The sequence below is a fragment of the Sminthopsis crassicaudata genome, chromosome 1 (assembly GCF_048593235.1).
Source record: "Sminthopsis crassicaudata isolate SCR6 chromosome 1, ASM4859323v1, whole genome shotgun sequence".
NCBI lineage: Eukaryota > Metazoa > Chordata > Mammalia > Dasyuromorphia > Dasyuridae > Sminthopsis > Sminthopsis crassicaudata.
Window position 1 is genome coordinate 744,513,529 of NC_133617.1, and position 240,000 is coordinate 744,753,528.

A 240,000-nucleotide genomic window follows, 5' to 3' on the forward strand; every position below is an offset into this window, starting at 1 on the left:
TTCTCAGTGCCCCAGTGACTCCCTAGGACTTTAAGGCATAGACTAGCAGTCTACTGGAGTATTAGGGGCTTAGCATGGGGGATTTCTAGGCAGGGTGACACTGGGCCAACAGCTTTTTTTCTTTACTCTTGCTTTTCCTAGTCTTGTAAATCACCAATTAGATCCCAAAGACTTCTTCCTGCTCTGGAGATCTTGGATTCTTAGGATGAAACTGTCTGGGCCTGCCCTTTGACCCACAAGGCACAGGGGCAGGGGTCTAAGACAAAAGGCCAGACTCTAGGCTATTGGCCTAGAAGTCCAAGGTCCGGGATGCTACAAACTCGACATGCCCTTGGGAGAATCATTCCCTTGGGGTATACCAGCAAGGGTGTTAAATGAGAAGTCAAGGTTACATTGCCAATCTGTGAGGCTTTGGCAAATCACTTAATTTCTCTGGATTTTAGTTTCTTCACTTAAAAAGTGAAGGGATTGGATCAAATGCCTCTCTTCTCTTCTCACCTCTTCTTTTCACTCTTCCTCCTTTTTGACACCCTCCTTTTCCTCTTCCTCTTTTATTCCCTCCTATCCCTTTTGCCTCCTTTTCTGCTTCCCAGGGCCCCGGGGATTTCCTCTTTTCCCAAACTTCTCAGCCTGCTTCCAGCCCAGAGTTGCCCCATCTCCTCCCTCCTCAATGGCAGGAAAAGAATGAGTTCCTCCCATCAGAAATCTTCCTGAGTCAAGGGAGTCATTTTAAAAAGCAGCAAAAACATACCACACATAGAACAGGATCATGAGTGTCCTCCTCAGAGGGCGCCTTTGCAGGATGTTCAGGATTGTGCCATAGTGGATCTCCTCTTTGATCAGCTATAAGAAGTGAAGGCAAAAAGGGCGTTAAAGATTCTGGCTTTTCTTTCTGTGCCTTTCCTCTCTTCCCAGCATTCCTCTGCTAGTAAGGATCCACATTCATGAAGTCTCTCAACAAGCTACTAGTTGCCAGACACTATGGAAATAATCATTCTATCCATCAGCCTTTCTATCCATCCATCTGTCCATCCAGCCATCTATTCATGCATCTGTTTATCAGTCCATCCATCCATCTATATATTCATCCATCTGTCTGTCCATCTACTCATCCATCCATCTGTCTGTATATTATCCATATGTCTGTTAGTCCATCCAACCATCCATTCATCTGCCTGTCTATTCATCCATCTATCTATCAGTCTATCTGTCAGCCCATTCATCCATCTGTCTGTTCATCCATCCATCCATCCATCTACCCACCCACCCACCCATCCATCTGTTGATCCATCAACCTACTTCCTCTAGACCCACTGCCGTGGCTTCCAATCTCATTCAACTGAAAATTCTGTCTCCAAAATTAGCAGTCGTCTCTTCATCTTTTTTAAAAAGTAATAGTTTTTATTTTAAAATATATGCCCAAATAGTTTGCAGCATTCACCCTTGCAAAATCTTATGTCCCAAATTTTTCTTCCTCCCTCTCCTGCACCCTGTCCCCTAGACCGCAAGTAATCCAATATATATTAATTAAACATGTGCAATTCTTTTATACATATTTCCACAATTATCATGTGGCACAAGAAAAATCAGATCCAAAAAGGGGAAAAATGAGAAAGAAAACAAAAAACAAGCAAACCAATCCAAAAAATTGAAAATGCTACGCTGTGGTCCACATTTAGACCCCACAGTCCTCTCTCTGGGGGCTTCATCACTGAGCATTGGAACTGATCTGAATCACCTCACTGTTGAAAAGAGCCCCAGAGTTGATCCATCCATCAGAGCTGATCATTATATAATCTTGTTGACATGTACAATGATCTCCTGGTTCTGCTCATTTCACTCAGCATCAGTTCCTGTCAATCTCTCTAGCCTCTGTATTCCTCCTGCTGGTCGTTTCTTACAGAACAATCATATTCCATAGCATTCATAACCATAACTACATCAGCCATTCTCCAACTGATGGGAGCCATCCTACTCCATTTCCAGTTTCTTGCCACTACAAAGAGGGCTGCCACAAATATTTTTGACACACGGGTCCTTTTCCCTCTTTTATGATCTCTTTGGGATACAGACCCAGTGGTGAGGCTGCTGGATCAAAGGGGATACCCTTTGGGCATAGTTGCAAATTGCTCTCTAGAATAGCTGATCACTTCACAACTCCACCAACAATGTATCAGTGTCTCAGTTTTCCCACATCCCCTCCATCATTTATCATCTTTTCCTGTCATCTTAGCCAATCTGAGGGATGTATAGCGGTACCTCAGAGTTGTCCTAATTTGCATTTCTCTGATCAATAGTGACTTAGAGCATTTTTTCCTGTGACTAGACATGGGTTTAATTTCTTCATCTGAAAATTGTCAGTTCACATCCTTTGACCGTCTAGCATCAATTGCCACATCTGATGATTTGTTCCCAATCCTCATCCTTCTTGACCCCTCTGTAGCCCTTTGGCCATGTGGATCACGCCTTTTTCTTGGTTTTCTGACATCCCTCTCCTCTGCTTCTGTTTCCTTCGGTGGACCTCCATCCATACACTGCTCCATGACTATGGGCATCCTCCCAGGCTTTGCCAGCTCCCTTTTCTCCTTTCTGTACAGACTCTGTCTCTTACTTGGTGAGTCTCTTTTTCTGAGATCTAGGCCCACATCCCCCAATGCTCTGTCAAATGTTTTTAAACCTTTAGGTCCTCTGTAAAAGTTACGATTCCCTAAAGGAAGGAGCCCGTTCTGAGTGCCCTCTAAAGTTTCCTTCCGCTTCTAAGTTGATGATTCTCTAAGTCCATGATGTATCCTTAGACAGACAAACACAAACTCCAGTACTGAGCACATCTGAGGCTTCACATCTCATTCTGAACCCTGAGGCCCGTGCCTCTCTACATAGAAGCGGGGGGCGGGGGGGTTCCCAGGAAGCTTGCTCTGTCCAATCATAGTTCACAGGACCCAGGATGCTCAACCACAACAAGTCTTTGAGGTCAGGGAGACAAAGACTCAGAAAACTCCCTAAGGGCCTAGTCATTCTGGCATTTTTTAAATGTGTATCTCCACAGTGAACAATGCCTCACACCGCCCGGACATTTGATGTTCCTTGAACTGAATTCACTCTCCATTTCACGAATGAGGAAAGGCAGACAGAACGTACAACGGAGATCATCACAAACAGGAGAGAGCCAGAGAAAATGCTCAGTGGGGAGGGGGGTGAGAGAGAGAGACCGAGAGACAGAGAAAGAAAGAGACAGAGGCACACAGAGAGATACAGAGAGAGAAAGAGACAGAGAAACAGAGAGATGGAGAGAAAGAGACAGAAGAGAAGAGAGACAGAGAGAAAGAGACAGACAGAGAGACACACATACACACACAGAGCGGGGGGAGAGACAGAGACAGAGACAGAAACAGAGATAGTCAAGAGAGAAACAGAGAGAGATGGAGAGAGACAGAAGAGAGAGAAAGAAAGAGACAGAAAGAGACACAGAGACAGAGAGAAAGAAAGAGAGACAGAGAGACACACACACTCACACATACAGAGAGAGACAGAGACAGAGAGGCACTATAGGCTATAGTCTATAGTAAGAAGACTGAAGTTATAAATGGCTTGCATCTCCGCGAGCGGAGGGTCCTCGAAGCACCACTGATCCTCAGTGCTCTCAGCGGCCGTTCCCTCCCGGCCGCCAGCACTTCAGCACGCTGATACCCAGAGCTCACGGGAGCTCGATTAGCCTCAGAGAGCATCACGACAAGGGGCTGAAGGAGAAGGGGCCCTGTCAGTCCCTGCCGTCGGCAGTCCTTCACACGGCACCTCACGCGTCTCAGGGCTCTGAGCTCAAGCCCCACGTGGTACATTCCAGAGGTCAGAGGCTCAGAGGGATGGAGGCAGGGAGGCTAAGGAGGCAGGGAGGGAGGAGGCCTAGGCCGGGCAGTCAGCTTACCTGCTGAAAGAGCTCAGGGGGTATGACTTTCTTATTGACATTGGCTGCCATGCACAAGATGCCCTTTGCCTTTTCCATTTTTCCTTTCGTCAACAGCCACATTGGGGACTCGGGAAGAATCCTGGGGAGGGGGTGCAGGGGCTAAGCTTTTCCTGCCAGGGAGTCAGAGGAGGCTTCCCCCCTCCCTAAGCCAGCTTCCTGGGCTCTCCCCAGCCTGTCTGACCCCAAGGGACAGTTAAAACTGATTCCCCGGGGCAGGTGTCCTCTCGGGGGAAAGGGACCACATTGTCAGCAAGGACACTGGTCCAGGGCTCGGGAGGGCCTGAGTCCTGGGGCCCCAGGGACGCAGTCTCCCAGCCTGCTCTGAGCTATCTATCTAGTATACAAACATCAGAAAAAAATATTGGGAGGGGGAAGGGAAGGGTGGCAGGGAAAAAGTATCACTCTGGGGGTCGAGGGCTTGGATTCAAATCCCACCTTTGTCTCTTACTGTGTGACCTTGGGAAATCCTTTAGCTCCTCTAAAATGGTTTCCTTTTCTGTAAAATGAGGGGATGGAACTAGATGGCTTCTGAGGGCCTTCTTAGACAGATGAGGTCCAGAAAGTGTCTGGCCCTGCCATCCTGGCCCAGGGACCCAGGTCCCAGCTGAAAGCAGACAGGGGCTGATAGACTTCTTGGTCCTACCTTCTTCCCTTCTTTAGCTGGGTTTTCCCTGAGATTCTGGGGCTGGGGTACACTGAGGGAGTCTTTGTGCATAGCGGGAAGAGGAGGAGGTGGGGACAAATTCAAGTGGACCCCAAACACATTTGGAGGCCGAATAGGACTCTAATTTCCTTGTTTATGACAATTCTTTGACAGGTTGCCTTTTTGTCCTTCCGGTGGCTTCCCGGAGGTTATGTTGCCCCAGATCATCTTCGGTGGATGAGGCTGTCTTCTGAATGTCTCCCCCTTCCTCATCCCCACGCCAGAGCCCGAGGGCTCAAATCCCACCCAAGAACCAGCCCGATCTTTCCACCCGTCCTCCCTCCCCACTGCGTCCCTGGGGCCCCTCACCAGATGTAGGAGATCAGGAGGAACACCGGGGACCCTACGACCAGCCGGAACAATCTCCAGTGAGGGATGATAGAGGTCAGTGTAGAAAACAGTATGAGACCCAGGACATAAAAGCAGTGCTCCAAAGCCACGGCGTGAGCTCTCCGGGAGACGACCAACCATTCTGAAACTGGAGGAAGAGTCCATGCATGGGAGGCCGGCACAGGGCTCCGGCCTGCAAGAGCGCTTTTTGGGAATCAAAACCCACGGGGCGCTGGTTCTAGGCCCAGCTCTTAGCACAGAGCGCTCAGCACGGCGCTGAGAGGACTGTGTTGTTCTGAGCTCCACACTCTGACAGGAACCCTATGGGAACAAGGAGCCCCCATGACCTCCCCAGCTGGCCCAGGCTGCCCTGAGCATACCTTCCACAGGATCAACCAAGTGCCAGGGCCTTAGAACCAAGCCTGAGGGGCATCTGGCTGAGGCAGCGGCCAGCAGGGCTGCCAGGGCCTTGCTCTGTTTCCAAACAATCGTGGAAGTTTGGAAAGGGCTTCGTAGGCCCTCGAGCCAGACCCTGTATCTCTGGGGCGTTGTGTTCCACACTGCTGGGCCCATTTGAGGAAGTCACTCAGTCCTCTTGGAAATCAAGGCCCTGAACTAGGAGGATCTTTTATGGTCCCTTTCAGGGGCCTTGAAGCCATGTTGGTCCTGAATTATCAAAGCTTCCCTTCCTATCTTTGCTTTCTCATAATGGTAAAGTGCATTAGGTCATGGTAACTGCTGGTAAACTGCAATAGGAAGATGTGATGGGCTGGATCGGTCTCGTGCCATTTTTCACACAGTGGTGACCTTTGTAACGGCTTCTTTGGGTGTTGATATGAGAAGCAAAAACAAAAAATAATTTAAAAACAATATCCTGGGGCAGCTAAATGGTTCAGTGGAGAGAGCACCAGCCCTGAAGTCAGGAGGACCCGAGTTCAAATCTGGTCTGAGACACTTCCTAGCTGTGTGACCCTGGGCAAGTCACTTTCCCAAGTGCTTCAGGAAAAACATCAAAACAACAACAAAAACCAGTGCCCTTCCAGTGTCTGTAGGGGTACCAAGCTAAAACCGTGGAGGAAAGGCTAGCTGGGGGCCCTCCATATATCCGAGGTGATTCTGGAGGGAATGATGATTCCGGGAGAGAAAGCTCCAGATTCAGGATGCTCCTCCACGCGCAGCAATAGTTTGCCATCTCTCTGTGGAGGGGCCGGCCCGTTCTTGGAACTCCGCGCTCCCTTTCCACCCCTGGAAGATCTCCCTAGTTTCTCCCAAGTGGAAAAGGGAAGAGGTCAAGGCCCTCACTCTTTCCTTCTTGGGCAGCCCTCTCCCAGCCAGGGTTTCTCACCTAAAATGATACTGCTGATCTTGTAGCACATGACGGTCATGCCCACAATGAACTGGAAGACTTTGTAGACATTGAAGGTGGGCACAAAGGCCGTCCCGAACCCAAAAATGGCATAGGACAGCATCATGGTCAGAATGGTTCTGTAGCAGCCCATCCTGCACGAAAGAGGGTCAGGGGAGAACTGCAGAAGCTGGCCCAGTCTTCCGCCGATCCCGCCCAAACGCCCAACCGCTGGCGCTCCCGGAAGAGCGGCTCTGGAGGCTTGCAGCCCAAAGGCACTTCTCCCCCTTGTGGGGAGATCGCACCACATTTGGCCACAGCGATACTGAAGGATGAATGTGAGCAATAAACACGCCGTAACACAGTAAACAATATTCCGCTGGAGCCACAAATCGGGCTTAACAAAACTCCAAAACACACGTGAACTCAAATAATAAAAACAATACCCATCATTTCATATATATGTGTATTTATGTCTGCGAATACATACGTGTGTGTATAAACACTCAACTAAACAAAGCTATCTCAAAGACATTCAAGGGTAAAACTTGAAGGATGGTGATAGACAAAAGATGGAAAAAATCTGCAATACTTTTCAGCATCAAGCGCACTGACTGCCACACTTGGACTCTGACATTATTGTCTTGGATGGTCTTTTGTTCTGCTGAGGCAGTTGGGGTTAAGTGACTTGTCCAGGATCACACAGCTGGGCTTTAAGAAATGGGAGGGCCAACTCTGAGACCACACAACCAACAGTCAGTCAGTCAGGAAGTCAGTCAACAAACATTTATTAAGCCTCTTTTATGTGCCAGACACTCTCTTCCCAATCAGGGCAGTGCATAGAGGGTGCAGGGTGGGATGGTAGAAGTAACAGAACCTCAGAGTGTAACGAGGGTGGGACCACAAGGCTCTGCCTCAGGATGGAGAATTTTGAGGGTATGCTTCCTCCCTCCCCTCAGCCCCGGACAGTCCTGAACAATCTTGCGGAATTCCAGGGCACTCTCTACCCTCTACTGGCAGTCCCAGCCAAATGATCCTTATTTCCTCTTGACCTCTCCCCTGTCATTTCCCCTGGGCTCCCAAATGACTAGCTATGGCTCCAGGAAGTCTCCGTCAGAGCATTTGCCAAGGCCGGGAGTGGATCCTTGGACCCAGCACCCCTGGGTGGGTCGTCCCGGGCTGCTCAGCATCTCCCTCAGAGGTCCAGATTAGGGAGCGACTCCTCAGGAGCTGGGAGCTGCCCGAGAGTCTCTAGGGGCTGGTGAGAGGCTTTTTTGCTGGGCCTCAGGATTATCACAGAGCATCCCGATTGGTGGCTGTCTGGGGGGGGCAGGAAGAAAGCCCTTTTGAAGATCAAGGGCCCCGTCAAACCACCTCCAAGGTGCCGTCTGGGCTTACCTGTCGCACAAGGTCCCGATGATTAAGGATCCACACAATATGCCAGTTATGAAAATAGCCCGGACCTCCAAGAGCTTAGAGGTTTTGCCACAGACCAGGTTAAACTGGAAGGGATGAGAAAAGAGCGGGAGGTGAGCTTTCTCCTGCAATTTCAGCCAGCCCGGGGACAAACAGGACTCTGACCGGACTTGGGAATGTGAGGGAGAAGGTGCTGGCTTCCAAGCCCAGCTCTGACCTGGAGGAACAACTCATTAACTTCTTTGGGCCTCAGTTTCCAGCTCTGTCCTTGGAAGTCCCTTCCAAGCCTGAAGTCTCTGACCCTGCATTCCTAAGCAGTATACTCAGGGAGGTCAGACTCTGGTCAGGGAACTTTGGGAATCTGCCTTATTAGATCTGTGGAGACCTCCCTTCCCCGCCAACCTGGGCCCTGTGCAAGATCCTCAGGTAGCTCTCTTTCTGCTGCCCACTTGGCCAACCATTACCCAAGCTATTATCTTGGTGTCATGGAAGGAAAGGGTAAAAGACCCAAGTTAAAACTAATTTATCCGTGGACTCCCTGGCAAACTTGAATTTGCTCATCTCTACACGATGAGGGGCTTGGTGGGCTTGAGCGTCTCTGAGGCTGGTCTCGACACTGTGGGGTGAGGTGGGCTATGTGGAAACGGGGAGACAGCCAACCTCTCTGGTGATGGACCAGTACTCCGGTTGAGTGTAGATCCAGCCCTTCTGGCACTCTTCGGTGTCGTTCAGGCCGTACTTGACAATGGAGTCAAAGTCCCTTTGGACTGGCGAGTACATCAGGCACTCCTCAAAGGAACCATCATTCCTTTTGGGCAGGCTCAGGTTATACAGGTCCCTCATGGTCAGGTTGGGCTGGATGGTCAAAAGCCAGTCGCTGTAGCAGTGATAAGGCTGCGTCTCCAGCATCAGCGGGCCGTCAAACACAAAAAAAGCAGACAGCAAACCGGGGACAAAGGTGAGGGCCACCAGCCTCCTCTGAAAAGTCCCAAACTCCCCCAATGCCTGGAGAATATCCAAGTAGGCGTTCAGGTTAGTAAAGTTCTCGCTCTTGAAAAGCCGCCGACCAAAAACCCGCCGGGAGAACTGCTCGACTTTCTTTTTACTGGAACCATCTTCTAAATCTTTGCTCTGCATGGGGTGTCCCGGGGGATGGCAGACTGGGAGAACGCGAGACTTCGCTCCTCTGGGCCTCAGTTCACTCACCTGTAAATTGAGAGGGCCGGGCTAGCAGATCTCTGGGACCCCTTCTAACTCAGACATTCTATGGATCAGGACAAAGCCAGGAGGAGGAATGCTTACCCCGGAAGGGTTTGCTCACAGTCCTTTCACCGTCCCCCTCCCGCTTCCCAACCGGCCGGCTCTGAATGACTCCTCCCAGATAAATGGCAGCATGGCAGAATGGAGAGATAGCCAGCCTCGGCCCCGAGTTCTGTCTCATGGGCTCGGGCTCTGTCTCTGGGCCATCCTGGCTGTGTGACTCTGGGCAAATCCCAAGCAACGGTCTGAGGCTGTAAGTGGCAGAGGAAAATGCCAGCCTCAGTCAGTGGAGGGGCCTTCCTATGGCCATGAGCTCATGCTCCCAGTCCCTTTGTCCCATGGCAGGTGAGGAGAGCTATGCTGTGGGATGCTTCTTCCAGCTGCAGTAGCTGCGAGACGCTGGGCAAGTCATCACACCTGCCATCCTCATCTGTAAAATGGGGATAATAATACTTCCGCTAGCTACTTCGCCGCATTACCAAGATGTGACGGAATCCTGGGTGCTTTTATCACACACCTGTGAGATGGAGGGGACAAGTGATGGCATCTTAGTAAGGGAAGTGGGCTGGAGAGGCGGGCACTTTACCTCCAGGGTGAGTCCTATTGGGGTCTGGGACACAGATCCCCTCCATCCCCTCTCTTCACTCCACTATCCTTGTTTTTCCAGGAAGAAAGCAAAGAGGTTTTTTAGTAGAGAGAGAAAGATGGCTCCAAGCGGGTGACCATGGGGGTGGAATACTGCAGATTCTAAAGCAGGGAAGGTTTTTTTCTGCCAAGGGCCACATTGTTGGCAGGCCACCAGAATCATCAAGCAGTGGCAGGCTGGTCGGAGCCCTCCGTTGGTTACCGCTCGTGGCTCGCTAAATATACGGACAGGCCGCCCCTGCTCTAAAGAAAGCTGCTGGGAACAGACAATTTTCAGATGATGAAATTAAAACTATTTCCACTCATATGAAAGAGTGTTCCAAATCACTATTGATCAGAGAAATGCAAATTAAGACAACTCTGAGGTATCATTACACACCTGTCAGATTGGCTAAGATGACAGGAACAAATAATGATGAATGTTGGAGGGGCTGTGGGAAAACTGGGACACTGATGCATTGTTGGTGGAGTTGTGAAAGAATCCAGCCATTCTGGAGAGCAATCTGGAATTATGCCCATAAAGTTATCAAACTGTGCATACCCTTTGACCCAGCAGTGCTACTACTGGGCTTATATCCCAAAGAAATACTAAAGAGGGGAAAGGGTCCTGTATGTGCCAAAATGTTGGTGGCAGCCCTTTTCATAGTGGCTAGAAGCTAGAAGATGAATGGATGTCCATCAATTGGAGAATGGTTGGGTAAATTATGGTATATGAAGGTTATGGAATATTATTGCTCTGTAAGAAATGACCAGCAGGAGGAATACAGAGAGGCTTGGAGAGACTTACATCAACTGATGCTGAGTGAAATGAGCAGAATTAAGAGATCATTATACACTTCAACAATAATACTGCATGAGGATGTATTCTGATGGAAGTGGATATCTTCAACATAGAGAAGAGCTAATCCAATTCCAATTGATTAATGATGGACAGAATCAGCTACATCCAGAAAAAGAACACTGGGAAATGAGTGTAAACTGTTATTTTTCCCTTCTGAATCCAATACTTCCTGTGCAACAAGAAATTTGGTTCTACACACATATATTGTATCTAGAATATATTGTAATATATTTAACATGTATAAGACTGCCTGCCATCTGGGGGAGGGGGTTGGGGGAGGAAGGGAAAAAATCTGAACAGAAGTAAGTGCAAGGGATAATGTTGTAAAAAAAATTACCCATGCATATGTACTGTCAAAAAAAAGTTATAATTATAAAATAAAATAAAAATTAAATTAAAAAAAAAGAAAGCTGCTGGGATCTTAGCTGCGTCTGATTGTTTTGGTAAGTCGAGGGACTTGATTTCCTTTTCATTTTTTTCTTTAAACAAATGGTTAGGGGAAGAAGGAGGGACTAATTTGAAAATGAAGATAATATTCAAAAAAGTTATAATAAAATTAAAAAAATATTTCTTTGGAGGAATCAATCATCCAAAGAGTATTTATGAATTCCTCTTGCCAGGTGCTATTGGGAAGGACACTTCCCCATTGAGCAGCAGGCAGGCCCTTCCCAATGAGCTTGACCCAATTCACCAAGTTTATACCTGCAGGCTCAAGGAGCACATCCTCCCCTCCTTTGGAGAATTTCACCTAATGTATGGGTTTTTCGACCTCTGAGCTATCTTGGGTCCATCCTATCGTGGGAACTCAACCCACTTTGCAATAATTTGGCTTTCTCTTCTCAGGGACACCATTCATTCATTCATTTGACAATTAATAAATACCCGTTATAGGTGAAATGCTAACGGGACCGTGGGCCGGTGGATGCCATATCTGAATACTTGCTCCTCCTTCCGAGAGAGGGATTCTGTTGTTGGCAACAGGACTTGAGCTACTACTACCTGTTCAGAAGGAAGTCAAGGGTATTGCTGTCAACTGCACCCAGAATGCCAGTGTTGGTTAGTTTCGAGACAAGGCCCCGCTTGACTTCATGCTGCTCATCAAGCCGAGAAGCAGAGACAGAATCCAGATCCACCGGATTCCTTCCGAGAAGAAGGTTCTCTGGGCTGGGGACGGCTTCACAATGGGGTGGAAGGACAGGGAGTGGGGGAAGGGCATTCCATCCAGGCAGAGGTTACTGATCACTTGGGCCTCAGAAACTGAAAGGACCAGCCACGGGCCCTTAGCCAACAAAGAGGAAGTTCATATGGGGGAGACAGACTCCATCCAATGGTCAGGAAGGCCACAGAGGAGAAGCCGGCTGTGACTGACTCTAATTCATCGTCTCTATGGAGAGAAAGGAGCAAGTTCATAGATGCCTTAAGTTAGAGAGGGACTAGGAGGCTAATAGGACCCCAAAGGGCCACCCCGGACTTAACAAAAGAACTACAAATGTTACCAGAGCCAGAAGGGACATTTTTCTGGGTCCAGAAGGGGGCAGGCTTTTTCTGTGTAAGGCCAGATAGGAAATATTTTAGACTTTGTGGGCTGAGAAACAAAATCAAGGATGATAACTAGGTACTTATTTAACAAGAAAGAAAACACATTTGCTATGAATGAAATTCAAAATACAATAATAATGGAGTGAATTTTGAAAGGTTAGTTCAACTAATGAGAAGAATGGAATTCCTCTCTCTCTCTCTCTCTCTCTCTCTCTCTCTCTCTCTCTCTCTCTCTCTCTCTCTCTCTCTCTCTGTCTCTCTCTGTCTCTCTCTGTCTCTCTGTCTCTGTCTCTGTCTCTGTCTCTCTCTCTCTCTCTCTCTCTCTCTCTCTCTCTCTCTCTCTCTCTCTGTCTCTCTCTGTCTCTCTCTCTGTCTCTCTCTCTCTCTCTCTCTCTCTCTCTCTCTCTCTCTCTCTTTCTCTCTCTCTTTTTTTTAGGCTGGGGTTAAGTGACTTGCCCAGGGTCACACAGCTAGGAGGTGTTAAGTGTCTGAGATCAAATTTGAACTCCGGTCCTCCTGAATTCAAGGATGCTCTATCCACTGCGCCACCTAGCTGCCCCGAGCAACATTTCTCTTAATCCAGATTCAAAGTTAGCACTTCCTTTCCTCAAAATCACATGCTCATCTCTTAATCCTGATTTGTAATGAGATTTCACATATTTTGTCTTTGCAAATATCTCTTCACATAGATCAGTATTGTCAAATTCTGATATCAGTCCATAAGCAAATGATTTTAATCGAACCAAAAAGCTAATACTTTTGAATAAGCTTATTTTCTCTGGATTCATTTCTCTGGCTCCTGCATTTGACCATCATTTGATTAATTCACCATCAGGACACTACTTTCCTTGCTTTAATCCATTTACTATGATTGTGCTTTCATTCTCCTTTTTTATTTTGTCAGGAAATTCTGTTGGGATAAAAATATTCTCTTTGACATTTCCTAATTTTTCTGACTGTTGCTACCTGTGGGTTACAAATATCATGATGGGTGCTTAGTCTGGTAACTTTTTGCATGGCTAGGATAATATTGCACAATGAATAATAATTTGATAGTACCATACTTCGTTGGACCTTTAAAATACAACATCTGAAGTCCATCTCCCTCCCCCCATTTATGGCTGAAAAAACTGAAGAGTTTAAAAGTGATTTAGAGTCAGATGGCTTGTCATTGTTAGTGAAATCAGAGAGGTTCATCACTGGCTAAAGGATTGGCCCTATCTCAAGTGGTTCCCTCTCCTCTTTTAAAATAAAATTTTAATTGCTTTCTTATGCTTTAAAGTTATGTTTATTTCTAAATGTATCTATCCTTCTATGCAAATCATCCCTAACTTCTTTTCTGTAGCCCAAATTGGTCATTCTAATATACAGTGTTCAATTGTGTTTCTTCATTCTTGCCATTTACATTGCCATAATTATTGTGCATATTCCATTCCTGGTTCTGTTTATTTAATTTTGTAGCAGTTCATGTAAGTTTTTTTTTTTTTTTTTTTTACATTTCTTTATATTCGTGTTTTCTTTTTGTATATTCTTTTATAATTCTTTGGCCATTCCTCTTAGATGAGCAGTCAGTTTCCTATTCTTTATCATCACCAAAATGCTGCTATGAATATTGGGGTACATTTGGGACCTTTCTCTCAGGCTGACCCTTACAGTGGGGTTGATCTGGGACTGCTGTTCTTTGGTGGATATCATTATTATTTCTCAATGGAAAAGGGTGGGTCATTTCTGGTAGATGGAATGATTAGACACTGAGATCAGAGCTACTAGGCAACAGTGACCTTAACCTATTTCCCTAAAGTAAGACTTTTGTGATCCTAATTTTGTTACCCACCTTTCCAAGGTCTTTTGAAAGAGCACAGAGTACTCAAAGATCTTAGTTCCTGGGGCTCACTATCTATAAAACATGGTTGAGGAAACTGGAAAGAAATCTATCTGAAAATAGGAATAGACCAATAAACCACATACTTCGATAAACTCTTAATGGGGTCAAGATTTAGATATAAAGGTCAATATCATAAACTAGTGGAGCAGGGAAAGGCTACAGGAGGGCATTTGGTTCGAAGTCAGAGTGAGAACACTCACACAGGATTCTCTTAAGTCAAAGCTTTATTTCACCAAAGCTGGTAGGCCAAATAGCACTCATGCAAATAGCATGGCAACTAAATTAGGGTCAGGGAGAAAGAAAGCTTACTACCATAATTTTGGCTCTAAGCCTAGTTAGGCATACTAAGGCTGCTAATGACAGAATCTTTTTCAGACAGGAGCTTAGCCACAAGGCCTGTTAAAAACAGATTAGTCAAAACAGCAACTTGGTTACCTGGGTTCAAGGAACTGATTACAGGGCAAGTATTCCTTCTGGGAATCCAGCAAATCTAAACAAACTAGTGTTACGTAATTTTAGAAAATGTTTGACATTAGCAATTTTCATAAGCTTGTCTAGGGCCCAGGGTTAGAAATCACCTATCAGATCTATGCATGGGGAAAAGCTCATGACCACACCAGAGACTGAGAGGTTTATAAGAAGTAAAATGGATAATACTGATCACATACAATTTAAACATTTTTGCACAAAATAACCCCAAATACAGTTAAAATTAGAAGAAAAAATAAATGGGGTGGTAGTAGCAGTTGTAGTAGGGGGGGAATTTGCATTAATTTTGTCTCCTAAAGCTCTCATTTCTAAAATACAAAGGGAATTAGGCCAAATTTACAACACCAACAGTCATTTTTCAACTGATAAATGATCTTTTTTTTTTTTTTTTCTTTTCCCCCTGAGGCTGGGGTTAAGTGACTTGCCCAGGGTCACATAGCTAGGAAGTGTTAAGTGTTTGAGACCAGATTTGAACTTTGGTCATCCTGAATTCAGGGCTGGTGCTCTATCCACTGTACCACCTAGCTGCCCCCAACTGATAAATGATCAAAGAATATGAACAGGCAGTTTTCAGGCAAAGAGAACCAAGGTATCAATAAATCATATGAAAAAATTCTCTAAATCACCAAAAACTAAAGAAACACAAATTCAAACAACTCTGAGATACCACCTCACACCTATCAAATTGGTTAAGATAACAAAAAGGGAAAATGACAAATGATGGAGGGGGATATGGGAAATTTTGTATATTGTATAGTTCTGGAAAAAAACTTAGAGTGCTGCCAAAAAACTATTACACTGTCTATACTCTTTAACAGAATAACAGGGTTTGTAGATCTACATGCTAGAGAAATCAAAGAGAAAAAGGACAGATTTTGTAGCAGTTCTTCTTTTTGTGGTAGAAGAGAGTTGGAAACCGAGGGGATGTTCATCAGCTGCTGAACAAATTGTGGTGTATGATTGTGATGAAATACTATTATTCTGTAAGAAATGGTGAAGGGAGTGGTTTGGGAAGAATTAAATGAACTGAGGCAAAGCAAAGTGAGCAGAACCAGATTAGAACATTGTATACAGGAACAGCAACATTGTAAACATAATTAACAGTGATAGAATTAGTAACTGAGCAACACAATGACCCACCACAATTCCAAAAGACTCATGATGAAAAATACCATTTACTTGGAGAAAAAAGGCTGATAGACTCAGAGTGCAGATTGAAGAATATTTTTTTTTCCTTTTTCCTCATCCTCCAACAGGGCTAATGCAGAAATTTATTTTGTATGCCTTCATATTTAAACTGGGTTTTTGTATTTCTTGGAAAGGGAGAGAATTTGGAACTGAAAAAAAAAAGATTGAAGGTGAAAAAAAAAAAAAAGATGTGTTATGGAAGGTATCCTTTCTCAGAATAAGCCTGTTTTATTCACGTGAAAATTTTATTAATTTAATTATTTTCTTCAAAACTACAAAATATATAGCAGTTATAGCTGCATTTGCTTTCTGATAATTTTAAGAAGATTCAAATGAATTCATTTTTTTAAAAATTAAACGTTTCTTCCCTATCCTCTCCACTTCCATGTTCTTTCTCTGCTTTAAACAGATTTGAAACTTTGGTCCAAATAGCTACTCTGCTAAGAAAAATGTGTTTTTATTAGCAATTTTTCATTTCATACACCTTAAAAAATTCTATTTCTATCATTGTAGCACTTGCACTCCTTGTAGTTGTTTGCAAGCAAGAAGTTAATGCATTTTTGCCTTTTCTTTTATTTCATCTGCCTGTTTTATAATATTCTGTACTATAGATTTAGGTATCCTGACATCATGTCCTATTTTAGAGGTATTATGATCACATTTGAGCTTTTCGATTACATCCAATTTTTGTTCTTTTTTGGGGATGGCATTGTTTCCATGTGAAGTATTCTTTCCTGTGAGATTTTCACTGGCACTTGAAGGGCTCTTAAAAAAAAAACCCAGCTCACAGCTGTTGGAAAGATGATAGACAGCAGCTAATCGAATTCACACTTAAGGATAGGTAAGTGCAAACTAATAGCCTTGACGGTATTAACCTTCAAGTAACTCTTGAATTAAATAAGACTTGAGATCATTTCATTATTTGCACTAAAGTGAATTTTGAATTGTTTGAACTCTCATGAATTAGGACTTAGCTATAGATGATTGTACAGTAAACAGTAAACCCACATATTCTTTTTGTATAGGGACAGGAGGTACAAAAGGTACACATTCTTTATAGAGCCTTGTGGATCAGAAATAAACCCACCCATACATGCTTACACACAGACATAGATACAAATATATCCCTTCTACCTGATTCTACAGGGAGAGGAGCTTCGGAGCAAACCACTTCTTAGCTCATTTCCAACTGCCCAAACCAACTCTTTCCTCCACCATTTTGAAGGAACATAGCTTTAGTCTCTTACAGACATCAGAAGCAAGAGTTACATTAAGCAATCCTGGAGGAGCCAAGTAGAGCTGGTCACCTTTGTTCTACATTCACTGACTGTCCCCCAAGCCTGGAATGCTCTCCTCTTCATGTCCACCACGTTTTGGTTTGTCTGGTGTCCTTCAAATCCCAGTGAAATCTCACAGGAAGTTTTTTCCCAATCTATCTTCATCTGAGTCCCTTCCCTTCATGTTGATTATCTCCAACTTATCTTGTCATTAGCTTGTTTCTCCATCCCTAATTGCTTATACAGAGTATCTCTTAGATTGTGAGCTCCTCCAGGATAGACACTGGCTTTTGCCTTTCTTCATATTCCTAGAGTTCTGAACAGTACCCGACACATAGTGGATCTCTAATACAAGTTTACTAATTGACTGGCTAACTACAATCTTGAAGTCACTCTCAAAGGACAACTTTCCCCACACATATTCAATCCCAACAACATCTCTCTGTGATAGAAGAGACTGGATGGCTTCTGTGGTCCCTTCTCACTAATGCTTTGATTCTGTGCTACAACCCTAAACTGTTTTTTTTTTTTTTTTTTCCCCCCTGAGGCTGGGGTTAAGTGACTTGCCCAGGGTCACACAGCTAGGAAGTGTTAAGTGTCTGAGATCACATTTGAACTCAGGTCCTCCTGAATTCAAGGCTGGTGCTCTATCCACTGTGCCACCTACCTGCCCCAATCCTAAACTGTTAATAAAAAAATTTGTTTTCTTCTCACATAAGCTGTTGCCAGCTCCTTGAGGCCATGTTACTTATTTGCTCAGAAGAAATAACACTGGTCTAAGGACAGAAATGACATTCCTGCAAGCACTGATCCTTGGAACGGGCTTCTCTGTCTCCCCAAACAACTGCCCTCTCAAAGCTCAACAAACACCTCCTTAGCAGAAGAAATTCAATTCAACTCGATATACTTTTTATTAAGTCTACTATTCAATACAGAGATGCAAAGGAGAAAGAGAAATCGGTCTTTGGCTTCAAGAATCTTCCAATCCATGAAGAAAAGCAGCTAAGACATTCATTCGTTTTGGTTTGAAATATGATTGGACTTCCCAGGAGAGCGCAAATCGGAGAGGCTGAAAAGCAGTCAGGATCCTGGCAATAGAAACACTTGAAAAACACAATTTCTTGATATTTGAAAAGTAAAATTAAAGCTTTACAAAAAAAAAGACAACAAAAAAATAAAAGTTTTTTTTTTTTTAATTAATAGAGATTAAGAGAAATATGGGATGAACTGCTGGAAAAATTACTTTCCTCTATGGCAGCATTTATGAAATATCTCCTATGTGGCAGATGCTATACCAAGTACTGGGAATACAAAGAAAACAAAACAAACCACAGTCCCTACACCTAAGGAAGGGAAGGGAGAGGAAGAAGCATTTATTCAGTACCTACTATGTGCCAGACATTGTGGGTATTACCTCATTTTACTTTCATAACAATCCTAAAAATGCCATCATTACTCACATTTTACAACTGAGGAAACTGAACTAGGTTAAGTGACTTGCCTAGGTTTTCAAAGCATCTGACCCGGGATTTGAACACAGGTCTTCCTCCCTCTTAGATCTGCTCATATCCATTGTGATGCTACATGGCTCCTACCAAAATATATCCTTTCAAGATCCCTTAGAACTATTTGATGCAAACAGTTTTCCCCCACCAAAAAAAATGATAGTTTCTTTTTTAATCCAAGGTGCATTGATTTTGTCTATACAAAAGACTTTCAATGAAGCAACATTAGAAACTTTATCAGAAGCAAAAAGAATCCAAGGGAAAATCAAAGGTTTCCAAAAATCACTAGAAGAATTAAAGAATTATTTGCTAGGAAATCTCTGGTGCTCTAACGCTCCAGTGGATCTGTGACTGAGATTCCCTCCAACCATGCAGATTGCACCGTATTGGGGAGGGTGGTTGGATCCTTTTGTTTATATCTTATGAGTTTGCCAGAGGGACTCCATTTTGGATCCTAAGAGCTTTTACTTTCTTTTGGGAAGATCCTGATGGAGCACATACTTTCTCTATCCCATTGGCCTTTATTCTTTTGTGACCGGTCCACCCTCTTTCTTAATCAGACAATTATTTGATGAGATATCTCTAGTACTTTGCTTTGTATCTTCTTGTAATGGGGTTGCTGCTTGCTCACATTCACCATGTTCCTTTCCATTTTGCTTCATCCTCAACTTCAGTCCTTTGCAGATTCTAGTATTTGAAGACTTGTAGCCATGCAACAACATCAGAAAAATATTCTTCTTAAAAAGACAAATCTCCTAATCCTTTTTCCAAGGAGAACTTTGGAAGAGGTTCATTCAAAGAATTTCAGTTTTCCAAAAGCAATTCAGTGGCTGGGCTGCTCCCGTTCAATTATAAGTCAAACTTGTTAAGTATTTTTTTGGCATCTGTACAATATTTATATACAAGATTGACAAACTCTTTATATTGTACAGCCAGTAGTATAGCATAGGTTTGAAAATGACTATGGCTCTCATTTGGGAGGCTTTGTGGTGTTCCAGGCTGGTACAAGTAATCTACAATAGGAGTTTTTGGAAGACTTGACCATCAATAGTAAAGTCCTCATCTACCCTGGATTTCCTCCATGGGCCAGTTAAGTGGTTCAGAGGATAGAGTTCCAGACCTGGAGAGAGGAGGACTTGCCTTTAAATACATCCTCAGATACTTCCTAGCAGTGTGACTGTGGGCAAGTCAGTTTGCCTCAGTTTCCTCATCTGTAATATGAGTTGGAGAAGAAAATAGCAAACTATTCCAATATCTATTCCAAGGATATAAAAAATGGGGTCATGAAGAGTCAGATTAAAATGGTTCAAGAACCCTCTGCTTCTAGCCATTCCTTTTAATGAGCAACTGTGGTATCCATCAATTCCAGATTCAGACTTAGATGATAACTTCAGTTTCTTAAAAAAAGTGTCATGCTTCTTTAGGAAAAGACAGTGATATTTGTTCTAGAGTTGGTAAACCTTTTCCAATTCTGTTTTTTGTTTTTCGTTTTTTTTTCTCCAGGATTCTTTTCCTCTTATTTCTAAGCAACCAAAGGTGGCCCATGTACCATCTGCAGAAAATATTCTCTCCACCCTGCTTGTTCTTCTTTTCTCCAGCAGGTGGCAATAGAGAGCAACTCCAGCCTTATATTGACAGTTCTAAAATCTGGTTTTTGCCTTTATTAATTCTCTCTGTTCAGCCCTGCAACAATCACACGTAAGCTTATGGTCAATAACCAGATTGTTATTGCTTATCTACAACAGTTTTACAGCTACCACAAAAGCTATAAAATAAAATAAAATGTTTTATATGTGTATATATATATATATATATATATATATATATATATATATATATGTTACCTTCACTTAATAATAATGTCAGAGATTTATTTTTTTTTCTTCTTTTTTTTTTGAGGCTGGGGTTAAGTGACTTGCCCAGGGTCTCACAGCTAGGACGTGTTAAGTGTCTGAGATCAGATTTGAACTCAGGTCCTCCTCACTTCATGGCTGGTGCTCTATCCACTGCGCCAACTAGCTGCCCCCATCAGAGATTTCTAACATCAAAATCCTTCCCCCCCATTTTTTTGGATCTTCCTCTCATTAAGGGCAGTGAGGTGATACAGTGGATAAAATACTGGCCTTGGAATCAGGAAAATCTAAGTTCAAATATAGCCTCAGATACTTACTAATTATATGATACTGAGCAAGTCACTAATCCCTGTGTGCCTCAGTTTCCCCATTTCTAAAATGAATTGAAGAAAAAAATGGCAAACCACTGCAATATCTCTGCCAAGAAAATCCCAAATGGAGTCACAAAGAAACAACTGAGCAAGAGCAACCTGCCTCAGATACTTGAGAAGTGATTCCTCCAGGACCTAAAATTAGATTAGGGCCAGACTTCATTTGATTTTTTTTCACTTAATAGCATGTCATTTTCCCCAATTACATGACAAGATCATTTTCAACATTCACTTTTATAAGACTTTTGAATTCTAAATTTTTTCTCCCTCCTTCCCTTAACTCCTTTTTGCCCAAGATAGCAAGCAATCTGCTATAGGTTATACATATCCAATCCTTTTTTTTTCTTTTAATTTTCTTTTTTTTATTATTATAGCTTTTTATTTACAAAAATATGCATGGGTAATTTTGCAACACGGACTCTTGCAAAAGCTTCTGTTCCAATTTTTCCCCTCCTTTCCCCAACCCCCTCCCCAGATGGCAGGTAGTCCAATACATGTGCAATCCTTTTAAATATATTTCCCCGTTAGTCATTTTGTCCTCGGATTTTACAAATGAATTTATCTTCAAAACTGGTGTTGCCCTGGACTCTATGTTAAGGCAATCAAACTTCTACCCAGACTTATTATAATCTACATTCAGGTCAGAGGAAGGTAGGTGGTATAATGAATGAGAGTCAAGAGGATCTGAGTTCAAATCCAGCCTCAGACAGCTAGGTGATTCTGGGCAAGTCACTGGGAGGTCTCTCTGCTTCCATTTCTGTAAAATGGGGATAATAATAACATTCTAGGGTTGTTTTGAGGAATAAAATGAGATATTTGCAATCATTTTTACAAATCTTTAAGTACTATATAAATGATTACTATTATTATTAATATTTCTATTCCTCAATCCCATTTATTGCACTGGCATTAATACTTTGTCTAAATGAGTCGGTAGTACCTGACCTGGTACGTGCACAGAGCCTATCAGCTTGCTTGGCTGAGTTAGCTTCCCCACAAGGGGGCGCTAAGGAGCTTGCTCGTAAAGAGCATCTGTGGGCATTCTGTCACTGGTTTGGGTTGATTGCAGTGAAGAGGAAGTTTATTGATTGTTGTTGACTCACTTTAGTTGGGTCTGATTCTTTGTGACCCCATTTGGGGCTTTCTTGGCAAAATTATTGGAGTGGTTCTCCAGCTCATTTTACAGATGAGGAAACAAAAAGGGCAAGTTCAGTGATTTGCCCAGGATCACACAGGTAGGAAGTGTCTGCGGCTGGATCTGAACTCATGGAGATGAGTTTCTCTCTTGTCTCTCTCTGTATCTGTGTCTTTGTGTCTCTGTGTCTCTGTCTCCATCTTCTATCTGTCTCCGTCTTCTGTCTGTCTGTCTCCTCTTTTCCTCTCTCTCTTCTCTCTCTCTCTCTGTCTCTCTCTGTCTCTCTCTCTGTCTCTCTCTGTCTCTCTTTCTCGCTCTGTCTCTGTCTCTCTGTGTCTCCCTCTCTCTCTCTCTGTCTCTGTCTCTGTCTCTGTCTCTGTCTCTCTCTCTGTCTCTCTCTCTCTCTCTCTCTCTCTCTCTCTCTCTTTCTCTCTCTCTCTCTCTCTCTCTCTCTCTCTCTCTCTCTCTCTCTCCCCTCTCTTTTCTCTCTTTTTCTTTCTCCTCTCTCCTTTCTCTTTCTCTGTTTCTTTCTCTCTCTGTGTTTCTATTTCTGTCTCTCTCTTTATGTATATGTCTCTCTATTTCTCTCTCTGTCTTTGTCTCTGTATGTCTTTCTGTCTCTGTTTCTCGCTGTGTGTCTCTCCCTCTCCCCTCTTCCTTTTTTCCTCTCTTCATCGTCCTTTTTCTTTCTTTCTGTCTTTCCCTATCTTTCTCTTCTCTCTGTGTATGTGCCTCTGTCTCTCTCTTTCCTCCTCTCCCTTTCCCTCCCTTTCCCTCCCCTGTTTTCCCTCTTCTCTCTCTGTCTCTGGCTCTCCTATGTCTGCGTCTGTGTCTCTGTCTGTTTCCCCACTCCTGGCTGCAGTGCCACTTAGCCACCCTGATAGGAACATCCTTTTCCTTTTTAAAAGGTATTTTAAATTCTTTTTTCTTTCTTTCTCAGCTTTGGCCTCTGTTACAGGGAACAAGACCATATTTGCATCATAGACAGAAATCAGATGTGAATGTAGCAAGTTAGCTCACGGGAACATAGTCAGTGCATGTTTGTGGCATACATATATCTTTTCTATATTTGCATTAATTTTGATCTTGTCCTAACAAATTAGCGATCTGACTTTGCACAGATATTAACTCAGACATCAAAACCAGGCATTTTGTGCCTGTTAGAATCTAACAAATTTTTAAAAACTTGTTTATTTCTTGCCATGCCCAAGGCCTTCTGTTTATTTTTCAAAGAAAGAAAAGAAACAATTGAAGGAAATAATTCTGTAGAAGAAAAGATTCTTCTTAATTGTTGTCCTGAACCATTTGAAAGCCTGTGATCTGGAAGAGAGAGAGGGATTGTTCTAGCTGGCTTCAGAGGGCATTGGGTGAAAGCTCCAAAGATGCCAGGAGAGGCAAGATGCCAAGAAAAACTTTTTTATCGAGAGATCTGTGCAAATCCGGAGTAGGCCGCCCTGGGGGCAGTGGGATCTCCCACATTGGAGGTCTTCAGGAAGAGATTAGTCAACTACTCTTTGGATACTCATACCCAAACGTTTTCATTTATCAGTTGGACTAGATGGCAGCTGAGATCCCTTCCCAATAGCCAATTCTCTGATTCTCTCAGGCAACAAACATTTATTAAGCACCTACTATGTGCCAGATTACTCTGCTGAGGGGTAGGGACATGAAGAAAGGCAAAATGCAATGAAATAAACAGACATTGTTTACTATGTGCCAAGTACTGTGCTAAGAGCTGGGGATACAAAGAAAGATGGGCCACAGTTCTTCTCACAAGGAGTTAACAGTCTAATTATTCAGAAGCCAATCATTTGATTGCATGTATATCTCTCCACATACAAACACACACGCACATACTTTGCTTTAGGGTCATTTCCTGCCTTAGCTCAGGTGACCTCAAGATGAGAGAGAGAGATTTGGGGCAGCTATGTTCTATAGGAGCAGAGATATCCATCAGCTCGCCCCAAAGTCCAGGAAAATCCGGGGACGCAGATGGTGCTGATGAGCAAGGAGAGCAGGGAAATGTTGATTCATTGCTATTGGACTTTTCTCCTCCTTGGGTCCTTGCTTCTAGGATCATTGGGTCTTAGATTTAGAGTTAGAAGAGCCCTTATATGTCATTTATCCAACTTTCTCTTTTATAAATGGGGAAACGAGCTAGGCTGAGATTCAAATCCAGGTTCTCCGATTTCAAATCCAGGTTCTCCAATTTCAAATCCAGGTTCTCCAATTTCAAATCCAGGTTCTCCGATTTCAGATCCAGCACTCTCCCTATGGAGCCATATTCATTCTTAGATGATAGCTCTTTTATCATGAATGACATTGTTTGACTGTCTACACTGGTGAAATTAATGCAGTTTTCCCAAATATCCCGCCCACCCCACCATCACTGTCCAGGAAATTTAATTTATAGCTCCCTCCATGAAGGAGAAAGTGGAGGAAGAGCAGAATGTTACCTCTGAAATTAAATAATAATAGCACTCATTTAATACTACTTAGAAAGTTTTCTATTTAGAAAGCACTTCCCTGAAAAAAAGCCTATCAAGTAAGCAGGGCAGGATTTATTTCTTCCATTTTATAGATTAAGACACTGAGATTTAGGGAGATGAAGGCTTAAGCATCTGGGAGTTTTATCTGGTCATTCATTCCCTTGCTACTCTCTCATATATCTGAGCTGTGAACCTCATAAAGGATGGGTCCTGCTGAGTGATTCACTGGCAGTGAAGGTATGAGAAGCTTCCACACCTGTTCTTTGCCTTAAATCAGCTGTAGGGGGAACACTGTCACTTATTCTAGCCTTCCACCCCCACCCCACCCCACCCCTCAATGTAAATCCAGATGTATTCCTTGCTGCCATTGCTCAGTCCAGGAAGGAAGGTTGCCTTTTATTTTCCTTTCTCATCCACTAACAAAGGACCCCCAAGGGATTGAAAAAGGAAAAAGAAATAGAATCTTGTGCCAGATTCTGGGAGCTACAGCAAGCAAAAGCTCCCTGCGCAGGAGAGGATGGAAAAAGTTACAGTCCAGTGTGTTTTGACTCTATTTGAAGGAGGAATTTCAGGAGGATGCAGGGAGGGCCTTTTCTTTAGTAGTGAATCCATCTCCTGAGCCCCCCCCCCCGAGATTATTGACAATGGTCCTCAAGAAAATGGACCCATGGCTTTGTCAAGAAGGGCACCATAGCACGTGCAGCAAATGTGTGCTTTGGGGGCAGTGTTCTAAGGACACTGGGAGCTGATCAGAGTGGGATGTGCAGGAGTCAGCATTTAGTGCAGGGTTTGCCAGTGAGGAGTGAGTGGAAGTCAGGATACAATGGGCAATACCCTATTGGGTCTATCGTGCATTGTATCATGAACTGGATACAATCCAGTGATAGATGGGATTGCTCTCACGAGGTCTGGGTTCCCATCCTGCCTCGGACACTTCCTAGCGGTGAGTCCCTGCTAAGTCACTGGCCTGCCACCTTGAGCCTCTGGGACTGAACTTGAGGATTTGTAGGCCCCTGGAGCTCTCAGTCAGGATCCCAGCTCTGTCACTCACTACCTGCATGACCTCAGGGAAGCCATTGGCTCTGGATGGCTGAGTGTAAGATCAAGGTGTTGGGTTTGAAAGGCTGAGGCTATGGATCTGTTCCTGCCCTTGCAGGGGGCAGTGAGTCTGCAGGGCAGGAGGTGGTAGCCTTTGTCAATAACCCTTTCATGGGCCCCAGGCTTTCTGGAGATGGCATCACTAGCTAAGAGTCTGGGTCATCTGGCTGGCATGTAACTTGACTCATTATCTTATGGTGGTAGAGCTTTGTACTTGGGGAAGAGGAAGAGGAAGATGGCTTCTTTCTGAAATGGGGGTGGAGTCTGGTCACCTGGATGGCTTTCTCTGTGGGTCTGCTTGTGCTATTTACAATTTTAAGAAAAGTATATACAGCAAAGATTGAGCGATGACTCTGTCACCAAGTCAGTGACAAATGTCTTCTCCTTGACAGTATGTACCTTCTAGCCCTTCTGTATTTTCTTTTTTTTTTTTTGCCCTTCTGTATTTTCTTGGGTACGTCTGTGCCACAGGCTGCAGGACCCTTGGCAAGGAATGCAGGGATATGGACCCTTGATTCCCCTGTGCACAGGCACAAGAGTAGCGGGACTCAGGCAAGCTCAAAGTCCATTAAAAAGTGGTCTTCTCCAGTAAGCCATTCCTAATCTTTCCCACAGGAACATTCTGCCTCTGGCCTGGCACAGTCCTTTGTTTGTCCCTTTCTAATTCATTTCTCTACATTCTATCTCAATTCTTGTTTATCTCCCTGCTACTTAAATAATCAACTCTCTTACCACTTTTGACATTTTTCCCATCACCCCCAGCAGGAAGTTTTCCGGATTCCCCTATTTTAGATTTTGTCTCTTTCCTGAAATTATTTTATATTTCATTACTTCTGGTTGCATAGAGTAGAATGTAATTACTTGAGAACATTCATACACTACTTCTATTTGTGTAGCAAGAATGATGAAGGGAACTCCTGATTTCCTGGACTCCCATGAAGGTCCCATGGACTTGCTTGCCCTTTGGTATATTCAGTTACAGGGGAGCTTCCCCCAGTCCAACAGTTCAGGATTTCCCCTCATACCCCTGCTCTATTTCTACTCTAGCATCTAGCAAAGTGCTTTTCACTCACTAGCTGCTTAATAATGTTTGTTGAATGAATGAATGCACATATCTTATCTAAATTTTGCTATCTCCTCTAAGCTCATGGGTGCAGTGCCTAGTAGGGGTTGAGTAACTGTTGTGGTAGTTATTTGTAGAGTGAGACGGGTAGCATGCTCTAGAAACTGCATTTCAGGGGCTGAATGACGAAGCATATTGCCTGTTTCCTGACTGAAAGGTGATTGATTCAAGATGCACTCAATAAAGACTTTTCGACGTTGCCACTGGAAGCAAGGACATGTTTTGCTGGACTACATTTATTGCAATAGTTTTCATTTAAAAATTTTCTTCAAATGGGATTTACACACATATATTGTATCTAGGTTATACTGTAACACATGTAAAATGTATGGGATTGCCTGCCATCTAGGGGAGGGACTAGAGGGAGGGAGGGGAAAATCTGAAAAAATGAATACAAGGGATAATGTTATAAAAAATTACTCATGCATATGTACTGTCAAAAAATTATAATTATAAAATTAATAAAAAAATTTGAAAAAAAATTATATCTTTTTCCTCCCGGTTAATTGTGAGTTCCACTAGAGAACTTATCATTCCTGCTGGTAATTGTTAAAACCAATTTCCTTGCTAACTTCTATGTACTATTCACATAATAAATAGCAACCCTTTGTAACTTGTGAACACCTGACTTGATTTCTTCCATTCGACTGAATTATAACTGAATCTCTATCATACTATTTTTATATAATATTATTTTACAATTGGTTGCTCTCACAAATTATTTCTATTTACCATTTTTGATGCCTATTTTACCTCTTCATAATTATATAGGTTACTTTCAAAATTTAAAAATAAAATAAAATAAAATATTTCTCCAATGGGGGAAGGAGACAAAATAAATATTTGTTAATTAAAAAAAAAACTAAGTTAAATTCTTTTTAAAAGTTTCCATTGGGTAAACTTTGACAAGCAGACGCAGCAGAAAATGGGAGGCATTGCAGTGTGAGTTGGGGGGAAGCCCAGGGTTGTGTAGGCTCCCCCTTCCAGGAAGGCTGGGAAAATGGTCTTACCTGTTGGCAGCTACCACCTTTTGAAGGAGTTTCCTTATTCCCAGTCACCTCACAGACTCAACATTATTAGGAGACAAATGGAATCCTGGGGATTTGGGAATCTTGTCAGCCACATCCCTGATCCATTGAAGCTTCGGTGAGCTAAGAGAAAGATCCATGGCTCAGAAAAAAACTGAAGAAAAAGGAAAAACCCTAGTTAGTTACTGGACAAGCATTAAGTACCAAATAAAGCTTCCAGAAACTTACATTCTCATGGACCTACATCAACACTGGTTGGGTCATGTTTGCAAACAGTGAGAAAAATGAGAGTGAATGTACGAAGGAAAGAACAGGCCTTTGGTGGTTCAGGCTGTAGTCCCAGTAGACAGGTTAAGGGGTTATAGACTCCATTTAAGATTCCAGGAAAACAATTGACATAAGATATATGCAAGTAGACAGTAAGCTTCTAAAGGACAGGGACGGTTTAATTTTTATATTACACACTGCCTGACACATAGTAGATACTTAAATAGTACTTCTTGAAGTGAATTGAGAAACAAGTGATCTGGGGGAGGAGAAAGAGAGGAAGAGTTTAGGAAACAGGTCATGTCTGCCTCCAAGGAATGGGAGTTCCAGTTAGCCAGGGACCTGCTAGAGCACTTTCTCTGACCAAAGTGACTAATTATCGCTTCTTGACTTGCTTTGGTGATAATTTAATTCTTCAAAGGTAAGGGACCCATAGTGTGGGGGAGGGAGGGAGAGAGTAAGGAGATTCCATTTTGAATGTGACTCTCACTAACATACAAGAAATGGTAACTGGGATAAAGGTGATGAGAGCCTTGTGGAGAAGTTTATGAGCGAGGAGAGTTTGTGCCTGAAAGGGAATGGAAAGAAGTGTGTGATTTAACAAGCTTCCTAAATTTGGGAGAAGAGATTTTAAAGAGTTCAGGAGATGGGGAGGAAGGAGATCCAGGGACTAATATTCTGAAAGGGGACTTAACACAAAAAGGGATGAGAAAATCTCAGCAAAGAAATTCCAAGGAGAAGAAAAATGGAAACTCTGAATTTTAAAAGGATCTTTGCAGAAGTTGACATCAAGGGAGGGTAAAAAAAGGAATTTAAAAAAGGGTGGTTTAGTACTCTCAGAAGGGAGTTACAAATGGAGCTGGTGAGGGAAGCTAAAGAGAGCAGGAAGCAGTTTTGTTACTCTAATTCTTGGGAAGAAGATTTTTTGGCTCGGGGAGGGACAGGACAATGACCACTGACACACAGAGAAGGTAGAACTGGTCACACTTGTTGATTTATTTTTGTTTTCTGTGCCAAAGAGGATGACTTTTGGACCTTTGGAAAGGACAAAACAAAAATGTCTAAGAGGGAGTTGACACCCAAGATCAACAAGGAAGAAAGTGTCCCTTGATTAATTCAAGTCATCTGACCCCAACATCATCCTGAAGGAGTCTGAATCTACAAATCATTAGTTATTAATGTCATCGCTAAACTAATGTTGGAGGGGCCATTTGAAAGATTATGAACAATAGGAGATGTACCACAACAATGGACAAGGGGAAACGCCTCACTTGTCAAAAATAAAGGAAGAGCACAGAGTCTGCAAACCATGGGCCAGTGAACTTGACTTTGATCCCGGCAAAAGACTAGAATGGATTATTAAAGACATAGTGAACATTTAGAAAAGAAGGATGAGCACAACCAGCCATCATTGTTCCTTTGAGAACTGGCTTTGATTGCTTAGATGACAATTATTTTCTGATGGATCAGATTAATGGTATCACGCCGGGATTTTAGTGAAGCTTTTGACAAAGTAATCTGATACTCTTGAGAGAAAGATGGAGAGCTAAATCATAGTTCAGTTAGCTAGATGCAGAAGGCGTTAAGAGGCTGGTCTCAAAGGAGCTGGGACTGGTTCAAGGTTAAGATGGCAGAAGGTCTTCAGTGCAGTGCCCCAGAAAACTTTCTTTGACCCCTGTATTATTTAACATTTTATTAATGATTTGAATAAAGCCAAGCAGGAATTCACATTGTATTTGAAAAGTTACACAAGATTTCAGAAAGGCCTGGAGAAATTTACATGAACTGATGCTGAGTGAAATGAGCAGAACCAGGAGATCGTTGTATACTCAACAATACTATACGATGATCAATTCTGATGGACGTGGCCATTTTTTCTTTTTTTTTTGGTAGAGGCTGGGGTTAAGTGACTTGCCCAGGGTCACACAGCTAGGAAGTATTAAGTGTCTGAGGCCAGATTTGAACTCGGGTCCTCCTGAATTCAAGGCCAGTGCTCTATCCACTGCATCACCTAACTGCCCTAACGTGGCCATTTTCAACAATGAGATGAACCAAATAAGTTTCAATAGAGCAGTAAGGAACTGAACCAGCTACACCCAGGAAAAGAACTCTGGGAAATGAGTGTGAACCACTATATAGCATTTCTACTCCATCTGTTTTTATCCGCTTGCATTTTTTATTTCTTTCTCAGGTTAATTTTACCTTATTCCAAAGTCCTTTTCTTCTTGTGCAGCAAAATAACTGTACAGATATGTATACACATATTGTATTTAACATATACTTTAACATATTTAACATGTTTTGGTCAACCCGCCATATTAGGGAGGGGGAAAGAGGGGGAAAAATTGGAACGCAAGGTTTTGCAAGGGTCAATGGTGAAAAATTACCCATGCATATAGCTTATAAATAAAAAAAAAAGAAAAAATGACACAAACTGAGAGAAATAACAATAACTAGCATGTCTCTAGTGCTTTAAGATTTGCAAAGCATTTTATAAATAGTCTCATTTGATCCTCTGAGGACCCCTAGGAGGTTAATGTTATTATTATCTCTATTTTACTGATGAGGAAAATGAGGCACAAAGAGGTCAACTGAGTTGTCTAAGGTCACACAGTTACTGATTTCAAGTCCAGCATTCTATGCACTTCCCAACCCAGCTGCAAAAGAATAGTCAGTACAACAGATGAGGTTATGGAGTTCTCTGTCTCAGATAAAGAAAGGGAGAAAGAGAAAGATATTAGATCCATTAGAACAAAGCGTTTGTAAATCCAAGGATTTGGAGTTCTTCCAGAACCAGAAGGTTGTTAATAAAAGGATGACCATTTGGCCATCTCTCAGATAAAAGACAATCATGGTGGAGAGGCTCAGAAATCATATGGATGTTATGTTTTGTTTTGTTTTGGAAGAGGAATGGCAACTTTGGTTAACAGTGAAAAGTGGGCTATGTTAAAATGAGGGGCTGAGAAATCGGACAGAGGAACTATATTGTCAGACCACCCCAGTCTTGGCTTATCCAGACAAAAGGATCTGCCTCCACCCAAGCTTGATTGAACAGAATTCACCTGAAATGAAAGATTCCTTGCACAGTGGCTTGAGTCAGAGAGAGGAATAGTTTAATTCAACCTTCTGAGATTGAGCTCTTGAAAGTTGAAAAGAAAGGGGGAATTCTGAATCTCTGTAGATCATTAGGTTTTTTTTTTTCTTTCTTTATTAAAGCTTTTTATTTTTCAAAACATATGCGTGGACAATTCTTCAACATTGGCCCTTGCAAAATTTTGTGTTCCAATTCTTTCCCCTCTTCCCCCACACTCTTCCCTAGATGGCAAGTAGTCCAATATATGTTAAACTTGGTAGAAATATATGTTAAATACAACATATGCAGACATATTTATAGAACGTCGTGCCGCACAAGAAAAATCAAGTCAAACCAGTTAAAAAAAAAAAAAAAAAAAGAGAAACAAAATGAAATGCAAGCAAATAACCTCATTCAGTTCCCATGGTCATCTCTGGGTGTATCTGAGTCTCTTCATCACTAAACAAGTGGAACTGATTTGAACCATCTCATTGTTGAAGAGAGCCCCGTTCATCAGAATTGATCATCGTATAATCTTCTTATTGCCATATATAAAAGATCATTAGTTATTATTAATAATCATTTCCCTCATTACAAAGTTCCCAGCAAATCCAATGGTTTTTATCCAGTCCTCATCCTTCATGACCCCTCAGCAACCTTTGACAACCCATCAATCACCCTCTTCTCCTCAATAATTTTTTCCTCTGGGTTTTCATGCACTGCTTTCTCCTGTGTTTGTCCTCCAAGGCTTTGTTCCATCCTCTTCTCTTTTCTTTGGATGCCATAACAGTGTCTTTTCCCTTTCTATGCTGTAACAGTACTACATCTCATTGTCACATTGATTTTATTAGCTCATTTTTCATCTCTATGCAAACAATTCTCAGGTCTATGTCTCTCTCTCCAATTTCACATTCTCAATTGCTTTTTGGATATCTCGAAGGGGATTTTCTATAGGATCTCCAACTTATCCTGAATAAAACAGAATTTATAAGCTTCCCCCCCACCCCAAACCTCCTCCTCTTGTCAACTTTCTCATTATCATGGAAAACAATCCTTCCAATCGCTTGGGCTTGTAACCTTGGCGTCTTGTACAACACTTCTCTCACATTTAGCCCACACAAAGTGTGCTGTCACATCTTGTTATTTCTACTTTCACACTATCTTTAGTATCTATCCCTTTCTCTTTGTCCTTGCAGATGTGTCTGGACTTAAGCGACTATTTCTTAGTTACAGAAAGGAGAGAGAAAGGGAGGGAGGGATTTTTGCTAGCTCTCAATCCCATTTTCCATCCAATCCCATTTTCTTCCATATTACTATGGAACACAATGAAATATCCTATTTTCTGTATGCTCCCACATTATCAAAGAGAGCTGTCCTCCTCATTCGGAGTCTTAGCTTTGCTGGGAAAGCTGAGATCCTCTTTATTAATATATTCATGTTTTACCAATAAGTTGATTGTGCTAGGAACTTTGTGCCTCAGTCAATCTGAATTTTTGACTGTGTCAGTTTGGCAACCATGAAAGGCCTGGGGGTAGGGAAGTTGATCTCTGGGGTAGCTTCTTGAGGGGAGGGAAGTTGATCTCTGGGACACTCCTGGGGAACAATTCTACTTTCAGACTGCTCTCATGTGAGATTTTCTACCAAGTGACTTTTCTGATGAGAGCTGAACTGGATCTTATTTCCACCCCTCAATTTCTTCCTTTCCAAGCTAAGGAAAGCAGCTGTGCTTCCTCTCCCCCACCCACTACTGCTCAGTAAGTCATTGCGTGCTTGTCTTGTGTCCTCCTTGTGTTTAAGTGTGACTGTCAATAGCATTTGTCAAGAATATATCAAGGTGTTAGAATCAGGTCTTAAGACTCTTGGAGAAATTTTCTTTACTTCTTAAAGGGCTCCCTGTTTCTTTCTAGGAGAAGTACACATTATTGAGATCCCTTAAGAGAAGCACTGTAACATCCCTTAGGGGAGGGGCAGCCAGGTGGCGCAGTGGATAGAGCATCAGCTCTGAAGTCAGGAGGAACTGAGTTCAAATTGGTCTCAGATACTTATCACTGCCTACCTGTGTCACCCTGGGCAAGTCACTTAACCCCAATTGCCCTCAAAAAAAAAAAAAAAAAAAAGACATCCCTTAGGGAATTTGCCCATTTCCATCCCAGGAAATTGAAGGGGTAATGAAGGACAAAACCACTTCTCTAACTGAAGATGAACTGGGGGAGCACTTATCCCAAGTAACTATTATTGGGGAATAGCGTGGCCAGCAGTCACAAATAGCCAAAGCTGGGATTGGCCGGCAAACCAGTGGAGGATTCTTCCCAGTTGGAAAAAGAGACTCCAAAATTATTAGTCTAAAAGATATTTGAGTCCCCAAATTTGATCAAAAAGGGGGACTTTCATTGGTGGACAATGAGTTTTTAACTATCAGCAAGTGATTTTGTGTTTGTTTTGTCATATTGTCTATATTTGTAGGTCAAACTTTTTCCCGGAACTTGGTCAACCGCAACTTTTATTTTCCTGCAGAAAGAATGTTTCTTTCTCTGTCTTTTGCTGAGGCAATTGGGGTTAAGTGACTTACCCAGGGTCACACAGCTAGGAAGTATTAAGTGTCTGAGGCCAGATTTGTCCACCAGACTTCAGGGCCAGCACTCCATCCACTGCAGCATCTAGCTGTTCCGCTCCTTCTGTCTTTTAATCCTGGCTAAATTGTAAAACAGATGAGAAACACACAAAAGAGAGTCGGGATCTTTCATCTGTAGAAATTTATTGTATCATAAACTAATGAGGGATTAAAATGTAAGTTCTTTACTGTGAATATCCAAACTATAATTTGAATGTTTTTATAAGTGCTGAAACATTTTAGTGAGTTTTACTTGTTTGTGTAATTTGTTTGAAGGAGGAGAAAGGAGAATTAAAAACTGTAAAAATGCCAAGGAAACTAACACTTAGATCTCTTATCACTCTTTGCCCGAAGAGTAACAGTTATTGTTTTACAGCTAAGAGAGGAAGATCATTTTGCTGATTAGAAATAATCTAGTTTGTGGAAAATACTCTCCATATCCAGAGAAAGAACTTTGCAATCGGGATGCAGATTGAAGGACACTATTTTCATTTTTGTTGTTGTTGTGGCTTTTCCCTTTTGTTCTGTATCTCCTTTCATAACATGACTAATGTGCAAATAATATGTATGTGATCACACCTGTGTTAGAAATAAGCTACAAAGATAAAAGGGATTCAGGAGTCTTTGAAGTAATTCGGTTTATTTGTGGTATTCTGGGTGATCCATTCAGGGGCAGTTCCTGGGCAGATATGCTTGTAAACATGGGAAATGAGCCTTTTATTTGCTATCCTGAAGCACAAGGTCCCTCCCTCATTGCCCTATTAGGTGGGAACGATGAAGTTAACAGACTTCTGGTCCTCCCATTGCATGTTTCTCCTTGACATATCCAAAAATGGCAGAAAACTTCTCCTTTGAGAAGGAGAAGTTACTATTAATTAACTAATTAAGCATATGGACTCAGTGCTTGCCTTTTACCCATTTCTTGTTTTGGAGTGATATTTTTTCAGTTTATCAGATCAGTGGCTCAATATCTTGTTTTGACTAACTCAGGTCAGCTGACGTGACCTTTTGTTAAATCTTTGTCCCTTTATGGAAATACAGTTCTATAGGTTGCTTACAACATGTATATCCTATATTGGATTCCTTGCCATCTTAGGGAAGAGTAGATAAGAGGGAGAGAGGTAGAAAAAATTTGGAACTCAAAATCATATAAAAAATGAATGTTAAAAACTAGTTATACCAAAATAACTGTTTGGATATGTATACATACATTGTGTTTAACATATACCTTAATATATTTAACATGTATTGGTCTACTTGCCATCTGGGGGAGGGGGTGGGGGGAAGGAGAGGAAAAGTTGGAACAGAAGATTTTGCAAGAGTCAATGCTGAAAAATTACTCATGCATATGTCTTGTAAATAAAAAGCTATAATAATAATAATATAATTATACACACACACACACACACACACACACACACACACACACACACACACACACACATATATATATATCAAGTACTTATCATTGGAAAAATACGATACTATATACCCCCAAAAGAAAAGAAGAAACAATCTAATTTGAAAGTGTTATCAGTGAAATTCCAAAGAGAAGAAAAAAATTAGATTGCAAATGACAGTTTGAATAGCTGTGGCACTTAAGCACTTAATTATTAACTTTTTCCTAGTTCAAAAAAAAAAAAAAGAAAAATTTGTGTAAATAAGGGAACAATTAAAAAATACATAAGTTTGATTAGAGGAGTAAATATAATTAGATACATGAGAGTTTTACAAATTAAAGTTAAGTACTAATCAATTCAGAAAGAAATTTTTGAAAATTTGTTATATAATATAAATCACTAAAATGACTGAACTGTCCTCCAATTTTTAGTTGGAGAAAAAAGCCTCTTTTATTTCTGTAAGATTTTCTTAATACAATTCAATGAAGCTATATTAAATTTGCTATTTTAGCTAGAACTTGTTTTTTCTAGCTTGTATTGAAATTTGACCAGACTACTGAATAACATAGAAAACTATTTGAAATCCTTGTGGTAAAAAGACTTTAAATTTTGTATTCACTCAGCATTAGAATTTTACACAATTTCCCCCCAGCAATTGGGGTTAAGTGACTTGCCCAGGGTCACACAGCTAGGCAGTGTAAAGTGCCTGAAGTCACATTTGAACTCAGGTCCTCCTGACTTCAGGGCTGGTGCTCTTTTCACTGCCCCACCTAGCTGCCCCAAATTTTATACATCTTTGATGTTGTATTCCTATAAAACACAAAAGCAATAAGGAATCCTGTTAAGAAATTTAAAAAGTTAAAAGCACCTAGTTGAAGTAGTTAACATCTAGAAAGATCAAGCAGATAAGGTTTTAATTCCTTTAAAATTTTCATTAGAAGCTGCTTAAATAGGGCATTCCTTTGAGACCAGTTTTACCTTTTCACTGGTGTCAAATACATCGCAAAGTACCTTCCTCCATTGTCTACTTTCACCTAATGAACCTAAACTTGTTGGATGTTACACGTATTGACCATGAACTACCTATTCACCTATTATAAGGAAGTTTCCTTAAGAAATATGTGACAACTAAAAAGAAAGAAAGAAAATTTGCCCCCTGATTCAAATAGAGATAGCTTTTGAATACCTTGGTCAAGAAGAAAATGAGACTTTTACCCATTTGTATAAGAAATTATTTAGAAGTACTAGGTGGTTTGGGGGACTCGATCCACTCAAATCATGTGATGCAGAAATAATCAACTGTTTTGTCTCTCAATCCCTGCCAAGATTTAAGTGGTATATTTATGTTTTGGTGTGAAAAAGGCATAGGTGAACTTAGGAGCATCACTGTGGATGTATATGTCTTACTATGGCTTGTGTTATGATCAGTCTTGTGCTTACAACAGTAAAAAGTCAATAGAAATTGTGACAATCCTACAGAAGACCCACAAGTTATAAGAGAAACGTAACTCGCTTCCTCAGGTGACCTTTGGGAGAATCCCTCATCTTGGTTCACTTGGCTGTAGGGAAATGGGATTTATTGTTCCCTGCTTTGTAATTTTTTTTCAGACTTTGCATTAATTGCTCTATTAAAACCCATTCTAAAGTTGCATCAGAAAAACTTATATCAGTATGTACTGTTATAATAACTATGTTAATATATTGGACTACTTGACATCTAGGGGAGGGAGTGGGGAGGAGGGGAAATTTTGGAACACAAGGTTTGGTTAGGGTCAATGCTGAAAAATTATCCGTGCTTATGTTTTGTTTTGTTTTTTATAAAGCTTTTTATTTTCAAAACATATACATGGATAATTTGACAACATTAACCCTTGCATAGCCTTGTGTTTCAGATTTTCTCCCCCTTCCCCCATGCTCTCCCCTAGATGGCAAGTCATCCAATATATGTTAAATGTGTTAAATCCAATAGGTATAAACATACTTATACAATTCTCTTGCTGCACAAGAAAAATCAGATAAAAAAAAGTAAATGAGTAAGAAAACAAAATTTAAGCGAACAACAACTAAAAGAGTGAGAATGTTATGTCGTGATCCACATTCATTTCCCACAATCCTCTTTCGGGGTGCAGATGGCTTTCTTTGTCACAAGATCATTAAAACTGGCATAAATTATCTTATTGTTGGAAAGAATCATGTTCATCAGAATTGATCATCATATAATCTTGCTATTGTCATGTATAATGATCTCCTGGTTCTGCTCATTTCACTTAGTATCCTATAGGTCTCCCCAGGCCTCTCTGAAATCATCCTGATGATCATTTCTTACAGAATAATAATATTCCATCACATTCATGGACCATAACTTATTCAATAATTCTCCACCTGATGGACATCCATTCAGTTTCCAGTTTCTTGCCCCTACAAAGAGGGCTGCCACAAACATTTTGCACATGTGGGTCCCTTTCCCTCCTTTAAGATTTCTTTGGGATACAGGCCCAATAGAAACACTGCTGGGTCAAAGGGTATGCACAGTTTGATAACTTTTTTTTTATTGAAAACAAAGTCACTTTATTATAAATTTTTTGACAGTATATATGCATGAGTATTTTTTTTATAACATTATCCCTTGTAATCATTTTTCCAGATTTTCCCCTCCCTCCCTCTACAACGACAGGCAATCCCATACATTTTACATGTGTTACAATATAACCTAGATACAATATATGTGTGTAAAAACCATTTTCTTGTTGCACATTAAGTATTAGATTCCGAAGGTATAAGTAACCTGAGTAGATAGACAGTAGTGCTAACAATTTACATTCACTTCCCAGTGTTCCTTCTCTGGGTGTAGCTGTTTCTGTCCATCATTGATCCACTGGAAGTGAGTTGGATCTTCTTTATGTTGAAGATCTCCACTTCCATCAGAATACATCCTCATACAGCATTGAAGTGTACAGCGATCTTCTGGTTCTGCTCATTTCCCTCAGCATCAGTTGATTTAAGTCTCTCCAAGCCTCTCTGTATTCCTCCTGCTGGTCATTTCTTACAGAGCAATAACATTCCATAACATTTATATACCATAATCTACCCAACTATTCTCCAACTGATGGACATCCATTCATCTTCCAGTTTCTAGCCACTACAAAAAGAGCTGCCACAAACATTTTGGCACATACAAGTCCCTTTCCCCTCCTCAGTATTTCTTTGGGATATAAGCCCAATAGCAGCAATGCTGGATCAAAGGATATTCACAGTTTGATAACTTTTTGGGCATAGTTTCAAATTCATGCTGATGTTTTGAAAATAAAAAGCTTTAATAAAAAAAAGGAAAAAATAAAAATAATAACTATGTTAAAAATCTTATATAGAAATGTTATGGAATTATACAAATCTTATACATAACTGATCTGTGAGAGACATACATACATAACTCATTGATCAAAGAAAGGAACTGAGCTATTCAGATTGATTATGTCTTTTTTTCTTTAACTGATCCTATTTACAATTAATTGATTTTGTCTTGCAACTGCCTAAGTTTGACTCTGAACTTACTTCAGAAATTCTATCTAGTGCTAATGAGTTAAGTTTAGAAATCCAGTTCTGTTCATTACTGTTCTATCTTATATTAAAGAAATCTCTTATCCTTAAATGATGCAGGTGGAAATAAAAATCCTGCAAAGATGTCTGGTTTGTATCCAAAGAAGTCTGGTTTGCTCTCTCTGTCCTTGCAGATGCAGTTGGATTTGAATAATGAATATTTCTTAGTCACTGGAGGAAGAGAGAAGGTTTTTTGTTTGTTTTTGCTAGCCCCGTTTCTATCCAATCATTTTTTTCCTCCATCTGTGATGCTAGGCTTCTATAAAGAGCTGAAACTCTTGAGTTAATGCACCGAGGTCAGATAATCGAGTACTTGAGGCTTGGATAAAATGGGGAAGGTTTTGCCTGTGGTTTTCAGTAGCTCTTAAAAAAGATATTTCTTTCAATATTAATTTCCTAACACCATATGCTGTATTTTTATTTGAGTCCATAAATAAGGCACACAACTAACTTATAATCATTCTGGATTAGTCAGGAAGACTCTTCATATATTTGTTCCCAGATGTAACAGCACACACTCATTTTATTAATTGCTCTGATACTCTGCTTTCAAAACATCTGAGCGTCTACATTTTAATTGGCGTAACTGATTTGGTTTTCTTTTTTCTTATTAACTTAATACACATCAACAAACAAACCTGTGGATTTCTAGGATATATAAGCCTTTAAGTATAAATTGAACGTTTTTATATATTTTAAAAAACATTTCATTGACACCTTTTTTCTTTTTTATGATGTCATTATAATCATCTTTACTCATTTTTAACTCTTTCTCCACTCCCACTCCCCAAAGCTCGCTCTTGTTTAGAATTAATCAACGTAGTCAGTCAAACAGGTGCCCACAGTGGCCATGTTTCAGTCCATCACATTGGCCTGCAGCTCTCAGCCAACAGGTGGGCACCATGATTCATCCATCTGTTTGCCTGTCTGCTGTTGTGGTGAATCACTGTGCTCAGAGCAAGGCCATAATTTAGAATACATTCACTCAGAGATTTCCTTGTTTCTTGACTCTCCCATATTTCAGTGATAGTAAGTATTTAAAGAGCATCTACTTTGTGTCAAGCTTTGTATTAAGTGCTGACATTAGAAAAAAGGCACAGTACCCTCAAGGAGCTCACAGTCGAATGGAAAGACAAAACCCAAAAAAGATATAGATGGATAAGTTGGAAATAATGACCAGAGGGAAAACATTAGAATTAAGAGGGATCAGGAAAGGCTTCTTTCACAGTCTGAGGTTGGAAGAAGTCAGGGAAGCTCAGAGGCAGAGATGAGAAGGGAGAGAATTCTAGCTATAGGGGATGGAGGGTTTAAGGAGGAGAAAGACTGAGGAAAGATCATTGGATTTGGCCATGAAAAGATCATTGGTAATTAAGGAGAGTGGATATTCTGAGATTTAGAGTAATCCAGAGATGTGTTTTGATATTTAATTTCTAATTAATAAAATTACAAACTTTTTCATCAATTAGTTGCATTAAACACGGCCATGAAAAGATCATTGGTAATTAAGGAGAGTGGATATTCTGAGATTTAGAGTAATCCAGAGATGTGTTTTGATATTTAATTTCTAATTAATAAAATTACAAACTTTTTCATCAATTAGTTGCATTAAACACCCTCTGCAATTTATATATCATTCATTGAATAAACTGGAGAAAGCAACTTTCTCAGCAGTAGTTATTTGTATCTCTCTGTATATTATAATTGTGAAACCTCCTATGAATAAATGAATATTAAAATAATTGAATATAAATATCTTAAAATGAAATTAATAATACAACAAAAACATAGATCATTTATAATATCTTGGCCATAAGAAAGATCATAACCAGTATAATGTCAGACCCTAAATATCACCTTAGTTCACTTTCTTTCTAAAAACATAAATTTCATTATTTAGTTCATTCCACATAGTAAAGTCTCTCAAGGATCCTCTTCATATTTCTTCTCAAGAGAAGACTTAAATTCAGCATCTCAGAAAATGTTAATATTACCCATTTCTCTTTGTTATTTCTTCAGCCATCATAATAAGCTATTAATTTCTCACACCCTTCTCTTTATGCTTTTTCATAACACAACAAGGGAGTTTTAACAAGGGAGGTGGGTCTCTTCATCTTCCTCTCTATCTTCTCTACATCCTCCTCACAGATTTTCAGATGTCTTCTTGCCATAGTAGGGAGAAGTACCTTATAACCGGACTGTGAGCCCAAACTGTACACTCACAATGCCTTTTCCCTAATATTCCTATATATTGACTTAGAGATAAAGCAATAGCAAGCAACTTTTAGTCTCTGGAAGAGCTTGGTAAAACAGGGGCTACACAGTGATAAAAATTCTTAAATCTTTCAAAGTTGTTTTCTTTTACAATGTGGTAGTCGTTATATAAAATGTTCCCCTGGTTCTGTTTGCTTCATTCTGTATCAGTTCATACAAATCTTCCTAGATCTTTTGGAACCTCTCCCTTTCATATTTTCTTATGGTACAAAATTATTTTATTTCATCCATATATATGCCTTGATTTACTCAATCATTCTCCAGCTGAAAGGCACATATTTTGTTTTCTGCATAAATGGGTCATTATTCTCTAACTTTGATCTCTTTGGAATACATGCCAAATTGCTTTCCAAAATGGACTGATCAATAGTTCTACCATGAGTGTACTAATATACCCATCTTCCCATAGCCCCTCTGACCGCTACTATTTTCCTTTGCTGCTGTCATTTTTTTTTTAGTCTGACAAGTGTTCAATGGAATCTTAGAATTATTTAAATTTCTATTTCAACAAAAATTATTTACCAGAATTAGTGGTTTGGTTGAGGCTTTTTACATGATCATCAAGAGTTTCTTTCAACTTTCTTCATATCCGTTGAACATTTTTATCTATTGAGTAATGGCTCTCGTTCTTATGTATTTTGATGTAAGTGGGATATTAAGCCATTATCAGAAAAATTTCCCTAGTTCGCTGCTTCTCCTCTATATCCCAGTGATATTGAACTCCCTGCTGTCAAAAAACAAACCTTCCCAGACGCCAGCTATCTGCTGTTTCATTCTCATCTACCTCAACCCTAATATTCATGACAACTCTATGAGACAGGTACAAAACCTTTTAAATTTTATGAGTAAATCAAAATCGTCCATTTAATCTACTATGATCATGTCTACCCTTTGTTTGATCTTTGTTTATTGTGCTGACATCTCATACCAGATAGCACAATAAACTCTAAATGGCTATATGATCTAGATATAAAAAGTCATGTCATAAGCAAATTAGAAAAGGAGAGATCTTTCACAACTATGAATAAGGGAAGAGTTCTTGATCAAACTTATAGAAAAGTCAGAAAGAGATCTGGTATAAGATTTTGTTGATTAGTGAATCTTGCCCCTGTGGTTTTGATTCTAGATTCATTAAATCCTAAATTACCATAAAATTTTGCTCCTGCTTTTCATTAATCAATTTCTCTACTTACTAATCAATTCAAAATGGGTCTGATGATTTTTTAATATTATAATTTGAGATCTGATTCTGCCATATCTCCTATCTTTTTGCTTTTTTTTTTTTCATCATTTCCCTGAGGATTTTTGACTGCTTTTTCCTTCAGATATATCTCCTTATAATTTTTTTCTAGTTCTAAAAAGTAACTGGCAATTTGACTGATGTGGTGACTGATGTGGCAATGCTACTTTAAATGGTTTCTATTTTTTTCATTATGTAATTGTGGCCCAATTATAAAAAATTCATTTCTTTTCTAGAATTTAAGTTGGTATTTCTATAAAAGGTATTTTGTAATTGTTAAGTCACGTCCAACTCTTTGTGACCCCATTTTTGGCAAAGATACTGGAGTGCTTTACTACTTCCTTCTCCACTGGACTAAGGCAAACAGAGTGTAAGTGACTTGCTGACAGTCACACAGCTACTAATTGTCTCAGGCCAGATTCGAATTTAGCTCTTCCTGACTCTAGGACTAGTGCTCTATCCCCTGAGCCACTTAGGCTCTTTAGTTGTAGTCATATGATTCTATATGTGTTTTATTGGTGGAATTAAAGAAATTATATGTATTTGGCAGTTATTTTGAACAGAATTTCTCTTTCCCTTTCTTCCTGCTGGTTTTTCATGACAATAGGCAGAAAGTGTAATGATTTATGTAGCTTATTTTAGATCTTGTCATTTTACTGAAATTATTTTGATTAATTTTAAGTGAATCACTAGGATTCTCTTTAAAAAAGTATTTTTCCCACCCATTTTATCTTCATCCATTGATATCATTGTACAGTTTTAAAAATTGTTTTTATGATTAATGTGATCGAATATTTTTCTAATACCGAACCAACTCTACATCCCTAGGTATAAATCCAACCTGATTATAGGGAAAAATCTTTTTGCCTCCTTGTTAAGATTTCACTTAGCATTTTTGCATCAATATTTATTTGACAAATTGATTTGTGGCTTTATTTATTTATTTTGCTTGCTCTGTTCCTGATCTAGGAATCAGAACCATATTTATCACATAGAAGAATATTTGGCAAGATACTATCTTTCCTTAGTTTGTAAACAACTAAAATAATATTGGAGTTATGTCTGATAGAATTGATTTGCAATTATCACTCATCCTGGGGCGCTATTTTTTTCCCTTGAGGAGCTTCTTTATGAAGAGTTTGATTTTTTTTTTCTGTCACTGAGTTGCTTTAATTATAAATTAAATGGAAGTAGGGTCAAGGTTCCTTCTGGGGGCTGGCTCCCTCTTGCTATAAATGGAGTCCCTCCCTAGCTGTTGAACCCCAACCATTCATGGGTGATATATTCAAGGCCTTGGAAGTGGGATTATTAGCTATTAGCCCAGCATAATCCTGTCTCTTTTTCTTTCTTTTTTTTTTTTTTTTTTTTAGGCTGGGTTTAAGTGAATTGCCCAGGGTCACACAGCTAGGAAGTGTTAAGTGTCTGAGACTAGATTTGAACTCAGGTCCTCCTGAATTCAAGGCTGGTGCTCTATCCACTGCGCCACCTAGCTGCCCCTCCTGTCTCTTTTTCTAAGGCAAATCCTGCTCATCCCTAAAGAGGGAAGCTGTCCCCTCCTAGGAGTCTAGCCTGTGCCCCAAATAACAAATGAGCAATTAGAGAATTTCTCTGAGAACAGAAAGTGAAAACCTCAGTAATCAATGACGACCTCCTCCCATCTCACCCTTTCCCAGTGTTGTTCAGCCCATACTGGACACCGGAGTCCTGGTTCCCGGCCTGAGGTAATAAGCATCAGAGGAACATCAGGCTCCTCCTGACTGAGCTGGGACTCTGGGCCAGGATCTAGCTGTTCTTACTGAGGGGACAGCTCCTGGTTGCAGATGGGGAAGGCAATCCGGCCATTGAAGATGGCGACCCATGAGCAGCATCCTTGGAAGGGCCCCTACCTCAGGACCTCAGCAAAGCCTGCCAAGGACCCGGCTGAGAGCTGCTTCCAAATCTACATTAATAGTTGAGCTGAGCTGAGGGCTGAAAGGAAGCAAAATTAAGCTGTAATCAAGTCTCAGGCTGTAATTGCTTTTGTCTCAATGGGAGAACGTGACCCCTGGCCTTATGGGCATTCAAGTTCTACAAGGTTAAAGCTCTGGAAGTGGAGTCAGAAGATGGGTAGAAGGGTTATAATTACTGGATGTTATCAGACCTGATAAAGGAACTCTGATCGAGCCTTAGCTGTAACCCTGCCCTTATGGAAAAGGATGACCTGGGAGGGACAGGGAAGAACAGAACAAAGGTGGCGGTGGGGATTGTTGGGGGGGGCAAAGGAAGGGCTGGGGAGAATGGAATGTGAGGGTTTAGGAGGCACAAGGGGTCATCAAGTAACCTTTTGGTTCTGCAGACTTGCTGATTGCCAAACAGTGGCGGGCTTTCCTTCTCCAGCTCCCCTTTCCCTTGGCTTCTTTTTAAAATCTTTAAAATAAAGATTTTATCATAATCTTTAAATGATGATAATCATATTATCATAAATAATATGATTTATTAATCATAAATTATTAATAATTTGACATCCACTCAAGCTCTTCTTGTAGCATAAACCTTGGGACTTGTAGCCCAGAGGGGCAGAGTCCTTGTAAGGGTTTGGGGCAGGAACTGGGGGGTAAGTGGGCTGTGGCAGCAGAAAGACTAGTTCTAGGGCCCTGGAAGCCAGCAAAGCTGGGGGTCTGGAGAGGCCGTAAATCACCCCAGCATCCAAACCAACATTTTATAAAGGAGAAACCAAAGCCTAGAGAGAGGAAGTGCTTCATAGATTATATATTTAGAATCAGAAGCAATCTAGTCCAATATCTTAATTTTTTTTTTCCTGAGGCAATTGGGGTTAAGTAATTTGCCCAGGGTCACACAGCCAGGAAGTGTTAAATGACTGAGGCCAGATTTGAACTTAGATCCTCCTGATTTCAGAGCTGGTGTTCTGTCCACTGTGCCACTTAGCTACCCCCCAAAACCTTCCTTTTGACAGATGAGGAAACTGAGGTTTCATATTTCAAGCTTGTGAAGTTGATTTTTTGAACCCAGGTGTTCACTTTACATTTGATCTCATTAAATTTCATTAGACCCAGAGTAGCCCAGAGTTCTAGCCTTTGTGGACCCTGACTCTGTCACTTAACACAATAGACTTCTGGATCTCTATTTCCAACCCTTTGTCACCAAGAGGCAAACCTGTACTGAAGAAAGGGAAGTCTCCTCTGCTAGTAATACAAGATTTTAAAAAGTGGATTCTAAAAAGCCATTGACATGATGGCTTGGGGCAAAGATCAAGTCAGAATTTCACCCTTCAGATGGAAGAGACATTAAGTTCCCCACACTGATGATTATCTTGCCATTCCTCCACTGAAATATTTCAGCCATTATATCAGCTACGGTGCCAGGCTTTGCAAGATAATGCCAGGACTCTTTTCTCTTATCTTCAAAATGCCCACACCCAGTCCAAGGACAGGGCAATTAGCACATAAAAGTAGAGAATGTGCTTATTTTATATATTTACCTACAAGGTCCTTACATTCTATTAGGACACAGGAGCTTATAGCCCCTACCCAGATAAGGGGGAGGGCACTAGCATCTGGAAAAGAGCATGGGAGCTGTGTTTTGAAAAAAGCATAATACAGCAAGGAAAGTCAATATTAGGAATCAGAGGATCTGTATTTAAATTCATTTTTTATCCATGTGAGCTTGGGCAAAAGGTGGAGGTGAGGAGGGAATACAAAAATTTAGAGATGGGGGGATTGGAATATATAGAGAACACTACAGGCTAGTTTGGTGGGAATGTAGTGTGTATAAGTAGGAACGTTGTCCAAGAATCCTGGAAAAATAGGCCGCAAAGCTCAGAGTAGTCATATGTTCTCTTAGGAAGAAGAGGGGACCAGTCAAATTTCTTGAGCAGGGGAGTGATGTGGCCCACTGGCTTTAAAAGAATTGCTTGTGTAGCATCAACTCAAGACTTTTTAAGGTTTCTACCTCGAGAGCTGCCTTCTTAAGTCACTAGTCAATGGCTAAGGCCCAGATGCCCCCATATCCTGGGGCCATAATCCTATCACCATCTGGGCACCCGGAAATTCCCACCACTCAAAAATATTTCCTTTCCTCAAGGCATAATATTTCATTATTTATGTTTCATCCCTTTCCAGGCTACTCTTAAAAACGTGTTTATTCATGTATTAATTTGGTTCTTAAGGTTATTTATTTATTCTACACTTACTATAACCTTTAACTCAAAGTCTACTTGCACCGGATTCTCCTTATTGGTGGAGACTGATTACTCAATGCTTCTCACCTGTATGAGGGAAGAGTTGGTGAGAGCTTGGGGAGAGATCCTGGTCTTCTGGCATCCAGCTTTGAGTTCCAGATTCTCTTTAGGTTCCTGCAGAGAGAGGAGGACTCTGGGAAGAAGATGATACATAGAGAATCTACAACCTGATCATGTCTCTACCCCCAGCTTGCTGCCTTAGGGATTGTGGGAAAGGTATTTAAATGTTTGCTGATATTATCCAAATAAAACTCTGGTGTGAACCTCAAGTAGGAAAGAAAAAATACAATATGATTAGATCTTGGGAGGAAGAGGGGGGGGAAATGGGAAGGAGTTCTATACTTCTATGTCTGTTGTGTCTCCACTTTCCTACTTGAGGTCCACAGCAGAGTTTTGTTTGGGCAACATTAGCAAACACTTAAGTACCTTCCATGACCCAGCTCTTTTTCTAGGCACTGATGATACAGAGATGAAAAGAAGTAGTTCCTGACCTCCGGAAGCTTACATTCTATTCATGATGATATCTCATATTAGTACATGAGGCCGACCAGATCAGGATCTGATGGTGGCCAGACTCCAGGTCATCTATACAATCTTGTAGAGGCTTTCTTTGCTTTCTCTGCCCCGAGGAGGCTCAGAGGCTGTGGAGAGGGGGAAGATTCCCATGGAACGATACAAGTGACGATAAAAGTCCAAAGTAATATAGTCAAAGGGGCAGCCAGAAGGTGTCAGTGCAGAGAGTGCTGGAGTCAGGAAGTCCTGAGTCCAAATCTGGCCTCAGACATTGTAAGATACTATTGAGAGACACTTTGTTTCCTAGAGGTCCAGCAAGCAAGTTGGGCTCTGAGCTTAGCATGACAACAGTCCTTTGTGATCATCTTCTGGAACTGAAGGTCCCTGAGCTTGGGCAAGTACCAAAAGGCCCAGACACGAAGCCCTGCTATGAGAGAACTTGTGTTACTAGACAACCTTGCTCAGTGTTCCCGTGCTGATTCATTACTGCTGCCACATAATTTGTTTGACTCTTTGTCTAGATACGAGTATATAAATCAAGGACTAACATGGGTCCTGGAATATGTGTCTGATCTGCCTCCTTGTTTGAAAGCTTTCTCTCACTTTGAATTAAACTTCTGTTTGATTCCTGACCCTCCTGTTCCTGGCCTGCTCTGTTAGAGGCTGGTTTGGTCTGGTTGACAATACTTCCTAGCTAGGTGGTCCTGGGCAAGTCATTTAACTCTGTTTATTTCAATTTCCTCATCTGTAACCGCTTTGAAAGAACTAAAAACTTACAGACTCCTAAAACTAGCTCTGAAAATAGCTTTACCAAAACCTCAATAACAAAACTCTGAAGCTTAGGACAGTGGTCCTTCACCCAGGAGCAGAGCCCAACTTTAACATAAAATTAAAAGTCAAGAAAAAATGAGCAAAAACAAACAAACAAAAACAAAGTTACTGTGGTAACAGGGAAGATCAAAACACACAGTGAGAAGACAACAAAGTTAAAACCGCTACATTCAAAGTTTCAGACCCCTCCCCAAATTCCTGCAAGAGCTCAAAAAGTATTTTAAAAATCAAATAAAAGAGGTAGATGAAAATTTGGGGGTAAAATGAGAGCAATGCAAGAAAGTAATGAAAAAAAAGCCCACAGCTTGGCAAAGGAGGCACACAAAAAATACTGATGAAAATAACATCTTAAAAATACACCTTAAAAAAACAGAATAGGTCAAATGGTAATAGAGGCATAAAAAAGCCATTAAAGAAAAGAACTCATTAAAAAGCAAAACTGGCCACATAGAAAGATGTACAAAAATTCACTGAAGAAAAAAAACTCCTTAAAAAGTAGAACTGATCAAATTTGAGAGGAGGGAAGTACAAAACTCACTAATGAAAAAACTCCTTTAAAAACTAGATGAGCAAGTAATGACTCCACAAGACATTAAGAAACAAAACAAAGTCAAAAGAATGAAAAAATAGAAAATGTGAAATATTCTATCAGAAAATATAGATCCAGAAGATCCTAGAAATCATCTTTTTAAAACATTTGTTATTTTATTTCCTGCCAAATTACATGTCAAAATTCATTAAATTTTTTTTGAGGTTTAAATTCTCTTCCTCTCTTCCCTCTCTCCCACACTTGAGAAGGAAAACAAATTGTTACATGTGTAATTATGTTTCCATGTCAGAAATAAAATACAGCCAAAAAAAAAAAAAGGAGGAGAAAGAGGAAGAGTAGGAGGAAGAGGAAAAGGAGGAGAATGAGAATAGAACAAGAACAAGAACAAGTAAAAGAAAGAAGCAAGCTTTGATCTGAATCTAGATTCCAAAAATTCTTTTTGGAGATGGACAGTATTTTCCCTAAGTCTTTTAAAATTGTCTTAGATCATTCAATTAGCTAAGAATAGCTAAATCATTCACATAAATATGATATTTCAAGAAATTATTATTATTTCCCCCCCCCAGGCTGGAGTTAAGTGACTTGCCCAGGGTCACACAGCTAGGAAGTGTTAAGTGTCTGAGACCAGATTTGAACTCGGGTCCTCCTGAATTCAGGGCTGGTGCTTTATTCACTGTGCCACCTAGCTGCCCCCTTTCAAGAAATTATTAAGAAAAAACTGCTTTAATGCTCTAGAACCAGGGGGGCAAAATAGAAATCTAAAGAATCTACTGATCACCTCCTAAAAGAGATCTCCAACTGAAAACTCCCTGGAATATAATAAGTCAAATGATGAGGTTCCACCCAACATCTGTTAGATTGGCTAATATGACAGAATAAGTCTGTATGTCAAAGATGAAAAAACAAACAAAAAAAGAACCTATATATACAAAAAATATTCAAAGCAGTGTTTTTTTTTTTTTTTTTTTGTTTTTTGTTTTTTGTTTTTTTGTTTTTTGGTGGTGACAAAGAATTGGAAATTGATAGTATGCCCATCAATTGGGGAATGGCCGAACATATTGTGCTATACGATTGTGATGAGCTCCTGAATGGTCTGTTGGACAGAGAGAAAGTAAAGAATTGATTCCTGAGGCAAGCAGGTAAAAGCCACTGATAGAGATCAGTTTAGCTTCATGGTCTCATGCTCTAGGGAGATCAGCCAGTCAGAAATCCAAGTTATGTCAAACCCCTGAAAGCAACCCTCTCTGTAGCAGCCTCGAGCAGTCTCACTTTGCCATGTCCTTTCAAAAATCCCAGTCATGTCCCTGAAGTTAAATTTTCCCTACAAAATCTACTTCTAGGACATTCCATGGCTGCTGCCCTCCTTTGAGTCAGTCTGCCATGGCTCTCCACTCATGTCTCTCTGTTTACTCCCTCTCTCTCCCCTCTTGGTCTGTGCCATGTGATACCTCTTCTAACTCCAGCTTCCCAGCCCCGATTCTCTTCCTTAAAACTAACTCTTTTAGGGTGCTAAGTCCCTTTCCTCATGGGTTACTCCTTTTCCACTGGATAATTGAGTTCCACTGAGGCACTTATCTTTCATATGCTCTCCCACTCTATTTCATATTTACCATTGCCAATGTCTATTGTGACCCTTCATTTTGTCTGTGACCTCATCCCTAAAGAAATCCACCCTTTGCCAAAGAGAAGGGCCATCGTGAATTCTTCACATGGCCGAATCCTAGCTTTTGGTGCCTTTCGTCATCTGATGTCTATACCATCCACAGGATAATATTGTTCTTTAAGAAATGAAGAGCAAGATGCTCTCAGAAAAACCTGGAAAGACTTACATGAATGGATACAAAATAGTGAGCACTGTAACAGCCATATATTACAATGACCAACTGTGAATGACTCGGCCATTCTAAGTGAAAAGGTACAATAGGAACCAGGAGTGGTCATAGGAAATAGATTCAGGAAAGTAATAGATTATATTATAAAAATATTACAATTCAGTTGACCTAAAGAAATCAAGCCAGGCATCCATCACAGGTTACAAAGATGTGTTATTTTATTTCATGAACAAGGAGAAAAACATTTCCTAGCGGAACTCACGATTAACCAGAAGGAAGAAGCCATTAAAAGGAACATGCCATGAGGTGGGAGAGAATACCCCATGGTCAGCTAGTCCTGAAAAGGAGTTAGAAAAGATGAACATCATGAGCAGATCTTTCATAGAGGAAATATAACCTCAGGGGTTTGACAGCATAACTTGGAAATTCTCAGGCAAGGAGGGGAAATAAAGGTGGGAACAAGGATTATATTGAAATGCTGGGGTTATCTTGAGGATGCTAACAAGGCAGTCTGGGAACATTACGGTTGCCTTAACTGGAATTAGATCAGTAGATTCTTTAGATTTCTATTTTGCCCCTGATTCTAGAGTATTATCTGGAAAACTGCTCCTTTTCTGTATGATAACATGACGGTTGCCTTAACTGGAATTAGATCAGTAGATTCTTTAGATTTCTATTTTGCCCCTGATTCCAAAGTATTATCTGGAAAACTGCTCCTTTTCTGTATGATAACATGACGGTTGCCTTAACTGGAATCAGATCAGTAGATTCTTTAGATTTCTATTTTGCCCCTGATTCTAGAGTATTATCTGGAAAACTGCTCCTTTTCTGTATGATAGCATGATGGATTCCTTTTTAACATTTCCTGATAAGGAAAGGGAATAAGCTGATTTTATAGTTCTCATCATTAGTAATACAATGATCTAATACAATTGATGGAAAAAGCTATCCACCTCCAGAGAAAGAACTGAAGGCGTTTCCTTGCAGATTAGAGCATATATATATATATATATATATATATATATATATATATATATATATATATATATATATATATATATATATATATATATTTTTTTTTTTTTTTAAATATACATCTTTCTTGATTTCTTTTATGTTTTGTTCACATGACTCATATGGGAATATGTGTTGCCTAGTTGTACATGTATAACATGTCTAATTAAGGAGAAAGGAGAGAAGGGAAGGAGAGAATTTGAACCTAAAATCTCAAACAAGGAATATAACTGGGTTGAAATAAAATATGAGATTTGCTTTAAAGAAAAAACACTAGAAATAAGAAAACAAAATCTCTTTCTAAGAACTCCACACAGACTCATTGATAAATGCAGGAAAGATTTATTTTACATTCTTGCAAGAATGGATACCTAGGTTGTAGACACCTTTGAAACTCCAAAGTACAAGATTACATTTCCTATCCTGATTCCCCATTAATTGGGTATTACAAATGTTATGAGACCTGAATCTCTGCCCCTTATTAAGTACCCAGTTCCTGCCCCCAAGGAGCTTACATTCTAGAAGAGGGAAAATAACTGGAGGATTAGGGGTAAAGAACAAGATTCTTTTCAAATCTCAGGCCCTGATAATAAAACCCAGTCCCTGCCTCCAAGGAGCGTACATTCTTTTGGGGGAACATAACCTTCACCCTCGATTATTCTTTGACGTCTTGTGGGTTTCAATTTTCTAATTTAAGTTTCATTTCTCCAATTTAATTTTCATAGCTGTGGAAACCAAATAAACGTCCATCCATTTGTCACACTGAATATGCCAAAATCCCTAACAAGAAGATCCTAAAGTAAAACACCACCATATTAGGCATTTTGAAGAAGAAAGCCAGAATAAAAGAAAAGAAAAAGAAAAAAAAAGAAATTGAAAAATAGCACACTTCAGTCTGTATCCTAAAGATCCTGTAAATCTTAAGAAGTAGCTAGCCCCGTGTCCTAGCTTCAAAAATTGCCCTCCCTTCTGGCTGGTGCATTGAATCAGGTCAGAAGTCTTCGTTCCTCTCCTGGGAATGGAGTGGGAAATAATACAAATTTCTGGTTCAACAAACTTTTATCAAGGAGCTTTGTGTGTCAGGCATCGTGTGAAGAAATAGCGACAGACAAGAGTACACATAAGTTCCTGCCTTCAAGGAGTTTCCATTATTGGAATGTTCTAAGAGTAAGAGAGAGAATGGATCTCCCGGGGGCAGCTTGGTGGTGCAGTGTACAGCACCAGCCCTGAAGTCAAAAACTTAACACTTCCTAGCTGTGGGACCCTGGGCAAGTCACTTAACCCCAATTGCCTCAGCAAGAAAAAAAAGAAAAAAAAGAATGGATCTCTCCAGGCTATCTAAATAAATATTTCCCAGCATACAGCTCTAGTCCCCTTCAGTTTCTTTGACATGACTTTTCAGATCAAGGATGCCTTTGACTATAAAGATGATGTAGACCTGACCCGGTGACCCTAATATTATTGGGCTGTCTTCTGCTTCAAGCAGAGAGCTCGGGTTCAAATCGTTCATTTTTTTTTACTGTGTGATCTTAAGCGGTTCTTCTCTTTGGTCTGCAGTTTTCTCTTCGCTAAAATTAGTGGCTTAAATTGGGTGATATCAAAGGTCCCTTTTACTTTGTATGTTCTGTGCTTGGTGAGTCTATGATGGGTGTTTTTAAAAAACATTTTTTATTTTAAGGAAGTCCTTCCCTCCCCACCCCCATCCTGTAAGCATAGTAGGTGTAGATGTAAGGTATCCATGTGCAAAGAAAAGAAAAAAAAAAATAGAAAAATAGCCCGCTCCAGTCTGCATTCAGTCAACATCAGTTCTTTCTCTGGAGGCTGATAACGTGCTTCATCATTGGTCCTTTGGGATTGTCCGGGATCATGGTCCCGCCAGTCCCAAGCAGACTCAAGGCTTCGGGTAATAGTAAATTCAATTCAAAATGTAAGCACTTACTATATTCATGGTGTGGTGTTGAACCCTGAGGTATAAACCTCGAGAAGGTCCTGTTTTTATCGGGGGGTAGGGGGGAGACTAACACAGAAGCAGGACCCAAAGTTCCGGGGAGATCGGAAAAGGCTGCGTTGAGTCCTGAACTGAGCCGTGCCTGGAAGGAAGTGGGGGCTCTGAGAAAAGGTGAGAAGCAAGTGCATTCCAGGCACGGAGGAAGGCCAAGGGAGGGGAGGTGTAGGTGAAGGGTCCGGGGAGGGAGCAGCCAGGATGAATTCCTAAGGGAGCATGGGATTTCTGCTCCTGGATGTGAGGGAAGAGAAGGCCGGGAGCCCTTGGCTGTAGATGCTGCAGAAGAAGGGCTGGAAAGGGCTGCTCTTTCACTGAGAAAGTGGTAGCCGCTTCCCATTTGGAGCAAGAGAAGCCCAAACGTCCCTACAGAGGGAAGAGAGGGCACGTCGGCCTGCCAGTGGAGCTCCACGGCTCCTCAGAAGTAGGTGGTATTGGGAGGGCCCACAGCACCGTTCTCCTGGGCTGTCACTTCTTTCTCAGAAGAATCAGGCTCTGGATTCTGAGGCCTGGGGAAAGTCAAGCCAACAAGTGGGTTAAGTACCTACCACATGCCAGGCACTGTGCTAAGCACTGGGCACACAGATAGACAAAAACAGTCTCTGCCCTCACAGACTTCCCAGCAGCAAGAAGACATGGAGACCCCAGGGCCATTAGGAGGATCTTGGACCTGGGCTCTGGAAGGACCTGATGATGTCGGGGAAGTGCCAACTTTAGGCAGGAGGGTGAGGGAATCGTGGGAAAAAAGTCACCTTCTGGACAGAGAAGCTTCCCCTCATTCTCTCCTCCAGACTGTGTCTGCACACACACACACACACACACACACACACACACACACACACACACACACACACACACACACAGTTCCTTCATTTTGTTACTTTCCTCCTCACTCCCTTCCAGGGGCTTCTTCACCCAGATAGAGCAGTGGCTCCCTAGGTCCCCTGCCATTCTCTCAATACATCTTCTCCGAGTCGAAAATATTCTTGTGACCTCAAGTGTACTGAGGTACCGATAACTAAAAGGGGGGCTCCCCTTGAAACTTGATTCCCAAGGTTACATTTTAACTATTGTGGTGTTGGAAAAAACCTACAATGGGCCACGGAGACTTTCCCAGCAATCTAACACTCACCCTTGGGGTGTTATTGGGCAGGTGTTGGCTGCAGGACTTGCTCTTTGGGGGCACTGACCTGGGATAGGGCACTCATTCCAGATGGGTCCATGGCTCCAGGACCCAAGGGAAAACTCACTCTAGATGAGTCTATGGCTACAGGACTCACTTTAGATGGGTCCATGGCTCCAGAACCCAGGGGAAGACTTACTCTGGATGGGGCTGTGGCTCCAGGACTCAGGGGGAGGACTCACCCTTTTGGCGGTGTTGACTCCATGTCATTTATACTGTCCTTTAGGGTCTTTCCTTTAGTTTCAGGAAGCATGACAGAGAGGATCCCAACCAGGACTGGTAGAGAGCCATAGATGGCCATGGGGATGGAGGGATGGTAGTCCCCCAGGAGGCTCACCAGGGGCGTGAGGATGCCCGCGATCCGGGAGAAGATGGCCACCAGCCCCATTCCCGTCTGCCTAAAGAGGAAGGCACAGAGCATTGGCTGCCATGGCACCCCAGGGGAAGCAGCAGGGGAGAGCAACCACAGCCTGGCTGGGCTCTGGGGGTAGCCTGGGACACCGCATTCACAAATGTCCCTTGCCTTTAAGGACACACATCCCTTTTTGGACACTTAATGGTTGTGACCTAGCAGGTCACTGCCGCTCTCTGAGACTCAGTTTTGTCCCCTGCCCCATGGGGATGCTAACGGCCCCTACCCTGTAAGGCTGCCACTGGGGCTCCGGGCTCTGGAATTACCTGATGATGGTGGGGAAGAGCTCTGCTGAATACACGTAGGAGATGGTGAAGCCCGCAGACGTGGCAAACTTCCCCACCACGGCCAGCACCGTGGTGATGGTGGGATAATCTGGGATACAGGGAGAAGAGACAGTCAGTGCTGATGAAGGCCCAGTATGGGGGAGGGGGCAGGGATGGGCTTGGCCCATTCCCCAGGAGGAAAGAGGCTGTCCCTCAAAGACTCCCGGCTTTTCCCTCCCCATCTCCATCCACGGCTCTCCCTCTGTTGGGCAGGTATCCTACAACTGCTCACTCCCAAACTCAGCAGCTGCTCCAGGATCCGAGTCCCATCCAAGAATCTGGGGCCAAAGGGTGTCTCTCTCTGCAGAATATCTGCTTTCAAAGCCGGATCCCAAGAGAATGACCCATTAATGGTGGAATTTTAGGCACCAAGACAGGCTGGAGGAAGCTTGGCCTCCAGAGAACAAACTCCTCCAGCTCTAGGGAGTGCTCAGCCTTTTCTCCGAGTGTCACCGAGAGTCGGCTTTTTCTTATTTCAGCCACGGCCACCCTGGGGGACAATGGGTCCCTTCCCCAGAAGTTCTGTGGGCCAACCTCATAAAAGCCAGCCCTCCCAAAGGCTCCCGACCACTTCATACTTGAGGGGATGAAGATGATGATGAGGCACATGAGACCCCCTGTGATCAGGGTCCCCATCAGGCTAATCCTCCTGCCAAACTTTTGCATCATGAAGGTGCTGGACATGCGCGCGGGCACCTCCACGACCCCGAAGATCAGCTGGGTCAGATAGATGTCCAGGCCGAAGCCTCCCACGTTGAGGCTCAGGCCGTAGTAGCCAAGGCTGTCCACAAACCTGTCAACAAGAAAGTCTCAGTTACGGCCAGGCCCGACCTTTCCCTTTTTACCATAGAGCAAGTGGCCTCTGGCGTCCTGAGGGCAGGAACCCAACACGCTACTCCCCCCACCACAGGCATCCTCCCTCTGGTTCCAGAGACCCCGACGGCATAATTCCAGGGCAGGCATGCTGCACACCTGGACTCTCCCCCCTCCTCCTTTCTTGGACCAACCCCTCCTGGGGTGAGTGCCCAGATCCTGGCCCAACGTCTGGCCTCCAGGGACAGGATGATTGCTTGACAGTGGCTAGGAAGTATTCATTCCATTACCCAAACATTTACCAGACACTTGCTTTCTGCAGGCCCTGAGCTTAACAGTGAGATAGCCCCAACATTGCACATTCCTTCAATACAGAATGATACATTGTATCTACTTTGTATATAGTAATTAACATGTCTTTTCCCTCTTAACAGTGGGACAATCCCAGCTCTTTGTGCATTTCACACACAGAGATCCTTCAATACAGAATGATACATTGTTTCTACTTTGTATACAGTAATTAACATGGTTTTCCTCTCATTAACAATGGGACAATCCCAGCTTTTGGTGCTTTTCCACACACAGAGATACAAAATGATACACTATATCTACTTTATATACAGTAATTAACATGCTTTTTTCCTTCTTAACAGTGGGACAGTCCCAAGACTCAAAGCATTTCAGCACAGAGATCCAGCAATACAAAGTGATATATTGCATCTAATTTGTGCACAGTAATTAACATGCTTTCTCTTTCATTAGACTGGGAGTTCCTTGAGGTCAGGAACTTTGTTTCCCAGGAGCGCCTGGCACATGGTAGATGCCCGATGAGACACTAGGAGGTACCACAGTTCAGAGAGCTCTGAATCTGGAGGCAGGAAGCCCTTAGACACTTATGAGTAACTAGTAAGTGACTTAACTTCTTCCTGCCTCAGTTTCCTCAACTGTAAAAAAGGGTTACTAATAGCACTTCAGTAGCAAGGTTGTTGGGAAGATCAAATGAGATCATGTTTGTAAAAAGCACTTAGCAGGTGCCTGGCATACAGTAGGTACTTAATAAATGCTTCTCCTTCTTCTTTCCCCTTCCTTAATAAATGTTTCTTGTCTGGCAATGAAAGTCAGCACATTGTGGTGGATAAGGGACTAGATCTGGAATCAAATATTAAATCCTACCTCAGACAGGTACTGCTAGGATCGGTTGTGTGGAATCTGAATAAGCTGTTTATCCTCCCTGAGCCTTAGTTTACTCATTTATCAAATGGGCACAATAATAGCAGCTACCTCAATAAGATAATACAGAGTTCTAAAGTCTTAGAATAGCCTAAAGTTTTAATAACTTCCAAAGTCTAACTGCTATAAACTTAGCAAAATGTCATTCGAAGTTATAATTATTTAAATGTTTTCTCTTATTTCAAATGATAAAATTTTAATTCTAACAAGATGGGGGCCCCCTGCTAATGCATCAGGTGTGTGGCAGTTTGGAGATTGTGTACCTTCAGACAGGCAGAGAACGGCCTCTTGTTTGTTCCCCTGACCCATATCCATTACCTTTTTTCTTGGGGAAGAGAGGAGGGCACAGGGTTAGTGTCAAAGCCGCCACTACCCAGTGAAAACTTGTTCTTCAGATGATGTTAGGATAGGCTAGGATTACTCACTGTCCTTCCTGGGCTGGAAAATGTCAATAGGACCCAAGAGAGAGCACTAGGGAAACTGAATGTGGATCAAAACCCAGTGTTTTCACCTTTTTTTGTTTGTTTGCTTTTTCTTTCTCGTGTTTTTTTTCCCCCTTTGGTCTGATTTTTCTTGCACAACATAAATTTGGAAGCAGTTTAAAAGGATTACATATGTTTAACCTGTATCAGATTGCATGCTGTCTTGGGAAGAGGTTAAGTAAAGGGGGAGGGAGGAAAATTTGGGACCCAAAGTCTTTCAAAACTGAATATTGAAAACCATCTTTATGTGTATCTGGAAAAACACTATTGAAAAAAAAAAAACCCAGCCCCCTGCCCTCCAAAACAAACAAACAAAAGCCCAAATGCTGTCCTTTCAGAACAGAGCAAGTTGCTCAAGAAAGTGTTTCATAAACTTCTAAAATTGCCTGGACTGTGGAATGGTGCAAGGTAGGGGCGAGGCTGGCCTTTCATAAGAACATAGCAATATTTTAAAATATCGTTCATTTCCCTTTCAAATATGGGTTTTTGAAGTTTGTAGCATTTGTATTTCTGAAGGGGTCAAAGCTTCAGACTGCACCCAGGCTTTGGGGACGGCGCGTGTGTATAAGGCGGGACCGTTGTCCAGGAGAGCACTAGAAGAACGGCGACTGATATTAAGAACAGGGGGCCCCGTTCCGATGTTTCCTTGTGATGGGGAGAGCCATCTGCACCCAGAAAGAGACGGTGGGCACTGAGTGAGGAGCGCGACATCGTATTTTCCCCTTTTTTGTTGTTTTTTGTTTTCTCTCTCATTCCTCCCCACCCTTTTGAGCTGATTTTCCTTGTGCAGCGTGATAAATGTGGAAATATGACTAGAAGAATTGCACAAGTTTAACCTATATTGGATTGCTTGCTGTCTCAGGGAGGGAGTGAGGGAAAGGGAGGGAGAAAAAAAATTTGGAACACAAGGTTCTGCCAGGGTGAATGCTGAAAACTATCACTGCATGTAATTTGAAAATAAAACGCTTAAAAAGAACAGGGGGCCATTCACACTGAGGAGGCCCCCAGCCCAGGCCCATGAAGGGGAGGAGGTGGGAAAGGAGGCGTTCCAGCATCCCCGGGCCTGGCTCCTGGCCCTCCAGCCTGCACTCGGGGTTTCTTCTTCCTCTCCCAGAAGCCTCACTGCAGCGCTAGAATTCACCCAGTACGAGTACCGTCTGCTCCAGCCTCCAATGGCAAACTCCCTTTGCTAAGAGTGCTCAGGCCGGCTCCCTGCTCTCTAGGCTACCCTTGGAACTTCTAGGGTGGTCCTAGCTAGGGACTTTTGTATCCTTCAACCCTTTCAGCTTCTTCCCCAACTCCATACTTGTATCTATATTCCCGGAAAGTACTTCAGACTGCGAAAAAGCCCAGAGATGATAGATGGCGTGGCATAGGAGGGCACACCGGTCTGACTGGGATGTAGGCTGTGCCCAGGGACAAGGCTGAAGGGGTAGGGAGGGTCCAGGGCATTTCCTGTGGCTGCTGTCCTCTCAGGAGCTAGCCCCTGAGGAGCCAGAAGCATTTTATTATGGGAGCAATAGTGAGCCACTGAAGATGATTGAGTAGGGGAGTGACACGGATGGTTTTGTATTTTAGGAATATTATTTTGTCAGCTTGTGGTGGATGGCCGGAAGCAGGGAGACCACAGGGCATCCTCCACTGAGGTGACCCAAGACACCCTTCCTCCTCTGCAAAGGGAGGAAGCGCTGATGAGAATTGGCCTAATAGAGAAGGAGAACAGGCAGACAAGTGTCTGCTCGAGCCTGGCGGGAAAAACCACTGGGATAAACGGGCCCATCGACTCACCAGACACAGAAGAGGATGAGCGTCACCTTCCGGAGCTGAGGGTGCCGGAACAAGTCCAGAGCGTTTCCCTTGGGTGCCGTCTTCTCCGGAGTTAGCTGCAGGAAAGAAGGAGTCAGTCAGCTCCGGCCTGCTGTTGGCACAGAAGCGCTAAGCCCACAGCCCCTAACGGAAGCCCGGAAGCCCTTGCTCCGCAATAACCTGGCCAAGAGTCTCGGGAGACACACTGCGTTTATTTATCGAGGCTGCTTTCTGGACCAGCTCCTTGGCTTCCTCCACTCTCCCCTGAGTCAGGAGCCACCTGGCAGATTCCGGAAGCACCCTGCAGACGAGAAGGAAGAGCGGGGAATTCTCAGGGATTGGCCCATCGTCCTGCCCCTACAGTCCCATCACTGTGCACAAGGCCGGTAAAGGTGGGCACTCTGTGGGGCAGGTCTGCCAGAGCACGGGCTCCCTCTTGCTTTCTGGCCACCAGCTGCTCCCTGGCTGGGCCACCGAGTGAGGGGCAATGGAAGGGAAGGGGCACGAAGGAGGGAGAGAAAGGGCTTTGGAGAAGTAACACTGGAGGAGAATGGTAGTCAGGGCTAAGCTGCAGACTCCGTCTGTGGCCTTGGGCTTTGCCTTATCCCTCTGGGCTTCCCAAGAAGGGGAATGGCTGCTCTCATTCCCCGGGAGGCCCAGAAGGAGCCACGCCAAAAGCTCTTTTGAGCTCCAGGAGCCCGGGACAAGCTCAGCACGAGTGTAAGCTCCTTGCAGGCAGCCATGGGCTCACTTCTGTCTGTCTCCACAGTGCCTGGGACACCACAAGTGCTTAATAAATGCTTGTTGAATTATTACTGATTTCCCTGGCCAGTGACTGTGAGCACAGCCCTAGACAGAAGTCGCCTCCCATTCTTCCTGACCCCATTAGGGGCTTTCTTCGTAAGTTCCTGGGAGGAAACTGAGGCACACAGAGGGAAGAGATATAGCTAGTGTTTGAGGATCTGGACTCGGGGCCTCCTGACTCCAAATCTGGCACCATCCAGCAGCTATTTTGTATTAACTGTGAAGAGGACGTTTCCCCAATGGAATGAAAGAGCTTTGTTTGTTTTTTTTGGAGAAAAGAGATCTCCTCAGGGCCCAGTGCAGGGCTTGGGACTTAAGTAATAGGCGTTTAATAAATTTGTGCCATTGACTTGCAAACCTGAAAGTACTAGATCCTAGGAAGCTGTCGTTGTTTCAAGGCTTCCTCATCTTCCCTCTCCTCTCCCTCCTTCCTGCTCTTCCCTCTTCCCCTCCTCGGCCCCCTCTTTCCCTTCTCCTGTTATCTTCTCTTGCCCCTCCTTCTTCCCCTCCTCCTCTCCCACTCCACCTTTCCCTTTTCTCCTCCTCCCCTTTTTTCTCCTTCAGGTGTTTCTTCTTCTTTTTAGGTCTCCTTCTCTCTCCTCCTTGAGACCCTCTCTTCTACCCATCCCATAGAGACAGGGCTCTAGGCCCTGAACTAAGCTAACCCTGCAGGCTGTCACCTCCTCTGGCCCCTGCTCCAGGATGACATTGCCCCCAGACTTGCCTCCCATAGCCTGGGAGTCTAAAGGTCTGAGCCCCGGCTCCCGCCCTGGACCACACATTCTCCTGAACTGGCCCAAACTCGCTCTTCATGCTCATCTTGCCTTTCCTTGTCCTGCGAGTCCCCGGTGACAGGGACCGTGCTTTCTTCCCACAAGCAGCTTCTTCAATCACCAAAGTCCGGGCACATCAAAGAATGACTGAAGGATCACTGACCCCAGCCGCAGCCGGCAAGGTGGCCGGTGACTGAACATTCACTTCAGATTTCACTTCTGTCTTTTCTGTTCAGTCACATAGACCCTTTGTGAGCCCACTTGGGGGTTTCTGGGCAGAGATACTGGAGTGGGTGGCCATTTCCTTCTCCAGCTTATTTTTACAGAGGAGGAAACTGAGGCACACAAGGTTCAATGACTTGCTCAGGGTCACACAGCAAGTGTCCAACGTCAGATTTAAACTCAGAAAGATGAGTCCCTATCCCCTGTGGCGCCCTCTAGCTGCTCCTGACTGTGTATACTTGAGTCTAAAGATTTGAGTGTAGGTTAATAAGGAAGAGGAGAAAAGGGGTAAGGGGGATCACTGGGGCAGGGGAGTGAGAAGGGCAGAGGAGCTGGAGCCGAGATGGGGCCCCCTCCAGTGGGGGAAGGGGGGTCCTGGGGCCACTTGTCCCACCGTTACTCACCACCAATAGAAGAACAGCAGTAAGATGGGGGAGGTGCCCACAATCTGGAACAGCCTCCAGTTGCGAATTCCATAGGCCAGGCCGGCCAAGGCGATCTGCCCCAACGAGAAGCAACACTGGGAGAGGACCACGGCCAGCGTCCGCTTGGAAGCACTGACCCACTCTGTGGCTGGGGAGGAGAGAGAGAGAGGGGTGAATGTGCAGGTGGAAATGGGTGGGAGAGACCCACAACAGCCTCCTGCTGGGGGGGGGGGCAGCACTAGGGGGACATAGAGCTCCCTTTCACCTTTTCCCTTATGGTCTTCAAAGACTGGGACTTGGCTAGACACTGCTTGTCCACAGCCGGCTGCCTCAGACCTCCCTCTCGTGGGGAGGAACTCTTGTCTTTTATTTCCAATGCTCAGCACCGGGCCAGGCGTATAATAAGCACTTAATAAATGCTTGTGGACTGACTGAAATTACCTTTCATTTTCATTGTATGTCTGTACACACATATTAAACTCGTGTGTATACACACATTTGCATAGATATGCATATATATCTTATAACACACGCCTATATCTTATGGGACTACAATTATTTGCTTGTTGTCCATACTAATGGAATGGATGCTCCTTGAGGACCGGTATGGTTGTTTGTATCCCTAATGACACCAGTAAGTGTGACTGAGTCTTGGGAAGGAGGCAGAACAGATATATTTTCTTCATTTTACAGATAAACAAATTGAGGTTTCATGACTCTCAGGGGCACACCGCTAGAATAGAGTCAGGACAAGAATAAAAGTTTCCTGAGTCCTGTTCCTGCATGCTTGACCTGCCAGGTCACTTGCCTATGTCATGGGGTATAACAGAAAAAAACCCGACAGACTGGAGAGCTTCCCGAAGAAAGTAGCTATCAGAGGGTACGTATGTCTGAGGGTCCTTCCCTGGCTTCATTGCCGGGCAAAAGATGAATGATATTCCGTTAATCTGTACTGTTACCACTAGTATAACTTATTGAAGCTTTTGGTTTCTTTGCTGATCACTAGGGTTTTCTATGTTAGACATCACATGGAGCATTTTCTTTCCTCTTTGCTTCTGCTGACCTTTCAATTTCCCTAGAATTAGTACTAATCACTAGTATTCTACATCTATGTCAAATAAAAGATGGATAACCCATCTGGTTGAATACCCTCCCTCCTTAAATGCTTATAATAGCTTCGGAGATTTGAATGTTCAGGGAGGAGCCCTCAGTTCATCCACAGGGATCCCCAGACGATGGGTCCTTTTGGTCAGTTCTCAGAGATGTTGGGGACCTGTGTAGACACTCACTCAAGGTGACATTGCTGATGGCATAGCCAGCCACCGCAGAGGCCACGGCGAACCGGAGAGCCATGTAGAAGTAGAAGTCAGGGACAAAGGCCGTCCCGATGCCGAACACAGCATGGAGGACCAACAAGATGAGGATGGTGGGCCTGCGGCCAATCCTGTGGAGACAACAGAAACGGGGGCAGGGGAGACTCCAGCGTGAGGGAGGATCTGACTCCAGCCCTCCTAAAGGAGATGCCAGGGGAGATGGCAGATAGCTTACAGAGGAGAGAGCAAGGGGGGTTCTTACCTGTCACAGAGAGGGCCGAAGATCATTGCCCCAATCAGAAGTCCAGCCATGTACACAGACTGGGAGGTCTCTTTTTCATACTCGCGGTCACAGACCAGGTCAAACTGAAGGGAGCAATGGAGATAGCTGTGAGAACTTGCCAGGTCCTGGGCTGGCAGATGAGGTGAGGAGCCTGCAGAGGTGCTCACCCTCACTTTGTGCTGCCTTTCCCCTGACCTAATGGCTAAACTCTCCTTGCCATCTGCAAGTCGTGTGAAGGGAACGAATGAGGAGAAGGGAGAGTCCCTGGGGCTACATCTTGGCAAATCATCTTATAAAAATCAGATGGCTTTTGTCTTTCTATCAAATCTTCTCATTCACCTTCCAGCAAAGATACCCCTTGTACTAAAGAATAAAAAATAAAGTGTGTATGTATGGGGGGGGGCAACCTGGCAATATTTGCAGTGTCTCCCAACTCTACCAAAAAAAAAAAAAGCCAAGGGGTAAATGTTGTCATCCCTTCTTAAATACCAAGCTCAGTGATTATGATCACAGAACGTTCAGTTTTGGCTTGTTTTATTGTTTTTTCAATTGACATCATTTTAAGCCATTGTCTGTATAATTTTCTTGGCTCTGTAGAATTCATTTTACAACAATTCATAGACTCAGAAAGAAACATTTGTTAAATATCTACTAGGTGCTAGCACTGCATTCAATATTGAACAAATATTATTTTATTCGAGCTTCACAACAACCCCGAGAGGTACCCACGTATCCTCTGATGGTCACTTTCTCCAGGAGGTCAGTCTGTAGGGTTTTTTCCTGTTATACCTCAAATATAATTTATTTCTATGACATAGGCAAGTGATCTGGTAGGATAAAAATGTCAAGCATACAGGAACGGGGCTCAGGAAACATTGCCATTTTACAACAGAGGGAACTGAGGCACAGAAGTGAAGTGACTTACCAGGGTCACACAGCTACTAAGTGTCTGAAGTTAGATTCTGGACCCAATGCTCTATCCACTGGGCTACTTGGCTGCCTTAGAATTAAAAGGGACCTCGATCACGGGTGCAACCCTTAGCTGTTACAGATGAGGAAATTGAGTTGAGGTTAGAAATCCTGCTTTCAGCTTCAAGAAAGAAGATACGGTTGTGGACTCCCTTCAGGTCCCCCAAAGGAAACAGACAACTTGAGGAAGAAGCCAACATGAGAGAAGCTGCCGCCTGGATCGTGTCCGTATCCTCAGCTCGCTACACTAAACGCTTTTGGGGAACTTCCCCTTTGGGTGAGATTTGGGACTCTCTTTAAGTGTAACCTAATTCCCAATGGGAGAGTTCACTCACTCATTATTGTCTGGGATATATTCTTCTACGTATATTTCTTAGAAAACATATATATATATATATATATATATATATATATATATATATATATATATAAAAATTTTTTTTAGTTTTGTTGTCAACTTGAATAAATGAGTTTATTTACTATGTGTTTATTGTGGAACTGGCATTTGGTGGAAAGGAAACCTAGTTTGGGGCATCTAGTTTGGGATAGTGATCAGGAATGCAGGTTGAATTTAAAAATTATTTCCCTGGGGCAGCTAGGTGGCGCAGTGGAGAGAGCACCGGCCCTGAAGTCAGGAGGACCTGAGTTCAAATCTGGCCTCAGACACTTAACACTTCCTAGTTGTGGGACCCTGGGCAAGTCACTTAACCTCAATGTCCTCAGCAAAAAAAAAACAACACACACACACATATATATATATATATATATATATATATATATATATATATATATATATATATATATATATATATATATATATGTATATTTCCCTTAGACTAATAATACTTAAAGGTGCAGACAGCTAGAATTCTAGCTCAGAACCTTCTCTCTCTGAGGAGAGCAGAGTGACCAGCTTCTGTGCTCACCCCCTGGCAGGAATGAGACTCCCCTGGAGAAGGGTGGGGCAGGAGTCTCTAGAGCTGTTTATTCTTGCCTCTGTGAGCTATATCTGGGCAGCTGCATATGTTATATCCACATAACCTACACAAGCAACACAAGACAGTACAATCTCTCTTCCCCGTTTACATTTAGTTTTAGGAATCATCCATATCGAGCCATGGAGATAACTTTTTTCAGAATGCAAAAGCTTGGTTCATTCATCCTCTTTGGGTCTCATTTTCTCCTCTATAAAATCAGGACACTGGAATCAATGACCTCTAAATATCCTTCTGGTTCTCGACTTACAATCCCATGACACTGTCCAAGGAATCTTGGGAAATCATTTAAGCTCTCTGTGCCTCAGTTTCCTCCTCTGGAAAATGAGGTTAGCCTTGATGGTCTCATAGATCCATAATTTCTTTTTTGTTACTCTTCCTTTTATTTGTTTATTTATTTATTTTTTAAAATATCCTTTGCTTTATGAGTCATATTGGGAGAGAAAAATCAGAGCAAAAGGGAAAACCATGGGAGAGAAAAAAGAAGTGAGAACAGGATATGTCGATTTACATTCAGTCTCCTTAAGAGATCCATGGTTTTCTAAGGGTACTAGAATGGGGAGGCTTGGAGCAGGAATAATCTGGACTTTGGGACCTGGCAGAGCTGAGCTGTCTCACTGCTTGGTCCCGTGGCTACCAACTTTGTGTTAAGCGGCTGTTTTCTCCAACAGTATCTGCTTTCCTCCGGATCAGACTTTATCAGCTCCTTTCTGCCTTTGTTAAGATAAGTAATAAGCATCTTATCTCTCCGGCTGAAAGTAAATGTCAAGGTGCAGAGGGAAAACCTCTCCTCAAAGCTATATTTAGCTTTAGAGCTCATCTGGTAGTAAACACGCATTTATTAAGTGTCTACTGTGTGCCAAATACTGTGTTAAAACATTGGGGGATAAAAAAAAAAAAAAAAAAAAGCAAAAGACATTTCCTGTCTTGAAGGAGTTTCCATTTAATGGGAAGACAACATGCAAAGAACTATATAAAAATAAGATATAGACAGGACAGATTGGAAATAATCGACAGAGGCGAGGGGGGCCAGAAAGGTATTTCGTAGACCCCTGGCCATATGTAGCCACAACATTCCTGAGAATAATCCAAACCAGATTAAAATTGACAGAGATAAATAAGTACAAATGCAACAAAACACAAGGACGTGTGGTTTTCAAGTCAACCCGTGGCCCCGAGGGTTCCTTCTACATGACTTAGTGGCCCTGGCTTCCAGTTGCTAAGGCAGAATTGGAACTTAAGATCTTCCGATACCAAACGGGGAGTTCTCTTCATGGCAATGGTCCCGCCATCAGCTAACCTGGTCCCTAAACAAGACCCTCAGAATGAGCATTTACAGCTCCAGATCAGAGAACTGTTTAAGGAGGAAAAATCAGTTCCAACAGGGAGAAACAATCATCTGGAAGTTTTGTGGACAAGTGAGCAGAAACTGAGGAGAGGCGGGAGGGTGTAGTCCATTGGAAAGAGGAAAGAAGGAAAGAAACTTAAGCACCTACTATGTGCTGTACAAAGACTGTCTCTTCTGAGCTTCACAACACCGCCCGAGATGTGTGTTTTCATGATTTGACACACATTAAAAGCTGAGTTGACGGAGGCAGGCAGTGTTACCTGCCCAGGTGTGAGTATCCAAGGCGGGATTTCCAGGCAGGTCTTCCTGCTTCCAGGGCCATGCTCTCTAGTTGCATGGGACTGGGAGGGAGTCAGAGCGCCTGGCTTCAGATCCTGGCTGGCCCTTAGGAGGGGGTCAGATTAGATTCCCATCAAAGTACTTTCAGGCAAATATTATGTCGCAAACTGGGCGTAGACCTACATCTTACATCCCACTCTGAAATAAGGTCAAAATGGGTATGTGATTTCAGCATACAGGGCGATATGTAACCAAATCAGGAGAGCAAGGGATCATCCACCTCTCAGATCTTTGGAGAAGGGAGAAATTAATGGCCAAAGATCTGGAGAACATTATGAAGTCCAAAACAGACAACTTCGATTACATTAAATTTAAAAAGTTTTTACACAAACAAAATCAGCACAGCCAAAATTAGAAGGGAAGCCGAAAGCTAGAAAAAATTTTCTTACAGCCAGTGTTTCTGATAGAGGTCTCTTCTAAATATATGAAGAACTGAGTCAAATTTATATATATACAAATTTATATAAATACAAGTCATTCATAATTGATAAATGGTCAAAAGATAGGAACAGGCAATTTTCAGATGAAGAAATTAAAGCTGTCTATATAGTCATATGAAAAAATGCTCTAAATCACTATTGATTAGAGAAATGGAAATTAAGACAACTCTGAGACACCACCTCACACTTCTCAGATTGGCTAAGTTGACAGGAAAAGATGATAAATGTTGGAGGGGATGTGGGAAAACTGGGACACTGATACATTATTGGTGGAGTTGTGAAGTGATCCAACCATTCTGGAGAGCAATTGGAATTACTGTCTCCAATAGGGTTATCAGACGGTGTCTACTCTTTCATCTAGCAGTGTTTCTACTGGGCTTGTTCCTAAAGAGATCATAAAGGAGGGAAATGTTTATAGCAGCCCTTTTTGTGGTGGCAAAGAATTGGATCAACACAGTATTTTCACCATTTTTTCCCCTTCTTTTTTTAATTTCTCATGGTTTTTCCCATGTGTGTAGTGGGGATGCTGTACTTTGATCCTTGCTATACCTTCTCAGTACACATATACATATATATATATATAATTTTACAAATGCTGTTTGATTATTAATTGGTTGAGTGATATTGGGGAGATGTTAACTGATTAAGTGAAGCTGAGGAGTTCACTGGTGGGGGTTCATAAATCATAGGAAATACTCTCCTAGAATGTCAAGGTTATTCCCAGAATGCTGATAGAAGTAGTAGCCACTCTATGAGACAAGAGAGGTAGCCCGGAGCCTGCACTATTATATTCATTTTTAAAAATCTGGACTTAATATGCTAGAGGCAGAAGACATAGATTCAACTCTCATCATCTTAGGGACCGTGGACAAGGCATTCGATCTCGTTCGGCCCTGGTTTTCCCATCTGCAAAATGAGGGGGCTGGGCCAGCTGGTCTCCGAAGCTCCTTCCAGCCCTAAATAGATCTTATTCATTTCTAATTCAAATGTATTTTCAAGCAGCTTTTCTGACACACAACCTTGCTTGGCACAGCAAGTAGGAATCACTCAGACATCCTTGGGATCCGTGGCCCCCCAGCTTAGCTCTGCCAACTCTTGGACTGGAACTCTGGGGTTCTATTTCTGCTTGATTTCTCCTTTTCCTGCTGGCCTAAACTGAGCTTTTCTGGCACGTCTTTTGTCTTCAGAATAAGCCCTCCCTCGGTCCCCTTGCCTGGCCCACTTTAGGTGGCTCATTAGCTGCACCCCCCTTCTTCTCGTCTCTCCTGGTTCTGGACTCTCACTGACCTCTTCTCCATTTCTGTGGGAGGACCCTCATCTCTCCTTCCCTGGGATCTCACGCTGGGGTACTTCTCTCTTTTGATCTCTTCTCCCTAGGCCTTGTGGTCACCTGTTCACACATCAGTACCCACGGGCCCCGTTACTGACAGGGAGCATGACGCCCCGGCCTTTGGAATACCCAAGAAGTCATCTAGTCCCAATGGCTTTGCCACAGAGCTCCTGGAAGTAGATCAAAGCCACAGAGAGTTAATGGAAAATATATGTTAGAGACATTAAAAACTAGACCAAAGAGATCCTCTCGTCGTAGTCAGCCCTTGGCCAAAAAGCCTAATCAGTAGGATGTGTCTGAGAGGCCCTTGACCACGCCAAGAAACCGCTCTACCGTGTTTACCCATGCTGGGGGGAGGGGAGTGCAACCGGGACAACCCAAGCTTTATCCCCTGGGGGAAGGAATCAGCACCCAGACCCCGAACCTGGAGAAACTGGGAAAGGAATCAGAGGGAGGATGGGCTGGTCAATAGTGCCGAATGTTGTGGGCAGGAAGGAAGAGGGTTGAGAAAAGAGAGGCCACTGGATCTGTCTGTTAAGAAATCACCGGTAACTTTTCAGAGCAGTTTCATTGAGTGAGGAGGTCTACCTCTAGACGGCCGGGGTTTGAACAGCGAATGTGAAATGAGGAAAAGGTGGCAATGAGTAAACTTTTGTGATGAGTTTGAGAAAGGGAGGGAAAGATAAAGGATGACCTAGGTTGAGGGGATAGTCGGATCAAGTGCAAGCTCCTGAGGATGATGGAAGAGCAATTATAGGCAACAGGGAACAAGGGGAAAAACAGGGGAGACTGAAGATGAAAAATGGCGAGATCACTGCTGAGGCAGGTTGGCTCAAGACTGCCCCATGGGTGACCACCTCTTGGGTATGTTATAAGAGGATCCCTTTCATGGGCTCCTTGGTAGCCCTCAGATTTTGCTGCCATTCTGTGGGTGGGGAGACACAGGGAAGGCAAGGAAAGCGTGGGAGAAATCAACTCATACGGCTGAAGCAGAGGAAAGGATGTGTGTGTCTTCCATCTCTTACCCAACACATCCCAGAGATGGCGGCCATTCTCCAGATCAGCCTCGAGTCTCCCCTCTCCTTCCCCTTCCACGTCCATCCCGCTGCTGCCTCTGGTCACCCAGCAATCCCTGGGGCCGGCCTGTGCCCCCTCTCATCTGCTCCTGAGTCTCTTCCCTGCATGTCCCCTCTCCGCCCCATCCTCCCCCCATCTGCCAGGCAGCATTCCCAAAGTCTGCTTAAGGAAGTTCTGTGGGAATTTGGGTCTCAGGTTTTTTTTTTTGGGGGGGGGAGGTGTTAATATTTTAGTTTTGGTTGAGTTCTGAGTTGTCTCCCTCCCTCCCTCCTAATCCCACCGGACCCAGAGGTCTATGTGAAACCCCATGCCATGTCTCAGGGCTCGCTCCGGAGGCCGACGCGGGGCCGATTTCAACATTCACACGCCTCAGAAAGGCTCGGTTTGTGAAGGGACCCGACCTCAGCCGCCCCTCGCGGCTCCCAGTCCAGCCAGGATCATCTCCTGACTCCTCCGGCGGTCAAAGCCCTCCACATTCTGCTCCCGGGCCTTCTCGGCCAAAGCGGCTCCATCTTTTGCTGCCATGAGCTTTGCTTTCTTGCCTTTCTGTGAAGCAGGGAGAGGAGAGCATTCTGGGGCGACGTCATCACCCTTTAATGACCATGTGTGCACGTAGTAGGTGCTTAATGTTTACCAAACTGATTTCCCTATCAGAATTCTACAGCAGCGCCCCTGACGCATCTGCCCTCCTGCCCTTCCTGCCTCCTCAGTATCCGGGATGCCGTCAGCCATAATTAATTGACTGGAACATAGCAAGTGTAAAATCCCGGTCTTCTGGGGCCAAGCAGGCCCAAACTGGGGTCCCTGGCGGGCAGCTCCAAGGACCATTCTCATCCCCACAGTGGGGGCTGGGGCTGGTGGGGGTCTCAGAGGCTGTCTAGGTAACCCCTTCAATTTCCAGATTAAGAAGAGGCCCCAGAAAATAGCGTGACCAATCCAAGGTCACATGGGCGGCCAGTGGCAGGGCTGGGATTTGGAGCCAGGCCCTCTGAGCATGCTCCAAGGGAGGCTTTTCTAGCTCCAGTACTGCAGGGCCGCTCCCCGGTGCATCAGGGCTTGGGCTGGGGCTCCTCTGCCTCAGGAACACTCTCCGTTAATCAGTGGAAATGACTGTGCCAAGTGCTCATCGATCCCCACAGCAATCCTGCAGGGCACATGCTGCCCTTCTCCCTACTTCACAGCCCAGGAAACTCAGCAGCGGAGGGTCACCCACTTTACATGTGCAGGCTTTCTTTGCTGACCGTGCCCTGCGCCAGCCGGCCGCCACGGGACACGCGGAGGGGAGCCGGGGCCTGGAGGGCCGGGAGCTGCAGCCAGCCTTCCAGCAGCTCAGGGAAGGGACAGTCACAGTCCTCGGGCCTGTCCCTCTCCTCCACAATGTGGGGCCTGGGAGTCAGCCAAGAATGGCCGCCCGTGACCAGTCGGTGCCGGCTCCTCCTGCTAAGCCATCGCCCCCGTGGCCCTGCTCTCTGCACGGGATGGACTCCCTGCAGCTCCTTCCCACCCTAAATCCAGGCTGAGGATTAGCTGGCCCCGGGGACACCCCCAGGTGAGGCTGCCTTGTTGGCTCAGCTGCTGGCCATGACCCCAGAATTCAGGCCACACAAACGGGAAACCCTGGGTGCCCTAACCTCAGCCTGCCCCAAGGAGAAGGAAAGGGTCCCCCAGGCCCCACCCCCACCCCCACCTCCCAGCCACGCACAGTAAAGGCCGGGGACAGACTGAAAGGGGGGACAGACGTCCCACCAACGTCGGACGGACCTATGGACCTTGGTGAATGGTTAATCTGGGAATGCATTCCACCCCCCCAGGACCCCTCCGCGGCAGCGCTCGGCGGCCCGCGCCAAGCACGGGACCCGAGAGAGCTGGGGGCACGGGCGTGGGGCGGGGTACACGCGCAGAGGGCAGCATCACCCCGGGCGGGGGGGGGGATGATTAAAGAGGCGCTGTTCCAGGTCTCTAACGAACCCCTCAAGTCGAGTCTCTAGGCCTGTGGGCGTGCAGACGAGAGTTCTCCTTCTAAGGGGACCCATCAAGCCCGGGAGGACACAGGCTCCGGGACAGCGGCGACCGAGGGCAGAAAGGGGGGCAGGGAGAGGCAGTGCTCCAACTAGGGCTGAGCAGGGAACACAGGGAAGGGCCGGGGGGAGAGGGAAGATCCTGGGCCTTGCCCTCAACTGACCGGACCCCAGCCCAAGGCTCTGAGTTTCCAGACCCCCCGCGGCTCCCTCCCCCTAAGGAAGGGCCCGAGGGGCCAGTGCAGATGCCCCGTAGGGCGTTCCTCAGTGACTCCGGGTGAGCCCTCCGACCCAAACTATCCCACGGGAAGGAGCTCTGCCCGTCTGCTGTGAGCGACCCCTGGAATCATGCATTTAGAGCCCCTCGGTGACCCTCCCCCCAGAGGAAAGCCCGGGCAGTAAAGGCAGGGCCGGCAGACGGACAGACGGACGGACGCGGGGCTCCCACCTCATTCTCCAGCGACAGCGGGCGCTTCTCCGGGTACTCCCAGCCCCCTTGGCAAGGCTGGGTGTCATTGAGGCCGTAGCGGTAGATGTCCTCGAGGCTCCAGCCTTCGGGGGGCGGCGCGTACGTGAGGCAGGACTCCCAGTCCCCGGCCTCGGTCCGAGGCACGCTGAGATTCAGCCTCTCCTCGGCGGTCAGGTTGGGCCCGTAGTTCTGGACCCAGTGAGGAGGGGAGCAGTGGTGGGGCTCGTCCAGCACCATGAAGACCTGCGCAAACATGTAGTAGGCCGACAGGAAGTTGGGGATGGAGAGCAGCACGAGCAGCCGGATCTGGAAGGGCCCGAAGCCCCCGATCTCCGCCAGGACCTGGGCAAAGTCGGCAGCCATGGTCTCTGTGTTCCGGGCCGCGCCGCTGCACCAGATGCTCTGGGGCCCGGTCCGGGGACGGCCGGTCACACTGGCAGCCGCGACTGCATTTAATGTTTAATCTGGCCTGCGTGGAGCCTTATCAGCACCCACTTGTAAAACCGGTGGCCTCAGTGGACCTCGGCCAGGGATGGGAACCGAGCGGCGGGGGAGGCAGAGAGGAGGCCGAGGGGCTCGAGCCAGCAGGGGAGAAGCGACTCCAGGGTCCCAGCCTGGGAGGGAGGGGCGGGGGGGACCCAGACCCTTCAGTCCCAGAGGCAGCCCCAGTCCTCCTGGTGGGGCCCGAACTTGCTGCCCGAAAGCAGCCAAGCTCCTGGAGAGCCCGGGAGCAGGTGAAGGCTCACGAAGCGACTGAAGCCGGCAGACTCCGGAGCTGCTACTTTAGACTCTGGCCTTCGCCTCCCAGGAAGTCGGTCCCTGTCTGATCTCACCCACCTCCCGAACACAAGTGGCTGTTTATAATCTCATTATCTGGAAAGCAAACTCCGCTGGCTGTCCAGGTCACAGAGCCCTCGGGCCTAATCCCGAGACAGGTGCTCCTGGACGCCGACACTTCCAGCCCTTCTCCGTGCCTGAAGCACTAGCGCCTCCCCGGGCCAAAGGGAAGGAGACAGAGACTCGTTTCATAGAGACTGTCCGGCCCGGGACAAGGCTCCCGAGATGCGTGGCCTGGGCGCGGGAGGGCCCTCGGAGGACAGTGAGCCAATCACAGCGCGGCCGTTCCAGCAGAGGGTGCCACGTGGTGAGGGAGCTGACGGCCCAAGTCTCAGCTTTGTTTCCTCAGGTCTGAGACGCTCTGGACGCCCACCTGCCTTACGGGCAGCAGTGCCGGGATCCTGCCCTGAGAGCGGGAAGGAAGCCAGGCCCAGACGGGTGCGGCCCCCGGCCAAAGCCACGCAGGGAGCCAAAGGACCCGGGCCCTCCGCCCCCCGATGCAGCCCCGCTCACGGCAGAGCAAGAGAACTCTGGTTAAAACCTCTGGCTGGGGCCGCTGGGCAGCGCAGGGGATAGAGTCAGGAGGGCCTCAGACACCTAACACTTCCTGGCTGTGTGACCCTGGGCAAGTCACTTAACCCCAATCACCTCAGGAAAAACAACAACAAAAACCCTCCTGGCTGAAGGAGCAGTCTCCCCCCCCCCCCCACCCTGGGGGCGACCACGAGCCGGACCCTTCAGCCCGGTAGGAGAGCCCGCCGTGATGGACACAGGCCAGAGAAGCTTGGTCCTGCTGCCTGGGCCTCTCCCCCCTTGGCAAGAAGGCGAGCCCCCCCTCCGCCCGCAGAGGCGCGCTGCTATAATAAGGAACGCCAGCCACGGCCACGGACAATTTGTTCTTTATTGATTAAAAATAAGGGGAACGTGCAGTAAAATACAAAGTCAAAAAAAGGGGAACGGCTGAATATTTTACATCTTTTGTCACTGACCGTACACAACTGTGTCGAGGAGCCTCCGTGGATTATTCCTATAGCATCGTTCTAGTTCTCGGAGTAGTAACTAAGTTAAGAGTAGCTGGCTCTAGGTTGGGTTCAGAAGTTAACGACAAAACCCCAAACGAATCCGTTAGCCACGTTAGGACACCCCTCCATTCCTCTGACTAGCCTTGGCACTTATCCTGGGGCTCCCAGAAGCGAAGGCCGCCCCTGGCCCGCAGCCCCGACGACCGAGGGCTCGGGCCCGGCAGCCGCCCCGGCCTCATCCTCCGCTGTGCGGGGTCCGTCCTAAGCCCACACTCACAGACGGAGGCCCGTGTGCGTGCCCAAAGAAAAACCAGGGTAATACTGTCCCGGGGCTGGCTCGCCGTCTCCCTGGGAGACCTGGGCTGGGCAAAAGCGTTTTTAAAGACACAAAGAGCCCGTTTCCTTCTCCACCACTGGGTGGGCTTTCTGCGGCAGCGTGGGGCGGCCCGGGACGCGGCGAGCGGGGGCCGGCTGGCCTCCCGCCGCCCCCGGGCACACTTCTGAACAGAGCGCTCACAAGGGGGAGCCGGCTTTGCAAGGAAGGAGTTACTACAGGACTGCTGGAAGCCAAACCACACGCCTGTCGTCCCCCCCTCGCCCGGTCTGGCAAGCCCCTCCCCCCCGCTCCCGCTGGGAGGTCTCTGGCTCCCGTCACAGCTGCCCCTTCCCCACCCCAGCTTGGCAGAGGGGAGCAAGGACCTCCTGGGAAGGCCCCAGCCAGGCGGGCCTCTAAGCCAGGGTGCCCACCGCAGGATATGAAGGCCAGTTGTGAAAGTGTAGAAAACGCCCCCCACCCCCAGACGGCTCCCATGTTGTGCTGCGCGCGGCTACCTGGGTCCTTTCTGCACAGTCCCGGGCACGTCCCAAAGCGGGCTGAGGTGGGGCAGGAGCCGGGGTGGGAGCGGACTCGCCTTTATTGCTGTGAAAGCCTCAGCCTCGTTCCCTCGCCACCGAGAGGGTCGGTCTCGGGGGAGGAAAGACGTGGGGACCAAGGGGAAGTTTCTTTTCATTTTATTTAAGTGGCGAAACCCACCACTTTCCCAATGATATAAGTAACAATTTGCTCATAGTCCCTCTGGGAAAAGTAACTTGTGTGACCCGGACCCGAGGGTCTCTGGGCCCTGGGCGCCCTCGGGAAGAGTCACCAGGAAGCGGCCGCCCAAGAGGCTGCGGCAGAGGAGCCCCAGAAAAATTCTCAAGAACGTGATCAGTAAAACTGGAAAATTTCAAGCCAATTACCCTGGAGACTGTGCTTATGGCGTCCTTACGTTGGTTGCTAGGACTTAGGCCAGGACCAAAGGGAGTGCTCCACAAGCAGACTCTGCGGTCACCAGCCGACCCAGCTTTCTTTCATGGCTATAGTGCGGCGGCGAGCGCGCGGCCCGGCCTCGGGGGTGGATGGGCCCCAGGCCGGGGACGCCGCGGAGACGGCGCCGGCTGGGCGTCCCGGGGTGCTGGAGGGGAGAGGGCCTCGGGCTCCGCGGCGGTTGTCAAGTAAGGCAATAAGGGACTGAGGGCCCCGCGGCCGCGGGCTTCCAGTCCACGTGTCTGGGAGGAAGGGGAAGATGCGGCTTGTGCAGGTCATCGGCTTGCAGACGGAGCACGTCGCGGCGACTTTGGTGAGCCGGCGCCAGACAGTGGTGATCCAACGGGGGAGGGGGGGGGGCAGATCTGGGTTCTTTGGCAGTAGTGGATTTTAGGCCAACAGAGCGATAGAATACGACGGGTGGGTTCTCCGTGGGGAAGCCTCCTCTGCGACCGTGGTTTAGCTGATGCTGAGCTGTGCAAATCCTATCAGTTTGCCGTCGTCGGGAATATCGGAGCCTTCGACGCCGGACGCCTGAGGACCAAAGAGAAGGAGAGTCTGGCTGTCGGGGGCACCGGCAGCGAGAGCTAACGCAGGGGCTGGACAGCAGCTCACTTAAGTGTGGCCTGCTGAGGGAATGGGAGGGACTCTAAGGCAACTGCGGCCTCCTCGAGACAGGTGGGAGCTGCCCCAAGTTACGTGGTCAGGAAAAGGGGGAGACCGGCGGGGAGAGGAGCAGCCGGGGTTCTGAGGGGACCCGGGCTGGGATCACTCAGTCTTCTTCCCTGAGCGCAGCAGGGAGGCAGTGTGGGGAAGGGGGCTCTGGGGAGAAGGAGCCGAGGCCTGCTGGGGGCAAGTGCCCCACTAGGGAGCACGGCTGCAGGACTACAGGGCCTACGCATGTAAAGCGAGAGGGAGGAGGAAGGGAGGAGGAGGAGGAGGGAGGAGGGAGAAGGAAGGGGGAGGAGGGGAATGAGAAAACAGAGAGGAGGAAGAAGAGAAGAGGGAGGAGGGAGGGGGGAAGAAGGGAGGCAGGAAGTGTTCAGTATTACCACAGCCCCACTAGGGAGCACTGCTGCAGGACTATAGGGCTTACATGTATTAAGCGAGATGGAGGAGGGAGGGGGGAGGAGGGAGGAAGGAGCAGGGAGGAGGGAGGAATACCAGTTTGAAAGTGACAGAGCGATTTGACTGAGGTTCTTCCACAATTTTCTGCAAATTAGCTGCCACTGTAATCACACAAAGAAAAAACATTAGGGAAACCAGTTCTGTGCTCAACACAGAACCAGAAACAGACTGGGTCCCGCGGCCCAGTTCACTCTCCTCAATCCCCTCTCAGAGCGGCAGCGCCCGAAGCAGAAACACCCCCACACCGCGCTGCGTCACCCGGACACAGTCTGATCTCTGAAAAGCTGGCTCGTGCCCGCAGAGGAAAGCTGCCGGGGCAGACACATTCCCCACAACCCCCCCTCCTGTTTCCTGGACCGTGGCGCTGCCGGTTCTGAGCCATCTGCGGAACCAGGAGGGTGACGGCACCGGGGCCTCCTTCACCATGCACCCGGGTCCCCAAACTCGTTTCTCTCCGTGACTTTGATAGGGTTTGCCGAGGTCTCCCTCAGGCCTCCCGGGGCCATGCGCCCCGGAGTCTGTCTGCGACCGTCCCCACGCCCCCGCGTGCCGATGTCCTCCCCCAGACGTGCAGGGGCAGAGGGGAGGGAGCAGAGCGTGACCATTACCTATGACCAGGTCTCTGCCATCCACGAGGCCGGCCGAGATGAGTTCCTGGGACACGCCATCGGCCGTATCTGGGAAGACAAGAGACAGTCACGGCGCGCTGAGGACCGGCCGGGCCGCTCTGCCCAGGACGGAGCATCCCGTGGGCTCGCCGGAGGCAGAAAGAGGTCCCAGCTCCATTCAAAGGAGAAAAAGTCACTTGTGCAATAGCACGGGGACCCAGGAACCTTCAGCCAGACCCCCCAGGCCCCTCCTCCAACCACGAGGTTCTGCCGGGAGGCAGCATGGAGCCCAGCGTCAGCAGCCGGGAGCTTCGGTCCTTTGCCAGCCCCATGCTGGGCCGGGCCCTGCTCTCCGGGGTCTCTTCCCTCATCTATAAAGCGGGAGGACCCTCCGCCTTCTTGCCCGGACGGCAGAGGCTAAAGCATCTCTTGGGATGTGAGACCAACAGGGGCCTAAAGCCAGAAGGCTCCTCCCAGCCACAGTGCTGGTCTTCGTCCTCAGCTTCCCCCTTGAGCGGGTAACCCACGGGGGCACGCGACCTGTGGGGTGTTGTGGGGTGCCTCTGGCGTCACAGCTGCTTGGCAAGACCAGCTGGCAAAGACCGGGAACTGAGGCCAATGTTTGGGCAGCAGAAGCCCCGATGGGGCTGGTGTAAGGGCTGGCGGGCAGTCAGTGCCAGAAGTTCTTAAAGGGAGACAGAAGGAAAGAGATGGAGCACCCGCGCTGAGGGGTCAGTGGGGGGAGGATGGGATGGAAGGCAGCAAGAGTCCCAGAAGCTCGGCGCAGCAGCAGGGATGGCATTCAGACCCCTCTGCCAGAACTCTGGAGACCCACTCTTCCAAAGAGCAGAAGAAGGTCCCCGTTTCAGGGGGCCAGAGACCTTCATCTCTTCAGGGCAGAGGAAATTAAGGAAACGATCCCAACTTCCCTCCTTGAGGAGCTAGTCTTCTAGAGTGGCCCCACAGCACTGGCCAGGGCCCAAGGGAAGCGCCAAGGACAGCACGGGACACTTGGCTAGCAAAAAGGACAGGACTGACTCCCCTGGAGAGCCTGGAGGTAAAGGGGGGCCACGTGACCACTGAAGCTAAGACAGCGACAAAAGTAGAAAAGAAGATGGAGACTTTGCTTGGCGGCTGCCAGTCTCGAGCCCTAACGAATCAGTTGAAGGAGGAAGGGGCCCAAGAGCACGCTCACTTGGAGGTTTGGACTTTTGAGCAGCTAAAGAAACATGAGGATTCAGCAATTGCAAGGAGGAGGGAGAGCGGATAGGGAGCTGTCCACAGGCAGCACCCGAATGAAGACCAAAGGAAATGGCAGCAGGGCCTTGTTCTAGTTCGGGAAGGGAGGAATCGTGCAGCTGGCACAGAAATGGGATTGGGGAGGGATAGGGCTGTCCCTGGAGGGAGTGTCGGGGATGCTGTCATGCAGCCGGACCAGCACCGAGGCCCCGTGCCGCCGAAGCAGAGATGGGCTGGCGTGCTCTGGGGTGCTCTCTGGACTTGGTGGCGGGGGGTGTCCAAAGGGTCAGGAAGCATCTACCTGATAAAGGGTAAGTCTGCTCGGGGGCATGACGGACTCCTGGGGACAGAATCAGAACTGCCTCTGAGGAGGAGCCTGGGGAGCTGCAGCCGCACAGGGGCGAGTAGGGAGGGAGCGCGAAGGAGCCAAGCAGGGCCAGCCGGCCCCGAGAGCTGCTGCCGCCAGAGCCAGAGCTCAGCGAGGCCCACCACAAGCCAGCCCTGGCAACGTGCAGGATGATTACCAGGGAAGGCAGGAGCCCGGAGGGCTCAGGACTAAGGGATGACGGCAAAGGATCGTGGGAAGGCCACATCTCCTAACTTCTCCACAACCGACTTCACTGTTGTCTCTGAGATTCTCCTCAGCTCCAGGGCACAAAGTCAGGACCAGCCTGTCCCCAACGAGCCGACAGTCCACATGCGAGGGGACTGGCAGAGCTGGAAGCTGGAACCTCGACAAGGGACAGCACGGTCAGCGTGCTGGGACAGCTGGTGAGCCTGAGTGACCAGAAAGATCCCTCCACACAAGGGGGGAAGATAAGAATAGTGGGTTTTTTGGGAGGTGGGAGGGACAGTTTGAGATGTCCTCCCCCGGTGGGAAGATGCAGCAGGCAGTGACGTGGGACTATAGCTCACTCAGGAGGCAGATTAGGGCTAGATCTAGAAATGTGGGAGCTGCCCAGAGAGAAGAGAACGGAATCCCCCGGAGAGGGGGCCCAAAACAAAGCCAGGGACGTGGTCATGGATTCTGGCCAGCCGAGGAGCCTGAGAAAGCCTGGTCAGACTAGGAGAACCAAGAGAGCGTGGCTCATAAAATCCACAGGAGACCGACTGTCTCAGAAGAGAAAGGGGTAAACAGAGAATCGGAGGAAAATGAGCTCATGAAGAGCTCAATCCCTGTCACCTGGAGACACCAGTTTTAGCTGAGTGATGGGACTGAAAGCCACAAAGCAGCTGAACCCAGCCAGGAGATGAGAAGTGAAGGGGATGAAACCTCCCAGAGCCCCCGCTGCAGCCGCTCTCGGGGTGCGGGCCCCGCTCGGCCCGTGGAGCCCCTCTGCTTCTCCACCCAGTTTCATCGTTTTCTCTTTTCAAGGAGATTGCTCTTTGAACTGGCAAGGACAGAACAAAGAATGTTTGTCAGGGATAGAAAACACCAGATAAGCGAGAAGACACTCGGGCAGCCTCGAGCGACTGTCTGGGAGTGCAAGTCTCCAGGCCAAGCTGAACTGCATCCTCAAGTACATAAAGAAATGGCAGACGGTCAAGGGAAGTCAACAAGCTTTGATTAAACATCTACCAGGCCCCAGGCCTTTGTGCTGGGAATCTTTGGAACAGCCTGGAGGATGGGGATCCTGGCCAGGCGACGAGACAAGCGGCCCGGCCCCCAGCATGCTAGCAAGGCGAGGAAGACCGAAGGCAAACATGGATCCCGTCCAACAAAAAGCCTTTTTTCGGAACCAGGCCGAGTACACTCAGATTTAACGACGCTCTCGGGCGAGACTCCCATAAGCTTACACATGGTGAGCTCTTAGGACAGAATAGTGCGTGTGCTGTCAGTTCTGATATCAGGCAGTTTTGTTTAACTGTGTATTTAGGTTTTTCTTCTTTTAAGAGAAATGCGAGGGAGGTTGTTTAGAGGCAAGTGATTATTATGTCAAGACAAAACATACCAAGAAAACCAAAAACTCCCATAAGCTTGGAGGAAACAGGAGAGATGCCCTGCCTGAGCAAAAGGGCCCCAGAGTCTAGCCTTGGCCCTTGGTTGTTCAGAATTCTCCCATTATTATTATTATTATTATTTTGGCTGAGGCATTTGGGGTTAAGTGACTTGCCCAGGGTCACACAGCTAGGAAGTGTCAAGTGCCTGAGGTTACATTTGAACTCAGGTCCTCCTGACTTCAGGGCTGGTGCTCTATCCAATGCGCCCCCTAGCTACCCCCCACCCCATTACTTTTATTTATTTCTTTTTCTTTTTTTTTTTTTTTGCTTTTTGCTGAGGCAATTTGGGTTAAGTAACTTGCCCAGGGTCACACAGTCCCCCATTACTTTAAAAAAAAGTGTTTTATTCCCGCACTTTTGTTTTCACATAATATCCCAAGCCCTCTTCCCCCCAACCCTAATCTTTCTTTCTGTTTAGCAAAGACATCCGGCAGAAAGGATGGGAAGCTTGTGCTTTGCCATTATTAATGGAGAAGACAAAAAATGATTTTAAATATCAGACATTTGGAAAAGAAAGAGCCTGTCATACGTGTTCATCTGCATTGTTTCTTCAGTATTGTTTTCATGTACCTTGTAGTCACCGGGCCAGGTTCTGGCCTGGTTCTGCTCTTGGCGCTCTGGACCTGTGCTTTCCTACTTCTCTGAAGTCCTCGTATCTGTCATTCCTTAGAGCCTGCCAAATATTCCATTCCTCCAGCACAATTTGTTCAGGCACACCAATTTATGACTAACTTTATTTCCAGCTTTTTGCTACTATAACAAGCGTCCCTATGAATATTTTCATATAGTTAGAGCTTTTCTTTCTGTCCGTTTTTGGGATGACAAAGTCAAAGTCACAGAACACTTAGTGACCAGAATGGCTGATCCCATCCATGGCGCCGTAACGAGGCACTCGGTCCACCTGTCAGACGCTACATCACTTATTTCCCCAACTTTCCATCTTTGGTCACCCTCCTTGTTTGTCTAATGGCCCCTGACTGAGGGTATCTGGAAGCCCAGACACGCCATTATCCTCAGAAGCAGTTAAAGGAAGCAGGGATGTTTCAAAGTGAAGTTCTGTCTTCAAGCCATGTGACCAAGGACGTGGACAAGGGATCCCACTCATTCTTCTTGGTCACAGGGGGAAGAACTGGGAGAAAAGGAGAGGCTGCTGAGAAGCAGATTTTACGCAAGGCCAGACATCAAGAAAAGTCTCCTAATAATCAGAGCTCTCCAAAGACGGGATGCACTTCCCCTGCATGAAAATCTTCAAGCAGCGGCTTCGTGAGGATCGGGAGGAGACGACAAGGGGAAGCTTTCTGCTCTAGTTCAGGTGAGACAAGATTGTCAATGAGATGCCTTAGGCCTACACATGTGTGTGTAGTGTGTGTCTGCTATCCTCTCTCAAGGATCCTTTACAACTCGGGGAATTTGAATCCAAGATGGGTTTCCTACACTTCTGCCCAACCGGGTTGGCCCGTACAAACGTCAAACAAGACGCGAACCTCTTTCCTCCCCGGCAGAGGGTGATGGTTTGAGAGAAACCGGGAAACAATAAAGGCACGTCAGCTGACCAGGACAAATAGCTGTTCTCCCCAAAGCCAGCTCAGCGTTACCTTGCTCACTGCCACCCTTTGCTCTGTCTGTAACCCTCGTCTAATCTCGTCAGACAGAAAGAGGTGGGAGAAGAAAGGTTCCCGCCAGAAAGGTTCAGTCCTGGGTCCTTCACACAAGAACTCACCTTCAGATAAAATGTTTGCCAAGTTTCCTAACCACCTTGTAAAGCAGATAAGGGCCCTTTCATTAGCCCCATTTTACAGATGGATCACACAGTCAGTGTCTGAGCTGGGATCCAAAGCCAAGGCTCTCAAAGCTCGACTTATTCACTATCTGACGCTTGATTATCCAACTTGTATTTGCTATTAGTCAAAAAGAAACTATGAACCCAGATGGTTTCTCCTACCTCCCAAAGCAATCAGAGCTTGCTTAAGCTTAAAATATCAGAGAACGTTTCAAGATTTGAGCACATAATCCCCTAAAGGATTACACCTTTCTGCTTCTTAGGCAAGCAATGACAGGACACATTGGAAATCATTTTCCTTCACTATACTGTGTTACCTTACCTCTCCCTGGGGTAAATTCGAATCGGATATCGTTAAGTTCTTTCTTTGAATTCCTGTGAAAGAGAACAGAAAACATGTCAAACCAGAAGGTCGGTGATGCAGCCGGAGGCCGGAGCCAGCTTTGCCCAGAGCTCTCTCTCCCTCTGAGATACACTTTCTCTCATCTGCTGCTGGGGGAGACGACTCCTTTTGGACTTCCCTTCTATCTGGTTGGGGGCAGGCTGGGGCGGAGATGGGGGGGGGGCATCATTTTTATGAAACAAGGGGGGACACGCATGCTGGGAGAGCCATGAGAATCACATGATCAGTCAGCCAGTGAGCAGTTAATGTAAGCAACCTCTGCATGTGACTTTTCCAGATGATCTCTATTCAATGAAGCTTAACCTGGATGCCACAGAAATCCTGGCGTGGCCCACGCCTAATTACCTGGATGAGCTCAGTAACATTAAGCACAAGGAAGCCGTCAGCCTTTAGAGAGAAGGACAGACTGAGAAGCTCACTCCCTATGCAGGGGGAGCGGAAAGACCACATGGGTGGCTCAAGTAGCCCCAGGTTCGCTTTCTCGAGTAGACATCAGGTCTCTTAAGGGGTACAATCTGATGCCAAATTTGTAGCTGATGGGATTAGGGGAAAATAAGAGAGAAGAAATTCTGGTTCCTCAGCAAGATCATGAAAGGGAAGGGACCGGTTCTACTGCGTGTGAGCACAACCCACCCGGTTCCTGGACACCCTGCCAAAGCCTGCCAGAATGCAGAGCGTGTCCTAGAGAACGGGCCCTCCCGCCCATATGACCAAGCTGCATTTGGCTCCTGCTCCTCACTAGGGAGAAGGGCTCCTTTTAATCTCTCTTTCCATGGAGTAGCATGGAGTCAGAATTTTGACTCTGAATGCAGGTCCCAGCTGTGCTATTTATTTATTTATTTTGTTTTGTTTTTTTGAGGCTGGGCTTAAGCGACTCGCCCAGGGTCACACAGCTAGGAGGTGTTAAGTGTCCGAGACCAAATATGAACTCGGGGCCTCCTGAATTCAGGGCTGGTGCTCTCTCCACTGCGCCCCCTAGCTGCCCCCCGCTGTGCTATTTATTAACTAGCTGTGTAACTTTGGGCAAAACCCAGAACTTCTCTGAAACTTGTTCTTCCTGTAAAACAGGGATTTTTTTACTTCCTTCATAAGGCTCTTTGTGAACAGTTATAGATCAAAATGAGCACCAAAGGGCAACTCGTTCGATTTCAAGAACTAGCCGATGGCTCCTGGCCAAGGAGATTCCCAGTGATCTCCGCAGGGTGCCTTAGGATTAACAGAAGTCCACATTGTTAGGACCCTGGCCCCTTCTCCCTAAAGCACCGGGGCAGGCATATCAAATAACACACGTGGCAATCATCGTTCCTAAAATGTGAGCAAAGACAGGCTAACTGGCGCGATACACACATTTCTCGTCCAGTGCCCCTCCATAATGACGTTGCCCTTCTGCATTTGAACGCACAGTTTGTGCTCCATTCTTTCGGTCCTGCACTGATTCCATGGAACGTCCATAGAAGAAGACCTTGCTTTCTCCTCTAAGACCCCGTGGTTAAGACCCTATTCCCTGGTTTCATTGTGTCTTTCCTCACATCCACACAGTGGAAAATTAGTCAGAATGTCAAATGTATAAACATTGCTAGAAGATGTTAGCCTGGGATAGCAAGGCTTGCCCACCAGACGCTGCTCAAGAACCTAGCTTTCCTCGGCACCTGACGTGTCGAAAAGCCAAATCATATTCTTTACAATGCTTTCTCCCCACAAACATCAATCGCAATCCTCGTGAGCGCTTCTTAACCACATAACTCCAGCACACGTGTGGACACAACAGCAGCAATCACTCCAGATACTGGAGAAGGGTTCAGTTCATTCATAGGATCTCCAAGGCTTGAGCAAGTGAAAGGGCACTGTCGTTAAATGTGTCCCCAACAGGTAGGACTCTCTCTGTCCATCATTAGGGGTCTTTTGAATAACTTTTTCTGTGGCAACTAGGGAAGGTGACATAACTAGAACTGGCCTAAGAAACTCTAGAAAGTGGCTTCCTTCATGGAGGGTGGGAGGGCAGGGCGACGCAGTGGAAGAACAAGGAACAAGACATCTGAGGACCCAAATTTGGCTTCTCAGACTGATTCACCAAGATCTTTGACCCCGAGTGAACTGCTTTCTTCTGGGGAAGGAGGGGGTGGGCTGGGCCTCCCTGTCTCGCAGCCCTGAGGCTTCACTACCAATTCCAGGTGAGGCTCGTGGCCCTGCAGACTTGCCAACGGCCGTCAATGGCATTTCAATGTAGGCCCACTGGTTAAGCATCTGCTAGGCTCAAGAGCAGAAGTCTCCCTCTCTGTTCTCCGGGGGCTTCCAATCTAAAACAACAAGTTCCTGGAGACGGACTCAAGGGGCTGCTGGTGAGCTTGGGGTAGGAGAGCAGCCCTGCTAGGGAACAGCAGGCCCAAACCCGACGGCAAGAACACAGCCAGGCCAGCGGTCTTTGGGATCTTGTGTCGGCTTCACTCAGGAGGAAAAGGCCTCAAGTCACATTTGGCCCAGTTTGGTTTTTTAGTCAGTAAGAACGGACATGCTGAGGCGTTACCATATACGCTTCACTCTATGAGGATAAACAAAGGGCAGTGTGATCCCGGCCACCAGCTGACTGAGCCACGCCAGCGCCCCTGTCCACATGGGCTTCGTGGCCACCCAAGAGTGGCTAATGACTAATGAGTTATTTGTATTCAAAAGGGCCAAAGGCACGCACACATGCCTGGTAATCTCTAGCTGATGGGTGTCCCTTTTCCGTTTTCCAGGACCGACCCCCTCCCCTCTTGGGGCTCACTTGGTGCCAATGAAGCCAGAGTTGCCCACTTTTTGCCCCAGAGAGCTTTTCTGCAGTTAACTGGCACTGATGGTCCTGAGGGACAGAAGGATGCCCACGGAGGAGCCACTCCTCCACGCACATCCTGCTGATCCTGGGTCAGGCCTAGAGTCAGGCAGCCCACTGTGATGAACTTTACTTCTGGGGTGTAAATAAGACTTCTGACCAACAGGCCAGCATGCTTCTGCTAGCCTTGGGGAAAACATGAGCCTCTAGGACACAACAGGCAGGTCAGGGTCTTCAAAGCAGGGACTGACTTACCTTAACCTTAGCACTAGACTGATGGGGACCTTGGTCTCTTGGGAGTCTGGCCCTTCTGATGGTGGAGCCTAGGAAATCAAAAGGAGAGCGTCATTTCCTAGCAAGACTCAGACAAACCCAGGCAGCGGGGAACTCTTGGGCGAACACTCAACAAACCAGGCCTTGGTTTCAGGCTCTCTGCTCACCTGATGCCTTCTGGGCCTCTTCCTATGGCTTTCAAAGGCTTAGGTGGGAACCTAAGGGAGTCTAAGGGACGCCAAACATAACCAGGGAGACACATTTCTTAGGGAAAGGAAAAAAAAAAACAAAAACCAAGCCACAGAGCCGGAGGCAAAAGTTCCCAAGGGACACAGTGATGGGGTTGGGGAAGGGACAAAGAAGAGGATGCCTTGGCAGCTTCTGCCAGTAAGCCACGTGGCAAGTAATCCCAACCCAAGGCAGAATACGATCAGGGCTGCAACAAGGGGACTTGGAGTTAGGTAAGCAAGGGAAGAGATCCCTGGAAGGAGACCGAGAGCAAGGCGGAGAGCAGAAATCATCAGGAAGCCTCCATCATTGTTGTGAAGTGAGGAAGAGGCGGATTCCAACAGATGTCCAGAGACATGGGGGGCTGAGGGGCGGGAGAGAAGAGAAGAAACGGTCCAAGGGAGAGGGAGAGGCGTAAGAGACAGAAAAATGAAGTGATGTTTGGGAAATGACCGAATACTGGCCACCATGCTGGGCAGGGGGTATGTTTCCTTCACATAACAGACAGCTCTCACCGAGTCATCTACAGGACAGAGGAAAATAGTAAGAAACTGCCAGATTTATAGGTGACTTTGGACGACATGCTGGAGAAATAAATAAGTCATAAAGATCTCTCTCGATACTCTCCTTTTGTGGGGTGGGTGGGGGTGTATGTGTGCATGCTACAAGTGTGCATATGTGTATTTCAGGAAAATCAGCTACAAGACTAAAATTGTCTTTCCAGTGATTCACTAAAAAGACTAAAGAGGGAAAAAAATCTTCAAATGCTTCTGATGACGGGGAGGTTACTGTGTACTATGAGCCTCTGCCATACTAGGGAAGCGCCCTCAGAACTTTCCTCTCCACATCCTCCTTCTGGGCTCCATCACTGGCCCAGACCTTCCTCACACCTCCGCCCCATGCGCAGGGAGAATGTTCTCCCTTTGGAATATTGCTCCCTACTGGAATCAAGTGGCTAACATCACAGCCAGCTAATAACACTCATTACATGCTCTACTTGATCGTATCTATAAATTCACTCAGCTTACTTAAACTAAGGCATAAATTTCACTTACAGAATTAAGAATTTGAAGGTTAATTTCTAGTAAGCAAAAAGTATCACACACAGGCAAATAACACTGTTATTATTTATAACAATAAGAAACACTTAAAAAAAAAATCAAACTTATAGATGAATTGCCCTGGGCTGATGGACTCTGCTGAGATGGGCAAAGCAGGGTGTGCTTTTCAGCACGGGGCTCAACCAATCAAAAGGCCTTTGCAAGCACCTTGTGTGTGCTAGACACTCTGCTGGGCACAGAGGTTTCTCTGTGCATAATGTAAGTGCAAAGTACTTGACTGGTGGGAAGAGGGCCCCTGACCAGCACCGGGAAAGCCTCCTTCAGGAAGCAGCAATGTCCACTATGTGATGAACTCAGGGGCAGGTCAGCAACACACTGAGCTTCCAAGTGCAAGAAAGAGGGAACAGTAAGATTCAGGATACTTAAGGTCATCAGGGAATGGGGCCTCCACAGCTAGCCTGAAGTCCCAGAGCCCCTGCTGCTTAAAGAAACATGAACTAGAATTTTTAACTTCTTAAAAATAAGCTTACAATGGAGATCATAAATCAGTCAATTGCTACATCTTGGGATGGGGGAGAAATACCACTATCAGATTAAGTTAGAATTGGGGAAAATCCATTCTGGAGAGCAATTAGAAATGAAGGCCAGAGGGTTAACTCAGCAATATCTCTACTAAGTCTAAAACCTAAGGAGACCCAAGAACCTATATGTACAAAAATATGGATAGCAGCTCTTTTGGGGGCGGCTAATTGGAAATCAAGAAGATACCTAACGACTGGGAATGCGGGAAAAGGCTGTGGTCTGTGACATGACGGAATGCTATCGTGCTACAAGAAGTGATGAGCAGTGACTTCAGAAAAACCCGGAAAGACTTGGATGGAGAATAAAATGAACAGAACAGGAAATGCTGTACACAGAAACAGCAACACTCCACAATGAAGGGAAGGACTTGGCTCTTCTCAGCACCACAATGATCCAAGACAATCCCAAAGGACTCAGGATGAGAAATGCTCTCCACCTCCAGAGAGAGAACCGATTGATACAGTCTGACTACAGACCACAATGCACAATTTTTTCCACTTTATTTACTGTTTTGAGTTTTCTTCCACAAAATGACTAATATGGAAATGTTGTCCATAAGTGCATTGTATGAACTGTATAAACTGTATTAGATTGTTTACTACCTCAAGGTGTGGTGAGGGAAAGCAGCGAAGAAGGAAAGAATTTAGAACTCAACATTTTAAAAAACGAAGGTTAAAAATTGTTTTTAGATGTAAGTGGGGAAAAATCTAGGTATTATCTTTTAAAAGGTTTAAAAAGAAAGAAAATCCAAGTTGGCAATTTTGTTACTGGGGTTCAGTTGAAAGATTGTGGAAGTGCCCCCCCCCCCGAGACTTGACTGAGGCAAGTATGCTGAGCCCGAGTCTGGTTCACACTGCCTGGGTGTCTATACTGAGGCTGCTGAATGCTCCGGGCTGCCTAAAGAGGGGGAACCAGGCCACGTTAAAAAATGAAGCAGGTCTAGGTTTTCATGGAGCCTGCGAGTGGCCATGGCACGAGCTAGGGCTGGCTGGTCTCAAAAAATAAAAAGGCCGCATGGCACTTTAGAAAAAGCACTGGGTTTGGCAGCTGTAGCCCTGGGCTCAAATCTGGTTCTATTTGCTACCTGAAAGATCCCTCGGACTCTCTTCCAATCTAGGCTGCTGGGGATGTTATTATTTATTTATTTATTTTTTGCTGAGGTAATTGGGGTTCAGTGACTTGCCCAGGGTCTCACAGCCAGGATGTGTTAAGTGTCTGAGGTGAGATTTGAACTCAGTTCCTCCTGACTTCAGGGCTGGGGCTCTATCCACTGCGCCACCTGGCTGCCCCTGCTGGGGATGTTATTAATATAACTTCTACTCTATCGACTCCATCCGAGTCTCAGTCCACCAAAAATAACCGATGCGGGTAGGACGTGGAAGCAGAATTTCTTCAGATTAGAAACAAAAAGTCTCATTTCAGGTCAGGCAAAATCTTGCTTGGGCCATCTTATTTCTCCAAGAGCTTCTATCCTTGCACTGCTCTAACATTAGCATAAGAAATTATTATTGATGAGCACTGCATTGGCACATTGTGTTAAGGAAGCTGCAAAGATGATCTCATATATTATCTATTTTGGTTCTTGTTCTTGACACAGAGCGAAAGGCCCAGAACATCTGTGTGTGCGGACGGAGTCTTGGAAAGCCTCCTCCTTGTTGGCAAGGCCTTTCGGCACTCTGCAAGACTCCCTTCCTCTCCGAGGACTGCAGAAATCATTGTTCTGCCCTTGACTCTTCCAGCACCATCAGGTCCTAAGCTCCATTCCTAATTCCCCCTATTCAGGAGCATCTTGCTCCCAACACTGGCTTCCTAAGAAAAGCTGTCAGAAGGGAACAAGTCAAAGGAAATGAGATCGTTGTCTCCTGAGGGGAGGGGGGATCATTCTGGCCAATATCTGCTTCAAAAAATGAAAACTCCGCTTTACTCCCAGCACTGAAACCACTCGCTCCCAGCTTCCCAAATAGGGCAGTTTAAAGGAAGCATCAAGGAGCAGGCAAGCTCAGGAGGAGGACTCAGAATCTAATGCTTTCCTAATTCAGGAACCACAGAAGGTCCTTTCACAAGATCATGGACTTAGGGATTGGGGCTAAGTTAGGCAGAGCATTTCACGAGACGGAGGCCCAGAGTGTGAGCCCGGCCCCCAGCCACGCAGGCAGTGAAGAGCACAGTGGGATTCCCATGTCCCCTGGATTCCAAATTTCATGTGGGTGGCGGAGAAGCATCCTCCTGGACCACTATCAGTTTCATAAACTAGTACACTACCCCCAAACCCCTTCACAGACCCCTTTTATTTTGGGAAAACATCTAAAGAGAAATGTGGAACCCAAAGGTGGAAAGGGCCCCCTGGGTGACCTGCGTGATCAGGACAAGAATCCCTCAGACCAGTGTGCACCCAGAAGCTTGCCCTGAGAGGGAGGTTCCCAACCTCGGTGGGGCTGACAGCTGGGCCGTTACAAAGTCTGGCCCAAAGCTGCCTCCAAGTCAGCTTCCTCCCATCACCATTTAGAGCAAGATGAAAACACGTACCGCCTCAAGGCACGGACACTCATTTTGCAAATACCACCAAGCCTGCTGCTGTCCCCTTCTCCCCCCCCATCTTTACCTGCCCTGCTCCTCCTGGAGCTGCAGGTGCCTGGACAGTTGGAGGGACAGTGATGTGAGTGGACTGGGCAGGAGTCTGTCCAGCTGGTTGAGGTAGTTGAGCAGGAGGCGGTCCTGGAATTTGGAGTAAAGTACCCATGGGATCGGATGGAGGAAAGAGCTGTAACAGAAATGCAGACACGGGGCCTCAGCGAAGGGCCTGAACAATCTGGGAGCTTCAGAATGGGGATCAGCTGCGGGACACCTCCCCGCCTGTCTCGCATGGAAACCCCAAGGGAGGCTAAGCTACTTTTCAGGCCCAAAAATCTCTAAAAGAGGAGGATGCAAGAGCAAGCACAGCTTTTTCATGCAGAGCCTTCTCTGCCCGAGAAGCTTCATTCTTTCTGAATTACAGACCGTCCACCCAAACTTTCTCTGTAACTGAGGCTGCCTGGGCTCTCCTCAGCCGGCCATGGGGATGGGGCCAAACAGGGGACCAGGGCAAATGAAAGGTGAGAGGGAGGGGACTTAGAAGGATGTGGGAACCACCTAACCAGATGCAAGTTTGTCACTGAGACACTGAGATCTCATTCCAGCAGTACTGGCTCTAATTACACAGATTCATCGCAGTGAAATAAAGCAATTTAGGAAGAGAGATAATTAAGTTTTTAAAGGGAAAAAAGCCAAAGGGACAGAAGTAGGGGTCTGAAAGCCAGATTTTTGTGCCCTCAAACAACATGCGAGATCAGAGACAGAATGATTGATGCAATGTGGCCTCCGTCCCTGAGAGAATCACTGAGCACAACAGGGCAGTAATTAGGAGACTTAAGACAGCCAGGCAAGAATCAAAATATAGCGAACTCTAAGGCTGACTACTGGCAAAATACTCCCCACCAGTGGCAGCCCAAGGGATGGGATTCTATCTCTTCATCAGCCAGGGGCGCCCAGTGCAATGGCTCTGATGCACGGCAAGCTTTGTTTGGGCTCCACTGTAGTTCAGAACAGGCTTCTAGGACAGCTCTCCACTAGTGCAAACTTTCCAGTTTGGAAAACATGGCAAACATGCTTGGAACCTGATGTTTTTGGTTAAGTTCAAACAACTAACTTACCTCAGAATTCGTTAACGGTTCCTTTACTCGGGGAGACTACAAGAGATGAAAACAAAACAAACAATAACTAAATTAGCCTTTTCTCTGAAGTTAAAACAAGGCAGGTCATTCCCCTTCAGCCCCAAAGTACCACCTTAAAAGTACCTGAACCAGCTCCGTCACTAAGCCATCAATACTGTAAACAGAAAGGGAAGGACCTGAAATACCAAGTTAGATAGCAAACATCTAACTTTGGCCCACATGAAGCAATCGAGTTTTCCTCCTGTTTGAGGAAAGATCTGTTCTGGCTGACGGGACTCTTCTAGCGCAGACTTAGGCACCATTTGCTCAACAACAGCCTATACTTGAGAAACATTGGGCTTAAATAGATGAGCTAACCCCATTTTAAATAGTATGAACTAAAATTCTGATTCTAGAATCATTGACTGAGAAATGATTTCCTCAAGAATACTTATGCCCCACAGCAGCAGCAATACTGTATAGTGAACTCTGAATGACTTAGCTCTTTTGAGCAATACAACGATCCAAGACACATGAAAAATATTCTTCACATCCAGAGAAAGAACTATGGGGAGTGTGAATGCAGGCCGAAACATACCATTTTCACTTTCCTTCTTCCTTGTGTTTTTTTTTTCCCTTTTCGTCTATGTCTCCTTTCATAAGATAACTAACAGAGAAATAAGTTTAGCACGAGTACACGTCTATCTCTATATCTGCACCAAATTGCTACCATCTCAAAGAATCAGGAGGAGTTAAGGAAGGGAAAAAATTTGGAACTCAAAACTGTATAAAAAAAAAAAAAGTTAAAAATTGTCTTTACATGTAATTGGGGGGGGGGGGAATAAAATATTATTTAAAAAAAAAAAAAAAAGATTATTTGTGCCCCATTTTAAACTGTGAGGCTGAATAAGGAAGCAAAATGCCTGATCTTATTCTCACAGTTGTATTCTGGAGCCTAGAAGTCTACTCACCCTGAGCTGTGAGATAGCCGCTTTGCCTTCCTCGCTTTCTTCGTCAAACTCATCATCGCTCCACTCCCAGCCGCCGTCCTCTGTTTTATGAAGCCGGCCGCTGGAGCCTGGCACTCTCCGAACCTGATCAGCAGAAAAACAGAACACGGTCTGGAACGGCTGACCATTTACTTGAGGCTCTTCCAACCCAATTCCATGGACTCCTTCTCCAGACTCCACTAGGTTCTTTAGGCGGCTATTTCCCTGCCTCCACCAAAGTCTCCTGGCGCAGCCTTCTCACGCTTCGGCAGCACGCTCAAGTGGGAAGGGAGAGGAGCCCTCCGGAGGGACCATCCAGCAAGCCGGCACTTTTCACCCCAGGGGTTTGTCTCCCACCAGGGAGAGAGAAGGATCTTGGAGTCTCCAGAGAGGATGGGAAGGGAGTTTAATGAAATGAGGCGTGTGCAACTACAACTCGTCTAAAATCGAGCAATGGAACCCAGGGAGAAGTCGACCAAAGTAAAACGGCCACGTTCAGTTTGTTTCACCAAGGTCATCGTTCTTGAACGACTGTGTGTGCACAAATAAGGGCCAGAGGAAGCTAGCGCCCAGTGAGCCTGCCAGTCCCTGAGGGCTCAGGATGCAGAGGAGTTCTGTCACTGAACTACTTGCTACATATGAATATAAAGTATTCAAATTTAAACAATTTTTGTGTCTGAGTTAAAAGTATTATGCCATTACTTCTCACTGTCATTTATTTTGGAAGGGACAGTATAACAAGCTGATTTCCAAGACTAATGCAAGTCCGAGGGTGGCTTCCTATCCCCTTGAGATCAAATATTAAAAAACGTTCCCATTGGCATTTAAAGCCCTTTGTAACGCAGCCCCCTCCTACCTTCCATCTTCTTATATCTTACTCCCCAACATACAGTCTTCAATTCAGGGACACCGGCCTCAAGGTTTTTCCTATTAAAGAAACCCTCCCTCTGTTGGTTCCCCTCGGAGGTCTAGAGGGCCCTTCCACCTCATCTCTTCCCACTGACTTCCTTTAAGTCCCAGACAAAATCTCATCTCATTCAAGAAGCCTTTCCCATTAACCTCCCCCTTAATTCTACTCCCTTTCCTCTTATTTATCCTGTAAATAACTTGTTTGTACATATTTGTTTGGATGTTGTTACCACTATTATACTATAAACTCCTTGAGGATAAAATATATAGAAATGCTGATGATTTACGTGGGTTTATTTTACATACAGCTACCATGCTAAAATTATTGTTTCTGCTAACTTTTTAACTGAATGTTTTAGGTTTTTCCAAGTATATCATCATTTGCAAAAAGAAATAATTTTATTATCTTATTACTCATCCTGATTCCTTCAATTTTTTTTCCTTCTGTTATTGCTATTGCTAACATTTCTAAAACAATACTGAATTAATATTAGTGACAATAGGCATCCATTTCCCACTTGTGATCTTACTGGGAAGGCTTCCAGCTTATACTCATCACAATTAATACTTGCTGATTTCTTAGGTAAATTAAGGAAAAATCCTCTTATACTTCCAAGTGTTTTTTTTTTTTTTTTTTTTTAAATAGGAACAAATGTTGTATTTTGTCAAAAGCTTTTGCGGCATCTACTGATATAATTATATGATTTCTGTTGCTTTTGTAATTGATATAGTCAATTATATTAATAATTCTCCTTATGTTAAACAATCCTTGCATTATTCCTGGCATAAATCACCACACACAATGGTCACAATGAATGATCTTTGTAATATATTATAGTCTCCTAGCTAGTACTTTATTTAGGCTTTTTGCATCCATATTCATCAATGGAACTGGTTTATAATTTTCTTTCTCTGTTTTTGCTCTTCCTGGTTTAGGTATCACAGTCACATTTCTTTTATAAAAGGAGTTTAATAGAACTCCTTCTTTGTCTATTATTCAAAATAATTTATTTAATATTGGAATTACTTAAATCTTCAAACGTTTAATAGAATTCACTTGTAAAACCATCTGGTCCAGATGCTTTTTTGTTAGGAAACTCATTTATGGTCTGTTTGATTTCTTTGTCTAAAACAGGTTTATTTAGATATTCTATTTCCTCTTCTGTTAATGAGAACAGCTTATATTTTTGTAAACATTCTTCCATTTCATTTAAATTGTTAATTTTATTGACATATAATTTAGGCAAAATAATTTTTTAGAACTGTTTTCATTTCATCTTCATTAACAGTATATTTACTCACCATTTTTAATACTAGTGATTTTCTTTTCTTCTCTTTCTAAAAAATAATTTTAAGCAATGGTTTATCTATTAAGAGTTTTTTTTTCAAAAACCAACTCCTATTTTTATTTATTAATTCAATAGTTTTCTTACATTCACTTTCATTAATCTCACTTTTAAATTTTAAGATTTCCAATTTAGTGCTTAAGGGGGAATAAATTGAAAATTTACTCGTTTTCTAGAAAGTTTTTTTAAAGTGCATAATCAATTCATTGGTCTGCTCTTTTTCTATTTTATTGATATAAAAGCATTCAGAGATATAAAATTTCCTCTGATTAGTGCTTTTGCTATATTCCACAGGTTTTGATATGACTCATCTTGTTAAAAATGGTCCATTTTTTACTGTGTTTCTTCATTTCTTATCCACAAGTCATCAGCTACAGCAAACAGCAGCCTGTTTACTCAGATTCTACAGCTCTTCACTATTGGTTGAATGGCTGTAATTTTATTTCTTCTGTAATCCTTAAGAGCAATGTGGCATAATGGAAAGGACACTGGACTTGGAGACAGAAAAGACCTGGGACTGAATCCTGCCATTAATCTTCATGGACTGAAACCACAGGCAAGCACTGAATTTTTCTGAGCCTCGGCTGCCTCATCTCTAACATTGTATTTATAATAACCCTGTGGTGCCCAACTATACCTCGTGGAGTTGTTGTGTAGATGAAATGAGAGAATATATTAAAAATCCTTGAGAAAAACATAAAGTATTACATTAACAACAGCTGGAATCCATCCACATTTTGCATCCAAGAAAAAGGCTGTGTAAGACTGAAATACTGCATTCTTTCCAAAATGCCTCCTGGTTCAGCCAGGGAACCCAAGTAAGGACTGCCTTTCTCTTGGAAGCTGGTTGTCCTGGGCACTGTCTCCTGATGCTGACTGAGTCCTCTCCAAGCAGACCATCTTTAGGAGTTGCTATATTTGAACAAAATCAATCACCCTGATGCTAAGTCTCTCAACTGTAACAGATACACTGCAGTCCAGCATCCTGTTGGCCTGGAACATCCCAAACTTTCCTAAGCTTTGCTGCCCTTGATGAACAGAAGGACCAAAGCCAAGTCCCAATCGACTCTTTGAACCAAAGAGCTTTGATTTGGAGAAGAGGGATGAGAACATCTATGATACTTAGGTACCATAACAGATTCATCAGGAGGACCAGATTAAGAGGGGGCCTTCAAAGACCTTCCAGTAATGTAGAAGGAGCAACTGTGACTACTTCGCTTTGGGCCCAGGCAAATTCCATCTTTGGAAACAGTACACAAGTCTACTGGGGGAATGGGAGAGCTTCTGAAAAAGGGCCCCTGAAAAGCCAACACTACCCTGATTTTCAAAAAATGGAGCACAATGAGGTCTGCAAGCTACAGGCCAGGGAATTTAACTTTGATTCTTGGCAAAATTTTAAAACATCTGATTAAGATTAAGATCTAAGTAAACAACAAGAAAAGGATACAGGGAACACCAAAAGCTAACCTGGTTTCATCAAAGAGAGACTGGGCCACAATAGCCCTAGCGCGCGCTCGCATGCTCTCTCTCTCTCTCTCTCTCTCTCTCTGTCTGTCTCTCTCTCTCTCTCTCTCTCTCTCTCTCTCTCTCTCTCTCTCTCTCTCTCTCTCTTTTGGGGGGGGGGGGGGAATAAGGGAAATCAACAAGTAGATCAGAAAAATGCGAAAGAGTTTATTTCGATCTTAGCAATGCATTTGACAAGTTTTTCACACTATCTTTAATTTTTGGAAAAAATATAGAGACATGTGGGCAGTCTGGAAATTAATGGTCATACCCCAAGAACAGCAGAGTGCTCCTGAGATCTGGAGTAATCCCAGAGTTAATACATTCATCAATTCCTTGAATAAAAGTTAGAAAGAATGAATACCCTTCAGAAATATAAGGGAAATCTCGCGTAGTCAGGACTAAAAAAGATCTTGATAGGCTACGACATGGGATCAATTATAAAATATTAGATCAATTAATAACATTAAGTGCCTACAATCCAGTGGTGAAGTCAGGAAGATTCATCTTCCTGAGGTCAAATCTGGCAGCACTTATTATCTGTATGACCCTGGACAAGTCATTTCACACTGTCTGCCTGAGTTTCCTCATCTATATAATGAGCTATCAAAAGGAAATAGCAAATACTCCAGCATCTTTGTCAAAAAAAAAAAAAACTCAAAAAATTCAAAGGAGTCAAGATGACGGAGAGAAGCTGGGAAGTTGCCAGAGCTCTCTCCAGTTTTCCTCCGAAATAACACTAAATCAAACCTCTAAAGAATTCTGGAGTGAAAGAAAGAACCCACAAAAAGACAAGAGTGAGTAATTCAGAAGGATTTCAGTAAAAGTTTATCACATCTGGATAAAAGGGGAGTACAGCCCAGTGGAAACTGTGTTCAGGCAAGCCAGAGGGATGGTCTCAGCTACAACAAAGATCAATAATCGAGGCCCGGGACAGCTAGGCGGCACAGTGGACAGAGCACAGCTCTGAAGTCAGGAGGACCTGAGTTCAGATCTAGTCTCAGACACTTAATACTTCCTAGCAGTGTGACCCTGGGTTAAGTGACCTTGAAGTCACTTAATACCAATTGCCACAGCAAAATAAATAAACAAATAAACAAACAAATAAATAAATATTCAAGGTCAATAGCACAATTGGGAGGCTGCCAGTCCTCACAGAAAAAGCAAACTGCCGGCCCCAGAACCCCAGTACAACGAGCTCGACTAGGCCCGGCCACTCCAGCACAGTGGGCAAGGTGCAAGCACATGAGGCTCCAGCAATCAAAGCAAGTGACCAGGCCCTGGCCATGAACACAAGAAGCTTAGGACAATGTCCGCTGTGCTCAGCTTTAAAGAATGAATAAAAAACCTAAGAGCACCAACCACAAAAAATAAAAAATCAAAACATAAACTCAAAGGGGAATATGAATTGGTCTCAGGCTGAAAAAGTCCCCTTGAAAATGCTCAAAAAGGATCTTAAAAATTAATAGGGAGAAGAAAAATTGGGAGAAAAAAAAGAGAGTTATGCAGGAGAATTATGAAACAAGAGTCAATAATTTAGAAAAGGAAGCACAAAAATTGACTATGGAAAACAACTCCTTTAAAAGTACAACTGGCCAATAGAAAAGGAGGTACAAAAATTAACTGAAGAAACTAATTTCTTGCCAAGTGGAAGCTAATGACTCTATGAGACATCAACATCAGTCAAACAAAATTAAAAGAATGAAAAAAATAGAAGAAAATATGCCTCACTGGAAAAACAACCAACCTGGAAAATGAGTCCAAGAGAGATTGTCAACCTCCCTCACCCCCCTCCAAAAAAAGATCCCACACAGCATCTTTCAGGAAATTATCAAGGAAAACTGTCCTGAAAGAATCCACCCGTCACCGCCTGAAAAAGATCTCCAAATGAAAACTCCAAGGAACATTATAGTGAAATTCCAGAATTATCAGTCAAGGGGAAAATATTGTAAGCAGTCAGAATTAAACAATTCAAATAGCAAGGAACCACAATCAGGATTACATAGGAGTTAGCAGCTTCTATATTAAAGAACTGGATGGTTTGGAATTGGAGGAGCTTAAATTACAACCAAGAATCAACTTCCTAACAAACTCAAACATAATCTTTCAGGGGAAAAGATGGGCATTCCATGAAAGAGGGGACTTTCAAATTTGAGTTGAACAGAAAATTTAATCCTCAAATACAAGACTCAAGAGAAGCAGAAAAAGGTAAAATAGGAAAGGAAAAAACTCAAAACATGTTATTCTGTAAGATTAGACTGTAATGTTTCAGAACTGTATCTTCATTAGGGCAGTTAGAAAGAGGGTATGATTGTAAGTGGATTTTAATGTGGTATTTAAAAAAAATTAAGGAGTTAAAGGAAAAAAGGATCATACTGGAAGAAGAAGAAAGGGGAGGGAGAATAGATTAAATTATATCACAGGAAGAGGCACAAAAGGCTAACTTCAGTAGAGGGCAAGAAGGGAGGGGTCTGAGCATTGCTTGAATCTTACTCTCATTAGATTTGGTTCAAAGAGGGAATAACACACTCAGTTGGCTGATAGAAAGGCAGATTGAGGGAGGTGAGAATCAGAAGCAAAACACAGGAGAGACAGAGTGAAAGGAGAGAGAAAGGTACAAATGGGGAGAAAATAAGATGGGAGAAATACACAGTTAGTAATAATAATTGTAATGTGAATGAGATAAACTCTCCCATAAAAGGGAAACAGACAGCAGAGTGGATTAAAAAGCAGAATCCTACTATATGTTGTTTACAAGGCACATATTTGAAGCAGAGACACACATAGATTAAAGATATGGAAAAGAATGTATTATGCTTCAGCTGAAGTAAAAAAAAAAAAATCAGGAAGAGTGATCCTGATGTCAAATCAAACAAAATCAAAAACAGATTTAATTAAAAGAGATAAGGAAGGAAACTATATTTTGTTAAAGTGTATCACAGACAATAAAGTAATTTCAATACTAAGCATATATGCACCAAGTGGTACAGCATCTAATTTTTAGAAGAGAAGTTAAGTTAGTACAGGAAGAAATAGCAAAACTATACAGTGGACGACCTTAATCTCCCTGTCAGGAGTAAATAAATAAGCAGAACTTTAGAAGGTAGATATGATATCATGATAGAATGGGGATACAAAGGAATATACCTTTTTCTAAGCAGTACATAGCATCTACACCAAAAAAAAAAAGACCACATATTAGGGCATAAAAAAATTCACTAACAAATGCAGAAAGGCAGAAGTATTAAATGCATCCTTTTCAGATCAAGATGCAATAAAAATCGCATGTAATAAAGAGCCTTGAAAAGATAGACTAAAAATTAATTGGAAACTAATCTGATTCTAAAGAATGAGTGGGACAAACAACAAATCTCATAGAAATAATCAATAATTTCATCAAAGAGAATGACAATAATGAGACAAAATTTTGAAATTTATGGGATACAGTTCTTAGAGAAATTTGCTTACATGAATAAATAAAGAAAAGCAGACCAATGAATTGGCATGCAACTAAAAAAAAAGTAGAAATGAGGACAAATTAAAATTCCCAATAAATGACAAATAGAAATTCTGAAACTCAAAGGAGAGATTAATAAAACTGAAAGAATACTATTGAACTTATAAGTAAAACGAAGAGTTGGTTTTATAAAACACACACATAAAAAAATCAGAAACCTTTGGTAAATTTGATTTAAAAGAAGAAAGAAAATCAAATTACTAGTATTAAAATATAAAAAGGGTAAAATCACCACTAATGAAGAAGAAATTAAAGCACTAATTTAAAGCTATTTTGTCCACTTGTATGCCAATAAGTCTGACAATCTAAGTGAAATGGATGGGTATTTATGGAAACATAAATTGCCCAGATTAACAGAAAAGGAAATAAAATACTTAACTAATTTTATCAAAATTATTTTACTTTTCCAATTACATTTAAAACCAGTTTTCAGCATTCACTTTTGTAAGAATCTGAGTTCTAATTTCTTTCTCCCTGCCTCTCTTACTTCTCCACTCCCCCAAACAGCGAGCAATCTGATATAGAAACCACCCCATTTTAGAAAAAGAAATTGAAGAAATCATCAATAAACTCCCTAAAAAAAATGTTAAGGACTAGATGGATTTACAAGTGAATTCTATGTAAATTGTTAGCACTACTGTCTATCTACCCAGGTTACATGTACCTTTGGAATCTAATGCTTATTGTGCAACAAGAAAATGGTATTTATACACATGTATTGTATCTAGGTTATATTGTAACAAGTAAAATGTATGGGATTGCCTGTCATCGGGGGGAGGGAATGGAGGGGGGGATAATTTGGAAAAATGAATACAAGGGATAATATTATAAAAAAATATATAATAAAAAATTATTAAAAAAAAAAAAAAAAGTGAATTCTACCAAACATTTAAAGAACTCCACTAATTGTGAATTCTAATATTACATTAACTATTGGAAAAACAGATGAAGGATTTCTGCCAAATTCCTTTCATGATAGGTGCTGATATCTACATAAACTAGAAAGAGCCAAAACAAAGAAAGAAAATTAGAGAAAGAAACATTTCCCTAATAAAGATTGAAGCAAAAATTTTAGATAGAGATTACAATTTATCACAAGGATAATACACTATGGCCAGGTGAGATTTATATTAGGAATGCAGGGCTGGTTCAATATTAGAAAAACTATTAGCATAATAGCCATAGCAATAACAAAACTAATAGAAATCATGATACTCTAGACATAGAAAAAGCTTTTGGGCAAAATACAGCACCCGTGGCTATTAAAAACATTAGAAAGCACAGGAATAAATGGTGTTTTTCTTAAAATGATAAGTAGCATCTATCTAAAACCATCAACAAGCATTAAATGTAATGGGGATAAACTAGAGCCAATTACCTCCAAAACTGAGGTGAAACAAGAGTTTCCATTATCATCACTACTATTCAATATTGTACTAGAATTGTTAGCTTTAGTACTAAGAGAAGAAAGAGAAATTGAAGAAATTAGAACAGGCAATGAGGAAACAATATCACTTTTTGCAGATGGTATACTTAAAGAACATTATACACAGTAACAGCAACAGTGTATAAGGATAGCTAAGACTTAGATTTTTTCAGTAATAGTGATGCAAGACAATTTCAAAAGATTTGAGAAGAAAAATGCTTCCATATCCAAAGAAAGAACTATGAAGTCAGAATGCTGATTGAAATATACTATTTTCACTTTAAAAATTTTTTTTGTTTTTCCTTTCTCATGATTTTTCCCTTTTGTTCTGATTTTTCTTTCACAAAATGACTAAGGTAGGCATATGCTTAACATGATCGTGCACGTATAACCTGTATTTCTTGCTGGTCTTGGAGAAGGGGGAAAGGAGGGAGACAGAAAAATTTAGAACTCAAAATCTTACAAAAATGAATGCCGAAAATTATCTTTATATGAAATTGAAAAGAAACAAACAGTCACAAAGTATTGGATATAATTGAAAAAAACTATTGAAAAGGTGGGACTATTTTCACATTCGGAGATTTTATAAAGGCAGTTTCCTCTATTCCATGATAAGGCATCAAAGTAAAGAAGAGGTGCTCACCCCTCAACTAAAATCACTTATTGCTATCTCTACTTATTGGAATCCTCTGGATAATCACTTGGGTTTCCTGGAGCCCTTGGATCCCTTTTTTTCTGGCCTCCATATGAGTAACATGCCATTCTGCCAGAGGCGGAGCTCTGAGGACTTATCTCTGCAGGGCTGGGTTATTGTTGATGCACCATCAGAGTTTGAGAACTATCAGCCTGCCCCACCAACTAAAGAATGAGTCCATGGGAACACTGTAGAGATCCTCAGTGCACCAACCTTCTAACCCTTATTTCACTCTGGTCGCCTTCTGACTGGATCGCTGTGACGGCCTCCTCCCATTCCCACTCTGCTTCAGCCCTGAGCCTCTTGGACCTGTCTACCTGACTCCGAAGGTTCCTGAGTTCCATTCTCTGGGCCACTGCTGGGGTTGCAACTGAGCAATCTTTCTCCTTGTGGGAAAAATCCCATTACCTTCTGTGGGAGGGTCTTTCAATTTGCTAAAGGCTTCCTTTCCAGCCATAGTCCTAGGAAGGAAGCTGGGCCAGTTATTTTACAGCTGAGAAGACAGAGGCTTGGAGAATGATCTCACAAAGCTATTCGGAATTGCTCTGACTTTAAGTCCCCTACTTTATCCTTGTACAGCACTGCCTCATTTGAGCAGAGAAATCAGAATTCTGAAACAGAGAGGATTTTCTGTTCCTTGCTTTCTCACAGAGTTCTACAAATATGCTCAGAAGGGAGCGTGAGGTACATGAAAGCCCTGCTCCATCAGATCTTTAATCTCTGTCCTAATCCCTAAATGCACTTTCTGCTGAGTCCCAGGCCCGTGATCACAAGAAGCCGTGCAGAGCAGCTCAAGAGAAGATGCCCTTTTCCCAAGCTTCCAGGCTTCAGAGCAAAGCTGTGAACTGCTCTTTGGATATCAACCAATGTTTTGGGTTGAGGTTAGAAGACTGTGTCTAACATGACTTTTCATTGTGTTGTGGAAAGGTCTCAGTTCACAAGGAGGAAACCATTTCAACCCACAGACTGCTAGAAATAAATGTGCAAAGTGACTTGTCCCCACAACAGAGTTGCACAGGCTCATTATTCCAAAGTGACAAAGAATACGTGGAGCAGGGAAAGGGAGCCGTTACCTTTTTAGCTCTTTCAGTAATGGTTGGCGCTCTCTGAAGCATTTTTTCTTGGAGAAATTCTTTATTCTAAAAGGGGAAAAGAAAGGATTTTTATAATTCTTATTTAAAAAAATAAAACAACCCTTCTGACTGAATCAGGAAGTTATTAAAGCATCTTACATTATTAGAGCATGACGGGTGAGAACTTTCAAGTTTTCCTCTCTTACTAATTATTAAGATTGACTGGCTCAACTCGGGTTCTACACATACGTCAGTCTGTCACGCTGAGTTTATTATGGGACACTCCAACACCCAAGAAAAGTTCAAGGAATCACAAACTCATTTTTCAGACCAACCACATTTATCAGGCACCCACATTAGAGTGGGCTACATGCAAGGCTCTTCATCAATGCTGGGATAACGAGACAATCGGTTCCCTTCCCGCAAGGAACATTGTCCTGGGGGGACCTGGAGCAAGGAAAGGCAAAGAGGTCCTGAAAACAGGAAAGTACAAAGTATACGCCAATAATCCACAGGATTGGCCCTCTTATCGGTGCAGCCATTGCCACCAATGAGAAAAATCAAAACCAGCAGAATTTGGGAGATATATTTCCCAGGAAGCAAGTTGGTCCAGCAGAAAGAGTCCCACCTCCAACATTTCCTACCTGTGACCATAACTTCCCAACTATAAAAGTGAGGAAGAGCTACTAGGTTTCTGAGGTTTCCTCCAGCTCTGATGCAGGATTCTGAATCTCACCATCACTCTGACAGCATCTATTCCTTCCCTCTTTTCCTCGGCCTCCCATTCATTATCCTCACTGACGCTTTTGGGCACGCCGCCCCCAGCTGTTCTCTCAGTCTGTGACCACTGCTCCACACTCACTTTCCTTCCTTTGCAACCTTTAGTCAACTAAATCTACTTTCCACTCTTTAGTGTCAGCTCCGTGCCCCTCATCCTGCTCCTCTCAATAACCCTTTTTCGACTTAACTTCCAGCAAAATTCCTACCACCCATTTTCTTGGCTGCCGCTCACACACAGGCTGGAAGGAGTCACACATCCATGCAAGTGGGGTCAGAAGGCATTTCCGATATCTTAATACCGATGATGATGATGATGGGGATGGGAATGAGGAGAATGCCAGCCAGCTTCTACATAGCACTTGGAGGTTTGCAAAGCGTCTAGCACTGTTCTCTCATTTGATTGCTGTTGGGTGAGCACCATTATCCTTCCCCCATTTTACAGATGAGTACTAATGAGGCCCTCATGACTACATTCCTACTCTTTTGCTCTTTCCTTGCCTCTAAAGCTGGGTCTGTCCCAATAGGCACAGGCGCACGTTGTTGCCACCATTAAAATGCAAGTTTCCAAAAGGCAGGACGGTCTCACTTTGGGCTCTGGATCCCCAGCAGAGTGCCTAGCACAGAGAGGCACCTAAGAAGGCTCGATGACTGATTCAACATAAAAACAAAACTCAATATTTTATAAACATCAAGTTTACCATCAGGGGAGAAAAAATGAGACAATGCCCTGTGAGGGTGTGGGTGAGGGGCACTGCCCACGCTGCTGCCTAATCTTCTGTTTCTTTTGGCTGGAGAGTGTTCCCTCATTTCTAAATTTGATGCTCCAGGGGCTGGCTTGCTGGGGAAAGCGGGGGATACGGATTACTCAAAACAAAAAACGTCCGCAAAAATCTAAAAAAGCCTAAAACCCACCCGATTAAATGAGGGCTAACCACACACTCACGATCAAGAGCGAGTTTTTCCTACCTTTGCTTTCTGGAAAAATTTGTGTCTTAACAGTTCAGCTGCCGTTGGTCTAAAAACAAGACGAAAGGTTAAATTTTTTAAGTAAATTCCCATTCTGCAGCCAAAAGAAAAGGGTCACTTGTGTCCCAGCAAAGCTCGGCCCAGGGCCCTTCTGCTCCCCCACCCAGCCCAGGAGGAAAGCAGAATGAAGGAGGGCCCCGGAGAGCGGAGCAGAGGGCTCTTCTCTGGACCATGCTGCAGCCCTCTCCCAGCCCCCAGAATCCAGGAGCTGCCCAGTCTAAACCAGCCCTCTCTCGGAATCGAGCTCTTCTTAAGGAAACCTGAGGTTGGGGCCCTGTGGGGGAAGCGGGGAGGGGACTGCTCCCCCAGGACCCTGGCACATGGCAGAGACAAATGGGCCTCTCTGACTCAGCCAAACTCTACTTTCCTCTCTGATTCATCATTCCCCCTTTTCTCGGGGCATCGAGGGTCCAAGCCAACAACTGCCTTCTGCCCTTTGCCCTAAAGCCATTCCTGACCTTTCAGGCACTTGAACATTAAATATCTCACTCCACTAAGAAACAGGTAAACACACTGGACAACACTTAATAGGATAAATAGTACAAGAGAACCTCATATGATTGATGAGTGTAAGGAGAAAATCTTGGCCAAACAATGGTAAATATATGTTGTTAGAGAGAGCTGAACTACAAGTCACAAAGACCTGAGTTCAAATTTAACCTCAGATACTTGCTTCCTAGCTCTGTGACTTTGGGCAAGTTGGAACCTGTGCCTGCCTCAGTTTCCTCACCTGTAAAATGAGGAGGATAATAATAGCGCCCCCCGTCCCAGGGCTGTTGAGAGGATCAAATGAGTTCATGTTTGGAAAGCGCCTTGCAAACCCTGAAGTGCTACGGAAGTGAGCTTCCGTTACTGCCATAGTTATCATGACTATTTTTATGAGTGAGGGCCAAGTTAAGTGCTGGGCAACCAACAGTCACTTAGTTGAGAGGGTCCACAAAGAAAATGCACATCTTGGTTTAAACAGAAACCCCCCTCGGAGAGTTCTGACTAGAACGACACGGGCAGCTCTGAGGGCGCGCTGAGTCCGGCCTCCTCCACGCCTCAGCCATGATTTTATCTGTTAAAATGTTAGCCAGTCCCCAGTAGTGCTAAGGATCCCTCTGGAGCAGACAATCCTTTTCACAAGATTTAAAATGCCCACAAGGTCACTCTAGAACTGCCAAACGTAAGGATGCGTGCCCAAGACCGGGCCTCAAGGCCTGCCCACCCCGATGCTGACCTTCTCCTCCGCTGCCTGCCGCACAACAGTCAAACCGAGCCCCAGAATGACCAGAGACAAAGGGTGAAGGACTGGAAACTGTCATACTCATTTTACAGAATTCATCGCACTCAATGTTTCTGACGCTCACGCCCAAAACCAAGCTCTGCTTGCACATGTACTGAATGACGACTTTCTCTCTAGAGACCAGGAAGCTCGAGGAGGCTTCCTCCTCCTCCTCACTTAATGAAATGCTCAGTCTCTAGGGCCCCACGCTGCATTTCCACCCTTCCAACAGTTCTGGGGCCTGTACTTCCCCCCACTCACACAGATCACAGTCACCCCAAGAATTGTTGGGGCCAAAAAGGCTCACACCTTGGAGCCAACTGACCTAGCTATCATGCTGGTTCTTGGACAAAAGGCCTCAGCCCATCGATCACTCAGCCCTGCCTTAGCGCTCCTCCGGCAGCAGCAGAAACTACCCTCCTGCTTAGTCTTTGAACACCCAGGATCGCCCCGAGACACCGAGGGAAGGACTTTGGGGTAAGGCAGCTGGGTACTCACACAAAGAATCTGCCCAAACATGTGTGTGCTCTAACTTCATGAACCACCCTCAAAAGTGTAAGTCTTCCATAAGGAGAAAGCTTTAAAGTCCTCCTTTTACCTTTTTTCAGGATCTTTCTGAAGGCACAATGAGATCATTTTCCGAAATGATTTTCCATATTTCTTCAGCATTTCTTTGTCTTGAACACCAGTTTCCAAAGAAGGCGGATCATTCTGTAACGTCAGCATTAATACCTGAAAAAATTTAACCCCTGGTCAATGTCTGGAGGCTCAACCCTCTCTCAGATTTGGGAAACAGCCTTTCCATACAAGAAGTCACCAATCTGGAAAGAGACTGGGTCCCCAGAGTTCTTTTGGATGCTGTTTGTGGAATTCTGAATCAATCCTGCCACACGAATGATGTTAAGATTTCCTGTCAGTCCATCAATCCCACCCCTTTCCCAGTCCTGCAAACCTCTAATTTCCAAAGCAGAAAAGGGAAGAATGGGATATGTTAGGAAGCATGTGGAGAAGGCATTCAAGAGGCCCCAGGGAAAGGGCTGGGAGGCGTTCAATTGATCTCTGGCATGGAAGGGTTGGGGGACGCGAAGAAGAACTGGGGAGAGATGATGGAGTTGGGATCTGGAGGGGATCAGACTTCCTGGAGTGTGAAGGGTATGATGACATGAGAACAGTCATCGAGAAGAAGGGGCCGCTCCTCTGGAGATGGGGCTGGAGACGAGTGGAGCACAAAGTGGAAGGCAGATGCGAGGCCCTCCTTCTCTACTCCTCATCCCTGTGAAGGCTGGAGATTAAGCTGGGAAGGGTGCAGCCGGAGATGGATGGAAGCACAGCATGAGAAGGAAGTCCCTCTTTCCACTGGCTTTCCCTGGCCTCTTCCCTCAAGGGAAGGGCACAACCGGAGAAGGGAGGCTTAAGGTCAAAGGGAAAGTTGCTCCTCCTTGCACCAGAACTTCTCCACGTCTCAATGGATGGCAATAGGAGGTGGGAGGTACCCAGTGCTTGCCCAGAGGAAAGTCACCATCCATAGGCCTCTAGCAGCCTTCATTCAAGAGTCATGAGCAACAGGGAGTCAGAGAGGATCTGGCTGGTTCCTCTTCTGGCCTGAGGCTCTAAATCAGACTGGCAAAGCCAGGTGAAAAGTGACCTGCTGCCTCCGGTTTCTGCCTCAATGAGCCTTGCTTCTAAGACTTCAAACGGAGAAAAGAGTCTGCCTGGACCTAGCTATTTGTCAATGAAATCACAGATCTAGGATTGCCCCGTCCTCCCTTCCCCCTAAAGCCCCAAACCAACGCTAAGTTTTTAATGTCTTTTAAAATCACACTGTCCTCCTGACCCTTCTGAGCTTTCAAGCCTACTACATCTCCTGGCCCTTTCCCCTGGTGCAGCTTTTGAGTCCAGGATCCTCTGGGCTTGTGCAGTTAGGAGGGAAGTGGACCTCACTATTGTGTCACCTAATGAGAAGGTCTTAGAGCAGAGGATGGCCACCAGAGCTTTGGCTTCAATGGCGTGAAAGCAATTTTAAAGCAGCAAAATATGGAAAGAGAATTCCTTATTTTGTTGTCTGATGTCCTATCAAGATAGTGAGCGTGCTCTTCAGTCTCACGTCCCCATTTACATAAGGCACATTTCTTAAGGAAAGGACTGCTACAATCCCAGAAAAAAAGGAAAACAACGAAGTAAAGGGAGAGGACTGTTATGACTGCCCACCACTACAATGCTCAAGAACTGCTTGTGGCTGAAACGTCCTCAGCCACGGGGATCAAAATGCTCTCAGAGCAGGGATTCGTTCTGCTTGGTCTTCTAAAAGTTTGGAGGCCAGACTTTGGATATAGTGGGTTGGGAACAAAATGGTCACTCTTTGCAGATGATATGGGGATGCTTAGAAAATCAACTAACAAACTACGAGAAACAACTAACTTTAGCAAAGTTGAAAGATGTAAAATAAATCTACATAAATCATCGGCAGCAAAGTCCAGCAGCAAGAGACAGAATAAGAAATACCATTTGGATATGCCGGGTTAACTGTAATCCTGTTTTATACATCCAGCCACTGAGGCAGCGAGCTGCCACGGGATGATGGCATTTCTCGGGGCCCAGCCACACCCCACTACACCCCTGTGAGAGGTGGGCTCCTGTTCTACTGCTTGCTCTCTCTCACTACAAGCAATGGAGAGGTTCTCGATGCTTCTGTCCACGTAGGTTGTGGAACACTCAACTGAACTAGGGGCACAGTTTAATGGCTTTTTGGGCAGAGTCTGTAGAAGTGACTGTAGAACAGTCAGACTCATTCACAGCTGCATTAACAATGTATTAGGCGCCTATTATCCCACAGACCCTCCAGCAAATGTCATTTTCCTGGTCATCTTCACCAAGGAACAATTCCATCATTTGTTTGCATCTATAAGTTTATGCACTGGTTCAGTAGCCTTAAAACTATCCCAGCATGGCTGCTTCTTTAGAAGGTCCTCAAGGGCAGGGACTTTTCCACTAAGTGAAGTGAAAATGACATCGGGAGGGAGTTGGGAGTTAGCCCGATCTTGTGGCAAGCAACCATCCCTCACAAGGCCACTCATGAGAAACCAGGCGGAGAGCAGGAGCTTCTAGCCCCAAAGCCCAAAGTCCGCTCCCCCCCCACACAATGGGACGGGCTCTGGGCTGGAATCCATCCTCTCAACAAGCCCGTGGACCTTCACTGGGGAAGATCGAGGAGCTCCACCCCAGGGGTGAATTACTGACAGTGAGCACCGTCTCTGATGAGCTGAGAGCACAAGGGACTGGGTGGGCTTCTGACACGGAGCTGACTCGGACCCTGCCCCTGCCTCCCGGGTCGGCTCCCTGCCAGGTGGAGGTGAGCTCTGGGCCAGGCTTCTCCGTTTCTGCGTTTCTTAAGAATAACTAAGACTCCAAGGAAAGGGCCTCACCTTCATGGGTGGATACTTGTGATAGGGAGCGGCCCCTGTGGCAAGCTCAATGGCAGTGATTCCAAAACTCCAGATGTCAGCCTTGAAGTCATAACCACGGACCTAAAAATAAAGAGGAACGTCACTGGAAAAAGATCGTGATGGAACCAGATGAAACAAGTTAAGGGGATTTCAAAGGCGAAGGCTTTCAGGATTGAATAAGGGCAGAAATGAACTGGAAACAATGTAAGCTTCCTTTCTGGAATGTTGTCTACACCCTCTTCTACCTTAAAAGAGGCAAAAACTGGAGCAAAAATCTTCTACTGTTAGCCAAAAAAGGATAAAAATAAGTTGGAGGCAAGAGGGAAAGAGGGAAGAAGGGCAACAGAGGAAAGAGAGAAGAAACAGGGAAGGGATAGGGGGGGGGGGGGAAGAAGGGGAAGGAGGGAGGGAAGAAGAAAAGGAAGAGAGAACTCTTTCTTCCAAACCTTGATTGAGAGAGTGCACTGTTAGGGTTCCCTCCTCACAAGGGGAACTAAGAGGTGTGCTGTTAAGGCAGAGCAAAGGCATATCAGCTGGGCCATTTTGTCTTAAACTCTTCATTTACATCAATAATAGGGGAGAGTCAGCTATTATAATAAAATGAGCCCAAATCTATTTTCTCTTTTAAACGTGATCAGTTACTACCAAAAAAAGGTTTCCGGCTTATGCCCTCAAATTGTGGCTAACACTACTTCCCAGGAATATCCACTGAAAAAGAACCAGGAGAATCACCTTTTGAGGTTCAGGTTGATATGTCAGGATGTGCTCAATCCCATAGTCCCCATGAAAGAAAAAATTCAACCAATCATTTTCCAGCCAGTATTCATTCCGTGGTGCTCCCAGGTGATGCTGGAATTGTCGGCTACAGAAACATCCTCTAAGTAATTCTTCCTTATTCTACTTGTCCCCCAAATTTTGTTATCAAACAGACAATCCACTATAACCATGACCAGCTCTAGTTTTGTTCTTTGGCAAACAGATCTCTCTTGTTTATTTAAAATCAAAACCTTTTGGAGTTGGAAGGAACATCAGAAGCCATAAATCCCTCCTTCTTCCACATTTCCCTATTTCTCCTTCTGGGCCCCTAGGCTTCCACATCATCTCTGACTCATCATTCTCCCCGGTCCCATCTCTATAAAGGGGCCCTTATCATCTCTCTCCTCAGTCACTGCACGTCTGCCTTCGTCTTCTGCTTCAAGCCTCTCCCCAGCCCATCCCAGACGTGCACTCCCTTTAGCTTCTGAGACCAAATCAACTCCTCGGTTTTGTGGGAACTGGTGAATCGCACTGACTCCATCTTGTGACCCAATTCCCTTTCTCTTCAAATAGAGGTCTAGTCCACTTCTCAAGCAACCCATTGGTCTTGTCTGAAAACTGGCCCCACATCGGTCAGTCAGATACCGTTGCCGTGTTCCTCTGAGGAGGAGGACACCTCTTTCTGAAATTTTAAGGAATTGCATCTGCTGCTCTCCTCCTCCCAACTTGGAAAGTCCCTCTTTTTTCTCCATTTAAAAACTGGGTGACTAATCTTGCATCCTGGTCTATATCCTGTTTTTTTTTTCTTTTGATGCATAAACATTGGTCTCCCTTTGTATTCAGGATTCAGTGCCAAGCTAAGGCGGCCTGTTATGCAACTGGCAAGCACAGCTTAATAAATCAAGATGCTCGGAAGCTCGGGTCCTTTGCTTCCTCAGTTCTTTCCGATTTCCCATGTCACAGTAAGGGTCAGAAAGCCTTTTAGGCCCTTCTTTCGAGTCCCACTGACTACCACTCCTGCACGCTGTGTCCTGGCCATACTGGTCTTTTACCTTTGTCGCACAAACACCCTGCGCAGCCCTCCCCCCACCCCCAGAGCTCAGCCAAGGCCTGGCAATTCTGCCAGCAGCCAGGCTGGAGTGGGGGGTGGGCGCACCCGAAGTCTCTCCCCACTCGCTCTCCCATCCACCCACTACAAGCACAGGTCTGACCCCCTCACTTCCCTACTCCATAAACTCTAGTGGCTTCCTATCACCTCCAGAAACAAAACCAAAATTCTCTGTCTGGCATCCAAAGCCCATCATAACGCAGCCTCCCCCGACCTTCCACCTCACTCCTCAATGACCCGGGGACACGGGCTTCCTGTCTATTCCTGGGACAAGATCTTCATCTCTCAGGCCTGGACATTTCCCATGCCTGGGATGTTTTCCTTCCTCCACTCTGACGGCTGCTTTCTTTAAGTCCTCTATGGAACCCCTCTTAATTCTAGTTCCCTTCCCCTGCTAATTATTTTGTATTTATCCTGTATAAAATCTGTATATCTGCATGTTAACTCCCCCCATTGGACTGTCAGCTCCTTGAGGCAAAATGAGTGGCACATAGTAGGCACTTAATAAATACTGACTGATTGGTTGGTTCAGCTAAGTCTTCTCAGGGTTTCCCTGAGAAAGAAGTACCAGAATGTTCTCCCCCTTCCTTGCTTGCAAAGATGAGGACCGATGGAAGTAGAATAATGAACATTTAGATATTGGTTAATTTTGCTGAAATGTTTTTCTTTCCTTTCTTATTACAAGGGATGGCTCACTGGTGAGAAGAAGTGAAAGTGACACAGAAATCAAAATATCAATATAGTTTCTGTCAAAGAAAATCAAGTACCAAATTTACCAAAAAGATAATAAAGGGCAGAGTGAGGATGTGAAATTCCCAATCCCCCACCCGCCACGCCACCTCTTGGGTTATTGGCTGCGAGCCAAGCTGGGCCCTCCTGGGTCTCTGCTCCTCTCTGGCTACCATTTTGGACAGGTCACAAAAGAACTGCAGGGCCTTTGCAGGACGTGAGATCACTTAGCCCAAGGAAGGCTCAGGGGAGCTGAGAGCTGAGGCTACCTATTTGGAAGGCTCTTCTATGGAAGAAGGGCTACATTTGTTAGACCCAGACCCAGAGAAATAGCAGCACTGCCCCACAGCTGCAGACTGAGGCTGGGGGACAAGAAGAGCTGCCCTAATATGAATTTAGCAGCTCTGTGGGGTGAGGGATCTCTTCTTTAAGGCCTTTAAGCAAAGGCTAAGACACATCTTGGGGATGTTACACAAGAGATGCTGCTCAGGTTTGCACTGGATTCCAAACACGTCCGAGAGGGCGTGATGTGCTTGTCTCCTGACTGTGCTCCCTCTTTCCTCAGTTCTCCTCAGAGATTTACCTCTGGGCATGTCTCCTAGCACGGGACCTTGGGCACAGCAGTAAGAAATGCTCATTGCGAGCAGGACCAGGAGATCGTTGTATACTTCAACAATAATACTGTAAGATGCTTCCAGTTGATCAATGATGGACAGAAACAACTACACCCAGAGAAGGAACGCTGGGAAGTGAATGTAAATTGTTAGCACTACTGTCTATCTACCCAGGTTACTTATACCTTCGGAATCCAATACTTAATGTGCAACAAGAAAAGTGGATTTACACACATATATTGTATCTAGGTTATATTGTAACACATGTAAAATGTATGGGATTGCCTGTCATCAAGGGGAGGGAGTAGAGGGAGGGGATAATGTGGAAAAATGAAGACAAGGGATAATGTTATAAAAAAAATTACTCATGCATATATACTGTCAAAAATTTATAATTATAAAATTAATAAAAAATAAACAAATTAAAAAAAAACAACACAATACTCTATGATGATCCATTCAGATGGACATGGCCCTCTCCAACAATGAGATGAACCAAATCAGCTCCAGTAGAGCAATAATGAACGGAACCAGCTACACCCAGCGAAAGAACTCTGGGAGATGACTATGAACCACTACATAGAATTCCCAGTCCCTCTATTTTTGTCCGCCTGCATTTTGGATTTCCTTCACAGGCTAATGGTACACTGTTTCAGTCTGATTCTTTTTGTGCAGCAAAACAACTGTTTGGACATGTATACATATATTGTATTTAATTTATACTCTAACATATTTAACATGGATTGGTCAACCTGCCATCTGGGGGGGGGGGGTGCAAGGAGGGGAAAAATTGGAACAAAAGGTTTGGCAATTGTCAATGTTGTAAAATTACCCATGCATATTTCTGGTAAATAAAAACTATTAAAAAAGAAAAAAAAAAAAAAAAAAAAGAAATGCTCATTGTGGCCGCACCTGAAAAAATGTGGCCAAAGTCCCACCACTCAAGTGCCTTAAGCCATCTCAGGACACCAACCAGTTTAAAATAAGCGTTATGTACATGTTGACTTAGCTATGTAAAGAAACTGTAGCTTACTTTTTCGAAAGTACAAAACATGTTTTTACCTGTTCCATGACTTCTGGTGCCATCCAGCAAGGGGTGCCCACAAAGGTCTTTCTCACTTTATTTCGGGTAATGTCACCACCAGTTGCTAAAAAAGCACTAACCCCAAAATCTGAAACGAAAGAAAAACCCCAGCATATCAAAAAAGATCACTGAACAAACCAAGCATGGAGAGAAAACCCAAACCACAAAGTGAAGTGCCACACGTTCTAAATGTGTGACTCAAGAGAGAATTTTTAATGCAACTCTGGTGGATTTCTTGGTTTTAAAAATAGCCAGAAATGAATTCTGCACTACTTTAGAATTCACTCAGCCACTGAGTCGCCTTCTACTTTCAGCCTCGTTCCTCTGACTTGCGGGCTGCCCCCTTTCACACTATCCTGACTGCTCCTGCCAGCATGCATTCCCCAAACACAGGACTACTGCAGAGATTGCCAGCCTGCCAGCAGGACCCTCGAAAATCTCCCCCACCCACCACTCCCCCCAGCGGTAATCCTGCTCTCATCACCATTTAGTTCAAGCTTTGCTTCTTTTTACCCAACCAAATTCTAATCATCCCTAAAAGCCCAGCTCAGGCCCATTTCCTTAGAGAAACCCTTTCTGAATCCCTTGGGTCCCATTGACCACCCCTCAGCTGAGCTCCCAACACATTTTCTGTTGGGACTACTCAAGTTGGGAATTTCATGCTGTGTTGTGATTCCAATATTTCCCCCTCCTCCACTATTCTGCAGATTCCAGGGGAACAGAGCCAGTGCCTCATGATCTGCGTTCTCCCATAGCGCCGAGCCATGGCAAGCACCCAGCAGGGAGTCAAGTATTTTCTTTAAAAAATGAACCAACCAAAAAGATTTTTCAGTTAGTCTTAAAAAAAACAAAACAAGACAAAAAACAAAAAACAAAACAAAACAAAAAAACAGAAACTTAAAGAGAAAAAAAGAATAATTTTGCTCCCAAAGAAAATATGAATGTAATCAAAGTATGACCAAAAATATACTTCTAATACTGCAAAGTATTTATAGAGCTGTGAGAACAGCATCAGCACACCCCCAGCTCACTGCACGAATGATGCTTCTTCTCAGACATTCCCCAAACATTCTGCTCGTGTGCAACACACGGGAGAAAATATTCCACTTGGCTTTAAAAATGAAAGCAACAAGTTTACTTGATGAGATCAGATCACCTTTCATCTGACCCAATCAAAATGATGCAGAAGGCCCACCGTGGCCACACAACAATTAACTTCAAGGTAGACAAAACAAATAAATGAAGTAGATCTCTTTCTCCCCAGTCACATTTTACATTTTAAGGCAAGATCCAAAAGAAACTTCACCCTAATCAAAAGAAGGCAATTCTAAACCAAGTTAAAATTGGCAGAAGCTCCTGACTCTATGTCTTACCCTGAGATTGCCCATAAAGCGTGTGCCGGTCTATCTAAGGAGTGCCAAGTGGCCCAGGTCAGAAATAGAGCCAACGCTTCCATGCCAATGAGCAACAGGGGGCCAGAGAATGGTTACTCATTCAAGTATCAACTGGAAGGGTAGAAGGGGGTTTCTTATACCAATCAAGCACACAACCCTTTTTTTTAAAGTCCCCCCCAAAATGAAAGGCTTAAAGACATCGAAAAATTCCAAGTACAGCTCTACTTGAAATCTCCTTTTGATTTTATTATGTATCTGTAGAATAATACTCTCAAATATAATCACTGATAATCTAAACCTCAAAAAATAGGTATATGAACCCATCGATCAGAAATCATTTAAGCGCCTATTAGGTGTGAGGCCTGTGCTAAGCATTATCTAGCCATCTTGCTGCCTAACTGGGAAACAGCATCAACCACAATAATGCCATTGTCTAGTTTATTTTAATTTAGAAAATTAAAATAATTGGGAATACTGAAAAGAGCATAATCTCAGAGGCAAGTCTAATAACATCCTGGTAGCCAGCTCTGCTTTAATGTTTATAGAATACTCTCTTATCACAATCCCATGATATACAAGAGTATTGCCCTTATTTTACTAGTAAGGAAACTAAGCTACAGAGTTCTGTGATTTGCCAGGGTTACATAGTGTCAACATCTCCTGATTCTAGTGTGCTCTCAACTTATTCCACACTAAAAGTTCAGAGAAAAATTGAGACACTAACATTTTATTATAGACAAGTTTTTTAGTTACTTTGAATAAAACTTGTTACAGCAAGACTCTCACCCTTAATTCTACAAAGAAAAATAAAGAGTACCTTTTTGTTCCATTCTTTCAAAGACAAAAATGGAGACTCAAACTTAACATGCAGCTTCATGTATATTTTTTAATGTTTGGCGAGTCTTAAAATAATGTCCGTGTAGAATTGATTAGCACCAAGTCAAGGACAAACAGCTTCAAATTACTTCCATCTCTAACAAACCTCACTAGCATGACCATAATTTAACTGTTAGTTAAATTAGTTAGTCTTCTAATTTAACTAACTAATTTAACTGGAATTGAATGCCCTCGGAGGACAGAGTCCTCAATAGAAGAATTGTCAACTATTAGCAATTGTCAGCCACATCAAAGATGAATCCAATTCATCAATAAGAGAGGCAAGGGCAAAGAGGAAGAGAAATAAGTGGAAACTAGAAGCCTATTCACATTAGGAAGTCTCCGAGCACAGTCTGTGCTTGCTGAGAGGCTTTCTGCAGCAGTCACACAGCTGACCGAGAAATAGAGAACGCTAGCGTCTGCCGTCGTAGCAATTAATCACACAAAAAAGAAGGACCCGATAGAGCAAAACCCGGCTTTGAAATTCCTCTTCCAAGATACGCTGACAGTGTGCTGGATGATCTGAGGGAAAATCAAAGCCGGCTGAAACTGAAAGGCAGGTGCATTTCTCAGGTCAAGGATAATACATTTGTACAGGGGATTCTCTTTGGTGGCGGGCAGGGCTCCCCATCGAAGTGTGCTGGGCTTCGAGCCAGGAAGTTCAAAGCTTGTATGTGAGAGAAGAAGGGTATAAAGGAAAATTTCAGTTATTGGAATTTGACTCAATTGTAGTTTCTGGGAGGGGGAGGAAGGAGAGGGAGAGGTTAAGAAGGAGAGAAAAAGGGAGAGGGAGAAGGGAGAGAGACAGGGAGAGAATGAAATTCATAGCCTTGTGATGATTTCAATCCCTTCAGAAACATTTGGCGGCAGCAGCAAATCCACCAGTTCTCCCTTAAATTCTGACAAGCTGAATTATTTTAAGTCCTCAAAACAGTTTGGATAAATCAAAGCAGAAAAAAATTACTCATAAAATTAGTGCAACGAAGGAAAATATTCAGCCCCAACTCGTGTCCAAATGTTTTGTGACTGAATCACAAAAGAATGTAACATGTTTCTGCACAAAAATGACAAAGTGAGAAGTTTAATAGTATCATGATGTTTTAACACATGACTGTCAAACTAGGCTTAGGCCTGTGATCTATTCCTGACACTTTTTACTCAGGGTTGCTATTTTTAGCTACACAATGAACCTAGAAAGCTAAATGGTAAACGTTCAAAAGGTACAAAATGGTAGTGATGGCTTGCCAAAAAAATTACTTAAAAGCTGCTAAGGCGGCCAATGAAAATAAAGACGTGTCATATCAACTGAGACATAAGTGCTGTCTTGAGGGTGGGTGGAGACTGGAGAAAGAGAACAAGAATTTATTAAGCACTTACTACATGTTAGGCATCTAAGTGCCTTATAACCGTGACCTCTTTTTGATCCTTAAAAGAATCTTGGAGGCAGGTGCTGTTCTTATCCCCATTTTACAGTTGAGGAAACTGAGGTGGTCGGTAGGGAAATGGCTATATTTATTAAGTGCCGAAAGCCAGATTTGAATCAGGATTTGGTGACTTCAGGCCCAGCTCTCTGACACTGCACCACCAGCTACCTCTAAACTGAAGGACAAATGTCAGAAGAAAAGAAATGTTGAGTTATTCGGGTAATAGAACATATGAAATGAATGATGTGGCCTGGGTCAGTCTTTAAAGTTCATCCCTAGTACAGGGAATAGGGTCTACTGTGCTACAAAACTGCAAATTTAACTAATGAAGTCACAGAAAGAACATAGACAGGAGAACACCAATAAAACAAAGCAACATGGTGACCAGGGAGGGGAGAGGCCCATCAGAAAGATTTCTGGGAAGCTTTCTCTCACATATGGAAGAACAGTTCCAGCCTTACTAACCACATGTTTAGATAGAGCTTTGTCTGTATGAATATATGGTGATATTAAGCATCGTACTTATAAGCTAACCTTCCAGCGGCTCCACAACTTTGGGGAGACCCTCTATCGCTCCATCACCTCTCAGTGGCCCTGATTACCGAGGAGTCAACCTCCCTGCAATGCTGGAAGGAGCTTCCAATCAGTCCAAAAGCATCATCATGCATCTCCGTGCCAAGCTCTATGCTAGCTTCAGGGAGACAAGCCCAATTCTGGAGAAGCTTCCGTCCTCAAGGGGAGCCAACATGTGCATAAAGGAGCACAAAAGAAGTATCAGACAACAGGAGGGAGCGCACTAGAAGCTGGGAAAAGGAGCAAAAAGCATGTGCAGAAGGGTCCCAGTGAGTGGAGACTGAGGAAGGGAGGGATTTTGTGCCATCTACAAGTGATACAGGGATGTGTCCAATTGTGGGACGGAGCAAAGGCACACCGACAGGGCCCAAGGGGGCCACAGAGGGACGGAGGGTCGCAAAGCTGGAAAAGCTTCTAAAAACCAGAGGACTTTATATAGGGCCTAGAAGCCAAAGGGACAAAGAGTCTTCTGAGAAGGAATGACGAGATCGGAGCATCTTTACAGCAAAACCATGTTGGCTACTGCACGGAAGCAGCAGCAGGCAGAGAGGTTTAAGGAAGAGACCAACTAGGCGGCCGCGAAAGGTAACGTGAGACTGAGCTAAGGAGGCGAAGGAAACGTCATGAAGAGGCTGGAGGTCTGGTCGAGAGAAAGGCAGAGAGCTGACTGGTCACATGCACATGTGTATATATGTACATTGTGTGTATACATGTGCACTGCACACATGTACATGCACACACATATACACACACACATTTTGATCTAGACCCATGATTTCATGGTATGGTGAACTCCCAATATGGAAATGTCTTCCACCATTACCAAGAAATTGTTCATCCATACCTTAGTCTTTGCAAATGTTCTGGGGAAAATGGGAAAGGACCAGGGATAAGGGAAAGAGGGATAACCCAGCTAGTCTGGGTCTGAGAAAGGACAGAAACCAAAGCCTTTCCAACTCCTCCTAGCTTCATTTCTTAGGCCCCTAGCCTTAAATCACTGAATGGGTGTTGCCTATCAGCCTCCCATTGCCTGCAGGTCCCAATCTGTATCTGGCCATTGGACCCAGAGGACTCTGGAGGGGAAAGTGAGGCCGGTGACCTCACACAGCCTCCCTGGTGGGATCCAATTCACTTGCCTGTCATGGCGTCACCTCCCAGAAGTCAGGGTGGTCTTAGAGAACAAAGGACAGACCACAACACCCAGTAGACCTAGTGGTCTCTTGCTACTTGAGGACAAATTATAATAGAATTTTTATTTGTTTGGTTGGGGAGGAGAGTGGTAATCCAGGGAGAGGAAAGGAAACTATTAATTCTTAAAACAATTAGGCCAGATTAATTTCCTCACTACTCCCATTTCCGTATCCCAATGAAGCAAGTGAAAACTAAAAACAGATTTGAACATGATCAAAACTCAAACACTATCAAGTGAAGCTGTAGCCCATGTGGCACACGGACGATCTGAAGTGGATAGTTTTCTTTAACATGACAAAACTAATTTTGAGAAAAACTATCAAATGACATAAATGATCATGATGGCCAGAAGAGGAATATAGAGGGTGAAAACTGTCTTACTGAATAATACATGTATATGTATATCATACCATAAAACTTTTTAAGAAAAAAAAAAATCACTGCGCAAAAACAAAAAAAGCAACAATATTTTTAAGTCCATCAATTAATTTTTTGAAAAAAACCTCCATATACTGGTTTATCAATAATGAATAATAGCATGATTGTTTCTGTTTTCAAGCCTTAACTTGCACAAATGTATCAATTATCTCATCAAAATTTATTTTCATATTTTTGTTGGACAGTAGGGCAAGATCTATTTCTGCTCATATCTGATCAAAGAACATTTTATTAATTTTAACTTTGAAAAGTTTCTTTCACATGAAGAAATAGATGTATAATATATTTTAAATAAGTTTTTGTTGATATTTTTTGTTTCTTACATAATCACAACATCCCACATATTTTTCTTTCCTTCCTTCTCTTTCCTGGAGAGCCATCCTACATGACAAATAGTATTTGGGAGGGAAGGAAAAAATTTGAATGAACACATTCAAAAAAATCCAAAAGCACGTACAATAAATTAGCATCTTTGGACCTCCCACCTCCAAGAAAGGATGGGTTGAAGGAACCATTTCCTCTCTATTTGAGTCGCACTTGATCTTTTAAATTTTGTTACATTTCCTTTCGATTTTGGGGGGGTATGTGGTTGTTCAATTTACATTGTTATAGTTAACTATGAACATCTCTTTCTTGGCTTTGCTGACTTCACTCTACATTAATTCTTAGAAATCTTTCCAGGCTTCCCTGTACTCAGCACACAGAAAATTTTGTATAGCACAATAATATTCCATTCTTACTCCACAATCTATGTAGTCCTTCCCATAATGATGGCTTCTTCTTTGTTTCCAATCCCTCACATCTCAAAGAAAAGCGTTACCATTAAATATTATGGAATATATGTGAACTTTTTTTCTTATGATTGGCTTTTTTGGATTATAAACTCAATAGTGGAGTATGTAGTTCAGAGTATGGATATTTTATTCACATAATTTCAAATTTCTTTCCATAAAGGTTATACCATTTCACAGCTCTACCAACAATGTATTAGTGTATCTGTTTTTCCACTGTTGTCATTTCTCAATAATTTGCAGGATATGCAGTGAAACTTCTATGTTGCATTTCTCAAATAAATAATGTGGAATTTCACTTCCCTTCTTCTATTTTTTTTTAATTAAAAACTTTTAAACATATGTTGCTTTATGAATCATGTTGGGAAAGAAAAAACAGAGCAAAAGGGAAAAACCATGAGAGAGATTAAAAAAACAGAAAAAAGAAGTAAACATAGCATGTGCATTCCCTTCTTATTCTAGAAGCATTAATATTATTTGTGCAGAAGCTTTCCAGTTTTAAGTTCCCTTTTCTGCTATGAACACAGCATTATGTTCTGCAGTTACTTTCATACTTTTTTAAAGGTGACCTTGTTTCCACTGATTCTCTTACCCTCATTCCCCTGATCCCCTCTTTTCATTCAATAATCACCCATCCTCTCTTACCTTTCAGCTACTCCTGGTCATTGATTTTTAAATTTTATGGGGTTTTTTGTTCCTTTTCAAAAAGAACTTCTCTTCTCCTCTTTATATCCATCTTTTCTTTCTGCTAACTCTAGACCCTCATTGGTCTCTTTTGTTTTCTTCTTGTAATCAAAGCTTGCAAGGGATCTATTCTAGACTCCCCCCATCTCACACCCAGCAATTTCTGCACTTGTAGGGCTTGTCCCCTTTTCGTTGTCCCTCACTTACAGAATAATGCCAATGACTGCAGATGACAGCGAGGATGCTGTCCCACAGTAGGACCCCTCCTCCCTTAAAGTTATGTTGTAACTCACTATGTTCTCTTTTGTGTTTTCCTACATTTGCTTGGAAATCTTCCTGTGTCCATGCTCTCCTTGGCCTCCTGTTGCCCCCCGGGGTTCCCACTCTCCTCTCAGGACAAGCAGACTTTCCAAGCCCTAAATCTGCTAGACCTCTTCCGGTGTAAGATCCTCATCTCTCTTCACCCTAAAAGCATTTATTAGTGGAACCCCCTCCCACCTCCAGAGTAAGGCCTCCTTTCCCTCTTCCTCCTCCTCACCAACTCCCCTGCACGTTCTTCTCTTCTTGTGACCAGAGGACACCTTCCCCTCGTGGCTAGCCCTTGATTTGACCCAGCTGCATCACACACTGCTCTCTGTCACCCAGCTCTCTTCCCTCTTCTTCATGTCAAGTTGTCCCACAAAAGAAATTTGGATTCACCGGCAGGCAGTGTCTCCAGGTTGAGTCCATATGCCCCAGGCCCAGATTTCTGCCTTCAGAACCCTGTCTCCTCATGAACATATAGAAAGAAAGCTCTTCCTGATCTCCCTGTTGTCCTGTCACTATTACTGTCTTGTCTGCTGCGTTTATTCACTCCCCCTGTTTGGAGTGCTGTTGTTTGGTGTGCTTAAGGGGCAAATACTCTCCTAAGTTCATGTTTTCTTTCTAAAAATGTTTCAGACTTTTTATTAGTGGTCACCCTGGACTGCATGCTGAACTCCTGTACTCTTCAAAACCCATTATTCCATTCCCTCCTATGTGGGTGTGGAATGGTCTTGCGTTATTCTAGTGTCCTTTCTTTGGTATTTAAAGGTCTTTTTCCTGATGGCTTGCAGAACTTGTTATTTCTGAATTGAATTTTTAAAATTTAATCACTATGTCTTACAGATTTCAGTCTCGGGTTTTTTCCTAGAGGTGGTTGTGGAGTTTTTCCATTAGAATTCCATTTTCTTTGGCCAGAGGTTCTGGATGTTCTCTTCTATTATTTCCTTCATTATGAGGTTAATTATGATTATTTTTTTTTTTTGGTCTCATTAGGCTCTTCTGAAAGTCTTATGATAATTAGCTTATCTCTTTGTCAAGATCCATAAGTTTTTGCTGCATCATGAGATGATTTAAAAAAAAAAAAGTTTGTGTCTTTTGCTTTTCTTCTACTAGGTTAACTTTCATTTCTGTATATTTCCATTCCTAATCTATTGTTCTCTTTTTTTGTTTCTTCTTAAAGTTTTTTCTTTTCTGTTCACCTTTTTTTTTTTTCCTGCTCAGTTCATAAACTCTGTTCTCTTAATTCCTATTCCTCTCTTAAATCACTCAAGAACAGCGTGTTGTAGTTCCTGTTCTGCTCACATTCTACAGGATCCTCTATTTCATCAGGCATTAGATCATTCCTTTATTCTGCAGTAGTTATTCACAGATGCCAGAGATCTTTTATTAGATCTGGAAGCTATTTCCTTCTGTTTTTCCTCTTGATGTACCTGTTTCTGTTCAAGCTCTTTGGAGTTTTCTTCTTTTTGAAATCTTTGGGACTTCAGTCCTGTTGCTTCATCTTTACAGCCATGATTTCCAATCTACTTTTTAAATGCAAGAATGTTGTACCACAACAGTTGGAAACCTGAAGTGCAGCTTGGACAAGGCCAAACTGGTACAAACTCACTCGCGGAATGAAGCTGTGGGGCCCTGGGAATTGGGAGTCATCTGCATAAGTCAGAGTTCTCTGAATTAGAATATATTGCTAATTTTAACTCCTAGTTAAGAGCATACCCTCACAATGCCCACACTGGACAGCAACTCCTCCCACGGTCACTCTCACGTTCGACTGGGTCTATCCTAACTAACACCGATGCAGACCAACAGTGACAAAATCCAAGAAAAATGGATCCCTGTGGGCTCCATATGGACTCCGAAAACCACCATTCACTTTCTCTGTGGTCTCTTGTTTATTTGGTTAAGCCTTTTCCCAACTGGATCTGGGACTTCTCTGGACACCTTCCATGCAGACCCCAACTATTCATACTGTTCTCCTGCCCATTCATTCTTCTACGGATCTCTCATAGATAGATCCTCCCTGGAGATCTGGCTACACTGCCATGGCAGCAATGGAGCACTGTCCTGAGTCCTACCAAGCAACCCCACCTTCTTTTAAAGCCATACACTTCTTCATCAATCCCCCTGACAGGGAAAACAGCCTTATGGAAAAAGGGCCGTGTTTGTAGTCAGGAAGGCTGAGGTTCAGATGTCTCTCTAGACACCAATCAGCTAGGTGACCTTGGGAAAAGCATTTAGCTTCAATGAGCCTCAGGAGGTACTTCCCAAGCTGCTAAGTTTGCCAAGGATTATGGGTTTGCATGTTTCTAGCCCCTCTCCGGTCCCAACAGAATATAATAAGCTCCTCGAAGGCAGGAACTTTTATTTTTTTTAATCTTATCTTTCTATACCTAGGCTTGAATACAATGTCTAGTACCTAACAGGTGCTTAAAAATCCTTGTGGAATAAACACAGTCAACCAACAAGCACTGAGTAATAACAGCCTTTGAGGTGGCAGGCTCCAAAGACTACAAAACAACAAGCCCTGTAAACAGCACCTGTTTATTTCTTGAATTTACACTCTGTCAGATGACTGAGTGGGCACAGAGGACATCCCTAACAAAATCCCAGCAAAAGCATCCAGGGTGATCCCACAACGATCTGTTTTAGGCGTCATGTGACACTCATGAGCAGAGGGTTGGATAAATTACCTATTTTTATAAAATTAAAAATTTGTACTGTTCCTAGTTCCAGTTTTTTCCTCCAAGGCAGGTAGTGGAGGTGGGAACCTCTTATAGCTTTCTCCATATCTCCATTTATCAAAAGATTCTAATCTAATTCTCCATCATTCCAGGGGTCATGGCTTAAATACTTAATGGAGTGATAAAGTAACACCAGCAATAGCCTCTCATATTTAGCTAGTGCCTTCAGGGCTAGAGGGTATTGGCTACCAAACCGTCTTGGAAAGGAGCCAGATGGCTACTCCTATCTCAGGCAAAAGGAAGCACAGTCAGTCAGGGAAGGAGGCAGGCTACAGTAACTGCAATCAGGAGTCAGATCCAAGAGCTGAGGCCCAGGATGCTGACGCTAACCACTGAACCAAGCTGCCTGTGAAAGGGCAGGAGATCCATCCACTCTCCCCAAACTTCTGTGGGGCACAGGTAAGAGGATGTGAAGAGACAAAAGGGTCCAAAGCCACAAAATGAATCCCCCACAAACGTGGAAACATCTGGGAACCAGGTGGCAAATACAGCATCAACTTTCTTGGCAAACTCCCCCCCAATCCCAAAAGTGATGGCACCATATGAAAAACCCAAATAGTGGGCATTCTAGCTTCAGCTTCTTCCCAAGAGGGAGAGAGATGATGTGTTACCTGCAATTTGCACCGAGCCATCTTCACCCAGAAGAATATTTCCAGCTTTGACATCCCTAGATGAATAAAGAACAGAAAGAAATGCTGCATGCTCCCTTCAAAAAAAATAAAACCCACCAATAATCCATCCCTAAATTTTGGATTATTCCACATTTTAAGTAATCCAAGTGATTTCTGCCCTTAAGAACTCATGAAATTGCCTTTGGGGGTTATTTTGCACAAAGACAGAAGGGCTGAAAACATGGAAAACTCTTTTCAGTCCTGTTTGCCAGGATATGGCACAAAAAGGCCGGTGTGGCTGGATCCCAGAGTGTGCAGGAAATAGGAAAGGTAGGAGAGGGTCAGGTTGGCAAAGGCTTCTCGCGCCAAGCAGAGGACTTGGATTGGACTCTGCAGGTGACAGAGGGCCTGCAGAGATTATGGAGGGGGCTGAGAGTGGGAGATGTGTGAGATGTGATCAAACCCGGGCAGCTAACAGAGAGGGGGCAGATGGGAAGCCGGAAGCCAAAGAGAAGGCCATTGCTACTGCCCAATGGAGAAGGCCCGAGACCTGTCCGGGCTGGTGCCTCTGCAACGGCAGCATAGTGAGTGAAACCCAACCAGATGGGACAATGAGCTGGATTTGCAGGCTGAGTGGAGTTCAGTCAAGCACTTACTGACTAGCACCTCTATGTCAGGCACTGGCACCTCAGGGGATGGAGCAAGAGATTGGAGGCAGGAAGACCTGGGTAAACACTAACTAGTTGTTTGGCCCTGGGCAGACACTTAACCTTCTCTTTGCCCCAGGTCCTTCAACTGTCAAGTAGGAACAGTAACAGCACCTGCTTCCCAGAATCAGGTGAAGATCAAATGTGATATTATTTGTAAAGTGTTTGGTACACAGAAAGCATCTAATAAATGCTTGCTTCCTTCTTTGCCAAGCATGGGGGATACAAAGTAAGGTTAATAAACCCCAAAACCCCAGTCCCTGATCTCAAGGAGAAGACAGCATGTTAATCCAAGCTATTCTCTGGGTGGTCTGACATACTTAAGGCAGAAAAGGCAACAGCACCAAGGCTGGATTTTTTGCAGAAGCCGGGGTCTGAGCTGGGACTGCTGAGCTCGCCATCTAAGGAGAGTCCAGTCCATAAGATGCTTCAAGACTGCTTGTGTCCGGCGAAAGTCCACAGTAGGCCCGGCCCAGCTTCCCCAGAACTTCTTTAAATTAATGCACGTGCAGATAGCTTCCCATCCTAAATCAGGGAGCCGAGCTGACTGAGTGACAAGCTTGACAGCTTTGTGACTAATTAAGGGACACAACACTACAGCCCAGGAAGGGCTAGCTCTAACCCATGAGTGTGGGCTGGAAATTTCCTTCCTGTTTCCCTGTTTCCTGGGCTTTGATTACAGATAGATCACAGCTACAGAAACTACAACTAGGTAAAACCTCACTCCAGAAAGCAATGAGGTCTACAGAAATAATTTAACAAGTAATTTAACTTAAGGCAGCCAATATCAGGCCTACAGGGAAGTTTAAAATGGGAGGAGAAGCCTGAGAAAAAAGGAGTGAGAAAGAAGGAAAAGAGTTGGGGGAGAAGGAGGTCGGCAAAGAGAGCAGAAAAAGAAAGGGAAGAGGGGACTCTCCCTCCCACTTCCACCCATGCGTTCAGCCCAGCACTGCGTTTTGTCTAGGGCCCTTGAAGAGAAGGCCCGTCCCCGGCAGTGGGGTGACACAGCAAGTCTGGTCCTAAGAGGCACAGGTTTGGCATTAAGGCCTAACTGTGGAAATGTGTTAGCTGGGACATGGTTTGGGGTGACAGGATTAGGGTGAGAAGGCCGCCTCCTTTTTTACTTTACCGGTGGATTTGTCCATTTTTATGCAGATATTCCAGGCCCTCCAGCACCTCTTTGAGAATTGTGGCAATGCAAGCCTCATCCAGGACTCCACTTTTGTGTTCCCCCTTGGCAACAATGTGCTTAATAATATCCAGAACAGACCCTAAAGACAGAAGACATTTCACCATTAGCTTTCAACAGTTACCCTGCATAATGAGAGCTGTCTGAGGTCAAGACACGCTCAAATTATTGTGATTAAATTTCTTGATTGAACCGTTATGTTTCCACTAAGTCTGCATCCCAATGAGATCCTAAAAGAGGAAAAGGACCCACATGTGCAAAAATGTTTGTAGCAGCCCTTTTTGTAGCGTGAAAATTCAGTGGATGCCCATCACCTGGGGAATGGCCGAATAAGTTATATTATATTATATGAAGGTAATGGAATAAGATTGTTCTATAAGAAATGAGGAGCAGGATGATTTCAGAAAAGCCTGGAAAGACTTCCATGAACTGATGCTGAGTAAAGTGAGCAGAACCAAGACAACACTGTATACGGTAACTACAAGATTTTGTCATGATCAACAATCAAACGGGATGGACTTGGCTCTTCTCAACAATGCTGTGATTCAAGGCAATTCTTACGGACCTGGGATGGAAAATGCCATCCACATCCAGAGAGAGAACTATGGAGACTGAATGTGCATCGAAGCATTGCATTTTCACCTTTTTTTGTATGTTTTTTCTTTCTCGTGGTTTTTTTGCCTTTGTTCTAATTTTTCTAGCACATGACAAATATGGAAATATAATTAAATATATTTAAAAGAACTGCACACATTTAACCACTATCAGATTGCCGGCTGTCTTAGGGAGGGGGAAGTAAAAGAAGGAGGGAAAAAAAATTGGAACACAAAGTCGTACAAAAATGAATGTTGAAATGAAAAAATACTTTACATGTATTTGGAAAAATAAAACACTATTGAGAAAAATAAATAAATTCAATTTTTGAAGAGATAGGAGACCATGACAGGATGACAGACACTCTGTCTATTTTCCAATGAAATCTACAGCAGAGGGCAAATATGAAAAGGGCTCCCCTCTAGGAAAAGAGAGGGGAAGAGTCTGGAGGAAAAATAATGAATTTTGTTTGGAATCTGGAGCCCACAGAACACCCGGTCTGAGCAATCCCAAAGCCAGCAGGTGGGAAGATACCCCTCCCCCCAGACTAATGATGTTAAAGGAAGTTTAATAGTATGTTCTGTGATGTTAAATACAGGAGATCCATTATAAAGCAATCCCTGAGGCATATAAACATGGATCAAAGTCTCTCAGAGATGTATTTGTCCTTGGTGACCACAGACAAAAATCTAATTCTCAAAAAGACTTAACCTTAAGCATTCCCTCCAACTTCCTGCTAAGGACACCCCAAATCAAGGTGCCCCTCTAAAACTGGTTTTATAGACGAGCTCCTCCTGAGCATCAAAGTGCCCAGAGTGCCAGGTTTGGAGGCAGGAAGCCTCATCTTCCTGAATTCAAATCTGCCTCAGATATTCAGTAACTGTGTGATTCTGGGCATATCACTTTGCCTTGATTTTCTCATCTGTAAAATGAGTTGGAAAAGAAAATGGTAAACTATCTCTGCCAAAAAAATTCCAAACGGGGTCATGAAGAATCAGACATGACTGAAAAATGACTGACCATAACTCTGTCGTAAAAAATAAAACATCAAAGGAACTCAGAGGAGGTCAAAGTAAAACAAACTCAGAGGAGGTCAAAGTAAAGAAACACATCAAATAAAAATCACATTTGCAAAAAGGCTCCAAAAAGCATCTCTAAACTCTGAAAGGTTCCCAGAAGAGGCAGGGATGGGGTAGGAATAAGCCTGAAAAGCAAGCAGCTGTTTTTAAGGAAACAATCCCAAAGACTATAGTAATTTCCAGGTCCTACATGTGAAGCTGGAAAGGTCCTTGGACACTATGGAATCTAGTTTCCTCCCCCACCAAATTTTGTAGAGGGGAATGAGCTCAGATAAGTAAAATGACTCGTGGGGCATCACAGAGACACTAAAGTGGGAATCCCAAACAAAGACAAAGCTTTTGGCCTCATGTGTCCCAATTGCCAGAGAAAGCAGGTCTTAGGGAAGCCCACTGTTATTTTTAAAGCCAAAGTGCGTGCTAAGGCAGCTAGATGGCGCAGTGGGCAGAGCACAGGCCTGGAGTCAGGAAGGCTTAGGTTCAAATCTAGCCTCAGACATATGGTACTTCCTAGCTGTGTGACCCTGGGCAAGCCACTTAACCCCAACTGCCTTGCCAAAAAAATTAAAAAAGAGGCATTTGCTTAAGAGTCACCATCGCAAGTCAGACCAAACAAAGGATGGTCAGTGCTCCACTTGTAAGCCCAACACTGGCTAACCCAAATGACCAGGTCTAAACATCAAACCATGTCTCTGCACAAAGCTACTGCTGCAAGTGCTAAAGTAGAAGAGAATGAAAGTGAGTTAGCGGAGAGGGACGGCCCCTGCCACGGATTCCTTAAGGACTAAACATTGACAAGCAACTAGAGAATAACTTTACGCTCTCACCCTTCCTAACGTGCCTCGTGCACGGGGAACAGGAGAGAGCCTCTGGCTAAGACCGGGCTGGCTCCGGATGAGCCCCATCTCTAGCTTTTCACTCTCCTCTCCTCTCCTGACTGGAACTTCACTTCAGGAAAAAGGCTCAGCTTCCCAGTTAGAGATGAGAAAGTGAAAGAAACCGCCAAGGTGATTTCACTCTTACCCCAAAGAAGTCCTAGACCTTTGAGAGGCTGCCAAAGAAGTGATAAAGACAAACACAGCATTTATCTAAACGTTCAAGTGATCTTCCAACACCGAAACCTCGAGGCAGCAAGGGTAGGGGAAGGAACACAAGGAACAGCACATGCTCTGCCACTTTATTAAGGAAAAGGGCACACCAGACACATTCCCCTGGGGGCACACACCCAGTCGCACACTCCTCACACTCGCTCACTCACCACGGAATGCCTCTGGCTCGGAGCCCTGGCTCCTGGCCCCAAATGTAACACTCCCGAGCTGCGTAACCTTAACCAAATCCGAAGTTCACAGATAAGAAGAAATACCTCATTTCCAGAGTGGGAAACTGAGGCAATCAGAAGGCAGTCACCCAAGGCCGGCCCCCTTTCCCCAGATGCTGCTGCCACCTCTAGTCTTAGTTTTACCATCTACAAGCCCACTTACTTTGTCTACCTCACTAATGTTATTCTGAAGATTAAATGGGCTAAGGGAAGAGGATGCACCTTGAAGAAAGAACCAATTGCTTGAGATAAACATTAACTATTCAACACTCTCCCTTTCAAAACTTCCTCTCACCTTTGAGATTCTTCCCTGTATCCAGGCAGAGACATTCAGCATTTCAAGGCTTCCTGCCTCTCTTTTCTTCAACACTTCCCTCCAGGGGGCAGCCAGGTGGCGCAGTGGATAGAGCACCAGCCTTGAATTCAAGAGGACCTGAGTTCAAATCTAGCCTCAGACACTTAACACTTCCTAGCTGTGTGACCCTGGGCAAGTCACTTAACCCAGCCTCAAAAGGGGGAAAAAAAAAAAAAAAAAAAGAAACACTTCCCTCCATCCCTGCTGCCAATGCATCTTCCAAAAAGACCACCTCCCTCTCTTACTCAGACCCCGTCAGAGGGCCCCCACCACCTGCAGAATCAGCACAAGCTCCCTGTGGCTCTACAGGTGGCCTTGCAGAGAGCAGCCCCCTCTCTGGTCAGTCTGGCTGACCTTGGAGATCTCCTCAGCCCTAAATCCAAGAACCATCCCTGGCATTTGAGAACCTGGTTCCCAAAGTCTGGATCCAAACTCACTTCGTGCATTTTGTTTCAGACTCTCCACTGTGTGAAGCTACCCTGGCTTCCCCTGAGACAGACGTGAGAGGATTCTCACTGCATTTCTACCTGCTGAAATCTCTTACTGCCAAGACTTCGTTCCTCTTCTCCTCTCCCACAAGACAGGAGGGGATGATCCTGCCACTTTCTTCAGACCACTTTGAACTCTCTCCCAAGCACTGCCCGTCATGACCCAAAGAACCTCATCAGTTCTAAATCCTTTAGCCTTAGAACTGGTCACTGTATTATTATTATTATCATTATTTTTAAACTTCTAACAGAGTTTAATGCTTTTTCAGAGGAGATAAAAATACATAAAAACATATATGTGCATAGCTATACCCAAAGGATACACACATACATACATATATAGGTAGATATATAAGGTATTTTTTGTGAGGGGCTGATTGGATTGGAAAACGCTTCGTGTAGAAGATAATGCTTGAGCTTAGCTTTATTTTATTGTTTTTAATTTTTAACAATAGCCTTCTATTTTCAAAATACATGTAAATGTTAGTAGTTTTTGAGGTGTCTTAGTCACCATTTTGGGGTTAATGTTTGATTTTTCTCTGCAAATTTGCTGTCTTCCCTTCCTTCCAATATATCGTGAAGCAGTAGCGCAATACTCACAGAGTTGAGCACAGCTTTGTTTTTACCTCAAGGTCAGATCTCATTACTACCCATTTGGCCTAATCTAGATATTTCCTTCATTTTTAATCCAATTAAGGATCATTCCACATCAACAAGAAATATATGTAAATCTGTAGGGAAAAAAAATACATGCAAAAACAACCCTCAACATACCCCCCTGCAAAATCCTGTACTCTAAACCTTGCTCCATAGTTCTGCCCCCTTCCTTCCCCCCAAGCAAACAATCCAATGTAGGCTAAACAGGTGCAACCCCCTCCAAACTTACCTCCACACCCACTCAGCATGTACTATTATCTAGATATGTATTTTATCTCCTTATTCATTTTTTCCAGTGTTAATAAAACTTGCCCAGAGCAGAAGCTTAACAAAGATTTATTGAAATGTTAAGCAGAAAGTGCACCTGGAAGAACTGATTTAATAAAGCATGTCTGACAAAAGAAATCCCAAAGGACAGCAGGCCTAGAAGTGGAAGGGCCCTTGATAGCCATCAAGTCCAACCCCCTCATTTCACAGGTGAGGAAACAGGCCCAGAAATGCCAGGAAACCCGCCTGGGGTCAGGCAGATAGCGAGCAGGTGGATTCACACCCAATCATCCCACTCCCATTCCACAAGGTCCGGACAGTTTAGATGTGACAGGCACCCCAGTGTTCCTCCAAGTTCAGGTGCCAGCATCCCCAGGGCCCCTCGAGGGCTGCAGATACAGATTAAAATGGAATTGGAAAGGTTTTACCAAATAAGGAAGACTGCAGCATGGTAGAGATAATATTAATTTGTGGTTTTCTAGGTCAATGTGCACTGGAGGGATCTGTTTCTCTTTGAGTTGACAGTAATGCTCTATCCTAGTTTCTATCATACTGTTGATAAGCACTTATAAAGGGGGTGGAGTCAAGATGGCAGAGCTGCAGCTGAGCTCCCACCCACGAGGCCCCCAAACAAATCTGGAAAAAGTACCAGGCTGAGCTCTGATGGAAAAATCCAGGAAAAATCACAGCAAGTTCCGTGTCCAAGCCGGGTCAGCCTCAGGAGACAGGCAGAGGTCTGTAGACACGGAGGTCAGGGTCTGGGCAAGAGCATGTCAAGCAGGAGTCTTTCTGTGCCCAGGAAGAGCTGGTGTACCAGCATAAAAGGAGCCCCCAACAGGATGCCCTCAAACCCAAACCAGGGCACTACTACAGTCCCAGGGGGCACAACCAGGGCAGGGAGGACGGGACCGCCACCACTTAGGGAGGTCCTGGGCAGGGTACCAAAAAAGAGGAAGTTCAGATGCCAGCTTCCTGCAGTAGCAGCAACATTGTGGCTTAGCCTCAGGCTCAAAGCAGGGTCTCCCTTCCAGCATTTCTCCCAGCCCACAGAGCCAAACAAGTGAGGCAGGGCACCCAGGCCAAAGGGAAGCCCACAAATGGACCACAGGGAACCAAAAGTTTCCAGCTGGCTTATGGGAACAAGAGACTAGCAGCAGCCACTTCAGACTCGAACTCAGGTCAGGAACTTGAAGACTTTGCTCTGGATCAGATGGCTCTAGCAGCACTGAAAGCTTGCAGGTCCCAGCTGCTTCTTGATATTTTTGAATATACAATAGCTTAAGCTCCCTCCCTGTACATCCCCTCACCCTACCCCCCAAAAAGGCAGCCACAGAACCAGCCCAGAGCTTTCCACCACAAGCGTGGCAGAGCCCAGCCCAAAATTAGGATACAGGCTAGAGAATGGGTGAACAAAAACCAAACTGCACCACAGTGAGCTATTACGGTGGTGGGGACACTCAAGAAACAAATGCAGGAGAACATGACTCTCAAATACTTGCAAGCAAAGCTAACAGAAAAATAATACAGCTTAGGCCCAAACGCAAGTAGACTGAAAAAGATGAAAAAAAGTTTAAACTTTTTTCAAATGGAATATGGATACTTGGGGGGAAAACTGGAAAGGAAATGAGAACTTAAGAAATAAGATTTAGACAGGGAATTATCAACATGACACAAGAGGTACAAAAAAGCAAGAAACTCCCTGAAAAGTAGAATGAACTGAAAAGAAGTCAATGACTTCATAAAGGAACAAAAAACATTAAAACAAATTCGAAAGGCTGAAAAAAAGAAGAAGAAGAAGAAAATGGAAGTTATCTTACAGTAAAAGCAACAGACCAAAGAGAAAAAAAGTGTAAAACTCATTGGACTAGCTGAACACCATAACCGAAAGAGCTTAGATAAAAGAGAAATCCTAAAAGAAAACTCCCCAGACCTCTTAGATCCATGGGGCCAAAAGGAAACAGGATCCACTGGACAACTCCCAAAAGAAAACTCCCAGGAACAACAGCCTCAGAATTCAGAGCTTTCCCATCAAAGAACAGAATTCTGTAACAAGTCAGAGAGAAAAAATTCAAAAAATTCAATGGCCTTTAATGACGAAGAGAACTTCAAAAGTCCAAAGCGGTGATGGAGAGGGAAAGGGTTAAGTCTTTGATTAAGAGACTGCAGCCGGAGTTGACAAATGCTGGAAGGAGGCTTGTCTCCTGTCCAATTTTACGAGAGGGGCCCTCATAGTCCAGGAGTTACCCAAGCTCCTTCTCCAGCTAATGCTCCTTCCTCTGGAATCAGGTTTTATCACCATCTGGGGAAAGCACGGATGTTATGAGGGGAAAAGTCATCATCAAGTTGTATTCATGATCCAAATTTCTAGCACACAGGAACCGTAATACAAAACTTACCAGCTACCTGCGCTGGCAATCACTCTGGGCTCTCAGATTTGAAGGTAGGGAAAAAGGAACCGAAGCTTAGAGCCCCCTCACTCTGCAACCAGGACACCACTATTCTCCTTCCTAGAGGACTCTGAGGGAGCAGCTCTGCCAGAGCAGGGCCATGCCTCCATCGGCAGAGGTCACGATCGTTCTGTACCTTAGGAGATGGTTTTGGACACGCTTTGGCCAAAAAGCCATGCCTGGAGCCAATAAGACAATAGTCTTAAGAATTACCTGGGCCACACGGGGTCAATTGGCCTGCCCAGAATCACAGGGCTCCAGGGCCTGCTCACTAAGCCAGAGACACCTGGAAACCTTACAATAGTAATGGCCATTTACAACAAGCTTTAAGTAAGTTTTCTCAGGGGCAAATGTGTGCCCTTATGTAATTCTCTCATCTAAGTTTCCCATCAGTGGGAAGCCACTATTATCCTCACTTGGGAGACGAGGAAACTGAGGCTGAAGTTAACCAGCCCAGCTGTGCTCACACGGGGACCAGCTCTTCCTGCGTGCCCATCCAGCATGCCAGGCTTAGTGCCTCCACAAGGAGGCTGCTGGGCTCAAGGAAAACCTACCTTCCTACAACTCGCACAAAGGGATCCTACCTTCACCATCAGGAGCAAAGCAAAATAAGCGGGCTGCCAGCCCCTGTGAAAACCCCTTAGATATTTAAGCCTTTATCGCCCAAGCCTTTTCTAGCCTAAATAGCCTTAGCTTTCTTCGCCTAATCTGGCAGCAAGAGGCTCACCTGACTTTAACCCAGTGGTCACTTCCTGGGATGGAGAACGTCCTCCACCGGTAGAGGTCACGACTGTTCTGTACCTTAGGAGACGGTTTTGGACACACTCTGCCCAAGAAGCCATCTGCCTGGAGCCAGACCAGCCAAGAATCTTCTGAACACAATGGGGCTGGCCCCCATCCATCCCCGGGCCTGCAGTCATACCCTCCCCGGCGTGACTGGTGCTGCCAGAGCTCTGGATAACCCAAGAGCACCCTGGGTTAGATAATGAGTCACAACATATTGGGAGATTTTTGTCAAGATCCAGCAATCATCAGGCAATTACCGAGTTCTATTATGTATTGGCAAGGTGCTGAATCAAAGATAAAAGGTAGGAGCAGGTCCTACATATAATGTATGCAGAAGGAACGTAACCTTAGGCTCAGACGAACAGAGGGGCCCAAGAAAGGCCTTTTGCTGGTGAGATGAGTCTTGAAGGAAACCAGAGCTAAGGACAAAGGCCAGTCAGGAAGCACCTGCCAACATCTGGGAAAGAGAGGAGGTCAGGGACTGGAGCAGTCACTACGTGAGTGGAGAAAAGGGACGCAGGCAAGAAACGTGGTGACCATAAAAAGCTGACTAGCTATGTAGGGGAAGGAAGACTGGGGGCTCCAGGATGATGCTGTGGGCTGGACCGTGACAGGGAAGTTGGGGTGGGGGAGACCGAGTTTGAGACATCTTAGATTTCCAGTCTGAAAAGTCCAATAAGCAGCTGATGATGCAACAAGCTCAGCGGGGAGAGCAGAGCTGGAAATACAGACCTGGGAATCATCTGCAGAGATGATAACGGAACCCATGGGAACTGCTGAGATCACTGAGATAACAGAAAAAAGGAGCCTCAAGGGACACCCCCCGTCAGTGGACATAGCAAGGATAGAACTCCAGTCCAGAGACAGAAGAGCGGCAGGGAGGCCGGGCAGGAGGAGACTCAACGGAGAACGATGTCACAGAATCCCAGCAGGAAAAAGGCATCAGACACTGCAGAGACCCAGTGGGTGAGGATGAGCTGAGCCCCAGAGACGTGGCCACTGACAGATCACTGGGATCTTTGGGAACGGGCAGAATGCAGAGAGATGGGAGAAGGGGAGGAAGGGAAGGCAGAGGGAGACGGGGAGAGGAGCCTAAGACAAGGGCTCCATTTTCTCAGGGGAGTATAAGGTGCTCAGCAAGACGGCAGAGGGAAGGCTGGCCATGGGAAGCTTGGGGAGAGCCCCACAGCTGAGTGGGAGAGAAAAAGGAGGACGGTCTCGCCGAACCCTCGGCTGTCATAACCATTTTGGGGTGGACCTACCTATTCAGCAGAGTCTCTGAGAAAACAAAGGACCCAAACGACCTTCCTCTAGACGTGGAGAGCACTGCCGAAGCTAGGTAACTTAAAGAAAAGGGGAAAGGGAGAAAGTGCAGGAGGAGCCAGAGTTTGGGATTAACAAGGGAAGAGCAGCACTAGGGGCAGCACAACACACCGAACAGCAAGGAAGCGTCGGGCTCAGAAGACCCGGGTCCCAACGCTGCCTCTGATGAGAATGGGCGAACCCAAGCTCCACCATCACTGAAAACTGCCAGGGGCCCATGCTCACCGGGCAAGTGAGTTTCCACACATAGCACCGGCCAAACCAATCACAAAGGCTACTGACAGAGCTTTGGATGCACATCTCACTTGATGGCTACGCAACCACCTGACCAACAAGGCACGGGAGTGAGAGGGTAAGGAAGCAGAGGGAGATCTGGAGCCAGGTCTCTCCTAATGCGAAGTCCAAAGTGCTGAGTCAGAGAAAAAGAACAGAAAGGCAGCGGTCAGCACCCTTAAGGTCAAACTCGTGATGGGAGCTGAGCTGCTCATGGGGCGGATGGATGAGGAAAAAGCCAACAACTTGGAGTCAAGAACGAACCAATGTATGAATATTTACAATGTGACCCTGGTGCCGGACCAGACGTGGAAGTACCCGGAGGCGTGGGGGTGTCCGGTCCGGGGTTTCCTGCAGAGAGCTGGATGTGAGGCGAGGCAGATGAAGCAGGTTAGTCAGGCACTCCTCACCCGGCTGCTAACCCTCCCTGCCTGAGCCAATGAATTCTCTCCCCCAGGGTTCAGTCTGCCTACAAGATGGAAGAATTCAGAAGAATTTCAGAGGTCCCAAAGATAGGAGTGATCCAGTTTGGGGCAGTGGCAAGGCCCTAAAAGTGAACATACTCCAACAAACAACTGCAGGGAAGGGATATAAAACCAAGGAGCCCGAAGCTGCGATCGAATCATGAATCCTCTGAGCTGGTCTGGAGACGGGAACTAGACTTAAAAAAATTATTGATAAATTTGGGTTCCGGACATCACACAAGACCTTAGTGTCCCCAAATACATGCCCGTCCGGAGGACAACTGGGAATATACGTGCTCCGTCTGCAATTCAGGAGTTTTCCATTCTAGATAAAGAGAGGCTTGTGTTCCCAGTCGGGACTAACATAAGCTAAGTTTTAAAAAGCTGCATTGATACGTTTGTTTTTTCTCTACAAACAGCTAGGCATTATCCCAACTTTGTGAGAAGTCTCTCATAACAAGGTAATACAATGAAGCAAAACTCACATTAGTGACTACCTCGAAAACCTGTCATGTTCCCGTCTGTCACTCCCCACCCAAACCTTTTTGTCTGAATTTTTCTGAATGAACAGAAATCTGCTTTCTAGACCTTGCGCTTCCCCCTAGAAAAAAAGAGAAACTAAAAACTTCCACCAAATAGAATCAAGTAAAACAAATTTCTCCATTGGCTCCTTCGTCACCTCTCTGTAAGGGCTCATTTACAGTCATCCGGAATTAAGGATAGTCATGGTACTCACTGTAATTCTTACAGGTTTCAAGGCTGTTTCTTTAGTATTTCATATAAAAACTGGTCTCATTTCATTCTCGAAGAGCTGGCAAAATTTCCTCTTTATAATGTTGAGGAGAAGTATAAATTGCCTTGTGGACTTTGCTCGATCTAAGCTGCGTCGCTGTGTAAAACTGTCTTCTCGGTCACAGCTGTAACAATCAATCAGTTCATAAAGGAACCAACATACATTTTATGAAGTGTCTACCACATGCTGGGCACTAGGCCAGGCTCAGCAGGGAAGGGGGAGGGGAGAGGACAGGGATACAAGTCACCTATATTTTTCTGAAATACTCATGTTTCTTAAGAAGTGATATGCCAGGGCAGCTCGGTGGTGCAGTGGGTAGAGCACCAGCCCTGAAGTCAGAAGGACCTGAGTTCAAATCTGGCCTCAGATATTTAATACTTCCTGTGTGACTGGGCAAGTCACTGCCATCTAATGCAGTTGGTAGAATTGTGAACTGATCCAACCATTCTGAAGAGAAGTTTGAAACTAGGCCCAAAGAGCTATAAAACGACATACGCTTTGATCCAGCAATACCACTACTGGGTCTATAAACCCAAAGGGATTAGAAAAATATAAGGGAAAGGACCTATTCATACAAAAATATTGTAGTAGCTCTTTATGTAGTGGCAGAGAACTGGAAATTAGGGGGATACCCATGACCTGGGGAATGGCCGAACAAGTTGTGGTATATGATTAGAATGAAATATGACTGTGCTGTAAGAAATGAACAGGAGGCTGATTTAAGAAAAACCTGGAAAGATTTATATGAACTGATGCAAAGTGAAGTAAACAGAAGCAGGAAACCACAGTAACAGCAATACTGTACAATGATCAACTGTGAATGACGGAGCTCTTCTCAGCAACACCATGATCCAAGACCCTTCCAAAGATGCGGGATGAAAACGGCTCTCCACGCCACAGAAAGAACTGACGAGAGTCTAATACAGACCGGCACGTACCACTTTTTCATCTTCTGCATTTACTTTTGTGGCTTTATTTTTCCTTTGAGTTTTATATCTTCTTCCACAGCATGACTAATATGATAATATGTTCTGCATTACTGGCCATGTCTGACCAATATCAAAGTGCTTACTGTCTCAGGGAGGGGAAAGAGGACAGAGGAAAAGAGAAAATCTGGAACTCAGAAATTTAAATGTTTAAAATTGTCTTTACATGTAAGTGGGGTATTTTTTTTTTAAATGCAACCTGTCCAAAATTGAACTCACTGTTTTCTCCCCTAAACCCTCCTCACTTTCAAACCTCCTATTACTGTTGAGGACAGCACTGTCTTGCCAGTCCTTCAGCCTCCCAAGCGAGACATCATCTTGGAACCGCCCCCATCTCTCTGGTCTAGTGCAGACCCTCAATTCGTGCCTATTCTACTGCAATGCCTGCTGGGAGGTTTCTCCCCACTCTACTTCATCTTCCATTCAGCCACTAAGGTGATTTTCCTAAAGCACAAGTCTGATCGGTCACTTCCCCTGCTCAGTAACTTCTAGTGGCTCCTTGTGCCTCTGGAATCAAACAGGAAATCCTAGACTCCACTCCTAGTCTTCTCTCCTCTTCCTGGTCCCCCAGGCCTGGAACACTCTCCCCCGTCATCTCCCCTGCTGATTTCCCTGACACCTCAACTAAAATCTCATTGCCACAGGAGTATTTCCTGATACTCTTAAGTACAGTGACTTCCCTCTTAGATATCTCCTCCGTAGCCTGGATCTGGCTTCGTATTCGTATTCTGCTGTCTCCCCATTAGATTGTCACCTCCCTGCCTTTTGCCCCTCTCTCAACCCCCAGAACTCCTTAGCACGTCTGCCACACGGACGCCAATCAAATGCTGACTGACTGCCCGCCCGTACAAAAATGGCATCCTCCTAAACAGCATCAGAACCGAAGAAATGCCCGGAGCAGAACTCGGCTTGGAATTTCACCGGCTTCACTTGTTTTAAACAGGATTCCACAGATGCTTGTTGCTCCCCCTTCAGCCTCAGAGCCATTTCCTGGCTGCAATGTCCTTCCTTCTTGCCTCTACCTCCCCGCTTCCTCAGTCTCAACTTAAATTTCTGCAGGAAGCCCTTCCCGATCACCTTTAACTAATGCGGGAGCCTTCCCTCGCCGATTATGTCTAATCTGTCCTGTCTGGAGCTTGTCTGCACAAAGCGGTTTCCATGTGGTCTCCCCCATTAGACTGGGAGCTCCCTGAGACAGGCACTTTGGGGCCTCTTTTTGTATCCCCACCTTTGACACATCTCCCAGCACACATATAGGCCCGTGGATTTCCCCAGTTTCCTTCTAAAACCATTATATTCAGATTCTAAGTTCCTATAATTTATAAAAAAGCACATTTTGTAAAATATGTTGCATTGTAAAGAGGTGCTAATTTGCCATTTATTCTCTCAGAACAAAATACGGGGCATGGGGGTCTCTCCTGCTAACCACTGCCCCTTCTGCTTTCCTCTCAGCTATAAAACATAACGTGCTGCCAGGCGGTCAGTACTCCAGCTCACTCCGGCCCTCACATAGGAAAAGTTCTCGGCCTCCCGAGCCCCAAGCGGAACCCAGCTGAATGGTCCTGGGGAAGTCACAAAGTCCCATCCTCAGCGGCACAGGAAGGGAAGTGAGCTTCAGGGGGCGTCACAGGGGAGCTCCCTCCAAGGTACAAATCCCCCAATTCGGCTGCAGCTGAGCTGGTCAGGCTTAGTGGCTATACCTTCCTGCCCTTCTCTGGTCCTAAGCTCCAGCCAAACAGGATTCTTCACAGCTCCTCACGGAGGCTGTTCCTCTCCAATTTCTGAGCCTGTGATAGGTCGTGCCCAGACTAGGTCTGGAACACATCCCTTCCTTCCCCTCCATCAGATTTCCTTAAACTCCTTTCGAATGCTGTCTCCTACAAGAAGCCTCTCCACATCCTGGCTCTTCCTCCTCTGGCCTCATAAATTGCCCTGTTTTTACTTTGGGCAGAAGGCTCCCTGAGGCAGGGACTAGTTAATATTTAACTGGGCAGGCCCAGTAGCTGGCAGTGCCCGGCACGTGGCACTGGGAGCGAGCTGATGGGCTGATAAGGTCTCAGGAACTTCAATATTTGTTGATCAGTTAAGGATCAGGAGAGAGTTGAGGCCTGAAAACTGAGGAAACCAGAGCCCCTGGGCTGTTACTAGCCAGATAATCCCTACCTGGTCTGCTTAAGTATAAATTATGCTCCCAAGTGTCCAGGTTTTGAGAGCCCAAAATCAAGTGTTGTTTACATACAAAGCACCTGGCCTAGAGTCAGGGAGATTGGAAGTCACATCCAGCCTCAGGCATTTGCTGGCTGTGTGACCCTGGGCAAGTCACTTAACTCTGTGTTCCTCGGTTTCTTCATCTGTAAAATGGAAAGAAGAAGGGTACCTGCTTCCCAGGACTATTATGAGGAGCAAATGATATTTCTGTAAAGTGTTTTACAAATCTTAAAGCACTATACAAATGCTAGCTATATTCATGATATTATGTTATTACAGATTAACTGAAATGGTACCAAATTATTAGACTAATGAATTTATTCAAAATTATTTCATCTATCTGATCCAAAAGATCATTGAAGATTTAATCCCTACCAGACCTTTCCCCAATGATGAGGACATTACTCTTTTTGAATTTATCTTGCCGACTAAATTGTTTCAAAGTAATATTACTAAATTAGAAGTCAAATTTGCTTACAGGAAAAGGACTATCTTGATACATTAATTCATGTTTATATCACAAGGAAAAATACACATACACACACATTACATGTATGTATATATCCAATTAAATAGTTTTTATTTTCTGAAAACTTTCATTCATTCTAAAATGAAACAGAAAATTAAGGAGAAATCTGGTTTTTTGTTTTTAATTGTCACTGTGGAGGCCCATAAAGACAAAGACAAAATTGCTACATTCAGATTTGGGTTTAATTCCAAGCCTTGTTTTATGCGACAGTTCTGAAAGTTGGACAACACACACTTGGATCTGCGGAAATGAGCTGCCCCTAGAATCTGGCTTTCTCGACAACACAAATGCAAAACAGCTTTGATCCTCCATCTTCCATCTTAATTATTTACACTTATTCCATCAAGTGCAAAACTCTGGTTGTAAAGGGCTGAAACTCTTGAGTCAATGCACTGAGGTCGGATAATCAAACACTATAGGAATATGTTTGGAAAATGGCCCTTCCCACTATCCTGTGCTGGCCCAATGGTTTAGTGTATTCTCTAATTGTGGGAGGGACTAGGAGATGCAGGGAGACTAGTGTCTCCCACTTCTGGGCGGGAGCCGGAGAGGTGAGGTCCCGGAATTCCCACTCGTCCATTCCTTTCACTTCTACCACTAAAGACCAAGAATAAAGACTTTTGCTTATCCTGACTCTGGCTGATTCTAAGGTATCCATCCAGGGTGCTAACACGGTCATCACATCTGGTGTCCGCTTTGCTGCCCCTTTTCCCTGGCCTGGCAGATGCCAGACGACGCCAGAGGCCGCTTTCGGAGGCTGCCACACCGCTCTCTCGGCCCGCTGCCCGCCTGGACTTCCAGAGGAAGCACGACTGAGCAGGGCTTCCTTCTCTCCCACCCGCCCACAAACTTAGGCGTGCGGTCTGGCTGCTGTTCATCTATGGCTCGGGTCACCAAACTCTGCCTCCAGGCCGCTCCACTCTCACATCCCGTCTCACCTGCGGGCTGCCCTGCCATCTAGCCTCTTGCCCTTGTTTTTGCCAATGACGTAGTCATCTACCTCAGTTTCCACAGTGACTTAAGCCCCCTTAGAACCACAGCTGGGCTGTGGTGTCCAACTCACATGGACCCAAGACGTCCTTCTCACTGTGCTCCACAAGCTCATCTGAAGCTCTCGATGAAGAGGAAGACAAAGGTTTCCATCTGATCAAGCAGAAATCTGCCTCTCTCAGCTCCCCCCCAGCAGCCTCTTGGGCCACTGCCTAGATCCTCCAGACGATGTGGACAGCTCCCACTCCCACTCCGTCTGCGCTCCCCCGCTGAGACACAGCGACATCCAGCCTTTCTCCCTGCATCTTATGCCTGGGAAGTTGACTTCCGTAGCCCGAGTGTAGATTTTATATTTACACTGGCATTTCACAACCCTGACAAGAATCATTCTGAGAGGACTCGAGGGAGAAAAGGCCGCCCCGCTGCACGACGCCTGGGATTGGTCGGACAATCTCCGGTCTGTTACATGAAGCCCTTTGTGTGTCATGGGTCCCCCAACAGTTGAAGTCTAAGCACCCGTCTTTGCTTTGCTACATAAAATATGTAGGATTGCAGAGGAAATGAAATATATTTTTAATAAAACAATTCTGTTATGAAACTATTTTAAAAACAAGTTCATGGGTCCCAAGTTAAGAATCCATTCACTGGATTGTCCCCTTCTTTTTGCTGAACAAAAGTCGACTTCAATAACTGGGCCATCCCCTGTTCTAAGGCTGGCAAAATGCCCACTTTAGGTCCCCTAAAAGCTGTAAAGCAAGGTCCTACAGACACAGAATTGCAATTTGTGCTGCTCCTTCTCCCTGGAGATCCATCCTGCCCTGGCTTCCTACTCTCTCCAACACCGGGAGCCAACCACATACGTTCAATCCACATCCTCCAAGGGCCCACCCTTCTTGTTTCACTTCCCTGACTGTGGACGATGCTCTCGGCCACCCTTGGCCAGCCCCATGTAGTCCTCCTCTCATACCCCCCCCCCCGAGTAGCCCAGGGTCGTGCAGCCATGAAATGTGTGAACTCAGGTCTTCCTGACTCTTCCTAGGTTCCACTTGACTGTCCATCTCCTGCTCCATCCCCAGCCTGACCCTGCTGTGTCCTCATCCACACTGGGCTCCCCTGCCTACCATGATGCTCCAGTGGCCGATTCCTGCTCTGGAAGCCTTTGCCACTCTGGCTCCGAGTAGACATTTCCAACACCGACATGCCAGTCGCCAGCCAACTTGGATGAATCAGGCTTCACTACGTGCCTACTTGTGCCAGGCTGGGGATACAAACATAAAAAAACAAGCCCCTTCCTATACTCGTGAAGCTTCCTGTCTAATGCAGGGGAGGGGACACTGAGGGAGGGGGAAGCCCTGGAAAGAAAAGGCAGTCAGTGGAAGCTGGCTGTGGGACTCCCAAGCAAGTCGTTTTGCTGCTGTGTGCCTCAGTTTCCCCCACTGTAAAAGGGGATGATGCTAACATTACTTCCCCCTCTCAGGGGTGACAGGAGAACACATGAGGTCATACTTGTTGAGGGCTTGGCAACAATTAGAGCACTGCAAGTCTAAAGGCACGAAGCCTCAGTCGGAGAGCTAGTGGAGAGCAAATCAAGGTCCTGGAGTAGGAGGCGAGTGCGAAGGTCTCTTCGCCCTCTGCTTGTTGCAGAGGAGCCCCCGCAGATCAAGGACTTTGGAAAGCCACAGGTCTTGGTGCTCTCTATCACTTCTGGTCCTGACAGAGGAAGGCTTCCTGACTCTGAGCTCAGTTCTCTACCCACTGCACAACCCTGCCTCTGCAGCACTAACACTGATGCTGTAAAGGTGAGTTTCTCTTGGATGGCTTATACAAATTCCAGAAACTGCTCTTCACCAAAGCTGGAAGCTTCACTGACCACCCCTCGATCAGACCCAAAAAACAAATAGAATCAAGTTCATGAGACTAAGCCTAAGAGCTGACAATTAAAGCTCTCAGTAAGCCTAGATGCTGGAGCCTCCTCGGTTACCAGTCCTGAAAAGAATAAAGTAAAAGGCTGACCAAAAGGCTGATCTCAGCCACCTGTGGTGCTCCATGTTCTGGAAGTAGGACTAGCACCTGCAAGCCAGGAGGATGATCGAGGCTGACACAGTCACTGCCACTAAGTCCCTGTGATTAATGCTCATTCCTAAGGCTCACTGGCACACCCTTTTTTTTTGATTCTTCTCCTCTGAAAGCCCTGGGCATTTTGCTTAAGTCCACAGTCAGCCGTCGCCTGCCAAGCTATCCAAGCGTGAGTCGGCTTTGGTGCTCCTGAAATGGCCTTTGCCAAAACCCCAGCGGGACATCCAGGCAGAGCGGGTGAGTGTCCTTGGACTCCCCATGAGACCGCTCCAAGGTGTGGACAATCCAAACTCCCTTTAAAAAAGGGAATTACAGCAAAACACACACACCAGGCAGACATCTGTGGCAAGTCAGCAACTAGGACCTAAGGGTTTTCTTGTGGCGTTTATAAAGTCAGCTGAGAAGCCAGAGCACCTGAAGGCTTGCCACTGCAAAGTACCCAGGGGGCCAGTGGGAGTCATGGCTCTCAAAAGGGACAGAACAGCTCTCCCTGGGAAGATTCTCCCCTTTGCTATTCCTCCTGATTCTCATCATTCTCTTTAACATCTGAAAGACCCTTTTCATACACCCTTTCATTTATCCTCTCCACAACTTGGGAGGGAGAAGGAAGTGGAATTATTATTCTCAATATCAAAACAGGGAAGCAGGGTCAGAGAAAGGAAACGTGACTGAATTCAGTTCAAAACCAGAAGGGATGGAAACCTCAGGCTCCCGACTTCCAGTCCAGCCCTCAGTCTATCACACTGATATTGCTATCTTTATCGACTCCTTTAACTAGTTCAAACAAAGTCCATCTGCCAAGTACGCAGAGGCACTGAGCTGCTGCTGCTTTGGTTCTCTCTCTGTTCTTCAGGAGGCCCAAGCCATCAGGGAGGTAAGTTCTCACCCTCACCAGGCTGGGTCCAGTGACCAGATAAAGCACTCCTCCAGCATGACTGGAGGCGCCCGGGATGCAGTGGAAGGCCTTGGCTTTAAATGAAACAACAGTCAATCAGTAAATAAGGCTAGGAAAGAAGTCAGGCAGACAAGCCTCTTTTACCTAGTCAAAAACAAACAAACAAACAAAAAACAAAACCAAAAAAACTATCCATCTGGGAGGAGACTCTCAGGGTTTCGGGCCCAAATAGAAACAAGCACTATTTACATTTGCTTTCAGCCAATCAGGGCCAAAGCCTAATTCTTTCCCAAACAAATACCTTCCCAATGAAAGAGGAAACTTCTCTAGCCTTGACCCCTAAAACTCTAATACTAACCTAACCACTCAGCTGAATAAAAGTTGTATCGCCAATATTCTCCTTCTTTTTCTAATATATGAAAGAGGGAGCAAATAAAATCACAAGACAATTAGTGCATCACAAAAGAAAAACAAGTTGGTAGAAAATTGTAAAATATATTACTGGGTACACCCAGAGAAAGAACACTGGGAAATGAATGTGGACTGCTTGCATTTTTGTTTTTCTTCCCGGGTTATTTTCACCTTTCTAAATCCAATTTTTCTTGTGCAACAAGAGAACTGTATAAATGTGTACACATATATTGTATAAGATATACTTTAATAACATGTTTAACATGTATGAGACGGCCTGCCATCTAGGGGAGGGGTGGAAGGAAGGAAGGGAAAACTTGGAACAGAAGTGAGTGCAAGGGACAATGTTCAAAAATTACTCATGCATTACACCCAGCAAAAGAATTCTGGGAGATGACCATGAACCACTACATAGAATTCCCAATCCCTCTATTTTTGTCTGCCTGCATTTTTGATTTCCTTCACAGGCTAAATGTACACTGTTTCAAAGTCCAATTCTTTTTGTACAGCAAAACAACTGTTTGGACATGTATACATATATTGTATTTAATTTATACTCCCACATGTATTGGTCAACCTGCCATGGGGGGGGGAAGGAGGGGAAAAATTAGAACAAAAGGTTTGGCAATTGTCAATGTTGTAAAATTACCCATGCAGATATCTAGTAAATAAAAACTATTAAAATAAATTTTTTTTAAATTACCCATGCATATGCTCTGTCAATAAAAAACTATTAAAATATATATGTGTATGTATATACATACACACACATATTATACACACACACACACACATACACACACATACACACACACACACACACACACACACACACACACACACACACACACACACACACACATCTATGTATTATTGGGGGAGATTGATTGAGACATTATTAGGCTCCAGAAAGGAAAGGGAAGTCATGTTTCTATTCAGGAGCAGATGCTAAATTTTAATAAATAAAGCAAGCAAGCTGCCAACTGCACCAGCTCTCAAACCAAGGTTTTTAAGGACAGAGGAGAATTTGGGCATGTTTTTAGGAGTCAGAGAAGTAACTGGGAAAACATCGTACATAGTAACAGCATAATATGTGATGATCAACTATGATTGATAGATTTGGGTCTTTTCAGCCATTCTGTGATCCAAGACAATTCCAACAGACGTGGGATGAAAAATGGCATCCACATCCCGAGAGTGAGCTATGGAGACTGAATGTGGATTAAGAACAGTATTTTCACCTTTTTTTAGTTTGCCTGCTTTTCTTTCACAAAATGACTAACGTGGAAATATGTTTAAAATGATTGTACATATATGACCTGTATCAGTTGGCAAGGTGTCTTCGGGAAGAGGGAGATAAAAGAGGGAAGGAGAGAAAAAAAAAAAAAATTAGAAACTAAAATCTGACCAAAATAAATGTTGAAAACTATTTTTACACATAATTGGAAAAATAAAATATAATTGAATTTTTAAAAAAATGATTACTTCTAGCAAAGGAATGTCAGATAGAAAGGGCAAATCTGCTGGCAGCAGATGGGAGCATAGGGATGTGTATAAAGATCTCGTTCCTGATAAGAGTCACCATTTGAACAAAAACTAGAGCAAGAGAAAAGAGTGATTGGAGGTGATGTCAAGGGTTGTGAAATCAAAGGTCAGGGGAGCAAGGGGGCACTTCCTAGAGGGTTGAAGAGTATATTCTGAAAGGGAAGGAAATGTGTTTTTCATCCTATGTCCTCCAAGACCAAAACTGGTCATTGCATTTATTTCATCAGCTTTGAAACTACATTTTGCACAACTCTGTCAAAACTTAAAAAAAATAAAAATAAAACAAGCAAAACAAACTTGAACTTGTGTTCCTATACCTTAAGTGAAATCTGCAACTGCAAAGACATTTTCTGCTTTCTATGATCATTTGGGAAAGGCCATCCCCATTCCCTTCTAATATTTTCATAAATTATGTCTTCAAAGTGTATGGCACATTCTTTTAAAAGCTAAGATGAGGACGGAGAGAACATACAAGAGACAGATAACATATGGGGTTTGTAAGCCCCCCAAATATCTGATCAGAGCTGCACCTTAGAAAAATTACTCAGACCACAGCGTGAAAAAAGCAGCCGGGCACAGAGACTGCTTACAAAGCTACTGCTGAATTGTGTTTTTTCCCAGCAACAGACCCCACTACAAGTCTGAGGCTTCTCTGCTTTCCTAGACGGCCCTCCTTGGATGCTTCCCTAAAATGGGCTGGACTAGAATCAGGGTACAAGGTATAGCTTTCTGGGTAAAGCTAATTGGCCTGACCAGCTTACCAACACAAGTCAAACGAGCTGCCCTGACATCCTTAAAGAACAGACGAATAGCTGCATGTAGCCAGGGAGCCATTTCTCACTCCACAGTAAAAAGACGTTTGAACCTCCCAAAGAAGTGCTCGCTTGTCACATGAAGGACCGAGGACCATTTTTTCATTTTCATCTGTTCCGTGGGTTGCCAGAACCCGCGAATTCATCTCTCAGTGGTCAAAGCATGCTGGTGAGGAGGCTCAGTTACCAGCCCAAGCTGGCAGCGGGCCCACCCTCCCAAGGCTTCCAGCTTGGAAGAAGCTGACGAGCTCACATTCCGTTGGCACAGCCTTTGAGAACTCCGATTACCACCGTGTCACAAGGAGGCGAGTGACACATTCGGAAAACCTCTCGGGCAACTCACTGACCATGTTTACAGAACTGAATTCCACCAACTAAAATAACCTAAGCAGGGCATACAAGAAATGTACGTTTGAATCCAGAAGGGCACAAATACAGACCAGAGTCCGCTTAACTCTTTGCTGTCCTGCTGCCTACACGTGCTCCTGCCTTCCAGAGCACTGCCTAAAATGGCCTCAGCTCGACACCTCCCGCTTGCGCAACACGAGACACATTAGCATCACGGGGATCCAGATCTCTGCAACGCCGGCAATCGCTTCCATTGACATGACTGAGCAATTCTCAAGCCTTAAGAAAGGCTCTTAATTAGAGGCTCTGACCAAGCATTTCACAAGTCGGTTGCAGCCTGGTGTGGAATCCTTCAGAACTTGTAAGACAGAGCAGAAAATACTTTTTCCAGTGTCTAATAAAGAAAAATCCTGACTAGCTCTTTACCTAAAGCCATGAAATTGGAACTAAATTCAGCAAAGCCAATTTTGGCAGTCTCCTATCTACCCTTAGCAATGGACAAGGAGGGATTCAGAACACTGGGACAAGGGATTCTCTGGGCCTATTCTAATTCTGCCTACCTCTTTCCCGTCACTATCAGTTTTCTCTTTTGATGCATTACCTTATCTAACTCTTTTCAATACAGAAATAGATTTGAAAAAACTATTTCTCACCTCTGTACAGCACTTAGACAACGCAAAAAAGTAGCATTTCCCCTCTTAAGTATTTAAACCAAAACAATTCTCTGCAGTCTTTTCCTATTTCAGTGTTCATCTGCCTAAAGGCACATAGAAGGCCATGTCAGCCTCCAGAGGGTAATTTAACAGCCGACTGGTGAGTCAACTCTCCTTAATATGCAAGATCTGTCCAGCTGGGACTTTCCGTTCCTCCCCATGCTTTTCTCTAACTCATTTTCTTTGAGGTGAGAAATCTAGAGAACCATAGTCTTGATTTGAATCATCTGATTGAATACACTCATAAGCAGGAGTCCTCTCCAAAAAGAGTCATGACAAGAGGCCATTCCACCTTGGACTGAAGACTTTTGCCGTCAATGAGGTACTTCAAGAGCAACAATCTTGGCTTTGAGATAAGACAAAGCCTTAGAAAGGCTGTTTCCATATTGGAATCTACCTTGCTGCCATCCCCCAGGTTCCCAACTCTGTCCCCTTAGGCCATGCAGAACAAGGGAACAGCCTTTTCTACATACCAGCCTTTCCAAAGATACCTAGTGTGGCCTCCTGAAGTCCTAACTCCATCAGGCTAAAAATCCCAATTCCCTTGTAACTGGTCCCCTTATTACATAGTTTGGAGGATTCTTGCCCCGACAGCCACCCTTGTTGCTCTATGGCACCAAAAGCACTCGAACTTCCCAATGGCCTTCCTGAAACACAATGCTCTAAACAGTATTTTGACCAGGGAAAGGAAAACAACAGAACTGCTGGCATCCCCCTTGGTCCACATGCTGGGTCTGAGTTTCTGTCCTGCTAGTAGTTTATATTGCATTTGCAATCCATTATCACACTTCCCTCATCCTATATTTCATTTTGGGAAGCAGGTATAACACTTTTCATCCATCCTTTGGAACTTGTTAATACTTTTACAATCCCAATTGTCTCACCCACTCTGTGGGTCACGCTACCAGTTGCAGATCACTTGTGGACTGGATAAGTGGGCAAACCAGTGCCTCCTCCATAACGTCAAACCAGGAGGCGCTTAACAGATATTTGCTGACATGAACCTTTGTTTTCATTCCAAGTTATCAACAAAGATGGTAGAACAGTTCCCTGGAACAGGCCCCTGTGGCAGGCCACTCCATCCCAGCTGACCCGAGACCTTGGGCTGTTAACAATCACATCCACCTAACTGTTCTGTCATCTCCCCTTTCTTCTCAATCTCTACAAAATTAAAGTGGAGGCACACAGAAGTGTTGCCTTAAAACTGAAGCTAGTAGGGAAGAATGATGTCACCTGTATGCCCTGTATAGTAATTACTTGCCACACCACAGGGGATCCAATAATCAAAAAGTAAGTATGCATGGGATAAAAGAAGGGTTCCTCCCTAGAAAAAAGAGAGCCTTGAATTTTCTGAGCCATTCATCTCTTTAGCAAACATAATCCGGTAACATTTAAAAACCATTTAAGTCATGACAGAACGGGCCGTGCCTTACCTCCACTCAGAAGTCTCATCACTAGCCAAAGCTCATCTTTCACCACAAAGGACGTGTAGTAAGATACGATGTTGGGGTGATGGCACTGGCTCATGGCTTGGATCTCCTTCTGCAAACAGAAAAACAAAGCAATGGTAAGGCTCAGATGGCTAAGATCATGACCCAGACACCCCTCGGCTTCTCTGCAGCCAGGCTGAGTGAGCAGGCTCTCCCCAAGAGAATGGGCCTCCCTGCCGGGAACGCTCTCCCTCTGAAGTCTGCTTCCCCCCAAAGGCGAGCTCTTCCCCTTAGACCAAGCTCTTGCTCCCCCTATTTCTTACAGAATTTTGTCTAAGGCTTATATAGCGTTAAAGCTGGAAGGGGCCTCAGCAAACCCTCCAGCTTCATATGTAAAAGGAAGCTGGACAAGCTGTGGAAAGAGCGAGGCCGACTTCTCCTGCCTTCCCAGCCCTACTCGTCCCTGACCCTACAGATGGAAGACCATACCACTTCGGCGCTATCCTCCCCTTTCTTAATTACAGGGTGAAAAACAACAGAATCTCCACCATGACCAAGGCTTAATGAGGTGATGATATTTTAAGATTCCCCCTGAAATGAAGTTTTCTCTCCAAAAAGCAAAACAAAAAGAAAAAATCTACAAGATTTTAACAAGCCCTTCTCTAGCATGACAATTTCTTCCTTTCTCCTGATTATGAAATGTTAACAAAATATAATGAAAGGCCATATTATTTAAGGGATAAGTATAATTACATAACCAGATAATTCTTTCGGATCAAACTGTGGCTTCAGAAACCTAAACAATTCTGGGTCTTGGGATTGTGGGATGATGATGAAGAGAACTGTCTAGAGACACTGCAGGAGAAACAAGAGGGTTAACAAGGTCCCCCAACTGCTATTTCAAGTCCCGAGAGAGCCTCGGAGCACCTCTGGCTCCCCATCAACAATCTGCTAATGAAGCCACCCCCGCTTCTAGCAACAAGGGACAGCGCTGCTCCAGAACAAATCCCTTCTACTACTGAAGCAGCCCTGGCACAGCCAAGACATGCGGCAGAGATGCCATTTGTCAGGAAAAAAGAACAACCGAGGCCAGAGGCTCTCAAAGACAAAGTACAAAGGGCAGGGCCTGGGGTTTGCGCTTCCTCCAGCACCTGGGAGCACTGCTTTATGCACAAAGGGCATGGCTCGGTGTCCTCCCAGAGAAAGGTGAAAAGGCTGGAAAAACCAGCTCAACTTCTGAGGTCATTAAGGAAATTAAAGAGTTTCTTTCAAAAAAATCAAGAAGAAACATTAAGAGAAATGTTTTATGTATATACATTTGAATATATCTGTAAAAGGGCTTAGCTCAGTTCCCGGCACATAGTAGGTGCTTTATAAATGCTTTTTTGTCTTCCCCTTCCTAAAGGAACACAACTCTTTGACCACAGGGAGTTTTCATTGTCTTTTTTCTTACCAGTGCTTGACTCAGAGTGGTTGCTGAGCATAAACTCAATTGAGATTTGGGGAGTATAAATTTCAGTGGGTTTAGAGAAAGGATGAAGAATTTAATATTCTGCTGGAGGAGATCAAAACAAAGAGAAATACTGAGTATTTAAGAATGAAATTCTGAAGACAAAAGCAGATACTAAAAAGGAAGAAAAAGTGACATATCAGAGACATCAATATGTCTCTGAGGTACAGAACTTATCCACAAATTCAGATTTTAAAGAGGGAAGCAAGAGAAGGGAACTAACAATGACTAAACCAGAGCAAAAGGTTCTCTGAAAACGTCAGGATCTTTCACAACCAGAGGAGATTACTTAATTGTAAAAGGGCAAGAGAAAAACTGCCCCCAAAATGAGACCTTCTTGACTATATAAAATTAAAAAGCTTTTGACATAAAAAATCCATAAGAAAAATCATCAATTAGGGGAGCAGATGGATCAAAATCAAATACTAATGGGGAAAAAACTTAATCTCAATACAGGCCATGAGAAGAAATGAGCAGTTTACAAAAAGAAGAAATGCAAACCATCAATGACCGTGAGGGGGGAAAAAACATTCAGTGTCCCAAATAAATATGCCCATTGAAACACCAGTAAATGTAAAGAACACCAAGTGAACGTGGCACTGGGCACAAGAGCTCTGAATTGATCTAGAAAACCATTCAGGATTATTCCAGAAGAGTGAAAAAGAAGTTTCTACTCTTTGACTAAGTGATCCCCTCTCCTATTTTTTTACCAAAATCCTTCTAACAGGTTTGGAATTAGAAAAAAGTGGGGGTTTTGTTATTGGGAAAGACAAGGTATGTGGTATTTTGTATGTTAAGAAATGGTAATTTTGCTAATTCTCCATTTCAATGTTAAGTCCTCTATTTTAAAGGCCTTCTCCCCCTGCTCCATCTAGTTATTCTGGCTTCCTTGCTGCTCCTCCACCTTCCGACTCCTGGAATTTTCACTGGTGGGGCCCCAAGGCTAAAATGTTCTCTTTATCTCGATCTCCTACCTTTCCTAACTGCCTTCAGGTCTGTTAAAATCCAGTTTTCTGCAAGAAGTCTGCGCTCTAATGTGGGAGCCTTCCCTCTGAGATCCTGCTTACACACAGTTCTTTGCATGCTGCCTTCCCCAACTGGACCTTGAGCTCCTTAAGGGGCAAGGACTGGGCTGCTGACTTTCTCATATCCCTAGCACTTAGCACAGTGCTTAAGGCACATGGAAGGCATTTCACAAATGGTTGCTGACTGCAGAATTCAGAGAAATAGGAGAATTATTAAAAAAAAACAAAACAAAACAAAAAAAACCACCAAATGCTAAACGATTGTAATGGCCAATCCTCCTCCTCTAAGCAAAGCAGGAAAACACTCCAGGGACAGAACTCTGGTCAAACTACTTATTTAATTGATTTTCCTTAAAGATGAGGAGATGGGGGAGGGAGAGACAGAGGTATAAGATGTGGAGAAATGGCAAAATGCATACAGGATGATAGGACTCTAAGAGCCCTAAAAAAGCTTTGTAGAAAGAAACCCTAGGGATAACAAAAGGGTTTGGAGTTTTGTTTGGAAGACAAATTTTCACTGTTATCTTTGTTTCTACATCACTTGTATTTCCCAATGTCTTCTGCTCTCCTCCTCCCCCTTCCAGAAGATATTCCTTAGAATTATTGCTGTTTCTCCTGAGCTATTTGGGGGACAAAATGGGCCTGAAGCCAGGAATGGGACTGATAGCAGAAGGTCAAATCACTCGACTTTCACTGGGTTCTGGGTGCCCTGGGCCACATTTCTGAAAGCCAGCATCAGCTGGGTGGGGGCAGCTCCAGGACTGGAGACCCTATCACACAAGGAGAGGTGGAATCCAGGTAATGTGACTACTCAGTACTGACTACGTATGTGCCTGGCCCTGCTAAAGGGGTCAGAGCTTACTCCAGACGGGGACAAAAGAAGGGGCTGATGGATCCTGGATGCTAGAGAAAAACCTCCTAAAGATTAGGGGAAGCTCCTGAACAAGGTGGCAGACTTCCCCTTGTCAGCAGGGCATGGCCGACCCCTCGTCTGCAAGACGGCGCGGAGCATTCTGGGCAACGAGCAGGCTGGCATGGATGGCTGTAAAAGCTCGGCGAGCCCCGCCTGCCGCAGCACTTCCCACCTCATGAAGCTTCCCTGTTTCCTGCTGCCCTACTTTCCCACTGCCAGCCTCAGGGCTGCCATGTCTGAGGAGCTGAGCCTCTTCTCCTCGCCAGTGCACAACTGTGCCCAGCTTAACAGGAAGAACACAAATATAGTGGCACCTGTTGGTTCTTAACTTTCCTTCTCTTCAATCTATTAAGAAGGAATGTAATCGTGAGCATCTGAAGCAGACTGAAGACCTGAGGTCAAATGTGGACATTTACTAACTGTGGGACCTTGGGCAAAGTCACTTACGCTGGCTGTTTGCCTCAGTTTTCTCAACTATAAAATGGGGATAATAACAGTACCTACCTCATAGAGTTGTTGTGAGGATCAAATAAGATATTTGGCAAGTGTTTAGCATAGTGTCTGGCACTTTGTAGACACTATATAAATGCTAGCTCATAATAACAATAACAACAATAATTATCATAATTATAGAAAATGGACAAATTTTAGCTGCTGCTACTTGGAACTGGGGATGGAGAACACAACTAAATAAAGCATCAGTATCAATGCTATAAATTTAGAACATTTAAAGCAATAGTTAGGAGAATTATACCCATACATTTTTTGCATGGTTAAATGGGATGGAATGAAATATTTAAAATTAATAGAAACTTCAGAGACTTGTATAGCGGGAAGTTATATGGCAAAGCTGCCCAGACTGTACTGATGATCAAAAGCCCAAATGGGTCGCATTTGTTCCCAGGCTTTTTTGAGAAAGTCTCCACCGTGTCCTCCGTTTTGAGGGGAGGGAAAGGAGACGGGGAGATCACTCACAGGCTGTTTCCCACCTTTCAAAGGGAAAGAAAACCCTGGCGGCGGCAGCAGCCTTTCTAAGCACAGAGAAAGTGAGCACGGCACGGCGCGCGATTGGCGCACCAATGAAAGCGGCCAGTGGGCTGCGGCCTGCGGGATACGTGGGAGATCCTAATCACGGAACCAAGAGTTAAAGCCTCTCTCAGAGAGAAATAAGCCACGTCTGAGATTCCTTCCCAGCCCAGTTTTGGTGCACTTGGCTAGGTCCCCACTAGCAAACGCAGTCCGTGTATACCAGGAGTTCATCCATGCTGGTCTGACATTTTTCAAGGTTTATCCGTTTGATCGCCACTTTCTCCTTCTTGGGGGAACAGTACGCTGCTTGGACCACCGCAGTCGCTCCACTTCCTAAGGAAGAAAAAAAAAACAATGAAAAGGGGGTGGCTAAAAGAAAGATGAGGGTTCTGGAAGCCAATATTCAGTACTCTCCGTGAGAATCTGAGCAAATGGAGGGTAAATAGCTCAATTCCACCTAAGTTTTACATGAAGCCATAAACAAAAAAAAAGAGCTGCACAATGGAAACAGAACATTAGTGAACATTTCCTAGACATAGCACAGACGCTTAGGGCAGAAAGACAAACAAAGATCACTTAGTCCAGTGTTTCTCAGACTGGGTAACTGTGGAGTCCTAAGGGACCCCACCAAGAGACATGTAACAGCGGAGCCCCCAACAAACCAATCTATGTACTCTGGGATCTGTGTCAGTCACACAATTGGATATTAATCAAAACTCATCACGTGACTGACACGTTAAGACTCTTACTGGTCCAGAATCAATCACTAAATGCCACCAATGACAGGACACATAAACTGAGGGCTGCTGGTCTGTCTCAGGAGAACAGCCCTTAGCCATGTATAGTCTGAGTCTGGGAGTGCTTTATTATTTTTATTTACCACAAGATGTTTTGCAGTAGATAAACACTCATGGATAATTGGGTTAAACTGGAAGTCTGGAGAGCAGGAAACAAAAAGCATTAAAAACCAAGACCCTAATGATGAAACAAACCAGCATCAACAACCTTTATTCAAATACAGAACCTGGACGAGGATGATTCACAATGTGGATTTAAGACTCCCACTCCTTGTGCCAGGAATGTCTTCCAATCACTCCACGGCTCCCAAAGGCTCCAGAAGGTCAGCTCAAAATTCACTGTGGGAGCACTTCCAGACCAGGGCCCTCCGGTCTCGTCTTCCCTCTACCCCTGCAGCCCTTCAGGGTTCAGTTTCTCCTCGATAAGCAGGCACCTAACGCCCAATATGCTCCTCCCCAACTGGGCTGCTGCTTGTTCGGCTCCTCGTTCCTCAGAACACTGTGGATACACTCGTAGGTCAAATTTTCAATTCAACTCAACCAAAATTTCTCAAGCCTCCATTGTGGGAGTTCCCTGGAACATGCTGGGGAAGAGCTCAAGTTAGGGTGGCACACCGTGCACCAAACAGCCTCTTAGACAAGGTGAGAAAACCAGCTGAGAAGCGAGGTTGTTTGCCCTTTGTTCTTGAAGAGGAGATGCCATGCCATGCAAGTGAGTTGGGTTTAAGGGAGGGAGGCTGTGCAAGGTCACCAGCCTCACTCCCCCTCCCCAGAACCATCTGCATCCAGGGGCCAGATAGAGAGCAGGATGACCAAGATCAGAGATGGCCGCTTTCCATAAAAAACTCCTTGGGTAGGGGAGGAAATCAGGATTCCAAAGGCGAGATTAGCACCCCCACAGCGCCAGAGGCTTCAGACTTTTTATTGTGCCGTCAGGGTCACCCCCACAGAAAGCAGCCAGCTGTGGGCATGGCCACAAATTGGAACATTTCTCTCAAATGCTCCATTACACTCCCCTCCTGTTCTAATGTCTCTGCATTCCCCCCTCACCTCTTCAAACCTGGGCTGCCAGCAAGACTCGTGTTCCCGGCTGCCTTTCCCAGGAGGCTCCCCGGATTCTCCCAGGCTGCCCGCCTGTCTGTCTCACAGGTTTCTGACCAGAGGTCACCCTCCATGTGCAATCAGCTGCCAAGCCCCGCTGAGCCTCCCTTCCCAACGCGGCTCATCTGACGCGGATGGCCCACCCAAGCTTCCATCACCTCGCACGGACGGCTGCTGTCACCCGCTTACCAAAAGCCTCTCCCCATTCCAGTCCATCCTCCCCTCAGCTGACAAGCTGATCTTCATGTCTGCCCATGGTTCCCTCGCTCCCCTTCAATAAATTCCGGAAGCTGCTATTACAACCAAGCTCAAGTTTCAAAGCCCCGGTTTGACTTTTAAAGCCCTTCAGCACCTGCCCTGCTCCCAAGGTCTGCTCTTCTCATGCCTTCTTCCTCTCTCAGTGCAGGGATGCCGACACCTTTCTTCCCCCTCCTTGCTTCCTTTGAGTCCCAGCTTAAATTTCCAGCTTCTATCAGAAGCCTTCCCAACTTCCCTTCGTGCCGGCACTTTCCCTCTGAGGTTATTGTCTAGGGCTTGTGTGGATGTAGATGCTTGTTTGCAGGTGGACTCCCCCATTAGTTCCCGGGGAGCCGGGCCTATTTGGGGCCTTTCTCTGCCTCTCAGTATTCAGTAGAGGCACTGCAGACATACTTGCCCTAATGTCAACCTGGCTCCAAACCCACCCTTCCAGGCCCATCCTCCACCAGACTCCTTTCAAAAGATACACAAGTTGTGAATCATCACATGAAATGATCAAAGTGATCAGAGAAATGAGGTGACACTTTATACTCATCAAACTGGACAAAATACTTCAGAATTCCACCATGATGTCTGCGGAAGAATCAGCACCCTAGTTTTCTGAGGGAACGTAAACTGGTGTAAATGGAGCAAAAGGGATTTGCTACCAAATTAGTCCTCAGCAGTCATACTGTTCATCACAATGAGCCATTAAGATGCAACCAGTACGATATTCTTAACATGGAAAAAGGTCAACTTATGGGGGAAAAAAAATTAAGATCCTCAGTGCAACTATCCATGACAGCAAAGTACTAGGCCACAATCTATAGGACTGAATGTTGGAAAAACAGCAGAGCCAAATAGGGTATATTAATGTAATAGACTGTTTCTATTTCATAAAAGAAAAAAAAAAGACAAATACAAAGAACACAAATAAATATGAGCTAATGGAGAACTAATGAAGAAGAAACAAAGACATATGAAACTGAACACCACAAAATCAATAGCAAAATAATCCAAACAGATAACGGCACAGACGTAAGTCTGAAGAAGGCATAGAAAAGATCAATATAATTATTTTAATTATATTTAATTACTTTAGTATCAAGGACTTCTAAAATCCTATGCTAATATTTATACACATTTCCTTTTCTTCTCCTTTATGCATGCACATGTATGTTTGCCAATGCATATATTAAAAGCATTAAAAAGTTCACTTTGTCAATTGTATTTTTATCCTGAATCTTTAAAAAACCAACAACTAAGTTCTTATCCACAAATTCCATTTATTTGAAAGAGACAGTATCCAGAAGCACTTTTCCAACTCGGGATGGTACAATAAAGCAAAGCACTTTTACACAATAAAATAGACAAGAGCGGCTTGCCACTTTGCACAGGCTCCTCCAAGTGCCCGATGGCCTTTCTGCAGCCACTACTGTGTGAGTAGCCACGCTTGGCAGGCGTCTCCTAAAATCCCCAAGAACCTGAAGGGTGGAGCCCTGACATTTGGTTCATTTTTAAAGGACAAGAAATTCTTGCTTATCTATTTTGTGGATTATTCATAATAAAAATGTTTTAAGCCTCGCTCAGGCTTTTCTCCGACATTCAGCTGGCTTTCGGTTACACAAAATAACCATTTGTCACTCGTAAAATCCAAAATGATGTTAATAACAGCCTAGCCCAAACATAATTATGAAGAGTGGAAATATCATTATATACTCCAAGGCCTAAGAGAAATGATTCAAGGATTAACCATGCGCCCCCTCCCTGCTCCATTAAAAGATGTCTAGGGCAGTAGTGACAACAAAAATCTGCAGGCTTTTGGTTCGTTTTACCTTGAAAGAGAGAATTGCTTTTCCGTTTATTACTTCCCATTCACTGTTAAAACAGAGGCTCCCATTTCTGTAAGTAATGACACTGAGTGGGATGCGTCCTAACTCAGCATCACTTAGGTACAACACCATTCCCTCAGATAATGCATTAAGCAAACATCCCTCGAGATAAAGACCGATCCAAGAACGAATCCCCAAAACAGAAGGGAGACTCACAAAAGCCAAGGACTGGTGCCCATGGAGAAGGCTGCAACACTCCCCAGCGGGTTACTCACTGCCCTGGAGGATAAGACTAATTGTAAAGAGTTCTAATCAATGAGTGGAAATGTTCCTCCCTCTACCTTGCCATACCCATTGCTCCTCAGTCATCACTCTGGGACTGAGGAGGGGGGAAAAAAAAAAAAAAAAAAAAAAACACGTGACAACTTCAAATATTTGCAGAGAGAAATGTCCCTGGCAGCCTTCGGGTTTTCTGAGCAAGCCCCAGAGAGTGCATCCCGTGGTACCTGTCCAGGACCACTGAGGCCAGCCTGCTGCTCTCATCCCAGCAGGACAAGCCTTGGCTACCTGGTGAGTAAAGCTCATCCCATCTCCTGAGCAGGGCAGCCCAAACCCGGTGGGACTTCGGGCCTTATGCCCACTCTTAAGCAGCAGATCTCGACTTTCTCTGGGGGCAGAGGAGGCCCACACACCACCTTGGGAGCGGCAAGACTCAGAACAAGGGCCCCTAGGTCTGTTTGCTCCAAGGGAAGGGCACCTCACAGTGGTGTCCAAGGCCTGGGAATTGTGGGGTACAAGCTGCTGTTCTATCAGGTCCAACTAGGCCAGTGGAAGCCCCCCAAAGTGTCAAAGGAACCCCAAAACTCTCTACAACTCCTTCAAGGAGAAAGTCTCCCTGAATGGGGCCTCTGTAGGGGACCCCGCCCTAAGGAAACATCCTAACAGCTTCATTCTGTTTTCCTGAGAGGCCGAACCACCCCCATAGATAACACTCACTACTGATTAGGCTTCCCATTGAATTAAAGATCAAGCCTAGAAAGACTCTTTCAATTCTACTTAAATTCCAGTTCCAGCTGACCAGCCCCCCTGGGGAGCAGGCCTGACTTGTAGCTAAGGCTTCTGTAATAAAAAGAGCCAATTTTAAAGGTACTCCTCACAAAGGAGCTAATATGCCATCCCTGGCATGGCAGCAACCTCTGATTCAGCGTTCCGCTCTCTTGATCCTCACCTATTTCCCTAAGGAGACTTTATACCTCTCTGTCAGGATCTCTCTACTAGAAACTTAACTTCTCTGTCCGGACCTTGCCACAAAGGAATTCCGTCTTTCTATTCATGCACAGCTAAGGCTGCTTTCCAATGCCAGTAACAAGCCTCCTTTACCAATCTAGGTTTTCGGGTTCGTAAATTCCTTTATGGAAAATCTCTGCACCACCAGGAGGGGGGTTCCCCAAACTCCCTACTTTGCGCCAAATCCCAAGGGGATTCAGGGGAGCCAAACCCCTCCATTTGGTTCCCTGAACCTCATCATTTAACTCCCTGACCACCAGGAACCCTAATCGCATCATTTTGGTTCCCTGAATCTAATCTCATCAAAAGGCCAGGTCAGGCCAGGCCACACCTCCCAAGGAGCCCCAGCTTCTGGCTCCAGGCAAGCTTTTGGGGCTTCACTTTTCAGGTTCCCAACTCTAAGTCTCCAACTTCCCTAGTCCTACAGTCAAAGACATCTTTCTCAGACATCATCCTCCTCACCCTCCAACTTAACCCATCAGTGGCCATATTTTGTCCCTTCTATATCCATGTCCACCCACTTCTCAATGATCTCCCCCACTACTGGTACCTTCCCTCCCCAAACTACCCAGGAGCTTTTTTAATGTATAACTCGTATACTTACATGTATGCCTGCTGTCCCCCCCATTCAGTGAAATCTCTTGAAAACAGGACCAGTTTCTCTTCGGTCTTTGTTTTGCCTGGCACACCATAGGTACTAAATAAAAAGGTCCATTGCTAAATTACGTGGACTTTGTTCCTTCCCAAAAGAACTGTCTCCCTCCTGCTGCCCCAATCTTAGACTCAAAGGACCCACTTTTAAACACAAATGCAGACTTCTCCATATATTCCGCTTATTTTCTTTTATTTGATTCTCAGGTCAAGATCTTTCTGAATCCTAAAGCTTCACCTGGGGCGCTAGCTCCCCCTCCCAATTTTCTCTCATCTGCAAATTTGGCAAGTATGCCTGTTTGCTTTTATCCAAGTGGCGGATGGGAAAGGGTCAGATGCGCAAGGCCGACTCCAGATTCCAGGGGGGACTGCACGTAGAGACTGCGCTCCAAGATGACAGAAAGCCATCCCGTCCACATTTGCAGGCAACACCCAGAACTGTCACTGTCTCAACCTCTACCCCCAACTGCCTGTGGGACCACAAGTTCTTGGATCATTCTCCCAGGCAGTCAGCAGCGGGGCCCAGTCCACCCCAGACTGCCTCCCTATAGAGACTGGCTGGCAACCTGCCAACTTGGCCAAGGACTCCCCAGCCAACACGCCTTCTGGTTGCCTGCCCATCAGCGGAAGGCAAAGGGGGCCCCGGGCACAAGGCTCTCGATCACCTAGCACTCAGCACAGCGCCTGGCACACAGGCTGCTAGAGGGCCCACCTTTTAGGCCACCTCTGTGGCTCTGATGAGACTCCCCCCGATCCTCTCTCTCCAAGTTGGGAGAAGACTTCAGGATCTTCCAGCAATCCTGCCTCCAGTGTAGAGAAGGGTGGCCTGGGCAGGCTGGGGGGCCTCCCTGACCCCAGTTCTCATCCTTAACAGCTTATAGGCTACTCTGAGGTCCCTCCCCTCTAGCCTGATGATCCTTGGGTCCTCACCATTCCTGCCCTTCCTCTCAATGTCAGCACTTTGCCATATCCCCTAAACTGGTGCTTCCCAGGAGGCCCAGCTCCAAGACCAGTCCCCCATTCAGGCTCCCCCGTTTCATCTACCAAAAGGGGTTCCTCCTCCTGAAGAATTTGCAGAGAACCAGTTTAAATGACTACTAGCATTGATCTAGTGTTTTCTTGGTTTGCAAAGGGCTTTATAAATAGTATCTCATCTGATCCCCAGCACTGGTACTCTGGGAAGTAGGTGCTATTACCTATCATCACTTTAAAACTGAGGAAACTGAAAGAAACAGTTTAAGTGACTTGCCCAAGACCACTGAGTAAGTCTCTGAAGCTGGATTTGAACTCTTTTCCTCCTCACTGACCCTTCCCCGCTGGGCATCAAAGTGGGGGCCAGAGGAGCAGCTTCTGCCTCTACCTGCTCACGGATGGGATGAGCACGCCAGACCGAGGCCAGGATGACTCGGAGGAGGCCTTGTGGCTGCTCAGGCCCCGGCTCCCGTGAGCTTCCAGCCAGTCCCACGGCTCAGAGAGGACAGGTCACGGAAACCGGACAGTCCATCTGAGCAGGACAGCCACAGAGCAGCCGGCCAGTTAACTGGACAGACTCGGTCTCCTCCCTGTGGTGGGAGGACTGTCGCCCACCAGGGATCCAACCTAATTTGTTTGGACAAAGGAGGCACAATGAGCCGGACACTGACACGTGGAAGAAACTAGAGCCACTGAGCCCAACCACCTTATTTTTAAATAAGAAAACCGAAGCCCAGAGAGGGGACTTGGCAAAGGTCATGCAGCTAGTGAGTATCTGATCCAGGATTTGAACTCAGGTCTTTCTACCTCCAGTGACCCAACCATTACATTATGCGCCTCAATTTCAGAAATTTGACTCGCTGTAAGGGAAAATGGCCTAACCACTGAAGCTATCCCAAACTGTCTGAGCTGCCTCAAAATGTGGCCCATTCTCCACCCCAGAGGGAGGCTACCAACGGCTGGATGATCCACCCCCCAAGGATGCTGGGCAAGTGATTCAATGCATATTTGTGAGACACCCAAGGCCTCCATAAGATCCACCAGTGGCTGGATCTCCCATTTCAACCACCTCACCTACAAAAGTCAGGAATTCAGCAGCCCTTTTCTTCCGCTGCTTCAGTGATCCCCATTAGAAGCCCCCCCACAAAAGAGCACTTCTATTTCTTTTTATCTTTTACCAAATGTGTTCCCCTGGGCTTCTTTCCCTAAGGGTAACAGATTTTCAGCCCCAGGCGAGATCTTATGAGCAGATAAATCTCTTTGATTTAATATACTATGAGCCAGGATTGACCTTCGGCGCTTGTGCTCCAGTCAGTAACAGTACCTGATGAGGTGAATTTACACCCCGACTTTGCATACTTGGTAACATGTAAAGATCCGTTCAGAACTGCTCAGTCATCAGGAGACGGTGACTCCGGTCCAGCTTCTCGCCCTCTCCCAGTTTCTCTGGTAAAATACGCATGGCTGTGCTTTACACATCACGTGCTGCTCTCTTTAATGTCTGGCTGAAAAGTTCTATTTGAGCATTTTCCTCTTCACCTTCTGGTTTTTCATCATTATCATTAAAAAAATGTCCAAAAGAATATAAATGTCAAGGACAGAGACTAATGAGAAAACCCAGGGCTATCAAGAGGCTGCTTGGGAAGCTAAATAAGGCCAACGCTTTGCTTTAAACGTAAATGTCACTTAACACTTCCTGGCTGTGTGACCGTGGGCAAGTCACTTAAACCCCAATTGCCTCAGTAAAAAAAAAGGTAAATGTCAGATAAATATGGAAATATGTTTAATATCGCTGCACATATACAACACTATCAGAATGCATGTCATCTTGTGGAAGAAAAAAATTGGAAATCAAAAACTTATAAAAGCAAATATTAAAAATTTTTATGTATAGTCGGAAAAAATAAAATACCATTAAGTAGAAAAAATAAACTATATGCTATTCATGAAAAAAAAATCATATTTTCAGCTTCTGAAGGGGAAAATTATATCCTACTTTGAAAAACTTTGTAAACATTCAGAATTTTAAATTAGTGCACAGCTGTTTACTTGTTCAATAAATGCAATGAAAGATGTAAATAATGGTGTGGGGGGAATGTTTGAAAATATTTCGTTCTCAAGAATTGTGACAAATGTGCAAGTGTAGAAACGTTCTCTTTTATTCTGTTCTCCAAAGCAAGGCCTCCTAATCACTAAGCCGCAACCGTTCTGCTCCTTCACCTTGAGTTCCGATCCGCATTGGCTCATACAAGCCACATCTGGAGTCCGGGGGACGGCGGTGGGAACATGGAGAATTATGCCGCTGCAAGGATACCCTCGGCTTGGAGGACGTCCAGGAAGGCCAGGATCTCGAGGAGGCCCTAACTGTCCTACATAAGGACCGGGACGTTCTCTTCGTGGCGGACGCCGGCCAGACGGTTCTGCGAGTGTTGTGCACACGGTGGCTCTTCGGCCAGAGAGAAGCGGGGTCGGGGCGAGGACCACTCAACATAGGGACCACCGTGGGAAGGGTCCGAGTTATTCTGGGCTGGCTGCGTGGTTCTCGCAGGCAGAGGAGCCATCCCGGGCGGGGCCCCGCCCCCAGGGTCTCCGGCATTCTGGCCTGTGACTTACTCCCTGGGGATCTCCAAACTCATCTCCTCTGTCGGAACCTGTTTTCTGATGCGAAACATTTAGACTCAAAGAGTCCTAAGTTTGCCTCCGTTGGAAAGTCTAGAGGTGGAAGAGTTCTCAGAGAATGCCTCAATCAGGCTGCGCCCCTCAGGATCCGCTGTGCCGTGTGCATTTTACTTGGCAAGTTTTAGTTGATCCAGAAGAAACTTCCAGAAGACGTCAGAAGGAAGGACAGCACACCGGGAAGTCCTAAGCTAAAGCAATGTTTTAAAATTGCTTTTTATTTTCAAAATCCACGCAAAGAGAGATTTCAATATTCACCCTTGCAAAATGGCCAGCAAAAAGCCAGCGGCCAGACAGCCCGAAACTGCAAGCCGTCTTCTCCGGCCGAGAAGTCAAAGGAATCCGCCTGGACGCGGGAGCAGTTTGGGAAAGAACTGTTTTTAGGTTAAAAAGTCGCCCTGCTTCGCAAGGAGAACAATTTTCATGCCGTGGATTCGTTCACCAACGAGTGACTCCACTTTTTATGTCCCGGGCCTGCCGGGATCCCCACCGTCCTCTTCCCTGCCGCAGACCTCCAGGAAGGCCGGCCAGAGGCAGTCGGAAGCTTCCTGGAGACCCCGAGACTTCTCCCGAAACCCCACAGCCCGAGGACAAGGCGGCCCCGGCTCCAAAGGCGCAGAACTCCCAACTCGGCCGCTTCCAAGTCCAAGAAAGAGGCGCCCCTCCCCCAAGAAAGCCCCCGACTTCCACAGGGATTATTGCAGCCAGGTTTCGTATTTCAATTAGGAAAAAGGGAGGGGAGGACCCCCCTCGGAGGCGCTCCCTCCGGGCCTGAGCAGACTCTCGGGGCTAAGGGCATCACAGCCTCACCACTGCGCCGAGAAGGACCGAGAGCAGGACGTGGAGGCGCCCCCCCCAGGCTAGGTGACTCGCCCTCGGTCCGGCTGGGCAGTAGGTCAGGACTTAACTGGAGGGGGGGGGCGGCCTCCGTTGGCCCTAACGAAGCCAAAGAATGACCACTTATGTTGTTTGAAAGGGTTCTGAACAAGGCAGCCTTTAATTCTGGGGCGGAGGAGAAAGTTCCCAGAACCTGCTCCGGGGGAACAGAAGGGGAAAGCACCGAGGACCTGGGGGCCAACGGGGGCAGGACCAGGCCCGGCTCGGACTACTGCCCCCCCTTCGCTAGCTGCGGTGAAGCCCCCACCAAAGGGGAGGGCAGGGAAGGAGGAGGGGCTGCTTCCAGAGCTGGGTCCTGAGGGGACCAATAGTCCGAGGGGCGGGGCGGCCCCACCCAAGGGGGCCCGGCCAGGTGGGGGGGGGGAGGGAGGAGCATCTGAGCGAGGAGATGCCCCAGAGCCAGGCTCTCCCCTCCCCCCCAGCTTCACAGTACAGGAAGGGAAACCCCCTCCCCCAGGGGCGCTGGGCGGTGGGGCTTCCCGAACCCCGAGATTGAAGCCACTCGGGATGGCTCGGAGGCTCCAGATGCGGCCCCCCGGGACCCCCCAGAAAGAGCCCCTCAAAGATCAAAAAGGAAAGCTCCGGGAGCACCCCGTTTCTCAGCCCCGGGCCCCCTCCCCCCTTGAGGTAAGCCCTGAGGAAAGGGCCTAGAGCAGCAGCGGCCGAGGCTGGCCCACCAGCTAGAGCTTCCCGGCGCGGGCGGAGGGAGCCCCGCGGGGGAGAGCCGGCTCTTCCTGCCCAGGAGGAGCCCCCACGTGGAGGGCGCACAAGCCCGGGCCAAGGGCTCCCAGGCGTTCGGAGGCTTCCTCCCCCGCGCGGGCGCACACAGAACGAGGGGGACCCGCAGCCCTCCCGGGGACCGGGGGGTCCCTGGGCGGCACGTGCCTCGGCTCTGCCCTCCCTATCGCTCCCCTCCACGCCGTCCCTCCTCCAGGACCGGCAGCCACTCCTCCCCCGCCGGGAGCCAGTCCCCTCCCCTCCCCCGGCTGCGTGCAGCCTGCCGGGCGGAGGACACAAAGGAAGCCGGCCCGGCTCGCGCTGCCCCGGCTTGGACCCGGGAGAGGGTTTCCCCCCCCGCGCCCCGAAACCCGTGCAGACCTCGCCCCCCCCAGATTGGAAGCCCCCGGAGGGCCGTCCTTCTCCTTTCTTTGTATCCCCGGCGCTTAGCACATGCCGGGGACACAAGCGGCGCTCAATAAATGCCTCGACCAGTCTGCCGGGCCCCAGGCTCGGGTATGCAGCAAGTGCCTAATAGATGCAGACGCCCGCCTCCACGCCCCCTGGGCCGGAGCCCCGCTAGCTCACGCCCCGCCCCCCCGACGTCAGATTCAATTCCGGCTAATTAGCCCAGCCCCAGCTTTTATTAAGCGCCTCCTAGGTGCCTCCAAAGGGGAGGGGAGGGGGAGAGGCGGAGAGGCGGAGAAGCACCTGGGGGCGCGCGCGCGCTCGAGCCCCCGGCGCGCGCCCGCTCCCGCGCACGCGCACTCACCGATCACCTCCTGCAGCTCATAGTCGTCCCTGTTGATGGACCAGGGCAGCGCGCCCGCATCCTCGGCCATGGCGGCTGCGCCCGGGCCTCCTCGACCTCCTCCCGCCCCCGCCCCCAGGCACGCCGGGGATACAAAGTCTAGCGGGGCCGCAGACGGAGCTCGAGCCGGAGCCGGAGCAGGAGTGACAGTAGCGGCCAGCGGGCGCCTCACTCCGCGCCTCGCCCGGCCCCGCCCCGCCTCGCGGCCCCGCCCAACTGCCAGGGCCGCCGCCGCGCCGAAGCGAAGCGCAGCGTGCTGACGTCACCACCACGCCCACGCCGCCACGTTGAGTGTGTCCTGTTCGCGGTCTTCGGCCCGATGAGTGGGCTGAGGAGAGTTCGTTCACCTCGCGGGGGTGTAGCCCGATGTACGAATGACGAGATAAAGGAGTGACTGGGGACCGGACGAAACCAGCCCTTCCATTATAGCCTGGAAGTGCACCGTAAGGCCACACTCGACATGGCGCCCGGCGCAAAGTCGTCAGCGTAGCTCCGCCCCCAGCCGTGAGCTCCCAGCCGAAAGAGAGGAGGGCGTGACTCCGACCACGCTCGCCGTCCGTCACGCGGAGCTCCGCCTCCGAGGCGGGCGCGCGTCGTGGAGCATTAAGAACTCCTCCTTCAAAACCCAGAGCACCGCCCGCGCCCGATTCCGGATGACTTCCGGCGTGACGTCAGGGCTCCGCGGCCCCTCCCAAAGGCTGGCTGTGGGGGAGGAGGCGGAAAGTCCGACGGACGGAATGGGGAAAGGACTGGGAAAATGACTGCAGGACCGGAAGTCGCGGCCTGCCGGTCCCATAACGTCACTTCTGGGCCGGTCTGCTCTTGGCGAACCCAGGAACGCAGAGGCGCTTAAGTTATACAGAGTAGAAAGGAGGAGCCTATGGAAAGGCATAATTAATGTGGATTAAAAGTTAATAAATTATATCAATGCAAAAGAGAGCGTTCGGTGGAGGAGGCGGGTCGGGTCTGAAGGCGATGCTTGGAGGCTTCCGAGAGGCCCTTGCGGAGGGCGTGGCCCGAAAGGGCACGTGGAAGGTCGTGGCGCTGTGTGGGGCACTGAGGCACGGAGGAGGGGCCGTGGGGGGGGGAGGCGCTGAAGGAGGGCCTTGGAGCGTAGAGGAAGCGGCCCCTGAGGCCCGGGAGGAGGCTGCATCCGTGGCGGGGCTGTGGGGGCTCACCCCGGGAAGGGGCCTCCATTTTTGTGCAGCCCTCCCCTTCCCACAGTGATTTTGGACATGTTCGTTTGGTGTTTCCTGAACAAAAGTGAGGTGGAAAAAATGGTTTGGGGTAACGTCGCGGGCAGATGTCACCGCCTGAGCGTAAGGGGCGCTGAGCCACGTGTGGGAGCCTCGCGGGCCGGAGGATCCGGGACTTCGAAACGAGTGACGGGCGAGGGGCGAGGAAAAGCCCGGTACGGCGCGGAGCTGATGCTCCCGGAGCCAGCCCCGTGGGCGTGAGAGCCCGGCGCCGTAACCCAGCTCTCGGGAGAATCCCCAGGGAGGGGATCGTCTCCAGAAACCACCTCAGTCCCTCCCTGCGCGACCCCCGCCTCACCGCGTCCTAAGGAAGCCGCGGCCCGCCCCGGCCTTCTCCAGGGAGAGTCCCCGAGTCTAGCGCCGCCCCCGGGCGTGGTCCCTTTCTCAAACCCGCCCCAACATAAAACGGGATCCCTGCCGCAGCCTGGCCCCTGCCCCCTGGGTCCTGGGCGCCGCTGCCCTGATTCCCGCGGACTGGCCGAGCCCCGAGGTCTCCCCGTCTTCGCCAGACAAGGGGCCGACCCAGTTCCACCGGCTCACGTTAATAAAGTCAGTTTATTGACTCCCGCTCCCTTATTCTGGTTGGATTTCATCTGTTTTAGAGTTGGTTAATGTCCCAGCCACGGAATCCTGACTGACATGAATTAGCCAAGCGTGCAATTGTCCCTCCCTCCGAGTCACGGACGAAAACGTTAACGGCCCGGACCCCCGCCCCCCCCCACCGCCCCTTGGGTCATTTCCCCGAATCCGAGGGAGGGAGAAGTAGCGCTGCAGCGCCGCAGGGCTGGCCAAGGCTCCCCCCACGAGACCTGAGAGGCAGAGGCGGTTTTTCCATTTTGCCAGGAAGGAGTTAAGTGACTTGCCCAAGGTCACATAGTTCATTTCTCTGGTCCTCCCTGCACCGTTAAGTTTTAGACTAAAGTGGCAAATTGCAAGTGAGAGGATGCTGTAAGAAGGTGGAATCTTAAGTGTGGAGCTCGGGCTGTGGGGCTGGGAGTGCATCTCCGACAGGCAGTAACGGGACAAGAAAGGAAGGAAGACCGGCCCAGGAGGAGCCAAAGTGGCCGTGAGCGCCGGAGAGGCCCGTTAGGTGGGAGAAGCCCGGAGCCAGTGCAGGTTTCTGCGTCTCCCTCCCCCGGTGTTTCCCTTCCTCAGGCCTTTGCCGCCGCCTACGTGCCTGTACTGGGCCTCTGCTGGTTTCCACCCTGTTTCTTCCCCACTGGGGAGATAAATCTGCTTTGCCTGGAACGAAGACATTACTCCCACCCATTCCCCTCCCCCTCTGCCTTCTATCCTTCCCTCTTTCTTCCCTTTAAGACCAGAGAAGACCTTGGGAGAATCTTCCTTCAGTCTTGCCCGCTCAGCCTCCCATCCTCAGCCGCAGCCTTCCCTGAATCCTGCAGTCTTCACCCAGCCCCGAGTTCCTATTTGGCCAAATCGGCAGCCGGCCCCAAGCGTCTGCATGTGTGATCCCTGCTGCCCCTCAGCTCTCTCCCCCCCAAGGACTTCGCTTGGGGTCCTTCTCCTAGAGGAGCCCTTGAGTGAATGGAGCCACAACGGAGCAGAGCAGCCTCCCTTGGGGGCCTCACTACCCCATTTTCCTCCAGCACTGGGGACAATTGCCCAGATCTTTCAGATTAGGACAAACCGCCTTACACTGTTTTAAACACATACACATAAATACGTGTTTATCTCCATCGCCCCAACCAGGTGGGGAATTCCTTGAGGGCCAGGACTTTATCTGTACTGATTGATCGTGATGCTTCAAATGCCAGCTGGTTTTCGAACCTTTTTCTTGCCAAATCACATGTAAGCCTCGCCCACTTTGCCTGGATTATAGTTAGGTAAGTTTACACAGAAAAATGGAAGTGGGTGATGCCAGCCTATCCGGTCTTCTACGTTTGCCCCTTCTCTTTCCTCCTCTATCACTAATCTCTGCTGTTTGCTCCCTTACTGTCTACAAGTCTGTGCCCAAAAGCTCGTTCCAGCCTCCCATGTCTCCTTTCTTTTGTGCCCAGCGTCCCTGAGAGGCCATCTACACGAGGAATTTTTCATTCTTTCCTCATAGCCTCTGACCTCCTTCCACTGAAACTTAATGACTTCTTAGCTTGGTGATCTCATTAGATCCCATGGATTCAATTATCTCTGTAGATGATTCTCAGTCCTGATTTCTCACGTGATCTGTATTCATCTCCAATTTGCCTCTTGGACATTGCAAACTGCATATCTCAAATGTCTTAAACTCAAACAGTCCAAAACAGCTCCTTGTCTTCCCTCTCCCCAAACTCTCCTCTCTTCCTAACTTCTCTATTATTCTCTCTCCTTCTGTCTGTCTCTCTGTCTCTCTCTGTCTCTCTCTCTCTCTCTCTCTGTGTCTCTCTCTGTCTCTGTCTCTCTCTGTCTGTCTCTCTCTGTCTCTGTCTCTCTCTGTCTGTTTCTGTGTGTGTGTGTCTCTCTCTCTCTGTCTCTGTCTCTGTCCTTTTCTCTCTCTCTCTCTCTCTCTCTCTCTCTCTCTCTCTCTCTCTCTCTCTCTCTCTCTCTCTCTCTCTCTCTCCCTCTGTCTCTCTCTCTGTCTCTGTCTGTCTCTCTCTCTGTCTCTCTCTCTGTCTCTCTGTCTCTCTCTCTCTCTCTCTCTCTCTCTCTCTCTCTCTCTCTCTCTCTCTCTCTCTCTCTCCCTCTGTCTCTCTCTCTGTCTCTCTCTGTGTGTCTCTCTCTGTGTGTCTCTCTCTCTCTCTCTTATCTCTCTCTCCCTCTGTCTCTCTCTCTGTCTCTGTCTGTCTCTCTCTCTGTCTGTCTCATTATTTGGGGTTAAGTGACTTGCTCTGGATCATACTTGCTAGTAAATGGCAGGTGTTTAAGGCTGGATTTGAATTCAGGTCCTACTGACTCTAGGGCTGGTGTTCTATCCATCTGTTGCTTTTTAGAGTTTTACCATTCTCACTAGCAACCTAAATATCATCTTTAATTCTTCACAGTCTCAACCCTGTTACCCCAAATCCAATCTGTTGCCAACTCCTGCCAAGCCTACTTTCATAGTATCTCTTATGTGTACCCCTTGGGTCTAACCGTCTCCACAGTGGGGCAAGTTCCTCACCACCTTGAACCTAGCCTGATGCAGTAGAGCTTCCCTGCCTCAAATCCTTCCACACTCCACTTCATCCGTCAAACTGATCTTCCTAAAGCTCGAGTCTGACTATATACCATGACCATCCTCTCTCCTCATTCAGTAAACTTCAGGGACTCATACCACCAGGATTAACTTTACAATCTTCTGCTTGGTTTTTAAAGCCCCCCACAAGCTGATCTCTTTCTACCTTCCTAGTCCTCAGACACCTTTACTGTGTGATGGCTTCCTTGATGTTCCTAGAACAAGATGCTCTCTCTCCCATGGACATTTTCACTGGCTGCTCATACCTGAATGCCCTCCTCATCTCCCCCTTTCCCACTCCTCCTTCCTTGATTTCCTTCCAAGTCCCAGATAAAATTTCACCTTCTGTAAACGGCCTTTTCTTTAAGTCCTCTTAATTCTAGTCTTCCTTCTATTGATTATCTCCAATGTTCATCTATATCTTCTTTGTCCAGAGTTGTTTGCATGTGGTCTTCCCCCTTAGACTGTGTGCTCGGAGAAGTGACTGTTTTTGCCTTCATATGTATCCCCAGAGCTTAGTACAGTGCCTGGATCATAGTAGGTGCTTAATAAATAACTGCAGTCATTCAACTAACTTAATATGAATCACCTTGCAGATAACAGACACTGAGGAAAGAATTAGCTCTAAATTAATGGTTCCTCTTTGGCACAGGAAAAGTTAGAGCCTTGCCTGATATGAGACGTCAGTGTTAGTGGCAGGACATAGCTGATCCCAAATTCCTTGTATTGATCATTTCCATATGTCCCTACCACTGGAATCAGTTTCTCCCCGTAAGAGGAACACCAGAGCTGAGACTCCTGGTAGAGCCGGCCCATTTGGAGCCTCGTGGCAGAGAGAGCATGATGGCCTAAGTTGTCTGTCTGGAGTTTTCCTTCCCCTGCCCTGAGTAAGCACAGGCTGCTCTGTGGGTGCTGCTGATCAAGTCGGGCAATGGCTGAAAAACAACTAAACAATAAAAGACAACCCAAAGATCCTAGGTTTAGGGCCGGAGTCATTACATCCAAGTCCCTTGACTCTCAAGAGACAAAGGTCCCACAGGGATTGGGGGAGGAGGGGCTCTGGGAGCTGCTGCTTTTTCCATAGTCTTCCCAGAAGAGTGAGTCCACAGTGGGACCCAGACAATGTGTCTCTGCTTCTCTGAAGATGTTTGTTACAAGAGAGAATTGGAGGGAAAACTGGGACACTGATACATTGTTGGTGGAGTTGTGAAAGAATCCAGCCATTCTGGAGAGCAGTTTGGAACTATGCCCAAAAAGTTATCAAAATGTGCATACCCTTTGATCCAGCATTGCTGCTATTGGGCTTATATCCCAAAGAAATACTAAAGAGCGGAAAGGGACCTGTAAGTGCCAAAATGTTTGTGGCAGCTCTTTTTGTAGTGGCTAGAAACTGGAAGTTGAATGGATGTCCATCCATTGGAGAATGGTTGGGTAAATTGTGGTATATGAAGGTTATGGAATATTATTGCTCTGTAAGAAATGACCAGTTGTAACACATGTAAAATGTATGGGATTGCCTGTCATTGGGGGGAGGGAATAGAGGGAGGGGGGGATAATTTGGAAAAATGAATACAAGGGATAATATTATAAAAAATATATATATAATAAAAAATTAAAAAAAAAAAAAAGAAATGACCAGCAGGAGGAATACAGAGAGGCCTGGAGAGACTTACATCAACTGATGCTGAGTGAAATGAACAGAACCAGAAGATCGCTGTACACTTCAATGCTGTATGAAGACGTATTCTGATGGAAGTGGAAATCTTTAACATAGAGAAGATCCAACTCACTTCCAGTTGATCAATGATGGACAGAAACAACTACACCCAGAGAAGGAACACTGGGAAGTGAATGTAAATTGTTAGCACTACTGTCTATCTACCCAGGTTACTTATACCTTCGGAAGCTAATAATTAATGTGCAACAAGAAAATGGTATTTACACACATATATTGTATCTAGGTTATATTGTAACACATGTAAAATGTATGGGATTACCTGTCATCGGGGGGAGGGAGTGGAGGGAGGGAGGGGATAATTTGGAAAAATGAATACAAGGGATAATATTATAAAAAAAATTAAAAAAAAAAAGAGAGAGAATTGGAGTGGAAGAACAGGTGGTGGGAGGGTGATGTCTGAAAAGGACTGGGCTGAAAAATATCGAAACAGAAGTCATCCGTAAACTCTAAAAGCACACGCTGGCATTGTTCAAAAAGCTTTCCTTCTGTTCAAAGTGGCCCTCGTTAGCCCACCACGGTGGCTGAAATTCCAACATCGAAATTCATTCCTTTGTGTCTGAACTTTGAGAGAGCTAGGTACCTCCTTTCACACACACATACACTCCCTCTGTTCTCCTGTTCTTTTCAAGGTCGCCAATTACTTCCTGCTTGGTTTTTTAGCACCTAATTTTTCCCCTCTCCAATCTACCCTCCACACAGCAATCAAGATGACATTACTAATCCACAGAGCCACCCAGCCCATTCCCCTGCTCAAGGATTTCCAAGGCTTCCTGCGATCTCTAGGACAAAGGAAAAACTAAAGATTGGCATTTAAAGCCATTTACAATCTGGAGCCATGCAACCTTTCCCAACATAGATCACTTCAGGCCCTGTTCCAACAAAACTGGCCTATGGGTGTTTCCCTTGTCTTCAGCCTGGATTAGCAGGACTTTTGGCTGCAGACTAGGGGTGGATTCAAGGAGGATGCCCCAGAAAATGATGGAGCAGAGCAGCCAAGAGGTGCTGGAGTCCAGGCTAACTCCAGCCAGGGCTGCAGGGTGGTGGCAGGTCCATTCCCCCTACCCCATGAGGGATGAATTAGCTGTGACAAGAAGGGTTTAGAACTCTCTGCTCTTGACAGAAAAGAAATGCACAGGAAAAAACGAGTTGTGGAGGGATGTCTCTGTTGTTCTACTGGGTCTAAGCCTGGGAGGAAAAGCCACAATCAATGAATAGATGTGCATTAGGTGCCCGGGATGCAGCCATCAAAGTGTTCTCTGCCCTGGAGGAGTTTCCATTCCATAGTGAAAAGCCCATGAAGATATGGAAGCATGCAAGGCCACCTGAGAGGAGAGGAGGCTCCAACAGCTGAAGTAATGAGCCCAAAGCCACAAGTCCACAAAGCGGCCCTCCTTGAAGTGTGAGTCAGACATCAAGTGAGAACTGAGTTTTGATGTCTCCACTTCTGTGCCCAGTCCCTGGAGGAGTGCCATGGGAAACTCTACTGCCTGACAAAGGGGATAGACGCATCCTCCAGTATCTTCAAAACCCCAAATGGGGTCACGAAGAGTTGGACTGTAAATAATCTCCTTGAAAATTTAACTCGCTCTTGCTAGTAGATCTGAGCTGGCTCACACACACAGTTTGGTATCAAGGTGGTGTTTTATTCAGTAATGCTTATGGTTTTTCTTGAGTCTTCACCAAGAGCAAAGCATTGTATACTTATACACACACACACACACATATATATGCTTCCTTAGGGAGTGACCCGGTTATGTCAAATGTCACATAACTAGGGATCCCTGCAATGGAGCAAGTCCAGAGAAGAAGAAGAATTCACCAGTTGATTCTATTCCCTTCAACCCCAATAACCCACACCCCAAGGGAGAGGAAACTTAACCCTTCCTTGGGATTCCTGTCCAATGGGACAAAGGAGCATAAGTGGCCGTGTCCCTCCTATTAACAGGACTGGGAGAGCTAAAATCACCTTTGCATTGGCTTCCCCATGCCTTTAATGACTTCCTTTTTTTTTCTGAGGCTGGGGTTAGGTGACTTGCCCAGGGTCACACAGCCAGGAAGTGTTAAGTGTCTGAGACACATCTGAACTCGGGTCTTCCTGAATTCAGGGCTGGTGCTCTCTCCACTGCGCCCCCTAGCTGCCCCTAATGACTTCCTTCTTACTTCAAGCTCCTGGCATTTTTAGCTTGCATCAAGGCAAGTTCAGGGGCTCTCTCCCATTCCAAGCCTCTTCCAATTCTGGTTCTTGGGGTTCTCCTCTCCTTTCTTCTTCTCTTTCCTTTTCCCCCCTCCCACCCTTCCTATTTTCCTTCTTAACTTCTCTTCTTTCCCTTATCAATTTCTTTCCATCATTTCTTCTTTCCCTTCTTCATATTTATACACCTGAGTACATCCTGTATCTCCCCTCCCTATAGCGCAGTGCCTGGTACTTAAGTCTCTGAATCTCTTGCACTCACCCCTCCCTTTTTACTTCCACAGCTTACAACCTACTTTATCACTTCGTGAGTTTCTATTGCAGTGTCTTCCTTCTAGATGAATCATCTTAAAACATGCTTTGCACACAGCAGTTCCTTGCTGACAGACCTTCAATGGTTATCTGATGTGGGCCATGCTCCTAAGTCTAGTATTAGATGTCGTTCCAGACCTGATTCTCTTTGATTTTCTGTCCCATTACCTACTTGTTATCACTCATTTCAGCCAAACTGGGACTGTTAACATATGAGTTTCTACCTCCATACCTTTGATATCAAGTCTGCTTCCCCCACCTTGAAAGTTCTTTTTGAATGGGACTGATTGGATGAAGTATTTCTCAGTATTGAGTCACATGATCCCTGTTTCCAAGGATCCAGGGTCCCAGGGATGAACTTTGAACCTAGAGATACAGGAACATGAAAGAAGTGACATGATCTGTGGGAGCATTGGTCAAGGATGGTTATGTCCTTCTGGTCTGTCCAATGAGAAGGCTCAAGTCTTTTGCTTTTAAACCCTGGACAAGCTGGAAGCTGGCCAGGTTCCAGGAGCACATGGTCCTAGCTGTGTGCCTGGGCCTCTCCCTGCGGGGATTAAATAAATGCTTTCTCTTTGTACCTGATGATGTCTGATTAGTTAACTGGGAAGGAGTATTGCACCCGACCTGTCCCACACATCTATCCATCAACTGAAATCAGTCATCCTTCAAACCTCCCCCTAAGTCTGGATAGAGTTCTGCTCTAGGCCTGATCTGGCCTTAGACACTTACTAGTTGTGTGACCCTAAGCAGTCACTTCACCCTGTTTGCCTTAGTTTCCTCATCTGTAAAACGAATTGGAGAAGGAAATGGCCAATCACTCCAGTGTGTTTGTCAACAAAACCCCAGATGCGGTCGTACAGTTGGAGATGACTGAAAAACAAGACTCAACTGCTCCCTGAAACCTTTGACCATTTCTCCTTCTAAAATCTCTTATTGGTTGATCAGTGGCATAGGTTAGGTTCACAGGACAAGATAGTGAATAAAAATAGCAATCTAATCTTTGACAAACCCAAAGATCCCAAATTTTGGGATAAGAATCCATTATTTGACAAAAACTGCTGGGAAAACTGGAAATTAGTATGGCAGAAACTAGGCATGGACCCACATTTAACACCACCTACTAAGATTAGATCAAAATGGGTCCAAGATTTAGGCATAAAGAACGAAATCATAAATAAATTGGAGGAACATGGGATGGTTTACCTCTCAGACTTGTGGAGGAGGAAGGAGTTTGTGTCCAAGGGAGAACTAGAAACCATTATTGATCACAAAATAGAACATTTTGATTACACCAAATTAAAAAGTTTCTGCACAAACAAAACTACTGCAAACAAGATTAGAAGGGAAGTAACAAATTGGGAAAAAATTTTTACAGTTAAAGGTTCTGATAAAGGCCTCATCTCCAAAATATACAGAGAATTGACTTTAATTTATAAGAAATCAAGCCATTCTCCAATTGATAAATGGTCAAAGGATATGAACAGACAATTTTCAGATGATGAAATTAAAACTATTTCCACTCATATGAAAGAGTGTTCCAAATCCCTATTGATCAGAGAAATGCAAATTAAGACAACTCTGAGATACCACTACACACCTGTCATATTGGCTAAGATGACAGGAACAAATAACGATGAATGTTGGAGGGGCTGTGGGAAAACTGGGACACTGATGCATTGTTGGTGGAGTTGTGAAAGAATCCAACCATTCTGGAGAGCAATCTGGAATTATGCCCAAAATGTTATCAAAATGTGCATACCCTTTGACCCAGCCATACTACTACTGGGCTTATACCCCAAGGAACTACTAGAGAAGGGAAAGGGTCCTGTATGTGCCAAAATGTTTGTGGCAGCCCTTTTCGTAGTGGCTAGAAGCTGGAAGATGAATGGATGTCCATCAATTGGAGAATGGTTGGGTAAACTATGGTATATGAATGTTATGGAATATTATTGTTCTATAAGAAATGACCAACAAGAGAAATACAGAGAGGCTTGGAGAGACTTACATCAACTGATGCTGAGTGAAACGAGCAGAACCAGAAGATCATTATACACTTCAACAATGATACTGTATGAGGATGTATGCTGATGGAAGTGGATTTCTTCAACATAGAGAAGAACTAATCCAATTCCAATTGATTAATGATGGACAGAACCAGCTACATCCAGAAAAGGAACACTGGGAAATGAATGTAAACTGTTATTTTTACCTTCTGAATCCAATTCTTCCTGTGCAACAAAAAAAATTCGGTTCTACACACATATATTGTATCTAAATTATACTGTAATATATTTAACATATATAAGACTGCTTGCCATCTGGGGGAGGGGGTTGGGGGAGGAAGGGAAAAAATCTGAACAGAAGTGCGTGCAAGGGATAATGTTGTAAAAAATTACCCATGCATATGTACTGTCAAAAAATGTTATAATTATAAAATAAAATAAAAAATTAAAAATAAAATAAAATAAAATAAAATCTCTTATTGTCCACACTACTCATTTGTTTCTTAATCTACTTTTGAAACCTTGTCTTATACTTGACCTTTCCTGCATATTTCAACCCTGCCAGCTAGATAGACCTTTTCTTAAGATTGATTCTCATGCTGAGGATAGTTATTACTCTGACCTGGAGGCCAAATTTGGCTTTCAGATCCTAGTTTGCCCATCCCTTTATCAAAAGGTAACTGAAGTCCCTCCAAGCCTGAATTGGAGAACTTGATGGCCCTTAAAAATTCCAAAGCAATTGGTATTTGAGAGAGAGCAAAAGAAGGCCCTAATAATATTCAAAGAAGGGTAGGTAACACCTTAATTTGTAATTTGTTCCATCGAGATTCAATTCAGTTAGTTTATCAGTTGCTGACGTCTTTGGTGAACAGCTCTGGGAATCAGCCTCAGGAGGAGTGAGTACAGATTTCTGTAAGATGGGGTTTTTCCTTCAAGGACAACTGGACCTTAAGGATTCTGCTGGGCATGGGTGAAAACCTCCATGGCACTGTCAGTTTTGTTTCCGTCTCTGTTTCCCCACTTAGTTGGGCAAGATGTTTACATGTTTAGAGAGATGGTTCCTCTTCCTCTGACCTCTTTTCTTTGATTTATGTCTACCTCGAATCCGTTAGTGCAGTGATAGTAAAAAAGTACCTCAGGCTTTGGCTTTGTAGCAAACCCACACCTGGAAGAATTTTGAGTCACTGCTTTTTCCTGAGAAAAACAAGTTTGGGCCTCGATTTTCTGACTTCTGTCACGTACCTCAAGCTGGATTCCCTTCTATGGCCCATGATACTGCATGATTTCTGATTAAGAAAGGAATGTGCAAACTCCCAGTAATGAAGGTGCAGCATCTGATACTTTGCAAATAAGGCCCTGGAGCTAGCTGTAGAATCCGGCATGGCCCATAACCAGGAGAGTGTGGGAGCCAACTCGCACTAGAGAGTTAAATTTTCAGAGGAGTGAGTATTTCCACAGCAGAAATCAGCAAATGCTTCAAATCAGGGCTGGATGTGTGGTTTTGTTGATTGTCTAGACTTAAGAAAGCGATGGGGAAAAATACTAATATTAAACTTAATATCTTTTCTCAGGAAGCTGGGTGTTAAGCACACCTCTGACTGGTATATCTGAATTGCCATATCGCAGATTCTCCCTTTGGTGAACGAATCCCTTCTAGGGTAGTTAAAAAGTATCTTCAGTACAGAAGACAGCGGGGAGTGGGGAGTCAGATGTACCACAATCCACTTCTTCCCCTTCCTTGCCCATGACGCCTTGCCAACAAAGCACATAGGAATGCCCGCATAAGAAACAAGTACCCTCGATTCTCACATAGAGCTGCTTGCTCCCTCACTGAATCTCCAAATCTGGGTTACTCTATATTTAAAAGCCAAATCTGCTCAAAGGCAATAGCTGAGCAATTAGTCAAACATATAAATCACCACCCGTCATGTTAGATTCCCAACCTAACGGCTGCCTGGGATACTCCATAAAGGTGAGATACTGGGGTCATTGTTGAGTTTTACTCCGTAGAGTTTCCCAGGTCCCATGGCTGATATAAGGAAACTAAGGAGTTTTAACCCTGTTTCCCAGTAAAGTTTGAGGTTTCCTTGCATTTTAGAAAATTGCCTTTGGGCTCTATCATTCCCCTGGTTTGTTTACCGTAGGTGCCTTAGAGAGATCCTAAAGACCACATCTAATATGAACTAGCCTCAGTGGTAGGTTTTATACTTATTCTTTTACAATTGGCTACTTTTTACATTGATATACTTTATGCAAATGGTCCGTGCCATGACAGATGGTATGGTGTGGTGGTAAAAGGGTTGGACCTGAAGCTAAAAGGATGGGATTCAAATCTGCATTTGGATACTTATTATTTAGTCACGTCCAACTCTTTGTGACCCATTTGGTTGTTTTGCCATTTCCTTTTTTAGCTCATTTTACAGGTGAGAAAACAAGAGGCAAACAAGGGGAAGTGGCTTGTCCAGGGTCACACAGATAGTAGGTGTCTAAAGCTTGATTTGAATTTAGAAAGAGGAATCTTCCTGACTCCAGAGCCAGTACTTTGTGCCCTGAGCCACTTCGCTGTCCCGATACTTCATGTTCATGTTATAAGGACTTGTACTAAGGTCTGTTCCTTCCTGCAGAACATGTCCCAGATGGCATTCCCCCAGACTGGAAGTACCCTGGAGTCCTTTACTCAGCTCTGGCCTACTGTGTGCCAGGTTCTCAGCTAAACTTCCTGCAGTCAACAAACGGCTGCTCTAGTCCTTTCCTTATGAGGTGACCCCATCACTCACAATCTGGTGAGAGATTGTCGGGCACTCTGAGGCCGTCTGGCCTCCTTGACGTTGCTGTTTGGGTTTTTCCCTTGTGAGTTTAAAAGGTCCAGAGGCATCGCAGAACTTGGGCTCTGGAGCTCCTGCAGTTTCTAGGCCCTGAGAAACAGGGAGTGGCCTTCTGGACCCTGGCCCAGTGGCAAGGCCCCTTCAGACATGAACTTAGTAATAGGAATGGGATCAGAGTAGCAATTTCTAGTTCGAAAACAAGGTGAATAGAACTGAACTAGTTAGGCAGCTGCCCCCTCATCCATGAGATGGTGTCAGGAGGGGAAAGCGAGCTCCAGCTTATGGGAGAAAGTCTCTGGATCCTAACAAAAGACTATGTGGGGAGGTGGGGCTTGAGCGGATGGCAGCATTGAGGCCTCTGAATGGTAATTGTGGACTCTTCTGCTCTCCAACCTTTCTTTAGGCCCTGGATTGCTCACTGATGGTCCTTTTGCTCCCTGGAAGTGACAGTCAATCTGGGCCTTGGGCTAATGGCTGCTGCAAAAGCCTGGGAGCCCAGATCTCTTGAGTTCTCATTCTGCCTCTGCTGCCATTTCCTACGGTTGCAGCAAACTGGGGCTGTGACTTCCTCGTTCTGTTTCCTCTGTTGTGCAAGAGAAAAGGCTGTCCAGGCTGCCTTCAAGCCACTTAGCACAAGTCCCAAGGGTCCTTTTTCTGGAGTCATAATTCAGGACAGGGAGTAAGTTTGTTTTACTTGGACCCAGAGGAAAGTACCAGTAGGTGGCCCCGGGAGACTCACAGATTTCCTCTATCCAAGGAAAAGGGAAAGGGGTAAACCTGGGATTTCCCTTCCACATGGAATCTCCCTCATCCAATGTAGTTTGGCACTTTCTCTCTACATTATAGTCAGCCAGGTACAATGAAAAGAGCAATGAACTGAGAATCACAGAAACCTAGGTTCAAATGCAGCCTCAGATACTTAGTAGACTTTGAACAAGTTAACTTATCTCTGTGTCTCAATCTTCTCATCTGTAAAATGGGTATAACAGTAGCACAAATAATAGAACATACGTATAAGCCTATCTGAAGTCTAACTCTTATTAGAGTCCATGTGTGTCTAGACCCACATTGCCCAATATGTGCCAGAGTCAGGAAGTGAACCCAGATCACACTGGTACCACTGAGCATAGAGCCATTTTATTAGGAAAAATTCCCTGGTTGGATTAAAACATTACCTAAGGTAGACTCCACACGTCCTCATTTGCAATGTGTTGTGGTCTTCTTGGGCCCTCCACTCAACCTCTTTTTTGCCCTCCAAAGGATCTTCCACTTCAGTCCTTCAGAGACCAGAGTTCCATGTGTCACAGCTGCACAACGTGACCAGGAGAGAAGCAGTATTATAAGGTTGGGCTTCTGCTGCAGGGAAAAGCATGGGCTTGTCCAAAGATCCGTGCAATTTCCCTAAGCATATCCAGCCTGTCCCCTCTCCCTGTCTATTCTTGGCCTAAACCATTAGCCATTCCTCGTACCGGTATGGGCTGCATTTGTAAACAGATCTGCTCCTTGGATGACTGGCCATCCAAATGGGTGCCATTGGGTGGACTTCGGGCATTCTTCACTCACTGGATTTTATTTGTTTGTTATTATTTTTTTTCCCTGTGGGAACTCGGTTTGTAATTCATTGCCAAGGGGAACGAACTCCTAAGTGAGGCAGCTTCCTTCACCATGCAGAGAGATGAAGCACCTTTGCCCAGGGTCACCCAGCCATTGCCTGTCAGAGGCAGTGGAAAAAAAAAGTAGAAGTGATCTGGAACCTGATTCCAGTCTGTCATGCCCGCGGAGGCATTCAGCCTCATTTGGGCAAGCAGCGGCATCCAGCACCCAGGATGTTCCCATGAAATGAGCTGCAGTGGAGCCACACCCCCACCTGCCTGCCCTGCCAGAGCCTTCTAGAGATTGAGATTTACCTACGAGGTCATTTGGAAGTCAAGCAGTCACCTAGAGGTTTGGTCATATTGTTGACCAGTTCCTGATTCCACTCTGAAGGCTCATTCAGGGAACAAGGGAACAGCCACTTTTCCCTTTTCTTTGCTCTTTTTCCCAGCAAGCAAAGAAGAAAATGGCTTTCAGTACCTTCCAGATTCCATAGGAATCTTTTTTTTTCCTTTTTAATTAGCAATCAAAGCTTGAAGTATGAAAAACTGAAGAACCTTAACAATCCCTTGGGTAAGCACCCAAAAGTCCTGCTCAACAGTAAATTCGAGAGTTCGATTTCTTCTACGAATGGGGACAAACTTGATAGTGCCCTTTATATCAGCCCTCATTTTAGATATGATTGTTGGAATGAAAGGAAATAGTGATAATTATCATTTCCTAGAACTCGGATTTCCTGGTGCTTCGTTGTTGTCGTCTTCCTCCCAAAATGATTTTGTCATTCAATCATGTCTGACTCTTCCTGGCCTCACTGGAGTTTTCTTAGCAGAATTACTAGAATGATTTGCCATTTCCTTCCTCATCTCATTTTACACATGAGGAAACTGAGGGAAACAGGGCTGCAATGATTTGCCTACAGTCACACAGCTAAGTGTCTGAGATTAGATTTGAACTCATGAATTTTCCTGATTCCAAGCCCAGTGTTCAATCCACTCTGTGCCACCTAGCTGCCTCATAAAAGGATTCATTTCTGCAATTAATGCTATTTTCTACTTTAGAATTAATAACAATAATGACCTCATTTGTGTAGAACACTGAGATTTGCAAAATGTTTTCCTCAACAAATTAGATTGTGCAAGTGTCCCCATTTTACAGATGAGGAAACTGATCTTGAAAACAGAGGTCTTGTAAGGTTAAATGATTTAGCCAAGAAAGATCCAAAATGCAGCAAGATACCTACCTTTGCCATCAGCCTGAGTGGGATAGAAACTCCTTAGCTTTTTTAACTTCCCTAAATTTCCTATATATTTTCCTACTTAGATTTTTTCTAGGCAAATGAATTCCTGATTGAAGGAGGGTCCTGAAGGTGAGCACCAGGATGGGAAGAAGATAATTTAACCTCCCTAAATTCCCTGTGTCTTTCCCTACTTAGATTTGTAGGCAAATGAATTCCTGAATCAAGGAGAATCCTGAAGGTTTTGCACTAGGATGGGAAGAAGATATTTTACCTTATTTCAGGGCAATGATTTTTTGTGGGGGAAAAAAAATGGAAGTTTCTGATTTTGGATTCAGCCCTTTGTCCTTGCAGTACAAAACTGTTAGGCTAATCAGATCTTCCAGTGTGATACTTGTATAACCTTCCAAGAAGGGGCTTAGGAAGAGGAGCTGATGAGGGCCAACCACAAAATGCCATCACCTCCAGCTGAGCACTGAGTCATTTTCCTGACTGCTGTTTCTGAGCAAATGGAGACTTTCCCTGCCAAATTCTAGCTTTGATCTTTGGACCCTTCTATGTCTGGCTCACCGAGGCCCGTCTCCTCCAGGCTGGTTGCCTCCCTCACATCCTGGGCTCAGATTCCCACCTAGTAACTGCCAACTAATTATAGACACCCTTTGACCCCGAGACAGGAGAGAACAGTTAGGAGTTTGCATTCCTGTGGCTCTGAAGATAAAACCTTTTCTTGAAAACTCCCAGGCAAGAGGGAGACTGTTTCCAAATTAAAACAAAAAATGAAGCAAGAGAAATACCCACCAAGGTCAGGAACCAAACCAGAAGATGAATCACCAGACAACAAGAGATCACAGGAGCCGAGATCTGGGGCTGGAAGGAACCTGGGAAGCCATGTGGGCCATTTTATAGATCAGGAAACTGAGGCTCAGAGAAGTTGAGCCCAAGCCTCAGGGACATTTTGTATTTAGTGGGAGAGGAATCCATTCAAGTTCCTCCTCCTCCTCCAGGGAAAAATGACTTCAATCACATTCTTCTTTGAGCTTCCACTGCAATCTGAGCTACAAAAATTAACATTTGTATCCTAAACCTGTGAGCTCCAGACCTTTTTGATCAAACACCTTATCCTCAGACATTTTTCAACATGCATCTCACACCATATGTACATTTTAAAAATCTCTAAATAGTATAATGTTCTGCTGTACATTTTAAAACATTACATAAAAATAGAAATAAAAATAACTGAGATGAAGAGAGAATAAATATAATTTTAACGCAAATAAAATATTTATTGTGGTCTCATTATTATTGTCTTTCATATGGTTATTAACAACTTCGATGATTTATTCTCACTCTCATTTACTATTTTTGTTTTCATTTTTAAATCATTTTAATTGGGCTCCCTGCATTGGTTAGATTTTTTTTTCTTCTTATTTTGTATTTTATGATGATCTAGAAAGGATGTGTCTGCTTCTGAAATTTTACATTACTTGCAATTTCTCTGATGCCCTACTCTATGATCTATTTTTATCAAAGTATTATATTGTACGTGTAAAATGTATGGGATTGCCTGTCATCAAGGGGAGGGAGGAGAGGGAGGGAGGGAGGGGATAATTTGGAAAAATAAATACAAGGGATAATGTTATAAAAAAAAATTACTCGTGCATATATACTGTCAAAAATTATAAATAAAATAAAATAAACAAAGTATTATGTTGTACTAAGAAATAAGTTTAAAAATGTTTAGTGAAAACAATGTGATTTAATTATTTTGGATGAATGAATAAAAAAAAAGCTTTTCTTGAATGCTTACCATGTGCCAAGCACTATCCTAAAGGAGACAAGGGAATAGTATAAATGGAAAAGCAAGGCATTCCCTGCTCTCAGGAAACGTGTGTTCTAATGGTAAAGAGAGTAAACATATGAGAGTTATCATCTAGAACTCGGAAGGAAAGATCCGTGGACACGTGAACCAAGGACACTCCAGGGAGGAGAGTCTTTTCAAATGGCAGATGTGCATGGAAAGCAGCTCCCATCACCTCTCTGAACTTGCTTGAAATTCCAGAGATAGCAATTCTCTCTCTCCTGGCCTGAACTGAGATTCATCTTGCTCCAAAATGAAGAGCTCGATCATTCTGGTGTATTCTTTGGCACATTCTAATCTGTATAATTACTCTTAATTCCTGTTGTCTATTCACTTGGATAAACTTGTTCACTATTGATGGTGATCTTTTGTGTAACTATCATGTGGTGGGAAAGAACTAAGGTAATGAGTGTAAATAAGCTAAGGGCTTTGTTGTTGTTCAGTCATTTCAGTTACACCCAACTCTTCATGACCCCATTTGGGCTTTTCTTGGCAAAGTTACTGGAATGGCTTTGCACTTCGTAGCTATGTGAATCTGGGCATATCACTTAACAGTGTCTGCCTCAGTTCCCCATCTGTAAAATGAGCCAGAGAAGGAAATGGCAAACCACTCCATTATCTTTGCCAAGAAACCCCCAGAAGGGGGATACTGTTGAACAACAATTTCCTAACTCCACATCCAGAGCTCTATCCGCTAAGCTCTGTGAATAGCAGCTATTAATTTGCCCCTCCCAGACCCAAAGGGAGAAGACAGGAAAGGGATAGTGGGTGAGATTATAAAGACTACTCTTTCTGTCTGTGGCTCACCTGTGTTTTTGGAGCATGGGAAAAAAGAAGGTGTGGCTGGGAACCTGAAGAGGCTGATCTCCTGAGTTCCATTCCCTTGGACCTCCTTTGGAAAGGATGTGACAATTCCGAGCTCATTTCTGCACTCCGTGCTCAGTTGTTGGTTGTTTTTTTTAATTGATCTCATTTTTGTCACAAACGTGCGTAGCTAATCTCAACGTGGATGTTCATTGTCCCTTCGTTCAGGGTCTGAGTGTGCAGCGAGGATGATAGTTTTAGCCCCACAGAAGGACACTGACTGGGAAGCTTTCTTTCTTGCTCTAGTAGAACTGGGAAACTCATCTTACATGATCCTTCTCTAATTGAAGACCACTGCTACCAGCCCTTTATCCAGTCCACAAATCAAACCAGTGCCTGATCCAAATCAAACCAGTGCCTGATCCATTGAGCCAATTCTTTACTTGATCAAAGTAAAATCAACCAATTAAGCATTTGTTCAGTGCCTACTATGCATCAGGCATTGGGGTGGGCACAAAGAACAAACAACTCTTCCTGTCAAGGAACTTACACTCTATTTAGAAAGAAAACCAAGACGTGTAAAAATAAACATGGCATAATGTTTATGGCTGTATGTCTATGTGTGTTATATTATATATATATATTAGTATATATACTTATGTACATACAAATACATACAAGACCATGTAGGGGACACCCTGGTTAAAAGCAGGACTAGAGGAGCTTGGGAGAAGTGCCCAAGCCCATCTGGATCAGAATCAGCCATCCTCTCCTTGACCTCTCTAAGATTATCCTGCAAACACAGCCACCAGACTTGTCCCCTCGGGCTTAGCCAAGGTCCCTGTCCTTCAAGAAAGACTCTTAGAAAGAGCTTTGTGTTTGGGGTCTCCTGGACATAGTCTCAGGGGATCAGAAGAGGGCCATGTTCCAAGAGGAACATGACAGCTGTGGGCACGTCACAGTGTTCAAGGTACTACAGTAGGTTTTCAAATGAAGGTTGGTGCTTATTGATTTTCCATGATGTAACATGGGGCGAAATGCTTTAGATTTGTAGTCAGAGGACCTGGGTTCAAATCTCTGCCCTGTTACCAATTCTGTTATCTTGAATAAATAATATGTATCATAAATAAATATAAATAAACTTTTGAGAGGCCATAGAGGCAAGTGATTTGATTTCAGCTCTGAAAGCAACAAGCAGAGATGCCCCTGTGGTCTTTGGGGAGTGCACAAATTCCATTCTCACACGGTTGTGTAACTCTCCTATCTAATATCAGGGCCCCACCCAGCAGGTGAATTGGTCCAACACATCTGCCAGCATTGGTCATTCGCCAAGGGAAAGAAGTACCCCTTCAAGAAGGAAGGGATGACATTGGCCACATGAAAAGTTGGCCAGGAGGACATGAGTGTGGAGGAGGACCCAAGGGGGACACCAGTTCACAATGGGCCATCTCCCACTCTGCAGCAGAGTGGGCTGGAATTTATCCCTGCTTTGTTTCCAGATTTTTCAGCTCACTCGTGCCTTCCGGAGACATGCCAAAGCATCCCGAGCATCTAGGCTACTGGAGGTGGACAGGACACTGAGGAGTGCAAAGCATGCTTTATGCTGACTCCCCTCTTCAGCCGCCCAGACCTTACAAAGAGCAAGCTCATCATAGAGATCAAAGCAATCAATGTCACAATGGAGTCCATTGTCTCATGAGTCACAACATCCTGTGCTGCGCCACAGACGGATGTGTATTTTGCTGGTCAGCGGATCTCTGCCTGGACCTAGTGGGGTCCAAAGAGCCTTGGATTTAGAATGGGAAGAATCTGGGTTCAAATCTCAGCTCTCCCACTTCAAAGCTGTGTGATCCTGGGTGAATCACCACTTTTCTGGTCTGGACCAGAAGAGAGCCCAAGGCCTCTTTTTGCTCTAAGTTTATAATTCTATTTGCCTTCAGAAAAGGCTTAGTCTGAGGCAGAAAGACATTAGTAGGAAGGAGGTCAGCAACTTATATCACCTGTGCCCAATCAGAGAAGCTTCAGACATCCATCAGCTCATGGAGTCACAGAACAGACCTAGAAGAAAGCTTGGAATCAGCTATCAGGTGCAACTCCTTCAGTGATAACGAGGAAATGCAGGTCAGAAGTCACAAAGCCAAGATTCGAACCCTGTTCCTCTGGCTCCAAATCCAGTCTGTTTTCCATAGCAGCCCCATTGGGTGGTATTCTCTAACAAGTATGATTTGTGAGAAGCCATATCAAGCAGGCAGATGTGCCCTTGTAGAAACTTTCATAGTGTTTACTTGACAAAGTGCTTCTCTCCGGCAATCTGTGTGAGCTGGGCAGGGCCAGTACCAGCATTTCCCTTCAACAGAGGGCATGACTCCCAAGATGCCCCAAGAGCAGAGTGACAGACCCAGGGGGAGCTGGAACCAGAGGACCCCAGGACAGGGTCTGGTTCTGCCCCCTCTCACTGTGCCTTTTTATCAATCAGCCACATGAGAATGATGTAACTGCCTCTAGGGATGGAGGATTATTATCTAGGATAATGAGCAAAACAACAGCTGGGTTTTTTATCCCGACACCAATTCCAAAGTCGTTTTGACCCCATCTTGTTTACATTTTTATTTTATTATCACTATAATTTTTAATGATTATTACTTTATAAAAAATTGGTTTTGACAAACACTAGCTAAAAAGAGTATTTCCAGAGACAAAGAACAGGCAAAGAGGTTGCTACACAGAACCTCAAATAGCCATAATTTAGAGTTTAGCCTTTATTATTTAGCATAATACATGCTTTACTCCTTTCTACTTGACTTCATCTGTAAAATAAGTGTAATAATGTCTTCCCTGCATACCTCCTGCTGCTGTTTACAGATTAATCAATAAGCTCTAATTCAGTGCCTAGTGCATGTTAAGGGCTATAATAGCCAGCTGGGAATAGAAAGGCCAGAGTTGAGCAGCCCCCTGTCCAATGAGAAAAGGAACATAAAAGCGCTTTGAGAAGTAGACAATGGGGGCAGCTAGGTGGCGCAGTGGATAGAGCACCAGCCCTGAATTCAGGAGGACCCGAGTTCAAATCTGATCTCAGACACTTAATACTTCCTAGCTGTGTGACCTTGGGCAAGTCACTTAACTCCAGCCTCAAAAAAAAAAAAAAAAAAAAAAGTAGACAATGCAATTTATGTACATGAGGAATTAATCACTTCAATTGTCTGAGTCTCAATTTTTCTTCAATCTTCAGACAGATCACCACTAGTCTTCTCCTTGTCTACCTTGTCCTTCTCCTAAAATTCACCCATAGCTGGGGGTTTCTTACTCTGGAATAACCCTTTACCACTTGAGTTCTCCTTTTCTCATTGGTGAGTTCCTTTGGGGGGGTCTCTATTTTGGGGTCAAAGGCCTGGGCAGCTCTACTTTTAAGGATTTTACCACTGTACCTCAGTTTCTGCCTTCCCTAGAGCTTTCCTTCTCACTCTGCATGTTCCTTTTATCATCAAAACTCCCTCTTTGCATTGTTGAGTTTCTGCATTTTGGTGGTGAGCCCAAGACGGTCATGATTCATCTCCTTCTCTTTGTGATGCATTTGTCTCTCTACTCCTATGTGGGTAGCCATTATTCTCCCTCCCTTCCCTTTCCTAGTTCCCTTTTATGAGCTGGCTTTCTCCTTCTGGACTTAAGGGAATGGGTTTTCTGTTTGCTTGTACTTGCTTGCCCAGGGCTTACTTAGCATATTACCTGGATCATGGTTGGTAAACAAGAAATAATAAATGTTCATTGCCTCTGAAGTCAGGCTGGGTCACTGGATGCCTGACTCCTGGTTGGGGCTCTTACCATTCTCCTTTAAATCTGTAATCCACTTGTGTTGCAGAGTCTTAATCAGAAAAACCAGTATAGCCAGCCTTTTGAGCTCCCCAGCTAGGGCGGAGCCCGAACTCCCATTTCTTACTTGGTGAGCCATGAGGGAGCTCATCAAATCTTAAATGCAGAGAATGCCTTAGAGCAAGTGCTGCCGATGACAGGATCTCCTCCTGAGAGTTTTCAGATGTTCTCAATGTAGTCCTCAATCATCCCCAACAGACTTTCCACCAGAGCCACAACTAAGAGAGGGCAAGGAGAACTTTCTACTAGGGTAATGAAATGTGAACATTTTCAGTTCTTCAGTAGCACAGAAAAAAAAATAAAATAAAATGAGGTTAGCTAGTAAGAATAATTAATTTAAAAAGAAGCTTCCTTTCCTCCAGTAGCCACTGTTCTCTGGCTCTACCCAATGACCCAACTGAACTTTCTCCTCTCTCTTTGGCTTTCCCAGAAGCTTTTGAAGACACATTTTGGGCCTCCTACTCTGGGTCCATTCTCTGTTGCTTGTCTTGCTCGAAAAAAGCATTCTCACCTCTTTTTTTTTTAATTTAATTTTTAAAAATTATATAATTATAAAAATTTTTAATATCAGTATATATGCATGAATAATTTTTAAACATTATCCCTTGTATTCATTTTTCCAAATTTTCCCCTCCCTCCCTCTACTCCCTCCCCTAGATGACAGGCAATCCCATACATTTTACATGTGTTACAATATAACCTAGATACAATATATGTGTGTAAATACCATTTTCTTGTTGCACGTTAAGTATTAGATTCCGAAGGTATAAGTAACCTGGGTAGATAGACAGTAGTGCTAACAATTTACATTCACTTCCCAGTGTTCCTTCTCTGGGTGTAGTCGTTTCTGTCCATCATGGATCAGCTGGAAGTGAGTTGGTTTTTCTTTATGTTGAAGATTTCCACTTCCATCAGAATACATCCTCATACAGTATTGAAGTGTACAATGATCTTCTGGTTCTGCTCATTTCACTCTGCATCAGTTCATGTAAGTTTCTCCAAACCTCTCTGGCATTCTCACCTCTTAATGGAATAGCCAAAGAAAAGAACTTGATTGACCCCAGTATGGCATCCAGCCTTATTCTAGCAGCAGGAGATGTATTCCCTGAGGTGGATCAACTATTGAATGCCACTTACTCAGGGAGCAGAGAAAAAAGTAAGCATTTCACTGCTGGAACAGGATGGTTGATCAGCAGTGAAATATTTACATGAGGTGTTGCTAAGAGACTGTCACTTCTCAAACTTTGAAATGCACCACCCTGAACCTATAGAGTTGTCAAAATATTTTGAAATTAGGAATATGTTTCCTAGAGCAAAGGCTCAGCAAGCAGGCTGTGTCCTAGCTTTGGCATACCAATAATCCTTTGCCCTCGGGATGATATCACCCTCTGGCAAAGTGTACTTTCAGCTCAGCATCAGGTGTTCACTGAGAAATTTAGTTCTTCTTACTTCCCAGTGCCTTTCATCCTATGTTCGTAATCCTTGTCCCTTGCCATTGACAGATACTGCACTCTGTTCCTGTCATAGAGCCATTGTTCTGTGCTCTGCAGGATGGCCACAACCCCCCAAAACTTGAGACAATGATTGTTTATGAGACCAAAGGACACCTGCATTGTTCCAAGAAATGGTAAACATGAGGACTATCTCAAGATCTAAGAATGATTGTTTAGCCCAACCACTTTAATGTATATAAATGGCCATAGCATTAGCAGTGTTGAGGTCTCCTCTTAGGAGAGGGGCGTCACCTTCCTTTTCCTCATTCTGAAATTAATTAAACTTCTGTTTCTGTGTTGACTCCTATCTCTGGCCTGCTTTATCACCTACAGGTTAGAAGCCACATCTAGTCAGTTGATATTAATTAGTGTCAGAAGTGGGATTTGACATGGAACCTGCCCAAATGGACCTTTGGGCACCCCTGGAGATTTGTTTGTCTGAAGTCTGACACCCCCTCCCACTCCCCAATCTGGTGAGGTGACTGCCCTTTCCTGCTGAAATCTTCTGGCTCATCCTTGACAAATATTATCTTTGTGAGGAATGTTCCAGGGTCCCTTTTATTGATCCAGATCACTTTGCTAAGACCTATTTTTGTACATGGATTGGCATTTGCTTTTGTCTTTTATTTTATAAATGCATGTCTGGATATGGACTTCGGTTTTTATTTCTTGCATGCATAAATTGCATTGGCATAAGAATTGCTTACACATTTGATTTTATGTGTCTATGCTTTGCTGTTTGTATTTGTCTTGTCATTTTGTCAATGTGTCTGTGTCTGTGTCTGCAGAATATCTGTCATGCTTGTACTGTGAGCTAGATTCTCCTGCCTTGAAAGATTTTTAAATGCAACTAATACCAAAAAAAAACACAAAAAAATAAACTTTTAAGGAGTGTTAGTTATTAATATGTATTAATATATAATATAGGTATTAACTTTATTAACTCCCATCTTAAACTTTCTGCAGATTAGTTTACAAGAAAAGAGCAAAATCCAGTAAGATTTTTTTCTTTGTGATCCTGACACTGGCCAAGTTGGGGTTACAGAAATAAAGTTATATCATTAAAGTTGTAGAATTGCTTTTAAAAATCTTAGTGGATTCTGGAGGTTTTGAAATTAGTCATTAAGGAATTTGGCAGGGGCAGCTAGGTGGCCTAGTGGACAGAGCACCAGCCTTGAATTCAGGAGGACCTGAGTTCAAATCTGGTCTCAGACACTTAATACTTCCTAGCTGTGTGACCCTGGGCAAGTCACAACCCTAGCCTCAGGGGGAAAAAAAAAAGGAATTTGGCAACTAATGATTCTTTTTTTTTTTTTTTTAAACACTTTTGACAAATCTATATTTGAATTGACCAGTGATCCATACTCAGCTAAGGAAAATCTTTTTTTTTTTTTTAATAACATTATCCTTTGTATTCATTTTTCCAGATTTTCCCCTCCCTCCCTCTACTCCCTCCCCTTGATGACAGGCAATCCCATACATTTTACATGTGTTACAATATAACCTAGATACAATATATGTGTGTAAATACCATTTTCTTGTTGCACATTAAGTATTAGATTCCGAAGGTATAAGTACCTGGGTAGATAGATAGTAGTGCTAACAATTTACATTCACTTCCCAGTGTTCCTTCTCTGGGTGTAGTTGTTTTCTGTCCATCATTGATCAGCTGGAAGTGAGTTGGCTCTTCTTTATGTTGAAGATATCCACTTCCATCAGAATACATCTTCATACAACATTGAAGTTGTTCTGCTGGTTCTGCTCGTTTCACTCAGCATGAGTTGATGTAAGTCTCTCCAGGCCTCTCTGTATTCTTCCTGCTGGTCATTTCTTACAGAGCAATAATATTCCATAACCTTCATATACCATAATTTACCCAACCATTCTCCAATGGATGGACATCCATTCATCTTCCAGTTTCTAGCCACTACGAAAAGAGCTGCCACAAACATTTTGGCACATACAGGTCCCTTTCCACTCTTTAGTATTTCTTTGGGATATAAGCCCAATAGCAGCAACGCTGGATCAAAGGGTATGCACAGTTTGATAACTTTTTGGGCATAGTTCCAAATTGGCAACTAGTGATTCTAAAATTGCAGCAAAGAACTCCTGAAACTTCGGGGTAATTACTATAACTTACATTTCTGAAACATCTTAGTAAGATTTGAGGTGCCACTTTGTAAATTTTAAGGAAAAAATAAGAATTAAATCTTATTTTTAAAAATTTTAAGTTTTAAAAGTAATTGACAAGATTAATAGCTTTATTGTTTTAGGGCAGTAAAGAAAAGTTGGCAGAAAGCCCAGAAATAAACAAGAAAAAGAAGAATCATTTAGGTAAATAGCAACTTCTTGTTAACCTTTCATTGAGTTTCTATTTTGTCTCCAAGTCCCTTTCTACACCATTAGGAAAGGAAAATATGTTCCCTTTAAATAAAGGCCAAAGAGGATGTTGAAAAAGGGAAAGTACCCCAGAAAGAATTGAGGGACCCTCCCCACAAATCCAGTCACCAACATGCCCCATTTTGCCCCATTTTCCTTCCCTTGAGTCACAGGTGTATCTTAGTTGTGGGAACTGCTAATAAAACCATTACAATCCCTGTCACTCTCTTAACCCCTCTCATCTCACATAAGATTAACAAAAGAAAATGTTGGAGAATTGTAGGAAAATTCAAATTTCTACCTGGTAGAAAGGGGTGCAGCAACTACAGTAGATCCCAAATACCCTGCCCCATCAATTCTCTAATTCCACCAATAGGAGGGTCCCAGTCCCATCCACCACAGCCCCTTATCAATGCATTCTACTGCATCCCCCCCAAAAAAAGCCAGTCAGTCAATGGGAGAATCCAGTTGCCCCTGCAGTATCTAGTGTACAAGGTAGGGGAGCCAGCCAGCCTCTTTCCTCATTCTTCTCTGTTCCAATTGAGCCATGCAATTTATGGCAAGTTATTTTGTCTGTGTTTGTCCTAGTTTTCTAATTTGTAAAGAGAGAAATAATGATGATTGTGGCTGTGAGATCAAAATGACATAATTGTAAAGTACTTAACACAGTGACTGGAATATACTAACCACCACATTATTATTTCCCTAATTGAATGTAATTTTTCCATATTTGATGACTTTAAAGTGGTTTTAAAATGCTAAAGGAAACAGATCAATGATTCCTACCTGTGATGATTTAGAAATGCAATTAATGTCATCTAAAGTTTGTGTTATTCTTATATTTCTAAATTGTATTTTATTTTAAAATTTTTATTGTAAAATTTAAGAGATCATTGTAAGACAGAAATGCTGTTAGACAAAGTAATTTCTTAATCTGGACATTGTCACACAAAGGATTGGATGAAAAATGGATATTTGAAAATTCTTTAATATTTAATAAGGTATATATAGTTATAAACAGGTAAAATAATGATAATAGCACTAATAATATTTACTATAATAGCAGATTTTTATTTGAATATCTTGGCTATTATGAAAAGTGTGTAAGGTGGTTTAAAGATGTAGCTTTAGCATATTAATGATGAGTCAAAATCATGTATTTCCTATATGTCTGAAGTCCCAGAATATTAGTAGTTTTAATTTATAAGTAAAGAATTAATGAAATATTAACTATTAGGGAAATATCAGGAAAGATTTTCAAGCTCTAAGTTGTGGTTAGTAAAATTTTGCTATTTTAGGTAAAAATTCCTAGGACTATAAATTTACTTTTGTTTTGAACTTTGATTGAATTATCACTAAGCCAATAGTAGAAAATGGCATGTGCAGCAATCTGGGGACTACTAAGGACACAGCCTAGATGGGATCCTAACTCCATTTTCCATTGTGCTATTTCCTTGCTGAAAAGGTTAATCTTAAATCTGACGTTAAACAATCTCTGACTATAGAATTGGCTATCAGATATGACTCAGGCCTGGAATCTAGAGCTAGAGTTTCCCCCCTCATATAACAAAATTCTAAAATCAAAAAGTTTTGTAACTACAAACTAAATCTGTTAAATTATAGATTGATCCTGGGACATCTCCAAGTTATTATACTAGGATTCAAGTATGAACATATTACAATTTTAACTTATATTGGTGGTCAGATTATAATATAGGGATGATAATCTCCAAAGAGGGAAATTAGACAAGAAAATAAGACAAAGATGTAATATAAAAATTTTCTAATTAAATGGAATAGTAAATTTTGAAGAAAAAAAAAAGATTAGACTGTTTTCTCTAGGAACTATATACAGATATGTATGATGGGCTTCTAAATTTACCAACCATGGAAATTCAGTATGTTTTGGCAGTAAATTTTTAAGGTTTTATAAATGAAGGACTAATTTGATTTTACACATAAATTGTATTGATAATGGTACAGAAAGTGAAAATATCTTTCCATCTTTAAAGTATGTGTTTGAAAATTTTAAAAGGTAGAAAAATATGCCATAAATGAGCTTCCTAAAAAAAAAAAGCCCCAGAATCAGATAAATTTACAAATGAATTTTATCAAACATTATATCAGGTACAGGTTTAGGTAAAGCTAGAAACAGCAAATGATGTATAAACTGAAATTCTCTCAAGTTTCATAATTGGAGAACCAAATTTAAGTGATTACATTAAATTTGGTCATATCCTGTGGACTTGGAACCAGAGAAGTGGAGCTTCCTTTAGACTCATCCTGAGAATAAAGCTTATTGTCCAAGAAAAGATATCTACGAACCAGATAACTATATGAAACATCTGGAACTAGCCTATCTCTCCTTTTTGTTCCCCTAAGCAACTGCTTCTGCCTTCTCTGTTTTGACTCACCCTCACAGACCAAGAGATAGTTTGCTTTGCTCTGTTAGGTAGGATTTGATGTTAACGTTTAAATTTTCTTGGTTGCTTTGATGATATGTAAATCTCCCTTCTCAAAATTAGTTCATTTGTGAGCTCTCTAAATAATTCAATATGTACCTGACAACATAATTATGCAATTCTGAGAATTATGAGAAAAACTTTATTGCACCTGGATCATCTTACTTTCAGTAAGTCCCTACTCCGGAGTAGATGGATCCAGAAGTAGTCGACATCCAGATGAGACAGCTATCCCAAGATTTTGGACAAATAATGGCTGAGTGTACTGTTCTAATTTTTTTCTCTGTTTGTCCCTTTTTGTATGTATCCAAACACAAAGGCCCTGATGTGTGTTTTGGCATTTTTTTCCCACTCTCACATTCTTGGCCCCCTCTCTTTTCAAACAGTCGTTAGCAATGATAGCTAGGACACACTTCTCCAATAGGTTTCCTCAAGTAATTAATCCCCTGGATAATAATATCCCATGGCATGTATCTATCTCTCCTTTATTAGCCATAAGGAGAGGGGTTTTTTCAGCCTGTGAACCCAAAAAAGGAAATGTCAAAATATTCTGGAGATATTCTACTTCGCAGAGCTAAGACTGGGAAAGCAAGCAAACTGTGTCTCAAGTCTGACATAACAGCATCCTTTATATTCAGGATATCACCCTTTGCTTAGACCAACATTCATTTAGTTCCCCTTATTTCCCAGGGCCATCATTCATCACATGGTCACAGTCCCTCTTCCTTGATTGATTCCCATCACAGAATTCTGGTTCTGTGCCCACATCATGGCTACGACTTCAAAAACTTGAGACAATGACTGTTCCCATCGGACCCAAGAACCACCTTTATTGTTCCAAGAAATGCTAAGCATGAGAACTATCTCAAGATCTAAGAATGACTGGGATATGGGCCAATTCCTTTCACGTATATAAGTGTAGACAAGTGGCTCCACCATCAGAAGCTTTAAGCCCTCCTCCTTCTTCTCTCTCTTTTTTTTTTTTTATAGATTTTTATTTTCAAAATACATGCAAAGATAGTTTTCAGCATTCACCCTTGTAAAACCTTATGTTCCAAATTTTTCTCCCTCCTTTCCTCCTATCTCCTCCCCTAGAGGAGATATATATGCTAATATGTTAAACGTGTACAATGTGTGCTAAACATGTACAATTCTTCTATACAAATTTCCACATTTATCATTAATCCCCTCTTCTTAGGAGGTGGGTTTCTGCCTGCAGATGTCCTTTTCCTCACTCTGAAATTACTTAAATTTCTGTGTGTATCCTGACTCTCCTGTCTCTCGCCTGCTTTGTTTTGGCTCTGGCTGCCCACAGATTAGGAGTTGGTTACAGTCAAGCTGAGAGGGTATAACTAAAGTAGGGTTTTCAAGGCTTTGTCCCAGAATGCTGAATTTAAAAGGTGCCCGATCAACATCTGAAGTGCTTCTGAGGCTATAAACAACAGAACTTAGGATCTAGTCAGGAAGAATTTCTTACAAGATACCCAGAAAGAAATATTTCCCTTGCCCATCCTGCCACTCCAACCCCTAGGCAACCTCTCAAAAAAAAAAAATACTGGTGTCATGGAGTCTGTCTCTCTACTGTCCTGTGACCATATCCAGATTCCCTCCAACTATGAGGCCTTTCCTATTTGTTCCTCTGGATGTGGTTCCTAGTGGGTCCCCCCGGTGCAAAAATTCCTAGTTGGGGCTCCATACGAATGATTATTCCTTAAGTCTGCCACGATTCTGTTCTTTCTGCTAGTGGCTGTTCCTTGAGCTTGGCTCCAAGAAGTTTGGTTCTATCTCCTCCCACACCAGCCTTCTCTTCATTGAAAAATGGAATCCTTGAGGACAGGTGGTACACCAAAGGGAGATGGTGGTCGAGGATATGACAAGATCTTGGCCACGTGTTTCTGGTTTCTCTACCAGAGAGAATGATCTCCCCACGAGGAAAGAAAGGAAGAAAAGGGTTCCTCAAAAGCCGAGGAGCACGAAGACGTAATAAAGGAGCCTGCAGCTGCCCGCATGAACTGCAGCTAAAGACAACAAGATAACTTGCGGAGGTGATTACAAAAACTTGAGGGATCATGGGAAATGAGAGACGATGCCCACCTGGAGGTTTTCAGAAAGGGGGAAAAGGAAAAGCTTTAAACTCTGAATCCCAAGACTCTGTAAAGTTCTTCAAGGGATTATTCACGGGGTGGTTTGTAGGCACTTAGAGAATAAAACAGTCATCACGATTTCCCCACAGAAGGGAGCTTCAGGACTCATTCTTCCTTTGAAACAGTCATACTGAACTTTTCTCCTTAGGGCCACTCAACCAATAGGCATCATGGCATAGTGAAGAGCGTGCAGGGCTGGAATCCAGGATGACCGGGTTCGAAACCTACCTCCTATACTTATGTACTGTGTGACTCCCTAGGGCTTACAGCCCCACCGACCTCATCTGACCTATTGGTCAGATGGATTGACAATATTACAGGTGTGAAACCCACACAGGCGCACACAGGAGAAGCGCGCTACAGACGCCAGCTGGATCCATAGGGGCTGGTTTTGGCTGAAGAGGGAAACCAGGTCAGGTTCCCCCTCCCCCCAGGAGTCAAGCAGTCTTTGGAGGCTCTGAGGGAGGAGAGCACCTCAGGGCTGGGAGAGAGCTCTGGCGAGACGGGGCCAAAACCAGCTCCTGGTGCAGGGGTTGGTGTAGTCACAGAGCGTGATGAAGCGCAGGATGCTGGGGAATTCCCTCTTCATGGGCTTGTACTTGACAGGAATCAGGCGCTTCTGTCGAGCCCCTGCAAATGTAACAGGATCAGCAAACTCGGTTACTTCTGCTGCTACTATTGTTGCTATTACTGCTGACTTACTGCTACTGTTGCTACTTCTGCTGCTACTATTACTACCGACTGTTACTGCTACTATTACTGCTACTGCTGTGGCTGTTGCTACTACGTCTACTACTGTTGCTGCTAGTACTATTATGGTTGACTCTCTGCTGCTACAATTACTACTATTACTGAATTCACTTTTTGGGGGCTGGATGTAATCCATTCCACTCCCACAGGGTCACTCTGGCCAGGACAGCTGGAGGCCTCACAGGGTAGGACCTTGATAACGTAGGTTAAATCATTTACTCAGCCCTGTGTTAAATGCTGAGGGCCTACGATGACCTAGCAGAAGAGTCCCATAGTCAGTGCTTACATCCTAATGGAGGAAGACAACATAAAAAAGGGAACGGGAGAGTAGAGTCCTGGGAGGTCACCTGATTGAATGAATTAATAGAAGTCTGCAGGGGGCATCTAGGTGGTGCAGTGGATAGAGGACCAGCCCTGAATTCAGGAGGATGCGAGTTCAAATCTGGTCTCAGACACTTACCATTTCCTAGCTGTGTGACCCTGGGCAAGTCACTTGACCCCAGCCTCCAAAAAAAAAAAAAAAAATAGAAGTCTGCAGGCTCTCTAAGGGCATTTTTTTTTAATGAAGGGGAACAGACAACCTCTCTCTTTTCTTCTTCCCTCATTCTCTCCCCACCTTGGTCTCCCATTGTCCTTCTTCCTCTCCCTCCCTGTCTCCCTTTGCTCCTTTCTATGTGCATCTCTGTTTCAGTCTCTCTATCCTTTCCTCCCTCATTCTCTTCTCTTCTCTCCTTTTTCTCTTTCTGTCTCTCTCTCTTTGTCTCTCTATCCTTTCATCCCACATTCTCTTCTCTTCCTTCTCTCTCTGTCTCCCTGTCTCTCTTTTTGTCTCTTTGTCTATCTGTCTCTCTGCATCTGTCTCTGTCTCTTTCTCTCTTGTCTTTCTGTCTCTCTTTCTCCCCCCGCCAATATTGGTGTGGCACCCCTACCCAGTCCCAGGCTCTCAGCACCAGAAAGCCCCCCTTCAGGTTGGTCATGGGAATGCTCACCTGGACAGAGGCTAAGAGCAAACTTGGTCTGGAAGTCACATTCATTGCTCTGCAGATACTCATCAGAAATGACAACAACCATCCTTCGACACCTAGAGAGGCAGAAGCAGTTTGGAAACACTTATTGCAGCTGGGTGGCAAGGCAGAAAGACCCGAGTTCGAATCTGGCTTCAGATAGTAACTAGCTCTGCTATCCTGGGCAAGTCACAGGGACCTTTGTTTGCCTCGATTTTCTCAACTGTAAAATGGGGATAATAACAGTACCTATCTAACAAGGTTGTTGGAAGGGTCAAATGAGATAATAATTGTGAAGTGATTAGTACACATAATAGGAGTTTAATAAATGCTTATTTCCTTTCTTTTTTTAGTAGTGTGAAGAACTCTTGGGGAAGAATCTCCTTTTACTGGTTAAAACCAACTGACCTGCAACTTTTGAGTCTTAAAGAGCCCAGCCCTGAGAGGTTCAGGGACTCATCCCAGTTACATAATCCAGGATGTGTCAGAATTGAGACTTGAACCCAGATTTTCCTGACTCCACTGAGCAATACTGCCCCTCTTTAGAAGCACCTTTGCTCTGTCTTCTGCTCATTTGCTGCTCATTGACCTCATAATCAGGAGCAATTAGATTGTAAAATGGGAGATTTAGAACTGTCCAAAGCGGCCACCTTGGGAGAGAATGGATTCCTTTTCACTCTGTCTAAAGTCTGACTGTCTGAAATAGACAGGGCATAGATGACTATCCTCATTTGACAGATAGGGAAACTGAGGCTCCGAGAAGATGTGATGATATTCAAGGTCACGCAGTGAGTTCCCAGCAAAACAGAGACCAGACTTTTGAATTCAAAAGGGCTCTTTTCCCTCTCCCAGATCTGCCCCTCTTCCCTCTGACCTCTTCTCAATCAGCTCGCTGGTGATGGACCAGACACAGGTGCCAGGCAGGACATCCCGATCCGACACACACAGCTTCAGCCGGCAGTCGGTTTGCTCTAAGCGCTGGATCATCTCATGAACAAACTGGATGTCACTGGGACAGTAGCAGATGAAAGCATCAAATAATTCTGGCACTAGTCCTGGGGGTGGGAGGGAGAGGAGATTGGAGGAGATGATGAACAGGAAAAAGTTGTAGGCAAACCCAGATCTTCCCATCAGCCCCACTTTTGAGGTCAGAAGGAGAGGTTGAGGCAGATAAACATCCCTTTTGACTTCAAACAAATCATTTAACCTCTCAATTTTAGCTACTATCATAAAATTAGACAAAATCGTCTTTAAAAACAAACAAACAAACAAATTCTCCATTATATGTAAATGATAGCATGGGTCAATTAAAAACCTCAACTAATAAATGTACAATGATCCAAGACAGCTCAGAAGGACTTATGATGAAAAATGCTTGTTCAGCCATTGAGCATGCTGTACTATGGGATTGTGGGGGATGATTATTGTGCTATAAGAAGTGATGAGCTCAGTGATTTTAGAAAAATATGGAAAGACTTCCATCAAATAAAAAGTAAAATGAGCAGAAAAGAGAAAACTGTATGCAGTAACAACAATACTGTTTTAGAAATGACTTTGAGTGAATAGGTTATTTGGTGGATCATAAAGATCCAAATTAATTATAAAGAACATATGAAGGAAGATGCTGTCTGCCTGCAGAAAAGAACTGATAAGCAGAAGTATGTATGTATAGAATAATATATATGTATGTATGTATAATTATGTGTATGTATCTAATAGTAGCCATTTGGAGGAGGGAAGAAAAAAGAGAAATTTATAATTTTCTTTTATATTTAAATGGCTAGCACATTGTACATAGTAGATTTGCAGTTTCATGTGCAATCATCTTTTTTTATTGCATTCTATGTTATGGAAATACTTGTTTTATTCTGCAAATTAAAACAAAAATTTAAAAACTGCTATCCATCCCCAAAGAAAGAACTGATGGAGTCTTAAGTAGAGATTGAAGCATACTTAAAATTTTTTTTCTTTAAGCTATATTTTCTTTTATAACATAATGAATATGGAGATGGTTTCCATGATTACACACGTATAACCTATATCAAATTGCTTGCCTTCTCAAAGATGGGGTGTGGAAGAAGGGGATTTGGAACTCAAAAATTTTTTGAAAATTCAAAAACTCAAATTTTTTTAATTTTTTTTTTTTTGGCTGAGCCAAGTAGGGTTAAGTGACTTGCCCAGAGTCACACAGCCAGGAAGTGTTAAGTGTCTGAGATCAAATTCGAACTCAGGTCCTCCTGACTTCAGGTCTGGTGCTCTAACCACTGCGCCACCTAGCTGCCCCCGATTTAAAAAAAAAAAAAATTAAACTCAAAAATTCACATTTAAAAAAAATGCTAAAAATATTTTTAAACATGTAATTGGGGGGAAATGAAACAGTAAATGGAAAAAAAGAATTTAGAACTTCAGCTAATCACATTGGTTTTGGAATCCTTTTTCTGATTCACCATCCCACTCAGGTCATTGTTATGAGAAGTCTATATTGGCTGAGGACTTCTGCACAAAGCTTTCCCCATCTCTCCTCTGCCCCACAGGTAGCCTTCCTGTGGGATCTCCCCCCCCCCCCCTTAACACTATACACCCCTTGTCTGTTCCTACTTGCTGACAGGCTGCCCGCCCCGGATCAGTTCCTTGAAGTCAGGGTCTATTTTTGCCTTTCTTTGTATTGGCTGAGTGGCCACAGGAGGGTCAGGGGCTTTGCCAGGGATTATTGGCCAAGACAGCAGATCCCATGTGGGGGAATTGATGGACGTGTCCAATCCCAGCCAACCCAGCTGAAAAAGCCTAAGCCCTCGACATCCTCAAAAGTGAGTTGGGGAAAGGCTCACTTCCCTGCCCCCTTCCCCATTTCCCTCTTCCCCTTTACCCTGTGGATCGTCCAGAATGGTGATGCCCATCAACTCCAACGTTTGAGGGTTGCTGCTATCCACAGCGGGTACTTGCAGAGGCTTTTCTGCTTCCTCCTGCTGCTTCTTCTTCAGGTACTTCTTGCAATCCTCATCTGTGAGGAAAAGAAACAATGGCTCAAAATGTTTGTGGCAGCTCTTTTTGTTGTAGCTAGAAACTGGAAGATGAATGGATGTCCATCAGTTGGAGAATGGTTGGGTAAATTGTGGTATATGAAGGTTATGGAATATTATTGCTCTGTAAGAAATGACCAGCAGGAGGAATACAGAGAGGCTTGGAGAGACTTACATCAACTGATGCTGAGTGAAATGAGCAGAACCAGAAGATCACTGTACACTTCAACAACAATACTGTATGAGGATGTATTCTGATGGAAGTGGAAATCTTCAACATAAAGAAGATCCAACTCACTTCCAGTTGATCAATGATGGACAGAGGTAGCTACACCCAGAGAAGAAACACTGGGAAGTGAATGTAAATTGTTAGCACTAATATCTGTCTGCCCAGGTTGCATGTACCTTCGGATTCTAATGTTTATTGTGCAACAAGAAAATGGTATTCGCACACATGTATTGTACCTAGACTATATTGTAACACATGTAAAATGTATGGGATTGCCTGTCATCGGGGGGAGGGAATAGAGGGAGGGGGGGTAATTTGGAAAAATGAATACAAGGGATAATATTATAAAAAAAAATATATATATATAATAAAAAAAATTAAAAAAAAAAAAAGAAAAAGAAACAATGGCTCATTGCAGCTTCCTAGCTTCTCCATCTCTGAACTCCTCAGTGTCCCCCCTTCCTCCATCCCCAGGCAGACCCATTGCAAGCAGCCTTTCCCAGCCCTCCTCAATCTTAGCCCCTTCTGTGGGGATTGCCTCCAGGCCCCAGCCTGTATCTGGCTTGCTCACAGCTGTTTGCTGGCAGTCTCCCCTAACTCGAGGTAAGCTTCCTGAGGGCAGCAGCTGGGTTTGTTGCTGTGGGTTTGCTTTGTGTGCCTCAGCAGCGTGCTAAATTGCTCATGCTAAAAGCCTTCAAGCTTCAGTTCTAATACCGACTTCTGCACGAGGCTTTCCCCATCTCTCCTCCGCCCCACAGGTAACCTTCCTCTGGGATCTCCCCCCTCCCTTAACACTGTACACCCCTTGTCTGTTCCTACTTGCTGACAGGCTGCCCGCCCCGGATCAGTTCCTTGAAGTCAGGGTCTATTTTTGCCTTTCTTTGTATTCCCAGGCACATAGTTAGGATTGAACACTGACTGACTTCTCTCCTGTGTCATTACCAGGGTAGTTAAGAAGTTCGTAGGATTCCGGAAAGTTTTATAACCGAGTCCATGAATTTGTCCAATTGCAATTTCAGCATTGGGGAGGTTCTTGACAAAACATTTCTTCATTGTGAACTTCCTCAAGAAGTAGAGGGTTCTTGCTACTTGTTGGTCTTCAAGCAGAAGTACATTTACTTTTTTTTTAATTATATATTTTTTAATAATATTATCCCTTGTATTCATTTTTCCAAATTATCCCCCCCCAATCCCTCCCCCCGATGACAGGCAGTCCCATACATTTTACATGTGTTACAATATAACCTAGATACAATACAAGTACATTTACTTTTAAATGATATTATAATAGGAATTTTTTTTTATATAACAGACTGAGCTAATAGCCAACTGGGGCTCTTTCCAATTTTTAAATGCTATGATTCTTTATAAATTATTCTATTTCTTAAATAAACAAGATCCATTGCAGCACAGGCACACACACAACCACACACAAACATTTCTTCATCTTACAAAGCAGGAAACAGAGGCCCAAGAAGTAGTGTCCAAGGTTACAGAAGCAGGAAGTGGCAGGGCTGAGACACAAACCTACAGCCTCCAATTCCAAAGGCAGTGAGTGTTGCCCCCTTCTTTCTTAAACTGAGATAGGAGAAGGTCGGGACTCATCCATTACTGGCACACAGTGTCAGAGACAGTATGGGAATTCAGATCTTTCTGGCACTCCCTACTACTCCACCCCACCTCCCATTTCTATAATCCTCAAGACAAACACACTGACACAGCAGAGCTGCCAAAGATTTGCTTTTTCTATTGGGAGATTATGGGACATCACAAGAAGAGCTAGGCAGGTGACCTTAGGGAAGCCATCTCCCTGTCTGGGTCTCATCTGAAAAACGAGGTGGCCAAATTCAGTGGTCTCTAAGCGTCTTTCTGCTTCTCACATTCTGAGACCCAGGAGGAGCCTTTCACAGGAGCTCTGATGAAATGCCTGGGTTACATTCTCCAGGCTGAAGCCGCTGGCCAGATACTGTAAACTCAGGAAGGACCCACGAATATCAGCCGGGGAAACTGACTCTGGAAGAGAGGATGGGGGGAAGCAAGGGAAGCACCAGGCTAAATGGGTAGCCAAAGCAGGTGGAGGCCATGATCCAGCCTGTCCCCCAGGCCAGCTTCTCCCTTAGCTCAAGAATTTCCTTCTTCCCCTTTGCTGTCCATCCTGCCTCACCTGCTGCTGTGCACCCTCCTGAAATAATCTCATCTGGAGTTTGCATAAACTTGCATACACATACTTGAGATCATAGAACAGAAGCTCTATGAAGGCAGGACAGAAGGTCTGGGGCATCTAGGTGGCGCAGTGGATAGAGCACCAGCCCTGAAGTCAGGAGGATCTGAGTTCAAATCTAGTCTCAAACCCTTAACACTTCCTAGCTGTGTGACCCTGGACAAGTCACTTAACCCTAACTGTCTCAGCAAAAAAGAAAAAAAGAAAAAGAAAAGAAAATCAAGGGCCTGTGCAGAATTTAGCAGGAAAGAGGACTTTGGATAAGTACAGGCTGACTGAGTGAGTGAGGCAAGTCTAAATGCCTTTCTAATGTCATAGGAACAAAAGGAAGTCTAAGGTCTAGACATTTGCGGAGAAATGGATGAATGAGTGAAGGGAAGACTGAATGGCTGAGGAAATGAGAAATGAATGAATCCATATCCCCTTCAGTTAAGGAGGACAATCAGCAGCTTTTTGATTGAGCTTTCATTTTTCAGAAGTTTTTCTATTACTTCAATTATCATTTCTTTTTGCTCTGGATAATCAAAAGTTAATTTTACACAGAGTAAAAATCGGAGGCGGCTAGGTAGGTACCCCCTACCCCAAGGGTTGAGACTCCTACTTAGACCTCCCCAACATACACAGACACACACACACTCTTCCTCTGCACAGAAACATTCACTCTTCTCCATGGACAGTCTGTTGCTTTGTCTCATCCACATGAGCTGCCCCGGCAACCATTATGTGTGTGACCAGATGCTTGTTTGCGCCACTTTAGGGCTCTGGCCCTGATGGGGCCCCCTAAGGGTGGGTGGGCAGGCTGGCTTGATTGCCCTAAGCCCAGGGCAGCAGTTGGTGTAGGCACCTGCTGGCAATGATAAAGAATACTGAGCTCTGGGCCCCACGCCTCTCCCAGCTGCTCCTTGGGATCCTTACTTCTGCTGAAAAAAACCAGGGACCTGCCTCCCTGTTGCCCCACTCAGAACTCCTGACACAACTTTGACTCCAGCATCTTCTTTACCCCACACCAGGTAACCGGTAACTAAGTCCTGCTCTTTCTGCCTCAGGAAGGTCTCTCAGAGCTATAGCATTTCCTTCTCTGTCAACATAGAGTTGAGCTATTAATGGGCTTGGGCTGAGAGGGACTTTGCTTTTGGCCCTTCGGGTGGGCCAGCCTCTCTCCCTTCTCTCCCAGAAGCAGCAGTCCTTCTTTTGTTTATCTAGTTAACACCTTCTCTCTTGCCAAGGCTTCCCCGCTAGGGCAGAACAAGCACTGGGCCCAAATCCTGTGTTTTGGGGAAAGTGACCCTCAAGGGCCTGGCCAACAGCAGGAAGTTATCAACGCCATGTCACTGATGCAAGATCCATGAACTTGTGGTTTGTTTTTTAAAACTACTTTGACAACCAAATGCCAATATAATCATTTCTCTTGGTAATCCTAAGTGTTTTATGCAGACAGGATTCTGAGAAGGGGTCCACGGTCTTCACTAGACTGTTTCCCAAGAGGCCCATGGCACAAATGAAGGAGAAGATCCCTTGGGTACCATTCTGAGTCTCATTTGCACTTGTTTTTCATCACTTCTTACTTAAGGTCTTAATTGCTACTTGCTTATTGTCTTAATTACTTCATGGGAAGCTGGATGATGCTGTAGGGGATAGAGCTCCACATCTGGAGCTCTTGAGTTCCTGACTTCCAGAGTTCAAATCTGGCCTCGGATGCTTATTAGCTGTGTAAGTCACTTAATTCTGTTTGTCTCAGTTTCCTCATCTGTAAGTGGAGAAGGAAATGGCAAACTGCTCTAGTATCTTTACCAAGAAAACCCCCAAAGGAATCTCAACTGAAATGATCAAATGACAACGTCTTATTGGATTGTAAATGATGATCACATCAAAACGGTCATCCGAAGGCTGGTCCTGGTTGACCTGTTCACACCTCCACTGCCCCAAACTCTAGTTACAGCCAGCATCGCCATCCCAGCTCTCCGGCTGATTCTTGCCATCACTGATCATATAGGCTAAGCTACTTCAACGGTCTTGCTGCCTCACATCTTTCTCCCCAGTCTCAACTTTTGGACTTGTCTGTGGAGTCCATGACCTCCAAGGTCACTCTCAGCTCTACATTTATGAGCCTGTCAGTCTTCCTTCATATCAATGGCAGACTGATCTTCCTCAAATGCTCCTCTGATCAATAATATTTAATGGTTCCCCATTCCTGGGCAAACTCCCAGGCCCTGCAGGCCACCATCATCATCAAGAACAACAATAACAACATTAGCAGCAACAGCAGCAAACATGATCCTCAGTGATATCATCAGTATTTGTTAACCAGAGCCTGGATTTCATTGATATGGGCAGCTCTCCATGAGGAAGTGAAGATCTAGCAACCGTTTGGGACTTTTTAGTCTTAAAATTGCCAGGGGCACTGAGAAGCTATGATCTGTCCAGCGTCACGAAGCCAGCCTGTCTGCTTGAGATAGGAATTGTCAGGGTCACACAGATGTGCAACTCTATAGACATGACTTCATTGAAGACATCCCATCCTTGGACATTTTCTCTAGCTGTCCATCCCCCATGTCTGGCAGGCTTTCCTTCCTCATCTCTGCCTCCTTGGCTTCCCTGACTTCCCTCAAATCCCAACTAAAATCCCATTTTCTAGGACGCCTTTATGAATTCCACCAAATTTACTAGAATTTCCTTCCCTTTTTTCCTATTCATCTTGTCTATAGTTTGTTGATACATATTTGTCTGCTAGTTATCCCTCCTTTTAGCTGAAAACTCCCTGAGGACTGAAACTGTCTTCTGCCTTTCTCTGTATCCTCAAGGATTGTAGAGTCCCTGGCACATAATAGATGCCTAATAAATACATCTATGTGTTTCTGCTACAAATGCTATTTACCATCCCCATTTTACAGATGGGGAGAGTTGAGGCCCAGAAAAGTGAATTGACTTGCCCAACTTCACACAACCAGTGTATCTCAGAGTTTCAAATCCAGGTGTCTCCTGACTCCAAGGCCAATGCAATATCCACTGTACCAAAATGTCTTTCAACTTCAATACACTTTTGATGTACGTGTGACAGAAAACACTATTATCCATAGCATATCTTCTAGATGAACAAATGAATGAACAGGACAATAGTCTGCACTCAAGGAACAAATGAATGGGATGATAATATATACTCATCACACTCTAGAATGCAATGAGAGGATGGTTTCTAAGCACAGGGAAGGAAAAGCAGTGATCTCTCTGAGTCAGCATGGGTTCTCTCTAAAACAAGCCTTACCAGTCCCTCTAATTCAACTTCCTTCTTTGACAAGGTTACTCACTGGGTAGCTCCGAGGAATTTTAGATTTCAAAGCCCTGGATTTCAGAATGTCATCTGAGAGTCTCTTATAATATTTTTGTGAATAATATGGGGAGAAACAGATTGGGCAATAGCATCGTTAGGAGGCCTGAGAATTAATGCAATACAGATTAATCAACAGAGAGGGATGTCCCTAATGTAATACCATAAGGAATCTGTTCTTGGACTTTACTTTTGTACAGAGAGTTTATAAAATGCTTGGAAAGCTCCCTGATCAATTTGCATATGGACAGCTAGAAAGAATAGCTACCAAAAAAAAAAAAGAAAAGAAAAAAGAAAGAAAGAATAGCTACCATTGGATAACAGAATCAGAATCTCAAAGGAGCTACAGAGGCCAGAACTACAAAGGCAGCTAGTTTGCAGTGATGAGAGAGAGAGAAAGAGAGAGAGAGAGAGAGAGAGAGAGAGAGAGAGAGAGAGAGAGAGAGAGAGAGAGAGAGAGAGAGAAGGGATGAGAGAGAGACAGAGAGACAGAGAGAGAAGGGATGAGAGAGAGACAGAGAAAGAGACAGAGGCAGAGACAGAGAGAGAGAAGGAAGGGATGAGAAATAGGGAGAGAGAGACAGACAGAGATAGAGAAGGGATGAGAGAGAGAGAAAGACAGAGAGAGAAGGGATGAGAGAGACAGAGATACGGAGAGAAGGGATGAAAGATAGAGACAGAGACAGAGACTGAGAGAGGGAAGGGATATGAGAGAGAGAGACAGAAAGAGACAGAGGCAGAGACAGACAGATAGAGAAAGAAGGGATGAGAGAAATAGGGAGAGAGAGAGACAGAGAGACAGAGATAGAGAAGGGATGAAAGAGACAGAGAGACAGAGACAGACACACAGAAAGAAGGGATATCAGAGAGAGAGAGAGACAGAGACAGAGACTGAGAGACAGAGAGATATTCTGTGTAAGTGAGATTAGACCAGCTTTGCTTGGTCCTGATATTCGGAAGACTAAGTGAAAGTTAGAGGTGCAGATTTACGCTGGATAGCATTTAGTCATTGGAGCTATCCAAAAGTGGAAAAGGGCTGCTTCAATAATGAACTCTCCATCATCAGAGCACTCCAAGCAGAATCTCAAGTTCAGGCAGTGGGGATTTCTGCTCAGGTATGTGTTAGAAGGTTTTGTAAGAGCTATTTTGGTTTAGGTTTGGTTTTGGTTTTTAGTCATCATGTCCATTTAGTATCATGGTTTTCACACACCAGGTGCTGAATAAATACTTTCTTGACTGAATTGAAGGAGTTATAAAGAGCTTTCCAATTCTGATCTTGTTCATATGGATGCTGTGTAACCATGGGACATTTTGCCTCTCTGAGTTTGGCTTTCCTCTTCTATAAAACAGAGGTAAAATTTTACCATCCAAGGTAACTGCGAAGTTCAAATGAGATAATGTTTATGAAGCACTTTAAAAGCATAAAAAGTGCGATAGAAAAGACAGTCAAGTCAGCAAGGATTTATGAAGAAGCTACTATGTGGAAGACACTGAGCTCACCACCGGGGATTCAAAGAAAGGTAAAACACAATCCCTGCCCCCTAGACGTTCCAATAAAGGAGGAGACAATATGCCAGCAAACCTGAGAGCCAATGCGGTGCAATCTAGAGAGCTATCTATCCCCTCTCTTAACATGCTCACAATCCTTGTTCCTTGTAACTTCCAAGTGAACCAAACTAAGTACTGCTCCACTGTTCCCACAGGTTCTGTTTGTGTCATCGAGACAATTAACTTGGAGACAGTTCCCACAGTTTCCGGGAATGCCTGCATTGTCCATTCGTGAACCTGCTGTGGGAATGGCTAAGAATGATGATGTTGTGGTCCAGTCTATTTATGTATATAAAATGCTTCCTTTGTCTAACACATTAAACCCTCCCCCTCAAGAAGACTTCTGCTTTGCAAACATCATCTTCTTTATTCCCAAATTAATTACATTTCTGTTTGATCCCTGACTTCCCTGTCTCTTTTCTGCTCTTCTCAGCTCCAGCCATCCACAAGTTAAGGCTGGTTCTGGTTCAGTTGACAAGGGTGTGCAGCAGAAAAAATACTGGGTTTACAGCACCAGAACCTGAGTTCAAATCTTGCCCCTGTGGTTTGTGACAGTGGTGAATTAGGGAAAGCCACTTTCTCTTCCTCTTGGGCCTTCTGTATTTTCATCTATAAAATGAAGGGATTGGCTTAGACTTATTCTTGGGTCCCATGAAGTTTTTAAGTCTGCCCGATGTTTTACAAAGGCTACCATTTGCTAGGTTCCATCCCAGTCAGAGCAGGTTTCTTAGAAGGATCTATTAGCAGCCAGGAACTCTTCTCAGAATCATACTCTTAAATAATTGAAGGAAATACTAAATTTCAACTAAAGGTCTGTGAAAATTAAGTTATAATTTTTCCCACTTATATTCAGAGACTCCTTGAAATTTATCCACAGACCCTTGAGAGTCCATGGAAGCCCATTATGATCTCCTATGTCAAAAGGTCCCTGTTTTAAAGCAGTCCATGGAAGATAAAGTCAGATCAATAAGGGTTACTAAGTGCCTACTTCATATGCCAGGCGCTGGAGGGGAAGTCTACTCCCTACCCTACTTCCTGTCTCAGCTCCATCAGGGCCGCATAAATCTCTAACTCCTGTCCTTGAGGCCATTCACCCTGAGCTCTATCTTCTCCCTTCTCCCTCTCACATCACTCTGATGCTGCCTGCTGCCACCTCCCTGTCTCCCAGGAAGAGGGAGCTCTTCTCTTTGCTAAGAAAAATGCCTCCACAGGCACAAGTGAGCCATCCCCTTCCATCTTCCCCAGCAGATCACCACCTCCCCACTAGTCTCAGTCCTTCCCTATCAGCTATGTCCCTACTGTCTACAAACATGTTGTCTACATCTGCTCCAGCCTCAAACACACTCACTTTCCAGCCATACTTGCTCACTGTAGCCTGCTGCAGTCCCTTATGTGGCCAAACTCCCTGAGAAGGCCCATGAGAGAAGCCTCCACTTTCTTCTCACTCCTACCTTTTTGCAGACAGCCTTCCATCACTTCACTGAAAATAATCTCTCCGAAGTTCCCAGTGGGTTCTTAATTGCTTAAATCCAGTGGCCTTTTCTCAACCCCTATTCTCTAACTCTGCAGCTTCGACACTGTTAGGATTACCAGGTGAGAACTCAGGTTGTCTGGACAGTGACAAGGCCCTTTAAAGGCCCAAACCAAAGGTCTGAGCCAGAGAACTGTCAAGTCAACCTGAGTTCTCACCTTGTCACTGTCCAGACAACCTGAGTTCTCACCTGGTAATCCTAACAGACACTATCAGTTTCTCTCTCTATTTAATACTCTTGGATTTAGGTTTTCGGGACACTAATGCTTCTCTAAACTGCCTAAATGTTCCTTTTCTATTCTTTGCTGGATCTTTATTCAGATCAAGCCCATAAGCTTTGTCATGGGACCTCTTCTCTTCTCCCTCTAGACTATTTCACTCCTCCAGCAAATTAAAATCTCCTCACTTCCATTTTCGCATTTCCAAGTACCAACTAGACATCTCAAACTGGACGTCCCATAGGCAGCTTAAACTCAGTATGTCCAAAATGGAACTCACTGTCTTTCCCTCCAAACTCTCCTCTCCTCCCAGCTTCCGTCTTATAGTCAAAGGCAACCCCACCCTCCCACTCACAAAGGCTCCCAATCCGGGAGGCATCCTGGACACTTCATTCTCCCCAGTTCCCTAGATCCAATTAGCTGCCACGTGCTGTCAACCCTAACTCTTTTGTCACAGCTTTCTTTTTGTCACATTTTACATCATCTCCTTTCCTCTGATACTGAGGCAGACCCTCATCATGTCACATACTCAGCTTTTGCAATGAGTGGCTGATTGAGCTCACTGTTTCACAGCTCTTCTCACTCCAGGCTTCCACTCAGCTGTTAAACTGATCTTCCTATAATGCAGAACTCACTCTGTGTGTGTGTGTGTGTGTGTGTGTGTGTGTGTGTGTGTGTGTGTCTGTCTGTCTGTCTGTCTCTCTCTCTGTCTCTCTGTCTCTGTGTGTGTGTCTCTCTGTCTCTGTCTCTCTCTCTTTCTCTCTGTCTCTCTCTTCTCTCTCTCTCTCTCTCTCTCTCTCTCTCTCTCTCTCTCTCTCTCTCTCTCTCTGTCTCTCTCTGTCTCTCTCTCTCTCTCTGTCTCTCTCTCTCTCTGTCTCTCTGTCTCTGTCTCTGTCTCTCTCTCTCTGTCTCTGTCTCTCTTTCTCTCTCTCCATCTCTGTCTCTGTCTCTCTCTCACACACATACACTTATCAAAAAGCTACAGTGACTCTCTCTTACCATTTGTTGACTTGAAAGCTCTCCATAGCCAATCCCTTCTGGTCTTTCCAGGCCTTTTTCTCTCCTCCATATGTTGTGAGCCTCCCCACACAGGCCACTCTACCTCCAGTTGTCACTGAGTGTCCCCATGCCTGGAACTCTCTCCTCCACATCTCTGCCTCCTTCCTGCCCTGGCTTCCTTCAAGTCTCAGCTAAGGCCCTACCTTCTACCCGAAGCTTTCCCCAGGCCTCCCTTATGTAGCTTGTTTGTGCAGATTTTCCTATGTGCTCTCCCCCAGTACACTGTGAATTCCTTAAAAGCAGGCCTTTCTTTGTATCCCACGTGCCCGGTGTAGAAGGAGCTTAATAAATGCTAACTGCCTGACTGTCCAGAGGCCCCTGAAGCCCCTCGGTGGTTCTCCTCTGTTCCTGGGTGTGGGGGCATATTAGAACGTAAGCCTCCAGAAGAGAGAAGATTGCTCAGATTTGTGAAGGGTCTGGGGACAAGGAAGGGCCGGAGGGAGCCCTCCTAAGCAGTAAGGTGGTCTGTGAAAGGAGGGTCGGCAAAGAAGCAGAGGGGGAGGAGGTGAAGAAGGAAAATCACATTGAACTGGAAGTAATGGGGGTCATCTGTGTTATATTTGGGGAAACTGAGGAAATAACTCACAAGGTGTCTGGGCATCGGTGAGCTGGCCTGGGCTAACAATTCTATCTGATGCTCAAAGTTGTTGTCTCTTTACTACCACATTAGGTGGGGCAGGAAGCGGATAGGGCATGGTAGGGAGCAGTGAGATAGGAAGTTGGGGGACGGGACAGAGGCAGCTGAGAGCAGCTGACGGGTACCAAGCAAAGGGACCCACTAAGCGGGGAAGATCAGCAGAGAAGTGGGGGCAAGGAGGCAGCAGGAGGGTGATAATGGGACAGGGCAGAGGACGGGAGACACGACAGGGAGAGGCAGAAGACAGGGGGACAGTGAGGAGCAGCAGAGGAGCAGGGGCCAGGGAGACAGGGAGACAGGTCAAGGGCAAAGAGAAACAGTGGAGAGGGAGCAAGCAGAGGGAAGGAGGGGCCCCTGGGGAACAGCGCAAAGATGGGGGCCTGGGAGCCAGACAAGGAGAAAAAGCAGAAGCGGGGAAGGACCTGGAGGAAGAGGCCAGGGCCAGTGGGGAGGGGAGGAGGGGACAGGGAGGGGGTTGGGCACAGGTAGGGGTCCCGGGGCCCGTTCCGACACTTGGGGGCCGCCTGCCGCCCAGACTACCCCCGCCCTTACCGATACTGGGCCGCAGGTCTTCCAGCACGTCGAGCCGCTCGAGTTTGTGGAGCAGCTCCAGCAGGCGGCCCACGGTGGCCCGCTCGCGCGTCTGCCAGGCGTCCAGGAGGCCGCGCGTGGGGTCGGACTGCGTCTGCAGGTTGACGATCTCCAGGTACTGGAAGCCCAGCTCCTCGGCCAGCGCGGGCCAGTAGGCGGACACCTGGGTGGGAGGGTTCAGGTACAGGGACAGGCGGCTCCTCACCCTGAAGTTGAGAGCCACCAGGGGCACGTCGTGAATGTCGGGGGCCGGGCTCGCCGCCTTGGCCGTGACGGCTCGGCTGGGGCCGGGGCTGGGGCAGGCCATGGCGGGCTCCGGCCGGGGTCCGACCACTTCCCCAGCTCCGCCGCCTCCGCGTCCTCCGTCGGCTCCTTCTCTTCCTCCTGCCCGGCCCGGTCCGGTTTCACTTTCTCGGCACGCCCCGCCCCGCCGCTGTTCCGGTCCTCCTCCCCCGTCCCGCCCCCGGGCGCAGCTGGAAGCCAGCGGTGCCGCCCCAGGCCGAGCTGGGAGTGGGTACGACACTCTCTCCCCTTGGCCTGGGGGGGTCCTGGGGCGGAAGGGATTCTGGGAGGTGGGGGCGGGAGCAGCCCCCGAGCTAACCCAGGAGCCCGGCAGCACTCGCGGGCGGAGCCGGGGAGCCGGCACGCGGAAGGGCCGGAGTCCCGGGCCATCCCCCAAAAGTTTGCGGGGAGGGGAGCTGCGGAGGCCTTGGGGCGCCTCAGGGGAGGAGAGGAGAAAGGACGCACCTGGCGCATTTAGGGTGGAGGAGGGCAACCGGGGTGGGGGTGGGGGGCAGAAGCGGGAGAGGGAGACATGGCCAGATGTGCTCGCTGCCTATTGGCTGCTCCCGGCCGGCTGTCCGCCCCGCATCTCGGGAGCACAGCAGGGGAGGTCCAGGGCGGTTGGCGCCCTGGAAGAGCGGCCCAGTGGGAAAAAGGCACTTTCCGACCACTTCGCAGACCTATCCCAACCCCTAGGCCTTGGAATGCTTGAGCTGGGTCCCAAAGGACTAAGGAGACGATGAGAAAAGGGGCAAGGAGAGAATCAACTTTTTTTTTTTTTTTTTTTTTTTTTTTTTTAAAGAACCTAGTATGTTCCGAGCATTTTACAAATATTATGAACCTACTATGTGCCGGGAGCACCTTACAAATATTCATTTGATTTGATCCTCACAATAACCTCGCGAAGTATGTGCTATTATGACCCCCATTTTACAGATGAGGAAATTGAGGCATGAATTAAGTGCTGTGCCAGGGTCACATAGAAGTGTCTGACTTTGGATTTGAGCTCGTTTTCTTCCTATAGCTACTTGGAGTAGGATGAAACTTGCATTTAAGGGATCTTTTGAAGGTCCTAAGCGTGACCATGTCATTTCTTTAAATGGTTAGGAAGTCTTCTTGTACCGTATCTGTACCACGATGTCAATAACAGAAAGACTGAAAGCTTGAGACATAAACTAAAGGCCTCCCTCCCCCCAGATGAAGGAAAGCTTTCAATGAAATTTGACCATTCTTTTTTATTTTTATAAATATTTAATATAAATTTTTTTATTTTATTTTAGTCGAAATCACTATTGATTAGAGAAATGCAAATAAAGACAACACTGAGCTACCACTTCACACCTCTCAGTCTGGCTAAGATGACAGGAAAGGATAATGATGAATGCTGGAAGGGTCTAATATTCTTTTTTCAAGGTAAAATTTTATTTACCAAAGAAATATACAAATAGAATTAAATATAATACGACGAACTTTAATTCACGCATTCTGTACAGTTTCTAAGTTTCTATCATATTCCTAAAGCATTCACAGGCTATTTAGGCCATTACCACTTTCTCAACAGGTTCTTACCATGATTCGAGAATCATTCAATTTCCTGATGCCTTAAGAATTCCTAAGATGCCCTTTCTTTCCCTTCCCCCTACATTCCAGTTTTTCGGAAATCCTGCTGGATGTTTTCTTTGTTTCTTGATTTGGAAGATTTCATTTTCTTTCTTTCTTTTTTTTTTCTTTCCTGAGGAGGCTGGGGTTAAGTGACTTGCCCAGGGTCACACAGCTAGGAAATGTTAAGTGTCTGAGATCACATTTGAATTCAGGTCCTCTTGAATTTAAGGCTAATACTCTATCCACTGCGCCCCCTAGCTGCCCCTGGAAGATTTCATTTTCTAGCTGTACAATAGTCCCATCGATCTCATAATTTTTACTGAGGAGAGAGACCCAAGTCGACTCCATTTCTCGTCATTTAGATTCAGCAGTGAGTTGCATGTTCTTCCTCTGCCAGTTCAAATCCTGACTATGTTTTCTTAATTTCTGCAGTTCCTTCTGGGCTTGTTCAATCATATGAACTAGCTTTTCATTATATACTTTCCAGGCATTGCAACCGTGTTGTGACATCAACTCAAGGTTTTCGATGGGAACTGCCTGATGGTCCAGTTGGGCCATGGAATTGTTTACACGTTCCTGCCATGACGTGATATCATTCTTCTGCCCAGAAGAGGGAGCTGGAAGTTCATAGTGTTTAATGCTAAGCGATTCAATTGGTTGTCGGGCAGCCGATCTTTCAAATTCATTTCTCATAATGTCAGTCTCAAAGGCTGAGTGATCCAGGGCCGGTAGGTAGCTCAGATGTGTTTAGAAGAATTGCACGTGTGTAATCTATATTGTATTACTTGTCTAGGGGAGGGGGAAGGGAAGGGAGGGAGAAAAATATGGAGCACAAGGTTTTGCAAGGATGAATGTTGGAAACTCTATGCATTTTGGATTTTGAAAACGAAAAAGCTATTATTAAAAAAAAGTTTTATTTTTTCAATTATCAAGCACATTTGAAAATGAATCTTGTTCTCCCCTTATTTCCTTCCCATTGAGTAAATTTTATTCATCCTCAAAAAGCCCTCAATTTATATACCCCCAAAGCTCTCAATACATAGCTTCATAGTCCAGCAAAACAAATCTTCACTTTGGCTGTGTATGTCTCTTTCTTCATTATTAAACCCAACACCTCTTCATTAAGAGATCAGTGGTGGGCTTCATTTTCATTTGTTTGGATTCTCAGAATATCATTTCATTGACTGGATTCTCCATTTTTTTGAAGTTGTTTTTCTCTATAATATAATTGTATGAATTTATTCTCTTATTCATTTTGTATAAATTTATTGTTTTCCCAGCTTCCTCTGAAACTGTCTATTTCATAATTTCTCATGGCACAGCAATATTTTATTTCCTTGACACATTACAATTTGTTTAGCCATCCTCCAATAGGAGATATGCCCTTAGTTTCCAATTGTTGGCTACCAGGAAAGAGCTGTCACGTAATGTGAGTGTACATATAGATCCTTTTCCTCTTTTTAAAAAAGTTCTCTAAGGTATAAACTTAGTAGTATTTCTGGATCAAATGGTGCAGACAGTTTAGTAACTTTGGGTGCATAGTTCCAAATTGCTTCCCATAATGGAAATGGTTTAGTAGTGTTAGAGTTCATTATTATTTGAATTTTTGATAGAATTCATTTGTAAATCCATTTGTTTCTAGAGTTTTTTCTTTGGGAGTTCATTTTTGGCTTGTGTATTTTCTTTTTCTAACATTAGCTTATTTAAATAGTCCTTTCTTGGTATTATGGCTATTTTTAATTTTTCTAAGTATTTCTCTATTTCTTTTAAATTATTAGTTTTGCTATATTAATTTGGCAAATAGTGTCTGATAATTTCTTTTATTTCCTCTTTGATTTTTGTAAGTTCCTCTTTTTCACTTTTCATATGAACAATTTGGTTTTCCTCTCTTCTAAGAAGTCAGGTTAGTTGGGTACTTATTTTACCAGTTGAAAACCAAAAAAACCATGTAACTATATGGTTATGTAACTATAACTATTCTGATCAATTCAACAATCCAGCACAACTCTACAAGATTAACAAAGAAAAATGCTATCCACCTTAGCCGAAAGGACTGATAAACTCTGAATGAAGATTGAAACATATTGTTTTTAACTTTTTTTTCTTTGCAATGTGGCTAGTATGGATGTATGTTTTGCATACATCAAATTATAATGGGCATTACATTGCTTCCCCCTCTCAATGGTCAGGGAAGAGGAGAGGAAGAAAGAAGTCAGAATTTAAAAAAAAAGGAAGAATATTAAAGATAAATAAATATAATTGATGGGCGGAAGGCAAGCTCTTGTTTTATATATATACATATGCCTTAGAATTTATATATATATACTTTAGAATTTATATATATATATTCTAAGGTCTTTTTGCTTTCAATTTTATTAATATCTTCTTAAATTTTCATGTCTACTTTGTTATTTAGTTAAGATGTTTTGATTTGTTGTTCAAGTTTTTAAATCCCATGCCCAATTCATTGATATATTTTTTCTCTTTTTTGTTTGTGTTTTGGTTTTGTTTGTATGAGCAATTAGAGATTAGCATTTCCTTTTTAGCTACAACCCAAAATATTTGGTGATTTATCTCTATTATTTCTTTCAATAATTTTTTCTCTTGTTTTCATAATTTACTCTATAACTGATTAGTTCTTTAACATGTTGTTTATTCTCCAGTTACTTTTATAATCATTCTTTAAGAGCTCTTTATATATTTTCCAATTGCATTATGTTCAGTAAATTGTATGCTTAGTACTTGTGCTTTTCTACATTTTGGAGGGAGGATGAATTTTTAATGCCCTAGTACACAGTCAGTTTTTGTAAAGGTGCCATATGTAGTTGAATGTTTACAAATTCCTTTCTTTTCCCATTCAGTAATCATCAGAGATCTATCTTATCTAACTTTTTTCAATTACTATTCACATCCTTAACTTCTTTTTTTTGTATGTCTTTTGGTTAGATTTGTCTGTGTCTAAAAAGGATTACTATTATGATTATACTATTTCTCCCAACAATTTGATTAATTTTTGCTTTAATTATTTAGATGTTGTTATTAAGTTATATTATTAGTTGCCCCCTTTAATCTATATTTGAATAATATAACTGAATATATAGTAATTCAATAGTAACATGACTGAACCTTCATAATATTCCCCCTTATACACACACACACACACACACACACACACACACACACACACACACACACACCAAGGATCCCTGTTCTGTCTGTGATGCCATGTGAATGAATGAAAAATGAATGAAAGAGTCAATGACTAGAAAGACATTTATTTATTTGTTTTTGCTGAGGCACTTGGGGTTAAGTGACTTGCCCAGAGTCACACAACTAGCGGAAAGGTATTTATTAAGTACTAACTATATACCAAACATTGTGCCAAGTGCTGGGGCTAAGAGTTCAAAAGTGAGACAGGATCCTGTCCTCAAAAATAAATATTCCAATAATTCCATTCCATTCCATCTGAGTGAAGGGGTTCACTCAGATCTGACAGAAATTGGTCTCTTTGTATTTTCCAGCAAGTTCTTCTTATTGTGTTCTCTGGAGCAGAACAGCAGCAGTGAGCCTCTCCCCATGAATGTCCTTTCCAATGTCCAATGTCAGTCCAACTAACCCTTAACATATGTGTGTATACATATACACAAGTATATATATATATGAGTGCATATCTATCTATATAAGTACATCTTTATGTGTGTATATATTTATATGTGCATGTGTATACATGTGTATTTACATGATTATATTTACTGTGTATGTGGATATATATATGTGTGCATTTAATTCTAGGTTGAGCAGGGAGATGGGCTAAGGGGGAGAGAGATAGAAGGATGGGGGATTCAATTCTGATTTGAATCCATGGTGGGGGGGAGAGAAATACACACACACACACACATACACACACACACACACACACACATTCCCTTTTCTGTTAATAGCAGTATTTTGCTATTACACCTGATCTATCTATGGAGAGTTTAATCAGTCGATCTCTCTGACATTAAGATCTGTTAATAATGTCCTTCCTTCATTGCATTATCTCAATCACACCCTCATAAGAACTGTTTACAACATGGTTAAAGTATAACCTCTTTCAGGGACTAGAGGTATAACTGCAGGAACAGCTGAGCTCTCTGTAGCTCTATATTTGGAAACAGTGTTTTAAGCGTTTTTCTCACAGAAGGTAGAATTTTTTTTTTTTCAATGAGTGTCCATTGGCTTTAAATTAATAATAATAAAAGTCCCGGGTTTGTTTTCGGGAATGGCAGCAAATAGCCCAATAATGATCTGTGGTCTCCAGGGGAAAGATGGGTATTGATCATTATCCAGAAGGGTCTTTGGAGTAGCCAATTCTAGGGAGAAGGTGGCAGAGTAAACATCCAAAGAGCTACTTGTAAAGTCAGAATGGCTTCATAAAATCAGTCAACAAGCATGTATTTACTACTCACCAAGAAAAAGAGGAAGCAAGGAAGAATACAATGTTTTTAAATAGGTTCGTACAAGCAGGGACCTACTGATAAGTATTTAACAACCAACTCTAAAAAAAAATATATATATATATATATATATATATATATATATATATGTATATATATATATATATATTTGCACAACACATTTTAAAGTTGAATTTATCATGAACATTTTCTGTATTGCTTTCTTAACTCTAGACAATCAACAAAACAACAAATCAATCCCTAACTAATAGGGGATTCTGATTTTCAAGGTATAAATGCTCACATTGCAAACATAATATTTCATATTCTGTTTTGGTTTTATTTATTTTATTAAATATTTCCTGGTTACATTTTTATCAATCATATTTTTTCAATTACATGGAAATTACATTCACTTAAGAATCCAACCATTCTGGAGAGCAATCTGGAATTATGTCCAAAAAAGTTATCAAAATGTGCATACCCTTTGACCCAGCCATACTACTACTGGTCTTATATCCCAAGGAAACACTAAAGAAGGGAAAGGGACCTGTGTGTGCCAAAATGTTTGTGGCAGCCCTTTTCATAGTGGCTAGAAGCTGGAAGATGAATGGATGTCCATCAATTGGAGAATGGTTGGGTAAACTATGGTATATGAATGTTATGGAATCTTATTGTTCTGTAAGAAATGACCAGCAGGAGGAATACAGAGAGGCTTGGAGAGACTTACATCAACTGATGCTGAGTGAAAAGAACAGAACTAGGGGATCATTATACACTTCAACAATGATACTGTATGAGGATGTATTCTGATGGAAGTGGATATCTTCAACATAGAGAAGAGCTAATCTAATTCCAATTGATCAATGATGGACAGAATCAGCTACACCCAGAAAAGGAACGCTGGGAAATGAGTGTAAACTGAGAGCATTGTTTTTTGTTGTTGTTGTTGTTTGTTTGTTTTGTTTTGTTTTTCTTCCCAGATTATTTTTACCTTCCGAATGCAATCCTTCCTTTGCAACAACAACAACAACAAAATTTGGTTCTGCACATATATATTGTACCTAGGATATACTATAAGATATTTAATATGTATGGGAATGCCTGCCATCTAGGGGAGGGGGTGGAGGGAAGGAGGGGAAAAATTCAGAACAGAAGGAAGAACAGAGGGTAATGTTGTAAAAAAAAAAAAAATTACCTATGCATATGTACTGTCAAAGAAAATGTTATAATTATAAAAATTAATAAAAAAAACTATTTCAAAGAGGTAGAGGCAAGATAGCTCTACAAATTCAGCTCTCTTCTTCCCATCACAGCAAAATTCAGGATGAGAGAAAACAAAATAATAAAGGCAAAAGAAATAACTAAAAAAAAAAAAAAGAAATTACATTCACTTTTATAAGATTTTGAGTTCCATTTTCCCTTCTCCTTCCTCTTCCTCCTTCCAAAGTTGGCAAGCAATCTCATATGTTATATATGCACAATCTTTTAAAGCATATTTCCATATTAGTCATTTTGTGAAAGAAAAATCTGAACAGAAGGGAAAAATAACAGGCACAAAAGGTGAATATAGTATGCTTTCATTCACAATCAGTCTCCATAATTCTTTGTCTGGATGTGGATAGCACTTTCCATCATGAGTCTTTTGATAGTTGCGTTGCTGGAAAGACCTGTCAGTCAGAGTTGGTCATCACAAAATGTTGCTATTACTGTGTACAATGTTCTCTTGGTTCTGCTCACTTCAGTCAGCATCAGTTTATGTAAATCTTTCCAGGTTTTTCTGAAATCCACCTGCTTATCATTTCTTAGATCATCTAGGATGTCATTTCTTATGTAAAGAATTCTGAAAGAAATACACATTCCAAAACCTACCTTTGTTAACTTTGACCTATCATATTGTGCTTTCTCTGGATGCAATCCTGCCTCTCAGTTCAACATTCCACAGCCTCCTACCCCTTCACAAACTTCCAAGTGAAAGTAGACTTTCATCACAGCTGCCATTAGATTAGGAGTTTGGCTTGAGACCTCTAGTGCCAAGGAAGGAGAGACCTTTGCAACCTCCCACTTGCCTTCCCACTTTTGTGTTCAGCCCCTGTCTGTCAGTCTTCCATCCATCTGTGTTCAGATACCATGAGTCTAACTCAGACTACGTCACCTGTTCTCTCCTGTCTGTGTCTAAATCTGACCCCTATGTGTCTGCCCTCTATGTGGTCTTCCTCTTGGATACAACCAGTCTTCTGGGTGGCTAGCCTTGGCCCCCACATGATGTTCCTCCTGTTCTTTTTTTCTTTCCCAAGCCCCACATGTTCTTGAACTATATGTTGGTGCCTTCCCTCCAAAGGCATATGGCCCCTTCCTGTCTCCCTACTTTTCTCTCTTCCCCATGACTATAAGCAAATTCACATTATGCAAAAATTATTTTATGTAAAAGTCTGCAGAATAGTCCACTTTTGCAAAGCAAAAACTGTCACAAAGATGCAGAAAAGTGTAAATGTTAAATTAAGCTTTCACTAAACATAATGTAGTAAAAATAATATTCAATAAAGAATTTCTAAAGCAGAGATTTAAAATTATTGGAAACTAATCTTAATCTTAAAGAATGGGAGGATTGATGAATAAATAATAGAAATAATGGACATAATGAGACAATGTACCAAAATTTGGGAGATGCATCAAAACCAATATTTAGGGGAAATTTTTATATTTATATTTATAATGCATTGATCAGCAAAAGAGAGAAAATCAATGCATTGGGCATGCAACTAAAAACCAAGCAAGTAAACAAACAAGAAAACCCACAAAGTTTAAAATCCCAGTTAAACACCAAAATAAAAATCCTGAAAATCAAAGAAACCATTTAGCTAATAAAACTACTGCTCCTTTTTTGAAAACAATTCATATAGATAATTCATTAGCTAATTTATTCAGAAAAGAAAGAAGAAAAAAATTACCAATATCAAAACTGAAAAAAGTGAATCCACAGCCAATGAAAAATTAAAAGGAGCTTCAGTTCTCAGAGGGAAAATAACATGTAATGGAACTAGAGAGAAGTATGAGCAACTGTGGCTCAAAGATGGGCAGAGAACATTAATATCTGAGTTGGGCTAAAAATGATGAATCACCAGCCTAGGTGACCAGTAAGATAGGTAAACTCCAGAATACAACAGCACAGCTATGAAAACGACAGGGGACAATCCCTCCTCCACTTTTTTTCTTTTAAACAGGCAATAATGGTAGAAACACTGGCTCCTCAGAACTTTCATCCCCTAAGTTTTCCTTCCATTGGCTGCCAGACAGAACTCTGATTTCATCAAAGAGTCACTCCTAACTCACATTTATTAAGCCTTTGTTCTTTTGGTCCCTATCAGGTCTCCTTCTCCCTCCTCCAAGATATATGATTTTTTTTTTTTTGGCTGAGGCAATTGGGGTTAAGTGACTTGCCCAGGGTCACATAGCTAGGAAGTGTTAAGTATCTGAGGTTGGATTTGAACTCAGGCCCTTCTGATGTCAGGACCAGTGCTCTATCCACTGTATCATCTAATTGCCCCAATATATACTTTTTTTTTTTTTACATTTAAAAAATGTCTTTATGAGCCAAGCACCAAGTGCAAGGACCTATCTTTGTCCCTGAGTCATGAAGACCTATCTTTAAGTCCTTATTCTTCCTGGCTGTGTGACCCTGGGTAGCTCAATTACCCTCTCAGGGTCTGACGCAAATTTTCAAAAGTCCCTAAATTGAAGTCCTGAAGCTGAGTTGCCGTGGTGGTAAGAGTTTCCACAAAGGAAGTGCACTAATGAAAAAACAGGTTTAAGTTATTTTTAAAGTAAATGTGAAGCACCCTGGGAAGGAAAAGGGAACTTGTCAGCTCCGTGCCTGCCTTTGGGAAGTGGTCAGAGGTTGGAAAGCTTGGCAGAAAGTGTGAAAGAACCTAGAAGAGGTGGGTGGAGAGTTTGATGGAAAGTATTTTTTCTTTAAATAAGTCAATAAGCATTTATTAGTTCTTACTGTTGTGTTTAAGATTTAGCAAAAGGCTAAATTGGGGCAGATTTCCAAGCAAGAAAACATTCATTAGCAGAGCATGCTACTTGTCAATAAATGGGCCAGTGGATTGCTTTCATTTATGTCAAAGCCCCCAAGCAGATGGACAGCTTTCTTTCATAGGTTTTGGGGAGAACCGAAGAAAGAACAGGTAGATGACATCATGGAATTAAGAGCAACATGACTACAGAGCTGAGATACAGGGAATAACATGATTGGTTGGAAATTTGGTAAAGGCCTGAGCCCAAATCTGGCTTCAGGAACGTTCCAATTGTGTGGCCCTGGGCAAGCCACTTAATTCTGTTTGCCTCCACTTCCTCATCTGTAAAATGAGCTGGAGAAAGAAATGGCAAGCCATTCCAGTATCTCTGTCAAGAAAACCCCAAATGGGGTTATGAAGAGTCAGATCGCTGAATTGGTAATAACTATGATTTCTATTTCACATCAGTGATAGTCAATTTATATCAGGTATGTAAAGATCTTTGCAAACTTCAAAATGTTCTATAGATATCTCTTCCGGGGGCAGCTAGGTGGCGCAGTGGATAGAGCACCAGCCTTGAATTCAGGAGGACCGGAGTTCAAATCTGGCCTCAGACACTTAACACTTCCCGGCTGTGTGACCTTGGGCAAGTCACTTAACCCTAGCCTTAGGGGGGGGGGAAAGATATCTCTTCCAACAGCACCAGCAGCTTATTGCATTTTTGAAAAGTAGATTTATTTTCCAACTTCTCATGTTTATTATCATCAGTTCTCCTCCCTGCCTCTCACCATATAGCTAGGTAGCTTTGGACTCAGGAAGACCTTGCTTCAATTCTAACTTCTGATGCATCCAGCTGTGTCACTCCTAAGTAATTCACTTAATCTCTTGAGGCTCTTAGTATCCCCAGAAGTTATTGATTAGTTCTAATAAGATATAGCTTGAAGGGAAAAGCTCCATATTGGGACTTCCTCACACTCACACTAATGGAACTACCAAAATAGGAAGTCGCGTCGTCTTCCGTATTTGTAGAGAACAAAATTTCTAATTCAGTTTTGGAGATGTTGCTTAATATGTCTATGAAACATCCAGGTCAAACTGTCCAATGGGCAGTTAGAGAGGCAAGACTGAAGGTCAGGAAAGAGATTAGTGGGGACAAATATATCCACAATCATCTACACAGAGAGGCTGGATGGAGCCATGAAAGCTAAGGAGATCACCACGTGCAACTGTAAAGAGAGAGAAAAGGACCCAAAACTGATCTGAATGAGTCATCCATGGGTCATGAACCTGGATGAAGATCCAGAAAAGAAAACAGAGTAATGATCAGTACCAGGAGAAAACAATGTCATGAAATTCTAGAGAAGAGAGTATGGAGAAGAGAGTGTTCAGTCTCAAAGATTGTTGAGAAGTTAAAAAAAAAAAGAATGAAGCTTGGGGAAATGACATTAAATTAGGCCTTCAATAAACAATGTTTAGTAATATTTTTAATTTGTTGCCAACAGATGCTTATTGAATTAATCACAAATAAACCAGATGCCCTGATCATTTTCAATACTATTGTCATGTTAATGGTAAAAAGACACCAAATAATTACAATAATCTTAGTCCCAGAAATCAGATAATGGAACATATTGTTGTCTTTTTGGAAAAAAAAAAGATGGAGAACTACAAGACTACATAAGAAGATCAGATTCAGCCACTATGTTTTTGTTTTTCCCTAAATTCTTTTTATTATAAGGGAGAATTCAATAGTAAGGGTGCAGTTGGGAGTAAGAGTGTATACAAAAATTACTATGATAAAAAAGGGTATCAATAAAATTAATTTTTCATCAGTAAATAAAATAATAGTCTTCCCGTTTCACACCATTCATTCTCTCACCACTGTTTCAAGTGTGATTTAGCCATACAGAAACACAAACTTCCTGGAGTCTGGAACTTTGGTGTCCGTTGTGAGCGGCATCCCTGTTTAAGAATGGGAAGGGGGCTGCCATTTTAGGCCACTACATGATCCAGAGATGTTTAATCCATGAATACAGGATTCATATTTCTTGAGTCAAGAGGAATCAAGAAATTTCCTAGGGCTCTACATCCCATTTTATCAGGACATCCTCTTAATGTACTTTATTGGGACTCTTTCTCCCACTAGGTGGCAGCATTCCCAAAGCTTTTTGCCCTATCTCTCCTGACAATCAAATATGGTACATTTTAGAAGAGCCCAGTGGTGTCTGAGTGTTAATATTGCCAAATGTTATCATCATTTCATTATTAACATTGTACCCAGGAGTCCAGGCTCAATACAAATCAACAGTGTGACATGGCAAAAGGCTTGCTCTGCCCTGAATTGTGTAGCAGACAGTATTAAGAGGCCATGGTCCTGTTCCAGCCCTGTCGGACCTTATCTGGTGTTTCGAGGTCAGCTTTAGGCCCCATGGGTAAGGAAGTACACTGATGGATTGGAGGGCTCCCAAGGATAATACCCACAATTGTGAAGGGCCTTGGGTCCATATCCTGTCACATGAGGAGTGGTTGATGGACCTAGAGGTGTTTAGTCTAGAAAAGAAAAGACTTGGGAGAAAGGGAAACATCTATCTTCAGGTATCTGAAAGATTGTCAAGAGGAAGAGGGTTGGGACTTGTGTGACTCAGCTGCAGATTTAGATTTGACCTCCAAAGTTCCAAGTATAACAATCTGCCTTAGAAGGTCTCCTTACTGGAGGTCTCCACACAGATGCTGAATTGTTCAATGTCAGTTATGACCAAGTGGAGATATTTGTTCAGATGGCAGTTGGAATTGCCCCCCCCCCCCAGGTCTATTCCAGATCTAAGAGTCTATGAACCTCCGGAGGAGACAAAAGTTTTATCAAACCAATTGGCAAAAGATGTAGGATACAGCTTTTTTCAGAGATGAACAGTTGAATTCCTAAAAGGAGTGCCAAAAGTACATTGGTTTAATCTTTTAATAAAACAGCTAAAGTATGTATTTGAAGAGATGTTTTTCAGAGCATTAAATTGGCCATTGTGGGAGATGGATTAGACAGCAGAAGATTAGAAGGAAGGAGACCAATTAGGGTATTTCAATAGTCCAGAAGAAAGATGATGAGGGCCAATACTAGGGTTATTGTTGAATGATGGGAGAGAGGGTATATATATATATGAGAAAGTCTGTAAAGGTTGAAACAACAAGACTTGACAGCAGAATGGCTGTGTCCAGTGACTGAGTCAGGTGGAAAGGATGACATCCAAGTTATATGCCTGGTTGATTGGGTGGCTGTACCCCATGCCCTGCATGCCTAATCATGCTCATTTCTACCTCTTAGAATTCTAATTTTTTTCCCAAAGCTCACTATGTTCTTCCTTTTGCACAATCCCCTTCTAATTTCTTCATGATCTAATGTTTTTCTCCAAAATTTTTTTCTTTGTATTTCTTTTGTATCTGTGAAACAAATTTCCCCTTTAACATATTGCTGCTTTCATCTGGAGCAGTTTGATGACCCTGGACAAGTCACTTAATCCTGATTGCTTCCCCCTAATATAATAGGGGGCAAAGAAAGAGATTGAGTCTGGCTGATTGAAGAACTTGGCAAAAGACCAAATAAAAGCCAATTCAGTTCTGCAGGGGGAAAAAATAATGCAGAAAATAGTATCTGTATGTAGAGAAAGAACTATGGAGACTGAATGTAAATAAACACATGCTATATACATTTTTTTCTTTTAGTTTTTTTTTTCTCATGGTTTTTCCTTTTTGTTTTGATTTTTTGAGGTTATGTGAAGAAATTAATAGCAGAAGCAGTCAGACAACAGGAAAGGAAATTGTTGTTTAGTTAATTTTTCAGTCTTGTCTTGTTTGGAGTTTCTTGCAAGGATACTGAAGTGGTTTATCATTTCCTTCTCCAGCTCTTTTTACAGCTGAAGACTCTCAGGCAATCAGGGTTGAGAGACTTGCTCCAGGTTACACAGCTAGTTAGTATCTGAGGCTAGATTTGAATTCAGGAAGAAGAGTCTTCTTTTTTTTTTTCCCTTAATAGTAATTTATTTTGAGTATATGCCCATCAACTTGGGAATGGCTAAATAGATTATGTATGGTACATTAAGATAATGGAATATCATTGTTCTATAAAAAATGATTTTAGAAAAGCCTGGAAAGATTTATATGAACTGATACTGAATAAAGCAAGCAGAAGCAGGAAAATATTGTACCCAGCAATAGCAAGACTGTAGGATGATCATCTATAATATATTTGGTTCTTCTCAGCAGTTCAGAGATCCAAGACAATCCCAATAAACTTTGGATGGAAAATAGTATCTGCATCTAGAGAGAGAACTGTGGAGACTGAATGTAAATAAACACATGCTATATTAATTTTTTTCTTTTAGTTTTTTTCTCATGGTTTTTCCCTTTTGTTTTGATTTTTTCTCCCAATAAGATTCATATGGAAATATTTTTTTAATTTGTACATATATTTCAAAAATGTTGTTTTACATGAATCTATGGGAAATGAAAATTTAAAAACAAAAAATAGTGTTTTATTTTTCTAAACACATGTAAAGATCGTTTTCAACATTTATTTTTGCAAAATTTTATATTCCAAATTTTTCTCCTCCCCCAAGACAGAAAGCAAATTGATATAAACTAAACATGTGCAATCCTTTTAAACATATTTTCATATTTACCATTTTTACAAGAAAAATCAGGCCAAAAGGGGAAAAAAGCACAAGAAAGAAAAGGCAAGAAACAACAAATTTTTTTTTAAGTGAAAATACTATCCTTCAATCCACATTCGGTCCATAATGCTCCATAGTTCTCTCTCTGGATGGGGATGGCATCTTTCATTCCAATTCTATTTGAATTGTCTTGCTGAGAAGACTTAAGTCTATCAATGTTGATTATCATATAATCTTGCTGTTACTTCATACAATCTTTTCCTGGTTCTGTTTACTTCACTAAGCATCAAGTCTTTCCAAATTTTCTGAAATCAGCCTGCTCCTCGTTTCTTATAGAACGATAATATTCCATAACATTCATATAACATAACTTACTCAGCCATTCTCCAACTGATGGGCATCCACTCGTTTTCTAATTTTTTGTCACCATAAAAAGAGCTGCCACATTTATGTGCTAAATAGTGGGGATATAAATAAGAAAAAGAAAGACAGTTCCTTACAATCTTTTTTTGTGTGTAAAGAAAAAAAAATTTTTATGATAGCTTTTTATTTATAAGATATATGCATGGGTAATTTTTCAGCATTGACAATTGCAAAACCTTTTGTTCCAATTTTTCCCCTCCTTTCCCACCCCCTCCCCCAAATGGCAGGTTGACCAATACATGTTAAATATGTTAAAGTATATGTTAAATACAATATATGTACACATGTCCAAACAGTTATTTTGCTGTATAAAAAGAATCAGACTTTGAAATAGTGTACAATTAGCCTGTGAAGGAAATCAAACATTCAGTGGACAAAAATAGAGGGATTGGGAATTCTATGTAGTGGTTCATAGTCATTTCCCAGAATTCTTTCACTGGGTGTAGCTGGTTCAATTCATTACTGTTCTAATGGCAGTTCCTTACAATCTAAAGGGAAAAAACAACATGCATAAGAAAGGTGAAAAGGGATCAGGGAAGAAAGTATCATGGAATTGAAAGTCAGTAGAGTTACAGATGGAAAGTACAGTAAACTGAGTCCAGTTCCTGCCCTCTGTAAGGAAAGGTTTTGAGGAGGAGTTTAGCACTCTCTGCTTTCTAGTCCTCCAATCAAAAGGAAGAAAATGCTGGCAGGAGGGAGAAGGGGGGCACATTTACGATCTACTTGATTTTACCTACACTGATGTAAATGGGCTGAAGTTATAGAAAAACGAATAGATTAAATGTGAAGACAAATTTCCAGAGGATCAAGTATAAGAAACCACCTCAGAGGTGGGGGGGGGGGGGGAATGGACTGATACTCTCCAGAGGTGTTCAAGGAAGGAGTGATTGACCACTGGTCAAATAAGGTATAGGCAGAATTCTTGTTTAGTTATGGCCCCTAAGATCCCTTCCAATTCTGAAATTCTAATTCATTTTTTCTCCAAAGTTTTATTTTTGAATTGCAGGCATCATTTAAAATTCAATAGACAGTGTGGTAAAATAGCTAGGCAGCTCAGAGATAAGGAATCCTGAATTCAAGATTTGCTTCTGACAAATTCTGGATATGTGACCTTGAAATATCTTAAGTAAAGATAAAATGCAGTTAAGATTTATATTTATATATATATGTACATATGTATATATATATGTACATATGTATATATATATATATATATATATACATATATATATATATATATATATATATATATATATATATATATATATATATATATATATTGGCAAAGTGAGTTTCTTACTCTGGAAATTCTCTATATCAATAAACTCATGGGTCTGTTTAAGTAAGTCAGTCAGAAAGCCAGGAAACATTTATTAAATGCCCACTCTGTGCCAGATACTGGGCTAGGTGCTGGGTCCCTTTTGAGAGCCATCTGTGTGCATGATTTGGATTAATGAGTAAGACAATAAAATGGTTTTCCCATTAAGCAGTAAAGACCCAGAAGCCCCACAGAACCTTAACTGCCCCACACAGTCAATCATCTAAGATTCACTTGGTCATAAATCTACCACATGGAGCTAAGAACAGGCAAGGACATCCCAGGAGCTTGAAACATACACGCATCCTTCTTGCTGTTGGAGGATGGGGAGAGGGAAAAGACAGAGGAAATTAAAGTTGAGCTTATTAGACTTTGTTCAGGCCCACTGCCCGATGTGTCTCAGCCTTGGGGTATCCTAATTGTATGGCTGATTCATGGAAACCTCCTGCCAATATCCTGAGTGAACCTGCTTATGCTAATTCCAAGGGCTTTATTGGAAGCAAACCATGATTGCAGAAAATCCTAACAAAATCTTGTAGGATCTACACATTACTGAAACGAAAAATGGCAGTTTTTACAATGTCCAGTTCAGCCCTCCTTGAGTCTTTCTGGAGAATACATCATTTTATCGGAGCTGGTAAATAGGGAGTTGGTGTCCAAGGTGAGGATGGAGATAATAAGAGAGTATCTCTTTTGATAAGCTAGTAGCTCAATTCTGTAAGTAGTCATGCTTGGCCATTCTTGGTTGGTGGAGTGATTTGTTTGGTTAATTGCAGTAATAAATGTGGGAACTGGTGGAAAATGAGGGATTTGCCAAGACTAATAAATCCAGAGATTGGGCTTTACACCCTCCTACTACTCCCTCCCGTCCCCGACCTCTTGCTCCATTGATACATTTAGAGTTACAGTTTTCTATGTTCTTGCTCTTCGTCTCTCACTCCTTTTTAGTTGTTGTGGAAAATAGCCAGGCTGTCTGATGGTAAGTAGATAGAGAAGTGGGCTTAGAATCAGAAAGTCTCATCTCCCTGGATTCATATCTGGCTTTAGACATTTACCAGCTTGGTGACTTTGGGAAAGTCACATAACTTTGTTTATCTCAGTTTCCTCATCTGTAAAATGAGCTGGAGAAGGAAATGGCAAACCACTCCAGTATCTCTGCCAAAAAATAAACAAACAAACAAACAAACAAACAAAAAAAAAACCCAAAATGAGTCACAAAGAATCAGACACAACCGAACAAGAGAAAATCCTGTCATGTCATTCCTGACTCCACTCCTAACCTCCACTCTGGATAAATGGATGACAGGACAGAATCATCTTAGTGTCAGCCAGCTCTTTGTCTTCTTTGTATCCCTGAGGAGTTCTGGCCTTCATTGGGATAGCAAGGGGAAGTTCACATCTAGAAACCCCCCCTCCCCACTACTATGAGTTGCCCCTGGTTGAAGACAATGGGAGCAGAACACAGAGACTGTTCACTTTTAACATCTGTTTTTCTCCTCTGCAAGTAGAATAAAGTTTTATTAACCGTCATCTTTGTGTCACTCTGCTGTTTTTTACCCAAACTCTCCTATATTACAAAAAAAGAGATTCTGGTATGTTAATTAGTTACATGATCCCCAAACAGACTGATGTTGGTGAGAGCTAATTGTTAAATTTCCAATGTGAGCATTTAAACCCAAGAAATCAACAAATGCTACAAACGAAATCTTAATTGGTTGTTTTGTTGATTTACAGATTTAAGTTAATGGAATGTTAATAATGTCCATTAAACTTAAAAGTGTGCTGGGCATGCATTATTTTTTTTGGAGAGCTGATTGTTAAACACTCACCATCAAACTACTACTTACAAGGGAATGGAATGGAATATTATTGTGGTATAAGAAATAATGGAAGCAATAGATTCGAAAATATCTCAGAAGACTTGTAAGAATTGATGCAGATATTTTTATTTATGGATGGGATAAACTGAGTGGAGACCTCTCATGGGAATATGGCCTTGAGTCTTTACAATAGCAAGTTGAGCAATAATAAGTTGAGCTGCAGGTATTCAATAGTCTTGGATGAACATTTCCCCTCCTGTTTCCCACCACTTCTTAATTAGGATGTAAGTACTTTTTTTAAAGGCCATGATGGCTTTGGAATTCAGGTAGCAGAATTCTCTCGTCCAAATCTGCTTGTATAGCAGTTCTCTAGGGAAATTTGAATTAAGAGTTTGTTATTTACTAATATTCTTTTGTTTCTGGGATAGACTTCCGTATTTAGAAAGTAAGCCTGAACTGCCCCAGACAATGGGAGAAAAGGAGGCTGGCTTCTGGTCTATTTAATCTTGTGTTTTGCAGTTTGTGCTTTGCATTCCTCTGACACCTTGTCTGTTAGGAGTTGCCCTTTCTCATAAGATTGTAATCAATCTCTTTTTGCCTCTCGTTACCTTGAGAGTCTCTGATTGTTTTTGTGGTCACTACTGTCCACATAATTTTCATCTGTTTCTTTTACAGCATAATTAATCTGGAAATGTTTTGCATGACTACACATTGTATAACCTAGATCAAATTGCTTGCCTTTTCAAAAATACTAAACAATTTTAAATGCCAAGAATGAACGAAGGAAGAGTTACCCAAATGGGTTTCACAGGATGGAGATAATAAAAACTGTTCATTTAAAAAAAAGGAAAACAAAAGAAAACTGATGCAGAGTGAAGGGAAAATACACACAGGACATCAATATTGTAATAAAAAGCAACTTTTAAAGACTTAAGAACTCTTATCAACAAACTCTAGCCAACCATGACTCTAGAGAACTGATTATGAAGCATTCTGCCAACCTCTTGGCAGAAAGGTGGAAAACTACAGGTGCAGAATGAGACATGCATTTTCTTTTTTTTTTTTTAATAACTTTTTATTTATAAAACATATGCATGGGTAATTTTTCAACATTAACCCTTGCAAAACCTTCTGTTCCAACTTTTCTCCTCCTTCCCCCCACCCCCTCCCCTAGATGGCAGGTAATCCAATACATGTTAAATATGAGACATGCATTTTCAAACAAATCCCTTGTATGCCTTTTGATTAACTTGATGATACTTATGTGTTGCAAAAGAAGAAGGATCTTAAGTCAAGGAGGAAGACTGAGGAGGAAAGGAGAGGAAATAGTAAGAGTGATACCCAAAAAAAAGCATTTCAAGAAAGTTTTTTTTAAGCAATGAAGAAAATGGAAGTTCAGATAGGGATAAAGATAAGCAGAACAGTTTTAGAATTAAGGCATGAAAATTATGCCTTAAAAAAAAAAACAAAAAAAAAAACAACAAGGGGGCAGCTAGGTGGTGCAGTGGATAGAGCACCAACCCTGAATTCAGGAGGACCTGAGTTCAAAACTGATCTCCGACACTTAACACTTCCTAGCTGGGTGACCCTGGGCAAGTCACTTAACCCCAGCCTCAAAAAAAAAAAAAAAAAAAAAAAAAAAAAAAAAAAAAAAAAAAAAAACAAGCTGTATGGGATAGGGACTCACAGTTTCACATACAATGCTCTTTTTCAAGCATATCAAGAGATGTTTGTGTATCCACATCTTTATCAAGTTCAAATAAATAAAAAACTAAAATCCTGAAATAGAGACAGTAGAAGAAGAAGAGAAGGAGTAGGAGGGACAGAGAGAGGGAAAAAAAGAAGGAAGGAGAGACAAAGTCAGAGAGACAGAAATACAAAAAAGAGACAGAAACACACACAGAGACAGAGAGAGAGAGAGAGAGAGAGAGAGAGAGAGAGAGAGAGAGAGAGAGAGAGAGAGAGAGAGAGAGAGAGAGAGAGGAGAATCTAAATGCCTTCCACGAGATAATGTCTCCACGCCCAGATGAATTATATTTTTAGATACTAAAAGTGCTGGTAAGGGTGACAGCTGAGTCCTCACTGTCAATAATCTTTGAAAGTTTAAAGAAGAGGTATTGCAATATTGGAAAAGGACAAATATTTTTCCAATGTTTGCTTATCAGGTCTTCTTTTCTTCTTTCTTCCTTCTTTCCTTCCTTTTAACCAATAGCCACAGAATGATCCCATTTTTACAAAAACAAAAGCACCAAAAAAGCAAAAAATAATAATAGACAATAACAATGCTCACAACAGCAATAAGAAATAATAGACAAAATAATAAAACACAAAACCTGAAGAAATGAGCTCTGTAAACCATAGACTATTAAGTTTCAGCTTGGTTCCTGGCAAAATTCTAGAAATCATTATCAAAGGGATGACATATGACCATGCAGAAAAGGAGGTACCAATAACAAAGAACCCATGTGGTTGCATGTTGGACAGAAAGCCAGGCTAACTTTGTTTTCTTCTTTGACGAGGTAAGTAGAATGTTAGATTAGATATTATTTACCTAGATTTTAGCAATGCATTTTTAATAGACAGACTTATTAGCAGTCATCTGGTCTGACCTGTGCCAGGAAAAGCATCTCTTCTACAACACAGCTAATAGGGGCCATCAAGGCTCTGCTGGAAGACCTCCAGTAAAAAGAACTCATTATCTACAGAGGATGTCTCTTCTGCTTTTGGAAAACTCTAATTTTTAGGAAGTTTTCCCTGACATAAAAGCCTAAATTTGTTTCTTTGCAACTTTTATCCATCACTCCAAGATTTGTCTTTTGGGACAAAACAGAACAAATTCTTTTTCCTCCTAACAGGTGGGGCTTCCAGATTCGAAAGCAACTTTATATTTATTCCCATTAAAGAGCAGATTATTAATTCCAGCCCAAGATTTAAGCCTATCAAGAACTCTCTCAATTCTCATTCTTCCCCAATATATTAACAAAGGCCTGATACCCTTTGGGAAAGACCACATGTAGATGAGATGTACAGCAAAATTAAGTGGAATCACTTGTTTTCCAATATGACTAATGTGATATATGTTTTAACATGTTTTTATATATAACCTATATTGGATTGCTTGCTGAACTAGGAATGGGGAAGAGAAGGGAAGGAAGGAGAAAACTTTGAAACTCAAATCTTTTTGTTTTCACTTAATAGTATTTTTTTTTCCAATTTCATGTAAAGATAGTTTTCAACATTCATTTATGTGAGATTTTGAGTTCCAAATATTTTTCTCCTTCCCTCTCTTATACTCCTCCCCAAGACAAAAAGCAATCTGCTATAGGTTATACTGTACAGTCATGTTAAACATATTTCCATATTAATCATGTTAAATAAAAAATCAGAACAAAAGAGGAAAATCATGGGAAGGAAAAAAGTGAAAATAGTATTCCTCTATCTACATTCAGTGTCTAGTTCATTCTCTGGATGTGGATGGCACTTAGATTTTTCTGAAATCTGCCAGTTCACCATTTCTTAAAGCACAATAGTATTCCACTACATCCATATAGCACAATTTGTTCAGCCATTCCCCAAGATGGTTATCTACTCAATTTCCAATTCCTTGCCACCACAAAAAGAGTTGCTATAAACATTTTTGCACATGTGGGTCCTTTTCTCTTTTTTAAATGATCTTTTTGAGATATAAACTCAGTAGTGGTACTACTGGATCAAAAGATATGCCCAGTTTTATAGCTCTTTGGGCATATAGAACTCAAAATTTTTCAAAAGTGAATATGGAAAACTAGCTTTACATGCAATTGGAAAAATATTAAGTGAAAAAAAATTAAAATTGAGTGAAATCAGAACTGGGCAAGTGTTTGAATCCAAAGAGTAGTCATGACTGCTTAATGTTGTTTTGGAAAGATGGCTCCAATGGACTGTCCCAGGGACCTGTGCTTGGCTTGTGTTTAACATTTTTGTCAATCACTGACCTAAAAGCATGGACAGCATGCTAATGAAATCTCCAAATAAGACAAGGCTGTGAGAAATGCTTAACTCACTAAATGACAGGATGCAGAAAGATCATTCCAGCCTAAACCAAGGTTCTTCCCCTATAATTCATGAATAGATTCCAAGGGATCCATGAACTTACATGGGAAAAATTATATCTTTATTTTCACCAACCTCCAAGTGAAATTTAACCTTTATGTCAATTATTAATTTAAAAAAATTTCTGAGAAAGGATCTATGTCCATCAGACTTGCAAAAGGATTCACAACACAAAAAATTTAGGAATCCCTGGTCTAGAAAAAAGGGGTCCAACCTGCATTCTAGAGGCCGTGAATTTGTCCAGTTGTGGAGCAAGCTATTTATCAGTCAACTGGTTAATCAATAACATTTATTAAGTACCTATTATGTGCCAGCCATCATACTAAACACTAAGGTGAAGTAGTGAGTCCCTCCTTCATTGGAGTCTTCTAGGAGAGGTTGGAAAATCACTCAGGATTGTTCTGAAGAAGATTCTCATTGGGGTAGGAGAGAGATTAAGAAGCTTCTAAACTTCCTTCTGCCTCTAGAATTCTGCAGTCTCTTGATTGGGGAAATGAGAGCAAGTACTAGAATGAGCCTATAGGGATAGATATATTTGCTCCAACCTCCACTTCACTCTGAAGACTGTTGATTGTAAAGTACCCCTGATAAACTGTTGTGACGTGTGTGTGTGTGTGTGTGTGTGTGTGTGTGTGTGTGTGTGTGTAGGGGAAAAGTTAGAACTCTACCTCTGGGACCCACTGGCCGTGTGAACTTGAACTGATCATTTTTGCCCCCCTTGAGCCCAGGCTGTGAGATGAAGCTTCTAATACCTACAGCCCTTTCTCTTTTGGGATTTAAGAAGCTCAAATGAGATAATGTAGAGAAATCACTTTGCAAACATTAGAAAAACCACACAAATGCCAATTGTTGCTATTATCATCCAGAGCCAGTGGAACTCGAGTCTCTAAAGGTGAGTATTGGACCAAAACTAATCTTTTAATATGCAGGTGGGAGAGAATAGTCATCTCTTTCTACATGCAAATTGTATTTCATAATTTCCTAATAAGTATGAAAATCTGTTGAACCGACTGTTTAATAAGCTGCTGCTGAATCATAACAGCTCAGACCCAGAATAATTTTAGTAAAGCCCCACTTACATTTCACTAGTTCAAAAAGATACATGAGGAAGGATGAAGTCAACCCCCAGAGACGATTGCAGCCTTTCCAGAATGACTCTATGATCCTCAGAAATAGTTGTGAGTAAAAGAAATTTTTTGCTTAGTGGACAGGCTCCTGGAAATGGGTTTCTCTGGACTTAGCTGGACTGGTTCTTGGACCAAAAAAATATGTGGCCTGTCTCTAGGCTCACCCTCAAAACTACCCCCACTTGGCAGGACCTCCCAGTGTGTGGAGTCTGCTTTGAACATCCTCCAGGCTCAGAGGGTTTATTTGATGAGGGTCTGGGTTCAGATCCCATCCCTAATGTATATTAATCTTTCTAGGCTTCAATTTCTTCATCTGCCTGTTAACTGTTGCCAGGGCTGTATTCTCCCAGACTAGCTACTGTTCATGAATCATGGAGAAGAAAGAGTTTTGTGGAAATACTGTAATGGCTATAACTAATAATAATAATAATATGCTAATAGTGATTATTCCACTAATAATAGACAAATTGTGATTTTACTGTAAAGAATCTGGACTAAGTATCCACACTGGAGACTAGCTTCTTTTCCAATCCTGAAGTATATATATATATATAAATGTTTCCACCCTGGGGCCAAATCGATGCTTGATTAGTCCTTACCCAGAATTATTAAATTAAAAAACATTTACTAGACATCTCCTATGTATCAGACACTGTGTTAGGTACTAAGAAATGAAACCCTTCCTGCCCTCAAGCATCTCCCTTCCTATTGGAATATCAGGAGAAAAAGACCATTCTGGGCAAGGCTGTGAATTGGAATAAATCTCCATTATAAACTCCAAGCTACCCATCATGTAGCTGTTGGTCATTCTCCCCCTCCCCATGATCCACCTCTCCTAAAATCTCCTGAAGACACATCTCCTTCTCAAAACCTTCCTAGACTAAGGGAAACATGGTCTTTCAGCTCTTGCAGCCCATTCCAAAGATTAATGTGTCTCTTTCATAAACACAAGGTGGACTTGACACAAACCCTCTGTGTTCCATAAATGTGTGTTATTCTTCCTGTGTGCTTTCCTATCTGGCTCCTGGAACCACATCCTCTTCTGTTTCTGTTTGTTTTAGAAGTGTCTCTTTGTCTCTCAACAGAAAATCCACAGTTTAACTGAGATCCAGGTGGAGGAATTGCAAAAAATGCCTTCTGGAGATGGGAAGGGGAGAAATCAGAGAAGATGAAATGGTTTTTCAATGTCAGACTTGTTGGCTGTGTCTGCCCATTTACCCTTCCTTCTAGGAAGGACGGCCATTGTGAATTTGGAGTCCATGAGCTCTTTGGTTTTTAAAAACTGAATTGGTTTCCTTTGTCGTCCCATGTAATTGATTTTATGCATTTAACAATATGATTCTGAGAAAGGGCTGCTAGAGGTGTCCAAAACATGGAAAAGGTGAAGAATTCCTCTTTAGGAAAAAGGATTTGAGTGTCCAAACTAAGTGACTTTCCAACTAAGTAAGAGTCTCTCTGGTTCTCTCTCAGGTATAGAAAAGCAAACAAACAAAAATCCCCCCATTAGCCATTTAATCACTAATCCTCTCCAGTTCTTTTAAGTCATTTGCAGAAAGTATTCCTACAAAATGGAGTTAGGATAGATTGCTTTTACAGTCTCATTCGACCATCCCTAAAAATCTGAAATCTACATCACGGGGGAAAATTTCTATAGAGAAAGTATCCAACATTGGTGAGATAGAAAGAAAGGAGAGAGAAAGGGAAAGGAGAGACAGAGAGAGAGAGACAGAGAGAGAGAGAGAGAGAGAGAGAGAGAGAGAGAGAGAGAGAGAGAGAGAGAGAGAGAGAGAGAGAGAGAGGAGAGAGAGGGAGAGAGAGAGAGAGAGAGAGAGAGAGAGAGAGAGAGAGAGAGAGAGAGAGAGAGAGAGAGACATAGAGAGAGACAGAGAGAGAGAGAGAGACAGAGACAGAGATAGAGAGACAGAGACATCTCTCTAACAGAGACAGAGGAAGAAAAGTGAAGAACATACAACGAAAGAAAGAAGAACGTGAGGAGATGAGGGGAGGAGAAGGGGGACAGACAGAAAAAGAAGGGAGACAAAGGGAGTTGCTTTTTACAAATATTTACATTCACCTGGGGGAGGGGAACCCCTAGTGCCTGAAAACTCAGTGGGGTGTATAAAGGAAAGAAAAAGGAAGAGAAAAGTTATTTTTGCTTGAGGAACAAAGCCAAAACACAGTAGAATGAGTTCTAAATATGCAAGCGGAGGGCTTGGGTTCAAATTTAACCCTGCCCTTGCTGTGCTGTCACGTGGAGGCCTCAGTTTCCCTTTCTGGCAAGTGAAGAGGTTGAACCAAATGATTTAAGTCAGACGGGCGGGGGATGAGAGGGTGGAAGCAAAGTCTCCTCCTTTCCCGCCAGTCACCCGAACAGCCACCCGCGTTGGCGGAGGGCGTGGGACCG

The 240,000-nt window shown here is 44.0% G+C and overlaps 4 protein-coding genes and 1 pseudogene across 13 annotated transcripts in view; all 5 read right to left on the reverse strand.

The window, feature by feature from the left end:
* LOC141552034 (solute carrier family 22 member 14-like) overlaps positions 1-11,666 on the reverse strand; it is a 20,643-nt gene extending 8,977 nt beyond the window's left edge. For 6 of the 9 annotated variants that reach the window (XR_012485040.1, XR_012485039.1, XR_012485041.1 and 3 more), the window contains exons 1-7: positions 11,504-11,665; positions 8,419-8,964; positions 7,741-7,844; positions 6,343-6,497; positions 4,977-5,145; positions 3,923-4,043; positions 752-843 (exon numbers count right to left, since the gene is read on the reverse strand). Coding sequence is in view for 6 of the 9 variants with exons in the window: in XM_074284410.1 (XP_074140511.1) it covers positions 752-843; positions 3,923-4,043; positions 4,977-5,145; positions 6,343-6,497; positions 7,741-7,844; positions 8,419-8,895 (1,118 nt within the window). In the remaining 3 variants the exon portion in view is untranslated. Of the gene's footprint in view, positions 1-751; positions 844-3,922; positions 4,044-4,976; positions 5,146-6,342; positions 6,498-7,740; positions 7,845-8,418; positions 8,965-11,386; positions 11,441-11,503 lie in introns of those variants that run through there. The other 3 variants (XM_074284408.1, XM_074284409.1, XM_074284412.1) reach the window with 3 other exon arrangements.
* Positions 11,667-51,246: 39,580 nt separating this feature from the next.
* LOC141552038 (solute carrier family 22 member 13-like) lies at positions 51,247-73,015 on the reverse strand. The gene is made up of 10 exons (XM_074284418.1): positions 71,959-73,015; positions 62,974-63,077; positions 62,688-62,842; positions 61,378-61,546; positions 59,355-59,475; positions 59,157-59,251; positions 55,422-55,636; positions 54,784-54,892; positions 54,288-54,503; positions 51,247-53,431 (listed from the first exon to the last, which is right to left on the reverse strand). Exons 1-10 carry the CDS (start codon positions 72,340-72,342, stop codon positions 53,341-53,343), a joined length of 1,659 nt encoding a protein of 552 aa, XP_074140519.1. The 5' UTR covers positions 72,343-73,015; the 3' UTR covers positions 51,247-53,340.
* A 684-nt stretch (positions 73,016-73,699) lies between these two features.
* On the reverse strand, positions 73,700-166,581 carry OXSR1 (oxidative stress responsive kinase 1). Of its 2 annotated transcripts, XM_074284419.1 has the most exons (18): positions 166,332-166,581; positions 154,613-154,725; positions 149,919-150,027; positions 126,072-126,213; positions 124,236-124,291; positions 113,188-113,297; positions 108,898-108,999; positions 106,074-106,207; positions 104,149-104,197; positions 102,403-102,468; positions 91,917-92,039; positions 90,946-90,981; positions 89,859-90,017; positions 85,368-85,435; positions 82,223-82,275; positions 76,881-76,949; positions 76,309-76,373; positions 73,700-75,678 (listed from the first exon to the last, which is right to left on the reverse strand). In XM_074284419.1, exons 1-18 carry the CDS (start codon positions 166,399-166,401, stop codon positions 75,604-75,606), a joined length of 1,599 nt encoding a protein of 532 aa, XP_074140520.1. In that variant the 5' UTR covers positions 166,402-166,581; the 3' UTR covers positions 73,700-75,603. The 2 variants fall into 2 exon arrangements, with proteins under 2 accessions (XP_074140520.1, XP_074140521.1); XM_074284420.1 differs by lacking the exon at positions 76,309-76,373 and having other exon boundaries at positions 166,332-166,578.
* Positions 166,582-196,340: 29,759 nt separating this feature from the next.
* MYD88 (MYD88 innate immune signal transduction adaptor) lies at positions 196,341-214,241 on the reverse strand. Its single transcript, XM_074284421.1, has 5 exons — positions 213,775-214,241; positions 202,301-202,435; positions 200,309-200,489; positions 199,420-199,511; positions 196,341-198,310 (listed from the first exon to the last, which is right to left on the reverse strand). The coding sequence occupies exons 1-5, from the start codon at positions 214,118-214,120 to the stop codon at positions 198,156-198,158; spliced, it is 909 nt and encodes a 302-aa protein (XP_074140522.1). The 5' UTR covers positions 214,121-214,241; the 3' UTR covers positions 196,341-198,155.
* A 957-nt stretch (positions 214,242-215,198) lies between these two features.
* The window catches only part of LOC141551474 (pre-mRNA-splicing factor SPF27-like), a 25,463-nt pseudogene continuing 661 nt past the window's right edge, over positions 215,199-240,000 (reverse strand).

Excerpts from the sequence above, each read along its gene's own strand:
- MYD88 (XM_074284421.1), bottom strand. The coding sequence starts at position 214,120 with ATGGCCTGCCCCAGCCCCGGCCCCAGCCGAGCCGTCACGGCCAAGGCG. Across the intron at positions 202,436-213,774 it reads AGACCTGCGGCCCAGTATCG|ATGAGGATTGCAAGAAGTAC; the intron begins GTAAGGGCGGGG and ends TTTTCCTCACAG. Across the intron at positions 198,311-199,419 it reads TGCTCTTAGCCTCTGTCCAG|GGGCTCGACAGAAGCGCCTG; the intron begins GTGAGCATTCCC and ends TTACATTTGCAG.
- OXSR1 (XM_074284420.1), bottom strand. The coding sequence starts at position 166,401 with ATGGCCGAGGATGCGGGCGCGCTGCCCTGGTCCATCAACAGGGACGAC. Across the intron at positions 124,292-126,071 it reads AAAAATGGACAAATCCACCG|GGATGTCAAAGCTGGAAATA; the intron begins GTAAAGTAAAAA and ends TTATTCATCTAG. Across the intron at positions 90,018-90,945 it reads AACCGTTAACGAATTCTGAG|CTCTTTCCTCCATCCGATCC; the intron begins GTAAGTTAGTTG and ends TTTCTGTTACAG.
- LOC141552038 (XM_074284418.1), bottom strand. The coding sequence starts at position 72,342 with ATGGCTGCCGACTTTGCCCAGGTCCTGGCGGAGATCGGGGGCTTCGGG. Across the intron at positions 63,078-71,958 it reads CGCTGTCGCTGGAGAATGAG|TTTGACCTGGTCTGTGACCG; the intron begins GTGGGAGCCCCG and ends TGCTCCCTTCAG. Across the intron at positions 61,547-62,687 it reads CATCAGCAATGTCACCTTGA|CCACAGAGTGGGTCAGTGCT; the intron begins GTGAGTGTCTAC and ends TCTCCTCCCCAG.